Below are 288,358 nucleotides of genomic sequence, written 5' to 3'. Positions count from 1 at the left end.
GCAACTTGTAGTAAAGGTCCCTTTTCATTCCTCTGACTCTTACATCTCCCGTCACCACTCTGGCTTTGCCTGGCGTCTTCCTCTCCTCCCTCCTCGACTCGGGGTCTTCCCATCACCACTCCTACTTGGTGGGGGCCCATCCTCTTCTTCCCCAGAGTCTTAATCACTCTCGTCTGCCACTTATCCACTAGCAGTGCTCTCATTTGCACTCTAACATCTCTAGATTTCTTCAACTATTCTGCATCCATCCCTTTGGTAGCATCTCTATTCCTCAATTGGCAGCATTCCCCCCACGTCCTCCCCCTGGTACTGGGGTTTTATGCTACCATCCCTGCAGTAGGCGAGGGAAGTAATCCTTCTTCTACCATAAACATCTTAATCCACATCGGGACTTCCTTCATTAACCTCCCTCTTAATCTAAAGCCGAATACAACTTCCGCCTTTGAGAAAGACTAATAACTCTCCGTAGCAAATTCGACTATATATCCTTCCACCGTAGTCTTTACCCAAAAATCGACTTCTCTAGTCAGATCATTGTCCAACTGTTGGAGCACTGCGATATCTAACGAAGTCCAGTTGAGGCGAGTTGTCATCAATCCCCTTGACTGGTTCTACCCCTTCAACCTTCTTAACCAATTGTACAGGTCTTTGGGGAACTTGCACCAGAAAATCTCATACTGATCATTGGTACCATCAGCATATAAAATCCCCTCACTTATCTTTCTGATTGGTTGATTTCTACTGGTAGCTTGCTCTGCTACAAACTGATCTACTTTATGATTCCACCAATCCCTGACTTCTCTCTTGAATATCCTCGACACCATGTTCCAAACCAATTCTCATAGCTTTAGGTCCCAGCAACAGAACCATTTTTTAGCACGAAAGAGCCATTAGGGAGAAAAGACCCTAGGTTCGGGCACAGAGGGCCAACAATGGTCCAGTGTAGTCTAGGACAACGCCGGCATTTTCACCTTACCCAAAGGGTAAGGAGTCTCACCCGAGGCATGTCGTGACCGGAAGTAAGAAAGGTTTAGCATGGGGTCAATGGAACACCAACCGAGGCATCATTCAATAACAAAAGTATATCCATTACATGCGAAACAGTGATACAGAGTAACAACAATTACATAAGAACTACTAAACACATGCATTTGACGGAACATTTAAATTTTTTAGAAACTCATCATAGCAGGGGATCCATACACATCATGATTTCCAACCAGTCTAACCTTCATTCTATTAACTTAACAATAAAACAGTACAACATGTCTTTGGCATTCGCCACAAGAAGCTACAAGGAATCCCCAGATCATATCCATGAGTTCGATCTCGGCCTCAAGGGCCCTATCCGCAGGGACTCCTGTGTCCTGCTACCTGTCTACCGCAACCATAACTCTACCACTAGCTCCAACAACCTTGCCCGCTATCTCATTCACCAACCAACCTCTCTTCTTTTCTGGCCCTCTGCTTTTATATTCCTTTCTGCCACCTGAACTGACAGTTCCCGCTCGGCTTCTCTTTCACCTTCCCGCCCACTTGGCTGCCTTTGTCTTCCACTACCACCTTGCTACAACTGCCTATTCTTGCCTTGCTGTCCAGCTGACTCTTCTGCAAGCTAACCGTTGTTGCCACCCACTTCCTTCTCATCCTTCGGTCAGCCAAAATTGGTCAAAACCTTTTCAAAATTAAACGAAGGCCCCAACAATTTACCTATAGCACTTTAACATGTGCTAGACCTACTTCAATGAGCAAGAAACTCATTGACATATAATATAAAAATAATATTTCCTTTTCTTGAATAAATACAAATATCAAAAGTAAATTTATGAAGACGAACCTAGTTACATTTCCTTCAACAAGGAGAAGGATCCCTATGGTTTTTGACATGCATTATAGGGGTACACACTCTCAACATAGTCTCACAGTCTCAGTTAAGAAGGAGCTTAGTATCCTCTTCATGTAAGCATTTTTCAACGAAATATCTTGTGAGAAGACCTCTGTAATTTTTCGGCCCTCATGATCTATTCAAGGGAGTTTAAGGTTTCGATGAGGTCTGGTTAGGGCACAAAATTATGATCAAGTTTGAAGGTTTGTTTTGAAGCAAGTTTAGAGCCTTGGATTCTAGGATTTCGCTGCTTCAAACAAACCATTCTAGAATTTTTACTATAACTTTTTTTTCTACAAATCTTAAGAAGCTAAAATTAAAACCCATTTGAGTTGAACTCTTGACAAACCTCGTGACCAAAATTCAAATTTTGGTTTGCGATATTTTCGGGGATATGATTTGAGTAAGTTAGGGTTTTTGCAGGCTGTCGAATTCCATGTCAAACAAGTGACCTCACGAAAATCATCATAAATTTCTCTCTGAGCATTGGATTCAAATTTCGTAAATAGTGACATAAAGAGGACGGACTTTAGTTTTTTGGGTATCGGTTTTATGGTCGAAGATCAATATAGTGACACGTGGCACTTCGTACAAGTTAGATCTATGAAACTAGTCTGCAATCAGGTCATCGTGGGAGCTTGGGCATAACTATTTCTTAAACAATCCAATCTCAATCAGACTTATGGGGTTAGAAAGAGGACTCAGAGGGCTACCACAGGACGAAATTGCAGAGCTTGGATATCTAAAATTACATAGATACAACAAATTAAATATCAAGCTCCTAGAAGGCAAGAAAACGTATGCATTCAAGGATCACTGCAGTAAGGACCACACATCAACAGTCAAGGGTAAGTCTGCTACAGCAAGGTATGTATGATTAGTGTTTTCATTTGAATTTTGAGTATCATCTCTGACATATGTTTTTGCAGGACAACGTAAGTATATTTTTTTGTATTTGTTTGGGTCTTGCTTGTTAATGCATGTGCAGGAAGGATGACACTTTAGAACAACTCAGACACATACTAGAAGGACATGCAATGCCAAAGTACCATTACTTGAAGCAAGCACAACAGTACCTCAATAGCTGCAAGTGATCTAAGAAGCAATGTTGAGTCAAGTGTCAGGTCTTGTCAAAAAGCCAGTGTTGTAAAAGAGTCATTATTGTAAAAGAGTCAATCTGCCTAAAGTCGAAGAGGCATTATTGGGAGGTATAGGAGTCACTGTTGGGATGATGTCATGGTTGGGTTGCAGGTCATAGTGTGATTGAGTGTTCGTTCAAGTATAAGAAAATCGTTGTAAATCATATTGTATCGTAGATCATTGTCCTTGGTATGGGAGTCCATACTCTTGTCTCACTTCTTATCATTATAGGGTGGCAGGGAGGTACTAGGCAGGTGGATGGAGTCGCCTACAGGTCGGAGCCTGTGAACACTTTAGGGTGGTAGGTTGGTCTAAGATGTTGGGGCATCCATTCAATTGACCACTGAAGAAACCAGTGCATTGGGGCGTCCTTCCAATGTGAGATGGAGAAGAATGCTTTTCTAGAATTCTAGGAAGTTGTAATTTTCATTTTAGTTGGGGCTGAAGATTAAAGAATTTATTAGAAAAGCGTCCAGTGGTTTTTGACCCAGAAGGGGTTTTCCACCTAAAATCATTGTGCCTATTGTGTTATTTTGTTTACTGTTGTTACTGGATAAACATTAATAATAATTGAAGATTAACTAATGCTTTGAAAAGATTTAAAAGTGCTAATTGCTAAGGAATATTGATTCACCCCCCTCTCAGTATTTCCAATAATTGGTATCAGAGCTTGGTTCCTTCAATAACAGTCTAACAACTGGAAGGAGATCATGGAATACACCAAGAATAGAGTTCCTTTGTTCAATGGAAATAACTATGCACTTTGGAGTGGAAGAATGCAAGTTCATTCGCTGGCACAAGGATACTAAGTATGGGAAATCATTGAAAAATGCTTCATATAGACCCCAGATGAACAAGGTAAGAAAAATATGGTATATGATGCAAAGGCTGAAGATCTTATTATCAGTGGGCTTATTGAATCTATTTTTCTTAAGGTATTGAGTTGCAAAACTGCTAAAGAGGTATGGGGCAAGCTTGAAAATATATATGTAGGTGACTCAAAGGTGAAAGAAGCAAAGCTTCAAATTTACAGGGAAAAATTTGAGCAACTCAAAATGAAGGAAGATGAAAATATTGCTGCATATTTTCAGCTTGTTGATGAAACAACAAATACATTGGAAGTTTTTGGGAGAACCTGTCGACACAAAAATTGTTGTCTGAAAGATCCTCAGAACCTTGCCAGCAAGATTCAACCCAAAGGTATATGTCTTGGAAGATAGATCGGATCTGACCAATCTAAGCATAGATGATTTGCATGTAATTCTCACCGCATATGAAATGAGGATTAAAGAAGAGGATGGTACGTCTCACTTAGAAACAACATTTGCCGCATCCAAGAAGACTAGTAAGGACAAGAAGACTCCGAAAGTAAAAATTTTCAGTTGTAAAGATGAAGGAAAGGAAGAAGATGAAAAAGAATTTTCAGATAAATAATTTGTCTACTTCACATGAAAAATGAGAACATGTACGGGAAAATACAAAGGTAAACTTCCATTAATATGTTTTGATTATGGTGAGGTTGGGCATTTTGTAGCCAAGTGTCCTCACAAAAATGAGGTTGTTGCAAAGGGAAAGAAAGGTCCTAGGAAGTACAACAAGCAAGGCAAGAAGAAATGGTTTAAGAAGAGTTTTTCCTCCAAAGAAGATAGCTCCTCATCTGATGAAGACAGTGATAATGAAGAAGAAATCAACAGAAGAGTATTGTTTAAGGCCAAAAACAATAAGAAAGAGGCATCTGACAAAGAAGGAGAAGAAGAGATGACTGAGGTTGAATTTCAAAACGAAGTGATCAGGGTTATCAAAGAGCTCAAGGGCAAAAAGAAGAATGTCAACACTCTTGAAGAGGAATTAAAGACAAAAAGGGAACAAGTCCTAAATCTTAAAATCAAGGTTGAAGAATACAAATGAATTGAAGAATCGCTTAGGATATAATTAAAGGAAAGGAACAAGGAAAGAGGGGCATTGGAAGCTAAAATAGTCTCTCTATGAAAGGAAGTAAAAAATGGAAAAATTCTTCAAAACTATGCCAACAACTCAAAGGCATTGGAAGATCTCATCAGCAATCAGCGATCATGTAGTGACAAGACTAGTCTTGGTTACAAAGAAAAATTCGAATAGGAGTCAAGTCCTTCTATGAAAACAAAAGATGATGGATATGAAAAATCTACTAAGTAGGCATACCTCCCAGGTAAATCAAGAGATCAAGATTCACAGGAAGAACCTTGGAAGACAATTCCTCGAAGAAGATTTCCTCTCAGGTATCAAACTATCTTTTATGTTCATTGTTATTCATGTGGAAGGTTTGGACATAGAGTTGTAGAATGTCACATGTATGTTTGCAATGAATATAGTTCCAAGAGATCTTTCAGAAATGTATATTCCAGAACTTAGCAGAATATCAACAAATTTGATCATTTGAGAGAAGATTTTGAATGTTACAAATGTAACAATTTTGGACATCTAACTAAAGATTGCAGACTTGGAAACTCTTCAAAGGAATTCTCACAAAATCAGAATGAACAAGTATGCAAAAAGAAGACTGAAAAATGTGTTACCGCTCTCAAGGCTCAAAGCAACAAAAACGTTGATATGTTGACAATGGTTGCTCAATGCATATGACTGGAGATAAAAATAAGTTCATATCCTTGAAGGAAAATAAGGATGGAACATTGTCTTTTGGAAATGATTGGTCTTCAAACATCATAGGAGCAATTACGGTCACACTTAGAAGCAAGGAAGCATTAGCGAAGGATGTGTTGTTGGTTGAAAATATAAATCACATTCTGCTCAATGTTGGATAGATGTGCAATCAAGGACACATGATGATATTCAAATCTAAGAAATGTGAAATCGGGAAAGGAAAATTTGGAAACATTGTGGCTACAACAAGAAGAGCTCCAAATGACATATACATTTTGGATGAAACACCTAAAGGGTGCTTTCTGGAAAAAGAAGATGAAAGTTGGTTATGGCACAAACGAATGGGACATATAAATTTCAACAATTTGGTCGGGATCAGAAAAAAGGAAGCAGTAAGAGAAATGCCTAAAATTTCAAAACCTACTAATACAATATGTGAATCTTGTCGGCGCGACAAACAGGTAGAAGTTGAGTTCAAGACAAAGGAACACTTTGCGTTACGTCCATCAGAATTAATACATATTGATCTATGTGGTCCCATGAGAACAAAAGGTTTAGCCAGTGAATTATACTTTATGCTAATGATAGATGATTACACCAGAATGACAATTGTCAGTTTCTTAAAGAAAAAATCCCAAACATTCAAATGTTCCAAAATCTACAAGGAATTGGTTGAAAATGAAATCGATTTGAAGATAAAATGTTTGAGATCAGATAATGGTGGAGAATTCACGTCCAAATCATTTCAGCAATATTGTGATGAAAATGGAATAAAAAGGCAATTCTCAACAGCCAAAACACCACAGCAGAATGGAGTTGCTGAAAGAAAAAATAATCGTATAGGAAATGGCTAGAACAATGTTAAATGACTCAAAATTAAATTATAAATTTCAGGTTCAAGCAATCGATAAAGTTGTATTCATTATAAACAACGGTTTTCTCAAGAACAATTGTAACATGACTCTATACGAACTATGGAAAGGAAGATTGGCTAACGTCAAATACTTCAAAATATTTGGAAGTAAATGCTACATTGAAAGAGAAGACCAAAAATTGGGCAAGTTCGATTCCCATGTTGACAAAGGTATTTTCGTTGGTTATTCACACAAAAGAAAGGCTTATAGATGCTGCAATTTGAGGCGAAAACAAATAGTTGAAAGCATAAATGTTACTTTTGACGAGGACTATGTTCTAAAGGATAACAATGAGATTGTCTCTGAGGGGCTTAAGGTAGAATATGTGAAAAATGAAGAAGAAGCTCCAGAACAAGACCAATCAAATAAGGAAACAACATTCAACCAAAAGGAAATAAGAAATGATCATCAGGATGTACAAGAAAATTCTCCAAAATTTTTAAAAGAATGGTGTCAAAAGAATCATCCGTCAAATCAAATCATAGACAACATAAATGAAGGAATTAGAACCAGAAGAATTCGACGGCTTCGTTCATCACAACAAGCCCACCTTGCTCTTTTAGCAACTTTTGAACCTAGCAAATTTGAGGAAGCTAGTCAAGATGAACACTGGGTAGCAGCTATGAATGAAGAACTAAATCAAATTGAGAAGAATGACACTTGGGAATTGGTTCCATGACCAAAGGATAAAAATGGGACTTAAGAAACAAATTGAATGAGGACATACAGGTTACTAGGAATAAAGTAAGATTAGTCTATGAAGGATATGCACAAGTAGAAGGAAATGATTTTGTAAAAACATTTTCTCGTGTTTCCAGAATGGAAGCTATCAGGATGTTTCTCGCTTGTGCATGCTCGAGAAAAATCAAGGTGTACCAAACAGATGTTAAGTCATCCTTTCTAAATGGTGAATTGGAAGAAGTTTACAGTGAACAACCCGAAGGTTTTTTTCTCTCTGACAAGAAAAACTACGTCTACAGATTAAAGAAGGCACTACATGGTCTCAAACAAGCTCCTAGAGCTTGGTATGCTCGTCTTAATGGATATCTATATCAACAAGGATTCAAGAAAGGAAGTGTTGACAACAATCTCTATGTGAAAGTGGATCAAGATAACCTAACAATTATTGAGGTATATGTGGACGATGTAATCTTTGGAAGCAATGATGACAGATTAAGTAAAAACTTTGCCACAGAGATGCAAAGTGAAATGTCTCTACTTGGTGAGCTAACATACTTTTTAGGGCTTCTGATATCTCAACAGGATAAAGGAATATTTATATATCAAACCAAGTACATCAAGGGAATAATCAAGAAATTCAAGATGGAAGATTGCAAGCCTGTCCTTACCCCAACGATAACAAGTTGCAAGTTAAGTTTAGAAGATTCATCAAAGGATGTGGACCAGAGGTTGTATAGATCTATGATTGGAAGTCTTCTACATGTGACATCTTCTCGGCCAGAAATAATGCAGGTAGTTGGACAAGTAATAAGATTCCAAGTAGCACCAAAAGAATCTCATATTATTTTTGTGAAAAGAATTATTTGATATCTTAAGGGCACAATAGAATATGGTTTACGGTATCCCAAAGAAAATGATCTCGTTATCCAAGCTTATACAGATGTAGATTGGGCAGGAAGTTTTGATGATCAAAAGAGTACCAGTGGAGAAGCATTCTATCTAGGTGGTTACCTTGTTTCATGATTAAGTAAAAAGCAATCTTCAATCTCGTTACCCACAGCGGAAGCAGAATATATCATGGCAACAACTTGTTGTGCTCAAGTTCTCTGGATGAAGCAAACTTTGAAATATCTTCAAGTCAAGCTTGATGAGCTTATTCCCATCTTCTGTAATAACAACACTGCCATCATTATCTCCAAGAATCCTGTAATGCATTCCAAAACAAATCAGATTCCGATCAAATATCATTTCGTTAGAGAGCAGGTCGTCGAAAAGAATATCAAGCTTGAATATGTTGGCACAAAGGAACAAATTGTTGACATCTTTATCAAACCATTACCTCGTGAAGCATTTGAGTATCTTTGCCAGAAAATTTGGATTCTCCCAAATTCTCATTAGACTCTTTCTCTTATCTAACTAAGTATAAAGGGGGGGTGGAGTGTTAAGTTATGGTATGTTCTATGCTTAGAGAAATTTACTTCAATTTCTTCTTATTAGCCCAATCTCAATTCACAATTTAGCAATCACATTAACATAAAGTAAAATGTTGATAGAACATAGATAAATTGACAGAAAACAAGCCAAGACGAGACACTAGATGTGGCGGCTAGCTAGGGACAAACCCCAATGTGGGGAAACCCTTTGATCAATTCTTCTATATTCTTCAATAATTCAGCACAGAGAGAGAGAGAGATAGTACAATATCACAAATCTATGATTTTATATCAGCAACCAGCAAAGTCAAAGCTAGTCAAATAGCTCTTATTTGACCTCAAGTCAACCTTGAAGAACTCGGTCTTCAACAACAAAACATCAGCAGCCCAAAACAACCCTTCGTCAATGGTCAAACAACAATCAACAAATCAGTAGCCTGTGGTCAACCCTAACCAGTCAACGTTGGTCAATGCTAGTCAACACAGCACCCAAACAGCAATGTGCAGGTCAATGGTGAGTCATCGCATCCTCCAGCAGCCCGGTGCCTTGGTCAACACAGCCCAAAATGTCAACACGACCCAGAAAGTCAACGTTACCCTAGAAACAGTCAGCACTACCCTAAACCGAAATTTCGTCCTTCTTCTTGCATGTGTGAGAGAGACTTCTCCTACGCTAGCCCAATAAGATTAGGAGAGAGAAGATGTGTGATGAGATGATGGCAAAATGAGGCACAATGTCTCCTTCCTTTATATGCAACGTTGAGGTTAAGTTGGGGGTGTGCCACACACTTTATCTTGTTGGCCGACCTTGACAAATTTTCAAGAAATACAAGTAAATTCATATCTCCATAAATACATGTTGGAATCAGATGAACGTTAGATCAATCCTACACCTCTCGACGAGAGGAATCCAAAAAAAATATCATCTACCATAAATAATATGACCCACATGGAGTTTGGCCCTAGTTGTCAATTTTAGCACTCCCTCTCAACTAAGGAGAATTCCATCTGCCAATCCATATGACCATCGGTACTATCTCTGCCATCAAATGCACTACCCTACACTTCTCGGCTCTACTCTGCTCTGTTGAACCATAAAGAAGAAGAAATGATCGAGAATGTATCATACCATCCTCTACTGACCTGAAGTCAGCCCCAGATAAAAGACGGTGCTGAACACTGCTCTTACTAACCCAAAGTTAGTCCCAGAGAGTGTGTCATACCACTCTTACTGATCCCAGATCAATTTCAAGAGAGAGTGAGCTATATCACTCTTACCGACCCGAAGGTAGTTCCAATTGATCCCAGATCAATGTCGGTCATCCTAGCATAGGGAGTACAGTAGATACACGATGTGTCCATCAGTACTACTATGGTCCCTATCCTCATTTCCCTACTCATTGGCCAAATGAGAGGTACTTCCCATGAGTCCAGGACTATATGGTAGGATGTCTCGGTAGGAGAAGGATGAACCACTCATCCTGCCTACAAGTCGCCACGGGGTATCACAGGGGAAGGCTAAACCATTCACCCTGTACACAACACACCACTAGGGGAAGGTGAGTCGCCCTATGGTCACTCGTTGCTCCAAGAAGTACCCCAAGCCCCCCGGAGCTCCCAGAGCTCAATGCATGCTTCATACAGGACCCTCATAAGAGGGTCTCTCAATGACTCCTAGTCGTTCTCAGAAAGTCAAGAATTTGACCTTTCCCGGGGACTTCATCAAAATGTCAACAACCTGTTCATCTGTACCAATATTATGGGGCCTTATTGCTCCTTGTTGTACCATATCCTAGATAAAGTGGTACATGATATCGATATGCTTAGAGAGATCAGGAAATACGAGATTCTCAGATAAACGAATCCCACTTTGGTTGTCGCAAAGGATCGCGATAGTATCTAATGTATGTCCAAATAGTTCACTGAAGAGCTTCCTCAACCAAACAACTTCACCGGAGGCCATACTCACAGCAATGTACTCTGTCTCAACAATGCTCAAAGCCACCGACTTCTACTTCCTTCTCATCCAGGATATCAAGGTAGAACCCAAAGAGAAATAGCACCCGAAAGTGCTCTTGCGATCCTCCACACTGCCTGCCCAGTCGGCATCGGTATATCCATGTAGCCTCACATCTCCGGTAGTGTATCTCAACCCATGAGTGATTTTTCCCCAAAGATATCTTAAAAGATTCTTGGTATCAATCCAATGTGAGTGATGAGGCTCAACCATATATTGGCTCAACGTGTTGACTGCAACACATATATCCGGACGAAAGTTCACCAAGAACATTAATGCTCCTATCAGTAGCATTTCCCAAAACAAGTCCGACAACACTACCGCATAACTTCTTGAAGTTAAGCTCCATCAGGGTAGTCACGAGCTTCAATCCACCATACCGAATCTCTCCAATATCTTCACCACATATTTTCCTTGAGATAGGAAAATCTCTCCTGGCTTCTGCCAGACCTCCAACCCTAGGAAATAGTGCATCAGTACTAGGTCCTTCATCTCAAATTCGGAAGCCAAATCCCTCTTACATTTGTGAATGAGAGGGTATGCACCTGTCAGAAAGAGGTCATCAACATACAGCACCAGTATGAGAGGCTTATCATCCTCAACCTTAAAGTAAAGGTTTGGATCAGCTTCACTCCTAGTGAATCCCAGCTTCATCAAGTAGCTATTGATCCTCTCATACCAAGCTTGGGGTGCTTGCTTCAGCCCATAGAGGGATTTCTTCAACCTACACACATGAGATCGCCGATTATGAATCTCAAACCCCTCGGGTTGTTCCACATAGACTTCCTCTTTGATTGAACCATGCAATAATGCGGTCTTAACATACATCTGATGTAGGTTCCATCCTTGCGAAGCAGTAAGGGCTAATCGAGTGGATGGTGGTGTATCATGCAACAGGTGCAAATATCTCGTCATAGTCTACGCCTTCCTTTTGAGATAAGCCACGAGTGACAAAGCGAGCCTTATACTTTTCAGCACTCCCACTAGCTCCATGCTTTATTTTGTAAAGCCACTTCGAGGTGACAACTGTTTTGTCCTAGGGTCTAGGGACCACGTCCCAGACATCGTTCTTCATGATGGACTCGTATTCCTCATTCATAGCATCCTTCCACACTTGATGCTTCATGGCTTCTTCAAACGATGAAGGCTCATTTTGAATAATGGTGCTCATAATGGTTAAGTATCCCTAATACCTGGTCGGCTTCTTACTTTCACGGAAAGTCCCTCTGGGTGTAATGTGTCCTTCAGCATCATCAAGTGTCCCCCTAAGCCATGAGGGCCTCTTCCTAGAAGAGGAAGGCTCTTGAGGAAGGGGATCAATAGGATCCATAGGTTCTTCCACATCGGGCATCGTCTCATCTTCCTTCTCATCCGGCTTCCTGGTGTCAACCTCTTTATTATTCCTTAGTATATGAAGATTGTCAACCTTGCTAAGAGCCATATATTCATCAAAGGTGACATCATGACTAATCTCAACTTTCCTTTGACCAACCACATAGATTCTATAGCCCTTAGAATTTTCGCTATAGACCACAAAGATTCCCTTCTTTCCAAATGCACCCAATTTATTCATTTTCTCTTTCAACACATGAAAATATACGGGACTTCCAAAAATTCTAAAATGAGAGACATCAAGTTTTTTACCAGTGAACATCTCTTCGGGTGTCTTGGAATCCAATGCTTGATGAGGGCATCGATTTTGAACACATAAGATGGTATTTGCAACTTCGGCCCATAGAAACTTCGGAAGCCTTTGATCATGGAGCATGGAACGAACAACTTCCAAAATCGTACGGTTCTTCCTTTCCGCCACACCATTCTTCTCAAGAGTGTATGGCGTTGTGGTCTCCCTCTTAATGCCAGCTTCCTTGCAAAATTCATGGAACTCATTGGATTCATACTCAGTACCATTATCAGTCCTTAAGATCTTGATCCTCTTCTCGGTTTGATTCTCGATCAAGGCTTTGAAGTGATGGAACCAAGAGAAAACTTCATCCCTCTTTTTCAAGAAGTATATCCAATTCTTGCAAGAATAATCATCTATAAAAGTCAGATAATATAAATATCCTCCCAAAGAGTTCGCAAGCATCATACCAGAAATGTCGGAGTGAACCAACTGCAAAATGTCGGAGGTCTTGCTATGGCTTGAGAGGAATGGTCCCCTTTTGAGTTTTCCTGCAACATACCCCGGACATACACCTTCTTGCTCTACTTTAAACTCGGGCATCCCGGTCACCATTTGTCTCAAATCAAGTAGAGCCTTATAATGAAGGTGGGCAAACCTCCGATGCGATAGTTCAGACTGAAGAGTTGTGTTGCAAGACATGACTCCCAACAGACTTCCTCCAACTTGAAATAAAAAGAGAACTCGAAACCCAAGAGTGAAAGGATCTTTAAAATTATTTTTCCTCACACGTACCTTGCCATCGATGAAGGCCACCTTGTAGCCTTTGTCTTCCATTGTCGAAATGGACACCAGGTTCTTCTTGAGATCAAGTACATATAGGACTTCTTGCAAATGACTTGTGTTGCCTTGATTTAATTGAAGAGTAACATTCCCTACACCCTTTAAGGGATAGATGGAGTTATCTCCAAGAATAATCTCCAAGTTGGTCTCCTTCTCTATCAGAGTAGAGAGAGCTTCCTTGTAACCAATGAAGTGCCTTGAAGCACCATTATCAATAAGCCAATTGCCCAACGAGTCCGGAGGAGAGGTAGTGGAGAGGGCCAATATCAGATAATATTCATCTTGCTTATTGTTGACAACATTAGATTCATACCTGGAATTCCTTGCTTTCTTGGAAGGTTGACCACGTCCTTCATTTCTGGCATTCCTCTTTCCTTTGCCAATGAACTTGCCGTTCCTTTGATTTCGGTTGGAATTGCCCTGGGAGTGATTTTGATCATCATCATGAGATGTGTCCTTCCTATTGGGACACTCCCTCTCATAGTGGCCAAATTCATTGCAAGCGAAATATATTCCCTTCCTTCCACCTTCCGATTTGGCCTCTCCTTTGGATTTAGACCCAGAATTATTTCTCCTTTTAGCATGAGAGGAGAAAGCAGTGGGGTTGCCTTTAAATGAAGGAATTTCCTGCTCTTCCATCCTTGTCTCTTCTTGAATGCATCTCGCCATCAATTCCTCAAATCTCGGAATTCGATTATTTTTTAGAAGAGTGGTTCTAAATACATACCATTCAGATGGGAGCCCTCCAAGAGTTGTGATAGTCAGTTCCCTGTCAGGAATGATTTCTCCAATCAATAAGAGGTTATTCTTGATCTCGGTGATCCTTAAGAAGTAGGATTGCATATCCTCATCTTTGCCCTTCTTAATTTCCTTCAGCATATTTTTGAGGAACAAAACTTGATTTGCATCACTAACTTTAAACAAGCTTACATGTCTATCGTAGATCTACATGGAGGTGTTCAGCTCGGAAACGTAGGCCACCAGGCGCTTGACAATAGAGTCCCAGGTGATCTTCTTTGCTTTGACTTCACCCTTACTGTACTTGTTCCTTGTAGTAGCCAGTGCATTTGATGGAGGCTCTATAATTCTGCCTCTCACATAGTCCAACACTTCTTGCTCTTCCAATATCAGATCGAGAGACATCTTCCATCCGTGATAGTTAGACTTCTCATGGAGCTTTTCTTCAGCGGGGAAGTGAGATGAGGAACCCATGCAGTCTTAAGACATTTTTCCAATAGTTTTCGGTGATTTCTCTTACTCTTGCTCTTGCTTGGGCTTTTTCTTCACCTCAGCTCTGATACCATGTTAAGTTATGGTATGTTCTATGCTTAGGGAAATTTACTTCAATTTCTTCTTATTAGCCCAATGTCAATTCACAATTTAGAAATCATATTAATATAAAGTAAAATTTTGATAGAACATAAATAAATCGACAAAAGACAAGCCAAGACAAGAGACACCAGAGGTGGTGGCTAACCAGGGACAAACCCCAATGTGCGGAAACCCTTTGATCAATTCTTATAAATTCTTCAATAATTTATCAGAGAGAGAGAGATAGTACAATATCACAAATCTGTGATTTTATATCAGCAATAATATATCAACAACCAGCAAAGTCAAAGCTAGTCAAATAGCTCCTATTTGACCTCAAGTCAACCTTGAAGAACTCGGTCTTCAACAGCAAACATCAGCAGCACAAAACAGCCCTCGATCAATCGTCAAAACAGCAGTCAACAAATCAGCAGCCTAGGGTAAGCCCTAACCAGTCAACGTTGGTCAACTTTTTGGTCAACTCTGGTCAACGCTTTGGTCAACGCTAGTCAACGCATCACCCAAACAGTAATGCGCAGGTCAACATTGAGTCAACGCATCCTCTAGCAGCCTTGCACCTTTGTCAACACCGCCCAAATAAGTCAATGTTGCCCAGAAAGTCAACACTGCCCTAGAAACAGTCAATGCTTCCCTAAACCAAAATTTCGTCCTTCTTCTTGCACGTGTGAGAGAGACTGCGCCTATGCTGGCCCAATAAGATTAGGAGAGAGAAGATGTGTGGTGTGATGATCGTGAAATGAGGCACAATGTCTCCTTCCTTTATATGCAACGTTGAGGTTAAGCTAGGGGTGTGCCACACACTTTATCTTGTTGGCCGACCTTGACAAATTGTCAAGAAATACAAAAAATTTCATATCTCCATAAATACATGTTGGAATCAAAGAATCGTTAGATCAATCCTACACCTCTCGACGAGAGGAATCCAAAAAAAATATCATCTGCCATAAATAAGATGACCCACACGGATTTTGGCCCTAGTTGCCAATTTTAACACTCCCTCTCAACTAGGGAGAACTCCATCTGCCAATCCATCTAACCGTTGGTACTATCTCTGCCATCAAACGCCCTGCTCGGCTCTACTCTACTGAACTATGAAGAATAAGAAATGATCGAGGATGTATCATACCATCCTCCACTGACACGAAGTCAGTCCCAGATAAAAGAGAGTGCTTAATAGCGCTCTTACTGACCCGAAGTCAGTCCTAGAGAGTGTGTAATACCACTCTTACTGATCCCAAATCAGTTCCAAGAGAGAGTGAGCTATATCACTCTTACTGACCCGAAGTCAATTCCAATTGATCCCAGATCAATTTCGGTCATCCTAGCATAGGGAGTACAGTAGATACACGATGCGTCCTTCGGTACTACTATGGTCCCTATCCTCATTTCTCTACTCATTGGCCAAATGAGAGGTACTTCCCATGAGTCCCAGACTGCATGGGTAGGATGCCTCCACAGGAGAACGATGAACCACTCATCCTGCCTACAAGTCACCACGGGGTATCACAGGGGAAGGCTGAACCATTCACCCTATACACAACACACCACTAGGGGAGGGTGAGTCGCCTATGGTCGCTCGTCGCTCTAAGAAGTACCCCAAGCCCCCTAGAGCTCCTAGAGCTCAATGCATGCATCATACATGACCCTCATAAGAGGGTCTCTCAAAGACTCCTAGTCATTCTTGGAAAGTCAAGAATTTGGCCTTTCCCATGGGCTTCATTAGAATGTCGGCGACTTGCTCATCTATACCGATATTATGGAGCCTTGTTTCTCCTCGTTGTACCATATCCCGGATAAAGTGGTACCTGATATCGATATGCTTGGAGCGATCATGAAATACGGGATTCTCGGATAAACGAATCCCACTCTGGTTGTCGTAAAGGATCACAGTAGTATCCAATGCATGTCCAAATAGCTCACTGAGGATATTCCTCAACCAGACAACCTCACAGGAGGCCATACTTGCAACAATGTACTCTGCCTCAGCGATGCTCAAAGCCACCGACTTCTGCTTCATGCTCATCCAAGATATCGAGGCAGAATCCAAAGAGAAACAACATCCGGAAGTGCTCTTGCGATCCTCCACACTACCTGCCCAGTCAACATCGGTATATCCATGTAGCCTCACATCTCCGGCAGTGTATCTCAACCCATGAGTGATTGTTCCCCGAAGATATCTTAGAAAATTCTTGGCACCAATCCAATGTGAGTGATGAGGCTCAACCATATACTGGCTCAATGTATTGACTGCAAAACATATATCCGGATGGGAGTTCACCAAGAACATCAATGCTCCTATGAGTTGACGATACTCAATAGCATTTCCGAAAACAGGTCCGGCAGAACTACTGCATAACTTCTTGAAGTTAAGCTCCATCGGGGTAGTCACGAGCTTGTAGTCCACCATACCGAATCTCTCCACTATCTTCACCACGTATTTTCCTTGAGATAGGAAAATCTCTCCTTAGCTTCTGCCAAACCTCCAGCCCTAGGAAATAGTGCATCAATCCTAGGTCCTTCATCTCAAATTTGGAAGCCAACTGCCTCTTACATTTATGAATGAGAGGGTCTGAACTTGTCAGAAAGAGGTTGTCAACATACAGCACCAGTATGAGAGGCTTATCATCCTCAACCTTAAAGTAAAGGTTTGGATCAGCTTCACTCCTAGTTAATCCCAGCTTCATCAAGTAGCTATCGATCCTCTCATACCAAGCTCAGGGTGCTTGCTGCAGCCCATAGATGGATTTCTTCAACCTGCATACGTGAGATCCCCGACTATGAATCTCAAACCCTCGGATTGTTCCACATAGACTTCGCCTTTGACCGAACCATGCAAGAACACAGTCTTGACATCCATTTGATGTAGTTCCATCCTTACGAAGTAGCAAGAGCTATGATCGAGCGGATGATGGTGTATCGGGCAACAGGTGAAAATATTTCTTCATAGTCTACGCCTTCCTTTTGAGAGAAGCCACGATCGACAAAGCGAGCCTTATACTTTTCAACACTCCCATCATCTCCATGCTTTATTTTGTAAAGCCACTTCGAGGTGACAACTATTTTGTCCTAGGGTCTAGGGACCACAACCTAAACATCGTTCTTCATGATGGACTCGTATTCCTCATTCATATCATCCTCCCACACTTGACGCTTCACGGCTTCTTCAAATGATGAAGGCTCATTTTGAATAATGGTGCTCATAATGGTCAAGTATCCCTGATACCTGGTCGGCTTCTTACTTTCACGGAAAGACCCTCTGGGTGAAATGTGTCTGTCGGCATCATCAAGTGTCCCCCCAAACCATGACGGCCTATTCCTAGAAGAGGAAGGCTCTTGCAGAGGGGGATCAATAGGATCCATAGGTTCTTCCACATCAGGCATCGTCTCATCTTCCTTCTCATCCGGCTTCCTGGTGACAGCTTCTTTAGTTTTCCTTAGTATAGGAAGATTGCCAACCTTGCTAAGAGCCATATCTTCGTCAAAGGTGACATCATGACTAATCTCGACTTCCCTTTGACCAGCCACATAGATTTTATAGCCCTTATAATTTTCATTATAGCCCACGAAGATTCCCTTCTTTCCAGATGCACCCAATTTATTCCTTTTCCCTTTCGGCACATGAAAATATACGAGACTTCCAAAAATTCTAAAATGACAGACATTAGGTTTCTTACCAGTGAACATCTCTTTGGGAGTCTTGGAATCTAATGCTTTATGAGGGCATCGGTTTTGAACACATATGGCAGTATTTGCAGCTTCGGCCCATAGAAACTTCAGAAGCCTTTGATCATGGAGCATGGAACGAACAACTTCCAAAATCATACAGTTCTTCTTTTCCGCCACACCATTCTACTCAAGAGTGTATGGCGTTGTGGTCTCCCTCTTAATGCCAGTGTCCTTGCAAGAGTCATGGAACTCATTGGATTCATACTCAGTCCTATTATCAATCCTTAAGATCTTGATCCTCTTCTCAGTTTGATTCTCGATCAAGGCTTTGAAGTGATGGAACCAGGAGAACACTTCATCCTTCTTTTTCAAGAAGTATATCCAAGTCTTGCGAGAATAATCATCTATAAAAGTCAGATAATATAAATAGTCTCCTAAAGAGTTCATAGGCATCATACCAAATATGTCGAAGTGAACCCACTGCAAAATGTCGGAGGTCTTGCTATGGCTTGAGGGGAATGGTCCCCTTTTGAGTTTTCCTTCGGTACACCCCGGACATACACCTTCTTTCTCTACTTTAAACTCGAGCATCTTGGTCACCATTTGTCTCACATCAGGTAGAGCCTTATAATGACGGTGGGCAAACCTCCAGTGCGATAGTTCAGACTGAAAAGTTGTGTTGCAAGACATGACTCCCAACGGACTTCCTCCAAATTGATATAAAGAGTCAACTCGAAACCCAAGAGTGAAAGCATCTTTAAAATTCTCTTTCCACACACGTACCTTGCCATCGATGAAGGTGACCTTGTAACCTTTGTCTTCCATTGTCGAAATGGACACCAAGTTCTTCTTGAGATCAAGTACGTACAGGACTTCTTGAAAATGAATTGTGTCACCTTGATTTAATCGAAGAGTAACATTCCCTACACCCTTTATAGGATAGGTGGAGTTATCTCCAAGAATAAATCTCCAAGTTGGTCTCCTTCTCTATCAGATTAGAGAGAGTTTACTTGTAACTAGTGAAGTGCCTTGAGGCACCACTATCAATAAGCCAATTGCCCAATGAGTCCGGAGGAGAGGTAGTGCCGAGGGCCGATATCAAATAATATTCATCTTGCTTATTGTTAACAACATTAGATTCATACCTGGAATTCCTTGCTTTCCTGGAGGGTTGACCACTTCCTTGATTTCCGGCATTCCTCTTTCCTTTGCCATTGAACCTGCCATTCCTTTGATTGTAGTTGGAATTGCCCCAGGAGTGATTTTGATCATCGTCATGAGATGTGTCCTTCCTATTTGGACACTCCCTCTCATAGTGGCCAAATTTATTGCAAGCAAAACATCTTCCCTTTCTTCCACCTTTCGATACGACCTTTCCTTTGGATTTAGACCCAAAATTATTTCTCCTTTTAGCATGAGAGGGGAAAGCAGTGGAGTTGCCTTTAAATGAATGCATTTCTTGCTCTTCCATCCTTGTCTCTTCTTGAATGCATCTCGCCATCAATTCCTCAAATCCTTGGAATTTGATTATTGTTGAGAAGAGGGGTTCTAAATACATACCATTCGGATGGGAGCCCTCCAAGAGTTGTGATAGTCAGTTCCCTGTCAGAAATGACTTCTCCAATCGATAGGAGGTCATTCTTGATCTTGGTGATCCTTCAGAAGCAGGATTGCATATCCTCATCTTTTCCCTTCTTAATTTCCTTTAGCTTATTTTTTAGGAACAAAATTTGATTTGCATGACTAACTTTAAACAATATTACCAGTCTATCGTAGATCTCCTTGGAGGTGTTCAACTCGGAAACGTAGGCCACCAAACGCTTGTCAATAGAGTCCCAGATGATCTTCTTTGCTTTGACTTCACCCTTAGTGTACTTGTTCCTTATAGCAGCCGGTGCATTTGATGGAGGCTCTGTAATTCTGCCTCTCACATAGTCCAACACTTCCTACTCTTCTAATGTCAGATCGAGAGACATCTTCCATCCTTGATAGTCAGACTTCTCACGGAGCTTATCTTCAGTGGGGAAGTGTGATGAGGAACCCATGAAGTCTTAAGACTTTTTTCCAACAATCTTTGGTGATTGCTCTTGCTCTTGCTCTTGCTTGGGCTTTGTCTTCACCTCAGCTCTGATACCATGTTGAGTTATGGTATATTCTATGCTTAGAGCAATTTACTTCAATTTCTTCTTATTAGCCCAATCTCAATTCACAGTTTAGCAATCACATTAACGTAAAGTAAAATGTTGGTAGAACATAAATAAATCGACAGAAGACAAGCCAAGACAAGAGACACTAGATGTGGCGGCTAGCTAGGGACAAACCCCAATGTGGGGAAACCCTTTGATCAATTCTTCTATATTCTTCAATAATTCAGCAGAGAGAGAGATAGTACAATATCACAAATCTGTGATTTTATATCAGCAATAATATATCAGCAACCAGCAAAGTCAAAGCTAGTCAAACAACTCCTATTTGATCTCAAGTCAACCTTGAAGAAATTAGTCTTCAATAGCAAACATTAGTAGCCCAAAACAGCCCTCGGTCAATGGTCAAAACAACAGTCAACAAATCAGCAGCCTGCGGTCAACCCTAACCAGTCAACATTGGTCAATGCTTTGGTCAACGCTAGTCAACACATCACCCAAACAGCAATGTGCAGCTCAACGCTGAGTCAACACATCCTCCAGCAACCCTGCACCTTGGTCAAAGCAGCCCAGAAAGTCAACGCTGCCCTAAACTGAAATTTCGTCCTTCTTCTTGCACGTGTGAGGGAGGCTTCTCCTACGCTAGCCCAATAAGATTAGGAGAGAGAAGATGTGTGTTGAGATGATGGTGAAATGAGGCACAAGTCTCCTTCCTTTATATGCAACACTGAGGTTAAGATGGGGGTGTGCCACACACTTTATTTTGTTGGTCGACCTTGACAAATAGTCAAGAAATACAAATAAATTCATATCTCAATAAATACATGTCGGAATCGGATGATTGATAGATCAATCCTACACCTCTCGATGAGAGGAATCCAAGAAAAATATCAATTGCCATAAATAAGATGACCCGCATGGAGTTTGGCCCTAGTTGCCAATTTTAACAAGGTGTGTTAAAGGGGAGTTACCCTTTGCCATTGATGACAAAGGCGGAGAGAAGGCAGTAGGAAGAGGTGTCATGATCGCAGGGGGTGTATTTGTGTTGCCATCAATGCCAAAGGGGGAGATTGTTGATCAATGGTTGTCATTGATGTCAACCCAAGTAGCACCAGGGGCTACCCTGATCTTGCATGGGAATTTTGACTTAACAACTCATCATATTCTGAGTCAAGGATCTTCTAGATGGATTCTACTCGTCGATATGTTTCTGTTGATATATGGCATACCACGTAGTTCTTCACGGTTTGAGAGTTATTCGTGTTTGAAGTTAGTAACCCCAGTTAGTGGGCTAAAACCCCATGGGGTTGTGGCATGGCACTCATTATTGGTTGTGGTCATTGAATAGTCAATAATTAATAATGTTTTAAGCTCCTAAAATCCCTCCAACATTCACTTGTTGAAGCCCCTCTCAACTCAAGTCATTTCTATAAATTGTGACCCTCATATCCTCCTCATGTAAGCACTTCAACAACCTATCTTGTGGGAAGACCTCTGTAATTTTTCGACCCTCATGAGCTTCTAACACAGGATCTGTTGCAGGGAGTTTAAGGTTTCATTGAGATCTGGTTAGGGCACAAAATTATGATCAAGTTTGAAGGTTTGTTTTGAAGCAAGTTTAGAGCCTTGGATTCTAGGATTTCGCTACTTCAAACAGGTCATCATGGAATTTTTCTTGTACATTTTTTCTACGAAGCTTCAAAATCTGAAATTAAAACCCATTTGAGCCAAAATCATGATGAACCCGAATTTTAGATCTTGATTCGCTACAGTTTCGTAGATATGATATGACGAAGTTAGAGTTTTTACAGGCTCCTGAATTCCATGTCAAACAGGTGACCTCGGGAAAATCGTCATAACTTTCTCTTTGAGCATTGAATTCAAATTTCGTAAATAGTGACAGAAATAAAACAGAATGTAGTTTGTTTGGTATCATTTTCAAGGCTGAAAGTCGAAAAAATGACACGTGGAACTTCGTACAAGTTTGCTCTACTGAACCAGTCTATAATCAGGTCATTGTGGGATATTGGGCATAACTATTTCTTGAAGAATCCAATCGCGATCAGACCTATGGGGTTGGAAAGAAGACTCTGAGGGCTACCAAAGGATGAAAGTTTAGACCTTGGAGATCCGAAATTATATATATACAACATATTCAATTTCGAGCTCCTAGAAGGCAAGAAAAGGTATGCATTCAAGATCACTACAGTAAGGACCACACATCAACAGTCAAGGGTAAGTTTGCGATAGCAAGGTATGTATGATTAGTGTTTGCATTTGAATTTTGAGTATCATTTCTGAAATACGTTTTTGCAGGACAACGTAAGTATATTGTTTTGTATTTTTTTTGGTGTTACTTGTTAATGCATGTGCAGGGAGGATGACACTTTAGAACAACTTGAACACATACTAGGACATGCAATGCCAAAGTACCATTACTTGAATCAAGCACAACAGTACCTCAACAACTACAACTGATCGAAGAAGCAATGTCGAGTCAAGTGTCGAGTCTTGTCAAAAATCCAGTCCTGTAAAAGAGTCATCATTGTAAATTTGTAAAAGAGTCATCATTGAAACAATCATTATTGTAAAAGAGTCAATCTGCCTACAGTCGAAGAGGTATTGTTGGGAGGTATAGGAGTCACTGTTGGGATGATGTCATGGTTGGGTTGTACGTCATAGTGTGATTGGGTGTTCGGTCAAGTACAAGAAAATCGTTGTAAATCATATTGTATCATGGATCATTGTCCTTGGCACAAGAGTCCACACTCTTGTCTCACTTCTAATTATTATAGGGTGGCAGAGAGGTGCTAGGTAGGTGCATGAAGTTGCCTATAGGTTGGAGCCTAAGAACACTTTAGGGTGGTAGGTTGGTCTAGGATGTTAGGGCATCCATTCAGTTGACTACTGAAGAAACCGGGGCGTTGGGGCATCCTTCCAGTGGGAGCTGGAGAAGAATGTTTTTCTAAAATTCTAGGAAGTTGTAATTTTCATTTCAGTTGGGGCTAAAGATTAAAGAATTTATTAGAAAAGTTTTCGGTGGTTTTTGACCCGGAAAGGGTTTACACCTAAAATTCTTGTGCCTATTGTGTTATTTTGTCTACTGTTGCTGTTGGATAAACATTAATAATAATTGAAGATTAACTAATGCTCTGAAAAATATTTAAAAGTGTTAATTGCTAAGGAATACTAATTCACCCCCCACACCCTCCCCCCCCCGGCACCCCACCCTCAGTGTTTCCAATGGCTTGCTCATTCTTTGGCGGATTCCGAGCGTTAGTCACATGGATCTTCAACTGATGAGCCAACAATTCTAACCAATTGAATGGCTTCCCATCATTCACCAGTTGGTCTAGCACGACTACCCAACCTTCAGGAAAGGTTTTTGTGTTCTATTGACCATATATTCTGCTTATAAGGATGATCAAGAATTGATACGCCTTCCTGAGAGACTTTGTCTTTTAAAAATAATTGGGTGTATATATGAGCTTTGAAGGCTCTTCCACCTAACACTTGATGATGTCTCCAGTGTTCACAAAGTTGTGGGCGACATTGAAAAATAAGTCCATGCGCTTCATCGACCGAGGTAAATGACACATTTGTTGAAATTCCTTTGCCCTAAAGATGGCAAGATCTTTCCCACTGGCACTGATAAAAGTCGTTGTCTGATCATTTGTGCATGAGACTATCCAGTTGATAATGTCCACACATGGGAACCTAGATGCAACCTTGTATAAGCCTGACTGGTGGATGCTAAGTTAAACCTGTCGATCCTCTAAGTCTTCCTTGAAGTCCTCTGCAAAAGTATCATTGATTTGATGCTATGTCAATGTTGTACCCTTCTCAATGAACAGATGAGTGTCTGCATATACTAGTAAATTAACTGTCAACTACTTCCCCAGTATTTCTCTTGGCGGTTTCCTTTGATGCAACTCTCTTGGATGCCATGTTAACTGTAACTCCAAGAGAGATGCTCAACAATTGTTGTACCTATGGGAAAGAGAGGACATTCATGGAAAGAAAATGTCAGCGTAACAATCAAAGCAAATTCAAGACAAAACTAAGCAACAAATCAGGCTCATAATGGGGTAGACTATGCAATTTTGGTTCATAGATGTCATTGGTTGCCTGTTGGAACTGCGCATTGTGCAGTCACAGCAGTCAGAGTGGAGTCTTACTGACTGGAACCACGTAATGTGCATTTCAATCTTGGGCTAAGGCCAAGAGAGAATGTGCATTGCGTAGTCTCAATGGCCAAGCTGGGAGGTTGGCTCCTAGAACTGTGCAGTTGGAGCCAAGACAGGACAGCCTCTGCACAATTCTAGAAGCCAAGGCAGAGGCCTAGAGCTCCCATATTGCGCAATGCATGCACTGAAAAGTCAGATCTAAGCAAGGGAATCCCAGATCTGCGCAAAGGGAGTGTGAAATCGAGAATATATGAGCGATGGTGTGATGATGAGTGCATATATAACTAAGTGATGATACATGCAAGTGAAACAAGCGCAAGAATCAATCAAACTGAAGGAAAACGAAGCATGTGAAGAGACTCGCCGCAACGACGATTGTTGGTGCAAAAACAGGGTAACACATGCAACACTTGGGAAAGGAAATGTAAAACTTGAAACAAAACTTATACAAGCTAAAACAAGTTAAAATGCCAGCAGTTATTCAAAGAAACAAGTGAAACAACACTCTCACAAGCTAAACAACAAAAGCGAAAAAAAAGCGGCAAAAGTCTAGAAAAGAAAAACTCAGATGGAAAAGCGTCAACAATCGCACTAAAGGTTCCTTGATCTCCTCAAAAATGCCAGAGCTCGAAGATCGAATGTGAAAATGAGATCTAACAACATTGATTAATAGTTTTGGTCAAATTAGGGTTTATGACGCGCATGCCACAAATCAAGGAAAAAGCGACACTTGGCAGCAGTTTGCTTTTTTATTTTTTCTTTTTCGGGAAAAATTGTCATGCATTTCCCTGAGAGATTGCACAGTTCTGGGTAGAACCAAACAACTCTTTGGCTCATGCATTGCGCAATTCCTGAGGATAGTTTGTTCTGTGCAATTTCTACGCTGAGTGGCTTTGGGTTGCCTCTCATGTTCTGTGCAATTTCCGAGCTCAAGGTTGGATTCCATCCAATTCTGCACAATTTATGGGTTCACGGCCCACTATTAGTCAAGACTACGCAATTCCTAGGAGCAAGGCCAATTTCCCTCAAGGATTGCGCAATTCTCTAAGGCAAGCCCAGAATTGTCGAAAGACCAAGTCAAGAAAGCAAGCACAAACCAAAATGAAAAAAATAAAGCTTAGTCGAAGCACAAGTACTTGGATTAGTGCGAGATGAGCTATTATGGTTTATAAGGGAGGCTCCAAAATGAAACATGGGAAAAATTTTGGAGGGTGGTAGTAGCCGCTACCAAAGAAAATTTTAAGGATGGAAATTTATCTTAAAGTTTAGAAACCTTGGCAAATCTTATTAGTCCCTAATATGCATAATGTACAAATTTTGTTGATATTTTTGTAGAGATATTTAGATTTCCAATGATTTTATATTAATCGATATAATATTTTGACAATTTTTAAGGTAAAATAATGGTGTACTATAAAATTTGGGCGAATCATTTTAGAAAAAAAATGGAAATTAGCGAATATTTTTTTGGTAAAAACATGGAAAATTAGCCCACCTACGAATATTAGCTACAACATTGGCGATAAACTAGTAGAACTCCAGCTCTCTGTATGGACCTTGTCTCATGAAAAGTGAGTCTAACTCTTCTGGAAGTATCGTTCAATTCTTCGATTGCCATAGCTTCTTCACTAGCTTGAGTTAAAGATGTAGCCCCTACCATTGTCTTTATGGGAATCACACATACCAATCCAAGTGAACTGAATTGTTTTGATTAGGGATGAGGGCTATATAGATGCACAAGTAAAATAGATTGTCAGAGTTTTAGTTTCATCTCTGGTGTTGCTCTGTTGCCAGCAGGCCTAGACAATACCCCAACAAAGTCATTTCAAGAACACAAGCATTGCTCCACTGCTAGCAAGCCTTAACAGTGTCCCGGCGAAGTTACTTGCTTCACCTTTCTGCACAGGAAGCCTTTCTCTTCTTTCGCCCTTTATATTATTTTTTTCATTTTTTCATTTTTTCATTTTTGAAGAACTGTGCATAGGCACTTATTTATTTCATCAAGCGGGAGAGGGATCCTAATTTATTGAGAGAAAAAGAGGTTGTCACTTTAGAGAAGGATATTTATATATACCTCTAACATACTTGCTAAGGTTTTCCCTCTCTCCTTACTCTACTTGTCTCGGTTGACAAGGGTTAACCGAATATAGAAAACCGATTAGAGTAGGCGGTAATAGTTAAGAGTGCACGCATCGTGATTTCACCACAACTCTCTCTAAAAGGAACTTATTTTCCATCAGGGTATCATCAACTAGAATAAATACAAGATTCACATAAAGAGAGGGAATAGATAGATAACCAATTGTTGATAGTTGTACAAGTTCCTCTTGGATTTCACCTTGCTTGTCTAAAAAGTAGAACACGGTTTCATGCAGAAACTAACCTATGGGTGCAAAAACAAACAAACAAAGGAACGAAGCAAGACAAAGTGAAACAAAGAAAATCAGAAACAAGCAAGAAAATAAAACTCTACTACTCCTAACCTAAACAGAGCATAGGCCAACTCACGTGAAGTGATATTTCCAATGCAGCCATCAATGCATTGGTTGGCCCATGCAGGCGAAAGCATGATTGACAAGAAAGATACAACAATGTAAACCAAAACGTTCGAAGCTTGAATGCATCCACAGAAAAGAAAAAATTGAAAGCACATGAAAGGCACTCTGTAGATGTATCAAGGTGTTCTGTCACATTATGCGTGGAAGACAAGCATGTACACACCTTCGAACTTGGAATACGAGCAAACATAAATAAAGAATAAAACTTGTGTTTCGCAACAATGCCATTCGGACACTCCTTTGCATAATGGCCGAACTTATTACAAAGAAGGAATCTGTCTTTCTTTCCACCCTTAGATTCGGACTTCCCAATGAAGTGGTCTTTAGGTAGGCCATCAGAAGCTTCTGTTGCACCATTCTGATAATGCTCTCTGCTTCGATTTCACATTCGGTGAATTTGGAGAGGGATGAGGAATGCATTGATCCTTTTGTCCTTTCCCAACTGTCTTCGGTGATTGTTCTTTCACTCTTGCTTGGGCTTTGTCTTCACCTCAGCTCTGATACCATGTTACTTTTAGGTATGTTCTATGCTTAGAGAAATTTATTTCAATTTTCACAGTTAGCTAAATATCTTTTCCAGATTAGCAATCACAACAGCATTAACATAAACTGCAGATAGAACATAAACATAAATCGCAGAAAACAAGCCAAGACAAGAGGACACAAGATGTGGCGCTAGCCAGGGACAAACCCCAATGTGGGGAAATCCTTGATCAATTCTTCTTATATCTTCTTCAATAGTTCAACACAAAGAGAGAGAGAGATAGTACATTTACAACAAAAGTCCGCACTTTGACTTATCTAGATAAGAGCATAGATCATCTCTAAGAAGATGATACACGAGATCAGTTGAAGACATGTTGTTTCAACTAATTCTCCAAGGTGACTCCTTCACCTATCATCGTGATGCATCTCGTCATCATGCTGCACCTCACCGTGCTACACCATGCTGCACACATCATCACAATGTTGCATCTCATCATGCTTCATAAATCATGACTGTACTCATCACTGTATTGCATCTCCTCTTGTTGCACTATCTTGAGCTCTTCATTGCACTATGTTGCACCCAAATGCATGTTGCAATACCTTCTTGTTGCTGCCATATGTTCTTGTTGTTGTCATATGTTCATCATTACCATGTTGTACTATTGTTGCTCCATACTACACCATGTTGCCTTCATCATGCTGGGGCTCCTTTTATCACAGTGTTGCACTTTGTTACCAAGCACACAACATGTTGCACTACACTTCTTTATGATGTTTTTCATGTTGTAGCGGTGTTCCACACCATGCTGCTCCAACACTGTCATATCTTATCATTTGTTGCATAGTTCATTGTTAAGAGGATTCTCTATATGTTGCACTGGAAGTCATTCTAATACTAGGTGGACAGCGTTCATGTTAAGACAATCCTACCTACCCTCACATAGCAATATCAAACTTGCTGCTCAAACTTTCATATGGTTGTAGCCTTCAATTCTCCAACAGACTTCCAAACAGCCTTTGAAGGACTACAGCATACCTTAATAGAACCCCTCCCTAGCTACGTTGCTTCCTTAGGGCATATGACAGCGTTTGGTTGCCCTATGCAAGCCCAGTTGTGGTGTTATGGCCTGCGGCCTAGCACAACAACATTTGGTCCTCAAAACACGTCACAATCATCATGCGTTTAGCCCTCAAACTCGGCCTAACAGCTAGCTAAGATGACAACGTTTTAGGTCTGCGTTAGAAGTCTCTTTTGTTGTGATGATACCTGCGGCTAGGGCACGTTTTGCATCAGTTGTAACCCTTCCTTAAATTTGTGACTAGGGCACATTTAAGGCCTCCTCATGGCAGCGGATTAGGGCATCCTTTAGGCAGTGTATTAGGGTAGATTAGGGCAGTGTATAGGAGCAAGTTTAGGCTGTGAAGGAGCCTCTTTACTGTGGCCATATCTTCTCTCTTGCACTGTGGTTAGACCTCCCTCTGCGGCTAGGGCATCATCCTCTAGGACTACGTTTTTCCCTTAGAGATTCTTCTTTCCACTAAAACCCAAAACAAGTGAAGAAGAAGAAATCTCAAGAGAGTTGTGTGTCCAAATGACTTGCAAGGCACTTGTATTTATACCAAAACGTGGAGCACAAGAGGGGGAAGTTTAGTTGCTGGCCGACCTTGACGAATTGTCCCATAACACAAATAAATTCATATCTCCATGAATACTTATCGGAATCAAATGATCTTTAGATCAATCCTATACCTCTCGATGAGAGGGATCCAAGAAAAATATCAGCTGCCATAAATAAGATGACCCACATGGAGTTTGACCCTAGTTGCCAATTTTAACATACATGTCATGCTCATCTTTGTATGTTGAGGCCGAATTCACCTGAGAGTTTGGACAAGTTGTGGTTGTAGAATGCATTTGAAAACACTTCATCAAGGATTCCTGTGAAGAGATTCTCAGACCTGTGGCAATGCATTTTGAACCTCCTGGATGTTTGATCCTCCATACAATATGAATTGACTATGTTCTTTTTTGGTTCAGATTTGGTTGTAGTTTTTGGCCCTCATTCACTGAGATCCAGCCCTAGTTCTCGGCCCTCAAATATAGTAGCTTACCTTAAGTATTATGGCAATGTTATAGTTGTTGGTTGACTCTATTGTGACTCATTTGTGGCCCTCAATAATCTATATTGTTTCAACCTTCCTTAAATTAAGAAAAGAGCTATTACATTGGACTTGTTGAAAGTTTGGTTTCGAACAAAGTAACTCGTTGGAGTTCTGTGGGCAGTTAGGACACAATACACATGAAACTAATTTCAAATATTGTGCATCCCACTTGTTTCGGCCTCCAAAGCTAAGGCAATCAGATTTGTACCAGTCTGACCCTTCAAGGGCATTAGTCATGTAGGTATCACATCAAGATCTGAAGCCCTAAACAGAGTATGATTGAAGAGTTAAATTCAATGGACACTTTTCAGTGCCCTACACATCATGCCAAGATATGAGATTAGGTTCAAGCTTTTGCATCTAGATTGAAATAGATACTTGGCCTTCAAAATCATATGCTACGGACTTGGTTATATCATGAAGACAACTCTGCTCATCAAACATTTGGATAAGGAAACTAATCTTTAAGGGAAGAATTTTGGAACATGTCACAAATTGAGAAGGAGGAGTGATCTTTGAGTAAGAAGTATCTCAAAATTAATAGTGTCATTGTTAAGGATTCCAGAGGAAGATTTTGTACCATGGTCATATCTTGATGAATCTGTACTGTTGAGAGAATGGCCACTCGTGGAAGAATGCAAGACAGTATAAAGTTAATGACACGTGACATTGTATGACAGTGTATGATGTTTTGTTGATAATATTATAGAGTTGTTTTTGAGACCATATTATTTAAAGTCCAAGATCAGTGAGTGTATACTAAAGTAGATAAATAGCATATTATGGTTGGATCAGAAGACATCGTTGGGGTAATGTCATTGAGCATTTTCGTTTGACAAATTGATGATGTTGATTTGCATTATGACCTAGTCTTCAAAAGTGAGAAGAAGTCCTAATTAGACAATCTGATGTAATTACAGCAGAGGCATTGTGGCAACACACTTGACACAGGTTTTTATTAACATAGGTACAGTGAACAGAATACAAAGACACTCTTGATTGGTTCATATCATTCTAGCAAGAAATTTTTATATGCTAGGGCTTAACAGTACTTGTGTTATGGAGCATAAATATAGATGATTGTGACTAGAATTTGGCACAGAGGGTATAGTAGTATTGCAACAGTATCAGAAGAAGCAGAGACAACAGTGAGTGTGTCAGCATGGACAAAAGTTGAAGTTGCAGTGCCAGCATGGATAGAGGCAGTGATAGCAGCAAAAAGGACATGAGCAAAAGAGTACAATAGTGGACAGAGGACAATAGTAACAGGGTGTTGACCACTACTGGTCAACTACCCATGCAGTACACCCCCCTTTTCTTTGCAAAAAGGGGCAGCACCTGATCGGCGTTTCTGTGCCATCCTGCAGTCATCAGCAGCTTGATCATTTTGATTGTAAACCCAATCTGCATGTATGAATTGTAAATAATCTTAGCAGACATGAGTCGTGTATGTGTATTGCCTAGGTGGACCTAACTTTCTAGTGGTAATCTACGTCCCGGAAGGTTTTTCGTCTCACCGATCCATGGATCGGCAGAGTTTTCCTTCAAACCTGACCCCAAAGCCGGGATGGATTTTGTCATTAGAACTTTAGGAGAATCCTAGTGTGTTGATCTGCTAGATTATAGTTGTGTCGCAGAACTGGGTGTTTTGTGAGGGTCTGTATTAAGTGGGTTTGTCCCCTTGAGATGTAAATTGTAAAAAGTCATCATGAAATGTGTCTTGAGGGTTGAAAATGTTTTAAATCCCCTCGTGAGTCCTAAGTCCTAGGTCCTAGGTGATGTTTCCGAAGGCTTAGTTCGATGATCCATATAAAAAAATGAAATAAAATAAATAAATAAATAAAAATTAAGAAATTTAAAAATTTAAAAAAATGAAATAAAATAATAAATAATAAAAAATTTAAAAATTTTAAAATGAAATAAATAAAAAATAATAAAAAATTTAAAAAATGAAATAAAATAATAAATAATAAATAATTTAAAAATTAAAAAATTAAAAAAATGAAATAAATAAATAAAATAATAAAAAATTAAAAAAAAAAAATAAAGCAAAAACCCTAACTAATAAAATAATAATATTTTAAGAATAAATCGACGAATGAGATCAAGAGATGTCTTGATCCTCATCAACGGTCGAGATCATTTCTACATGGATCATTCGAACTAGCCGTTGGGATCATTTCCTTTATATAGGGTCTTAGGTGGTCATTTCAGATCATTCGATCTGTGAGTCAGTACTGAAAAAGCTCTCTTGTAATCTGATTTTTGGTTAATAAAAGAAGACTTTGGGGTCCAAAATCTTGCTGGTGTTACTCTCTGGAATTGCTGTGAGATGTTTATTTTTCTGCATATTTCAGTTTTCAGCCATTAATAATAGCTTGTTTTCATAGTATTGTGAGCACAGGTATCTCGTTCACTTGCTAGGGTCTGAGTGTTGTTAGGGTTTCTGAAATAATGGCAGGTATCTCCATTATTTCCTGAGATCTAGCAGCATTCTTTCTCTCTTTATTGATGGTTGCTTGAGATGTGCAGGAGATCTTGAGGTGAAAGATATTGGTGGGCATTTGGGGAAGTTCTAGGCTGAACCAGCCGACTCCCACAGGCTTTTCTTTGCAGAGCCTAGCTGATTTTGGCCCTGGGTTAATCATTTAAAATTTATTTTCTGGTTTACATGAGAGATTTCTGAAACTCATCTGATATTTTGAAAGTACTTTGGTTTTGATTGCGAAATCCGGCTATCAAAAGGGGCCAAAATCACAAATTTTGCTTAACTGATTTAGGGTTTTAACATTTGGGTTCTGCACGTATATTTTTATGTCTGTTTTCTGCACCAAAATTTGCATTTTTTTTGTTGGGTTTAAATCAAAGCTATAAAAGAGACATATTTTTTGCAGAACTGCGCAGCTATATTCAGCTCAGGGTCGGTACCACTTGACATAGCAACCCGCAGCTGGCCATAAATCTGAAAACGCTCATGAAATTCTTTGAATTACCGCTGCCTGATTTGCTTGAAGCCGCAGGCTCATAAACGAATCATCATCTTCTGTTGAGCTGGATTACAAGCTCGTTTCATTTAGCCGACGCCAGAAGTCCAAACTTAATAACGCATTGAGATATTCCATCGGCCTAGATCATTGCTGCCAGTGATCTGCGTATCAGATTCTTGAGGACTGAGGAAAGCGATTCGATTACTAAGTGTTAGCTGGGGAAGAAGGCTGTGGCTCCTTGCTGTAAGAAAGAAGACGTCCTGATCATTGTCGAAGCACTCAGTCCAAAAAACGAGCTCCACATTCCGCATTGACCCTTATCAGCACGTCTAATCTGATTTACGCATGCGGTGACATCAACGAAACCGTCGTTCTGCCATCCTTCATCAAAATTATTTCTTTGCGTGTAAACGTGCTTGAGATTTCCATGGTAAGATCGATCCACAGGCTATTCCGCGCCTCAGTTGCTGGATATCGTGGCAAATAAGAAAGTCGTGGTCTTGTCACCTTTGAAAACCCCTGTCAGCAGCGAGAGAAGCGTGAGCTCTTTCCGCTGTTTGCTATCAAACTGTCCGGATCTTTCTGCGCGATTGGTGTCTGCAAAAGATCGATTCAAAGCCGCCAGGGTCACGGATTCAGGTTTTCACGTCTTCAAGGAACAGGTAAATCGATTTTATGTATATCTCTGCGTATCAGGTAAGAACGAACTTCTTTTTGGTTGTGTAATACATATTGCGGTTCTGCGTTTTATATTCTAGTTAGGGTCTCAGTTATAATTTCGTTTTCGTGATTTTTATTTAGAATAGATTTTAGTTAATCTTTAGATTCAGGTTTTATTAGATTTTAATTATTTTAGTTTTGTTTTAAATTAAAATAGATTTAAATTAGATATGTGCAATTTCTTTTTTTTAGGGCGTAGTTGTTTTTTTTTTAGGGTTAGTTTAATATAATTTTGATCATTTTCGTAGTTTATCTTTTAGAATTTAGATTAAATTTTATTACGATTTAAATTTTTAGATTTTAATCTTTATAATTAATCGTTTTCTTTTTTTTTATATATAGATTTTTCTTTATAAAAATTTAAAAAATAAAAAAGATTTATTTTAACTTTGGTTTAATTTTATTTTTGTTAGAGTTTAGTTTTAGATTAAATTTTTAGATTTCATTTTTAGCTTTCATTCAAAAAAATAAAAAATAAAAATTTGGAAAATTTTCTTTTTTTTTAGATCCAGTTATTTTCGGGAATCATCATGTTATATCTTTCATGCTGAGATCTAAGTTTTCAAGTTGAGATTCGAATATGATATCTGGCTAATGGTTCTCATGGTGTTTTAAAGTATTCATCTTTTTTGAAAATTCTCAATTGCTGGATATCGTTTTGGTCATTCTAAGAGCATTGTGTTTTAGCTGATGATAGATGATTGCTGTTCATGGTCCATCTTTTTATATCATTTAACAAGTAATCGTTTTAACCACAATCTCTTAAGGCACTGGTCTGCTAAATTAATCAAATCCATCGAGTGCTTTTTTATATCGTATCTCGTGTCTCCCAACCAACTGATTGACAGTTGGTCTCCTTCACCTCGTAGGGTCTACCCCCCTTAGCCGCGGGAGACAGGCTTAAACGGAGGGATCGGGGATCAGAGTGACAGCCCCCGGTCTGAGCGTTGTCGTGTCAATCTGCGCGACAACATTTTTTGGCGCCGTTGCCGGGGATAGAGTTTTTCTGTCCTTGGTTCTTACATTTCAAGCTTTTCTGTGTTTAACTTCTTGTTCAAGTGGCGACTCCACTTCCTATATTATCTGCAAGAGTGTACACTAGAAGACATCCAAGCAGTCTGTGCAACCCCACTCCTGATCCTGAAAAGGTTTACAGGGTGCGATCACACAAACTTGCTTCTCGTACACTCCTTGCAAATCTTGGACAAGAAGCCCTTTCCGATATTCATTTGCTCTTTAAAGGTCAAGTTAGGCGCAGCACCATGAGTCTGTATGCCCCTTGTGATTTTTCTAACATTCCTGGATCCCCCAATGCTATTCCATCTGTTGGGATTGACAAATTGCCTAATTTTCAAGGAGATAATGCCATTACTGTTAATTCCCATTTGCGAGATTTCAATATATGGATGGCTAAGTATGCTAGATCTCCTGATTTTGATCATGAAAATGTCAGGATGACTCTTTTTATCTTGACTCTAGCAGGTGATGCTTATGACTGGTTTACAGAAAAACCTCCAAATTCATTTAACTCTTTACAATCAATCATTAATTCATTTAGAGAAAAATATGGAGATAAGAGAGAGGGAAGACATCTTGTAAGAGCTCTTACTCTGATAAAAAAGAGAGAGGATGAAACTGTTGAAGAAATTAATAGAAGGTTTAATGGTATTATTAGAGAATTACCTCAAGACTATAAACCTACAGATAAAACTCTCCAAGATTTTTACATTGATGCCTTTGGTCCTGAACCATCTTATGAGTTAAGGCGTGCTAAACTTACTGATTATCGAGATTGCCAAGCCTTAGCTGTAGAACTTGAAAAGGACAAGGCAGCTTCTGGGAAGTCTGAAATCCCAGGTTTTGATAGGGCTGCTACGAAACTAAAGGAAACTAAGGGAAAAGCAGTCCAAGAGCCAGAAAGTGAGCTTGTTCTTAAATTGCTTCAAAAAATTGAAACTATGGAAATTAATCATAATAAGGAGATCAACACTTTGCAGAATAGATTGATTCAAATGGAAAGAACGCAATCACAAAATTTTCAACCTCGAAATAATAATAACAGAAATAATAATTGGCAAAGAAGGGGTCAATCTAGTGAGTAGAGACCCCCTAATCCACTTACTAATCTGGTAGATAATGCTCCTCCTTACTGTCGTGCTTGCGATGCTTTTCACGAAGAGTCCTCTTGTCCCATTATCAGAAGACTCTTGGATAATGGAATGTTTGGGACAGGTGAGCAAATAAACGTAGTAGGGAGCAAGTTTCCTTTGCCCATGAATGATTGGATAGAGGTTAAGGAAAGGAGCTATGATGTTACGAATCCTTCATATGTTTTTAGTATAAATAACCTTGAAAATGAAGATGACATTTTAGCTAGGTTATATGGTGAGAAACCCTCTCCTGAGAAAATTTTAGAAATTGCTAGAGGTAAGGGTTTGACATACCAAAGAAGGGATAAAGATCAGAGCGGGAATCAAATTCCCCCTCGAACTTTAAATCCTGGTATAAACTCTGGAATAGATGTCGATTTGGGAAGTTGGTTTAATAATGCTAAAATCTGGGTTCCTGTATCTGAGATCGCTAAGATCCCTTCCCAAAGAGACAAGTTACTAAAAGCAATTCAGGGTCCTCAAGTCAACGCTTCTCAACAGAAGATTCGTGAGGTTGACTATCATGATGCTCCTATTTATCTGCAAAGCGTAGATGTTGATAACAAAGATCATCAACCCTTCTTTATCACCTTATTAGTCAATGGGTATAAATTGAATAACTGCATGTTGGATTCAGGTGCATCTGCTTGTGTTATGACTAAAAGGGTTATGGAACAGCTTAACTTAAGAGTTTCCAGACCCTACTATAAGATATGTGCCATGGATTCTAAGAAAATCGAAGTACATGGTTTAATCAAGGATTTGCAAGTTCATCTTTCGGTTTACCCAGACATCATGGTTGTTATGGATATTGTTGTCGTTGATGTACCTGATGCTTGGGGTATGTTGTTATCTAGAAAGTGGGCCTCTGATCTAGGAGGAAGCATTCAGATGAATTGGTCATATGCTATGATTCCTTCTCCTAGCGGTGATGGTTTCGTTAGACTAAATAGAGAGCCCGAGAGGAAATTTCATGTTGAAGATCCTAAGAAGCCTCATAATGAAATAATTAGAGAGCAATGTGACATCGGGAACTATTCTATCATGTCTAATTTCATAATTCCTCCCGATGATAAGGTAAAAAATCTTAAAGATGAAGTCTGGTATATGTACTTCGATGGTGCGTTCTCTAGTCATGGTAAGGGTGCGGGAGTAGTGCTTAAATCTCCCCTTGGTCACATATTCAAGTTTGCCTATCGTTTAGAATTTGAAGCAACCAACAATGTCGCTGAGTACGAAGCTATATTGTTGGGTCTTGAATTGGCCAAGGCTTTAAGGGTTAAATTGCTTAGCATCAAGGGGGATTCCGATCTGGTTGTCATGCAGCTTAAGAACAAATTCACATGTAGAAATCAAAGATTAAGAAATTATCGAAACGCAGTATGGGATACTATGGAGCATTTCGATGCCCTTAACCTTGAAGCAATCCCTCGAGAACAAAATAGTTTGGCAGATGAACTCACTGTAGCTGCCACAACTTTCCAGTTATCTGATGAGTTAATTAACGATAAAATCAAAATGGAAGTAATATTTAGACCATCTGTCCCAGATAACTCGGAGCATTGGCAAGTTTTTAGTGATGAAAAACAAGTCGTTCGTTTTCTCAACAGTTTGGATGAGTTTGAAGATTTTCGGATAATTTCTCAGGAAGATGGATCTTTAAATCATGAACATATCATAAATCCTACTCCTAGAAATGTGGTTGCCTTAGAGCAACATTTTGATCGGCATGATGCCACAAAGCTTAGAGAAGAAAACAAGATGGACCCAGGCGAGTACCTCGAAATCAACATTGGTACTTCTGAAAACCCGAAAATAGTTAAAATTGGTAAAGGTACTAGTTTGGAGGAAAGGAAAAAGTTAACTGATTTACTTCATGAATATAGAGATGTTTTAGCTTTTTCCTATGATGAATTAAAAGGCTATAGGGAAGATGTTATGGAGCATACTATTCCCTTAAAGGACGAAAATGCTAAACCCTTTTGGCAGAAACTTAGGCAAGTTAATCCGAAATTAGCCCCCTTGGTCCAGAAAGAACTTGCAAAGATGCTTTCAGCAGGGATCATCGCTCAAACTAGGCATTCGACATGGTGATCGAATTTGGTGATTGTTAGGAAAAAGAACGGTACAATAAGACTTTGTGTCGATTTTAGAAACCTTAATCTAGCATGCAAAAAGGATAATTACCCTTTGCCAAACATGGAAACTTTGTTGCAAAGGGTAACTGGGTCTGGAATGATGTCATTGCTAGATGGCTTTTCTGGGTACAATCAAGTTTGGGTTAAAAAGGAAGATCGACACAAGACCACATTCACAACACCATGGGGCACTTTTGAATACATTAGAATGCCATTTGGGTTGACAAACGCTGGGGCTACTTTCCAGAGGGCCATGGATTATGCCTTCAAAGGGTTGATCGGGAAAATTATCGAAATTTACCAAGACGATCTTACCGTTTTCTCTAAAGATGGTATCAGTCATATAGATCATCTTAGGAAAGTATTCGATAGATGTAGAGAATATGGAATTTCTTTGAATCCGGCTAAATCTATTTTTGGGGTAACAGAAGGGAAATTACTCGGTCATATCATTTCTAAGGAAGGAATCAAGATCGATCCCGAACGAGTTGAAGCGATTCAAAATATTCCTCTCCCGCATAATCTTAAATCCCTTCAGTCTTTCCTTGGAAAGATAAATTTTATTAGAAGATTCATCCCGAATTATGCAGAAATAGCTAAGCCCATTCAAAGTCTTCTGAAGAAAGATGCAAAATATGTCTGGCAAGAAGAGGGCAAAAAGGCTTTCCAAGAATTCAAGTCCGCTATTGCAAAAGCTCATGTCCTGGTTAGTCCTAATTACTCCAAGGATTTCATGATTTTTTCTTTCACTTCTGAAGATACCATTGCCGGTGTCTTGCTTCAAAAGAATCGAGATGGTCACGAGCAGCCTATTGCTTTCATGAGTAGAGCACTTCAAAACTCCAAATTGAAGTACAATACCATGGAAAAGCAGGCTTATGCCCTGGTCAAGTCTCTTAAGCATTTTAAAACTTATGTGGGTTATTCTAAGATCATTGCTTTCGTCCCACATTCTGTTATTAAAGACATATTAACTCAAACTGATTGCTTAGGGACTCGTGCTAGGTGGGTTACTAAGATACAGGAGTATGATTTAGAAATTAGACCCACCAAGCTTATCAAAGGCCAAGGTTTAGCTCAAATGTTAACAGAAAGTAATGAAAAGACTCTTGGTTTGTTCTGCCTTAACGATCTATCTTCGCCAGAATTGAAAAGATTAGCAGAGCATGAATGGTATAAGGACATAGTTTACTACTTAACCAATCTTGCATGTCCTAACCATTTAGTCGCTCATAAGAGAAGGGCTCTTAGACTAAAAGCCACTAAGTACTGCCTTATGAAGGATGGCCTTGGATGGAGAAATCCTGAGGGCATAGTGCTTAGGTGTGTTGACGATGTTGAGTCCAAAAGATTAATCTCCGAATTTCATTCAGGATTTTGTGGTGGTCATTATGCCGCTAGAACTACCGCCCACAAAACCCTGAGAGTTGGCTATTATTGGCCTTCGATTTTTTCTGATGTGCACAAGTATGTTAGAACGTGTCAAGCCTGTCAGTTGTTCACTGGGAAGCAGAAGCTTGCTGCCCTTCCTCTACAACCTGTTATTGTGGAGGCACCTTTTCAGCATTGGGGTCTAGACTTCATAGGAAAGTTCCATGAAAATTCTAGCAATGGCTACTCATGGATTTTGACTGCTACAGATTATTTCATTAAATGGGTCGAAGCCATTCCTGCTAAGAATGCCACTGAAAAGGTTATTATGGATTTCATTGAAAATAACATCATTACTAGATTTGGTGTCCCCGCTAAGATCACTACGGACAATGCCAAGGCTTTTAGTTCTTCAGAGTTTACATCTTTTTGTTTCAAGTATGGCATTGTCTTATCTCATTCGTCGAATTACTATCCTCAGGGTAATGGTTTGGCTGAATCAAGTAATAAAAATCTCATAACCATTATCAAGAAGATAGTAGGAGATAACAAGAAGTCTTGGGACAGCAAAATCAAGTATGCTTTGTGGGCAGACAAAATTACTAAGAAGAAGTCTACTGGTAAATCACCCTTTGAATTAGTTTATGGCTTAAATGTTACCTTACCTGAGCACCTAAAATTGCCAGCTTATCAGCTTCTCCAAAAATTTTCCACTAATAAAGATGTTGTTCAGAATAGGATAGATCAGATTGTGGAATTAGATGAGGCTCGTCGGACAGCTTTTGAGGCTATATGTAAAAATCAATCTCATATTAAGAAAAGCTTTGATAAATGCTCTCGATCTAGATCTTTGCAGGTTGGAGATATGTTTTTACTTTGGGATCGCAAAAATGAAAAGCCGGGAAAACATAAGAAGTTTGATAGTTTGTGGCTGGGACCATACATCATTAGAGATATAGCCGGGCCGAACTCATTCTACTTGAGCAAATTGGATGGCGAACCACTTGATCTACCAGTGAACAGCCAAATGCTCAAGCTGTTCTTCAGAGATGATATCTGATGCCATGGGGCATCTTCTGTATTATTCTGGATTCTCACATTCCTACAGTGCAGCAACGTGTCCCCAAGTAGAGCCAGATGTTGACCACTACTGGGCAACTACCCATGCAGTACACCCCCCTTTTCTTTGCAAAAAGGGGCAGCACCTGATCGGCGTTTCCGTGCCATCCTGCAGTCATCAGCAGCTTGATCATTTTGATTGTAAACCCAGTCTGCATGTATGAATTGTAAATAATCTTAGCAGACATGAGTCGTGTATGTGTATTGCCTAGGTGGACCTAACTTTCTAGTGGTAATCTACGTCCCGGAAGGTTTTTCGTCTCACCGATCCATGGATCGGCAGAGTTTTCCTTCAAACTTGACCCCAAAGCCAGGATGGATTTTGTCATTAGAACTTTAGGAGAATCCTAGTGTGTTGATCTGCTAGATTATAGTTGTGTCGCAGAACTGGGTGTTTTGTGAAGGTCTGTATTAAGTGGGTTTGTCCCCTTGAGATGTAAATTGTAAAAAGTCATCATGAAATGTGTCTTGAGGGTTGAAAATGTTTTAAATCTCCTCGTGAGTCCTAAGTCCTAGGTCCTAGGTGATGTTTCCGAAGGCTTAGTTCGATGATCCATTTAAAAAAATGAAATAAAATAATAAAATAAATAAAAATTAAGAAATTTAAAAAATGAAATAAAATAATAAATAATAAAAAATTTAAAAATTTAAAAAATGAAATAAATAAAAAATAATAAAAAATTTAAAAATTTAAAAAATGAAATAAAATAATAAATAATATATAATTTTAAAATTTTAAAATTTTAAAAATGAAATAAATAAAAAATTAAAAAAAAATAAAGCAAAAACCCTAACTAATAAAATAATAATATTTTAAGAATAAATCGATGGATGAGATCAAGAGATGTCTTGATCCTCATCAACGGTCGAGATCATTTCTACATGGATCATTTGAACTAGCCGTTGGGATCATTTCCTTTATATAGGGTCTTAGGTGGTCATTTTAGATCATTCGATCTGTGAGTCAGTACTGAAAAAGCTCTCTTGTAATCTGATTTCTGGTTAATAAAAGAAGACTTTGGGGTCCAAAATCTTGCTGGTGTTACTCTCTGGAATTGCTGTGAGATGTTTATTTTTCTGCATATTTCAGTTTTCAGCCATTAATAATAGCTTGTTTTCAGAGTATTGTGAGCACAGGTATCTCGTTCACTTGCTAGGGTCTGAGTGTTGTTAGGGTTTCTGAAATAATGGCAGGTATCTCCATTATTTCCTGAGATCTAGCAGCATTCTTTCTCTCTTTATTGATGGTTGCTTGAGATGTGCAGGAGATCTTGAGGTGAAAGATATTGGTGGGCGTTTGGGGAAGTTCTAGGCTGAACCAGCCGACTCCCACAGGCTTTTCTTTGCAGAGCCTAGCTGATTTTGGCCCTGGGTTAATCATTTAAAATTTCTTTTCTGGTTTACATGAGAGATTTCTGAAACTCATCTGATATTTTGAAAGTACTTTGGTTTTGATTGCGAAATCTGGCTATCAAAAGGGGCCAAAATCACAAATTTTGCTTAACTGATTTAGGGTTTTAACATTTGGGTTCTGCACGTATATTTTTATGTCTGTTTTCTACACCAAAATTTGCATTTTTTTTTGTTGGGTTTAAATCAAAGCTATAAAAGAGACATATTTTTTGCAGAACTGCGCAGCTATATTCAGCTCAGGGTCAGTACCACTTGACATAGCAACCCGCAGCTGGCCATAAATCTGAAAACGCTCATGAAATTCTTTGAATTATCGCTCCCTGATTTGCTTGAAACCGCAGGCTCATAAACGAATCATCATCTTCTGTTGAGCTGGATTACAAGCTCGTTTCATTTAGCCGACGCCAGAAGTCCAAACTTAATAACGCATTGAGATATTCCATCGGCCTAGATCATTGTTGCCAGTGATCTGCGTATCAGATTCTTGAGGACTGAGGAAAGCGATTCGATTACTAAGTGTTAGCTGGGGAAGAAGGCTATGGCTCCTTGCTGTAAGAAAGAAGACGTCCTGATCATTGTCGAAGCACTCAGTCCAAAAAACGAGCTCCACCTTCCGCATTGACCCTTATCAGCGCGTCTAATCTGATTTACGCATCTGGTGACATCAACGAAACCGTCGTTCTGCCATCCTTCATCAAAATTATTTCTTTGCGTGTAAACGTGCTTGAGATTTCCATGGTAAGATCGATCCACAGGCTATCCCGCGCCTCAGTTGCTGGATATCGTGGCAAATAAGAAAGTCGTGGTCTTGTCACCTTTGAAAACCCCTGTCAGCAGCGAGAGAAGCGTGAGCTCTTTCCGTTGTTTGCTATCAAACTGTCCGGATCTTTCTGCGCGATTGGTGTCTGCAAAAGATCGATTCAAAGCCCCCAGGGTCACAGATTCAGGGTTTCACGTCTTCAAGGAACAGGTAAATCGATTTTATGTATATCTCTGCGTATCAGGTAAGAACAAACTTCTTTTTGGTTGTGTAACACATATTGCGATTCTGCGTTTTATATTCTAGTTAGGATCTCAGTTATAATTTTGTTTTCGTGAGTTTTATTTAGAATAGATTTTAGTTAATTTTTAGATTCAGGTTTTATTAGATTTTAATTATTTTAGTTTTGTTTTAAATTAAAATAGATTTAAATTAGATATGTGCAATTTCTTTTTTTTAGGGCGTAGTTGTTTTTTTTTTAGGGTTAGTTTAATATAATTTTGATCATTTTCGTAGTTTATCTTTTAGAATTTAGATTAAATTTTATTACGATTTAAATTTTTAGATTTTAATCTTTATAATTAGTCGTTTTCTTTTTTTTATATATAGATTTTTCTTTATAAAAATTTAAAAAAAAAATAAAAAAGATTTATTTTAACTTTGGTTTAATTTTATTTTTGTTAGAGTTTAGTTTTAGATTAAATTTTTAGATTTCATTTTTAGCTTTCATTCAAAAAAAAAAAAAAAAATTGGAAAATTTTCTTTTTTTTTGTTTAGATCCAGTTATTTTCGGGAATCATCATGTTATATCTTTCATGCTGAGATCTAAGTTTTCAAGTTGAGATTCGAATATGATATCTGGCTAATGGTTCTCATGGTGTTTTAAAGTATTCATCTTTTTTGAAAATTCTCAATTGCTAGATATCGTTTTGGTCATTCTAAGAGCATTGTGTTTTAGCTGATGATAGATGATTGTTGTTCATGGTCCATCTTTTTATATCATTTAACAAGTAATCGTTTTAACCACAATCTCTTAAGGCACTGGTCTGCTAAATTAATCAAATCCATCGAGTGCTTTTTTATATCGTATCTCGTGTCTCCCAACCAACTGATTGACAGTTGGTCTCCTTCACCTCGTAGGGTCTACCCCCCTTGGCCGCGGGAGACAGGCTTAAACGGAGGGATCGGGGATCAGAGTGACAACCCCCGGTCTGAGCGTTGTCGTGTCAATCTGCGCGACAACACAGGGTATATCAGTGGGGCAGAAGACAACAGTGGACGGAGAATAGCAGTGATCGTGACAGCAATGGACGAAGAATAGCAGTGATCAATGACAACAGCGGGCAGTGGTGTTTGATCAATTGATTGATTGTAAAGGAGACAGAAGACTCCTGCAGACTTAGTCTGCATATCTTCATACTTGGGAGTCTTGTGCGTACTTCCAGAGTTGTCTAGTAAATGTTGTATGTACATCATACATAACAGCGCTTTGTTTGGACAACAAATTTGGTGTACTCTCTTGATGTGATGGTGTCATGTTGTGTATATATGTTCTATTGCTCTGAATAATTGATAATAACTAACCAATTGTGAAAAATTAACGAAAAATTGATTCAACCCCCTCTCAGTATTTCCAACAGGAGCTAATAAATTTGGAAGTTAGAGCTTCATATTGATGTAAATCATTGAAGACAAATATTAAGAAGCATTGAGTGGTTTTTCTCTCCAAAGGATTTCCACCTAAAAAAATTGTTGTCTAATGTCTTGATGTTTGTACATTGTTGAAGGTGTTGTTTATTGTTCATGTGATGTAATGTTAATTTAATGTTAATGTAAATTTAATGCTCTGAAGATTAAAAATTAACTAATTGGAAGGAAACACTGATTCACTCCACTCTGAGTATTTCCAACATGGTTAGCATTGTTTTGTGTTGCAAGCTCAAAGTACGTGTGAAAAAGTTGCTAACAATGTTCTATAGGGAGTATATTGTTGGTTTGCACTGTGTAATGGTAGAGAAGGTTTGCTTGTATGAAGCCTTGATAGTATATTGCTACTGCTAGTGTGCTAGTGTATTATAGCTATCAATCCAAATTTGTATGGATGTTGCAAATACCATGTAATATTCATAACTGATGTATTTTGTCTATAAGCGTTGTATATGTTGATGTTGCAGACTATGAACTTATGTGTAGGCTGGCACTAGTGTTTTATATGGCTAAGCGAGGTTGCCTGTGAGATGTTGTTGCAAGGGATATATTGTTGCGCATGTATTTGACATATTATTGTTGCCTTACTATGTTGATGATCAGAGTTGATAATGAGCTAGGGTTTGTGAATAGAGAGGATTTATTGCAAAGAGGTTTTGGTATGTTTATCTTTTTATTGAGTAGAGAGATTTGTTGATCTAGTATGAAAATAAATGAAATGTGATCCATAGTTGTTTGAGCAAAGAATCGTGGGTCCGGTCTGAAAATATATGAAACGAGGTCCACAAAGAATTGAAGGTTGGTGCCTTCAGGGCAAGTGGTAGCTAGCTAGTCAGGGAGTAGTGGCTTCCTTCGGGTGGGTGCCTGAGAACAACTTAGGGGTTGGTGCCTTCAACAAATTAGTGTCTGTGAATTTTATAGGAAGTGGGTGCTTCCATCAGGTCATCCCTGAAGCAAGTGGATGCTCACTAATGATTGAGTTTGGTACTTCGCAAGTTGGTGCTTGCACAGTGGTTGGTGGTAGTACATTGTAAAAGAATATTGAATTAAAAAGAAAAGAAGAAAATTGTTTGGTGGTTTTTCTCCCAAAAGGGTTTCTACCTAAAATCTATGTCTCATGTGTATGATTTCATGATGCTTTTGTATTTCTTTTATGATTTGATGATGAATGGTGTAATGGTTAAAACTAGTGAAAATTGATTAACAAAGCTTGATATTGATTCACAACCCCCCCCCACTTCTCAGTGTCAACGTGTTTTCCAACAGTGAAATTCTATTTTATGGCATATGTTGGAAATACTGAAAGGGGGGTGAATCAGTATTTCTTTTACAATTGTTACTTTACCAGTTTAGATCACTTATAAATAGAACACAAAATTAACAATATAGAATAAATCATTTTATTAATCAGAAACAACGAGGACTCCAATTCTCTTCTTTGCAATAAATCAAATACAATAATGTTTAGGGCTCCAACCTTAGATGAAGACACCAATCTTCAATTAACCAAGCTCCAACCTATATGGTGCTTGTTAGCTCTGCTATAATCTTCAGTGCTTAAAGGTCAAATTTGGGTATGGTGATGGGTTTATGCCGAAAAGGAGCACGCTGCAATCTTTTTACTCTCTTCCTGCGGTTTCCTCACACCCTCTTAACTGCCGTTGTCTCTGTTTCTTCTATATAAATCTTTATTCCCTGCTTTCCTCCATTCTCCTACAAACCTCTTCTTTCCCTGTTTTCCCCGTTTCCTTTCGAAACTAAGTGTGGATCCTTTTTCCTTTTAAACCCTCTTTTCTTTAGTCCTCGGGCGTTTAAACTATGAACTCGCGCCCATAAAGCCTTCCGCCTCAACTATAGTCGTTGATTGCCGTGCCGCAATCTAACAGTCTTCGTCTTTTCCCCGCATGATAAATCACGATCAGTTTCCCTGCTACCTGACTGTCCGTTGATTAATCTGACGGTGGACGCTTGCCCTGATCACGCGAATTGCGCGCGCGTTAACCCGTGGGGGCGGTGGTTTTCGTCCGCCACGAGTTGCAATTCTGTTGGATCGCATGGGGTTATACAGAGACCCCCTGCCTCCGATAGGCGGTGCGGGGAATACCGCCCACCCGCAAAACCGCCTTCCCCCGCTCGTTAACTATCGATCACCTCCGCCGCCCGATAGCCGTCGGATCTGCCTGACTGCGATCTGATGGCCCTCGTTTGTCTGATCCTATTGTATTCCGATATCCGCCATAGACTGATCTCCGCCACTCGTTTGTTTAATCCAACGGCTGCTATTGATCCCTGTTGTGCCTCTGTGTCTTTCATCGCCTCCCGCCATCAAATCTCGACTGTCCATCTGAGTCATCCAACGATTAATACTCATTCTCGGCTCCTGTCCGTTTTCAATGCAATTTTCGTGTCTGTGGTAGTCCTGTACACCCGAAGGAGGAAGGAGACCGTGATCCAGCAATCTGCACATTGATTCCTCAGCTGCCACATTCAAAGAACAGCACGACCAAGGACAAGAAGGACAATCCTCAAGCAGTTCAATGACCGCAGCAATTATTGAAATTCATTCAAATAATACTTCACCTGTTCAGGAAGGACAACAAAGTACCAGTAAATGTCATTCTGTCCATTAAAACAATCAAATTGTATCAGAGACCATATCTAATTGTAAATGCAGTTGGTGGTCAGTTATGACCCCTCCACGCATAGGTTAGCAGAGATTTTTTGTATTCAACCTCCATATATACCCACAAAGAAGATGTAATGCGGTTGATTAATGTTATTTTGATGTAAGGTTCAACTTCTGGAGACTGTAACTACTGTGACACCTGCAGCGTCTGGGCTTCATTTTCAGCTAATGCAAGCTTCTTTTGCTGTTAATTGCTCACTTTCCACTTCTTCTTTGTTCCAGGCTGTGCCTATTATGCATTTATTCATGTGTTGTTGATGTTTAGCATTAGAGGGACTGTCATCCCACCTCTGTGCTAGAATTTAGCATGTATCATTGAGTTTGTATGCAGGTTTCTGTTGTTTTAATGCTAGAGAGCTGTCATCCTTTCTGTGCATTAGGAAATAGTTTTACAGACCTTTTAACTGGTTGCAGCCAGCCATCACAGGGTCCTGTGCATCTGCTGGTGTGGTCAGTCTTCTCCACCATCACATTTTCCTTAAATTGTGAGTAATTGGTGGTCTAAAGCCTTGTAGTCTGGGGATGTTCACCCATGTCTGGGGTAAAGCATAGTAGCAGTGATTATCTGGCTTGAATATGCAACATTTCTTTCATTCATCCACCATTTACCAACATTTTTGTTGAGTTTGTAATGTTCCCAAGCATCTCTGATATACAACCTAGGAGAGTTTCTTGGGGTGATAACAGTGCCAAGCTCCAACTTGGTTTTTATGAGGCTCCAACCTCTAGGGCTCCAACCCTATCTTCCACAAGGCTCCAACCTTGCTTTATGAGGCTCCAACCTCTAGGGCTCCAACCCTCTGGCACAAGCTCCAACATGATCTTCTTGAGGATTCCTATCCTCTAGGGCTCCAACCCTCTATTTCAACTCTTCAAGACAAGTACAATGGTTCTTCAAGGCTTCCTCAATACTTTTCTGCAACACGCCTTGCCATTGTCTTCAACAACACTCTCAATCAATCTTCAATAACCCTTCATTCATCAAATGACAACTTTAGCAGTCACAAAAGGTGTCTCCACAACTCTTCATGATACCCCAATAATCATCTCCAAAGTTAATCCATGAGGGCTTTAACAAAGCATCATAAGGTTGACATTAGCTAACAAATCCCCTATTAGATTGTCTTCAAAGATCTCTTCAATACCTCTTCAAGGGTTTAAGAACTACTTCACAATGATGCTCGTCAAACTGCTTACAAGATTACTCTTCAATCTCAACAAGACTGCTTCTTCAAAGATTTTCAGGTGTACTTCAAAATCACCTGCCACAAATGATGTTCTCACAATGTTGCTCCATGCCTTATCAATGCTCCAACACACCTATTTCAACAAGCCTTCAATATGTGTCTTCAAGACATGCCTTGATTCAATCAAAAACTTCAACCACTGCTTTCAAAGACTGCTTCAGGGGATGATGCCCCAAGCAATGCTTTGCTAAGATGATTTAAGTGTCAACCTTAAAGATGCTTCACTTTAATGTTCTTAAGCATCTCCAACAAACTTCAAATATTGTTTTCCCTCAATGAGGATCTACACCAACTGCTATGAAGAATCTTCTCCAGTCAAATCTGCAAGGTCTTCTTCAAGGATACTTCAAAGCACAGATTTTAATAAATCTATCACAAGATTACTCCAATAGTTTCTCAATAGATCATTTCAAGTCTATTCCAAATAGTGCCCAAAAAAACTATTTTCGAAAGGTCTCACAGGTCCAAGAAATGCTATATGCCAACACAAATCTTCCACAAGTCCGCAAGAAGAGCCACACAATATCTCCACAGATTTGTTACAGGTCAGCAATTGATGTTACAAGTCCAAGTTCCTGAAGCCTACTCTCATTTAAGCACAGGTCTGAAAACACAGAAAATCCCCAAGTCTGAGTCTTAAGGTCTACAATACAGGTCCGAATCTGAGGTCACTTACAAAAGGAATAGGTCTGAATTGCAAGTCGAGTTGCAGGTCTGTAATAGGGTCCCAATTGTGTAAGTTGCAGGTCCAAGTTTACAGGCCTGTAATAGGTCGCAGGTCTCCACAGAGGACCGCAAAACATGACACTTGTAAGTCTGTAATAGTCGAGTTACAGAGGTAAAGTAACAGGTCCAAAAATGTCTCCTTTGATACTTCGCTCTGTTCTGCAATTCATCCCTTTTTATTGTGTGATCCGAACTGTTCTGAGCTCAAATGGGAAGGGTCGATAGGGTATTTAGAGTTGTTTGAATATCTAGTGAAGGGACACAACAGTTGGGTGTAAGCCTACATTAGAGTCAACCTGAGGTGAAATGGAAAATCTATAATTTTTGACATTTAAAAATTGATGAGTCCATGGCAAAATTGATTTACGTGACAGAAGGCTTATGTTGGAAGGTATTAAGGGTGACCTCAAGCTGGTGTAAGCAATAGAGAGTTTTGTGTCAATGCATAACATAATTTATTTATTTGTGGATTTCAAGATCAAATATTATGGACAAGGATTTAGGGATATATAACAATATTTTAGGAATTTATGCATATGGATATGAGCATTTAGGATGTGGATAGGGTTTAATGTCTTAGAGTATTAGGTTAAGATATCATCATTATGAAGGTTAGGCCTTCATCAAGAGCAACAACATCTAGGGTTTCTTAGGATGTCTATTATAGTTGGGGTTTCATGAGCCTCTTTAGATCATCAAATTTAGAGCTAGTGTATCATTATCACATTAGGACAAAGGCTAGGGTTTCACACATAGCTTCACTTAGGGTTAGGGTTCTGTTGAATTAGACTTTCACACATATTGACATCAATGACAACTTTACCATTAGCATAAATTGAAGTGAGATTACTTAGGATGTGTGATTGATCAACTCTAACTTGTCAATTAGTCAAAAATCGGCTCCAACTTATTGGTTAGAACCCTTGCATGTATGCAAGTTAGACCTGGTATGATATATACATGCACTTAATTATATTGAACATTACTGCTAGACTAAATTGGAAATAACTAATGCATGTAATATTGTCCAAGTAAGATACGTCACACAAAGGAAAACAATAATTTTTTACTAACAATGTAATACCCGATTTTATTATGAGAATTTATCATCCTATCGTACAAAAGGAACACATTTAGCCTCACTCTCTGCGTCAAATACATATCATTCTTTGGTTAAACTAAACAATACCACATTTGTATGGTAAAATATTCAACACCTCTAACCATGATAAAGATAATTAACAGACAAGTCCAGATTTGGCAATATAAAATGCAATACATTTTACTCAAGGTTCACACAGAAGAAAATAATGTCTTTTTACCTTATTCTAATATGCTACATGCTTCAACTTTCTTAATTGCAATCTGATGGAATAGACAAGTCCAAATTTGGCAATATAAAAGTCATCACTTGCAAACAAGGTTCACATACAAGAAAAAGAGACGTTTCTTGAACTTCATTGAATATGCTACATGCTTCAACACTCTCAATTGGAAACTTATGGACTCGGGTCAGACAACAAAAGTTCTCCTAGAATACTACTAATCAGAGGAAGTAGATAACAACATTGAAAGGATCATGGAGGGTTATCATGTCCTCGTATTTAGAAATCAAACTTCATGTCCATGAAGCTGAGGCTGTCATATCTTGTTAATGATCAAAAAGGTTGTATTATCATGCAGCAAAGATCAATAAATCCAACGAAATTCAGCACATAGAACTTAGACATTGCTTGTAGTTATGATAGGAGGGACTGGCCCTAATTGAAATTATTGTACAGTAGTGTTACTTAAGCGTTAAAGGTTTTTCTTTCTAATTCCATTTCAATATGTTTCTTTTGATGTATCAAATTGGTCCTATTCTGATCCACTATTACTGCTGCCATAGTTTTGGTTACATGATATAGTCCTCGGATATCGACAATTTTATTCTATATAAAAGAGTTCTGCTTGAGAGTTTTGTTAAGAGCCTTGTACCTCACCATGGTTGAGGCTAACAGTTCATGGGTTATATCATCATGTACCACTATTGATATCGTAAAATTGAAATTTTTTAATAAGTTACATATATTTAAAAATATGGACAAAATCCAATCTAAATTTGTCCACCCAATAAAAAAACAAGAACGTAAGGCTAATTAAAATAAGCATTATTGCATCTGTTGAGTAGTTGCCACTAAAACTGTAACGCATTCCTTCCAGATGTTTATATACATTCATAAAATGTGCATAAAATCCTATCACTTAGCATCAATATAATTCATATATTCAAGATAATTAAAAGTAAAACAATGATCACATTAAATTGTAAAAGGAATATATTCCCTGAAATACATATACAAACATAACGTAGGGATGTTGCTACTACAAGAGGGATTGAGATAGTGAAATGTGAAATGCTGGGACAAAATGTTACAAGACTAGATCAACTTTTAACATGTTTATCCAAAAATGCCTTTGCTAGATTACTGAACCTGGCATTGATTGATCTAGCCGCTTCATATTTCCTCATAGCCTCAATAACTTCTGGTGTTAAGATCTCTACAGTTGCAAAGATCCAACCAAGAGACTCAAGAACCCCCTAGAAGAGAATTGATGATGATTTCCAAACATAAATAACATAATAGAGAGAAATGTTTAATGAAACAAACCTGCCTTTGTTGATGGAATGCAAAGGTAATATAGAGCCGCAATTGCTGAGAGAACCTGCTCAAGAAGCAAAGGTAATAGAGAGAGTCATTGAAATTGCATGCTTTATAAACAAAATACGGCACCTTCTAACTAATTGACATATGCAACTAGCACATATCTGTAAGCATTGGATGAATACCTGTACTAGATTTGGCTCAACAGCTTTGATTAAAAGACTTAGCACAATGAACAATGAATTCACACACACAAACCCCAAAAACATACTGAAAATTCACTATGAGATTGCAAAACACACACCTAATCTATCCGGTCCGGTGTTCAATCAAGGGAACAATAAAAGGATTGAACCTATACAAAACTTAATCCTAATTGACAAGACTATTGAACAATCAACATACTCAAACAACTAACGTAACCAATGCTACAATCAGTCAATCCTACAAAAACAATCATCATAATCAAAATGCCATTATAACCAACCATGTATGTGGTCAACCCTACAAGATCTCTCCTTGCACGTAACTACCAGAAAAGACATTGAATGTTGCTCACTACAACAAATTGCATCACTGCAAACTACACGGGAAGAAAGAGAAAAAACCAAAATTTCTATGAGCAAATTTTTGAATACATCATATATTACTTGAACACTAGCAGCATGAAAACATGTATCTAGGCAATGATTAACTCAATATCGAATGCAAACATTCATTCAAATTGTAAAATCATTATTCAATCAGCATATTTTTCCGGCTATTCTGAAAATGCAGCAGTCATTATCACCTCCTCATTGTTGGAAAAAACCATTGCATTTTATTCTCGAATGAACTTATTCAGAGACTGGGAAAGTAAGCTCTCTTGTTGATTATGTTCTTCATGGTTAATTTTTTGCACCTCCTCGCATTGAAACCATCGCTAAGAAAATGCATGAGGTCATTACTTGTGTTTTCTTCTTTTTTTTCCCAAATTCAATCATATATGGAATCATCAAGAAGCATATCATCAAAATTATGACATTCATATGCTTCCTCATAACCCTCTATTGAGAAATCACTGCTAGTAGAACTAAGGTTTGATTTCTCTTTCTTGATAATTACTTGTGAATTATGTTGGCTTCTTTTATTTCTTTATTATATTATCTTTCATCAAGCAATTACCAAATTATGTGTATAAAGATCACAAGAACAAGAGACACAAGATGTAGGCACTCTGCCAGGGCAAAAACCCTATCTAGGGGAAAACCCAGTCAAACTTCTTCCTTCAACAGTTAAGACGAGATAATCCATGACTCTTCAACCTCAACACAGACTTCCTCGAACCACCAAGTCAGACCTTCCTTCCAACAACTTCGATCTAGATCTTCGACCCTGTAGCAGCAGCACTTCGACCCAGCAAATTCAGAATACTGACCTTCCCAACAGCAGATTTTTGACCTTCCTAGCAACAGAATCTTTGACCCGGCAAATAGTGCAGTATCTTCGCATAAAAGAGAAAGAGAGATAGCCTAGAAACTTTGACCTGCAATCCTTCCTTCTTCTCCTTGAACTTCACACTTTTTATGCACTTCCTTCTTGTGTATCAAACTTGTTGAGATGGGTGAGCAAATAGATTGAATTGCACTTGTATATATAGCCTCTTATGTGGGTCAAATTGTCCTCTTGTAGGCTGACTTCAGCAGGCAAGGGCCGACTTGGTGTGGAGGTGACAAATTACATATTTGACTTAATAATAATTCTTTTTACATGATTCAAAAGCCCAACAAGGATCTCATTAAATGGGCAATGACTCTAATGACTCAATATAAAACCTAGAAGTCCTCAATGGGGACTCTGACCTATAAAATGATGACCCAAGCATAAAATCCATGCTTTAATAAGTCATTGTAATAATAATAGATTTTTTCCTTTTATTCATTGATAAATACATTTCATGAAGACTGAACCTAGTTACATTCTTCAACACCCCTCTTAACTAGGGAGGTATTCATAATTTACACATGTATACATAAGTACAAGGAAGATCTCCAAACACAAGAACTACAAAGAACTTAGACACACACGGTGCCATGGACTAAAATGGACTAAAATGGACTAAAGTTTTCAGCCTCTATAGGTACCATTAGGCTTACTTGCTAACCATCAACCCAGGGAACTAGGTGTGTAATGCAAGGTCAGAGCTTTATGACCAATGCCACCCTCCCTTACTGTTAATTTATGGTATGTTCAATGCTTAAGAGCAATTTACTTCAAATTTTCTTATTAGCCCAATATCAATTTCCAGAATAGCAATCACATCAGCATGATAGTAAAATGCAGATAAAACATAAATATAAACAGTAGAAGACAAGCCAAGAAAAGAGGACGCAAGATGTGGCACCAGCGAGGGACAAACCCCAATGCGGGGAAACCCTTGATCAATTCTTCTTATATTCTTCAATAATTTAGCAAAGAGAGAGAGATAGTACAATTATACAAATCTGTAATTTTATGGCAGCAGTAGCAAAACCCTAACCAGCAAAGTCAAAGATGGTCAAACAAGTCAGATTTGACCTCCAAACAATTCTGGTCAATGCTCAGTCTACAACAGCAAGAATAGGCAGCCCAAAATAGTCCAAAATACCCAGTCAAACTGCAGTCAACGCTGGGACAGATCTGCAGTCAACCTTTGACAGTCAACACTGGTCAAAGTGCGGTCAAAACAAGTCAATAGAAATGCAGTCTGCTTAGTAGAGGCTGCCCAACCCAATCCGTAATCAAAGGAGACTCCACGTTAGTCAACGCTGCCAAAACTGTCCACCTGCACCTCGGTCAACCCAAGTCAACGCTACCCTAACTAGATCTGCATCCTCCTTCTTCCCACGTGGGAGGGACCTGCTCCTCCTAAGCATACCCAATCAAGCTAGGAGGGAGAAGAATGAGAGATGAGATGAGTGAGATTATGCCACAAGGTCTCCTCCTTTTATATGCCATGTTGAGGATAAGCTGGGGGTGTAAAACACTGTTTTGCTTGTTGGCCGACCTTGACAAATTGTCAAGAATACAAATAAATTCATATCTCCATGAATACATGTCGGAATCGGATGCTCGTTAGATCAATCCTACACCTCTAAGTGAGAGGGATCCAAGAAAAATATCAGTTGCCATAAATAAGGTGACCCACATGGAGTTTGGCCCTAGTTGCCAATTTTAACACTTAGTTCGGGAACTAGACATCAACACATGTGTCAGCCATATGTCCTCCCAGGCATTTTGTATCACAAAAGATGCCTCCTCAAATCTCTTCAAACATTTATCATCAACAAGACTAGTGATATCAACCAAACCAAGCATGCTTGTCAAATATTCAAACTTCTTATTAGGAAGAGACTTTGTTAACACATCAACTCCCTGTTCGTTGGTCGGGACATATTATAGCTTCACAATCCCATCTTGTACCAAACTTCTAATGTAGTGGTACTTATTGTCGATATGCTTTGTCCTGGTATGGAACATGGGATCTTCAGACATCTTAATGTTGCTTTGATTATCACAAGTTATCATAGTAGGACTTAGAGGTTTCTCAAACAAATTTGACAGAAGTTTCTTGAACCATACAGCTTCCTTACCTACTTCACATGCAACCACATACTCAGCTTCAGCACTACTCAAAGCAACAAGATCTTGCTTTCTACTCATCCATGAAATCATTGCAAATCCCAAACTAAGACATCCACCATTAGTGCTTCTTCTATCAGTCTCACTGCCACCCCAATCAGAATTTGTAAAACCTGTCAACTTGACTTCCTTGCTATCATACTTTAGGCAGTGATGTATAGTGCCACGTCAATTCCTTAATATATGCTTGGAAGCCATCCAATGATCATGACGAGGCTCCAACTGAAATTGACTAAGAATGTTCACAGCAAAACATATATCTGGTCTAGTGTTTACCAGATACATCAAAGAACCCACCAACTTACGATAGGTGGTAGGATCTACGAGACTTGAGTCAGAGCTTCTCAACTTCTTGAGATTGGTGATCATGGGAGTAGTCATGGGCTTGGAATCCATCATACTGAATTTCTGCAACAACTTGATTATATACTTTCCTTGCCCCAGATATATCTCCCCAGGTTTCTGCCATACTTCCAAACCTAGGTAATAATGCATCAGTCCTAGATCCTTCATCTCAAACTCGGTTGTCAGCATCTTCTTGCATTCTTGTATCCTTCGCTCTACACCTGTAATAAATAGATCATCCACATATAGTAGAATAATGATTGGCTCATTATCCACAACTTTGATATAGAGATTTGGATTAGCAGTACTTTTGACGAACCCAATTCTTAGAAGGTATGCATCCATTCTTGCATACCATGCCCTAGGAGCTTGCTTCAAACCATATAGGGCCTTCTTGAGTCTACAAACATGAGTGTCTTTGCCATTTATTTCAAAGCCTTCAGGTTGTTCAATGTATACTTCTTCATCGATGGTTCCATTCAGAAATGTTGTTTTTACATCCATTTGATGGATATTCCATCCCATTGTTGCAGCCAACGAAACCAAGGATCTTATAGTAGTATATCTTGCAATAGGTGCAAAGGTTTCTTCATAGTCTATGCCTTCTTCCATACTTCTTGATGAGTAATTTCCTCAAATGTAGTTGGTTCAGCTTCTATTAGTTTTGTCATGTATATCGCATATCCAGAATATATTTTTGGTCTTTTTCTTTCTCTAAAAGTTCCTTTCACAACTCCATGTCCTTCGGCATCTTCAAGAGTAGCTTTTAACCAATTTGGCCTCTTCCTTGTGTCAGGTATGATCACAGGTTGAATAGGCTCACTTGGTCCTTCTTCTTCTTCTTCTTGATTTGTAGTAGGATTGTCGTGATGCTCTTCTTCTTCGAATAGTGGTATGTCTTCGTCATCAGAATCAATAGGAATATCTTTGGATCTTTTGTAGGCATGATTTTCATCAAATATAACGTCCTTTCTTACTTCAATATGTCTTCCTTCCTTGATGTAGATTCTATATGCCTTTGAAGAAAGACTGTAGCCAACGAAAATCCCTTTAATGCTTGTAGAATCTAGCTTCTTTCGTTTGTCCTTTGGAACATGGATATAGGCAGGACATCCAAAGATTCGGAGATGGTCCACACATGGCTTCCTTCCTGTGAATGCTTCTTTGGGTGTCATATTATCAAGGATTCTATGAGGACTTCTATTTTGTATATATACAGCAGTCATTATTGCTTCTCCCCATAGAAATTTTGGTATATCTTGATCAAAAATTATTGTTCATATACATTTTTCAAGTGTTCTATTTTCTTTTTTGCAACTCCATTCTATTTGGGATTGTGGGGAACAATAAGCTCCTTCTTAATTCCTTCTTCTTTGCAATATGCAATTATTTCTTTTCAAGTGTATTCTCCACCATTATCAAATCTCAAAGTCTTTATTCTTCTTTCAGTTAAGGTCTCTACTTCAAACCTAAATTCCTTGAACTTTTCAAATACTTCGTCCTTTGATTTGAGTAGATAGAGCCATGTCTTTCTAGAGTGATCATCAATGAAGGTTACATAATAAAGATGACCTCCAAGTGATTTGTCAAACATAGGCCCACACACATCTGAATGAATGAGGTCCAATATTTCTTTAGACCTTGTTTCACTGCTTGTAAATGGCTTCCTTGTATTCTTTCCTAAGGCACATCCCTTGCATATTCCTTCACGATCTTCTTTGATATTGGGAATGCCATTTACCAATTGATTGAGAGAGGGAATAACCTTATAATGTAAATGTCCATATCTTCTATGCCATAGTTCAATGGGATTGATTTCCATGTGAACTAGGGCTTGAGGAGATGGTGTTATGACTCTATATAGACTTCCTTCACGTATTCCAATAACCCTAGCTTTATCGATGCTTGAATCTTTTCCCCAAGCCAAAACTTTTCCATCTACAAAAGCAATTCTATCACCTTTATCTTCTAAGCAAGAAATTGAAAGTAAATTCTTTTTCAAACCTGGAACATAGAGTATATTGTTGAGATGTAGCTTTGCTCCATTGTCCAGCTTCAAAGAAGTTGATCCCAGGCCTTTAACAGCATAGATTTTGTTGTCTCCCAATTCCACTGCATGAGAAGATTGTTCCTTTGATAGAGTGTGAAGTTGTTTGCTATCTCTTGTCATGTGTCTTGATGCTCCACTATCAATAATCCACGCATTGAGTGAACCTGTGAGCATAGCCAAAAACCATTTGCTTTTGACCTTATTGAATAAGTTGTAGATGATTCTTTTGATCGAGCTTCCTGCAATATTGAATCCCATTTTCAAGTATCTTATCATAGAGGGAGTAGCCCTTTCTTTCAAGCCAACAGAGTGATCTCCAATCTTCCTTGACCTTAGCTCTAATACCATGTTGAGAAATCAATGCTAGTAGAATTAGGGTTTGATTTCTCTTTCTTGATAATTACTTATGAATTATGTTGGCTTCTTTTATTTCTTTATTATATTATCTCTCATCAAGCAATTACCAAATTATGTGTGTATAAATATCACAAGAACAAGAGACACAAGATGTAGGCACTCCGCCAGGGCAAAACCCTGTAACGAACAAGGTTAGAATACGCAGCGAAAATCTTTAAAATACTTCAAAGACGTAAATGTCCATTGTAAGACATGTAACTATATATTGAATATTGTATATTGAATTGATGTAAGATATGAAATGATTACAAATGAGAATGAGGGTCTACTTATATACCCTAGGCAGGTGCCCTTTCATGAATGGTCATGTCTCTAAGACATGCCTCTTCATTACTAACTAACTAACCATTAGTTAATTAATTATTATTTATTATTATTATATTTATATTTATATTTATTATTTTTATATGAATTATATTCATAACATTGCCTCTCTCTTCAAGAATCTTTGTCCTCAAAGCTTACTAAGAATATCTTCTCGTCTCTGAACTTTCATCTTCGTTGACACAAGATTATATGGTGCTCTGAGTGATAGACAAAATTATTGTACTGAGAACGGATTGGACCATCCTAAATTAATTCTGTGGAATCTTCTGATCTATGGAAATTTGTGATGAATAGTTATCGTATGACTGGATTCTGCAAACTTCAATATTCTTAAGAACATAAATTTGTCATTTATGTTCTGAGTGACACTGGTACTTGGATTGATTGGAAAGTCTGCTCTTGTGATTCGGATGTTGATAAATAGTTCTTCTGGGTGGGCTTTCCCTTATCACGTAATGGCAGAAGTGTCCTCAGACACGTAATTTTATTAATCAGAAAAAAAATAAAATAAATAAATAAATAAATAAAAATAAAAATAAAAATAAAAATAAAATAAAAAATAAAATAAAAATAAAAAAATAAAAATAAAAATAAAAAATAAAAATAAAATAAAATAAAAAATAAAAATAAAAATACATAATTTGATTTTGCAAGAGTTTACACCCCAACAACCAAACACTCTTGCAATGAGCTATTTATAAGCTCAATGTCCTAACTACCTCTAATTATGGATCACTTATTAAATAACAAGTGTCCATTTACAATAAATGCTATTCAAACCAACTAGCTAACAAATTTCCTAAAATAGAGCCTAAGATACGACACATTTGGAGAGTCATATCTTGTTACAACAATATACTAATTCTAAATGTCTCCATTAAATAATTAAACATTCTAGAATAATAATTATTAATTTAATTTCTTAAATTAATAATTATTTTATTCCAACTTTATAACCTATGATAATAATTTATTTTTGGATCATCTAACATTCCCCCCTATGATCCAAAAAAAATACCAAGTTCATCCCTGAACTTAGTAAATTTTGTTCTGCCAAGCGGTTTCGTGAAAATTTTGGAGATCTGATCTTTGGAAGGACAATAAACTGGCTTGAGGACATCTTTGGCAATGAGAGATCTGATATGATGATACTTGGTGTCCACATGCTTTGTCTTTGAATGAAAAACTAGGTTCTTGGCAAGTTTGATGGCTGACTAGCTGTCAATGAATAATGATGTAGCTTCTGCCTGGGAAATGCCCAAGTCCTGCAAAATTCTGCGCAACCAAACAATTTCACATGCTGCTTCCCATGCTGAAATATATTCTGCTTCTGCTGAAGAAGTGGCCACTGTAGCTTGCTTCTTACAACTCCAAGATGCTGTTGCTGACCCCATATTCATGAAATAACCTGATGTTGATGCTCGATCATCAATATTTCCAGCAAAGTCGGCATCGAAATATCCGCCAAGTACAAAAATTTTAGTCTTTGTGTAAAGAAGACCAAAATCTTTTGTTCCTTGGATACATCAAAGAACTCTTTTGGCTGCATTCCAGTGGCTGTCTCGTGGTTCCTGCATAAAACATGAAAGAATAATGACTGCATAAGATAGATCAGGACGAGTATTGGTCAAATAAATCAAGCTGCCAATCAATTGTCTGTAAGTTGTACTGTCCACCTTTTCCCCCCTTCAAATTTTGAAAGTTTCAAGTTTTTCTCCATAGGGGTGAGAACAGGCTTGCAATCCTGCATGCCAAATCGCTAAAGAACCTCTGCTGCATACTTACTCTGAGAAATGAAAATATGATGTGGACGTTGGAAGACTTCAACTCCAAGATAGTAGTGAAGTAATCCCAAATCTGTCATCTTAAAACCTGCATGTAACTCCTTTTTCACCTATGCAATACGATCATCATGGTTGCCAGTAATGATCAAATCATCTACATACATAACAAGAATTACCAGATATTTTCCCTGTTGTCGCACATACAAAGTATCACAGATTCACTTCGTTGAAAACCAACGTTCTTAAGGTATTCATCCATCTTTGCATACCAAGCTCGTGGAGCTTGTTTTAATCCATAGAAAGCCTTGATCAATTTGCAGACTTTATGTTCTTGTCCTTCAATTTCAGAACCTGGCGGTTGGGTCATATACACTTCCTCCTGTAAATCCCCGTTGAGAAAAACACTTTTCACATCCATTTGATGAACTTTCCATCCTTTCTGAGCGGCCAATGCAAGTGTTATTCAGATGGTGTTCCATTTCGCTGTTGGAGCAAAAGTTTCCTCATAATCAATGCCTTCCTGCTGCGCAAAACCTTTTGCGACAAGTCGTACTTTATACTTTTCGAGTTCTCCCTTTTGATTATACTTAATTCTGTAAACCCATTTGCATCCTATGGGTTTAACATTTGATGGACAATCAACAAGTTTCCAAGTGTTGCTATCAATTACTACTTGATATTCTTCAACCATAGCCTGTTGCCATTCTTTATGTTTCACTGCTTCTTTGTATGTGGAAGGTTCAGTAAAATCATTTGCTAACAATGCAAAATTGCCTTCACTTCTATGTGTCCTTCTGGTGCCTGTTTTATTCTGCTCATCAAGCTTTACATCTTTCAAAATTTGAACTGCCCATTTCGGTAGTTGGTGCTCACTTGTTTGCGCTTCTGTAAAGTCTCCATCATTGTAAAGTGGATTAATATAAACTGATGTTCTTCGTTCAGGTGAAGAGTCTAGAGAATCACTGTCAGAAGAACTGTTGCTGCTTGGAGATGCGAATGAACTGCTAGAAGACCCAAATGATGTTGTTGATGTAGATGGACTGGATGACTCATCTTCAGAGTAAGGAAAATCAAGTTCATACCAATTTGGTGAAGTTGGTTGACTTTGCATTTTTCCATTTCTTTTACTTCCTTTAGTTTCTAACTTGTGAAGAAGATTTTCGATTTCTTCAGCACTCTTACTCTCAGTTTCATCAAAAATGACATCCCTACTCACAATGAACTTTCCATTGGTCAAAAGACGATACCCTTTCTTCTCATCAGAATAGCCAATCATTGTGCATTTTAAACTTCTTGAGTCAAGCTTAGTTCATTTTTCTTTCGGAACTAAGGCATCCAAAAACTCTAAGATGTTTAACTCGAGGTTTGAAACCAAACCAAGCTTCATAAGGTGTGATTCCGTCTAAAGAAGCAATTGGAGATCTGTTTCTTAAGTAGATAGCTGTATGTATTGCTTCTGCCCAATATGTTGGACTTAACCTCTTGAAAGTTAACATGGATCTCGCCATTCCTAACAAGGTGCGATTCATTCTTTCAACTACTCCATTTTGTTGTGGAGTGTAAACATTAGTAAGATGTCGTCTTATGCCATTTTCACTGCAATAAGTTTTGAATTCATTTGAAGTGAATTCTCCCCCATTATCTGTCCTGAGAGTACCTATCTTTTCTTTGACTTCATTTTCAACAAGTTGGCGAAAAATTTTAAACTTATCAAATGCTTCTGACTTGTTCTTCAAGAAGTAAACCCAAGTCATTCTGTTGAAATCATCAATGAATAGTAAGAAATATTTGCAACCACCAAAGGAAGTTTGTAGTGGTCCACAAACATCACTGTGAACTAGTTGTAGCCGCCTGTTTGCACGCCATGAACTTGTTGGAAAACTTTCTCGACTTTGTTTGCCATAAATGCAAGTTTCACATTTTGCATTTTCCCTTTTGAAAGTGGGAAGTCCTTTAACCATTACTTGTTTCTGCAATTGAGAAAGGCTCTCAAAATTTAAATGTCCATATCTTACATGCCATAGTCTTACAGGTGAAATACCTATAGTCATTGCCCCTGCAAAATCAGAATGCCTTGGAATAACTGTCCCTTTCATCTGTAATAGTTTTCCATCTTCATAACCTGTCATGATAGTTTTCAAGCTCTATTTAACTGAATTAATCTTGACTAAACCATCTTCCATAATCACCTGATGTCCTGCTTGTCGAATCGTGACTAAAGAGAGAAAATTTCTCCTAAAAGTTGGTACATACCATACATTGGAAATCATTTTTTCTCCAATGCCAAGGAGAAAAACTTTAACTGCTCCTTTTCCATAAGGAGTATGTTTTGTATCATCAGCAAGAAAAATGGAATTAAGTTGGCAATCTTGAAAATTCCAAAAAAAATCACGTCGACAAGTCATGTGCTGAGTTGCCCCAGAATCCAAGATCCAGGCATCTTCATAATCACTTCTAAGATGGGATGAAATTTGTGATGGCGAGGAAGTAAAAACATATTCTGAGTTATCATCATCTTGATCATTTGCAAATTGCGCTAAGTGCTGCTGAAACTTGGGAATTTTATTAAGAGATGTTCGACAATCTTCAGCATAATTACCAACTTTATTACATCTTCGACACACAGTTTGACTTAAGTCTCTTCCTCTTCCTGAAGATTGTCCTCTGCCTCTGCTTTGACTTGTATGTTGAGATTGTCCTCTACCTTGATTATTATTTCCTTGTCCTTGAAAATTGCCTCTTCCTTGGTTGTTTCCTCTACCTTGAAAATTACTCCTTCCTGAACTGTTGCCTCTATTAAAGTTGTTTCCTCTGCTTTGGCTTCGACCTCGACTTTGTACATTATGTGCTGCTTGATTCTGATTCCCTCTGCCTCTGCCTTGAGAACTGTCTGTCGATGATTTACTAGTGCTGGCCTCTATGAAAAAAACATCTTCACCAACTTTCTTCTTCTTCCCAAAGGTTTTATCATGTTGGGTCAACATTTCACAGAGCTCATCAAACTTTAGTTTCTCTAATTTCCCAGTTAATTGTAGAGTCTCCAAAAAATGCATGTAGGAAGAAGGAAGTCCAGCAATTACAATTGTTACCATAAAACTATCATCTATTGCTGGAAAACCAGCATTAATGATTTCCTGCCTAATATTCTTAAGTCTTGAGATATATTCAAGAACATCACCTCCTTCAATCAATTTTTGTTGCAACAATTTTAATTGTAAATCAACTTTCTTTGATTCAGGTTGAGTATCAAAGAGGTCTTTAAAAGTTTTCAAAGCAGACCATGCATCTGTAGCATTTTCTATATGGACATACATTTCATCATTCACAGAAGATTTAATAAGAGCTAAGGCTTTGGCATTCTTAACTTCCCATTTTGCTAGTGCAGCTGCATCTGTGGGTTTATTCGGCTTAATATCTCCATCACATATACCCTGCCATAATTCATTGTAAATGAGAGTGCTTTCGATGAGACGATGCCATGTTTTATAAGATTTTGTGCCTTCAAGTTTGTCGGTATCAGAAAACAAATTAATCAACTTAGACATTGTAGCATTGAAGCTTCGCACCAAGAATCAAAACAAAAATGTCAAGATGGGCAACACAACACACCACGCAAAAAACACGATCTATCGGGGCTTGGCCTTGACCCTCGTATAGTCGTTGAAGCAGGAGAAAAATCACTGAACTTTGCACTTAGTTCTAGTCAATTTCTCAATAATTACAAGGTAACTTTCAAAATTTGACTTTTACAATGATGCTCTTGCAAAACTTGGTAAAAAAAAAGTTACCCCCCCCTCAAAGTAAAATTACTTTGAGTTACAATGTGATGATCCCAATTGAAAAATAAAAAAGAACTTCTTGAAAAAAATTACCCAACACACCTTATTTCTCCGAAAAAAACATTATTTCAAATAATAGTAAATTCCTTATCTCTCCAATTTACAAATTACAAACAAGGGAAAAATCCTTATCACTCCATTAAAACTTTATGAAAGTCTTTAAAACCTGTGTTAAAAAAATGAATGAGTTGCAAGTGTGAGACTGGCAGCGTGGAGTCCAATTTCTTGTTGTTGAAACGATGATTTCAATTGCTGCATTCATCAACTTATAATTCTCTGCTATGCACCAAAACACCAGATTTGACTGCGGTCATGTATGAGTAAATATATCAAGATTACCATGAATAATATCAAATTATCATCAAATCCATCTTCTCAGGCCTTCTAACCCACCAATTGGGATCAATTTTTTTCAAGCCCTTTTCAATTATTCCGCTACTGATGCAGATAATTAGATTGGAACTCCGCCCACCGTGAATGTTATTGGCAATTTCTGGTACAACTAGTGCATTAAACCGCAGGGAGTTGTGAGCAAATGGGTGGATCCGTTGACAGTGGAGATCTGCAGAAGCAGGCAGAAGATTGCAGCCACTGACGCCTGTGCTACTTATAGAAAATTCCAAATTTGTTAGCAAATTAGATTCCGAGTCATTAGCTTTATCTTTTACAGCCTAATCCGTGAACAGTTGTTGACTGGACGTTTGGTCCGATTGCCCAATTTCCATGAAATAAACATGTGAGATCTACACGTTTTGTTCCACCGTTTTGGATGCGCAACCTACTCATCAATGTGGAGTGGGGTCATTGCATTTGCTACACGCTTACCAACTCAACAATCTTCTCCTACCAACGCATGTCATTGGTGGATTACACTGTGATTTGATGGTGCAGTGGTGGGAGTTTCCTGTACGAATTCTGCAGATGCAATGGACGACAGCGATGGGAGGCAACTGGAGGAGAAGGGAGAGCACAAGTGTTTCTCACTGCAAAAATTCAAGCTCTACGAGACTCGATCGAAGTTTTATATTCGGCTTGTTTCTATGGAGTATTGAGGCAGCGGTTTCGGAAATCAAAGGAACATATCCTGTGAACAGTCCACACAGATTCAAAAATAAAACAACGGCTTATCCCATGAACAGTCCAGACAGAACCAAAAATAAACGACTTCTGTATTTCTCTGAAATTTTCAGGCTTTTTAGATGAAATGGCGGTAATGATGAATGAGAATATGGGGCAGGTGAGGAATATGATGGCTTTGCTATCCAGAATAGCCAGGCACGGCCTCGGCCTCTCAAATATTAGATATTTAGCTAGCTCCACAATAATACAAATTCAAGACACAACAATTTTGATAATAATTCACAAAATTGATTTTCAGATTTAAAAATCTAAAATCAATAAAATAATAAAATTTCTTCTCTTTTGAACAAAAACTTGACAAATTTCATACCAATCATTCGTTGAACAATTCAATGGAGTTTTCCAAAAACTTGTAGAGCTGGAATCTCCTCCTCAAATCAACTGCAGCATTACTGGAGCTCTGATACCACAATAATGGCAGAAGTGTCCTCAGACATGTAATTTTATTAATCAGAAAAAAATAATTACATAATTTGATTTTGCAAGAGTTTACACCCCAACAACCAAACACTCTTGCAATGAGCTATTTATAAGCTCAATGTCCTAACTACCTCTAATTATGGATCACTTATTAAATAACAAGTGCCCATTTACAATAAATGCTATTCAAACCAACTAGCTAACAAATCTCCTAAAATAAAGCCTAAGATACGACACATTTGGAGAGTCATATCTTGTTACAACAATATACTAATTCTAAATGTCTTCATTAAATAATTAAACATTCTAGAATGATTATTATTAATTTAATTTCTTAAATTAATAATTATTTTATTCCAACTTTATAACCTATGATAATAATTTATTTTTGGATCATCTAACATCATGTCAGTGGTTGTTTCCTGATTTCCTTCAGGTGTTGTTGTTGTTGAGTTGGCTACCGAATCATCATTTGGAATGTCCATCGTTTGAACTGCAACTTTTGCATGTGTCTTCACTTCAGTAGGTTTATCCTCTGCTTGTGTTATGATTTTGACTAGATTGGGGTATTTGTTTCTTTATCTTCAACTTGGACCGAAACGACTAGAGACTTCGATACTACTTCTTGAAGTCGTTCTAACTTGTCATTTAGTGATTTATTGTCACTTTTAAGCTTCTTTATGTAGGAATTTACAGGGTAAGTTCTTCAGATATAAGACCAAAGGACACCGCTCACAAACAGATCACAGATCAATACACCAGTATTCTTGACGTGGTTAAAACCCTCAAGGAGGGAAACAGTGCATGGCCTGAGCCAACGCGGCCACTTCAGGCAATTTATTAATAAAAGAAAGAAAATTTACATAAGCTTCTCTCATGAACAGTCACCCTACAAATGACCCTCCATGCTCTTTAAATAGCGATCATGGGCCAATCGGGTGTTAAGCCACAGATCAAGTGTCAGTAATACTAAGGAGAGAATGAACCATCGGATCACTTCATGTCTAGAACATGTCGTGACCATCAGACTGTAAGTTACAAATGTACATAGTAAAGAAACACACTTTACCTAACTCTACACTAAACCAAGTTATACTTAACTATTTCCTATGCGTCGGAATATCCTAACATGGTGTCAGTGCAGAAGCATCTCCTTTGGTGTTCTATCTGAGGAACTTACCCTGTAAATTCCTACATGGTATAAGAGCTATTTGAGGGCCGCATGCATTGGTGATCCAAATCCGAAGCCAGTACAACTGCATTCGTCATTTCCTAGATCTATTATTTTTTACTGCTTTCGGGCCAAGAGCACTGCTCTATTGTGTTAAGAGCATCTGTTCCAGTGAGAAACCCCTTTCGTTTCACGCGAAAAGGTTTCCCGTGGCCCTAGCTACGTTATTTTTAAGATTTGGAGGTATATAGTCTTTATTTGCAGTTTTATTTATTCATCTCTGTTTATTTCGGTTTATTTAGCTCTCTGTTTTTTATTACCGGATCTATACCTTTCATTTCTACGTATGCTCTTTGCCCCACGACTGTGTGCAATCTGGGTAAATCAAAAACAGAAAGGAAATAGTTTTCTCATGTGTATGCTCTTTTCTGCCGCGCCTTAGTGTGATCTCGGAAAATCAGAAACATTGAGGAAAATATTTAGTTTCCGACGAAAAATAACTTGAAGGCATAAGGTTTGGTTTTTTTTGCATGCCCGTGTTGGGTTGTGTGGTTTTTTGTTTTGCAGACAAAAAGAGCTTTTTCAAGTAAGCACACACCCCAAGTTTCAGTGACTAAAAAAAACCCTTCCTCTTTTCCAAAAATTACTAACATTTTAAACTAGCTCACTTGGTCCAAAGTTACTTTATGAGAATAGAGGTCTTGAGTTCAAGTCTTTTTTTTTGTTGAGTTACTTTTTCAAAAAGCACATGTAACTTATGTTTTAAAGTTACTTTATGTAAAAGTGTTCTCACCCATTATAAAAAGTGAATCACTTTTAATTCTAAAGTCTCTTTATCTTTTATTTAAGTTACAATTTAGTGGGTAACTCATAAAGTACCATTGTAAAAGTGACTTTCACTTATTTATAAAAGTGGGTCACATAAAATCTTTTTTTTAAAGTGAGCTAATTAGATTAAGTTTGGAAAGGGGGGAGGGGGGCGATTTTTTTTTAAATATAACATTATCATTCATTTCCGCACTTCGTCGGCATCTTCAACAACTTTTCTTCAAAAAGCCATTACTTCTTCCTCCGGAAGCCGTTTTCAGAGCCATTTTTTTTAATCGGCCTAATTTTTCGAGATCTTTCCATTGGAACACTTAGTTTCAGCATCTATAGCTTCAATTTCAGCTAAAATGGAAAGTCCATGCCAAGTTATTCTTGACAACACCAAATACTTCCAATGGTGGTCCTACATTGAGGATTTACTTAGAAGTAAAGCTCTTTACAAAATAGCCTCAGGGCAAGAAACTAAACCTAAAGATGAAGATAAGGTAGCCAAATGGGAAAATAGGGAAGATCAAGCACGTGGGTTGATAGGAATGTCTTTCTCCAAAACATAAATTCCATATCGTGAAACTTGATACTCCTAATGAATCAATGAAACAGCTCACTAAAGTTTTTGGAATTAAAAATGAGATTAGAGCCCATCAACTCAAAAATGAGTTGCTTATGTTGGACCCCAATAATTTTTCTTCCATTGAAGATTTTTGTCCAAGTTCAAGACCCTTAGACTTCTCTTGGAAGGTGTTTAGGTTAAGAAAGAAGATGCTAGCCTTATCTATTCTATTCTTACTAAGTTGGGACCAACCTACTCTGTGTTTGTTTCCACCTTCCATTCTACTAGAGAAGCTTTTATTTCTCAAGGACAAGACTACAAGTCCCCCTCTTTTGATGCTTTTTGTGATTCTTTAATAAGAGAACAAGAAAAACTCTTACATCTTGGTCTTCTTAATCTTGGAAACTCTTCTAAGAAAGCATTAGCCGCCCAACAACCAAATTCAAAGAATCCTAAGAAGCAATATCCTAAAAAGAATGGTCCTATACCAAACAAGGGTCCTTGTTACACAGTGTTTTGTCACCGACCCCGCATCCCCTCATCCTGGATAGAGTCGGTCCCTGAATGACATCTGCTCTTTGTCATATACCAAAATATGTGTCCAAATCTTCCATATTACTCCAAGAATTGCCTAAGCTCATTAATCCTGAAGTTGACCCCTTTTTACCCATGTTCAAAATCATCGCAAGTCATCAGTATCCTACCTGCGACGATAGCCCAGAATGAACGAACACTTCGCGATGTCGTCTCTGAGTCTCAGTGTTTGACCTGCGACAACCCAGATACGGCGAATTAGTTCAAACATAATGCTTCTGGGTGGTTCTGGAGTTGGTCGTTGGGTCAAAGAAGTTCGCCTCTCCTCATTTGAGATGATGGTTCCGCCTTTTGAGTAACCTCCCTTGAAGATAAGCTTCCTCTCCCCTCATTTATGGAGGCTCCTCCCTTTATAAAAGCATCCTCCATGACTATGATCAACTAGTTCTTAGTTAGCTAGTTCTTGGTTTGTTGGATTGATAGCTTACAGTTTGGATTGTTGATAGCCTAGCAATAGCTTGTGAGGTATGAGAATAGTCTTTCATGTTGTGGATTGATAGTGTGAAATGGTTTTGTAAGAAGGAAGCCTCGTTGTGACTGCCTTAGTTTCATACTTGTGCTTTTGGGTGAGAGAGAGTCATCAGCCTTTCTGGGAGACCTTTGAGAGTGAATGCTTATGGATACATACTGATCGGACCCTTCAAGGAAGCTTGCGACGTCAAGGCGTGGTCCTAAGCTTTATTGTTGTTTATATTAATACAATCAATGGTTATTTCTATATCATGTATGAAATGTATGTTGATAGCATATGATTCCTTGACTCTATAAGTAGATAGTTCGTTGTTGTGCGCTATTATGTGTTTTGTCTTTTTCATATGTTGTTTCAGGTGAATCATTCATTAAGGAGAAGAAAGCGATAGCTGAAGCGACGTGACAAAGACTTCATCAAACACTAGTATAAGGTAGGCCTCTTCAACAATAACTATTTAAGGAATTAGCTATTGTCTTTGTAATGTTGTGACTAGACCCACTCTAGGGCTAGAGGGGTTGTCTCTGTCCGCAGAGAGAACTTACCTGCATCACAAGTTGGTGACTCCGCTGAGGAATTGATTTGTGTGTTCTCTTGAGTTTGCTCTTGTTATTTTCGATTGAATTACATAGTGTCTCTTTGTTTTGGGACTGAAACATTAGTGATTTGGATCACTTGAGTAGATCTGTGTCAGAACAGGAGGTAACTCCTCAAATCAAATCATGTTATTCATTCAGGTTGTTCATTATTATATACAAGAGGGAGTGATTGTTCAGTTCATCTCTCGGTGGCTCTCCATCTTTTCTATTATTTATTTACATTAATTATAGTTGTTCACCCAATCCCTATGATTAGGTGTCAACATTCCCCCATTAATCTGAAGGGATGTTGGTGAGTCCAAGCATCATTCTGAATCTTTCAAGCTTTTCTCTTCCAAGCGCTTTGGTGAAGATCTCTGCAATTTGCTCATTAGTGGAACAATGGCGAAGATGGATTGTTTTGGCCTCAACATGATGTCGAATCAGATGATATTTAGTATTGATGTGCTTCGTTCAATCATGGAACTTTGGGTTCTTGGCCAACTTTATTGCCGAGGTATTGTCAATCATGAGTGGAGTTGATTATACTTGTTTTACCTGCAAATCTTCAAGAATTTTCCTGAGCCACACAATTTCTTTTGTTGCCTCAGCTACTGCCACATATTCTGCCTCTATTGTGGAATCTGCTGGAACTGATTGTTTGCGTGATCTCCAGGAGACAGCTCCTGATCCAAGACTCATAGCATAACCTGAAGTAGATACCCCAATTTCTTTGTCTCCATCGAAGTCTGAATCAGAGTATCCAATCAAGCTAAAGCCGCCCACCTGTGTATATTTGATTCCAAAGTCTTGAGTTCCCTTAAAGTACTTTAGAACTATATTGCAGCAGACCAATGTCCCTCACAAGGCTTTTACATAAACCTAGAGAGGATTCCAACAGCAAACGAAATGTCTAGTCTGGTAGTAGTTAGGTAGTTGAGACTTCCTACAAGCTGTCTATACTTTGTTGCATCCTCAAATTCTTTTCTTCAATGGATGTGAGCTTTAAGTTTTGTTCCATTGGAGTAGTCAGAGGATTGCATTCAGTCATGCCAAACCTGTTCAACAGATCTCCAATGTACTTCTTTTGAGAAAGGAATATGGACTTTGGATGTTGAGTTACTTGAATACCAAGATAGTAATGAACATAGCCCAAATCAGTCATTTCAAAACCTTTCCTCAATTCCTTTTTTATGGATGCAATGTAGCTTTCATTGTTCCCTGTCATCAAAAGATTATCTACATATACCACAAGATATACAACTATTTTGCCAACCTTCTTGACAAACAAAGTTGCATCATCAAGATCATAATGTTTGAAATTGAGTTTCAGAAGATGCTCAGTTAGTTTTTCCTACCAGGCTTGCGGTGCTTGTTTGAGACCATACAAGGATGTCCCAAGTTTGCATACTTTATGTTCATGTCCTTTCACGGCAAATCCTTCAGGCTGGGACATAAAAACATTCTCTTTTAGATCTCCATTCAAGAAAGCAGTTTTTACATCCATTTGATGAACTTTCCAACCGTTCTGAGCTGCTATGGCAAAGAGTGTCCGGATTGTAGCCCAATTTGTTGTGGGGGCAAAAGTCTCCTCATGATCGACCCCTTCCTTCTATGCAAAACCTTTTGCCACAAGCCTGGCTTTGTGCTTGTCAAGTGAGCCATCAGCTTTATACTTGTTCTTGTAGACCCACTTGCAGCCAATTGGTTTGGTTCCCAATGGAGGATCAACCAACTTCCAAGTGCCATTCTTTATCAGGGCATCATACTCCTTTTGCATCGCTTCTTTCCATTCATCATGAGAAGCAGCTTCTTTGAAGGAAGTTGGTTCAAAATCTGTAGAAAAATTCAATTCACAATCATAAGAAACATCCATATCAATAGGTGAATCAGAGTCATCTACATCACCTCCATTTTGCCGGTTTGAATTTCTAGTTCCTGTCTTTCCAACCTCATCAGGATGAACACTTTCAAGTGTCTTTGTCAGCCACTTTGGGGACCTTTCTCAGATGGTCCAGGCTGCTTCGTTGATTGAGTTGGGACTGAATCAAGATTGAGCCTCCCAATTCTGTCAATCACATCACTCAAAGTATCATCTGTTGTTAGAGTTTCATGCGGGGGAGAGAGTGCTTCAGAAGAAGATTCCACAGGTTGATCTAGTATAACAATCCCCCCTTCAAGATGTGGAATCTGATTATTAAATTCTTGAAACGATTTTGCATTTGCGAATCTATCCAAGCGATCAAGTTGCCGCTCAACAACATTGTCAGCTTTGGATGATTCAAGAAAGATTACATTTCTAGATACAACAAACTTTTTATTGACTTCATCATAGAGATGGTATGCTTTGGAGGTGTTTGAATACCCCGGGAAGATACACTTACGACTTCTTGCACCAAGTTTGTTTCTGTGTACCTTTTTGGTATCAAGGAATAACATGTGGAACCAAAGACCTTGAGATGCTTTACTGAAGGAATGTGCCCATACCACATTTTATAAGGAGTCTTGTTTCTAATAGCATTAGATGGACATCTATTCTTTACATATACAGCACATAGAACTGCATCAGCCCAAAACATCATGGAGCATACCATATTTAAGATTGTCCTATTCATTCTTTCAGCTACTTTGTTTTGTTGGGGATTATAAGGCACAGTTGTTTGATGTTTGATCCCATGTTGGCGAAGATATTTTTCAAATTCATTTGAAGTGTATTCATTTCCATTATCAGTGCAAATAGAGCCAATATGAGATTGTGCATCATTTTCAATCCATGTATGAAAGTTCTTGAATGTTTGAAAAGCATCAGATTTGTTCTTCAATAAATAAACCCAACACATTCTGGTGTAGTCATCAATAAATGTCATCATATATTTATTTCCATTTGCAGAAGGAACAGGCATTGGACCACATAAATCTGAATGAATAAGTTCAAGTTTTCTATGTGCTCTTGAATGTGAATCATGAAAAGATTGTTTGCTATGCTTTCCTAGAATGCAAGCATCACATTGCTTAAGTTTCCTTGGAATTGTAGGCAAACCAGTAACACCATTTCTCTTCAACAAGCGGAGGTTGTCCTAGTTCAAGTGTCCAAATCTACCATGCCATAATAAACTTGATGGAAATGTACCTTCTTCATAATGAGAATTATATGAGAAATTTTGTGCACGAGCAGAGGTACCTTGCCGCTTGAGAAGCCTTTCTTCTTCTATCCCCGTCATGACAAGTGAGCGGTCTGATGCTTTTCTCACCTCAAGCTTGCCATCAAACATATGAATGGAGTGTCCTTGCTGGCAGATGTGGACCAAGGACAGCAAGTTTCTCTTCAATTGTGGGAGATATAGAACATGATGCAGAAGAAAGTCTAGAAGACCAGGCAATTTAAGCCTGATTATGCCAAGTCTTCATGGCTTGAATTTTGATATGTCTGCAAAGTATACTGCTCCATCAACATTGTCAGTAAATTCTTCAAAAAAAATCTTTTGTAAAAGTCATATGGCAAGTTGCTCCTGAATCAAGCAGCCAATCATTTTTCCAAGAAGCAAGTGAAGCATTAAATAAGTCTTCATTTACTCCAATATTACAGTGTGCCACAACATAGTGAGTGGATTCAGGTGCTTTACCTTTCTCTCTGTCATTAGTCCTACCTTTGGGTTGGTTTCTTTCATGCTCAATTCTGTCCCAAGGCAGCGTGCATGTGGATGCATCATGTGATCCATCTCTTTTGCAGCATATGCAGTGCAAATCTGACTTTTCTCCTTGAGAGTGTCTGCCCCCCCTGCCTCTGAAATTTCTTCCTCTTCCTCTTCGACCACCTCTTCCTATGGAAGAATCGTGAGCAAGATTCTTTTCTCTATGAGCAAGGCACACAGCCTCTTCAAAAGACTCGGGAGTTGTCTTCTTCCCAAAACCTTTCTCTTTCAGCAAATTTTTTCACAAGGGAATCAAAGGTAATATCTTTGAGGTTTCCATTTGCTTGCAGTGACTCAAGATAATTTGAGTAAGTGGGATAAAGTGCCTTGAGAAAAAGCTATCAGAGGAATATCCAGGTCAACATTATTGACTTTGATATCATGCATTATAGATTTTACTTCTGATGCAAGAGCAAGAGGATCATTATTTTGTAATTCAAGGGTGAAGAGTTTAATCATGAGTTGAACAACTTCAAGTGCAGAGTGTGAGTCATAGAGTTCCTTCAGTTTTTGTAAGGCTTCGAAAGCATTTGAAAATGATGAAATATGGCGACTCACCTCTTCATTTACTGATGCTGCAATCAATGCATAGGCCTTACTGTTCTTATTTTCCCAAATGGCGAACTCCTTGTCTGAGGTAGGTTGTTCTAGCTCTTTGTCTCCGTCTCCAACACACACTCCTTTCCACAACTCATTGAAAATCAGGGTGTGTTTTATCTTCTGGGACCACTTAGGATAGTTCTCCTTGCCAGTGAGAACTACTCCCACAATAGATATGATTGAATGCATTGTAAAATCTGTGTACTGTGGAAAAAGAAAACTTTTGTTGCAAAAAAAAATATGATTCTGATAGAGGTATTATGTGGGTTCAAGCCCCACAGCGGTATTTACAAACAATATATTAAAAACACAGTGAGTATACCACCCATGCTACGAACATAGTAGTATGGGGAGACGGAGGTACGAGGGGACTGGTGCTGCGAGCAAAGTGGTGTTGCCAACAACGTATATGCAGAGGCGGAGGTGTGAGGGGACTGGTGTATACAAGAGTGTAACCAGAGCGGTGGTAGCATCAAAAAAAACAACGCAATGTAAAATGCAGCAATACCATGCAGCAAGAAGCGCAGTGTCGAGGGCCGAGGGTTGAGCAGCGAGCAACGCAGTAGTGTGAATGGATACCAAGAGCGTATCAACCATGCCAAGCTGATGATGATCCTGAGGCCGATAAATGAGTGAATAATGGTGGTCTGATCGTAGGCTGCCTCCTCACAATGAATTGTTCGCCATTTTCCCAATCTTCATCTCCAACTGCGAATGAAACTTCGTTCAATAAATACACGCTTCCGCATCTGCCCTTACGTCTGCGTACTCATTCTTATACTTTCTATTCTTATGGCCCTCGTCCCACTCCCACCTTCACTGTTGTGGCAGCAGTTAAACAGCGGTGGGTGATTAAAGTGAAGAAGAAGAGACAAGTTTCAGCAGCGGCAAACGCATATGGCAACCAAATCCAATGTACTCAAACGAATTTACACAAATACAAACAAAATAATGTTTTGTTATCGAATGGAATGGATTCTGCAAGGAAGCGCTGAGGATGTATTATGAAATGCAACGCGCAGGGATAGAGCCTGACAAATTGGCTTTTATTTCTGTAATCAATGCATGCGGCAGCCTAACAGATCTACAAGCAGGCATTAAGGTTCACGAAGATGTATGGAAGCAATGAAATGCCAAACAACGTTACCACGGAATGCCAAGCAACGATACCACGGATTGCCAAACACAGGAAGCGTTATACCACGACTGTGTATTCTCAGATGGGAGGTATGGTTCTACTGATGAAACTGTCAGACCAGTGGAAGCGTCAGAGCTGCCAGGCTAGCCAGAATCAGCAGAATAATAGTGAGAGAGATGTCAGTCTGCATAGGATTCAGAACATAGGCAGAATAGGCAGAATAGGAGTTACAAATTAAAGAGGGAAGCCAAAAATGGCACTGGCTCTGATACCATGTCAGACCAGGAGGTAACTCCTCAAATCAAATCATGTTATTCATTCAGGTTGTTCATTATTATATACAAGAGGGAGTGACTGTTCAATTCATCTCTCAGTGACTCTCCATCTTTTCTATTATTGATTTACATTAATTACAGTTGTTCACCCAATCCCTATGATTAGGTGTCAGCAATCTGGTAGTCCACCTCACTGTCTGAGTGATAAGCCTGGTGCCTTTCCACTAGTTTTGCCTTGTTTTCCCTCTTTATTGAGATCGTCGTTGTTTAATTCCTAACAGCTGCGACGAATCGCTCCTATTCTCTTTACCCTCGCTGTACGTCGCAGATATCCTGTCATACAGCTGTGACGATTCCTGAAATTGGACCGTCGTTGAGAACAGGTGTACCCTTGCGACGACGTTGCTCAGTTGCCCGTGTTGTGCTTGCGACGATTAGCGATCGTCTCATGTTGTCAGTGTTGCGCCTGCGACGATTCCTGTAGGGTTAACTTTTACAATCCAGGCTCTTGAATAGACCAGTGTAGCTTGTCCTTCGTTGTTTCTTTCACCTTGTTAAGCTTGTTTTGATTGTGTTTACTGAGGAATGTCCTTCTTGATTCCATTTGTATGAAATTTGGCTTTTTGGATTGTGTGACCTAGGTCTTTTAGGGTTCCGTCAAGAATTCACTGGTTTTGGGTTGCTTGTCCTTCCATGTTTCTGAACTACATCTACAATAGTGTTATTGATTTGTTTGAAGTTGTTCTCTTGCTACTCGCCCATATTCCTGATTGATCCGTAGTGATTGGTCATCAAACTAACTTGTTGTGTTGATTTGATTTCCATTCATTATTGAAGCATAGATTACATTTGCCTTTTGATCAGTTAGGTTGTGCATTAGCTTGTTTGTTATTTATTCCAAAAATCAAAAACAATTGCACTCATATAGTATACGAAAATGAAAGCATGTTTGCATTAGTAGATTCTTTATGATTAGGAATTGAAAAGCGAAATTCAAATCTTTCATTTTTCGTCATAGTAGTTGCGAGATAAGCAGAAATCAATGCATTGTGTTTCCTATTGATTGGATTACTTGCTTGCACTGGTGTTCTTGCATTTGCTTGTTATTGTCTTCATTCGCTTGAAAATGAACTCCTTACCTTCATTTAGGTAGTCGTTCATCGAAAGGAATGGTTTTTTGCTCATCTAGTTGCATACTAGGAGTGTTAAAGATACATTCGATAAGGTCGTGAACTCGAGACTTAATTCAAGTTTAACTGTTAAAAAACTATTGAATGAACTTAAAAACGCATTGGAACCTAATGCTCACATATCTAGAGGTCTAGGCTAGAGATGTGTTCTGACGTCGTTAAACCTAGTTCCTATTGTTCTCACTAAGTTTGGGTGATTCCTCCTTTTGTGGTGCAATAGATGCTAGTACGGATTTGTGCTCCCCGTACCGTCGCATATATATTAGGAGACACCACTAGGTTATCATCCTATTCTCCAAAGGAAGCCAAGTCTACCGCCTTACGAGTTGTAATGCACTGAACACAGCATTCGGGAAGATTGACTACCGTACGGAAAGTCCTTGGTCATTTCTCTTTCATTTTATTACCAAGATGTATATGCAATTTTACGATTTGTCTGGTAAACCTCTCGCCTAGAATTCCAAAGCAGTCACTTTCGTTCATTTTCGACTCTTTAAAAGTAAAAGGATCATCTGAGCACTTGTCCTTTTAGGCTCATTAAACTTCGAAGGCGACTAGAGTCATCTTTAGCCCCTTTTTTCGACTCTTTAAACATGAAAAGGCAAAGTTTCGTTCCAGCGTCATAAACTTTATTTGTTACAATAACATGATCATATATTGACAGATTTTTTGCGACCTTATTGAATATATCTTTTCTCCTAGACCTTTTGAGCTAGGCCATCCTGGCAGACTCAATGATTCCGTCCTCTTTACCAAGCGACGGAGACCCTGCATCTCCTGTCTCTTCTGAGGTATCGACTATTGGTGGTACCCTTCCTATTGTTCCAAGTGTTCAGCCTCTTGACTCTCGAGCTCCGGGAGAGGAGCCTTTTGATATCAATTGGAATCCTCTCTGGGAGTATTTAGACGAGGACCTCCCATCTACTCCTCCTGGTGTTTCGATTGCAATGTCTTCTTCTGACATGGATGAGACGAGTCCCGTTAGCAGCGAAGAGAACCTTGTGTCAAGTGGAGAACTTCCTTTTCCCCCGAAAGGTTTCCCTTTTAACACTACTCTTGGCGTGTCATTACCATTGCACTATCATGCCTTGTCTAACATCATTGGTTCCACATCTCTAAATCGGAGCTATGTGTAATCTCGTACTGCAACCCCAACTTCAGGGCCTTTCATGGCTTTGACTTCCACACCTCAGACTCAGGTCACATCAGTGACGTCTGTTCTGTCAATGCACACTATTTGTGTGGCCTCTACAGCTCCTTCCATTAGTGCAGTTACTGCGTCCTTGGTGGTTACTACTATTACCGGGCCCTCTTTTGGACCCGCTAACGGTGGTCCTTCATCCTTGGCGTCCAGAGTCATTCACGCTACAGGTAATTTACCACTTTCTTGCGGTTCCATTCCAGCAAGATGGTCATATGCGCAATACATGTTTGCTCTTTAGAACTTGAATCATAACCCTCTGGGCTCCCAACCGCCTTCCTATCCGCATAACCCGTTGCACTATTATGATCCCCAAGGGGCTCATATTTATCACATTAGGTCCCTCCCTCCAGAGCCCACAGTTGAAATTTCCGTTCCGCTGTCGGTTGCCTAGAATCACACCAGTTATCATGGCCCGCAAGGCCAACCTTTACAAGGGCAACCTTCCGGTTTGCAAGGGCAATCGTTTCAAGGAGAACATTTAGGCCTACAAGGACATGTCACATGCCACCACCTTTTGAAGGATGTACCTTGAATTTGTCCCCTTTAGAAGTAGAAACCACCTAATAGGGTGTTTGGTTAACCCCAATTGGAGTTTAAGAGGCATGACTATGAGGAGACCTTCGCCCCAGTTGCCAGATATACCTCTATCAAATCCATCATATCCCTAACAATGCAAATGGGATGGTAAATTCACCAGATGAACATCAAGACAGTATTCTTGAATGGGGTAATAGAAGAAGAGGTGTACATAGAGCAGCCTGAAGGTTTCGAAACTCATGAGAAGCGCACTCATGTATGCAGATTGAAGAAAGCCCTGTATGGGCTCATGCAGGCACCCAGGGCGTGGTACAGTCAGATTGACACTTACTTGCAGCAGTTGGGATTCATCAAGAGTGATGTCGATTCCAAACTCTACTATCTGATGGTGGAGAATGAGCCTCTCATTCTGGTTTTATATGTAGATAATTTGTTTTTTACAGGATCATCGAGGCTCATAGACAATTGCAAAAGGAACCTTGCAACAGAATTCGACATGAAGGATATGGGTGTAATATTCCTAATTAGCCATGGCTAATTGGAATATTCGATTTCATTCGATTTTTGCCTTCTATAGTTATTTGTAAATAAAAAGTGAAGAAGGGGGAACATAACTCACTTTTAGAATAAAGAAGTCACTTCCTAGTAGCACAACGTTGTGACTTAAAGGGGAGCCAAGGGAGCCAAAGGGGGATGCAGAAATGGGGCCCACGTAGACACATGGAGGGACTGCGCAGGAGGAAAGGAACACGTGGCAAGAGGGGAATCACGCAGGAGGAGGTGAGCCTTGGGATTGAGAGAGGCAAAGGCTGTAAAAGAGAGAGGAGCCCCCTCATTTTGATCATTCCGGTTATGAGCATTGGTGATAGTCATTTCGACTTAGAGCACGCTGGCTGTTTAGCTAGTCTACAACATTGTTTAGTGCATTGAGTGTCTCCGTTCGGAGATCTCACCCTTAGCCCCGGGGACTTCGAGTGCCTGCTCGGGCAAGGTATTCCCCTTGGTATTCCAACAGTAATTTCATTAGCATTTCAGCAACAGTTTCATCAGCGTTTGGAGGACTGTGCAGCACTGAAAGGAGGACGCAGTTCTTTCTGGCAGGAGCCTGGGTTGAGGGTTTGCAGGAGGATTGGTGCTGAGAGGTAGAGCAGGGGATCAGCTCTTGCATATTGGAGAGTTTTGGCAGGAGTTTCAGGTAGTTTTCTAGAGGGTTTCATTCAGTGGCAGCGCAGAGCATTGAGGGACTGTGCAGAACCCCAAGGGGGTGATTTTCGGGGGTCGGCCATTTCAGAAAAGCTTTCTGGGTTTTTCTAGGTTTCTTGAGTAGAGTTCGATTCCAGAGTTTCAGCGTTTTTTGAGGAGGGGAGCAGCCCCAAATCCTCATTCGATTTCTAGCAGCAGCAGCAGCAGGGCAGTTTTCCAGCAGCTAGGACGCATATCAGTGTGAGGCCATTCCTTTGTTATTCTGAGTGTATTCCTTCACTTGCCTTGTGCAAGTCGAGGTGTCGTCGTTCTGATCACCTCTGTACTCATTCCTTTACTCAGTAATAAAATGGCTTAGCATTTCTCACTGCATTTTGTGTGTATTTGTTTATATTTCATATGTACATTATTGTTGCTACACTACTATTATATCTATGTTATTATATCTTTGTGATTCTCTCGGCTACTATACCACTTGTGCGTTTTTCTGGTTGAGATTTTGCTGGGGTTTGAGGAATATTCCGGGTTAGGGATATTACAATGGGGCTGATGCATTATTTTTTAGAGTTGGAAGTATGGTAGAAGAATGGGGAAATCTTCCTTAGGCAAGGGAGATATGCTACAGAAATTTTGAAGAGATTCAGAATGCAGGATTGCAGACCCATGGCAACACCCATGATTACCAACTAGAAAAAGATAGATGCCTCAGGGGACAGGGAAGTCGACCCCACCTTGTACAGACAACTAATTGGGTCACTCATGTATCTAGTCAACACTAGGCCAGACATTTGCTTCGTTGTCAATACCCTTAGTCAGTTCATGGCGGAACGGAAAAGGGTACATTGGACAGTAGTTAGGCACATTCTCAGATATGTGCGAGGAACAGTCAGGCTCGGGTTCAAATATACTCAAGGAGATGATGTCAGGTTGAGCGGATTCACAGATGCAGATTGGGCAGGTAGCCCAGTGGACAGGAAAAGTACCTTCGGGTACTACTTCAGCATTGGATCAAGAATGATCTCTTGGTGCAGCAGGAAGTAGAAGTCAGTAGCACTGAACTCAGAAGAAGCAGAATATATGGCGGCTAACACAGCAGAGTATATGGCTTAGGAAATTGTTGGTGAGTTTGTTCAAGAAGAACATGGGAGCGATCAGTGTTTACTGTGATAATTAGAATTGCATAAAACTCTCTGGGAATCCAGTGTTTCATGATAGATCAAAGCACATTGATATCAAATGTCATTTCATCAGGGATTGTGTTCAACGTGGGGCAGTTCAGCTGCAGTATGTCTCCATAGGCAATCAAGTAGCAGACATACAAAAGCTCTAAGGAAAGCTAAGTTCATCCAGCTCAGAGAACAAATGGGTATGATGGAGAATCTGTTTCAATAGATTCTCAGCAGCAGCAATTGAGAGGGAGTTGCAGTGCAAATGCAGTGGTTGAGAACAGTTCAACAGGGTTAGCAGCAACACATATGCAACACAAGTCAAAATTATGCAGTTGTTGGTGGGCAGCAGTAGCCAGACATCATCAGCGTGACAGCAGATGATGCAGAGTTAGAGTAATGCATAAGTGGGTTGCAGCACTAGAATAAATTTCTCACTAAGAGGGAGTGTTGATTTTTGTAACATCAGATGTGTTCTAGGTAAGAATATATGTAGTCTCCAAAACCAAGAAATCGTTTCTAGAAAATCCACCTAGAGACGGCCTAATTAAAATAGTTAACTTTTTTTAATGGTTCCTAGGTCAGAACTGAGGAAATCTGGTTAATTAAAGGGTATTAATTAAGTCATGGTGAGAATCTTCTAGAAAAGACATGGATTGATTTCTAGTTAATCTTAGCCATCAATTATATTTTAATCTTGGTCATTGGTGCTCCAACAGAAGATTATAAGAATAAGTCGATGGGTAGATGGAAAACACACCAGGTGCAGATACTCAGTTGCTCAAGCAGATCGAATTTCTCAATGGCTAAAGTTCGGAAAGAGAAAATCGAGTCAGAGAGTGAGTTGCAGGTGGGAGAGAGAGGGCATCAGCATAGTCTAAGAATGGACAAATCTGGAGGGGGCAACACAGAGGAGGGACGTAGATCATCAACGCAGACGGATTAACGCATGGCCTACGTAGTCACTGTGCAGAGGGTGACGTAGAAAGGCCAGCAAAAGGGGCAGGAGGTCCTCTTCAGGGCCAGAAAAACAGTATGGAGTGTGAGAAATTCACTAGTAGATTTCTCTCAGTGATTCTTCCTCTATTTTGTCTTGTACATAAATGATTGTTGAAGATTAATAAAAGAAAGCCTCATCTGCTGCACCGATTTTCCCACATTGGGTTTTTCCGGGGACAAATGTCCAAAAATAACTACTGTGGTTATATATGTGCTAGTATTTTCCTTGTATTTAATTTCTGCAGAATTTTATTTACCAAGGCTGCAGTGTATGTATTTTGATATTTGTCGTAGAAAACTACAAATAATTTGTTCAAGTAATTTAACAAATAAAAGAAATATTATCAATTACTACAGTAGGATTCGAAATCACCGAATTTTCACATCATTCCCTACTCCACTCCATCTTTATGCCACATGCCACCACCATTTGAAGGATGCACCATGGACATACCAGCCCCTTTAGAAGTAGAAACCACCTAATAGAATGCTTGGTTAACCCTATTTGGAGCTTGGAGGCATTACCACATACCAAAGACCACTATGGAAGGGCATGCCATTATGAAGTGCCCACTTGTTGTCCATGGTTTATAAACTCTTTACTTGATTTCTTGAATGACTTGGTATGTTGGAAGGCACGAGGACACATTGGAGCTTATGCAGGATGGCAAATGGTTTCCATTTGGGTTTGGTCTCCCTATACGAGGTCCTGACCCCTAGAGGGTTACATTGGCACATGTAGGGTGTGTGTAGAGAGCCATGGGCCTCCACAGCAGTAGATAACAGTCCATGGATCCCCACAACCATTCAAAGATTGCCCATGGTTCACTTAGTGGATGAGGAAGATGCACCTGATCCATCATGCCCAGTCAGCCTCATAGTTGCACCATACACTTGGCAGATGATCTAGGACTTGCACGATGATGTGGCATCACCTACACCATCATCCTAGCCCTTACATGCTATCTACACGCATCTTCGATTGGTTTGGAGACCCATGAGGACACTTGTGTGCCCACATACCATTTGGAGCACCACAAGTTATTACAAGGGACCAACCCCTTGTCCTCTGCTTTTAGAAGTTTAACTCCACATTATGGCACATACGGATTCATTAGGCCTCCTCCAAGCCCTATGACATGCATTATTGATTATTCAACCTCTTGAGAGGCTTAATCTTTTGTTTCTAAGCTAGTTTGGTGGGCTTGTCACCAAAAGTTAGTTATTTTGCACATTATTTTATTGTAGGCACTAATGTAGGCCTAATTAGCTAAATTGAACTCATTAGAAGTGTATAAATAGAAGTGATGTAAATTCAATTTAGCATCATCACTTGGATTTGGAACTAGTATATCTTTAGAGATTTTCGCTATCCTTCTTGGAGGACGAATTTTCGGAGCAAGGAATGAATTTTGTTGTTTGGATAATTTTCATATGTCTTGGGGCTTCTTGATGGCAAATTTTTGGATGGTTGGATATATTCTTATACATGTAAGTACATGCTAATGCTATTCTTTCTTTCTTATTTTTTCACATACATTGTTGTTGGGGTTTCGCCACACTAGGGCTTATTTGTTGCATCTCTTATGCGAAGTTGTGGAAATTTTGTTTCTGGATAGTGAATGCTTCATGTATAGGCGATGTATAATGAATGAATGTTCCTAGGGATGTTGTATTACTGAAATTCATCTTGACAAGCCATTTGCCTTGCAAAACGAAGTATAAAGTCTTTGAAGCTACTTTTGCTACTGCCCTAGTGCCAAGCGAAGTTGTCTTTGAGGCCTCCTTGACCTAGAAAATTCAAAGGTCCATAATCATAATTCTACCTGACTCCAATCTCCCCAAAGGATTAGGCACTGGTCCACCCAAAGGTGATCACCTTAAACCTATTTTCCTTCTCCGCTTTCCTATTCTCTAGGTCTAGTCCTCTTGGTCACCTAGGGCATCAATTATCTCACGATCTATCCATCCAAATACTTTGATTTTGGTCCACAACTGTGTTGATGTGTCTGCAAGAATCCCCCCAATTTGCAAGCAATTCCGACGATGGGATCTTGAGATATCGCAAGCCCGAACTTGAAGACCAATTCTTGCCCTCAGTTTCCCTTAGGCTAGAAACCTCACTGGGATCCTTGCATTGCCTTTCATTGAAAAATCATTCTTTGATCCCTTTCCCCTCCCTAATTAGGTCAAGCATATCATTAGTTGTTAAATCCTATCCCCTTGACCGAACCTCGGGTCCACTTGGTCCCGTGTGGTCCCATGCATTATTAAGGTTGATTCTTCAAAGATCACTTGGAAACCAAGTTTCCACAAGAATTCTAGGACTTAGAGATCTCCTTTATAAGACACATACTCAAAACCTAACCCTAGAAATTTTCCCCAAGCCCCTCCTAGAGAGGCTTCCTTCTTGTCTTCCAAGATAAGCAAGCCACATATTTGAACCTCTCTTGTGAATAGGCTTCCAGGATCACCCTTTATCCTATCTTTGATCTATCCATCTTTGTGATCATCATCATATCGAGTCTCCTACCATCGGTGAAAGTTCGTAAAGAGTAGGGAGCTTTAGCCTTTAGCTAAGGTGACAGTGGGCTATTGCTCCATTGTTGCCCTTGACCTAGCAATTGTCCCTCTAGGGTTCTTTCCTAGGGCCCCTGCTAGTTTGAGCGGTAACATTTTTGGCGTCGTTGTCGGGGACATGAAAGGTGTGTTTTATTCCCCATATGACATATTGACATAACATTGGCGACTCCATTGGAAGAACGAAGCCCTAGTTCTTAATTGACCTTTAAGGTATATGCTTGTAGGGTAAAGCAAGAATTTTTCTAAGCATATTTAAATTCACCCTGGCGACTCCTACATATTTTTCATGTATATCTCAAATAGGTTGTCTTTCTTTGAAAAAAAATTCGCTTTGGACATTGCTAGCATCTTTGGGCATGCTAATCATGTGACGGGAAGGATGGTACGTGGGGTGCCCGTGTTTGATGGTGATCCACTCTCCGCAATTGACCACGTAGAAAGATTTAATGCACATGCTTCAAGAGAGGAGGTTGTTCACCAAGATGTCCTTATGTTGTTGTTCATGGGATCTTTTGGTGGTCATAACTAAGTAACTCATGGTTGCATGATCATGAACCTAAGAGCATCTCATCTATTGAGTTTGTTAATGCCTTTCTTAGGCATTTTCAAGTATGCCCCACATTAAGCATCCAAGAGGAAGCCTTCATTTGCCATCATCAAGACATTGAGAATTTAAGTAATGAGCAGGAGGATGAGTCCTCCTCAGGTCCACGTGATGAAAAGGATGATTTTGAGGACATGTGTTGGGAAGAATCAGTCTATGGAAAGTGAAGTTGAGTCTAACCTTAACTTTCTCAAGAATAGTACTCCCAATGATTCTCCTTTTGAGAACCTTGAGGAAGGTGATCCCGTTAGCCCCTTAGAAGATGACATTGGATATCATTTCCATATTGTAAAAGAGAAATGGGAAATTGTTGGTCTTCAATTTGACTGTGCTCCCATTTATGACACCGACAAGGAGGATGAGGTTGAGAGTGGTCCTCCCTTTCTCCCAAGCATTATTTATGAGGACATATCCATCGATACCCTTGGGAAGGAGAATTATCATTTTCCCTTGCATGAAAAGGAGCAATTGGAGATGATTGATTCTCCTTTTTGGGAAGACCCTATCTTTGATACCAACAATGATAGGATTGATAAGGCCCTTGCTCATACTTACCTTCCTTATGATTCTGGGAGTATATTCAAATCACTTGAGCCTCTAGAGTTGGATTTTCAGGAAAAGGATCTCGTTGAGACTTCACCCTCCCCTTTGCCCTTTTCTATTGTTCATCATCTTGAGTCTTCATCAAGTGATTCCCTCACCCCTTGTCATATGATCTCAAGTGACCATGAGCCCTTTCCCCATTCCGAGTATAGTGTCAAGGAAGAGCCCCTCATTGATTATACTTTACCTCCTTGGACACACCCTCAAGGTTTTGATCACTCCATGACCTCCCCTCGTAACCTATTTATTGCACTCCGTATTTCCCTCACCCTTCGTTCTCCTCCCTTCACAACCTTGTGGCATCTACAAAGCATAATGTAATAAATGTTGAAGGAAATATAACTAGGTTCGGTCTTCATAAATGTACTTTTGATATTTGTATTTATTCACGAAAAGAAATATTATTTTTTTAATATATGACAATGACTTTCTTGCTCATTGAAATAGGTCTAACACATGTTAAGTGCGATAGGTGAGTCAAATAGTCAAAAGGAAATGTTGAAGGCCTTAAGGGCACGTTACACCATGTATGAATATGTATGAAAGTCAAGAGAATACCTCCAAGCAAAGTCAAGTCTACTCTTATGCAAAGGCACCATCAAAGAAGTTCCTTCAAGCATAGAAACCACTCGAAGTCTACTCAACAGTCGGCCTACAAACAGTTAAACAAGTCGGCCTACAAGGAGGGACAGTCCTCTATAAATAGAGGTTGTCCACTCCAATACAACGCAATCAAGGAGCTTTGAAATCAGCAAATTAAGGAGGAAGGAAAAGGGTAATAAAAGGACAAGAAAAGGGTCTCCAAGGACAATGAGGAAGAAGGAAGACACTAGTGAGAAAAGGAGGGCCATCTGCAGTCATTACAGCAACACTATCACAGTCACATATCTCTCATTGTTTGGGCTATCAAAGTAGGCCTATAAGGCCTCTCTCTCAAGCAAAGAAGAGGCCCACTAAAGCGAGGAAGAAAGGAAGACTCTATTATAAGAATCTGGAAGGAATCCTCCCACACGTGCGAGAAACTAGGTTGCACTATAGTCATAACAAGTCTGCAACTACACATCAAGAAGGAGCTCAATTGGACAAGAGAAGGAAGGTATCCTTATAGATGAAAGACTTCACTAAGTATCAAAGATATGTATCTCTTCTAGAGCTAGCATAACAAGGACTATCACCAATTGTTGGAAGACTGAAGTGCCGAAAGAAGGAGGACAAAGTGTCGGGGAACAAAGTGCCAGAAGAAGGAAGGATTTGACTTGTGCTTGGAGGATATTCTGTCAATGGTCTAGGGTTTGGCATTGATCAATAGAAGCTTCAATAATAGAAATTCACGAAAGGTTTTTCCTCTCAAGAAAAGAGAGGTTTGGCCCTGGCAGAGAGCCAACATCTTGTGTTCTTGTTCTTATGTTTTGGTAGCAATTTGATGAAGAACACACACGTGCATTAATAAGAAGAAGAAGAAGATTAAGCTAACAATAAAAGGTAAAAAGGCTCCACAAATTGTTATCAAGTACCGAAGAATCACACTAGACCTAATTTGCCCTAGATTCTTCAACACGGTATCAAAGCTAAGGTGACACATCAAGGAAAGGGCAACTCAAGAACACTTATCAAAGAAGAACATCTACAAGGTTGAAGCATCAAGCCTAGAAGTCTCAACCACTTCAAGGACAAGAAGGTCTCCAATCCATCATTTATCAAGGAAGTCTATATAGCAAGAAGAAGAGCCTTACATAAAGGCACCTACAAAGAAGATCAGATCGAAGCAGGACCTACATCAAGCTACAAGTCATCAAGCAAATTTCATCATCAAGCAAGTCCACTTGGAGAAGGCAACTTGAAGAACATCAAGATCCAAGGAAGCCAAGCCATCAAGTCTTCAAGGAGGAAGCAAATCCATTACATCTCAAAAATCTATCAAGTATATGTCCCCTTCTGAATATATATCAATGCCTTTTTGTAAGGAAAGCAACAAATTGGTAGGTACCAATAATTGTCTTGCATGGAAGAAGAGGATTGATCTACATCTCAAGCAGAATGAACTTCTAGAACATATCAAAGGGAATATCACTATCCCTCCTAAGGAACAAACTCAAGCCTTAGCTAAGTAGAATAAGGATGAGACAAGAGCACAAAGGATTCTAATAGAATCAATCAAAGACTCTCATTCCTTATGTCTCCAAATTTGAAACATCAAAAGAAATTTATGATAAGCTAGTAGAGCTATTCTTGGTATCCACAACCAGAGAAGTAATATCTCTAAGGAATGAATTGTACAAGATGAAGATAACAAAGGAAGGAATAGCTCCCTACTTCATGAAAATCTCTGAAATGAGAGATCAACTTCAAGAGCTTGGGGAAGTCATGTCTAACAGAGAGATGACAACTATAGTACTCAATGCTCTACCTGAGGATTGGGGCAACTTCACCTCAAGCATATATGCCAAGAAGGAAGCAACCACACTCAGTGAAATGTGGTCTCTATGCAGGACAGAGGAAACCAGACTTAAAGCAAAGGAAGATGTGGGATCAAAGAAGCAAGCACTCGCTACCATGGCCAAAAGAAAGGATAAATTTGGAAAATTTGGTCCACAAAGAACAAACAACAAAGACATGTCCAAATTCCAATGTTTTGGATGCCAAGAATATGGACACTACAAAAAGAATTGTCCTAAGCTTAAGAAGAACAACAACAACAAGAGGAAAAGGGGAGAAACTCATGTGACTCAAGAAATGAAAGAAGAATACAAGAAGCAAAAGAAGGAGATCCTCCAGATCTCTACTATGACTAAGTCAAACTATTTACTTCAAGTCTTCTTTCAAGTTTTTGAGTAGTATAGGAGCATGTAGGAATAGAATAAAATTGCATAGCTAGAAACATCCTCTAGAATCAAGAAGCATGATGTACATAGAGTTCAAAATACTCATGTAGAAGAAGGATTTATAAATAGGAACAAAATGCATGGTTAGAATCATCTTCTAGAATATAGGAGCTTGGTGGAATAGCTCAAGATATTCATGTAGAAGGAGCATACCTAGTATAGGACCTCCTCCACAATGAAAGAAAATTGACCATGATTAAGAAATTTTAGAAGACCTCCATCATCAAAAGAAAAGAAACATTTCCAAGGCAAGGGTCTTTAAGATCCAATGATGGAATCTTCAAAAGAAGGTTCATGAACCAAAGAAGATGTCTCATTGGGAATCTCATTCATGAGATTCAAGAAAAAGATGATATGCAAGCAAGCTAAGATGAAGCAAGAAGGGCCACACCAAGGACAACCAAATGAAGCTAAGATGATCAAAGGAGAATCAAGATGAGGTATGTATGCATCAAAATTTAGTCATGTTATCTTTTGTGTATTATTGATGTGAAAATTCTATCACTGCAGCCATTGATTTACTTTTCCTACTTATTTCACCATAAGTTATTCATGAAATTAGTTCAACAAACATTAAAATAGATACTATTGCAGATATCACACCGTAATACAGAAACAAACATATGCACAAGAATCAACACATTGACACAGTTATTTTGGACTAATGTCCCTGGAAAAACCCAATGTGGGAAAACCGGTGCAGCAAGGGAGGATTTTATTATTCAGCAATTTTCTAGTACAACAGGGTGCCAAACTGGCTTACCCACAAATAGACAAATTCTCCAGCACTTCTACTGAACCCGACGTAGGCCCTACTGACCTCTGCATCAGCATGAAACCCTTTGCATCAGCCTACTGAGGCTCTGTGAAGCCTCTCTGGCCTTCTGCGTCACTCCTGCAGCCTCTGCGTGGATGACGCAAGCCTTGCTGGCTCTGCATAGTCTCTGTGTGGCTTCCTCTGGCCCCTACGTCTACCTCTTCTGCCTCTGCACAGATCTCTCGTCTCTCTGTTCCGTACTTGTTGCCTCCTGACTGCTCTCCAGACCACTGGTTCAATTTCTTAGCTAACCCTGCTCCAGAAATTGAATTGATTGGTCTCCCCTCAGTGTGTGTTCTTCAAGTGACCCTCAAGCCTCCTCTTATACTTTTCTCGTTGACAAATCAACGGCCGAGATAAAGTCCCTAATCAACGACTAAGATTAGATCTGGCTTAATCCATCTCTTTTGAACCATTCTAACAGAGTTTCATATTAATATATATTAATATTTTATTTTCCCTAAGTTTAGACTTAGGGACTACATTAAAAATATTAATTATTTTAATATCTCCTAAACTGTTTAGATTTTGCCCAAACCCTTTCTGGGTATTGGAGATCTCATGTGCCCCAACCTCTCCACCAAATTTCGTGCCTAGAGCACATCCGATGCTACCCCAAATCAACACTCCCTCTTAGCGAGGATTGTGCTCTAGTAAGACTCCTCATTGAGTATCACCCCCATCATCCGGCATCGGTCCCTGTGTTGATGTTAAGCCTCCCTGCCCAACATCCTCTGCACTGCTGCATCTTGTATTGCTGCCCATGACTCTGTTACTGCCACTGTTGCATCTGTACAACAACTCCCTCTGCATCCGTGTTGATGCTGGTCATTTCTCCCAACACTGCATCCGCATTGCAACTCCCTTTGCATCTGTTCTGCTGCTGGTCCTTTCTCCCAACACCGCATTTGCACTGCAACTCCCTCTTCATTCATGTTGCTAACACACTACTTTTGAAAGTGGTTCTTTACCATCCCCATCTTTTCCCTGAAGTAGTCAAATTTTGACTTTACAAGGGCCTTGGTGAGGATATCTGCCACTTGTTCTCCTGTAGGAGTGTAGCTCAACTGTACAGCTCCTCGTTGGACACAGTCTCTAACAAAGTGACACCGGATATCAATATACTTCGACCTATCATGGAATATTGGATTCTCAAAGAGTTTGATGCAACTCTAATTATCACACATGATCCTGGTCGCCTCCATATTTCTTCTGAATAGGTTCACCAACAGTTTTCTAAGACATATGGCCTCACACGAAGCTATGCTTGCTGCCATATATTCTGCCTCAGATGAGCTCAGAGCCACGAACTTTTGTTTCCTACTGCACCAAGAGGTCATTCCTGATCCAATGTTGAAACACTACCGAGAGGTACTTTCCCGATCCACTGAACTTCCTGCCCAATCTGCATCAATAAATCCACTCAACCTAATATCCTTCCCCTTGGTGTATAAGAGCCCATGATCAATGGTTCCTTGTAAATACCTGAGAACGTGTTTGGTTGTTGCCCAGTGTGCCCTCTTTGGTTCCACCATGAACTGACTGAGAGAGTTGACAGCGTAGCAAATATCTAGCCTGGTATTGACCAGATACATCAGGGACCCTATGAGTTGTCGGTATAGGGTGGGTTCGACATCCTTATCTTCTGATGCATCAATCTTCTTCCAGTTGGTGATCATTGGCGTAGCCATAGGTCTACAGTCTCCCATCCCGAACCTTTTTAGGATCTCTATAGCATACCTCCCTTGCCCAATGAAGATATCTCCTTTCTGCTGCCAAACTTCCAACCCTAGGAAGTAGTGCATTCGTCCCAGATTCTTCATATCGAACTCTGTGGCTAGATTCTTCTTGCAATCCTCAGTGAGTCTGGATGATCCTGTCAGAAAGAGATCATCCACATATAATACTAATATAAGTGGCTCGTTCTCTATGACCAGAGAGTAGAGATTCGGATCCGCGTCACTCTTGACAAACCCCATCTTCTGCAAGTAGCCATCTATTCGACCATACCACGCTCTTAGTGCCTGCTTCAGCCCATACAAGGCTTTCTTCAGTGTGCATACATGAGACTTCTTCTCATGAGTTTCAAAGCCCTCTGATTATTCAATGTATACCTCTTCTTCTATTACCCTGTTCAAAAATGTCATCTTGACATCAATCTGATGGATCTCCCATCCCATCTGGGTTGCAAGAGATATCACAGTCCTAATAGATGTATACCCGGCTATTGGGGTGAAGGTTTCCTCATAGTCAATCCCTTCCTTTTGAGCATACCCCTTTGCCACAAACCTGACCTTGTATTTTTCAACACTGTCGTCCGCAGCATATTTGATCTTGTAGATCCATCTTGAACCTACCACAGATCTGTCTTGAGGCCTTGACACCACATCCCAGACATTGTTCACCATTATGGAGTTATACTCCTCCACCATCGCATCTAGCCAGACTTGATGCTGAGCTACCTCCTTGAAACTAGCAGGGTCCCCATCTTGAGCTACTAACGCCTGATACCTATCTAGTTGTTTTCGCTCCCTCCTACTGTTCCTTGGCTCACCGATGAAGTTCTCTGCATCACGCAGAATCTGACGAAGTTCTCTACTAGTTCTTCCTCTGCTAACAGGTGCTTCTGCTCGCTCCTCCTCCTCATCCTGAGAATCTTCCTGACCTAAGGAAGGATTCTTCACTTCCGTTGGTTGAAGAGGCATGACCAACGGATCCTCTTTCAACTGCTCTTCGGAAGGCATTTCGCGAGATCTTCTGAAAGCTCTGTGCTCCATGAACTTTACATCTCATTGTACTACTACCTTCATGCTCCCTGGAAGATAGATTCTATATGCCTTAGCGTTCTCACTATATCCCACCAGATACCCCTTTTATGCAGTCTGATCCAACTTCCTCTTTTCTTTAGGTATGCGGCAATATGCTAAACTCCCAAATATCCTGAAATGACTAACTTCAGGCTTCTTCCCAGTGAAGACTCTCTCTGGAGTAATCTTGCCCAATGCCCGATGAGGAGTCTTGTTCTAAACGTAGACAGTTGTGTTGCATGCTTCCGCCCACAGGAATTTTGGCATATCCTAATCATACAGCATGGCCCTAGCTGCTTCTATAATGGTTCTATTTTACCTTTTTGCCACCCCATTCTGCTCCGGATTGTAGGGGACTATCCACTCTCTTCTGATGCCCTCCTTAGCGCAATAATCAATGAAGTCCTTATCAACATACTCTCCACCATTATCTGAGCGCAAGACTTTTATTTTCCTACTAGTCAGATTCTCCACTAGAGCCTTGAACTCCTTGAATCGACAAAAAACCTCATCCTTGGTTTCTCTTTTCAGAAAATAGATCCAAGTTTTCCTCGAGTGGTCATCAACGAAGGTAAGGAAATACTCGACACCACTAAGAGCTTTGACGGACATAGGTTCGCAAATATCTGAGTGTATCAATCCTAGTACACTCTTGGCCTTGAGTTTGCTCTTAGGAAATGCCGCCTTGGCATACTTTCCTAGAGCACATCCCCTGCATACATCATCTTGTTCCGTACTCGGATCCGAAACTCCTGTTACAGTGCTCCTGAGAATTCTCAGAGCTCCATGGTGCAAGTGACCCATCCTTCTGTGCCATAGTTCGTTCAAGTCCTTGTCCCCATGACTGCCTATTAGTGCCACTGGAGATTCTAGTTGTAATCTATAAAACCAATTACTTTTGATCCCGATCTGTACTTTCTTTTTCCAGCGCGGTGTTTGACGTATGCCTTTTCCTTGATGAAGTAGACATCATAGCCCTTCCCTTGTAGTTGTGACACGGAAAGTAAGTTCATCCCCAATTCTGGTACATGCAGCACATTTGTGGCGCAGAACCGCTCTCCCGATTCTGTCTGAAAAACTATGGTACCTGTTAGCTTTGCTATGTTCTTCGATATTTGATGGGTAAAAATAGGTTGGGCAGTGCTGGTTTTGGTTGCATAAGGCTGGCAGCAGTTTTTCCCGCTTCCTCCTTCATTTTCCCTTTTCTCCTTATAACTCCCGCTACCTCTGTTTCCTCCTTCCCTTTCATTCTCCTTATTCTCCTAACTCTATTAGTTCTATCTTCTTCTATAAACCTTGTTTAAACCCTTTTCCCTTGGGCCCCTGGCGCTAAAGTCTTAACCCTTCATAACTGTGCGCATACCCAAAAGTGCTACCGCCGAGACCCTTACATGTCACATCAAGCAATAGGCATGTGCTTTAATTCCTGGACCATCCGATCATTCACCACCGAGATCCAACGATAGACGCTCCTCCCGCCGTTGGAACCTGCGCACACGATAACCCGCGGGGAAAGTGGTTTCCCCGCCATCCCATCCGCCACGCGACGCTATTTTACTTGATCGCTCCTCCGCACACGAAAACCACCCACCTCCCGAAGCGGTGCGGGGGAAACTGCTTGCCGCTTACTCGTACGATCCCCGCCCGCTAACGCTCTCGCATCTCTGCCGCCTGTCGACCGTCCGATCGTCCATCCCGCAACCCGACGGCCCACGATCCTCCATTCGTGTTACCTCCCGATGGCCTCTGTAATCTAATCTTCACCGTTCATTTACACGATCCGACGACTGTCGTTTATTCCCGTCCCGCTCATGCAACATCCATATTGTTCTCGTGCCTCTGACCTGTATCATTCACCCGAAGGATGAAGGGCATGATCTACCTGCTCTCTGCACAGTTAAAGCTTCAACTACTGCATTCAACACAATGTACATCCGAAAGACGAGAAGGACAGCCTTGAGCAGATAAATACATTTATCAGTCATGGAATGTCTTTATTTCCACACTCCAACTGCTCAAGAAGGACAACAGAGTACCAGAGAATGTCAAATGAATTTATTGAAACAGCAGATCATAGCAGTGACCCATATCTGATAGTAAATGTGGTTGGTGGTCAGTTATGACCCCTCCATGCATAGCATAGCAGATTTTTTGTAATCAACCTCCATATATACCCAGAAACAAAATGTAATGATGGTTGATGAATGTTATTTTGATGTAAGGTTCAAATTTTGGAGACTGTAACTACTGTGATACCTGCAGCGTCTCGTCTTCATTTTCAGCTAATGCAAGCTTCTTTTGTTGTTAATTGCTCACTTTCCACTTCTTCTTTGTTCCAGGCTATGCCTGTTATGCATTGCTCATGTACTCTTGATGTTTAGCATTAGAGGGGCTGTCATCCCACCTCTGTGTTAGGATCTTGCATGTATTATTGAATTTGTATGCAGGTTTCTGTTTTCTTGGTGCCAAAGAGCTGTCATCCTGTCTGTGCATTAGGAAATAGATTTACAAACCTTTTTACTGGTTGCAGCCGGCCATCACAGAGTCCTGTGCATCTGCTGGTGTGGTCAGTATTCTCCATGTTCACTTAATCCTAAAACTGTGAGTAATTGGTGGTCTAAAGCCTTGTAGTCTGGGGGTGTTCACCCATGTCTGGGGTTAAGCATAGTAGAAGTGGTTATCTGGCTTGAATATGCATCATTCTTTCCATTCATCCACCATTTTCCAACATTTTTGTTGAGTTTGTAATGTTACCGAGCATCTCTGATATACAACCTAGGAGAGTTTCTTAGGGTGATAACCGTACCCTTACCTACTGGAATACACTTTGTTTTATTCCCCATGGTGATCTGAAAGTTCATCTTCTCTTCTCAATATTCTGAGAAACACTCCCTGATTCCCGTCATATGCCACGAGGCTCCACTGTCTACATACCATACTTCTGATGATGCAGCACTAGTCATGCATCCCACTTCTTCTTCCAACCTGGAAGCCAACATAGAGAAATTGAAATCTTTTCCTCTTGTGCAAGCTTCTGAAAATTTGCGTGAGTCCCCTGAGGTAGATGCCTCTGCATTGTGATCTCGACCCATAATTGATTTTCCCTTTCTGTCTCTGATTACTTGCTCTGGTACCATGTGAAAATTTTATCACTGTAGCAAATGATTTACTTTTCCTACTTATTTCACCATAAGTTATTCATGAAATTACTTCAACAAGTATTAAAATAAATACTACTGCAGATATCACATCGTAATACAAAAGAAAACATATGCACAAGAATCAACACATTGACACAGTTATTTTGGACTAATGTCCCCAGAAAAACCCAATGTCGGAAAACCGGTGCAGCAAGGGAGGATTTTATTATTCAGCAATTTTCTAGTACAACAGGGTGCCAAACTGGCTTACCCACAAATAAACAAATTCTCCAGCACTTCTACTGAACCCGGCATAGACCCTAATGACCTCTGTGTCAGCCTACTGAGGCTCTGTGCAGCCTCTCTGGCCTTCTGCGTCACTCCTGCAGCCTCTACGTGGATGACGCAGGCCTTGCTGGCTATGCACAGTCTTTGTTGCCTCTGCATGGCTTCCTCTAGCCCCTGCATCTGCCTCTTCTGCCTTTGTGTTGATCTCCCGTTTCTTTGTTCTGTACTTGCTGCCTCCTGACTGCTCTCCAGACCACTAGTTAAATTTCTTAGCTAACCCCGCTCCAGAAATTGAACTGACTGGTCTCCCTCAGTGTGTTCTCCAAGTGACCCTCAAGCCTCCTCTTATACTTTTCTCGTTGACAAATCAACAGCCGAGATTAAGTCCCTAATCAACGGCTAAGATTAGATCTGGCTTGATCCATGTCTTTTGGACCATTCTAACACAGTTTCATATTAATACACATTAATATTTTATTTTCCCTAAGTTTAGACTTAGGGACTCCATTAAAAATATTAATTATTTTAATATCTCTTGAACTGTTTAGAATCTGCCCAAACCCTTTCTGGGTATTGGAGATCTCATGTGCCCCAACCTCTCCACCAAATTTCGTGGCTAGAGCACATCCGATGCTACCCTAAATCAACAATTGAGTCATGGGAATAGTTCTATAAACATGATCAAGTATGAAAGTATCTCTTTCACTAAGGACATGCTCGAAGGCATGTACTACATTGCAATGAAGGTTAACAAAAGAATATGCTCACATAAGGAGTATAAGATTGCTGACTACGAAGCAAGAAGAAATGTTGACTAGTCCAGGAAGCAAGCAATGAAGAAATGCTGTCACAAGAAGCATAAGATGGTTGACCTATCTATCTAAGAAGAAGCAAATGAAGAAAGAGATCAAGCATGTGAAGAACACCATGATCACCGAGAATCACTCTCTGACAAGATACTTTGTAGATATCTCCCAAAAGAAGGCAAGACAACTCTTCACAAAGGAAGGAAGGACCCTTGACACCTATGAAGGCCTTGAAGATATGAAAGATGCAGATAACCGATTCTACTCTACAAAGATGTCAAGATGAAGAAGCCATCCAGCAAAATAAAAGGCAATGTTGAAGCAATATTAGGATGAAGTCATGATGGGCTACTAGGTCAAAGCATGTAAACAAACAAGTTCAACGAAGCATCCATGAGAAGAGTATTCCGAAGCATGGACAAGATCACAAAGGAGTAGCTAGATGACAAGAAAACCTGATGTATGACAAGAAAGCCACTTTCCACGAAGGAAGCAATGACATGACAAACTAGCAAGTAAAGTGATCGATGGATGGTGCCCTACCTAGGAGAAGTTTGAACAAAGACTTCACGACATCAAAGAAAGGAAGGAGATCAAGCAGCTGAAGAACCCATGAAGAAGAAGTTGATGATGAATGAAAGAGTCCCTAGTTAAGAGGGAGCTCTGACAAGTCCCTAATAAAAAGGGAGTTTTGGATCACCCCTGATTACAAAGGAGTGACAATTGTGTTTTTCCATTTCATGGGTCATGCACTAGACCAGGACTAACAACTATAAGTGTAGATGAAGGCCATGAATGGAAATGTAGACACCAGATAAACACAACATTCTTGTCTTCACTTGGGAAGAAAGAATGGGAGGATTGACTAATCATCTGGCATTTGATACTCTTTGAGGATGTGTAGGGCATCCAAGACAGGAGTAGGCAAGGGGACCGATATTCTTTGAGGGTTGGGAACCCAAGACAAGAATAGTCCTAGAAGGTCATACTCAATGAACACCCGAGTGGGTATGTACCTTGAGAGACAATGATTGAAGGTGTCTATGAATCATTGGTCTCGCTAGCATTGTAGCTCATGATCTCATGAAGAGATGGAGTTGTTAGTCAAGGCCTTGCACTATGACAATGCTGATGGATATGATGCTATAACAGATGGATTGCTAATCCGGTTTCTCTTATGTGAATTCTTCAAAGATTGATAATAGCCAAACACCTTGTAATGTTGTATGAATACCTCCCTAGTTAAGAGGGAGTGTTGAAGGAAATGTAACTAGGTTCGGTCTTCATAAATGTACTTTTGATATTTGTACTTATTCAAGAAAAGAAATATTATTTTTATAATATATGTCAATGAGTTTCTTGCTCATTGAAGTAGGTCTAGCACATGTCAAAGTGCTATAGGTGAGTCAAAGAGTCAAAACAATTATGTTGAAGACCTTAAGGGTATGTTATCATGTATAAATATATATTAAAGTCAAAGAGAAAAACCTCCAAGCAAAGTCAAGTCTACTCCTATGCAAAGGCACCATCAAAAAGCTCCTTCAAGCATAAAAACCATCCGAAGTCTACTCAACAAATCGGCCTAAAAGGAGGGACAGTCCTCTATAAATAGAGGTTGTCCACTCCAATGCAACGCAATCAAGAAGCTCTGAAATCAACAAAGGAGGCAAGAAAACGGTAATAAAATGATGAAAAAAGGGTTTCCAAGGACAGTGAGGAAGAAGGAAGAAACACTGAGCCTTAAAGGTCTGTTCGAGGGCTTATTACAGTCACACATGCGAGAAAAGGAGGGCTATCGGCGGTCATTATAGCAACAATATCACAGTCACATATCTCTCATTGTTTGGGCTATCAAAGTAGGCCTATAAGGCCTCTCTCTCAAGCGAAGAAGAGGCTCACTCGAGCAAGGAAGAAAGGAAGACTCTATCATAAGAATCTGGAAAGAATCCTCCCACACTCACGAGAAACTAGGGATGCACTACAGTCATAACAAGTCTGCAACTACACATCAAGAAGGAGCTCAGTTGGATAAGAGAAGGAAGGTATCCTTATAGATGAAAGACTTCACTAAGTATCAGAGATATGTATCTCTTCTAGAGCTAACATAACAAGGACTATCACCAGTTGCTGAAAGAATGAAGTGCCGAAAGAAGTAGGACGAAGTGCCGAGGAACAAAGTGTCGGAAGAAGGAAGGATTTGACTTGTGCTTGGAGGATATTCTTGTCAAGGGTCTAGGGTTTGGCATTGATCAATAGAAGCTTCAATAAGAGAAATTCACGAAAGGGTTTTCCTCTCAAGAGGAGAGAGGTTTTGGCCCTGGCAGAGAGCCAACATCTTGTGTTCTTGTTCTTATGTTTTGGTAGTAGTTTGATGAAACGCACACGCGTGCATTAATAAGAAGAAGAAGAAGAAGAAGAAGATTAAGCTAACAATAAAAGGTAAAAAGGCTACACAAATTGTTATCAAGTAACGAAGAATCACCCTACACCTAATTTTCCCTAGATTCTTCAACAATAAACAAGGATTGTGATAAGGAGTTCTTGAAAGTGATCATTCATTCTACCATTATGTGCTTAGAGGGAAAGCCCTGCACTTCTACATTGTCTTATTCTCCTTCTCTTAGGGCTTCCCTTTGCCTCGAATGGAGATCATATTTCCCCAATTCCCACCCACTTCATCCTCCATACAAATCTATCTGCATTCGCTTCAAGATTTGCTACACGGGTAATCATACTAGCATGCATATATATATTGATATGACGATATGTTGGTTGCACTGGCTTTATGATTACACTTAACATTAGCATTATTATATGCATGTTAGGATAGGATGCATTGCATGCTGATTTTTGCATTAGAACTAATGTCATACGATATTTCTCATGATAGATTAGCTACATTTAGATTTAGAGACCGCATTTGAAAGTTTATTTATATGAGTCGATTTTATGAGTCTAATCCAAGCATGTGTGATCATAAGACGTCACGACAACATGTTACCCCATGTTTTTCATCAATTATATATGCAGGTAACAGGTCTACGGTAACCACGAGATTGTTGGAGTTCTCATGACCTCCCATTCGAGTAGCTTCATCCACTATTTCGAGAGATCACGTCCCAGTTGGAGCCAGATGTTACCCACCATTTTGTGGGTGATATCCCTAAGAGAAAAAAAATTCTCCAAGATGGTCCTCAGCCGGCAGCCACCAACTAGCTCGATGTGCAATTTGTTTGCCACCTAAGCCAACCATGTGGTCCCTCACCCACCTGTCATGATTGTATGTTTGAAGGTGGGCCTCCCAAACCTAAAGGTGTTTCTTGTTATTTGGAAATTGAATATTCTAGTTTATTTATCATGGAATCTTTGGGAATGGATTAAGGGGGGAATTTGATGGAAAGAGTGGTCTAGGTCTATGCTCTTGTTCCCTAGGTCTCTTTTGGGATGTTAACCTTGCACCCTAGTCCCGTGGGATCTCTTTTATTGACCTATTGGTTTCAGGGATAGTACTACATGGGAAACCCCAATTTTGGTTACGTGGTCCCGCTCCCTAATTCACATATATTACTCCCCTTCCGCTCACTACACCCCCAATAATCTCTCCTCCCACCCAGGTACACATTCCTCCACTGGGTCCACATAGGGTCAGCCACCCCCTCCCCTTGCCCCACACCTTGGGTCGGGCCTGGAATGATGCCCAGAGGTTGATGTAGCTAAAAGAAAAAAGAAAAAAAGCATAATTGGCCACATTCAACAGGAAATTGTACCACAAAATGCAAAAGATGGTCGAGATAAAAAAATTTAGCACATGGGCAAAAGCCATGACATGAGCTCTACCCCATTCCATGGCCATCCCCCTGGTTCCTACAAGGCTCTTGATGAGCCTCCTTTATCACTCAGGAATCCATGATTGTCCCAACCCCTGGCAGGCGATGAACTGCCCTACCTTAAAAGGGGGCATCCACTGTTATACTTTACATATCATGCTCCCATTACCTAGAGCCTTGAGCAGTTAACCAAAGAAAATAATAAAAAGGAAAAAAATATATGAAGAAAGGTGGAAAAATCAATGTCAGGGTAACTCATGCACCACGATTACTCCCTCCTACACATTATTTAACCAAGTGTGGGCTTCTCTTTTATTAGCTACCCTTGTACCATGGTATGTGATCCAGGTTGCCCCCTTTCATCCCTACTCCATTCCATCATTATGCCACATGCCACCACCATTTGAAGGATGTACCACGGACATACCACCCCCTTTAGAAGTAGAAATGATCCAGGTGGATATTGGTGGCCACCTGCCAGGTCCACCTGGACCCCCACCATTGTCTTTCTCAGCATTTTCAGTTTCCTTAATTGTAGCACAGTTTACTATTTTTAGCAGTTTTTCGGGTCCTGAACTTCCGGAGCCGTTTTGAGGCCCTAAACGACGTTTTTTTGAATTCTGGGGCGACCGAGCCCTATGTTGCCTCCCAAAGTGGTAGTACTCGGATAGATCTTTCTAACGAGCTATCGTACGCGTCAAACGGAGATCGTATGCCAAAGTTACGACCCCGGGAAATTGATGTACCAATTTACCCAAACGGGGCCCACAATTTGGCGTTTCATCTTCTAGGGTTAGGTTTCGGTATGTGAAGGGTTTTCCATTGTTTCTCAACAATAAATAGGCCTTCGAGCCTCATTGTAATACAGTTCAGAACAGTTCAGAGGCATGTAGCCATCACATCTCTTCTCAGAGATAAGCTACCATCGCCCTAGCTAGTTTAGTGCCATTTCTGTTTGTAAGCATATGTCAGTATTTTCCATTAATGAAATGAAGTGTTATTTCCGCTGCATCTTTGTGTATATGGTTATCTCTGTAATTTGTTGCGTTCCTGTTTAAATCTGGATCAGTGGTATCAGAGCGGTCTGCTTTTTCTCTGTTTTTCTTTGCATGTCCCCAACAAGGTCGGGATATAAGGAGTTAGGGCTTGAACTGGTTGAACCTTTGCAAGACCAGCCTCGCAAATCCCGACGGCCTCCCATGGCGGACAAGAAGAAAGACGAGGGGGCAGGAGATCCCATCAAAATCTTGCTCGAAGAAGCGCTCGAGCGACAACGGAACGCGATGATGGACAGCTTTGCGCAGATCCTTCAGCGGCTACCCAGAAGCGGCGCATCGGCTTCCAGCAGCTCCTCTGGAAACGCCACACCCTTTAAGGTACAAGTTAATTTTGAAATCCCCATATTCGAGGGTCAGATAGACGCCGATGCCGTAGATAAATGGTTAAATCTGCTAGAGGGTTATTTTTCTGTTCATGAATTTTCGAGTCGGGAAAAGATTGTTTTTTCTCTTCTCAAAGCAGCCCCCCACGTCAAGGACTGGTGGGAAACCTACTGCGAGCAGAAGGATGAAAGTACTGGCTCACTATTTTCAGCCGCACCCACCTGGGATTCGTTCCGGGATGCCATCAAGGAGCAGTACTACCCTGTCGGAAGCTATGAGGATGAATACATAAAGTGGACCACGCTGCGGCAGGGAAGGGACCAAGATGTGCCGGAGTTCACCAATCTTTTCCATACCCTTCGCACAAAGTTGGGTATCAAGGATTCGGAGCAACATTTGATACTCAAATACCGTGGCTGCCTGCACAAGTACATCCAGGAAGAAATACAGTTCCTAAACATCCCCTCGCTCGGCGCAGCATACCGGTATGCCGTCAAAGTCGAGCAGAAGTTTAAACAAAAGAAGCGAGAAAGGACACTGGAAAATGGTGCGAGTTCCATAAGAGCTCCACTCACAACACAAGTGAGTGTCGGGCCAAACAGTCACTGGTGGCTGAGCTAAAGGTTTCAGAATCAGATGCATGTTCCGACTCTGAGTCAGAACCCGATAAGGGGTATGAAAAAGGGAAGCAGATCATTGATGCGGATCCCAGCGCCACTGTTGCTACCGCAAAGATCCAGAAAAATGAACCCGAAGATCCAGAGGAGGAGGAGCGTCTCTTCCACTCCCAGATGTGGGTCAAGGGCTCCCCGATACAGTTCATTGTTGATAGCGGGAGTCAAAAGAACCTCATTTCGGCAGAGGTCGTGAAGCGGTTGGGCTTACCGACCACAGCACATCCACAACCATACACCATTGGGTGGCTTTACCAAGGGCGAGATCTTCGCGTGAGCCAGCAGTGTCGCCTTCCATACAACATCAAGCCCTTCACGGATGAGGTATTGTGTGACATTGCTCCCCTTGAAGTTTGTGATGTATTACTAGGACAACCATACTTGTGGAAGCGACATGCTGTGTATGAATCAAGGCCCCGTGCTGTTATTATTACATTGGGAAATAAGTTGTTCAGGATACCAGAGGTACCACCACCTGCCGCCATCTCTTTGATTACTGCAAAACAATGCAGTAAGATCATTTCCAAAACCAGGAAATTTGTTTTCCTGATGATACGCCCTCAAGGGAAGAAGAAGACAGTGGCCGCGGCCTCCAAACGAGGTCCCTCTGCACGGCAGCTACAAATGGACAAGATTGTGGAGGAGTACAAAGACATCTTCACCTCCCCGGCAGGGGTTCCTCTGCACTGTCAAGTCAAGCACTCCATTGATCTGACCCCAGGTGCGCCGCTACCCAATGGACCAATTTATCGGCGCTCCGTTCTGGAGAACAATGAAATCAAGAGGCAGATTCAGGAGCTCCTACAGAAAGGTCACATCCGTCCGAGTTCTTCGCCCTGTGGGAGCCCGATAGTGTTGGTACAGAAGAAGGATGGGACGTGGAGACTCTGTATTGACTATCGGGCGCTGAACAAGATCACTGTCCGTAATAGGTACCCGATCCCGCGGATTGATGACCTCCTAGACCAACTAAAGGGGGCGAAATATTTCAGCAAGATCGATCTGAAGTCAGCATATCACCAGGTACCAATTGAACCCTCAGATGTGTGGAAGACTGCCTTCAAATCCAAGGAGGGCCTCTTCGAATGGTTGGTCATGCCTTTCGGATTGACGAATGCTCCTGCAACCTTTATGAGGCTAATGGATGACATCTTGCGGCCATTCACCAACTCCTTTGTAGTAGTATACTTGAATGACATTCTGATCTTCAGCCAGAGTTGGGAAGAGCACCTCCACCACATCCGACAGGTTCTCCAAACACTGCGGCAACACAAGCTATGTGCCAATTTGGAGAAATGCACTTTTGGCATGACCGAGGTCCAGTATCTGGGATACATCATTGATGAACAGGGGGTGCATGTCGATCCAGCCAAGGTCCAAGTCATTCGGGATTGGCCCTCTCCAACCACTCTAACAGAGCTCCGCAGCTTTCTAGGTCTTGCCAACTTCTACCGCAGGTTTGTGTTGGGATTTTCTCATATTTCTTGGCCCTTGAGTCAAGTCACCAAGGGCGGGGCGAAAGCAAAATTCTTTTGGTCTGAATCTCAACAGAAGGCATTCAGGGAGTTGAAGGATCGCCTCTGCACGGCACCAGTGCTCGTGTTACCAGATTTACAACAACCATTTGAGGTCGAGACAGATGCCTCTGACTATGCTATTGGGGTAGTCCTTACTCAACATGGACATCCAGTGGCATATCACAGTGAAACACTTTCAGACACAGTCCGGAAGTACCCCACTTATGATAAAGAGATGTATTCCATTGTACAGGCCTGCCGACAATGGAAGCATTACATTTTGGGGAAGGAAACGGTCATCCACACAGACCACCGACCTCTGCAATTCATACAGACCCAAGGGAAATTGCAGAATGATCGCCATCAGAAGTGGTCTACATACCTGCAACAGTTTCACTTGAATATCAAGTATAAAAAGGGCAGCACCAATAATGTTGCAGATTGCCTCAGTCGACCACCGATCATGGCGCTAACCACCGTGCTCAACTCTTGCGGGCACGAGACTTCTGATTGGCCACTTCTCTACAAAAGCGACCCAGAATTCGGCCACACATACCAGACACTCTTGGAGGGTCGGCAGGTTGCAGATTTTCACCTCCAGGATGCCCTATTATGCCACCTCGGTCACCTTTGTGTTCCTTCAAGCGAGCGTGCCAAGATGATTTGGGAAGCACACTACAGTCGGGCTGCTGGGCATTTCGGGGCCGAGAAAACAGTGGCAGTACTGCAAAACTATTTCTATTGGCCGAATCTTCGACAGGATGTTGGGAAGTACATCCGATCATGTACTGCCTGTGCCATTGCCAAACCGACCATTAAGAAGCAAGGCCTCTATACCCCGTTGCCTACCCCTAGTCGACCTTGGGAATCCATCTCCATGGATTACATGTCAGGCCTTCCTTCCACTAAGCATGGAAATGACTGTGTTTTTGTGGTCGTCGACAGGTTCTCAAAGATGGCCATTATGATGGCCTGCAAGAAGAATATCACAGCAGAAGCCACTGCTAAACTCTTCTTTGAACGAGTGTGGGTGCACTTTGGGATCCCACAGTCTATCATCTCAGATCGGGACAGTCGGTTTCTCAGCACATTTTGGTCCAGTCTCTGGTCAATGCTGGACACCAAACTCACGAAGTCCACAGCCTTCCATCCTCAAACTGATGGCCAGACAGAGGTTGTCAACAGGATGATTGTGCACATTCTGCGCATGTATAACTCAAAGCATCCACGCACATGGGACGAGAGCCTCCCCTATGTTCAGCACAGCTACAACCGAGCTCTTCACAGCTCCACTGGCCATAGCCCTTTTCAGGTGGGTTTAGGATTCCAGCCACTATGCCCCATTGATGTGGCCATGCCACTTGCAGCTACTCACATGAATTCAGCTCATGTCCAGTCCGAAACAGATAAGGCCACCAGCTTCATTGAGCGCATCCAACATATTCGCCAGCAGGTCCATGACATTCTTGAGAAATCAAATGCCAAGTACAAGCAGCGACATGATCAACACCGGGTGCCACACAAGTTTCAGGTGGGCGACAAAGTCTGGTTGCATTTGCAAAAGGAACGCCTTACTGGAGCCTATCGGAAATTGAGACCACTTCGATATGGTCCTTACACCATTACTAAGGCTATGGGAGACAATGCATTTGAGCTCAGCATTCCCCCATTCCTTGGCCTGCACCCAGTGTTCAATGTGGACCGCCTTCGGCCATACTTTCCACCATTGCTAGACACATCCGACATTGCAGAACAGCTCAAACCCACAGAATTAAATCCCGATTGCATGGAACAAGCTGCAACTGATCGGATCATGGACACACAGATCAAGAACACTCGCCAACAGCATATCCAACTGTATCGAGTTGTCAAAGCAGGCCAACTCCTTCAGCAGGGCAAGTGGCTCACCAGGGAACAAGTTCAGCAGAGGTTTCCTCATCTCATGGAGGAGCTCAACGCAATGGGGACCATTGCTTCCTAAGGGGGGAGGAATGATCCAGGTGGATATTGGTGGCCACCTGCCAGGTCCACCTGGACCCCCACCATTGTCTTTCTCAGCATTTTCAGTTTCCTTAATTGTAGCACAGTTTACTATTTTTAGCAGTTTTTCGGGTCCTGAACTTCCAGAGCCGTTTTGAGGCCCTAAACGACGTTTTTTTGAATTCTGGGGCGACCGAGCCCTATGTTGCCTCCCAAAGTGGTAGTACTCGGATAGATCTTTCTAACGAGCTATCGTACGCGTCAAACGGAGATCGTATGCCAAAGTTACGACCCCGGGAAATTGATGTACCAATTTACCCAAACGGGGCCCACAATTTGGCGTTTCATCTTCTAGGGTTAGGTTTCGGTATGTGAAGGGTTTTCCATTGTTTCTCAACAATAAATAGGCCTTCGAGCCTCATTGTAATACAGTTCAGAACAGTTCAGAGGCATGTAGCCATCAAATCTCTTCTCAGAGATAAGCTACCATCGCCCTAGCTAGTTTAGTGCCATTTCTGTTTGTAAGCATATGTCAGTATTTTCCATTAATGAAATGAAGTATTATTTCCGCTGCATCTTTGTGTATATGGTTATCTCTGTAATTTGTTGCGTTCCTGTTTAAATCTGGATCAAGAAACGACCTACTAGAATGTCTGGTTTACCCTATTTGGAGCTTGGAGATATTACCACATACCAAAGCCCACTATGGAAGGGCATGCCATTGTGAACTGCCCACTTGTTTTCCATGGTTTATAAACTCTTTTACTTGATTTCTTTAATGACTAGGTATGCTAGAAGGCACAAGGACACATTGGATCTTATGCAGGATTGCAGATGGTTTTCATTTGGGTTTGTTCTCCTTATACAAGGTCCTGACCCCCAGAGGGCTACATTGGCACATGTAGGGTGTGTGTAGAGATCCATGGACCCCCACAGTCATTCAGAGGTTGTTCGTGGTTCACCTATTGGACGAGGAAGATGCACCTGATCCATCATGCCTAGTTGGCCCCACAATTGCACCATACACTTGGCAGATGATCCAAGACTTGCACGATGATGTGTCATCACCTACACCATCATCCTAGCCCTTACAGGGGATCTACAAGCATCTTCGATTTGTTTGGAGACGCATGAGGACACTTGTGTGCCCCCACATACCATTTGGAGAACCATAGTTTATTACAAGGGGCCAACCCCTTGTCCACTGTTTTTAGAAGTCCAACTCCACATTATGGCACATATGGACTTCATTAGGCCTCCTCCAAGGCCCAACGACGTGCATTATTGATTATTCGACATCTTGAGAGGCTTATTCTTTTGTTTATGAGCTAGTTTGGTGGGCTTGTCACCAAAAGTTATTATTTTGGGGGTTAATGTAGGCCTAATTAGCTAAATTGAATTCATTATAAGTGTATAAATAGAAGTGATATGAATTCATTTTAGCATCATCACTTGGATCTGGAACTAGTATTTCTTTAGAGATTTTCGCTATCCTTCTTGGAGGACAAATGTTTTGGAGCATGGAATGAATTTTGATGTTTGGATAATTTTCATGTCATGGAGCTTCTTGATAGCAAGTTTTTGGATGGTTGGATATATTCTTATACATGTAAGTACATATTAATGCAATTCTTTCTTTGTAATTTTGTCACATATATTGTTTTTGGGATTTCACTATACTAGGGCTTATTTGTTGCATCTCTTATGTGAAGTTGTGGAAAATTTGTTTCTGGATAGTGAATGCTTCATGTATGGGCCCTGTATAATGAATGAATGTTCCTAGGGATGTTTTATTACTGAAATTCATCTTGACAAGCCATTTACCTTACAAAACGAAGTATAAAGTCTTTGAAGCTGCTTTTGACGCCACCCTAGTGCCAAGTGAAGTTGTCTTTGAGACCTCCTTGACCTAGAAAATTCAAAGGTCCATAGTCATAATTCTAGCTTACTCCAATCTCCCCAAAGGATTAGGCATTGGTCCACCCAAAGGTGATCACCTTAAACCTATTTTCCTTCTCCCCTTTCCTCTTCTCTAGGTCTAGTCCTCTAGGTCACCTAGGGCATCAATTATCTCACGATCTATCCATCCAAATACTTCGATTTTTGGTCCACAACTGCGTTGGTGTGTCCTCAAGAAGCCCTCCAAATTTCATGAGATTCCAACGGTGGGATCTTGAGATATCGCAAGCCCTAGCTCGAAGACCAATTCTTGCCCTCGATTTCCCTTGGGATTTATCAATGGTCGAGATTATTTTGACGCAGATCAATCTAACTAGTCGTTATTTTCCACTTTGAGGAATTTCTCTATAAATAGAAGGCATTATGCTTCTATTAGACAACAAATCTTATGATGAGCTAAGCTCTGATGTAATTTTGTAAACGTTGGTGTGAAGCCACTATTCTACTGGAAACGTTTGAACTTCATAATAAAAGACTTTGGGGAACAATTCATAGTGTCTTTGTCTCATTGATCTGAGGTACGTGTTGGGTATGCGCTTTCCTATATTGTGCTTAAACTATTATCTGAATCGTTATTGCATTTGCAGATGATAGGAACAATCTATTGGTAAGTTGTGGCCTTATCTTAGGTGATCTAATTCATTGTATGTTCTAACGATTTTTCTGGAGAAGATATAAAGAGTTTGTAGGTTCACCGGTCCTTGGGCTACAAGTTCACAGACTATGGGCACAAGCTGACCTTGTTTGGACTTCGAATATTTTATGTGACGTTCTTACTTCGCTAAGGTTGTGGTTGAATATCTGTCTTACGAAATACATCTAGCCATCATGTTAAAATTGGCAACTAGGGCCAACTTCCACCTTAGGACAGCTCATATCATGGAGATGATTATTGCATTGGATTCCTCTTTCGAAGAGGTACAATTTTTATATAAAGATCCTCTCATTCTGACAAAGCAAAAATGGAATTTTGAATTTATTCTTCTCATGGACAAAGTGTCAAGGTCGGCCTCAGTGAACGTATGCTCATGAATCCCAACAGATGTGTCTCCTCACCATTAACAAATTGTATAAATAGGAGTGACACTTCTCTTATTTGGACACTCACTCATCTCATCATATCATCTTCTCTCTCCTCTCTTGATTGGTTCATAAACTTGGAGGCTCTCTCTTCTTCGCACGTGTGGAAGGAAGGCAGATTTCAGGAGGTCGAAATTTTTGTGATTAGGGCAGTGTTGACTAGCATTGACTTGGGTACTTTGACCAAGCATTGACTTCTGATTTTGGGCTAGAACCTTGATCTTTTTAGGTCGCATTCTTTGGCGCATCAATTGAGGCAATTGAGGACAGTTTGACCATGTTGACTGCAGCGTTGACTTTTTGTTTGACCACATAAATTATAGCAAGGATTGTTTGGGTTGACCAAGTTGTTTTTAGGTTGACTTTGACCGTCTTTAGAGGTCGTACCAATGTTTTTAAAACCGGAACCGGTGACCGGACCGGTCCACCTAATGAACCGGTTTACCGACCGGAACCGGTCTAACCGGCACTGGTTTGGTCTAAACGAACCGGTTTTAAAAAAATACATTAAATAATTAATTTTTAATGAAACAAAACTATTTTTAAGATGTAAAACCATGATTCCAAGCCAATAGAGACAAAATATGAAAAGTTTGCTCATTTATATACCATGTAAAGGTGAATACATCAAAATGGCACCGAGTGCAATACATATCATCAACAAAATAACAAAATACATAACAAATGAGGCTCTAAATGGCCTATAAAGTCCAAAAACATTGCTGCAAGCTATGAGGCCATTGGCCTACTACAAGTCTACAGTATACACATGATCAATCATCAAGTTCATTACCACTACTAGTAGTAGACACAAGATCATCATCAGGAGCTACATAGACATCATCTGGTTCAGAGTCTGAGGATGCCTTAGCCTGATCTGCAACGTCAGTATCAATGCCACCAATGACAATAGAAGTGGACCTAATGGAAGCACGAGTTTGTCGACCTGCATGACTAGTGCCTTCCATTGGTTCCTTGCCTTTCCTTGATGCCGCTATTGATCCTGGTTCTGATGCCACCACATAATCTGCTTCATCCCCCGCCAAAGCCATGTCGATATCAAAATAAGCCTCAAACACAGGTTCTTCAATCTCCTCCACCCATTCTGATGTTGGATCAATATTGTCCAACACAATGGGATCTAGATCAGGAGTTTTTCTTATCATTTGGAGCTCTAATTGCATTTATTGTTTACCCCCAAACCATGAAATCCTGAAAACCATTAAGTCTGCTGAATTTTGAGTGAAATCTAAAATTCTAGTTTCTCCATATGAAATCCAATGAGGTCGAAACCACTCTCAAACATCCTGAGTCATTTCATGGTAATGTTAAAAATTTAAGTAAAAGGATGAAAAAGAAAATTAAAGGAAATGTCACTTTTACTTTAAGAATTTAACATTACCATTAATTGCCAACATTGTTAGGGTTGAAACACCCTTAGTCCCCCCCCCAAAACCCCTCAAACACAGTGAAAAACATGTTTTTTTAACTTTATGGTGGTTGTGCCTAAAACCGGCCGGTTTAGGACAAAACCGGCCGGTTTGTAACAAACCGGCCGGTTTTGTCCTAAACCGGCCGGTTTTCACCGGTTAGGGCCAAAAATCAGGCAAATGAAGGGTCTGACCGGGTTTTTAGGCCGGTTCGGACCGGCCAGCTAGCTAACCGGCCGGTTTGACCGGTTACCGGTTTTTCTGAGCGGTTTTTAAAACTATGGGTCGTACAATTATGTTGTTGACCGAGCCGATTAGAGGTTGATTTGGGGCAGCGTTGACCACCGTTGACTTTTTGGTTAGGGCTGCATTGTCTGCTGATTTGACTATTGATTTGGCAGATTTGTTTTGGGCTTGTATTTATGATATTTGTACTCTCTCTCTGCTGAACTATTGAAGAATAATAAGAAGATATGATCAAAGGTCACATTGGGGTTTGTCCCGGGCATCCGCCACATCTTATGTCCTCTTGTCTTGGTTTGTCTTCTGCATATGATTTTATGTTATATCTGTATTTACTGTCAATGTGTATAATTAATGTGATTGCTACTGGATATAATTGGAAATTGTCATTGGGCTACTAAAGGAACATTGCAGTAAATTGTCTTAAGCATAGAACATGCCATTGTTATCTAAAATTAACATGGTATCATTGCCAAGTGAAGAGAAAGCCCAAGCAAGAGTGAAGCAAAGAAATCACTAAAGGAAACTATTGGACAAGGACTTGGAACTAGTCCCAATGATGACTACATCTTTCTTCAAATCTGAGGACAAGCTCAAGGACAAATCCGACTATCATGCATGGAAGATGACTTTGGATTTGACATTAGAAGAGAATGATGTCGTGGACAATGTCAAAGGAATAATAGCAGAGCCTCCTTTAAATGCATTCGTTGTTGCACAAACCAAGTACAAGAAAGGTGAGGTTAAAGCTAAGAAGGTTATTGTTGATTCTATTCATAAGCCTTTGGTTGCATATATTTCTGATTTGGAAACATCTAAGGAGATGTATGAAAATTTGGTTGGGATGTTCAAAGTAAACAATGCAAATCAAATTCTCTTTCTCAAGAACAAGATGGATAGAGGAGAATCCATCCAATCCTACATCATGAGGATTACCGAGATCAAGAATGATCTCCTATCTATTGGTGAAATCACTGGTTATCGGGAACTCTCTCTTATTGCACTTGGAGACCTTACAAGAGATTGGGATGTGTTCAACACTACCATTCTCAACAATGACAAGATTCCGAGATTTGATGAACTATTGGCCAGATGCACTCAAGAAGAAATAAGGATGATGGAAAGAGACAAGCCCTCAAATGGAAACAATCCTATTGCCTTCTCCGCTCATTCTAAAAGAAGGAACAATGCTAGTCTAAGGAATCAAGGACAAGGGTTCAAGTCGGGATTCAAAGAAGGGAGAAAAGGAAGGTGCTTCAATTGTAACAGGTTTGGCCACTTCGCTAGAGAATGTCCTCACAAGAAGGATACTCCAAGAGATGATGACAATAATAACAACAACTTCAAAGGCAATGGCAATCAAAGGAACAATAGGTTCAATAACAAAGGAAAGAGGAATGCTCTTGCTGCTCGAAATGGAGGTGGTCATCCTCCCAAGAAGTCGAGAAACTCCAGGTATGATGAATTTAATATTGCAAAGCAAAAAGAATTTATTCTTATTTCTGCCCTCTCCACTGCCTCTCCTCCGAATACATTGGACCATTGGTTGATTGATAGTGGTGCCTCAAGGCACTTCACTGGGTACAAGGAAGCCGTCTCTAACTTGGTTGAAAAGAAGACAAATATGGAAATTATACTTGGGGATAATGCCACTTATCCCGTGAAAGGAATTGGGACTGTCACTCTTTACTTAAATCAAGGTCAAACTCTCCATTTGCAAGAAGTGTTAAATGTACCTAATCTAAAAAGGAACTTGGTTTCTATTTTTGCGATGGAAGATAAGGGTTTCGAGGTGACATTCATTGATGGGAAGGTTTGTCTTTGGCAAAGGAACCCAAGAGATGCATTCACTCTTGGATTCAGGGTTGAAGGTCTCTATGATGTTGGAGGAAGTCCGTTGGGAGCAATGATTTATGACACCTCTATTCAATCCGAATTATGGCTCCAGAGATTTGTTCACCTTCATTTCAAAGCCTTACCCGATGTAAGGAAGATGGTCACAGGGATGCCCAAATTCAACTTAAATCATGAAGGTGTTTTTCAGGGATGTGAAGCTGGAAAACATACAAGGGGATCATTCCCCTTAAGTGAGACTCAAACCACTGATATTCTTCAATTGGTCCATTCTGATCTATCAAGTATGTTGCCCATGACATCTTTGGGTGGATATTTGTATTATGTTATTTTTGTGGATGACTTCTCTCGCAAGACATGGATCTATTTCTTAAAGAAGAAGGATGAAGTATTCAAATGGTTTCGTTCCTTCAAAGCCTTGGTCAAGAATCAAATAGGGAAGAAGATCAAAATACTGACTGATAATGGGACCGAATATGATTCAAATGAATTCAAAGACTATAGTAGAAAGGCTGGCATTAATAGGAAGACTACAACCGCATATACTCCTGAACAAAATGGTGCTGCCAAAAGGAAGAATCGTACTATCATAAAAGCCACCAAGGCTATGCTTCATGATCAAGGTCTTCTGAAGTTCCTATGAAGAGAAGTTGCCAACACCACTATGTATGTCCAAAACCGATGCCCACATCAAGCTTTGGACTTCAAGACACCTGAAAAAGTATTCACTGGTAAGAAACCTGATGTTTCTCATTTTAGAATTTTTGATTGCCCCATATACTTTCATGTGCCGAAAGAGAAATGAAATAAACTAGATGCATCTGGGAAGAAAGGAACGTTTATGGGCTACAGTGAAACTTTGAAGGCATATAGAATCTATGTGCCTGGTCAAAGGGAAGTGGAATTAAGTCATGATGTCACTTTCGATGAAGATTCAGCTCTTAGAAAGATTTGAGATCTTCCTATTCCAAGGAAGGAAAATGATGACGCTATGCAGAAAAGCAGGATGAATCTCCGTATGATGAACCGATGCCCGATGTTGAAGGTCCGATAGATCCCATTGACCTACCTCCTTGTGAGCCCTCTACTTCAAGAAAAAAGCCTTTATGGCCCAAAGATACACTGAAGCAGCTAAGAAACATATTGCACCGAGAGGGACATTTCGTGAAAGAAAGAAGCCGAATAGGTATTGTTGACCACTACGTGTCAACAACCCATAGCAGTACACCCCCTTTTTTCGCAAAAATGATAGTGCCTGATCGATGTGTTCGTGCCGTCCAGCTATCATCATCAGCTTGATCATCATCTTATAATGTACACCCCGTCTGCATATGTATAATGTAAATAATCTCAATAGATCAGTGTCGTGTATGTAATTACCTAGGTAAACCTACTTTTCTGGTGACGATCTACATTCCGGGAGGTTTTTTGTCTCACCGATCTATTCTCGAATGGTCAGCAGAATTTTCCTTCAGCCATACCCCAAAGCCGTAATGGATTTTGTCATTGGGATCTTAGGGGAGTCCTAGTGTTCTAGATCGAGTCTATGTAAAAGTGATTTGGGAATAATCCTAACTATTTGGTTAAGTTATTTTATTACAAATTGCTTGATCTACTAGATTATATTTCTGTCGCAGAGCTGGGTAGCCTGTGAGGGTCTTTTGCAAATGGATTTCCCCCTTGAGATGTAAAAATGTAAAAATCATGATGTAAAGTGTCTTGAGGGTTGGAAAAATGATTTATCCCCTCATAGGTTAATTAATTAAATTTTCTGGACGGAGCTCTGCAGCTAGGGTTCTGGCTACACTCTGAGACGGCGCAGACTGTTCAGGCACAGCAACCACTGAGGGCCTGACTTCCAGGTTTTCGACAGAGCAGCCAAGGCATAACCACAGAGCACATGGACACCCCCCAGGGGGGGGCATCATTGCTCTCCCCCAAGGCAAACTCCGCACCACCAGGGCATGAGGGGTATATCGTTTTTGGATCAGTCGATGATGAGGCGATTAACAATGAAATCCCGCAGCAAAGCAAGCACAACGCGTCAAACAATCAGGCAGACAAGAGAAGTGATACTCCAAAAAGAAAGGACAAGCCAGAGGAAATACCCAAGGTCACCTCGAAAACCTGCAAACCAATAGCAGCCGAAAGGCCCGGGATAGAATTGCCTGGCCAGAAGATCAACGAACGAATCCAATACATGAAGGATCATGCCCTCCTTGGGAAATTTATAGGGTTCTGGCCGACAGAAAAAGCCCTGTATGGCTGGATTGCAGCTAAATGGAAACCCAAAGGCCATGTCACATTGCAGCTAGGACCGAAAGGGTTCTTTACTGTGATCTTCTTATGCCTAGAAGACAAGTACAGAATCATGGACGAAGGGCCATATTTTTTCAACTCAGCTAGACTGTATCTAAGGGATTGGGTAGCAAGATTCAACCCGGACAAGGAAGACCTCACCTGGGCTCCAGTGTGGATCAGAATGTATTCTCTTCCAGAGGAATATTGGGATGAAGGCCTGCTCAAAGACATAGGCAATGGACTAGGGGAATACATAAAAGCGACGAAAGAGACGAAGCTTCGCAGATACACATCCTATGCCCGCATCTGTGTCTTCATGCGCCTGGACGAAGCTCTGCCGGACTCGGTAAGTCTTTCTCATGATGACTATGAATGGATTCAACCCTTGGATTATGAACATGTACCTTTTCGCTGCCGTAAATGTCATGCTCACGGGCATTTATTCAGGGACTGTCCGCTAAATGCCAAGGCCAATGCTCCTGACCCCTCTGACACTCTGACCCATGATGGCTTTGCCAAAGTACCCAGCCGCAAACAAGCGCACAAAAAACCCTCGACCGAGAAAAAACCCCAGCAAGATTCCGCCTCTGTACCTGTGACGAGCAACAGCTTTGAAATTCTAGCTCAAGCCTCCGACGAGCAAATCCTGATCTCTAAGCCCAGCTCCATGTGCACATCCTCCTCATCCCAGCCTCCTCCTTCTGGCTTTCCCCCCGAGTCACAATCCTCCAAGGGGGATAGGGCTATCCCCAAGGAGAGCCAAACAGGGCCTGCTGGGAAAGCAAATGATATGGAAGTTGACAGTACTCCAGATCATCCCCGGAGCTTAGATATATCTACAGCAGAAAATAGTCAGGTGCAACAGATGGATGAAGAACCAAAAAGTATAGACATGGACGGACTAAACATTCTGGAGCTAGAACTAGCATGCAAAAAGAAGGATTATGATAAAATCCCAGAGCTTCAACTCAACAAACTGGAACTTGTCATTTCGAGGGCTTATCAGCAGAAACAGCTAGGCATCCAGCCGGGTAGCTACTGGGATGGCGGCCTCCCCCCAAAAGATTCCAAAAAGAGGGGTAGAAGAACGGATCTCCAGCGAACAATAGCAGTAGGAAAAATCCTGGTGGATTCAGGCAGGTATGCAAAATTGACAAAGTACTACAAACCCTCTATCAATAGTGAATCATGAAGCTCACTTCATGGAATTTAAGGGGGCTCAATAGCCCAGGGAAACTAAGAATATTAAAAAACATGATAAAGATGGAGAAGCCGCAAATATGTTTTCTTCAAGAAACAAAGTGTAACAGCAGTACACTAGGAAGCATCCTCTCTAAAGCTTGGCCAGGCTGTCAATCGGTGGCAGTGGATGCCTCAGGTGCATCAGGAGGGCTCGCCATTGCATGGAATGCGCAAGCGCTAACTCTCTCCGATTTTCATGCATCTCATCACTTCATTCAGGCCACCTTCCACATTATAGGCACCAATATACATGGACACCTCACCAATGTTTGTTTCTCACAGGAAGTAGGAAACAAAATAGCTCTTCTCAATACAATAGAAGCTCTGAATATCAACAGAATGCATCCTCTTTGGATCATTGGAGGGGATTTCAACATGATCACCAAGCTGGAGGAAAAGCTTGGGGGGAGAAGCAGATTGGAACAGGAAAATACCCACTTCAAAGACTTCATCCAAAACACTTCTCTAATCGACCTGCAATTTTGTAACGGTACGCACACTTGGAGTAATCGCAAAGCAGGGAAGCACCAAATCGCTTCTAAACTTGACAGATTCCTCATATCAGATAACTCTGTTCATTTGGGAGGAGACATAGCGGCTGCAATTCTACCTCATTCCGGCTCAGATCATTGGCCAATATCCCTCCAGTGGCAAAGACCGGGCAACACCACCAAAAGGCCCTTCCGCTTCGAAGAGTTCTGGCTCACCCACCCTTCATTCAAAGACTTCATCAGAACCACTTGGAATACCTTCACTCCGCCAGAGGGATCCAAAATGTTTCAGTTTCAACAGAAACTCAAACATTTAAAAGCCCAACTAAAGCGTTGGAATCATGAGATCTTTGGAAACATCTTTAAAGCGTAACAAGACTTAAATAAGGAAATGGCAGATCTCCAGCAACAAATAATCACAGGGGGTCACACGAAAGGGACTCTGGAGCAGGAGCAGCATATTCACAATCAACTGGAGGAGAGGAGAAAGTAGGAGAAGACTTTATGGAAGCAGAAATCCAGGATTAGATGGCTGAAAGAGGGAGAACGGAACACTAAATTCTTTCACCGAACCATTGTTCAAAGATGCACAACAATATCTCCTTCATTCAGAAGCAAGATGGGGTAAGGGTGGAACAGCATGAAGAAATCGAGGAGGAATTCCTAAGTCATTTCAAACAAGTTCATCAAGAGCCCACTGCAGATAGGCGACCTGCTATAGAAAGAATTACCCAAAATGTGCCAAAACTTATCACTGAGGAACACAATGAGCTACTTCTACAACCTATCCTGATTTAGGAGGTGGATTCAGCCATGTCCCAACTCAAGGAGGGCAAAGCCCCTGGCCCGGATGGCTTCACTACCACCTTCTTTCATGCCTTCTAGGAGTTGATAAAAACTGAGGTCTGGCAAGTGGTGTAGGAATCGAGAGCTCTCCATTGGCTGCTACCTTCACTCAACGCAACTTTCATTGCACTCATACCGAAAGAGGAGAAATCCAACACCCCTGACAAATTTCGTCCGATTTCTCTCTGCAACGTCATATACAAAGTGATCTCTAAAGTCATCACCAACAGGTTAAAGCCACTCTTGCCCTTGCTCATATCGCCTGAACAATCTGGATATGTGGAAGGGAGACAGATCTTGGACGGCATTATCCTCTCGCATGAAATTATACACTCCCTCAAGCACTCCAAACAGGCAGGTATGATTCTAAAGCTCGATCTTTCTAAAGCCTTTGATAAGCTCAGTTGGACTTACATTCAAAAAATGTTAAATGCCTATGGATTCTCACCTATGTGGATACGATGGATTATGAGTCTTATCTCCTCATCCTTCTTTTCCATTCTTGTGAACGGTATCCCCTCTCGACCTTTCAGTCCCTCTCGAGGAATCAGGCAGGGCGACCCTCTCTCCCCCTTCCTCTTTGTGTTAATGGCTGAAGGCTTGGGACGTCACATCAATCAGGCCCTCCTCTCCCAGCAGCTTAAAGGTCTCTCTATTCACCGCTCCCCAGCCATAACTCATCAGCAGTTTGTTGATGACAACATGCTCTTTGGCTACCCATCAGTCCAGGAAGCCTCCTGCTTTAAATCCCTGCTCAATGACTTCTCCGAGGCCTCAGGAACCAGCATCAATAATACCAAGTCGCAGATCTTTTTCTTTCACACCCCGCCTGTTGTAAAGCATGTTGTAGCTCGGATATTGGGTTTCCCCATAGCCACTCTCCCTTCCAAGTACCTTGGAGCCCCCCTTATTGATTCGGCCATCAAGCACTCCTCCTGGTGCATTCTCATCGAGAAGCTTGAATCCCGTCTCAACCTTTGGACGCACAGAACGCTGAACATTGCCAGTCGTGTGGTGCTCATAAAAGAGTACTACAGGCAATGCCGCTTTACTTATTCTCAATCCTAGCGGCGCCTAAATGGGTAATAAAAAGAATTCGGGATCTACAGCGTAGCTTCCTCTGGGGAAATTCAGCTACAAACCACAAATGGGCTCTGGTAAAATGGACCACAGCCTGCATGCCTAAGGAAAAAGGCAGCATTGGCCTGAGGGATACCAATCATAGCAATTATCATGTGCGCCAAACTCTGGTGGCAATGGCTCTCCTCCCCGGAAAAACCTTGGGCTGCCATTTGGACAGCCAAATACACCAATCACAGACCTCAGGAGGAGCTCATCAGATTCACTCCCAATGTAAAAGGTTCACTAATATGGAATGCTGCCAAGCAACACTTCCTGTTGATTCAGCAGCATAGTTTTTGGGAAGTAAGAAATGGAAGAATAGCGCGATTCTGGACGGATGCGTGGAACCAAATGCCAAAGCTAAGCTGCACTCTAAACCCGCTTCCAAACTACATCGGGGAGGAACAGCAACAGGAAAAGATTTGGAAGCATTGGACCCAGGAGATAGCGCAAGGCTTCAAGAAATGGAAACAAGGTGACCAGCTCATCAGAAATGCGGATCACCTTTTTATAGGAGATCTAGAAAGGGAGCTTCGAAAAAGGAGCATAAGATACTCTGAAGGCAAGGACATTCTTCGATGGGGTTACAAGCCTAAAGGCTCATTTACCACTTCTGAGGCCTACAAAATTATGTGCACAGACTCTTTGCCCCCTGATCCAATTTGGAGCAAAATCTGGGAATTAGGCTCATGGCCTAAAGTCACCCTCTTCCTTTGGCTGGTCGGACATCAGAAAATTCTCACCTGGGATAAACTCAGACGAAGAAACTACCATGGCCCCTCTATCTGTGTCAATTGTAAATCCCAGGAGGAAACACTCCAACACCTCTTGGACTCTTGCCCCTTAGCCAATCATTTGTGGGAGAAGGCAAGCTTCAGATGTCAAAGAAGATGCAGACTGGCGGACAACATCACAAACTCCTTACGTCATTGGCAAAAGAATCCATACAAAAGTGAAATTCTCAACCATTTATGGAAGATAATTCCCGGGCTCCTCCTATGGGGCATATGGAAAGAAAGGAACAAGCGCATATTCAAAGAACAAAGCTCCCCGTTAGAAATTATCTGGAGCAAGTTCTGTGCGACTCTCAAAGAGACTCTGATGCTCCGCTCATGGACTAAGGAGGACCTTCCGACTCTAGATAATGAGAAAGCCATCTGGAATAACTGGAATATGCAACTCCCTCAGGAATCTCACAATAAAGCCCCCCTTAAAAGCAGCAACATAAAAAAGGACTCCTGGACAACCCCTCCAAAGCACACCTTCAAGCTCAACTTTGATGGAGCCTCAAAGGGCAACCCTGGAACTGCAGGTTTCGGCGGAATTTTTAGAAATCACACAGGCTCGCCTCTTCTGGTCTACTATGGAAACATTGGGTGGAACACCAATAACTCGGCTGAGTTAGAAGGTCTATGGCAAGGTCTCCTTCTCTCATGGAAACACAACTTCCATCCCCTGGAGGTTGAAGGAGATTCCCAGATCTTAATCAACATGGCCAAGCAACTCCTAAATGGATCCCATGCAAGGAAAATAGCCACTAGCTGGAGGCTCGAGGCTAGACTGGAGGCCATAGAACAAGCGCTTCTCAATAACAGGGCCATCACCTTCAATCACATTAAGAGGGAAGGCAACAAGGTCGCTGACCTTATGGCCAATGTGGGCGTGGAAAATGAGAATACTCTAATCACAGGGACTCTAGACACTATATTGAATCATGATCAGGTACAGGAATGCAATCGTCTGGTGCAAAACGACGCTGCCCCCCGGATGCAGGTGCTTGAGGTTACATTCAAGGCGATGGGACGGGAGTTGGCGATGAACGAAGGCCACCTGCCCGCCATCCGTAGAAGCGCTGTCTCCATATGGGGGAAGGGACATTTCCAGCGACGCATGACTCGGTTTAAAGGAATGCAGAGGGGAGCATTAATGCTCCGTTGGCCTCCGCACGCGATGCTTGGCTCGGCTCCTCAGCTCCCATGAATGACATAGTTATGGCGGGAGCGTCTCGAGGCAAAGGTTGGCGCATTATATACGGTCTCAACCATGGGTTCAGCATGTTGTTTCAGGCTCTGTTTAGGTTCAATCTGCTGCTTCTGGCGTTGTTGGGGTTGGGCTCTGTTGTCACACAGATTGTCACGACAACGCTCAGACCGGGGGCTGTCACCCTGATCCCCGATCTCTCCATTTAAGCCTGTCTCCCGCGGCTAAGGGGGGTAGACCCTATAGGAAAATGGATGACCAACTGTGAACCAGTTGGGTTGGGAGACACGAAGGACAACCAGCACTAAAATGATTTTATTAAAGTTAATAGACCAGTGCCTTATGGAGTTAATAATTAAACGATTGCTTATCGAAAGCTGCGGGAATATGAACTTTATAATCCCATGATTAACAATCACTTATAAGCGATGTAAGATTTTCCACAAATGCACAACGCCTTAACGATGATCCAGCAATTAAACTTCAAGAAAAAATAAATGCTTTAAAATATCATAAAATTTAAATGCTGGCCGCCACCACTTTCACATAGCCAACTTATAAATAAACATTAAATGCACTTAGGTATAGAAAAATATCACAAAAAGACAACAAAATGATTTTTTCAATTTTTTGTTAAGCTTTTTCAAAATTTTTAATTTAAATTTATTTTTTTATTTTTATTTTTAATAAAACTAAACTAAAATCTAAATAAAAATAGAACCCTAAAAAATCCTAAACAAAATGTTAAACTAAACTAGAGTCTAACAAAAATAAAAATAAAAAGGAAATTTTATTTTTTTTTTTAATTAATTTTAACTTTGTTTGAAGTTAGATTTTTTAAAAATGCATTCAGAAAATCATAAAAAAAAGGGCGAACTCATATTCTTTTCTTTTTTTTACGTTAGCTTTCATGAAATTTTTTATGAATGCATGCAGGGTTTTCTGAAGTGTCTCACGTTAAAATTAAATTCTGATAATACTACTGTGATTATTGACAAATCTGGCTACTAGAGAGCCTTAGATCTGTAAATACTGTAAATTGTTTAGCTGGTTTTAGGGTTTTCAGTTTATTTTTGGCACATTTTATTTCTGGTTTTTTTTTTTTTTTTACAGGTTGCAGGTACAGTTTCTGAGAAATATTTCAGGTTTTCATTCAGGCAATTTGGAGCAGGAAAGATTTAAAATTTTGATCAGGTTTCTGGACTGCGAGTTTGCAAACTGTGTTTTCATTTTTCACTGCTGCCTGGGGTTTTAATGCTGCAGAAAAATTTTGAATATTTTTTTAAGGGATCACAGTTTTTTGCCGCTGCCATACCTCTGCCAATCTTCAGCACTTTACGCTGCCATCTCCTCTCAGTCCCTACGCATTTCCCTCTGGCGTCCTCAACTGTTCCTCATCACTGCCATACCCGCAATCCTCCTTCATCCATCCGTGGCATTATCTCTCTGCCCACGTTCATCATTGTAGTCCTGCTGCAGTCACACGCTGCCCACGCAAAGCATCCACCCTATCCTCAATTTTTCTTTACGTTCCACCTGCTGCCCCATCCCTGTGTTCGCTGACACCAAATCTCTGCTCCCGCTGCCCTTTTCCTCTAGCCGCATTCTCCTTTGCAGCCCCTTCACTTGCTATCTCGTGTCATTGGTCACTCTAACCCGTAGCTTCCATTATTTTATCGCTGCCTGCTCTCTGCGTGGCCGGCTCCTCTCATTTCCTCTTCACGTCGTAGTCCCTCCAAATCCGCAGCTGCATTCTCCCTTATTCTGCACGCAAGCTTCTATTCTGGAGACCTGCAAAACGCCCACGCAGTCTTTGCCGTCATACGCTCAGGCCTGCACACGCAACAGCAAAAAAGAAAACAAATTTTTTTTGACTGCGTATGGGTAGATTAGCGTAAGTTTCTCTTTGTTCTTTTTTTTATGCGTTGGTTAGTTTTAGGTTATGGTAGCATATAATTTTTGGTCTTAGTTTTAAAATATTGCTTTAGTTTTAGATTTATTTCTTTCAGTTTTGTTTTATTAAAATTTTTAATTTAGAATTCAAAAATCATAAAATATAAAAATCATACAAAGTTTAAAAACAAAAAAAAAAAGAAAATCGATTGCATAATTAGAGCGTAGGTAGTATTTTAGGTTTTAGTTTTATTTTTATTTTTTTATTTTTTTTAATTTATTTTTTTAGTTTAGATGCTTTTGTTTATGTTGATATAAAATAAAGTTTAGTTCAAAATTTAGTTTTTTTTTTAGAATTATATTTTTTTTTGTAAATTTCATTTTAATTGTATATATATTTATTTAGTTCAGTTTAGAAATTTTCATTTACTTTATTTAGAGTTTAGATTAGTTTTATTATTTTTTAATAAATCAAAAATTAAAAAAATATATATATAAAATATAAAAAAAAAAAAAAAAAAAAAATCATAATAGATTTTAGTTTTACTTAGATCTAGTTCATCTGTTTTGATTTTTTATTTTAGAATTTAAAAATTAAATAAAAAAAAATAAAATCATAAATAAAGGTTCTGTAAAGATTTAATTTTAGTTTTTGTTTAGTTTTTGTTTTTTTTTTTTTATATTATTTCATCCATTAAAAAATAAATAAAAAAATTCAAAAGCATATATATAAAAAAAAAAGGAAAATCGATTTTTTTTATAGAGTTAAGCTTCAGTTTTTTTTATTTTTTTTAATTAATTTTAACTCTGTTTGAAGTTAGATTTTTTAAAAATGTATTCAGAAAATCATAAAAAAAAAGGGCGAACCCATATTCTTTTCTTTTTTTTTACGTTAGCTTTTTGTTTTAGATTTTTTTTAATGTAGGTTTGCTTTTGTTTAAGGTAGTTTCTTTTTTTAGATTTTGAATAAATTAATTAATAAAAAAATAAAAAAATTTCCTTTTATTTTTATTTTTGTTAGACTCTAGTTTAGTTTAACATTTTGTTTAGGATTTTTTAGGGTTCTATTTTCATTTAGATTTTAGTTTAGTTTTTTTTTTTTTTTAAATAATAATAATAATAATAATAATTAAAAATTTTGAAAAAGCTTAACAAAAAATTGAAAAAATCATTTTGTTGTCTTTTTGTGATATTTTTCTATACCTAAGTGCATTTAATGTTTATTTATAAGTTGGCTATGTGAAAGTGGTGGCGGCCAACATTTAAATTTTATGATCTTTTAAAGCATTTATTTTTTCTTGAAGTTTAATTGCTGGATCATCGTTAAGGTGTTGTGCATTTGTGGAAAATCTTACATCGCTTATAAGTGATTGTTAATCATGGGATTATAAAGTTCATATTCCTGCAGCTTTCGATAAGCAATCGTTTAATCATTAACTCCATAAGGCACTGGTCTATTAACTTAATAAAATCATTTTAGTGCTGGTTGTCCTTCGTGTCTCCCAACCCAACTGATTCACAGTTGGTCATCCATTTTCCTATAGGGTCTACCCCCTTTAGCCGCGGGAGACAAGCTTAAACGAAGAGATCGGGGATCAGGGTGACAGCCCCCGGTCTGAGCGTTGTCGTGACAATCTGTGCGACAACATTTTTTGGCGCCGTTGCCGGGGACAGAGTTTTTCTGTTCCTGGCGTTTCAACGACATTCATCTTCTCATTTCTCATCATTCTTTCATCTTTCTCATCTCTCATTTGAGCTGGCAGATTCAACATTTTTGGTTATCATTTGGATCTTTTATCGCCTTATCTTTCGTCATATCAGCAACTACTCTTCAGTTCGTTTCTTGTTTGGGTGGCGACTCCATTTCTTTTCATTTTCCAGACAAGAAGCCTCTCTCATATCTGCTTGTTGGTTTCTTTTTGGATCTTAGAATTAGATTCATTGTTCAAGTGGCGACTCCACTTCTTTCATCTCTTAATTTTCTTGAGCAGAAATCTCTTTCTATCATCCATTTGATCCCTTATTATTCATCATGGATTATTCATTTAAACCATGTCATTTTACTGATAATCTCCATGATTTTCCGAAAGAGGCCATTTCTAAATTATTTAAGTTCTCAGGTGGTGATTCGGTCGCTGTTAGACAGCATTTAAACAGGTTTACTTGTGTAATGGTCATATATTGTAGACTTCCTCAATATAATCATGAAGATGTCAAGATGCATCTATTTGTCCATTCTTTAAAGGGTGATGCTTTGAACTGGTTTAATAGTTGTCCTGAAGATTCCTTCATTTCTTTGCAAGACATTGTCGATGCTTTTAAAGACAGATATGGTGATCCAGATAGCTTGCCTTGTGCCCATAAAATTGTGCAACAAAATGAAAGTAGTCTTGTAAAAGGTCCAGCTGTCCAAGACAATTCTTCATATCAGAATGTGCCATCCACTTGTACCATTGCAGATCATAGTAGTGTTGACAATGAAAAGGAAGATCATAAGCAAATTATACAAGATCTATTGCTACTGGTAAGAAATATGGAGATAAATCAAACTAATTACGCCAATGATGTGAGAACTTTATGCACTCACCTTGAAAAGCGTAATAGGGAGATGGAGATCATGCAAAATCAACATAGTAAGGAAATTGAAACCATGAAGATTAATCATGACCCAGAAATTAGTTTTATGCAAAGCAAGATGTCAGGGTTAGAGGAAAATATGACGACCATGCAAGCAAATCATAAGAAAGAGATAAACTCTATGTAGCATTGCTTGATGACCATGGAAGAAGACCATGCCAGGGAAATCAGTCTATAAGGGTTGAACACTCTAGTCAGATAGACGCCATTAAAATACAGTTTCAGAAATTTCAACAGCAGTTGGAAGATGAAGGAAACCAGGAAAAATCAATAGATCAAGAGCCTTCTCATCCGCTGCAACAAGCTCCATCTTACTATGAGGAGGTCATTGGTTCGATTGAAAGGTGGTTAATTGAAGGTGATCCAGATAGAATTAAAAATGATAAAGATCAGATGCAGGATAAAGAAAGACATGTCACGCATATCTTACATACTTCATCTAATAACTTTGAAGCAGAAAGTTCCATGTCATCAGTGATGCAGCCTGCCAGGAAGAAAAAGTGCAAAAGAAAGAGAATGAGAAGAAGATTTGATGCATCAGACAGCCGCAAGCAGCTTGATTTTCGGATAGGAAAAAGTCCAACCATATGTAGAATTGGACATGGCACATCCAACAAGCAGCTGACAGATTTGCCTGAAAGCAGGCAAATGCTCAGTATACACTATATTGAACACATCTGATGCCATGGGGCATCCCCTGTATTTCTAACCTTACTCCTTGTTTTTTCAGCATTTTCATTTCTGTTTTAGGATTAAGATTTACTTTTCATGTTACTAGATAGTTAATAAATGAAGAGCTTATATTTTTCCTGTGCTTAACGTTATATGATGATTTTTTGGATGGACGCTACTTATGTTTTGTTGTGTGTTGCATGGGTGCAGATTCTGGATTCTCACATTCCTACATTGCATCAACATGTCCCCAAGTGGAGCTAGATGTTGACCACTACGTGTCAACTTCCCAGCAGTACACCCCCCTTTCTTCGCAAAAAAGGGATAGCGCTTGATCGACATGTCCGTGCCATTCGACAATCATCGACAGCTTGATCAATTTATGTTGTAAACCCAGTCTACATATTTAATTGTAAATAATCTTAGCAGACTTGAGTCATGTATGTAAATTGCCTAGGTGGACCTAATTTTCTAGTGATAATCTACGTTCCAAAAGGTTTTTTGTCTCACCGATCTATGATCGGCAGAGTTTTCCTTCAGCCTAACCCCAAAGTCGGAATGGATTTTGTCATTAGAATCTTAGGAGAATCCTAGTGTGTTAATCTGCTAGATTATAGTCGTGTCGCAGAACTGGGTGGTTTATGAGGGTCTATGTCAAATGGGTTCTCCCCCTTGAGATGTAAAGTTGTAAAAGTCATGATGTAAAGTGTCTTGAGGGTTAGAAAATGTTTTAATCCCCTCATAAGTCCTAAGTCCTAGATCCTAGGTGATTTTTCCAAAGGCTAAGTTCGAAGATCCATTTAAAAATAAATTAAAAATTAAAAAAATTTAAATAATAAAATAAAGTAAAAACCTAAAAATAATAAAATAAAGTAAAAACCTAAAAATAATAAAATAATAATATTTTGAGTAAATAAATGCAGAATTTCAATTTTTTAATGCATTAAAAATTCGACGGATGAGATTAAGAGATATCTTGATCCTCATTGACGGTCGAGATCATTTTGACATGGATCACTCGAACTAGTTGTTGGGAATTTTTGTTTTAAATAGGGTGCTAGGGGTCATTTGAGATTGGATTCGATCTGAGAGTCTGGTGCTAAAGAAAGCTCTCTTGTAGTCATTTTTTTGTGCAATAAAGAAGACATTGGGGTTAAAAATCTTGCTGGTGTTACTCTTCTGAAAATGCTGTAAGATTGTTCTATTTTTTTCTGCATAATTTTATTTTCAGCCACTAATGATAGCTTAATGAAGATTGATCTAGGCACAGGTATCTTGTCTGATCTTTGGGGTTTGAATGATAGTTTAGATTCTGAAATATAGTGGCAGGTATCTCCATTTGATCGGGGTTTCACTATTGTTTTCTCCTTCTATGTTGATGGTTGATTTTAAGCTATGCAGGAAATCTTTTTTTCAGATTACCGGGCGTTAGGGGGAGTTCTTGGCTGAACCAACCAACTCCCGGATTGTGTTTTCTAAAAGAGCCCAGCCAGTTCTTGATCCCGGGCTTATCATTTGAAATTTTTTATGAATGCATGCAGGGTTTTCTGAAGTGTCACGTTAAAATTAAATTCTGATAATACTACTGTGATTATTGACAAATCTGACTACTAGAGAGCCTTAGATCTGTAAATATTGTAAATTGTTTAGCTGGTTTTAGGGTTTTCAGTTTATTTTTGGCACATTTTACTTCTGGGTTTTTTTTTTTTTACAGGTTGCAGGTACAGTTTCTGAGAAATATTTCAGGGTTTCATTCAGGCAATTTGGAGCAGGAAAGATTTAAAATTTTGATTAGGTTTCTGAACTGCGAGTTTGCAAACTGTGTTTTCATTTTTCACTGCTGCCTGGGGTTTTACTGCTGCAGAAAAATTTTGAATTTTTTTTAAGGGATCACAGTTTTTTGCCGCTGCCATACCTCTGCCAATCTTCAACACTTTACGCTGCCATCTCCTCTCAGTCCCTACGCATTTCCCTCTGGCGTCCTCAACTGTTCCTCATCACTGCCATACCCGCAATCCTCCTCCATCCATCCATGGCATTATCTCTCTGCCCACATTCATCATTGTAGTCTGTTGCAGTCACACGCTGCCCACGCAAAGCATCCACCCTATCATCAATTTTTCTTTACGTTCCACCTGCTGCCCCATCCCTGTGTTCGCTGACACCAAATCTCTGCTCCCGCTACCCTTTTCCTCTAGCCGCATTCTCCTTTGCAGCCCCTTCACTTGCTATCTCGTGTCATTGGTCACTCTAACCCGCAGCTTCCATTATTTTATCGCTGCCTGCTCTCTGTGTGGCCAGCTCCTCTCATTTCCTCTTCACGTCGTAGTCCCTCCGAATCCGCAGCTGCATTCTCCCTTATTCTGCACGCAAGCTTCTATTCTGGAGACCTGCAAAACGCCCACGCAGTCTTTGTCGTCATACGCTCAGGCCTGCACACGCAACAGCAAAAAAAAAAACAAATTTTTTTTGACTGCGTATGGGTAGATTAGCTTAAGTTTCTCTTTGTTCTTTTTTTTATGCGTTGGTTAGTTTAGGTTATGATAGCGTATAATTTTTGGTCTTAGTTTTAAAATATCGCTTTACTTTTAGATTTATTTCTTTAGGTTTTGACTTATTAAAATTTTTAATTTAGAATTCAAAAATCATAAAATATAAAAATCATACAAAGTTTAAAAGCAAAAAAAAAAGAAAATCGATTGCATAATTAGAGCATAGGTAGTATGTTAGGTTTTATTTTTATTTTTATTTTTTTTTTTTTTAATTTATTTTTTTAGTTTAGACCTTTTGTTTATGTTGATATAAAATAAAGTTTAGTTCAGAATTTAGTTTTTTTTTTAAGAATTATATTTTTTTTTGTAAATTTCATTTTAATTGTATATATATTTATTTAGTTTAGTTTAGAAATTTTCATTTACTTTATTTAGAGTTTAGTTTAGTTTTATTATTTTTTAATAAATCAAAAATTATAAAAAAATATATTAAAAAAAAATAAAAAATAAATAAATAAATCATAATAGATTTTAGTTTTACTTAGATCTAGTTCTTCTGTTTTGATTTTTGATTTTAGAATTTAAAAATTAAATAAAAATAAAATAAAATCATAAAAAAAGGTACTGTAAAGATTTAATTTTAGTTTTTGTTTAGTTTTTTTTTTTTTTTCATCCATACAAGAAAAAAAAAAGCATATATAAAAAAAAGGAAAATCAATTTTTTTTATAGAGTTAAGCTTCAGATTTTTTTATTTTTTATTTTTAATTAATTTTAACTTTGTTTGAAGTTAGATTTTTTAAAAATGTATTCAGAAAATCATTAAAAAAAAGGGCGAACCCATATTCTTTTATTTTTTTTTACGTTAGCTTTTTGTTTTAGATTTTTTTTAATGTAGGTTTGCTTTTGTTTAAGGTACTTTTTTTTTTAGATTTTGAATAAATTAATTAATAAAAAAATAAAAAATAAAAATTCCTTTTTATTTTTATTTTTGTTAGACTCTAGTTTAGTTTAACATTTTGTTTAGGATTTTTGGGGTTCTATTTTCATTTAGATTTTAGTTTAGTTTTATTTAAAAAAAAAAAATTGATAAGTCAAAACCTAAAGAAATAAATCTAAAAGTAAAGCGATATTTTAAAACTAAGACCAAAAATTATACGCTATCATAACCTAAACTAACCAACGCATAAAAAAAAGAACAAAGAGAAACTTAAGCTAATCTACCCATACGCAGTCAAAAAAAAATTGTTTTCTTTTTGTTGTTGTGTGTGCAAGCCTGAGCGTATGACGGCAAAGACTGCGTGAGCGTTTTGCAAGTCTCCAGAATAGAAGCTTGCGTGCAGAATAAGGGAGAATGCAGCTGCGGATTTGAAGGGACTACGACGTGAAGAGGAAATGAGAGGAGCCGGCCACGCAGAGAGTAGGCAACGATAAAATAATGGAAGTGGCAGGTTAGAGTGACCAATGACACGAGATAGCAAGTGAAGGGGCTGCAAAGGAGAATGCGGCTAGAGGAAAAGGGCAGCGGGAGCAGAGATTTGGTGTCAGCGAACAGAGGGATGGGGCAGCAGGTGGAACGTAAAGAAAAATTGAGGATAGGGTGGATGCTTTGCGTGGGCAGCGTGTGACTGCAGCAGACTACAATGATGAACGTGGGCAGAGAGATAATGCCACGGATGGATGAAGGAGGAGTGCGGGTATGGCAGTGATGAGGAACAGTTGAGGACGCCAGAGGGAAATGCGTAGGGACTGAGAGGAGATGGCAGCGTAAAGTGTTGAAGATTGGCAGAGGTATGGCAGCGGCAAAAAACTGTGATCCCTTAAAAAAAAAATCAAAATTTTTCTGCAACAGTAAAACCCCAGGCAACAGTGAAAAACGAAAACACAGTTTGCAAACTCGCAGTCCAGAAACCTGATCAAAATTTTAAATCTTTCCTGCTCCAAATTGCCTGAATGAAACCCTGAAATATTTCTCAAAAACTGTACCTGCAACCTGTAAAAAACCAAAAAAAACCCAGAAGTAAAATGTGCCAAAAATAAACTGAAAACCCTAAAACCAGCTAAACAATTTACAGTATTTACAGATCTAAGGCTCTCTAGTAGCCAGATTTGTCAATAATCACAGTAGTATTATCAGAATTTAATTTTAACGTGAGACACTTCAGAAAACCCTGCATGCATTCATAAAAAAATTCAAATGATAAGCCCAAGATCAAGAACTGGCTGGGCTCTTTTAGAAAACACAATCCGGGAGTTGGTTGGTTCAGCCGAGAACTTCCCCTAACGCTCGGTAATCTGAAAAAAGGATTTCCTGCACAACTTAAAATCAACCATCAACATAGAAGGAGAAAACAATAGTGAAACCCCGATCAAATGGAGATACCTGCCACTATATTTCAGAATCTAAACTATCATTCAAACCCCAAAGATCAGACAAGATACCTGTGCCTAGATCAATCTTCATTAAGCTATCATTAATGGCTGAAAATAAAATTATGCAGAAAAAAATAGAACAATCTTACAGCATTTTCAGAAGAGTAACACCAGCAAGATTTTTAACCCCAAAGTCTTCTTTATTGCACAAAAAAATGACTACAAGAGAGCTTTCTTTAGCACCAGACTCTCAGATCGAATCCAATCTCAAATGACCCCTAACACCCTATTTAAAGCAAAAATTCCCAATAGCTAGTTCGAGTGATCCATGTCAAAATGATCTCGACCGTCGATGAGGATCAAGATATCTTTTAGTCTCATCTGTCGAATTTTTAATGCATTAAAAAATTGAAATTTTGCATTTATTTACTCAAAATATTATTATTTTATTATTTTTAGGTTTTTATTTTATTTTATTATTTTTTATTTAAATTTTTTTAATTTTTAATTTATTTTTAAATGGATCCTCGAACTTAGCCTTTGGAAAAATCACCTAGGACCTAGGACTTAGGACTTATGAGGGGATTAAAACATTTTCTAACCCTCAAAACACTTTACATCATGACTTTTACAACTTTACATCTCAAGGGGGAGAACCCATTTGACATAGACCCTCATAAACCACCCAGTTCTGCGACACAACTATAATCTAGCAGATTAACACACTAGGATTCTCCTAAGATTCTAATGACAAAATCCATTCCGGCTTTGGGGTTAGGCTGAAGGAAAACTCTGCCGATCATAGATCGGTGAGACAAAAAACCTTCCGGAACGTAGATTATCACTAGAAAATTAGGTCCACCTAGGCAATTTACATACATGACTCAACTCTGCTAAGATTATTTACAATTAAATATGCAGACTGGGTTTACAACATAAATTGATCAAGTTGTCGATGACTGTCGAATGGCACGAACATGTCGATCAAGCGCTATCCCTTTTTTGCGAAGAAAAGGGGGTGTACTACTGGGAAGTTGACACGTAGTGGTCAACAAGCTCTGGCTCGAAGCCTCCGGCCATTCCCCCGACTCTCGTGGTTGTTTCAGGCACTTGTCCGTTTGTCTTCATGTATGGTCTTAGCTCATCTGTTTGGTCTATTCCCCCAACTGTGTTGGGTTTAACCTCGGCTGTTTTGTGCTCCAATTCTGCATTAGGCAAAGAGGCTCTGTTAGGCCCTGCAGTCATGCCCCGGCTTCGACAGCGAATGCTCAGCCGCCGCGGTACCTCCTGAGGTGCGTCCACCCGCCCCTCTCACAATGAAAGAGCAAGCTTTCTAAGGCCCAGCCAATTTCTGGACGCCAACTCCCCAGGGTCCTCATCCTCGCCCTCCTTCGACTCAGCAATTTTCACTTTCAATAGTTCACTGAACCGTCCCCGGATTAGCGCCCATGTTTCGGTGCTTTTCATTGAGGAGGCCCAAGATGAGGGCGAATCCAGCGCTCAACGGGAGGAGATGCCAATTGCTGGTTCTACAAGAGACATGAAGACGCCAATTGCAAGTCCTATCAGGGATATGGAAACGCCAATTGCAGGTTCTACGAGTGCTCGGGAGACGCTGGTCAGCCATGACGAGGACGTCAAGATGGAGCCTGTTCCCCCGGGTCCAACTGCTACAGAGGAGGTCCAGGCTCAGGACTTGGCGGACTTTGGATGGTGCAGGATTGTGGAGGAGACCCCTGAGGCCTAACCCAATTACTGAGGCTTCTTCTCTGGTTTTGCGGCCCGATAGTGAGGGCATTTGGTCTATTCCGAAATTTTGTCTATGTTATTGTGTCAATGTTGTGGCGTCCAGGTTCTGAATTTTTGTCTAAGTGATTGGGTAATTGTTTTTGTCAAAACGTTTTTGGCTCCCCTGCGCGGGAATGCAAATTTGACTCCTCTGGCTCCCCTGCGCGGGAATGCCAATTGGACTGATACGTCCTCTCAGTTTTTGAACTCCGTTGTTCCATGCTGCCACTCCCTCTGGGCAGCTGGTTCTTTCTGCCAGTTATGTTGTAAATGTACTCTGTTAATGTGAATAATAGATTAGTTTTACCGAGAAAAAAAAAATTAATTAAATTTTCTGGCCAAAATTAATTAAAATACTAAGCCATAAATTTAGTTAATTCTAGGTCCTAGGTAAATTTAAATTCTTTGATGTCAAAATTCGTCGGTCCTTAAAAATTAAATTTTAAGAGGTCCAAGAACTAAGATAAATTAATTATTTTGCTAAATTTTAAGCCTTTGGTCCCTGGGATTAAGTCAAAGTCAAAATTTTGAGGAAATTAATTCAAAAATTTAATTTTTGAATTAATTAAAATGCATTTAATTGAAAAAATCGAATTTCCTCAATAATTTAAAATTTCGACAAATGAGAATAAAATGAATTTTGATCCTCATCAACGGTCAAGATTTCTTTGACGAGGATCACTCGAACTAGCCGTTGGAGGATTTATCTTTAAATAAGAGGTCATTTGCTAGTCAGTTCATCCGATCTTTGAATGGTGTACTAAGCTCTCAAGCTCTCTTGTATACTTTTTTGAATTAATGCAAAAGCCTTTGGGGTTTCAACGTGCTGTAGTGTTCCTCTTCATGAATTTATAGTAACATTGTTTTAATTTCTGCTTAATATTATGTGAAAACTATCAATCAATAGCTCTCTTAGAATAATCTGAATACATGTATCATATTCAGTTTGTTGGATCTAGGGTAACATTTTTTATTTTGATTGAAGTAGCAGATATCTCTATTTCTTTAGAATTTTATTGTTGTTCTATTTCTCTACTTGATTTGATGGTTGATTTACTGTTTGCAGAAGATCTCTCGAGTTCTCATTGAGCGTTTGGGGATAGTCCTCGGTTGGACCAGCCAACTCTCAACACATTTTCTGAAGAGCCTACTTCATATAAGCCTCAGGATTTATCTAACAATAATCTTTTTTTTGTAAGGTGTTTTTGGGCTAGTACCTCTCTAAAATCTCAAAATCTTTTAAATATTTTGTGAAATTTTTGATAGATCTGGCTATTAAGAGTCTTAGATTATCAGATCTCGGAGTAGAGTTGGACTCATACTCTTCAGATTTGATAGATCTGTAGATTATTTGTATAGATCTATTATTCACTTGTGTAGATTTGAAATTTTGTAACATAATTTTGAATTTTAACACTTGGGTTTTGGGATTTTCTTTATTTTTGTACATATTGGTTATTAGGTTTTCTCTTTTCACTTGTGCTGGAATAGATCTGAGAAATCAGCCAAGAAAATCTTCAGATCTAAGCTAGATCTAGACCCTGGAAGGCTAGATTTGGGCTCAAAGATTGTTTCTAGGAATAGATCTGAGAAATCAGCTAAGAAAATCTTCAGATCTGAGATTTTTTCAAGCAGATCTGAGAGTTTTGAGACAGATCTAGGCCCTGGAGGGCAATATCTTGTCCCAAATATTTTTGCAAGGCCAACCATTAAAGATTTTGCAATAAATCTGAAGATCTGAAGAAAAATAATTTTTTTAGAACAAGGGTTTCAAGTTTTGGGGCTCCTAAGCCCAGATCTGTCTTCTTCTAGCCCAACACTAATTCTATTGGGCCTAGTGCTAGCTCTCATTGGCCCTAGATTCCCTTGCTCCATTTCTGATTTGAATAATTGATTCTCTAAAGCTAATCATTGGTGGGTTTTGCAAAAAAATTGGTAAAAATTTGTGTTTCAGGTATTGAAATTTTTTTGGCAACTTGGGCAAGTGATCTTCAAGGCCTAGGGCCTAAGGGTTTGATCTCCAAACCATCTTTTGCCTCACTGTTTGCTACAGCAGTCATATACCTTTCCAATAGTGGTGAAAAACACATCTAAGTGGTTTGAAATTAACTAAAAAAATTGCTAAATACATTAATAATGTTTGATGTGTATCAAGAATTTGGCCTAGATCTACATTTTGGGTGATGTTATCTCTGAATAATTCTATTTCTGAAGTCTGAAATATAACAGTGGAAAAATTTCATGTGGGTTAGCCTAAAATCAGTTCCTAAGTTGTCTAATACATTAAGGAATTAATTTCTTGAGATGGGCATTCATCATTAGGCTTATTTCATGTTTTAATTGCTAGCTGTAATAAGTATATCAGATCTAATATAATTCTGGAAATCACATCATAACAGGCTGAAAAATTTTTATAGTTCATGTGGACAAGTTTGGAAACTTTTCAGCAAATTTTTAGCATAAAGATATCATTGATAAATTACTGTTTTCATTGTCATATTGCTGCTATCATAAAGTTTTTCTTACTGCTGTCCTAAAAACTAATTTCTGAAAATTAAGTACTCTGTCATGGAATTGTAATAAAATGCATATCTTTTGTTTCATATACTGAGAATTTTTTGAGCATTTGTTGACATTGATTCCAAATAAGTTTTTGTTCTCTTTGAGTTATAATTGTATCAAAAAAGATTTGAAATAATCTTGTGGTTTAATTGTAATATTTTCAGGGGTTTATTTTTAAGTCTTCATCCAATAAAGCGAATATTTTATTTTGGTGATTAAGGGCTTTCGCGACACAAGTGTTTCTAATCCTCGAGTCTAACTTCTCATCATCTGGTGGATATGCATATAAGTTCGTTTTGCATAAATAAAATTTACTTCCAAGCATAAGGTTGGTCGATAGAGAGATAGGTATCCATCCATCTTTGCTTGAGAAGCTTGCTTTTAATAGTACTTAAAACGGTGACCTTGCAATCGTCAGAGCCACAACTCTCTACAGCGCCTGAGGCACCAGGCATGTTAGATTTTCAAGAGAGGTATCGTTAATCACACCTTAGTGTGCTTCACCTTATCTTCTATCTGCCAATTACTACAAAATCAGGCTCAATATAGAAAGGACCAAAGGGTTAAAACTTAGATAGGCATTTAACTAAAATTAACAAGATTCTTGCATCTCATATTACCTTTAAGATCTGCACTTCATATAAGATAGTCATTCATCCAAGCAGCAGTTGCAAATCAATTACTTGGTCCTAAATTTCCTAGCAAGATAGTCGACTCCATAAGGCATTGGCATCAATCGTTTAAAATCTAATCAAATCCTAAGTCTTGCTAAATCTTAATCAAGTACTTGATCGCCTCACTGTGTCTCCCAAACTGGTTGGTTCCCAACTAGTTCTTCTTCATTCCATTTTTCCATAGGGTCTACCCCCCTTAGCCTGCTGTAGGGAGACAGCTTAAACGGAGAGATTGGGGATCAAGGTGACAGCCCCCGATCTGAGCATTGTCGCAGTGCCTAGACATTCTGTGCGACAACAGGTACCAAAGGTACTTAGCTACCATGAGTACCATTGTACAATTTGAGCCTTGTACATTCGAAGAAGCTGTAAAGCAACAGGTTTGGAAGGATTTGATGAATGAGGAATATGAGTCGATTATGAAGATGTCTAGGATGTGGTTCCTAGACCCAAGGACAAGTTTGTGGTCACTTCGAAATGGCTCTATAAGATCAAACATGGAGCTGATGGGACTGCTGAGAAATTTAAGGCTAGATTTGTAGCTCGAGGCTTCTCTCAAAAGGAAGGAGTACACTATGATGAGATATTTGCACCAATTTCCCAATATAACACCATCCGCTCGATCATAGCCCTTGTTGCCTCGCAAGGATGGAACCTTCATCAGATGGATGTCAAAATTGCCTTCTTGCATGGTTTACTTAAAGAGGAAGTGTATGTGGAACAACCCGAAGGCTTCGAGGTTCAAGAACGTGAGACACATGTATGCAAGTTGAAGAAAGCCCTCTATGGCTTGAAGCAAGCCCTTAGGGCTTGGTATGAAAGGATCGATAGCTATCTTAAGAAGTTGGGATTTAAGAGAAGTGATGTTGACCTGAACCTATACTTCAAGGTTGAAAAGAACAAACCTCTCATTTTGGTCCTTTATGTGGATAATCTCTTTCTGACAGGTGATGTCCCGCTCATTCATCAATGCAAGAGGGAATTGGCTTCCGAGATCGAGATGAAGGACCTAAGACTGATGAATTATTTCCTAGGGTTGGAGGTCTGGCAAAAGCCAAGTGAGAATTTCCTTTCTCAAGGAAAATATATTGTGAAGCTACTTGAGAGATGTGGGATGGTGGAATGCAAGTCCGTGTCTACTCCGATGGAACTCAACTTTACGAAGCTATGTGGAAGTGTTGTTGGGCCCAAATTGGCGAACCCTACCAATTATCATCAACTTGTGGGGGGGCTGATATTCTTGGTCAATTCCCGTCCTGACATATGCGTCGTTGTGAACACGTTGAGTCAATATATGGTCGAGCCTCATCATATTCATTGGATTGCTGCCAAGAATCTCTTAAGATATCTCTGAGGCACAATCCACTATGGACTGAGATATATTGCCGGGAATTTGAGGCTACATGGATATACAGATGTTGACTGGGCTGGCAGTGTGGTGGATCGTAAGAGCACGTCTAGGTGTTGCTTCTCTTTGGGGTTTGCTTCTATATCTTGGATGAGCAAGAAGCAGAAATCGATTGCACTAAGCATCGTCGAGGCCGAATACATTGTTGTGAGTATGGCCTGTTGTGAAGCAGTTTGGTTGAGGAAGCTCTTCAGTGAGCTATTTGAGCATGTGCTAGATACCACCGTGATCTTCTACGACAACTAGAGTGGATCCGTCTATGAGATAATCCCGTGTTCCACGACCACTCCAAGCACATTAATATCAACTACCACTTTATCCGGGACAGTTTGACCACGTTGACTACAGCGTTGACTCTCTGTTTGACCGCAGAAATTACAACAAGGATTGTTTGGGTTGACCAAGTTGTTTTGGGTTGACTTTGACCCTCTATAGAGGCCGTACTATTCTTCAATTGACCGAGCCGATTAGAGGTTGATTTGGGGCAGCTTTGACCACCATTGACTTTCTGGTTAGGGTTGCATTGTCTGCTGATCTGGTAGATCTATTTTGGGCTTGTATTTATGATATTTGTACTCTCTCTCTCTACTGAACTATTGAAGAATAGTAAGAAGATTTGATCAAAGGGTTTCCCCACATTGGGGTTTGTTCCTAGCATTCATCACATCTTGTGTCCTCTTGTCTTGACTTGTCTTCTGCATATGATTTTATGTTCTATCTGCATTCACTGCCAATGTGTATAATTTAATGTGATTGCTACTGGATATAATTGGAAATTGTCATTGGGCTATTAAAGGAACATTGAAGTAAATTGTATTAAGCATAGAACATACCATTGTTATCTAAAATTAACATATCATATAAAAATTTGAATTCTTCAAAAAATTATTTTAAGCATTGTACATTTGTATATCTTGTAAATAAATTTTGTATAATAATTTTTTGTAAATATTTCTTATTCTCTAACCTTTTTTTTGCAGCTGGGGTTTAGGGTTTTTGGATTTTGAAATTTTTTTATAAATTGGGGTTTTGGGCACTTGTAAATTTATTTGTGCAAGTGAGATCCAAGAAAATTTGTTGGATTAGAGCTAGATCTAGGCCCTTGAGAGTAAGATTTAATCTCTAGAAATTTTGCAAGGCCAACGTCGACTATTTTTGGGCAAAAGTTGAAGATCTGAAGCAAAAATTCAATTTTGTGAGGGTTTTGTAATCTTTTAGGGCCTCCTAGGCCCAACGTCATCCTCCAGCCTAGTCGTCCAACCCTCCTTGCCTATGTGTCGACCTCTTTTAGCCTCCTAAGGCCTAGCCGCAAACCCAAGAGGCCTCAACGTGCCTCCTTTACCCCTTTCGTGGCATTTTTTGACCTTGGTTGGCCTGGTCTTGACCTCTAGGCCACTCGCCCTCCCTTTTTCTTCTTGTCGCAAACCTGAAAAGGCCTTCCCTGCCTCCATCCAGCCTTCTCTTACCCTCCTAGCCTTTCGTCCTCTCAGTGGCCTCTCCTCCTTAAGCCGCATCCTTCTTTGGCTTACAGCAACCTCTTGGAGGCTCTTTCTAGGGTGTCACAGGCCTTTAGGGCCTCAAAAACCCTAGGCCACAACCCCTCTAGGGCCTCTTGGTCCCTCCTTAGCCCAACGGCAACCTTCCTAGGCTTGTCGTGAGGCCTTTGTGGCCTCTAAACCCTAAGCGCAGGCCTATTAGGCTGTATTCCTCTTCTTCTAGCCTTCATTCCTTTCCTCATTTTCCCTCTTTCGTCTCTGATTTGAGCATTTGATTTATGGACTAAATAATTGGTGTGTTTTGCAGAGATATTTGGCTCAGGTTTTGTGTTTATAGGTGTTCAAGTCATTGACAAAATTTGGACAAGTTGGGCAAGTGATCTACTAGGCCTAGGGCCTAAGGGTTTGACCTCTAACCCTCATTTTTCCTCACTGTTTGCTACAGCAGTCTAATATCTTTCTAACAGTGGTGAAAAACATATATAAGTGGCATAAAAATCATATCTAAGATGCCTCACACATTTATAAGTCACTGAAGCAATTTGGGCATTAATTATTTGGCCTAGATCTAGTTGTTTTAATGACTGTCATCTCTGCAATAGAAGTCTGATTTCTAACAGTGGCACTGGTGTCCTAAAGTGGCTAAGAACATTAAAGATATGTTGCATTTTAAGTGCTGTTAAGAAATTGGATAAATTGGGCTTGTTTGATACACTTGGCATTGAATAATTCATTGATTATTTCACTAATTTTGTAAGTAATCCACTGCTGTCAAAAAATTCATTTGTTACTCATCATAAGTGCTTTCTCTTACTCATGCTCTATTGCTCATAATTAGAGGCATTGTTTCTAATTTAGTGGCTAAATGATTTGATGATTATTGCTAAGAAAAGGACTAATACTTGTGGTTTCATTGTGAGTTTCAAAGTTCTCATAATTTCACATCTAATAAATTCACTCACTCAAGCACTTAATCCATAATTGTATCTCTTAAGTGAATTTGTGAATGTGGCCATTTTGATTAGAAGCATCTCATAGTAACCATTTTATTGTTGACTAATCATTGAAGAATATTGGTTAAGAGAACTTGTAATCTTATTGGCATAGCTTGTTCTAATTGAGCATCATTGAACAATTTGTGATCTTGAGGTTCTAAGAATCTAATTGGTTGTGATATCTTGGCATATAAGTATTATTTGCTTAAAGGCTTCTAATCTATTTAAATATCCCTTGATAATTTGTGTTAAGTAACATTGTCATATTTTGAGAATTGATAAACATTGGCATTTTGTATTGAGAATCATCTGCTAATTGTTAAAGTGGATAAGTGCTCCAAGTTTCCTTGCTATCATTGTTATCAACTTGAGCACTTGGGTTTTTGAAGGGATCTCTTGTTCATTTTTTGGCACTTGATAACTTGGCACATTCTCTTGTGGTTAAAGATTGTCTCTTAATTTCCATTAATACGTACTTATCGTCATAACTAAAGTACTTAACATAAACAATCTTAACTCAAGAATCACTCTCTCATCTTGCATTGCACTCTAAGTCTAGCTGCATTAATAACTTACCTCCAAGCATAAGCTTGGTTGATAGATATTTAAGACCACCCTTTCTCAATTTAGCTTGAGGGACTTAGCACCTCTTTAGTGGTTAACATGGTGACCTTGCAGTCGTCAGAGCCACAATCTCTGCAGTGCCAGAGGCATCGGGTGGTTGGAACACAAGGAGAGGTATCATTAATCAAGCCTTTGCTTGCTTCCCATAGGCTTTCATCCAACAACCTACTCTAGAGACTAGTTCCAAAACAATTAAGAGGAAGGTTACATTTAGAATAGGCATCTAACTTAAAATCAATCAAGATTTTGCATTTCACCTAGCTTTTAGGATTTGCACTTCATCTAGGATAGTTAAGCATCTAAGCAACGATTGTTCATCTGGTTACTTGGTCTTTAATTGATGTAAAAGCAAGTTAGTTGACTCCATAAGGCACTAGTCTCATTGATAATTAAATCTAATACTTTGAAACTTTCTCAAATCAACCAAGTGGCTAGGCCATTCATTCGTGTCTCCCAGACTTGTTGGTTGCCAGCATGTCCTTCATTTCCATCTTCCATAGGGATTACCCCCCATAGCCTGTTGTTGGGAGATAGCTAAAACGGAGAGGTCGGGGATTGGAGTGACAGCGCCTCGACCTAAGTCATTGTCACACCGTGCTTGTACAATCTGAGCGACAACGAATCCTATTGATATTATCATCATCGGTGTCATAGATAGGGTCCTTGTCAAAACGATGCCCATGAACCTCCCATTTCCCCTCTTCAATATGTAAGTAATCATTGATATCAAAGTCCAAAGGGGTAGCGAGATCATTTCTCCCAAGATCTTCATGATGTTCAATGAAGGCTTCCCCTTGAATATCTAATGGTTGGCATGCTTGAAAATGCTTAAGAAAGCCATCAAAGAATGCTTCAATAGATGAGATGCTCCTAGGTTTGCAATTATGTAGCCATGAATTATGACCTTGGAGGGATCTCATGAATAGCAATATGAGGACATCCTGGTGAATCACTTCAGTCTTTGATGCATATGCAACAAATCTTGCTACATGATTTATTGCAGAGAGTGGATCACCATCAAACTTGGGCGTATTGGAAACATTGAGAGGGGGGGTTGAATCAGTGTTTCTTTTACAATTGTTATTTTATGCCAGTTAAGATCGCTTAATAAACCAGAACACAAAATGTATATAACAAAAGAATAACTTTATTAATAAGAAACAAGGACTCCAGTCCTCTTTTACGATAATAAAATTCCAATTTGTACACTAATTCTTCAGGGCTTCAACCCTAGATGAAGACTCCAATCTAAAAATCAACCAAACTCCAACTTGTACTTCACCAACCACCAACTTGGTCTTCTTGAGGACTCCAATCCTCTCTATTGGCTCAGGCTCCAACCTGGTCTTCTTGAAGACCCCAATCTTCTAAGGCTCCAACCCTTCGCTTCTATTCTTCAAGGTGGGTTCAATAGTTCTTTAGGGCTTCCAATATCTTCTGCAACAAGCCTTGAAGGATTTCTCTGAGAGTGCTTTTGCTTCAACAATGCTTTACGTATAACTCCAAGATCTACTTCATCAAATCTCTAGTATGGGTCTCCAGAATTTTTCATGTCTGCACTAAACAATTTTCTTTTACACTACTTCATTAGAGCTTCAACAATGTTGCTCCAAGAATTGACTTCAATAGTGTTCCGCAGTCTGCTATCTCAAGTCTACACAAAGGCTCTTCAATATGTTCTCAAGAATTCACAAGTTCAACTTCAATCTGGCTCTATGATAATGTCTCTGAGATTGTTTTGTCATCAGCTAACGAGTCACCTGCTAGATGGTCTTCAAGATCTCTTCACAATGGTGCTCTTCAAACTTCTCAAAGAGGCTTCTTCAAGGCCCCACAAGACTTCTCTTCAAGGTCAACAAGACTTCAGTTCAAGGAACTTCAAGTGCACTTCAACAGGCAGCTTCACAATGTCTTCACTTTAAGGTTTTGCCACAAGGTTGTCTTCACAATCTTCTTCAAAGCCTATCAGAAGATTGTCTTCACAAGTTTCTTCAAAGTCTGCCTTCAAAGACTGCTCCAAGGATGACTAAAGACTACCCAAACTTGGTCAAATTTAGGTCTGATCAGCCATCGATACCAGGCCCGAACTATCATTAAACAACAGGTCTGAAATCACAATGAAATTACAGAGTAAAGTCACAGGTCCGAAGGTCTAATCCACAGTTGAATTATAGGCATGTCATAGAGCTGAAATAACAGGTGCCAAGGTGCCACAGGTCTGAGAATTACAGGTCTGCAATAGGTCTGAAACTTACAGATCTGCAACAGGACAGAAAATCCCAGTCTGAAATCCAAGCTCTGTCAGCAAGTCCAAATAGAAACAGGTCTAAATTCTGGGCACTGTTCTAGCATAGGTCTGAGATAGTCCAAGTCTGTCCACAAATTTTTAGAGGTTACATGCCACAGATCTGATGTACTGTCATAACCACAGGTCAAGATATTGTTACCACAGGTCTGAAATGCTTGTCACAGTCACAAAGAATGCGAAGAAACAAATACAAATTTGTTCAACAGAAAACTTTGTTCCCCTTTGCTCCTTTCCTCAGATCTGTATTTTTCCCTGTGCTTGACTGAATTGCATTTCTAGAATGAGAAGCACAGCTAGCCATTTATGGTTGTTGAAATATATGAAGGGACATGTCTTTGGTTAAGGAGGAAGCCGACCTATGCATGTATTAAAAACTGTTTGTTAATTTTAGTAAATTTTTTGACCACCTTTTCTTCAGTGTCCTTTTCATCTTTCTTTTTTTCAGTGTCCTTTTCATCTTTCTTCTTTTCTGCATTTTTTTCTTTAGTCACATTCTTCTCATCTTTCTTTTCTACTTCCTTGTTTTCAGCATTGCCCTTTTTCTTATCCTTGGAGTTTTTATCACTATCTTTCTTGTCTTCCTTTGAGTTACTTTCCATAATTTGCCACTACAAGTAATCTTATGGTTGACAATGAGGCTCAGCTTTTCTGCAACCTCATTAATTGGCATCTATGCATAAATTGTATAGAAAGATGCAATCCAAAATGCTCCAGAAGACAGTAGAAACACTCTTTTAAGCTATAACAAATAAAACGAGTGTTCTTTGACATTTATGTTTTATGTTTAGGGAGCATAGACTGAAATGTGTTTTATGTTGTGCCCAAGTTAAAACACCTATACTGGCTGCTGGAAAGAATCAAGAAAGTTAGTCAAAAGTTACATTGACTCCAACCAATAGGAGACAAAGTTGAGCTCCTCAAGTTCATATTCTTAGTAATGGTGAGTGGTCAACACAATAGTTCCTTGCATAGCTGACCCTTTCCATTTTCATCATGATAACCCTATCATGCCACTAATTGCTAGGGCTTAATGCTTAGTGCCTTTACAAGATAAGGGCTAATTGAAGCGAACAATGTTCCTTCTATAAATCAACTACTCCAAAACACTTGGAATGTCAAGATATCCATTTAAGATATAAATATTATATTAAATAAAATGAATAAGAATGAGAATGAATAAGAATGATTTACAATGAGAACAAGAGGCTTGCTTATATATCACACAAGTGTCTCTTCATGAAGAGTCATGTCTCATTTAGACATGCCTCTTCAACCTAATGACTACTTAACTAATTATTATTTATAATTATTATCATTTACATTATATTTATATTATTTATATATTTTATTCATTACATTGCCTCCTTCCTCAAAACGCTGTCCTCAAAGCTTGTCGATGAAAAAGGCTTGATCTCTTTTTCGGCTTCGAAAGTCTTTATGTCTCGGAATAGTCATCCTCGTCGATACAAGTTGATAAGATCTTCTTAGTGACAAACAAAATTGTTGCACTGAGAAGGGATCAGGCCATCCCAGATTAATCTTCTGTATAGTACTCTGATCACTAGAATTTTGTAACGAATTGTTAGCATAAGACTGGATTGTTTTTACGTCATTATTTTCTGAAACATCAATTTGTTGTTTTTGGTCTGAATGGTCCCGATACGTAGCATGGTTGAGTTGTCTACTCTCATGATTCGGATGTCAATATGAAACCTTTTTGGTTTGATTTCTCCTTACTGGGCATGTGCCAATTTTTATATTTCCTTCTGGCAAAGATGTTGTTGAGATGGTTATGGAACATTCACTTGGGATGTTCATTGTCTGAACTGCAACATCTACGTGTGTCATTTCTTCAACTGACTTGTCTTCTTGAGTTGTCATATTCACGGGATCGGTATTCATTCCCTTATTTTCAACTTGAACGGTTGCGACTGGAGATTCTGATACTTCTACTTGAGTGCCTTGTTCCAACTTATCTTTTAATGCTTTCTTATCCTCCTTAAGTTTCTTAGTTTGATTGAGCAGACTTTGATTATGATTTCTCATACGTAAAAGTTCTTTGGTTTTCGATTCATCAACCTTATTTTCAGTGTTTTGAATTTTAAGTTTTTCATCTTTTAGATCTCTGATTTGTTCTAATAAATTTTTATTAAGGTTCTTTAAACGTAAATTTTCCTCTTCTTGTTCTGATAAATGTTGCTTGAGTTCTTTCTCTGAGACTTTAGTCTTCTTCACTTGTGACAATAATTTTTCGACGTGGTCCTTGAGACAAGAAATTTCTTCGTCCTTTTCCATTATTTCTTTGTAATGTATATCCACAAGATTTTTATGTTCGCATTCTAACACTTCCTTGCTTTGTTGAATTTTGGCTATTTTGTCATTCTCTGGATCTTTTAGCTGCACTTTCTCGATACACTGGATAACATCATTCTGTGGAAGTGATGATGAATGTAGAGAATCGATGAAGGAATCCATTCTCTCTCTTCTCAATGTGTCACTCAATTATCGTAATTAATTGTTCTATATCTCTTGTGATTGATTGTTTTTGTTCCTTACTCATGGATTCCATATTTTTTTTTCTTCACTTCTTTTATCTTCCTTTCTTTTCTTTTTTTTTCAACAATTTATTTATTTATTTTTTCTATTTTTTTTTATATGATATATTCTCTCTCCCTTTTTTTCACTCTCTTTTTATATAGTTTCTCTTTTTTTGTATATATTCTTTTAATTTATAAAATATATTTCCACTTTTCTCTTATAAAAATCTAATATATATATATATATATATATACATATATTTCAAATAATCTCTTCTTCTTCTTTTTCTTTTTTGTTCACTCTTTTAATAAAAATTTATATAATAATAATTTTTTTTAATATATATCGTTATAAATTATATATATTATATAATTTTAATTTATATATATTATAAAATTATAATTATATAAAATTTATATATACTTTTTTGAGACCCGCTTTACCTTTTATATGTAACTATATAAGGCTTATATAGTATCTTTTTTATAATTATAATAATTTTTTTTTTCTCAGATAATTTGGATGAGACGACTCTTGGTACGGTCACAATCTTTAGATTTGAACGATTAAAATTATTTAGATCACACCTTTTTTCTCCAATGTTATCAAAATATCTTTTACTTTTAAAATACCATGGGCAATTACCATGGGTTGTTTCTAAAACCACGGCTAATGTTCTTGACGTAAAATGTAAAATTTACCACTGGTTTCTAAAACCACAGGCAATTTACCATTGGTTTCTAAAATACCATTGGAAATTACCATGGGTTGTCTCTAAAACCTCGGTTAATGTTCTCCACCTAAAATGTAAAACTTACCACTATTCTAAAACCACGGGCAATTATCATTGGTTTCTAAAACCACGAGCTTCTCCATTTAAAAAATCTTAAATATACTTGAAATGTAACTATATAAGGCTTATATAGTATCTTTTTTATAATTATAATAATATTTTTTTTCTCAGATAATTTGGATGAGACATGACTCTTGGTACGGTCACAATCTTTAGATTTGAACGATTAAAATTATTTAGATCACACCTTTTTTCTCCAATGTTATCAAAATATCTTTTACTTTTAAAATACCATGGGCAATTACCAAGGGTTGTTTCTAAAACCACGGCTAATGTTCTTGACATAAAATGTAAAATTTACCACTGGTTTCTAAAACCACGGGCACTTTACCATTGGTTTCTAAAATACCATTGGAAATTACCATGGGTTGTTTCTAAAACCTCAGTTAATGTTCTCCACGTAAAATGTAAAACTTACCACTAGTTTCTAAAACCACGGGCAATTACCATTGGTTTCTAAAACCACGCGCTTCTCCATGTAAAAAATCTTAAATATACTTGAAAAGATTCCCGCCTCTATCATGCAATTTTTATCAATAGTGTAAAACCTTTTTTTATATATATTTATATTTTTCACTTTTTTTTTGGTTCAGAATATATTATTTTCTTTCCTCTTTTTTTTTTATTATTAGTAGCAAATGGCCAAAGACCTAAAAAATGGAGAATCTCCCAATGTGTGGCAAAACGCTTCAATTATGATAGCAACAAGGTTGATGATAGGTTGATAGCCAAAGGCCTGGTGATCAGCCAAACGTGGCTCCGATACCAAATGAAACGAACAATGTTCCTTCTATAAATCAATTACTCCAAAAAACTTGGAATGTCAAGATATCCATTTAGGGTATAAATATTATATTAAATAAAATGAATAAGAATGATTTACAATGAGAACAAGAAGCTTGCTTATATAAGAGTCATGTCTCATTTAGACATGCCTCTTCAACCTAATCACTACTTAACTAATTATTATTTATGATTATTATCATTTACATTATATTTATATTATTTATATATTTTATTCGTTACACTTATTCACATATGTTCTTCATCCATTAGGATTAGGGCTTCATCCATGCATATACGTAGGGCATATTAGGGCTCACTTCAACTAGGGCATGTTTCATGTACTGTTGACGGTGTTGGACCCGCCAACATTCAAGGGATCTCCTCGATATGATGTCCCAATCAAACCTCACACCATTTGGTGTAGGAGTCCCATCCAGTATAAAGGCCCAGTTGCCAAATCCTTAAAGATTTGCCTTGGCTCTAGCTATCAGCACAAGAGAGTGATGCAATGGTATCTTCGAAAAGCAAGGTGAGTGTGTAGCACAACTGTGTCTAGGTTCTCTTACTGCAAAAAGGGGGGACAAAAGTGCGCCTCTAAGTGAGAGGTGATAGTACCACCCAGGAAGAGACACGCATGAACCAGAAGGATCTATCCAACATCCAGTGTAATTGTCCACAACGGATGCGGTAGTCGTTACAACCAATGAACAAGGGAAGGTCAGTCTAACATCCAACGAAATAGTCCACAACAAATGCGATAGTTATTATAACCGATAAACAAAGAAAGGTCTATCTAGTATCCCGCGGAATAGTCCACAAGGATGAGACAACAGTAACAACCATTACAACACATTCTCAACAAGATAAGCACTAAAATAACTGAAATAGTTCAACTATCTTAGTACATGTGAAAGCAAACATGAAATACAAACATTCACAGAATAGTCTTACAAACATTCATAAGTCATGCATGAAGAACGTGCTGGCCTTAAAAGGCTTATGTTATTAAGCAAAAGTTCCAAGACACATATTTACATTGTACATCACTAGCCCCAGTAGTGGGACATTGGAGCCACTCCTTGCTCCTCAAAGAACTAGTTGGTCTCTCTAATGCCTTGTGGGAGGAGCCAAGGTGAAAAGTCCTTTTCTCATACAATGAGGGGTATACATAATCAAGGGTGATGCTTACCCCTTGTGACTCTTTCACTACCCTCATGACTATTCAACTTCCTATGACTTTTCAACTTACATGACACTTCATATTCATGTGTGGCCATTGGACTTCCACTTTACAATACATTTGATTTAATATACATGGCCCACAATAATGATGTGGCATATGACAACTCATGACACAACTTGACATGACATTGCCGACATGGACTAGCCTGATGATGTGGCAATGTCAAACCGCTATTGCTACTGAGTGATAGATGTGTTCTTTGATATGCTTTCTCTTCTGCTTTGCATAGCTTGATGATGCGGGGTCTTCAATGATCTTCGGTCTTGGAAGGTAGTAGCACACTTGTGTTCTTTTTGCTTGCTCTTGGTAGGTCCACTCATTCGTTCAGCTACAAGTGAGTTTTTAAGAATGCTTCCCTCCTTCTCCTTCTTCATCATCTCGCCATGACTTGATAGTGTACCTGTTCCTGCAATTCACTCATGACGAGATGACATCAATCCGAAAACTTCCTATCCTAAGATGATGCATTATTATCCATGAACTGAGCTCGGGACAGGTGACACGCTGGGAGAGAGGGCCCAGTGACTCTGCATTGCGCAGTTCTAGGTGACAGGGAGAGAGCCTGATCATTGAGACTGCGCAGAGCACAGCTCAGACTTGACTGAGGAACTTTTCAGCATAGTCCTCGTTGGGGTAAGAAATTGCGCAGTGGCCACTGCGAATCAAGATTGCGCAATTCAAGCCAGTAGTGGGTGATGCGGGATGAGGCCCTAAGGGGTTAGTTCTCCACAATTTTCTGAGGCAAGAGGGACTGGGCAGTAGAGAGACCTGGAGGACAAATTTGCGCAATTATTGGGGTTAGTGAGCTCCGGCTGAGGGAGGGCACTCGAGGACACATCTGCGCAGTTTTGGGAGCCAAGGGAGGTTGGGCTCTCTGCGCATTGCAAGGTTCCAGCAAGCAAGGAGAAAAGCTTGAGGACTCAAAGTGCGAAGTGCACAGTTCAAGTCAGACTGGGAGAAACCACTGCGCAATTCTGGAGGTTAAGGAAGGTTGATGGGCTCTGGAATTGCACAGTACAATTGCCCCAGAGGACAGTGACTACACACTGTGCAATTCCAGGTAGCAAGGTCACATCGCAGAGCGCTGAAATTGTGCAGCGCACAGTTCAGTCGAGGCTCGATAAAGCTAAGTTGCCTGGTCGAGAAGATTTTCCAAAAATGGCTAAGTGCAAGAGGAAGATAGACTTGTGATGAACTTGAACTGTGATCACACACTTAGCATACTTTGACAACATAGACTACCGAAACAACAAGAAAGCATTGCCCTCTGTGTGACTGCCTCATGACAAGAAGCGACAAGTGCGACACTTGAGATAGAATTTAGGACGACCGTGACGACACTTGTGCGACAGTGCTCAAAACTTTGTGTATGAGTGTGACATGTGTTTACATGACTGGGACAACTTGTATACACAAAGACCAACCTTCGAAACCACCAGAAAAGGTTCGCAAACATGACATATCAGTCAAAACATGCCAAAAGACGACAATTAATCCAACAAGCAAAAGGGTTCAAAGGACTTGGGGAAAGCTCGTGAAATGAGCTTAAGTGTTTGCAACAATCAAGGGAAAGACCAAGGAAGGCTCCGAAATTTGAGTGCAAGCCAAAATTTTGGAGGGTGTTGCAGTTGCTACAACACTTGGCGACACACTGGTTGAATTTCAGCTTCTCTGTCTTGGTTAGTTTCTTCTGTGCAGGGCCTTGGTCCTTCAAGGAGTATTGATTCATTGTGCAGATTACTTTGGATTTCCCACTTACCCCATGGGCAAACATGGTCCCCTCTATACCTTCTCAGTTGAACACAACATAAGATTCAGCATAATCACAATGTTTCGAGTTGGGAAGGGTAGTTTAGCTCGCGAGCTTAAGATTTTCAGAGTATAGTTTTTCATCTCTGGTGTTGCTCCGCCGCCAGCAGGCCTAGACAGTACCCCGGTGGAATCACGCAGGAACACAAACATTGCTCCGCTGCCAGCAAGTCTGGACAGTACCCCAACGAAGTTGTTTGCTTCACCTCTCTTCACAGGAAGTCTTTCTCTTCTTTCGCCTTTATTTATTTATTTAAAGAGAACTGTGCATCGCCACTTATTTATTTTGGGGCGAAAGAAGATCCCGACTTATTGAGAGCATTAGAGGTTGTTCTTTCAAAGAAGCATATAAAGACCTTTGATTTAGGTTTGCTTGTTTAAATTTTTCCCCTTCTCCATTTCTACTAGTTAGATAGGCTTGAAAACACCGAAGCATAAAATTGAGTATAGGCACGAAGTTTCCAGACTGGACACAAGTTCATGGTTGGACAAAAACTCTTCTTACAAACAGATCGTATTTTCCATCAAAAATTCATCGGCCAAAAGATGCAACCACCACAAGGAAGATGGACAGAAGACTAGCCAAGCGTTGCATTGTCACAAGACTATTTGAACTTCAGCCACACACACACTTAGAAGCCACAACGTAGTAAGGCACAACACTTATTTACATGACAAAACAACACAAAACTGAAGCAAAGACATAAACAACAAACAACAAAAGACTATGTACATAGTGCGGGGCGCAACCCCAAATCTTCATTGAAAATATTGTTTTAAGTCTTGGCCATTGATAAGGAGAGAGTCAATCTTCCCATCAAGTGATTGAAGATGATACATGTGTTGGCCAAGCTTTTCGTGGACTATGTAAGGACCAATCCACAAGGATTGAAACTTAGTGTGTTTGCCTTTGTCCTCGTGGGCTTTGTCCCACTTCAAGACTAAGTCACCCACACTAAAGCTATTCTTCCCTGCAGACTTTCTATCAAACCATCTCTTGATATGACTCTGGTGAAGTGAAAATTTTTCTTTTGCTTTCAGCCTTTCTTCCTGTAGCTTGTGCAAAGTGTCCATCCTACACTGAACTAGAAGACATGGCTTGCCTTGGGATTCTTGGGACAATTAGAGAGCGGGCAAGTAGATGTTCGGCGAGAGGATGGCTTCTTTTCCATACACCAAGAAGTAAGGGGAGGTGTTCAGAGAAGGCTTAGGCGTGACTCGGTTAGCCCATAAGGCATTCACCAAAGCAGAGTGCCAATTTCGTTGTTCAAAGAATATGGTCTTTTTGATGATACGGATAAGGCTCTTATTTGTGGATTCAGCAAGACCATTCCCCTACGGATATTAATTACCAGAATGTTTCAAGATGATACCATTTTCCAATGCAAAATCATAAAGTCTTAACGATGAGAAATATGTTGCATTGTCAAAAACAAGTGACATAGGAATGTCGAACCTGGAGATGATATTTTGCTGCAAAAAGTTGATGACTTCCTGATCGTTCACCTGTTTTAGCAGAACTGCCTATGTCCACCGTGTGAAATAGTTTGCAATATTTAAGATGTAGCGGTGTTGTTTTGATGAGTGTGGGAAAATTTCCTCGATGATATCCAAGCCCCACTATTGAAAAGGTTCTTCCACTGCAACGGGCTACAGCAGGGATGCTGACTTCTAAATTTTGCCAGCAAACCTTTGACAGACCGAGCACTTGCGGGCATAAGCATGAGCATTTTTTAATAATGTAGGCCACTAAAAGTCAGCCCGCATAACCTTATGCGTTGTAGTGTTTCCTGCTAAGTGTCCCTCGGCTGGTCCGTCATGCAGATCACGTAACACATTTTCTGAATCATGTGCCTCCAAACACCTGAGCAATATTCCATTGTGGTGCTTCCTGAATGGCACCCCATGCACCAACAGGTACGGCAGTGCTTTGAGTCGGAGTGCCCTATTATGCCGCATAGAGAAGTGAGGGCACGATGCCATGCTGAAGGTATTGGCGCACATCCACGTACCAAGAGTTCATGTCCGAAGTGGGGGAGGCTCGCTCAACGTTGTACCATCTCGATCTCCTGTAACTTACCCTATAGGAATTTACAGGGTAAGTTCCTTAGACAGAACACCAAAGGACATCGCTCACAAACAGATCACAAATCAATACACCAGTATTCTTGACGTGGTTAAAACCTTCAAAGAGGGAAACAGTCCACAGCCTGAGCCAACGCGGCCACTTTAGGCAATTTATTAATAAAAGAATGAAAATTTACATAAGCTTCTCTCATGAACGGTTACACTACAAATGACCCTCCATGCTCTTTAAATAGAGATCATGGACCAATCGGGTGTTAAGCTACGGATCAAGTGTCAGTAATACCAATGAGAGAATGAACCGTCAGATCACTACATATCGTGACTGTCAGATTGTAAGTTACAAAAGTACATAGTAAAAAAACATAATTTACCTAACTCTACACTAGACCAAGTTATACTTAACTATTTCCTATGTGTCGGAATATCCTAACATCCCCCCTTAAGAACAACTTGGGATAGGATTGAAGGATGTACAAATATGACACAATAGGAGAAGGAAGGAAGCATTAGAGCCTATCCCCCCTTAGTGACAACTTCCTGAACTCCAACCATAAATCGAAGTTTAGTAAACTTCGCCTCTGTGAAACCCTTTGTAAAGATGTCTGCAACTTGATCATCTGTTGAACAATGTTGTACTTCAAGAACATGGTCATGAATGAGCTTTCTAATGAAGTGCATATGCAGTTCAATGTGTTTGTTGCGCTGATGTTGGACTGGATCTTTGCATAGTTGAATGGCACTCTGATTATCACACCAAAGTGTAGTCAGATGTTGCTGCTGAAAGCCAAACTCTGACAGCATCTAACGAAGCCACAGGGCTTCCTTACTAGCTTCTACGGCACCACGATACTCTGCTTCTGCTGAAGAAAGAGAAATGGCACTTTGTCTCTTGCAAGCCCATGTAATAGGTCCTGAACCAAGAGTGAACACATAACCTGTAGTAGACTTCCGATCATCAGGGTCACTAGCCCAATCGGAATTAGTGAGACCTACCAATAGAGGAGATGTTTCTGCACTGTAATAAATCACAAACTGAACTGTACCTCGAACATAACGAAGTATTCTTTTAGCTGCTTTCCAATGACTTTCATGTGGGTTTTGCATAAACCGAGCAATAAGGCCAACAACAAAGGAAAGGTCAGGACGAGTATGGGTCAGATACAAAAGTTTTCCTACAAGTTGAGAGTATAAGGTAGCATCAACTTCAGGGGAAGTACAAGTGACTGAAAGTTTGGCTCCAGACTGAAAGGGAGAAGGGGCTGGCTTACAGTCTTCCATGTGAAAATGGCGTAGAAGATCACAGTCATACTTGGACTGGGAAAAGGAAATACCTTCCTTGGATTGCAAGACTTGAAGACCAAGAAAATAATGCAAGTGTCCTAAGTTTGTCTTTTCAAACATCTTTTTAAGGCTGGACTTCACATGGTTTATAAGGTTGGGATCACTACCAGTAAGGATAAGATCATCAACATAAAGAACAAGAATGATAAGAGACTTGCCCACTTTCTTGGTGTAGACACTATTGTCAGAATGACACCTAGAAAAGCCAGTTTCTAAAAGGAAGCTATCCATTTTGGCATACCAAGCCCGAGGGGCTTGCTTGAGACCATAAAGGATTTCTTAAGCAGACATACAAGGCTGGAGTCTGTTTGTATAAAGCCCATAGGTTGTTCCATATAGATTTCTTCATGCAAGTCCCCATGCAAGAAGGCAGATTTAACATCCATCTAATGGACTTCCCATTTGAAAGAGGTAGCAAGGGAAAAAACAAGGCGGATAGAGTTCATTTTGGCAACAAGGGAGAAGGTTTCAGTATAGTCAATGCCTTCAACTTGTGAAAAACCCTTAGCAACAAGATGAGCTTTATGTTTATCAACTTTTCCATCTGGTCCATACTTGGCTCTGTAAACCCATTTGCATCTAACAAGTTTTCATCCCTTTGGTAGAGGAACAAGATCCCATGTATCATTTGCCAATAATGAACGATATTCTTCATTCATAGCTACGTCCCAATCTGGATGGCCTGAAGCTTCTGCAAAGGTGTCAGGATCATAATTCGCTGAAGCTTGAGCCAGTAAAGAAGAGGCTCTATCGAACTGAGAACGTGTACGTCGTTGATCTGTAGGATCACCAGTAAGAGCACCTGTTGCATCCCAAGTAGCACGGACCCATTTTGGAAGCTGAGGAGCTGAAGGAGGATCCTGAGAAGGTGGGGGAGGATTGTCATCCTCGCTGTCATCATCTGAAGAAGAAATATTTTCAGAAGTAGAAGGGATAGAGAGAGGTGGCACATCTGTCGAACTAGGCTCGTAGGCCAATATATTTTAGGCAAACTTTACATCTCTTCTAATGATAACATTTTTGGACTTAAGTGGAATAAGTCTATATCCTTTGACATCTTCAGAATATCCAACAAAAATACATTTTTCACTCTTAGGTTCTAAAGCTTTATGTTTCTCATCTGGAATATGGGCCCATGCTTCACTTCCAAAAACACAAAAGTGACTTACATCTGGTTTAATTGAGCACCATGTTTCTTCTGGAGTGATATTCTTTAAAACCTTAGTAGGAGTATGATTTACTATGTAATTTACACAGTTAATTGCTTCTGCCCAAAAATTAAGACTAAGTCTTTTAGATTGAAGCATACAATTAGCCATTTCCCTTAAGGCGTGATTCTTCCTTTCAGCTACACCATTTTGTTGTGGATTATATGGAACAGTATGTTGCATTTGAATTCCATTCTCAGTGCAAAAGTTGATAAATTTGTTGTTAACATATTCTCCACCATTATCAGATCTTAGTTTAAGAATTTGATGTCCAGATTGTTTTTCAACAAAGGCCTTAAAGGCCAAGAACATGTTAAATACTTCACTCTTGAAATTTAAGAAGTATACCCAAGTGCGTCTGGAGAAATCATCAATGAAATTTAAGAAATACTTGTAGCCAAAGAATGAAACAACTGGAAGTGGACCACATAAATCACTATGCACAAGCTGTAAAGGGGCTAAGGCATGCCAAGAGGCGCGTTTTCAAAACTATCCCAATGATGTTTTCCGAGTACACATCCGGAACAAACACCATCTCTGCAAGGTACCATTGGAAGACCTGTCACCATATTTTCTTTACATAGATTCTGAAGGGAGCGATTGTTTAAGTGACCAATCGCTCATGCCAAAGTTTGCTCACTTCATCATTATGAGCAACAAATACCAAGGAAAGATTTGATGACCCAAAGTTGTTAAACTTATACAACCTTTTAGAATCATCAGCAATGCCAGTAGCTAAAATCTGTCTAGGTTCTCTTAGGTCCTTAATTACAACATCATGAGGTGAAAATTCAACGATTTTACCTTCACCTGAATGAGTTATCTGATATACAGATAGAAGGTTGCAAGATAAGGTTGGAACACATAATACATCATTAAATTGACCATTATCTATATGAACAGTTCCAGTCCCTACAACACTAAGAGATCCATCATCACCAACATATATATTTTTGGTGTTACAATCATTTAAAGAAGAAAGCATGGCTTTGTTTTTGGCCATGTGATAAGAAGCTCCAGAATCAATGAGCCACTCATGAGAATGAGAAGAAGAAGATACATTTAGTGCATAACCAGACCGAGATGCTTGACAACCACATGCAAAAAGTGTTATTCCTGAAGATGAAGTTGAAGTTGAAGAGTGCTCCAAATGGATGTTATGCTTCTTCATTGCTGCTTCCAAGGCTTCCATCTCCTCAAAGCATTTGGATTCTAAGTGGCCATCTCGATTACAAAAGTGGCAATGTCTATCAATCTTCTTCCCTTTGTTTTTATTTGCCTTATCATTTTGTTGAAATGAATTTTCATTTTGAGACAGAAATTGCTTAGGACTCTTGTTTGGTTTAGGACCATTCTTTTTATGATACTGCTTCTTAGGATTCTTTGAATTTGGTTGCTGCTAGGCAGCTAAGGCTTTCTTAGAAGAGTTTCCAAGATTAAGAAGACCAAGATATAAGAGATTTTCTTGTTCTCTTATTAGAAAATCACAAAAAGCATCAAAAGAGGGGGACTTGTAGTCTTGTCCTTGAGAAATAAAGGCTTCTCTAGTAGAATGGAAGGTGGAAACAAACACAGAGTAGGCTGGTACCAACTTAGTAAGAATGGAATAGATAATGCTACCATCTTCTTTCTTAACCTTAACACCTGCCAAAAGAAGTCTAAGGGTCTTGAACTTGGACAAAAAATCTTCAATGGAAGAAAAATTATTGGGGTCCAATGTAAGCAACTCACTTTCGAGTTGATGGGCTCTAATTTCATTTTTAATTCTAAAAACTTTAGTTAGCTGTTTCATTGCTTCATTAGGAGTATCAAGTTCTGCGATATGGAATCTAAGGTCTAGAGAAATAGACATCCCTATCAACCCACGTGCTTGGTCTTGCCTATTTTCCCATTTGGTTGCCTTATCTTCATCTTGAGGTTTGGTTTCTTGCCCTAAGGCTATTCTATAAACACCTTTACTTCTAAGTAAATCCACAATGTAAGACCACCATTGGAAGTAGTTCATGTTGTCAAGAATAACTTGGCATGGACTTTCCATTTTAACAGAAACTGAAGTTGTAGATGTTGAAACTAAGTGTTCCAATGGAAAGATCTCGAAAAATTAGGCTGATTCAAAAAAACGGCTTCTGGATGAAGAAGTTATGGCTTTTTGAAGAAAAGTTGTTGAAGATGCCGACGAAGTGCGTGAATGTGCGGAAATGAATGATAATGTTATATTTAAAAAAAAAAATCTCCCCCCTTTCCAAACATAAATCTAATTAGCTCACTTTTAAAAAAAATTATGTGACTCACTTTTATAAATAAATGAAAGTCACTTTTACAATGGTATTTTATGAACTACCCATTAAATTGTAACTTGAATAAAAGATAAAGAGACTTTAGAATTATAAGTGACTCACTTTTTATAATGGGTGAGAACACTTTTACATAAAGTAACTTTAAAACATAAGCTACATGTGCTTTTTGAAAAAGTAACTCAACAAAAAGAAAGACTTGAACCCAAGACCTCTATTCTCATAAAGTAACTCTAGACCAAGTGAGCTAGTTTAAAAGGTTAGTAATTTATAGAAAAGAGGAAGGGGGGGGGTTATTTTTTTTATTTTTTTTAGTCACTGAAGCTTTGGGGTGTGTGCTTACTTGAGAAAGCTCTTTTTTTGCCTACAAAACAAAAAACACAAAACCCAACACAGACATACAAAAAAACAAACCTTACGGCTTGAAGTTAGCTTTACCCAGAAACTAAATATTTTCTCAATGTTTCTGATTTTCCGAGATCACACTAAGGTGTGGCAGAAAAGAGCATATGCATGAGAAAAATCCTTCCTTTCTGTTTCTCATTTGCTCAGATCACACAGAGTCGTGAGGTAAAGAGCATATGTAGAAATGAAAGGTATAGATCCAGTAATAAAAATGGAGAGCTAAATAAACTGAAATAAACAGAAAGAAAATAACTAAAAATTGCAAATAAACATTGTATAGCTCCAAATCTTAAAAATGACGTAGCTAGGGCTACCGAAAACCTTTTCGCGTCAAACGAAAGGGGTTCCTCACTGGAACAGATGCTCCTAACACAATAGAGCAGTCCCCTCGGCCCGAAAGCAGTCAGAAACAGTAGATCTAGGAAACGACAATCAGATGCAGTGCTACCGGCTTTAGATTTGGATCATCAACGGATGCGGACCTCAAATAGCTCTGATACCATGTAGGAATTTACAGGGTAATTTCCTCAGACAGAACACCAAAGGACACCACTCACAAACAGATCACAGATCAATACACCAGTATTCTTGACGTGGTTAAAACCCTCAAAGAAGGAAACAGTCCACGGCCTGAGCCAACACAAACATTTCAGGGAATTTATTAATAAAAGAATGAAAATTTACATAAGCTTCTCTCATGAACAGTGACACTACAAATGACCCTCCATGCTCATTAAATAGAGATCATGGACCAATCGTGTGTTAAGCCACGGATCAAGTGTCGGTAACACTGAGGATATAATGAACCGTCGAATCACTACATATCGTGACCATTGGATTGTAAGTTACAAAAGTACATAGTAAAGAAACGTATTTTACCTAACTCTACACTAGACCAAGTTATACTTAACTATTTCCTATGTGTCAGAATATCCTAGCATCTTCCTCCTCTTTTGCGTTTACTGCTTCCACTGCTAATTTGCAAAGACTATGACTCTTGATTGCGTGAACTAGCCTGATGTCAAGATCGTATTCCTGTAATCCGGTCATCCAGTTCGTTCTTCTTTCACCCAGCTCTTGTTGGACAAGCAGTGATCTGACTGCTGGGTGTGGAACAAAGATAATACAATGGTTTTTCAACAGATAAGGTCTGAAGTGTTTTACCGCCTTGTACACTACATAAGCTTGTTTGTCCATAGCAAGGTAATTGAGCTCTAGTCCTTGCAAGCTTGCACTCATGAAGGAGATAGGTCGTTCGTTGTTCAACTCATCCTTCTGAGTGAGCATAGCAGTAAGAGAGGTGTCGGAACCAAAAGTGCACAGCAAGAAGTCTTTACTAAATTATGGGTTGTACAACGCGGGTGCTTCTGCTATAGCTTGCTTGATACAGGCGAGCGTGTCCTTTTCCCTCTTATCTCATTTATAGACCGCATCTTTCTTGGTCATCTCTTGTATTGGTTTAACAATCTGAGCATAGTCAGAGATGAACTTTCAGAGGAAGTTGATCTTCCCCAAGAAAGACTACATCACTTTCTTGTTCACTAAGTGAGGAATTTGTGTAATGGTCTTGACCCTGTCTGGGTCCACCTTGATCCCACTTTTAGCAATGATGTGTCTCAGGAGATTACCTTTGAACATTACAAAGATACTCTTCTTGGGATTCAAGGATATCCCATATTTACGGCATCGCTCAAAAATCTTCTTCAGATGGCGCATATGGTCTGACCGTTGTTTGGAAAACACTGTCACGTCATCAAGGTAGACCACTACGCTCTGTCCAATTAGCCCGCGAAAGGCAATGTCCATTGAACGTTGGAATGTTGCACCAGCATTAACTAGCCCAAGCGGCATTCGTTTGAATGCGAACATGCCCCACTTTGTTCGGAAGGTAGTTTTTAATCTGTCAGGTTCTACTACCAGAACCTGGTTGTAACCAGAAAATCCATCGAGAAAAGAAAACATTTAGGCCCTGTTACCCACCACTTTGTGGGTGATATTCCCAAGAGAATTTTTTCTCCATGATGAACCTTAGCCGGCAGCCCCTTGATGACTCCTACTAGCTCGTTGTGTCATTTCTCTGCGACCTAAGCCAGCCATGTGGTCCATCACCCACCTGTATTGATTGTATGTTTGAAGGTGGGCCTCCCGAATCTAAAGGTATGTCTTGTCATTTGATAATTGAGTATTGGGTTTACTTATCATGGATACTTCTGGGTATGGATTGATGGGGGTATTTGGCGGAAAGAGTGGGCTTAGTTTATGCTCTTGTCCCCTTGATCTCTTTTGGTTGTTACCCTTGGATCTTAGTCCCGTAGGATCACCTTTATTGACCATTTGGTTCTAGGGTGGTACTACTTGGGAAACCCCAACTTTGGGTGCGTGGTCCCGCTCCTTTATCCGAACATATTACTCCATTTCCACTCACTATACCCCCCATTCATCTTTCCTCTCACCTGGGTCCACATAGGGCCAACCTCCCTATCCCCTTGCCCCCACCTTGGGTCAAGGCTAGAATGATGCCCCAAAGGTTGAAGCAATTAAAAGAAAAAGTGAAAGGCATAAATGGCCAAATTTAACAGGAAATTGTACTACAAAATGCAAAAGATGGTCAAGACAAAAATAATTAGCACATGGGCAAAAACAATTACATGAGCTCTACCCGAATCATTGGTCATCACCCTAGTTCCATAGGCCCTAGATGAGCCTCCTCTATCATTCAAGAACCCATGATCGTCCCAACCCCTAGAGGGAAATGAACCGCCCTACCTAAAAAGGACTAATCACTACTATATCTTATACATCATGCTCTTGTCGTTTGAGCCCTGAGCAATTAATTAAAAAAAATTCATAAAAGGCAAAAGGTATATGACGAAGGGTGGAAAAACCAAGGTCAAGGCACCTCATGTACCACGATTGCTCCCTCCTATACATTACATACCCAAGTGTGGGCTTACCCTTATCTAGCTACCCCTATGCCCCACTATGTGGCCCAGGATTGCCCCTCTCATTCCCCATTCCATTACATTTATTTGTCACCTACCACCCCCATTAGAGGGATGTACCTTGGACATATAATCCCCTTTAAGGTTTGAAACCACCTAATAAGGTACTTGGCTAACCCCCTTTGGAGCTTGGAAACACTAGCACATGAAAAAGCCCACTACGGAAGGGCATGCCATTGTGAAATGCCCACGTTGTTATCCATGATTTGTAAGCTTTGTGCCCGATTATTTTATTGAATAGTCGTACTGAAATCCTAGGGGACGCATTGGATCTTGGTTTCCCTATATGGGATCCTAACCCCCAGAGGTCTACTTTGGCATATGTAGGGTGTGCATAGAGAGCCATTGGCCTCCACAGCAGCAGACAGCACTCCACGGATCTTCATCGATGCTCAGAGATTACTAGCGATCGACTTTTGGGATGATGATGAGATGATTGGTACATTATGCCAACAGGCCCCCACAGGAGCCCCACACTCTTAACAGGTGTCCCGGGACTTGTACAATGTCATGGCAACATTCATTCCACCACTTGGACCTTTACAGAGGATCTTCGATTCATATGGAGACTCATGGGGTCATCTATGTGCCCTCATACCTAGTGGGAGCACCACAAGTCTACTCAATGTTACTTGGGAGCGGGAGCGAAAGCGGGGAGCGGGAGCGAAAACGGGAGCGAGAGCAACATTTTCACAAGCTCCCGGTTTGGGAGCGAATCCCAAAACGTTTTTTATATAATATATATATTTTTTATATTTTGATACATATATGTCAATAAAAACATGTAGAATAATGAATTAGATATAAAAAACATAAAAAAAACATAGATTGAACCATACAACAACAATCATCTAGAAGTTATAATCTTCATCAACCACGTCCACAAGTTAGTTACATAGTAACATACAACATATTGAGTCTCATGATTCATCAATCATAAAGTTTCAAGCTTTCAAAATTCAATATATAACATTTATCATCATTGATCACCAAAGTTGTACTTGTAAGCTAAGTGTACCCATTACAACAAATAATATCTAACATGAAATGAAATGTTATAAAATGAAATGAAATGAAACAACTTTCAACTTTCATGAAGCATCATATTCATAATTCATTACTAATGAGTTATAATTGCCAACTTCAAACTTAAATTGTCATATATTGTTTAAAAAAATATCATAATAAATATGAAAGAGCCAATAGTTATAAAAGTTACTAGAAACTAGAAAAGAGAAGTAAATCTATTATCTATTCCTTATGCTTGGGCCTCTTGCCACCACGAGAAATGTCTAATTTTTTAGTCTTGTTGGAAAATCAGGGTCTCTGTCATTAATATCACCCTCTAAGCATTAATATGCAGAGGTATTTTTGTCATTACCTCTGTATCTGTATAGGGATCTTTGTCAGTAATATCACCCTCTAAGCATTAACATAAGATAGAACAAGCATAGCATGTCAAGTCAAGATTTTGTTTGAGTGATGCGTACATTTTTAGGAGGGTCATGATAGAGGAGTTCGACAACCAATGTCACTAACATCAAGGTACATAGAGGGATTGGTGCTCTTGATTAAATACGAGTTCCATACTCTAATACATGACAAAATTCAATGGAAACATTGCAATCCCCCAATCCTAAAATCCTGAAAAGCTAATAAGTCTGCTGGATTTTGAATGAAATCTAAAATTCAACTTTCTCCATATGAAATCCAATGAGGCCGGAACCACTCTCAAACATCCTGAATCATTTCATGGTAATGTTAAAAATTTAAGTAAAAGGATGAAAATGAATATTAAGGAGAATGTCACTTTTACTTTAAGAATTTAACATTACCATGAATAGCATATCAATACTAGGGCCTAGACTTTATCATTCGCTGCCCTACTCAAAAATTATTTGTTTCTTCAAAAAAAATTGCATTTCAAACATTACTACAAAAAAAAAAAATTGCAAAAAAGGCAAAACGCTCCCGAAATCGCTCCTGAAAAGGCATGGAGCGAAAATAAATTTAGGGAGCGCGCTCCCTACCCGCTCCCGAGTCGCTCCCGCCCGAAGCGCAGATTGGGAGCGGGAGCCAGGGGGGGAGCGCTCCCCTGCAACATAGGGTCTACTACTTGGAGAACAAGGGGCCATCCCCTTGTCCATCATATTCCGAGGAATTTATTCCTCAATATGGCACTTCAGGATATTATTGAGCCTTTAGAGGGCCCTATGACATGCTCATATTATTATTTGGTGTTGATTTTTAATGTACCTTGTACAAGTGGTTTCCCATGGGTTAATCTCTACCTAGGGAAAAGTGTCCAAAATAATTATTTTCCTAAGTGACTTTATAAAGTGAAAGTGACTTTATAAGTGGTAAAGTCAATGTTAAATTATAAAGTGAAAAGTGACTTTAAACATAAAGTACAATGTGGGTACATGTTGTATTTAATGGGTGGGTTAAAAGATAGAAAGTGAGAATTAAATGCACATTTATTCTCATCCCTTGATTAAATGAATCTGAACCATTAGATCTTAGGGTTGCCCAAAACTCATTTAGGAAAACAAAAGGGGGAAAAGAACAGAGAGATTGCATTCATTCTTCATGAGCAGATTGGAGAAAGGAGGTTGAGAGCTGGAGAAAAGTTCTGAAGGAGAAATTTGTTGTAGCAAGTTGAAGGAGTGATTTCAGGGCGATGTTGGGCACGGAAATCAAGGCATAGAAGACAGCAGAAGGTACAATACGAACATCATTTAATGTTGTGAGCTGCACGTCGCTCAAGAGAAGCTTTTGAAAAAAAAATTGAAAAATTTGTACAGTCCGCACAACGATACCGAAATTTGTACAGTTCGTACGGAATCCGTACATATTTTTAGCTTCAAGTGGGCATGGAAATCGAGGCAAAGTGGGCATGGTTTTCAAGGAGTTCTGGGTTGAAGAGATAAGTTGTATTTTGCTATTTTGTTTTGTCTGCAAAGGTATTTTTCCTAAACTTGAAAGATAGATAAATTTGAAGAGCTCTCTAATAGGTTTTCCCCTGAGAAGATTGAAGGGGTTTTGCCTGGGTCTAACTTGACCAAAAATTTGTGTATTTTTATGTGTGTTGCTGGTCTGTTTATGTCAATATTTATTTTCAACATGTGTTGACAATCCCATGTGTTTTAATCTGAAAATTTCATTTCCAGAATTCTATATGTTGAATGTATGTTTATGGGAAAGGGCATTTAACTGAATGGGAGTGATAAGGTGAAATTAAAACCGGGTTGGGATTGCAGGAAAATTTTTAGTCATCAAATTTCAACATGGTATCAAAGCTACAGGCTTAAAATTGAAGTTCGAACCGCTGACAGTAGTTTGGGACAGCAAACAGTGGTTTGGACAACAAACTGAATTTTTTGACAGCAAACTGATATTTTGGGACAGCAAGGTGAAATATCACACAGATTGAACTTTTGGGACAACAAGGTGTGGGGGAAAGTTCATTTCTCCATTTTCTTGGTTTTCTAAATTTTGGACAGCAGTCATGGCCATGTTCTTAAGGATAGAGAACAGATTGGATAGGATATCCAACTATGTCGTTTGGAAGGACATAATTCAAACAGTGTTTGAGGAGGCAGCGGTTTGGGACATAGTGCAGCAAGTGGTTGGACCTCCTACTGCTGCAAATGAACTTGTTGAATTCACAAAAGATAATGCAAAGGCAAAAAGTATTTTGATGGACAGTCTGAAGGACCGTGTGGTTCCTCAGGTGAGAGGAAACGCATATGCATATCAAATGTGGACAACTCTAACCACTCTCTATCAGAGTACCAATGAGAGCAGGAAGATGGTACTCAAAGAACAATTGAAGAACATCAAGATGACAAAGGCTAAAAGTGTAGTTCATTATCTTGGCAGGGTCAAACAGGTACGTGATGATTTGACTGCTATTGGTGAGACAGTTGCACCCACAGAGTTAGTCAGGATAGTTGTAGCGAGACTTCCTAAGTCTTGGGAGGTCTTTGGAGATGTTGTTACCTCTAGGGAGAATCTTCCCAATTGGGACAGATTATGGGATGATTATGTGCAACATGAGATACGGAACACTGGCAGTGGTGGGGTGAAGATAGCAGATGAGGAGGATGTAGCCTTGACAGCCAGGGGGAAGAACAAAGGGAAAGCCAAGAAAGGGGCCTCATCAGATGGGGCTAAGGGAAAGGAGAAGAAGAAGAAGAAAGATACGGATATGTCCAAAGTCAAATGTTGGGCATGTTAGAAGATGGGACACTATGCTGCTACGTGTCCTAAGAGGAAGAACAAGGGGAGGAAGGGTACAGCAACTTCAACAGAGGTGGCGTAGTTTTCTTCACAGTTTGACAAGGACTTTGCATTTACTACTTCTACATCTAGTAGGAGTACATTTGATGTGTGGTACATAGACAGCGAGGCTTCCCACCATATGATAGGTGCACGGGAGTTCTTTTCAAAGCTTGCAGAGAGGGCACTTGGTATTGAGATTGTACTAGGAGATGACCGCACTGTGAGAGCTGTTGGTGTGGGGATTGTGACCTTTGAGAGGGAGTCTTTGACTCCTTTCAAGGTCATGGATGTTTTGTATGTTACGGGGATGAAGAAGAACTTGATTTCAATGTCTGCTATGGAGGAGAAGGGGTTTGACGTCACTTTCTTAGGAGGGCAGGTATTGATGCATCCTAGGGGAGCTTTCATCACTTCGGCCAAAGTGATTGGAGTCCGCTCTGGGAAACTATACAGGTTCAGTTTTCAGTCGGCGAGAGCATTAGTGAGTAGCACATCTGGTAGCACTCACACTAGTACCACCAGCAGTAGGGACTTGTGTGAGTTATGGCACAAGAGGATGGCGCATATGCATCATGGAGCTTTGAGAGTACTGAAAAATATCACTACTGGAGTTCCTGATTTCAATGTCAACCATTATGAGGTCTGCAGAGGGTGTGCTTTGGACAAGTACACCAAGTTACCATTCCCAGTGAGCGACAGCAGATCTACAGGTATACTAGACTTAATTCATACTAATGTTAGTGGTCGTATGTCTCATGTGTCTTTGGGTGGTTATGAGTATTATGTTATATTCATTGATGACTACTCTAGGAGGACTTGGATATATTTCCTAAAGACCAAGGGTGAGGTCTTCAGTCGCTTTAAAGAGTTCAAAGCTCTTGTGGAAAAGCAAACAGGTAGGAAGATTCAGGTCTTGAAGTCAGACAATGGTGGTGAGTACACCGATGGTGGGTTTTCTGACTTCTGTGCATAGGAGGGCATTAGGAGAGAGTTCACAGTTCCTTACAACCCCCAGTAGAATGGGGTGTCTGAAAGGAAGAACAAAGCTATTGTTGGGGCTACTAGAGCAATGATTCATAATCGGGGGTTGCCTTTGTTTTTGGGGGTTGAGGCCAGCAATATTGTTTTTTATCTTTAGAATAGGAGTCCTCACAGAGTATTGGGGAATATGACTCTGGAGGAGGCTTTCACTAGAGAGAAGCCTCATGTGGGACATCTTCGTATCTTTGGATGTCTCACATATTCTTATATCCCCAAGGAGCAGAGGACGAAGCTGGAACCCATGGCAGAGAAGGGTATCTTTATGGGTTACAGCGAGACTTCGAAGGCCTATCAGATCTTCATTCCTTCTAAATGGAGAGTGGTGATTAGGAGGGATGTGAATTTCGAGGAGAGGGCCTATCGGAGATCACGAGAGTATGATGAGAGAGAGTCACAGACTTCTCCTCAATAGGGAGGTCAAGGACAGAGAGCAGAAGCTCAGGGTTCTGGATCGATTGGTACAGGAGGTACTTCAATGTCAGTGACATCTGGGGCACCAATGGCGAGTTCACCGAGCAGTTCTTTAGGGAGTACACTGGTACAAAGTTCACATGGCACTTCAGCTGACACAGGCGCAGGTGTCGATACAGGTTATTCGAGGACAAGTGTTGGTACAGGCACACCAGGGTCAATTGGCAAACCTTCAGGTTCACCAGCCTAGGGGGCAGAGGATGAGGTTCCCTATGGGGAAGCTTCTTCAGGGAAGAGGAGGCCCAAGTGGCTTCAAGACACCTTGAAGGAAGCGAAGTCCGTTGGTCCTCCGAAGAGGGTGAACAGGGAGAGTGTGCGATCTGAGCGGTTTTGCAGTAATGTAGCCAAGGCTACCAGCATTGTTGACTCTGAGCATACTAGCTATGAGGAGGCTGCCAGCAAGGAGGTATGGAGAGAGGCTATGGTGGGGGAGTATGCCTCTATCATTAAGAACAATGTCTAGGAAGTGGTGCCTAGGCCTGAGGGCAAGTCAGTTGTGACTTCCCGGTGGCTCTACAAGATAAAGCATGTTGCGGATGGCAACATTGAGAAGTTCAAGGCGAGGTTTGTGGCTAGATGGTTCTCACAGATAGAGGGAATTTACTATGATGAGACATTCGCTCTCGTAGCTCGGTACAGTTCTATCCGGTCCCTTATTTCTATTGATGCAGAAATGGATTGGCAAATCCATCAAATGAATGTGAAGACCGCTTTTCTGAACAGAGTTATAGAGGAGGTGTATGTTGAGCAGTGACACGGCTTTGAGGTACTTGGGCGGGAGACCCATGTATGTCGGTTGAGGCGAGCACTCTCCGGACTTAAGCAAGCTCTGAGAGCTTGGTATTCGAGGATTGATACTTACTTGCAATAGATGGGTTTCACGAAGAGTGATACAGATCCGAACCTATACTACATTGTTGTAGGGGATGATCCGCTCATTCTTGTGTTGTATGTTGATGACTTTTTCATTACTAGGGCAAAGAGACTGATTAGTAGTTGCAAGGAGGATCTTTCTATGGAGTTCGAGATGAAGGACATTGGGCTGATGCATTACTTTTTGGGGCTTGAGGTGTGGCAGGAGAAGGGGCATATCTTTCTGGGGCAGGGGCAATATGTTGTGGATGTGTTGAGCAGATTTCACATGGCAAACTGTAGATCCATGTCCACACCTATGATCACCAACTAAAAGAAGCTTCATGCTTCAGATTCTAGTTTGGTGGATCCCACATTGTATAGGCAACTTATTGAGTCGTTGATGTATCTGGTCAACACTAGGCCAGATATATGCTTTGCAATGAACACACTTAGCCAGTTCATGGTTGAGCCCGGGAGGGTGCACTGGGTAGCTGCAAAGCACATTCTTCGCTACATGCAAGGGACTGTTGATTATGGTCTGGACCAGTGTTGATAATATCGGTATCGGGAAAATATCGGCGAGGGTCCAGAAAATATCTTATCGGCAATATCGGCGAAAATATTGGCAAAATATCGGCAAATATTGGCAAGCATAAAAAATGCATAATATATTCATTTTTTTCAGATTTTTAAACATATAAAGCAATAACAACATGAAATAAACACATTGGCACATAAATATGAAGAAAACATTGATATATATGATGTGAAATAGAAATGATACATCAAAGGCGATACCAATTCCTACTGATCCCTGATAATTGTCCATCAAAGGACTCAAATGTGGAGAACCAATACAAAATAACATCACATATATAAAAGCATCTCATCATCATGAGTTATATGTAGCATAACAAATAAAACTAGCAGCTATCTATCTGAAATCACTGCCCTCTCCCCCTTTTACGGGAAAACATGATGGGCTGTTTGCCAGGCCTGCCCCTAGTAGTAGGAGGCCCTGACCCTGCCTCTGCACCTAATGTCAAATAATGAGTGTTAGGTATGGGGCTATGCTCTCCTATATCTATAGCAGATGGTGTTGATGCTGATGCTCCCGCAGTGTCCTCCTCCTCCTCCTGCTCCTCTGACTCCGAGTCCTCCTCTTGCTGCCCCTGCTCTAATGGATCATCTGCCACTGGCTCTAACCATGAAGGTGACTCCTCCAAGAGGGGCTCCTCAGACTCCACCCTCCACGGAGACAATACATCAATATTGTCTAAGCTAAGTCACATGACACGAGGACACGAGACACGGAGGACACGTAAATACGAGTATTCAATACGAAATGCAACGACCTGGAAACAAGACACGGGGGACACGTTTTATATATATATATATATATATATATATATATATATATATACCGAAATATAGTTTTTTATCCATATTAAATCAAATTAAAATATAATTACTTCTCAAAGTTCATAGTTCACTTTAAAAAAATAAATAGAATCAAAATTTACTATTTAGAAATTAGAATGTGATATGCTTGGTCTTGATTCTTGAATATTCAATGTTCATTGTTCATGTACAACTTACAAGCACATAAGAAAATAACTAAGTCTAATCCTATTGATTTCCTTTGCCCCTCTTGCGAGAAAATGCCACAACTTTCCCTTTCCCTCTAGATGTAGATGCTGGTGCAGGTGGAGTTGGCAGTGGAGTTTGCTATGCTCTAGAAGCTGAAGAACTAGAAGTAGGAGCTATAGGAGGTAGACCGCGTCCTCTACTGGTGGCAGGGGTAGCCTGGGCAGGTGGTGTCACCTGGAAACATTACAATCTCCCAATCCTGAAATCCTAAAAAACTGATAAGTCTGCTGCATTTTGAATGAAATCTAAAATTCTACTTTCTCCATACGAAATCCAATGAGGCCGGAACCACTCTCAAACATCCTGAGTCATTTCATGGTAATGTTAAAAATTTAAGTAAAAGGATGAAAATGAAGATTAAGGAGAATGTCACTTTTACTTTAAGAATTTAACATTACCATGAATAGCATATCAATACTAGGGCCTAGAACGCTCAAACCCTCCTTGGCAGCAACCACATAGCTCTCCCCTTCCTTCTCCAGCAATCAAAAATGAAAATGATATGAAAAAAAACCAAAATCGGATTTTTATAGGCTATGCAAAAAAAATTTACAGTCACCGAGCGATATTTTCGATCGTCGTGCGATATTTTCGGAAATATCGGCGATATTTCGGAAATATTGCAATATAAAATATCGCCAAAAATATCGCGATATTTTGTCGACGATATTTCCGAATATCGCCGATATTTCGGCGATATTATCAACACTGGTCTGGACTCTGGACTATAAGCGGGGAGATGGAGTGAGGTTGGCAGGTTACACAAATTCAGATTGGGCAAGGTGTGCTTCTGACAAGAAAAGCACTTCAGGGTGTTGCTTCGGATTTTGTTCGGCAATTGTGTCGTGTTTCAGTCGAAAGCAAAATTCAGTTGCTTTGAGCTCTTCTAAGGCTGAGTATATGGCTGCTAGTCAGGCTAGTTGTGAAGCCATTTGGCTTTGCAAAGTTGTTGTATGGCCTATTTGATCAGGAGTTGAGACCAACAGTTATTCACTGTGATCATCAGAGTTGCACTAAACTCACGGAGAATCCAGTGTTTCATTATAGGTCAAAACACATTGACATTAGATATCATTTCATCAGCGACTATGTTCAGAAGGGGGCAGTGAAGTTGGAGTATATATCGATAGATGAGCAGGTGGTCGATGTTCTCACGAAGTCCTTGCCAAGAGGAAAGCATGTCCATTTCAGGGACAATATGGGTGTGGTGAGAAACACTTTCCTCAGTAAGAGGAAGTGTTGATTTTTAATGTACCTTGGACAAGTGGTTTCCCATGGGTTAGTCTCTACCTAGGGAAAAGTGTCCAAAATAATTATTTTCTTAAGTGTGACTTTATAAAGTGAAAGTGATTTTATAAGTGGTAAAGTCAAATGTTAAATTAGAAAGTGAAAAATGACTTTAGACATAAAGTACAATGTGGGTACATACTTTATTTAATGGGTGAGTTAAAAGATAGAAAGTGAGAATTAAATGAACATTTATTCTCATCCCTTGATCTAAATGAATCTGAGCCATTGGATCTTAGGGTTGCCCAAAAGTCATTTAGTGAAACAAAAGGGGGAAAAGAAAAGAGAGACTACATTCATTCTTCATGAGCAGATTGGAGAAAGGAGGTTGAGAGCTGAAGAAAAGTTTTAAAGGAGAAATTTGTTGCAGCAAGTTGAAGGAGTGATTTCTAGGCAAAGTTGGGCACGGAAATCAAGGCATGGAAGACAACGGAAGGTGCAGTAGGAACAGCATTTAATATTGTGAGCTGCACGTTGTTCGAGAGAAGTTTTTGAAAAAAAATGAAAAATCGGTATAGGTCATACAACAGTATGGAAATTCGTACAATACAGTCTGTATTTGTACCGTACATATTTTTAGCTTCAAGTGGGCATGGAAATCGAGGCAAAGTGGGCACAGATTTCAAGGAGTTTTGAGCTGAAGAGATAAGTTGTATTTTGCCGTTTTGTTTTGTTTGCAAATGTGTTTTTCCTGAATTTGAAAGATAAATCAATTTGAAGAGCTCTCTAACAGGTTTTCCCCAGAGAAGATTGAAAGGGTTTTGCCTTGGTCTAAGTTGACCAAAAATCTGTGTATTTTTATGAGTGTTGCTGGTCTATTTATGTCCATATTGATTTTCAGCATGTGTTGATAGCCCCATGTGTTTTAATCTGAAAATTTCATCTCCAGAATTTTATATGTTGAATGTATGTTTATGGGAAATGGCATTTAACTAAATGGGAGTGATAAGATGAAATTAAAATTGGGTTGGGATTGCAGGAAAATTTTTAGTTATCAAATTTCAACATCAAGACTGCCAACCAAGTCTTCCTATTACAACAGATATTCTTCAATCAAGACTTCTCTTTTATTCTGCTTCAAAAAGTGTCACAAGATAGGCCAAAACAAATGCCCAAAAGTTAAAACATTGTCCTCCAAATGATGCCCAATAGAACGCTTCTCAAGATATGTCCAAAAGACTGTCAAAGATTCCTTTAATTTTGTCACTAGGTTGCTCCAAACAATGCCAAAAAGGATTGCTCACAAACAATGCCAAAAACTCCCAATCCAAGCTGCTAGAAGTCAAGCACAGGTCTGATCAAAGTTATCACAAATCTGAACTTGGATGTTACAGGTCCGAGCTCCTTTTAAATACTATAGGCCTGACCTCTCGAGATATTACAGGATACTTCAATTTAAATGTTACAGGTCTGAGTATAGATATCACAGGTCTGAGTTCTTGTTTTAAATGTTCCAAGTCCAAAATGGATGTCACAGGTCCGTGAGTTATATGCACAGTTTTTTGCCACAGGTCGAGGTTACGGGCCTTTACAGAGCCGAAATTGCAAGTGCTAAAGACCTTATAGAGACCCGAAGTTGCAGAGAGATGATACAGGTTCGAAGTTTCAGTGCCAAGGTATCATCGGTACGAGAATGTTCAGGTCTGAGTTTTTTCTCTTGTCCAGATCTGACTTCTGTCCTTGAGTGAACACAGGTCCGAGGAGCACAGTTGTAGGTAAATACACATGTTCGAGTATATGTGCCTAGTCCAACCTAAAGGAGGTTTAATCAAACTGAACTATGAAGTGAAGAAGGTCTATAATAGAAGGAAAATGTCTTACTCGACAAGGAGATGTGTTGCCTTTGCTCAAACAGAAGTATTTCCCATAATCCAACCACAGAAAAATTAAAAAACAAAAATTGCCCAACAGAAATCCTTAACCTTCGTCCTCCTTAGCCTACTGTTCTGTTCTTCTTATGTATCTTTGTTCTTGACCGAATTTTTTTTTATGAATTAGAGAAGTCCAACCGAGTATTTATACTTATTTCAACTTATTAAGAAGAGACATGTCGTTTGGGGCTGGAGGACCGACATGTAATTATTTGGTGAAGCCAACCTGAATAAAAACAACAGTTTGACTTTTAAATTATAATCTCAAAACATTTCGCAGAATCTACTGCATTTATCTACCGATTGCAAGCACTTTACTAAACCTAGCATCATTAGATTCTAACTGCAACGCTCTCTTGAAGCTTGCTGCAGTAGAATCAACGCATTGCAAACTGTGTATACCTCTTATGTATAGCTAACTAGTAATTTAATAATCATTTAATTTAATTTAATATTTATATAGGTGCATATGTATTTATAATAAAAATTAAATTGATTATAAAATTATTATAACTTTTATGACTCATTTTAATTTTTAATTTAATATAGTTATACCCCGGGTCCTGTCTAACTAGCCGTTTCCCAGTCAAAGTTAGTCGTTAGTCAATATAGCCGTTGCCTGGTCAAAGATTATAGCTGTTGGATGTTCTGCTCTGAGTATTTAACATACATGTTGGATCTGATTCTTCAACTTGTCTTGACGATGAACCACACTAGTGGGTTCGAAACGCGTCGATAAATGAAATTTGATGTGATTTACGCCGAAAAATCTCTCATAAAACATCCATCCTCATTAATCGCATCAATAAGGTATAGTTTCTTTAAAATATCTTCCAAGGACTCACATGGAAAGCCTCATGATTCTTACATTGTTGATTTGGGGTAGCATCGGATGTGCTCTAGCCACGAAATTTGGTGGAGAGTTTGGGGCACATGAGATCTCCAATACCCAGAAAGGGTTTGGGCAGATTCTAAATAGATCAGGAGATATTAAAATAATTAATATTTTTAATGGAGTCCCTAAGTCTAAACTTAGGGAAAATAAAATATTAATGTGTATTAATATGAATTTGTGTTAGAATGGTCCAAAAGACATGGATCAAGCCAAATCTAATCTTAGTCGTTGATTAAGGACTTAATCTCGGCCGTCGAGATCTCAACAAGAAAAGTATAAGAGGAGGCTTGAGGGTCACTTGGAGAACACACCAGATGATCAATCATTCTATTCTCTAGAGCGGGGTTTGCTAAGAGAGGTAGAATCAGTGATCGAGAGAGCAGCTGAGGGGCATTGAGTACAAAGAAACAGAGAAGGCAGAGACTGTGTCGGGAGAGCAGCGCAGCAGCCAAGGAGGGTGACGCAGAGCCAGCAAGAGCTCACACAAGGCCACGCAAAGGTAGCCAAGCGCTGCGTAGTGCACCAGAGGGGCCAGCGCAGCTGACACAAAGGCTCCCAGAGCTGACGCAGAGGCTCCCAGAGCTGACGCAGGGCCTCCTGGGGCTAACGCAGGGCCAGCGTGAGACAGAGAGGGGCTGACACAGTCCAGATTGGGCAGAGGTTGGGGTTACAAGAGCAGTTTTGTGCTGAGGAGATGTCGGAAGGGTTTTCCGGGGTTTCAGCCACGAGATTTCTCTCAAACTGTGAGGTATAGCTGCTAAGGAAATCCTCTGTTGGGTAGGCCAGTTTCGACACCCAGATTGTACTCTGATATTGGTTAATAAGAAAACCCTCAAATAGTTGCACCGTTTTTCCCACATTGGGTTTTTCCGAGGACATTGGTCCAAAAATAATGGTGCCATGTGGTGTGTTTGTTCTTGTTTCTTTTAGTCGTTGATCTATAATATGTTGAGCATGCACTAGTGTTTATTTTCAGTATTTACTTTGTAAATAACTTGTTAAAGAAAAATAACAAGTAGGTAGGAATAAATCAGAAAAAGTGCATGAAGGGTTTCTAAGCTAAGTAGAGTTAGAAACTTCAACATGGTATCAAAGCGTGATTGCAGATCATAGGAGGACTAAAAGACATCAGCCGAGCAGAGCAATAACAGCAGAAAATAGCTATCCCGAGGTGACAGAAGTTATTTCTAGCAGCGCAGAAGCCAAGAAGTGCGACACAGAGCCAGCCAGAGCCACGCAGAAGAAGCCGGGAGCTACGTAGAGCCTCAGAGAGGCCAACGTTGCTGACACAGAGGGCCAGAGGGCTGACGCAGGGCATCCCAGGGTTGATGCAGGGCATCCCAGGACTGACGCAAACCCATCTGGGGTGACGCAGAGAAAGCGTGAGGCAGAGAGGGGCTGACGCAGTTCACAGAGAGGCAGTTGCTGGGGTCTAGAAGGCTGCAGAAATATTGCAGAATGGAGCTGGTGAGGTACTGTAGTCAGAACAGTACCTGACAGAGCATGGCCAAAGGAGTTGTTACCGAAGGTTTCTAGCCGAGGAACCTGGATCAGCAGTGCAGTTGCACAAGACGATTAGGGTAGGGGGCATCTCGACAAGCGGCAGAAGGATTTCCAGGAAGGAAATCAAGACTCAGAGGGAGTCCAAAAGAGAAATTCCAGACGGGAAGTAGAGACTCAGAGGAGTCGAACAGAGAACTTCCAGGAGGGAAGTAGAGGAGCGTCATGGCACTACACGGGGTAAGAGACCAGGATAGACTGTACGGAGCATCAAACTTCGCAGTCTAGAAAGCCAGAATCTTATCAGTGCTAGACAGGAATCGTGTCAAGAACTTCGCCTTGAAGACGATAGCTATCTTAGTCGACCCAAATGATAATCACAAGTACGAAGAGGCGATGGCGAGGGCCAAGTGCATTATCCTTGACGGGGTCAAGGATCATGTGGTACCACATATAGCCGAGAAGGAAACGACAGTTGAGATGTGGGAGGCTCTCAAGAACCTGTACCAGCATACTTCTGTGCAGAGAAGAATGCTGCTCGAGAACCAGATGAGGTTGTACCAGATGAAGAAGGGTCAATCAATTGACACCTTCCTTGAAGCACTGAATGAGATCCGAGACCAGTTGACTGCTATAGGAGGGACACCAGATCAGGAAATTATGGTGAGGACAACCCTGAATGTTGTCTCAAAATATTGGGAAGTGTTTGTCCAGAGTATCCTCGGCAGAGGGACTCCCCCACATTGGGACGAGATGTGCGCAGCTCTTCGCTATGAAGAGATCAGACGGCAGTCGAAGATAGGTAGCAACAACAAAGGGATCAAGGTCAAGCAAGAGGAGGAGGATGTGGCCCTAACATCTAAGGGAAAGCAGGAGAAGCGGAAGAAAAAAGATCTCTCCAAGATCAAGTGCTTCCACTGTGGGGAGCTAGGTCATTACGCGACCTAGTGTCCAAGGAAGAGGAGTAAGAGAGAGTCTTCCGAGACTAAGGCAGCGCCAGCACGGGCAAAGAAGGAAGTTTTGACAGAAGATTCAAAGCATGTCATCGGATCGTTGATGTACTTGGTTAACACACGGCCTGATATTTGTTTTGCAATAAACCAGCTAAGTCATTTCATTATGGAACTGACCAGAGTTCACTGGGTTGGTACATGGCTGCCAGTTTAGCAACATGTGAAGCTATCTATATGAAGAAGTTGCTTGTGGGGCTTTTCAAGCAGGGGATGGAGCCTACTATGATACATTGTGACAATCAAAGTTGCATTAAGCTCTCTAAGAATCCAATGTTTCATGATCGCTCCAAGCATATCGAGATCAGGTATCATCATCTCAGGGATTGTGTGCAGAAAGGGATAGTGAAGGTATCGTACATTCCAACAGAGGAGAAAACAGCAAATATCTTGACCAAGGCATTGGCAAAAGGCAATTTCATCTATTTCAGAGATAAGTTGAGTTGTACAAAATCCCTTCCTCGCTACGAGGGAGTGTTGAAAATTGTAGCAAGTGAAGGTCTTCTGGCTTGTGCCTTAGCCAGAAAGACCACGAGTTTGTCCTTCTCCAAACATAGATGTGAGTTCATAGGATAGACTTCAGTCGTGGTGAGTTAACTTCCAGTTTATGGGAATAATCATCACGAGTTCACACGTAGTGTTGGAGGTTAATTATGTGGAGCCTTCTTTAGTTTAACTACAGGATTGGGTGGCAGTTATGAGTTCAGATAGAACGAGATTGAACTTCAGTCATTATTGAAGGAAGGACAAGTTGTGACTCCAGTGATGATTGGAGAGAGAAACAGTTCACTCTCAGTGAACTTGTCAATCAACCACTCGAGTTCTAAATTTGAACTAGCCTAATTTAGCATTGATCGAATTTGTAAAGGACGAAGGCACAAGGATTATTAAGTGTCCGCAAGTTTTTTGAGCACAATTATTTGTTGTGGTGTGCATATCCTTGAGGAGCAAGAGTGCATGAGTTTTGGGAGCAGATTTGTGCTACAAAAGTAGGAGCCTAGTGCGCACAAAAGTAGGAGCCTAGTGCGCTACAAAATAGGAGATTTTGTGTGCAAGGAGATAGGCCTAGTGCGCAAGAAAATAGGGCCAGGAAGTGCGCAAAGGATTAGTAGCAAGGATCAAGGGTTTGCATGGTGAGTCCAAGCTAGTTTAGCAGGAGAACAAGTGTGTTCTCAGAGAGACAGATTGCCTTGTAAGAGATTCAATTGCTCAAGCTCAATCAATAAAATACTACAACAAAGAAAGCAAGTTTTCCCATTTGGGTTTCATAAGTAAACAAGCTTGTCAATTTGTGTGATGTATTTTTATCTCTGTATTTTTATTCCGATGCTTATAAGCTGTTAAGAAATTCTGTATCTTGGTGAAAGTAAACTAGATTTCACTTTTCAGTTATTCATCTAAGTAGTTGCAGAACTTCATGGAAAATTTAACAGAACAAAGAAATACAGCTGATTTATTGCGGGTCCAAGACTCCACAGATCAAGTAGCATATATCTTCACCAAGGCACTCAATAAGTAGTCGAAAAAATTCGAGAAATGTTATGGGTTATGGAAAATGAAATCATCCTTAAGAGGGGGTGTTAGACATTGTAATGATGATTTCATCAACAATATAATAAAGTTATAAATAATAAACTTATGTATGTAATTATTAATTAGGTAGATATTAATTAGGTGACCGTTTCCTAACGAAAGTAACGGAAACTCCTAAATATTTATATGAAACCATCTTATGTAATTTTAGATACATAGAAATAGTACTTCTCTCATTTATTCTCTCGCATTCTCTTCCATTAGTTTAACAAAGAAAAAAAATCTGAAACAATTGCACAAAATTTCAAGAAAGGAAAGAAAAATTTGAGGTTGGGAATTTATATGATCATAAAAGCCCTGATAACATTTAAACTTCAAGCATTAAATTTCAGTTTGACTCATTGCAGTCTATGTTGTGATTCAGAAAACCAATACACAATCCTGGTAATGATATTTTTGATCCTCTTCACATACTCTCTTTTAACTCACTTGCAATGGTACTCTGATATGCTCTATTCAAATCCAGTGAACCTATGATTTTGAAACAAAGTGCCAAAAGAATGAACAATTTCTCTCAACGGAATCCGTGTCATTGTTTAGCTTGTTAAAAACTTAGGTCTTATATTATTAAATAGTCAGATTACAAAATTAATCTTAATGCTCTTGATCTAGTCATATTAACAAAATGTTTGATAGTATATTCAGAAATTTGCTCTCAAAATATTTATTGTTCACTTTTAAAATAAACAGTTGACTAAAAGGACTTCATCACTCATAGTTAACATGGTACAAATGAAAAACGAAAGATGCTTTTCCCCTCGTATCCTACTTAAGGAATACATATTTGAGCAAAACAAGCTCACAGTAAAGAGAAAAATGACCAAGATTTGCTTACTGTATTCTGCACTGGACTGGACAAACAAGATATCATAAGACTGATACCACCATTTTTAACAATAACTGCCGCATTTGCTGGGTCTGAAATTTAAAAAAAAAACAAGTTTGAAAGATCATTAGAGACCAGTTCCCTCTATCATCTTTTTTCTTTGGTCAGTCATTCATTGTATTCTGCAGTGATAATCTTTCACAGTGAAAATTTTACATTTTATAATTTACTGCAATTTCAATGTTCAAAATGATTTCTACCAACAAAAGTACAATTCCATGCATCTTCAGCAATACCCTTTCCCAATAAGAACTGCTTAAGCTTCAATAGATTATGTTTGCTACCATGTTCTTAGATTCAAGCATAAAGAACATCTTTTGCTAGACACAATCTTCTGATTCTAGATACCGCCTTGTATAGCGTTTATTGAAAACAAAGAAAAATGCTCCATATGTATGTTGACAACATGGAAGGTAAGTATCAATGTGAAATTACCAGCACAACAGTTACATATGCCAGCAGCTCCAAATTCAACCAGCTTTTCATTTGACTCTGTTATGCAGTCGAGGAATAGATCCAAGACATTCAACTATAGACAAAAAACAAAATGCAAGATTATACATGCAAAACAAGTAAGTCTTAGACACATCAAAATAACTATTCAAATACCTTACGGAAAAAATTATAGTTGTAGGGATCATATGCAAAATTAGCCAAATGTGCAACAATCTGCTCCTTTGATTCTGCAACAGATCAAAAATAAGTTCTATATTTCATGGTTTCTAATAATCCAAATGTCTAACATGAATAGAATGAATGCACCATATATTCACCCTGTTTTATATAAAACTCAAAACACACCAAGGCCATAAAAAGAAAACATACACTAAACATAATATTGAGCAAATGTGAAGATAAAAAGTTCAAATAATCCGTCATGAGGACCTTTTTGACCATGTACATGTCAACAGTTCCAAGAAGCAGAGTATAAAGCAGTGGATCAAAAAATTTTGAGTCATTATCATCATTGTAATCCCAAATTCTGCAATTTTATTGTAAAAATGATTCTAGTATGACTATTAAGCCATGTAACAACACCTAGGTAAGCCTATGATTCTTCTCAAAGGGTTTCACTCTAGGGAGTTTTTTAACCTCCCCAAATTATTTGTGTTTGTAAACACGAATAATTGGCAGAGTTTTTCTCCCAAATATACCCCAAAGCTAGGGTGGAACTCATTGATAAGGTCTTAGGTGAGTCCTAGTGTTATCGAGTCAATGTATTTTATCATACTAGATCATGTGTCTTGTGTCGCAAAATTTGGTTGTGTCTAAAGAGGTTGTGTCTATTTGTAAAATTCCCCTTCTAAGGGTTGATTATTGTAATATCTTGATGTAAAAGTGTTGTCTAGGAATATTTTTGGTGAATGGTTCCTCATAATTAGAACACCAATGCCAAATTTTTTTAAACACACTTAGAGGGTGGAAAAATATTTGTAATCCCCTCTTGAGTCTATTATTTAATTTTCTGGCAAAAATAAAAATAAAATTAGCCAGAAATTGTCAAAAAATAAAATGAAGGGAAAAATTAATTACCCTCCAAGTGGAAAAATTATTCAAAAAATTATTGAGGCTATTTTCAAAGGAAAAAATTCAAGTCAAAAATAAAAAGCCTCATTTCCAAGGCAGGATGGCCCACTCAAAAAATTCGTTGGACCCAGGAAGGCTATTTTCCCAGTAATTTGAATTTTTTGGACCAAGCAGTTGATTATTTTGCACAAGTAACGATAATTCTATTTTTTGAAGATTCTCTAGTGGTCCAGAAGTCAAAGTTTGATCCCTCCAGCCCAGTAAACAAGGAAGATCAAATTATTTTGGAGATTTGTGCCAGCTTATCAAGGGTTCAAAATTTTTGACAAGGATCAAGCCATGGATTGAGCTACTAGCCGTTATTTTCCACTTGGAGGGGTTGATCCCTCTCATTTTCTATATAAGGAAGCTTTCTAGCTCCTCATTAGAACTTCAACTGATGATGTACTAAGCTAAGCTCTACTAGATTTCTTTTGATAATAAAGCATAAGTCTTTGGGGTTTCAATTCAAGGTGTCTCTCTCTCAATGATTTATGGTATGTGTTGAATGTTTTTAATGCTCTAATTGTGTAATATTGAATATTTTTGTTTCAATAGCCAGTAGTTGGATCATCTATTAGCACAGGTATCTTACTTTAGGTGTTGGGTTCTAGAGAAACATTTTTTGCTCACTCAATCTAGCAGGCAGCTCTAGATCTTCAAAGTTTTAAATGTGCATCTAACCCCTTCTAAGGCTAACAATTTATCTATCAAAGTGTGCAGATATCTTCAAGTGATTCAGCCCTTGGGCAACCCCCAAGTACATAGACTTTGAGGAGACCTTCATCTTGTTTGGATTCTTGGCTTGATCTAACGATTTATGGTGCGGGATTTGAACAGTACATTAAAATAAAAATATTTATCTCACTTATTTTTCAAAATCTACTTGTGCTACAAAGGTTTATCTGCTAATTACAGCTTGGAATTTCTTGTAGCTATTGTAAATAATTTGCATATAAAACTACTAACCCTTGTATATTATATTTATTTTGTATATAATTATTTGGGCTTTTGGGGGTTTTATTTTTAAATTCTTTCTAGATCTCGTGGATGTCTCCTTCTATATAACTTGTAGGTGTCAAGGATAAAGATTTCAAAGAGAAATTCAAAGTGAGAGGATTCTAGCCCTCATCTAGCCTAGACAGCTAGGGTTTGGGCACATATTCACTTGAGGAGTAGTCATGTAGCACATAGAAGGAGTGTGTTCAGCCTATAAGGGTGGATCTAGGGTCTAGAAGCCCTGATCTACCAAACCCAAGTCTTCAAATTTGAACGCTCAAGGATTTTGTGGAGGTCGCTAGCCCTAGAGGGCTAATTCATTGCATTGACTTGGTTTTTCTATGAGATTAGTCATTTGAAGTTGTTTTGCAGGTTGATCTTTGTGGTTATTAGCCTTTTTGGAGCCTAGATCTCACATTTTTTTTTACTGTTTAGGGTACCTCAAAGGGTTTGAGGCCATTTTGGATATCCGCAAGCCTAATCAAGACCCCAACGAAAGGTCGTAAGGGTTGGAGGTGCCTCAGTTGGATCAAATTGGTTATATCTCTGAACTAATATGTGGAAATGATCCACACTTGGCTTCTTTCCTGTGAATACTTCCTCGGGTGTAGTATTGTCAAGACTCTTATGAGGAATTCTATTTTGAACGTACATGGCAGTCATCATTGCTTCACCCCATAAGAACTTTGGTAGATCTTGATCAAGGAGCATAGTTCAAATGCCTTCTTCGATTGACCTATTCTTCCTTTCGGCCAATCCATTTTGTTCGGGATAGTAGGGAACAATGAGCTCCCTCTTAATACTTGCATCCTTACAATATGCAATAAGCTCTTTAGAGGTGTATTCCCCACCATTTTCAGACCTTAGAGTCTTTATCTTCTTTTCGGTTAGGGTTTCTACCTCAACCCTAAACTCCTTGAACTTATCAAATACTTCATCTTTAGTTTTGAGTAGGTAGAGCCATGTCTTCCTTGAATGGTCATCAATGAATGTTACATAGTAGAGATGACCTCCAAGTGTCTTATCAGACATGGGCCTGCATACATCAAAATGGATGAGATCTAATATTTCTTTAGATCTAGATTCACTATGATGAAATGGCTTTCTAGTATGCTTCCCCAAAGAACATCCCTTGCACACACCTTCATGGTCTAACTTCATATCAGGAATACCATGAACCAATTGACTAAGAGTAGGGATGACCCTATAATGAAGATGGTCATACCTTCGATGCCATAGTTCAATGGGACTTATTTCCATATGAACAAGAGCTTGAGGAGATGGAGTGATAACCCGGTAAAGACTTCCTTCACAAACTCCAATAACCCTAGCTTTGTCAATACTAGAGTTCTTTCCCCAAACCAATACTTTTCCATCAACAAAAGCAATTCTTTCCCCTTTATCTTCTAAACAAGAAATAGAAAGTAAATTCTTTTTCAAACCTGGAACATAGAGAATGTTGTTGAGATGTAGCTTCGATCCATTGTCCAGCTTTAATGATGTAGATCCCAGGCCTCTAACAGCATAGCTTTTGTTGTCACCCAATTCCACTGCATGAGAGGATGACTCCTTTGATAGTGTGTGTAGTTGCCTACTTTCACCTGTCATGTGTCTCGATGCTCCACTATCAATGATCCATGCATTGTCATCAGTAAGAGATCCTGTAAGGGCAACCAAGAATCCATGACTCTTGACTTTGTTGAATAGGTAGTAGATGATCTTCTTGATCCATCTTCCAGTAGAGTTGAAAACCAAACTTATGTAGTTCACCATAGAGGAGAATCCATACCAACAAAGTGATCTTTGACTTCTCTTCACCTTGGAAAATCAAGGATATTATATTAGGGTTTGATTCTCCTTTCTTGATAATTACTTGTGAGTGTGTTGCCTTCTTTTACTTTTTTATTACATTATATTTCATCAAGCAATTATACATACATGAAGATCACAAAACAAGAGACACAAGATATAGGCACATGCTAGGGCAAAACCCCCCTCGAGGGGAAAATCCAGTCAAGATAATTCTTCCTTTCAATAGTATTCTTTGAGACTCTTTACCCTAGACCAAGACCAGACTTTCCCTCCACACCATGTTAACCTCCAAGATCTTCGACCCCTTCCAGCAACTTCGACTAGGCAGTGGCTTCCAGCAACATGTAGCTTACGGCAATAGCAAAATCTTAGGAGACTTTGATCTCCCAACCCAGACCACGAAACAAAGAGAGAGAGGCACCAAAAGTTCGATTTTCCTCTTCTCTAGAGACTCCCCCAAACTCGCACTTCTTTTGTCCTCTCGGCAACAAACTTCGCACTTCTCCAACTGTTCTTGAGATATCGAACTTGGTTGAGAGTGAGTACTCCAAATTACTTCGACCTCCTTCAATATATAAGCTTCTTGTGGGTCAAAAGGGGGTCCTTAGGCCGACTTGATCTTCCTTACACCGACATGATGTGAAGGACACAATTCATATTTGACTTGATACAAAACCTTTTTACATTATCCAAAAACCCAAGAAGGGTCTCTTCGAATGTACAATGACTGTATAAACTCAATATTAATCCTAGGAGTCCACAATGGGGACTTTGACTAATATAATGATGACCCAAGCATGAAACCCATGCTTTAATAAGTCATTGTTACAATAATAAAAATTATTTTCTTTATTCTTTTGACAAGTACATTTACATAATGACTCAAGTACATTATTGAAGACCGAACATAGTTACTTTTTCCAACATTAACTGCACATATCAAGGACCAAGCAGACAGGGCAGTATGCTTTTGCAGTGCCTTATGATCGCCCATGCTTATATTAGGCCATAATAAAACTTAAATGCAATTCTAATCTAAATGCATCTAATCTAGCATGATAGCATCATATGACATTAGCTCTAATGCAAAAATCAGTATGCAATGCATCCCACCCTAACATGCATATTATCTTAAACAAATACTAAGTGTAATCATAAAGTCAGTGCAACCAACATATCATTAGATCAATATAAGCATGCCTGCCTACATGATTACTCATGTGATAGATCCAAAAGCCAACATAGAAATAATCTGATGGAGGATGATGCGGGTGGGAGGCGGGAAAATAAGATATCCATATGTTGCAGAAAGGAGTCCTAGATGAGGAAAAATGTGTCAATATCGAAGTGCAGAGCCTTTCTTCTAAGCATAGGATGGAAGATTGAATGATCAAATCCAAGAAACCCCTCTCACAGTCATCACTTGTGGATGTCACAAGGTCATGATGAGAAGGGAAAGAGGACTGAGGAGATGGAGGGGCACAACAAACAGGTTGCTTGATGTGATAGTCATGAGGGGTAAAGGCAACGAGTGTGTGCTCATAATTCTGAGGGTATGTTTGGGAAAGGGGATACATTCAATCCACTGTTCTTTCCCGACATCGAGCTCATGAAGGGGAAAGGGCTTATGAGAAAGGGCGAGGTGAGGGCTAATGGATAGTGTAGCTATGTTGTTGGGATTTTGAAGAGGGCAAGGGAAAGTAAGGCTTATGTCAATGTCATCATTGGTATCATAAATGAGATCAACTACCTCCAACAAACCCTCTTCATATATGGGAAAACAATGATCCTCCTTCTCAGGGGAGTGAATAAGTATATCATTGTGAGTAGTGTCCTGAAGAAAGGGGCAATCAATTTCCATTTCGTTGTCAGTATCATAAATAGGTTCCCCATCAAAATGATAGTCGCCCATATTTCATTTTCCCTCAATAATGCCAACAAAATAAAAAATGCCATCCTCCCAAGGAGCTACAATATCCATACCTTCAAGAGCCCTTTCTAGGATGAGAGACCCTACTTCATTATGTTCATCCTTATGGACTTCAATGGGGCTTTCATTTATGCCATGCTCATCCCCAACTCCCAAGTTTTCAGTCTGAAAGTCCTCCATGGGATCATGGTCTCCCTTAGGATCATCCCATCCTTCCCCATATCCCTCATCCTCATGAGGGTCCCCCATATTTGAATTGTCTTTAGGGTCACCCTGATCATCCAATTGATTACATTCTATGGGGCTTTGTGGTTGATTATAATATTTTTCATTGACAAGATCAATCAGGATATCAAAGGTACAAGTATGGTAAGCAAGCTCAAAGAGACGGTCAGGATGCCACTCATAGGCACACTGCACATTGTATAACTCATTGCTCTTCCACTTACAATATTCAAACATGAAATCCCTATCCTTGTGCTTTATCAAATATTCATAATGCTCAGCACATTGGTCCATGCTTTCCTGCAGATTTTCAAGGTCTTCATGATTAAGTTTATTGAAAGGAAAGCGGAGAGGGATCTCTTTTTCACAACAAGCCATTTTTCATGATTTTGCATATTAGGATTAAAATGGAGTCGCCAAGGTGAATCAAAATGCCTTGATAGATGCTTGCTTCACCCTACAAGCATTAACTTTGAAGTTCAAAGAAGAACTAGAGCTTTGTTCTTCCAATGGAGTCGCCAAAAGATATATCAATGATGTTGTAAGGGAACAAGACACACGACTCGTGTCCCCGACAACGGTGCCAAATTGATACCGCTCAAACTAGCAAGGGTCCTCGGAGGGGTTACTATAGAGCAACTACTAGGTCAAGTGGCAATAATGGAGCAATAGCCCACTATCACCTCAGCTAAAGCTCCTTGCTCTTTACGGACTTTCACAAATGGGAGGAGTCCCGGTATTGGGGAAATCACTAGGAGAAATGTATCAATGGTGTGAAGGTAGTGATTCTAAGAGCCTATTCAAAGGAGAGACTCTAATGATAGGGATAGCTTGCTTTAGAAGCAAGATGAATTGCTCTCCAAGAAGGGCCTGAAGGAGACCTAGAACTAGGGCTGATGAGTATTTCTCGATGTGAAGTGCCCTAGACCAAGGAATCTTATAGGGATAGGGTTTCCAAGCAATCCTTGTGAAATTGGAGTGACAAGGTTGTGAGACCACAAAGAAGCCCTAGTGGACCCAAATAAGGTCAATGGTTTGGGATGAAACTTCAAACAAAGGCGCTCGACCAAGTGAGGGCGGAGAAGAAGGATCAAGAGATAGAATTTGACTTGAATTCTTTATGCAATGATCCTTAATGAAGCCACTAACCAAAGGAAGCTTAGGAAGAAATGGTTCTCGAGCTAGGGCTTGGGATAACTTGAGATTCCACCGTTGGAATAGCTTGAAAGTTGGAGGATCTCTCAAGGACACACTAGCGTAGTTCTTGACCAAGTTTCATCAAATTCCGATAGCTACAATTTATTTCATGTGATGCCCTAGGAGACCTACTAGGGCTAGGGCTTAGAAAGAGAAAAAGGAAGTGAGAAAGATGTTCATTTTGGTGACCACCTATGACTAGACCAGTCCCTAGCCTACTGGGAGAATGGAGTCAATGAGATTCAATGTTTAGAGATCCTTACACTCAACCAAGGAGTTCCCTAGCAACTTCGCATGGCCCTAGAGGCAACTACTAGGTTACTGGGAAAGTTTATACTTCTTTGATGTTGCAATTGATGACTTCTCAAGGAAATTATGAACAAATCACATACCCCGAAGACCTTCATTCACCATACTTTGCATGAAACATATGAAAAACCCTCACAAAGACAAGATTTAACAAATTCACATTTCATTAAGGCAACTACTCCAGCTTCATGAGCATAAATTTCCATACATTACGCATGTGACATAAATATGAAAATAGATCATAAAAAGACACAAGTATAGCGAAAATCTTCCAATCATCAATAGACAAAAATCGAAGCTCCAAGATTAAAGATAAAGCTCTTCCAAACATCGAAATGCATCAAGATCCCAATTCCTCCATCAATAAGGCTACCGAAATTCTGATAAGAGATACAAGTCCAAATCCAAGTGATGATCAAATGAAATTATCATCACATCAATATATATCCTTCATAAGGGGTTTGATTTGCCTAATAAGCCCTAATAATGCCCCAACTAATAAAATAATGTGCAAAAATAACACTCCTTGGTGACAAGCCTGTTACCGCTCAAACTAGCAGGGGGGCTCAAAGGGATAGCTGCTAGGTCAAGGGCAACAATGGAGACTTAGCCCACTGTCACCTCAGCTAAGACTCCCTACTCTTTACGGACTTTCATCGATGGGAGGAGACCCGATATATGGAAGTCACTTGTGAAGGATGAATCAACAAATGGATGTGAAGTGACCTTAATGATCCTTTTCTTAGAAGGGGGTAAAGAATGGAGCTTACTTGCTCTTCAAGCAAGGTACAAAGATTTCTAGGATAAGGAGGTGAGGATTTGAGGGTTAGGTTAGAGGAATATGCCTTGTGAAGGAGTTTCCCAATCCTAAAATCCTTATTGAACTTGACTTCCCGAATGGTTCTTGAAAAATTGACTTTTCAAAGGTGTGGAACCACACAGGATCAAGTGGACCCTACCTAGGTTAAGGATAGGGAATCTAGCAACCAATGATTTCCAATTAGAAGTGTCAAATTGATCCTATGAGGTGCTAGCTTAGGGAATACCAGGGCAAAGTTTGATCTCAAAGCTAGGGCTTGGAATATCTCACAACTCCACTGTCGAAATGGCTTCAAATTTGGAGGAGGCCTTGAGGACAGACTAGCGCAGTAGAGGCTAGGAGATCGAACTTTTTCTATGGCTATTTTGTCAGGAAAGTGATGCCCTAGGTAACCCAACCTGGCTAGACCTAGAAGCGAAAGGGAAGAGGTGGAGAAGAATGTTCTTTGAGTGATCACCTATTGGTAGACCAATGCCTAATCCCTTTGGGAGAATGGAGTCTAGAAGAATGATGAGAAAGGACTTTGTATTTTGATCAAGGAGGCCTTAAGGGCTACTTCACTTGGCCTTTAGGGCAAGAAGAAGAGATCTCAAAGCTTTTATACTCCGCTTTGCAAAAGGATATGGCTTATCAAAATAAATTCATCGCTTGAATTATTCCTAGAAGATTTCATTCATATGCATGGCCCAAACATTGAGAGATGCTATATAGAAACAATAATTCCACAATTTTGCAATTATGCAATGTAGCAATTAGCCCTAATATAGCGAAAATCCCATTCAATGCATATGACAAAAGTAAATCAAGAATAGAATTAAACGTGTGTGCTTACATGTAATAGAATATATCCAACCATTAACAATTTGACAATAAAGAAGCTCCAAGATCAAATACTCCAATCCAAACATCAAAATTCATCCACGCTCCAATTTCATCATCCCAGAAAAAGTGAGAAATTCTCAAAACAGAAGAATGATCCAATCCAAAGTGATGATGAAAAAATGAACTCATCTCACTTGTATTTATACACTAATTAGGAGTTCAAATTAGTCTCTTAGGCCTACATAAGCCCCAAAAATAAAATAATGTGCTAATAACCTAACTTTTGGTGACAAGCCCACCAAACTAGCTCATAAATGAAATAATAAGCCTCTCAAGAGGTCAAATGATAAACAATACATGTCGTAGGGCCCTCCAAGAGGCCTGATGAGGTCCATAGGTGCCATAATGAAGAATAGGACCCTCAAAAGTGATGGACAAGGGGGTGGCCCCTTGTTCTCCAAACAATAAACATGTGGTGCTCCCAGTGGGTGTGGGGGCACAATAATAACCTCATGGGTCTCCAAATGAGTCGAAGATGCCTGTAGACCATCTGTAAGGGCTCAAATGATGGTGTAGGTGATGCCACATCATCCTACAAGTCCTGGGTCAACTGCCAAGTGCATGGTACATCTGTGGGGCTTGCTGGGCAAAGGTGAACCAAGTGCATCTTCCTTATCCAACAGGTAGTTCTCAAGCCAATCTATGAACATCTCTGGGATCCATGGAGTGTTGTCTACTACTGTGGGGGGACATCTCTCTCAACACACACCCTACATGTGCCAATGTAGCCCCCTGGAGGGTTAGGACCCCATATAGGGAGACCAAACCCAAAATGAAGAACACCTGCAATCCTACATAAAATCCAATGTGTCCACTAGGCTTCTAGTATAACAAGTCATCAAGAAAATCGAGTAAAAGAGCTTATAAACCATGGACCACAAGTGGGGACTTCATAATGGCCTGCCCTTCCATAATGGACTTTGGCATGTACTGCTGTCTCCAAACTCCAAATGGGGTTAACCAAATATCTCATTAGGTGGTTTCTACTTCTGAAGGGGATAATATGTCCAAGGTACATCCTTTAAAAGGTGTTGGCATGTGATAAAGAGGTGAATGGAATAGGCAATGAAAAGGGGCATCTTTGGGACACATGATAGGGTGCAAGGGCAACTAAAAGGGAAGCCCACACTAGGATATATAATGTATAAGAGGGAGAAATCATGGTACATGAGGTGCCTCGGCCTTGATTTTTCCACCCTTCTTTATATGCCTTTGCCTTTTTATGTTTTTTCTTTAATTAACTGCTTGGGGCTCAAGGGGTAAGAGCATGATGTGTGAGATATAGCAGTGGATACCCCCTTTTAAGGTAGGGCGGTCCACTACCCACCAGGGGTTGGGACAATCATGGGTTCCTATGTGATGAAGGAGGCTCATAGAGCCTATAGGAACCAAGGTGATGGCCATGATGATGGGGTAGAGCTCATGTATTGGCTTTTGCCCATGTGCTAAATGTGTTTGTCCCAACCATCTTTTGCATTTTGTGGTATGTTTTCCTGTTGAATGTGGCCAATTGTGCTTTTACCTTTCTTTTTAGCTGCATCAACTTTTGGGGCATCATACCAGGCCTAACCCAAGGTGTGGGCAAGGGGAAGGGGTGAGCTAGCCCTATGTGGACCCAGTGGAGGAATGTGGACCCAAGTGGGAGAAATGATGAATGGGGTATGTTGACCACTATGTGTCAACTACCCATAGCAGTACACCCCTTTTTTTGCAAAAAGGATAGCGCTTGATCGATGTGTCCGTGCCAATAGACAGTGATCGTCGATCCGATCATGTTATGTTGTAAACCCAATCTGCATGTGTAAATTGTAAATAACCTTAGCAGATCTGAGTCATGTATGTAAATTGCCTAGGCAAACCTAATTTTCTAGTGATAATCTACGTTCCGGAAGGATTTTTTGTCTCACCGATCCATGATCGGCAGAGTTTTCCTTCAGCCTAACCCCAAAGCCGAAATGGATTTTGTCATTAGAATCTTAGGGTAATCCTAGTATGCTTCGAGTCTATGTAAAAGTAATTTGGAAATAAATCTAACTATTTGGTTAGGTTATTAAAAATTGCTTGATCTACTAGATTATAGTTGTGTCGCAGAACTAGGTGGTCTATCAGGGTCTATGTCAAATGGGTTTTCCCCCTTGAGATGTAAAATTGTAAAAGTCATGATGTAAAGTATCTTGAAGGTTAGAAAATGTTTTATTCCCTCATAAGTCCTAAGTCCTAGGTCCTAGGTGATTTTTCCAAAGGCTAAGTTCGAGGATCCAGAAATAAAAAATAAAAATAATAAAAAATTAAAAAATAACTATAAAATAATTTAAAATTTTAAAAAATAATAATAATAATATTAATAAATTAAATAAAATAATAATAAGTCAAAATTTTGAGAAAATAAATGCAAAAATTTATTTTTTAATATATATTAAAATGCATTTAAAATTTCGACGGATGAGATTAAAAGAGATTTTGATCGTCATCGACAGTTGAGATCACTTTGACATGGATCACTCGAACTAGTCGTTGGGAAATTTTCCTTTAAATAGGGTGTCAGGAGTCATTTGAGATCATTCGATCTTAGAGTCTGGTGCTAAAGAAAGCTCTCTTGTAGTCATTTTTTGTGCAATAAAGAAAGACTTTGGGGTTGAAAATCTTGCTAGTGTTACTCTTCTGGAAATACTATAAGATATTTTATTTTTCTGCATAATTTTATTTTCAGCCATTGATAATAGCTCGATGAAGATTGATTTAGGCACAGGTATCTTGTCTGATCTTTGGGGTTTGAATGATAGTTTAACTTTTGAAATATAATGGCAGGTATCTCCATTTGATCTAAATTTCACTGTTGTTTTCTCCCTCTATGTTAATGGTTGATTTAAGCTGTGCAAGATATCCTTAATTTTGAGTTTACTGGGCGTTAGGGGGAGTTCTCGGCTGAACCAGCCAACTCCCGGATTGCGTTTTCTAAAAGAGCCCAGCCAGTTTTAATCTTATGCTTGTCATTAGAATGTTTGTTGCAGATGCATGAAGGGTTTTCTGTAGCACCTTATCTTAAATTTAAAATTTTAAAAATATTTTTGTGGCATACTGACAAATCTGGCTATTTAGAGCCTTTAAGCTGTAAATATTGTAATTATTTCGTTGGTTCTTAGGGTTTCTAGGGTTTCATTTATTTTTATTTGTTTGGCATATTCGGGTTCTAGCTGTTTGTTTTCAGGATGCAGATCTGAAGGTGTAGTCTTGTTCCGAAGCCAAATCTAGGTCTTGGAGGGTAAGATCTGGCCTCAGCATCATTTTTTTCACAGGGTTATTCTCCAAAAGGATTTTCAAATTCTCTGAAGAAATTCTAGGGTCTGTTCAGGCTATCTGTCTGCTGTCCTTGGGGTTTCATTTCACAGGAAAAAATCCGAATTCTTTTGGGGCGTATGCTGGTCTCAGGCCCAGAAAATCTAAAAAAGATATATATATATACATATACATATACAAGGGAAAGGCCCACATACAAGCTGCTCATTTCACGCTGCCCATTGCTATCTCCTTCATCATCATTAAAACCCTCAGTTCTACCCTTCGACCTGCCTGCGTTTTTCCTTTCCTACGCAATTTCAGCGCCATCTCACCTCCGATTTGGTCTCTTCTTCAGCGCAGATCCACCCATGCTTTCACCTACGTATTTCCTTTTTTTTTCACATGAAATTTTCCCCATCCATTTCTGCCTCAGCTATTCTCTCCACGCAACAAGCTCCCTTCAAAATCGTAGCTCTAAATTGCTGCACGCATCCCTCCCTCTACACGTGTCTCATTTCCTCACGCTATCCCCTTGCTAACTACAATCTCCCTCACGCAGCTCTTTGCCTGCGTCTTCCTTCGCTTTCCTCCTCAACCTGCAAACTTCTCTGCGTCCAACCTGCGTGCTGCCTCTTACAAACCTGCGCAGCCTTCCCTTCATCATTGTACCTTCGCTCCTCAGCAACCTACCAAACCTGTGTTCCTCCATTAACCATCACCTGTACACACACACAATAAGATTTCGATTTTTCTTTTATGCATGGGTAAAGCTAAGGGTTAGCATAGATTAGAATGTATTTGAGATTTTAAGTTAGCATATTTTCTTTTTGTTCGTTCAGATTAGATTTTAATTTTTTTTTAGTTAGATTTTAGTTTTATTCTATTTTGATTTTAAATTTAGAATTTTACAATTTATAAAAAATAAAAATAAAATTAATAAAAATCGATTTTCATTTTCGTTATATATTTGATACTATTAGGTGTTAGTTTAGTTTTTAGAATTAGATTTTAGATTTCATTTTAATTGTATATATTTATTTATTATTTTAAGTTTCATCGAGTTTAGAGGTAGACTTTTTTTTTAGTTTAGTTTAGTTTTATTTTTTAATGAATCAAAAAATCTCTTAAAAAAATAATAATAATAAAATTAAATTAAATTAAAAAATAAATAAATAAATAAAAGATTTTAGTTTTTTTTGGGTTTCGTTTTATTTTCTGAATTAGCCTTATAGTTCATTTAGATAGATTTTAGTTTAGATTATTTTTTAATTTTAAATTTATTAAATCTTTCTTTTTGTTTTAGTTTTAGATCAGATTTCTTCAAATTTAGTTTTTGTTTTAATTTTGATTAAAAAAAAGAAAAAAAAAATCAAAAAATATAAAATATAAAAAGGGCATAAAAGGTTCCTTCATGGTTTTAGATTAGATTTTAATTTTGTTTTATTTTAATTTTGAGCTTAGAATTTTTATAAAAATATAAAAAAAAGGCATAAAAAGGTTCCTTTTTCTTTTTTTTGGGATCTTAGTTTAGAATAGATTTTAGCTTTATTCTGATTTTTAATTTTTAAAAAATAAAAAAGTTCTTTTAGGATTTAGTTTAGTTTAGTTTCTGCTTAGAATAGTTTTGTTTTATTTTTTATTTCATTCATGAAAAATAAAAAATTTCATAAAAATAAAAGAGTTAAAAAGGGTTAATCTTTAGGATTTATTTAGATTTAAATTTTATTTTAGACTTTAGTTTTGTTTTATTTTAAAAATCAAAAAATTATAAAAATATATATTAAGAAATTCTGAAAAAGGACTAATTAAAAGTTGGAAATTCTTTTTAAAGTCTTTTTTTCTGTTGTGGTATAGTTAAATGTGCTTAAAATGTTTATTATATGGAGATTAACTATTTGAAATCTGGTCAGCATTTAAATTTCGTGGTTGTTTAAAGCATTTAATCTTTTAAATTTTAATCGTTGGAATATTGTTAAGGCATTGTGCATTTATTGATTATCTCGCATTTGGCAAAATTCATTTTTGATTGGGTTATTTGATGATAAATGATTGTTTTACAAGGTTCATACTTCTGCAACATTTAATAAATAATCATTTAATCATTGACTCCATAAGGCACTGGACATTAATTTCTAAAATCAATCAGGTGCTAAATTGCCTTGTTGTGTCTCCCAACCCAACTGGTCCACAGTTGGTCTTCCTTTATCCCATAGGGTCTACCCCCCTTAGCCTCAGGAGACGGCTTAAATGGAGGGATCGAGGATCCGGGTGACAGCCCCCGATTTGAGCGTTGTCGTGCTGCGTAGACAATCTGTGCGACAACAGGGTAGTAATGAGTGGAAAGGGGGCAATATATGTGGATGAGGTGTTGAGAAATCTAGGGCATTAGCATTAGGTGATTTCTCTTCAATTAGTGACTACTTGTGAATGCTTTTTACTTCTTTAGATTAGGATCTTCTTCTTCTTAGATTATTAGTGTTCTTCTTCATCAAACAGTAACCAATGCATGAACATAAATAGACAAGAGACACAGAATGTAGGCTATCAGCCAGGGCCAAAACCTCTCACTCTTTGAGAGGAAAACCCACACAAATTCTTCTTATAGAGATTCCAATTGACGAATACCAAGACCAAGACCCTTGACCTAGTAGCCTCTCCAAGACCAAGACACAAGTCCTCTTCCATCTTCTCGTTTACTCTCTCTTGGTTCCTTCTACTTCAGATTTCGCACCATATGAGATCATTGTAGTCATGAGATGACATTGAACTGAGATCACTATAAAGATACGAACCTCCCCTTCAACAGTAGCATTGACTCATAGTTACACCGAGGCCTTCTTTATGAGTGGCATCGATCTCTCTTTTGTTGCGAGACAGAGTATAGAGGTCTTTGTTGTGATATAACACCGAGACAGTGGGGAGACATCACTGTAGTATCACCGAAACTTCTCTTGCTACACCGAGACAAAGATTCAGTCTTGACTGTTAGACAATACCGAATTTGTCTACTGCAATTTAGTACCCTGATCTGATCTCCTTCACCAAAACATTTTTTGCATTCCTATCTGAACTTGCTTCTGTGCTTGACCTCCAAAAATCTTAAGAGATATTTGAACTTTCTCGTTGTGCCAAAGATCGAAGTTATCTTTGTTCTGCCCGTCTAAAAAACTCAGAGATATATGCGAAATTCTCTGCCTTGTGGAATAGGTCGAGGTTGCTATATATAGAGGTTTGTCTGTCATATTAAGCCGACATGAACTTATGAATAGGTGTGTCTCCATAATGAGAAGCTGACATGAGTTTGTCACCTTATCTTGAAGCCGACATGAAGAGAGGACTTTGTGCTTGTCGTTGGAGGGCTATATAGACTCATATACAATTGACACATGCCCAAGAAGGGCTCTTCATACATGACATTGACTCTTTGACTCTAATGACAAATCCTAAGGCTCTCAATGGGAGCCAACTAGATAAAAACTCTTGCTTATGAAACCCATGAAGCAAGGCATTACAAAATAATTTTATTTTCTTCTTTTCATCATGTACAAGGATCATAATTACATGTCATTATGAAGACCAAACCTAATTACATTTTACAACACTCCCTCTTAACTAGGGAGGTATTCATAATGGTACTTGGTCATTCTCAATCTGAAGAATTTCTCATAAGAAGAATCAGATTGGTAACCCATTTGTCTAGCATCATATCAACTAGCATTGTCACATAGCAAGGCCTTGACTAACAGCTCTATCCACATGATCAGAGCACAATGCTGGCGAGACCAATGATTCATAGACACCATAATCATTGTCTCTCAAGGTACATACTCCCGGGTGTTCACAGAGTATGACCTACTTTGGACTAATCTTGGCTAGCCAGTCCTCAAAGAATATCGGTCCATGACTACCCTTATCCTAGATGCCCTATCTCATCCTCAGAGAGTATCAGTTGCCAGATGATTACCCAATCCTTCATTTTGTCTTCCCAAATGAAGACCAAAATGATGTGTCTATCTCTCCCTCTCAATTAGGGAGGACATATCAATTCCAATAATGGAATGTACTCATTCCTACAGAAGGAATGTACCTAAGCTCCCTCTTGGCTTAGGAATTTCCAAGTTTCTTCCAAGTAAGAAACTTGTTTTCAGGGTCCCTCTTAATTAGGGACCTACAGTAGCTCCTCAACTAGTTGTTTGAAGAGCTCCTTCCTTCGACATCATGGATTTCTTTGTCAATGAGTCTTCATCTTTTGTGGCTTCTTCATAGGGCACAGACCATCCATCACTTTCATTCATGAGTCAGTCATGTCATCATTCCTTTCATCTGAAAGTGATCCATCAGTCTACATTTGGCCTTGCTTCATGTCATGTTGCTTTCTTCATGCCATATTTTTTGGAAAGATCTTACATCCTTCTATATGGTCCTCTTAGAAGACATTCACAGTTCTTCCCTTGGTAGTCCTGCATAAGCCCATCTAGATATTACTTCAAAAACAAGAAATGAGCACTTGAATCAAAATTAGCTTTGTGATGGTCTTTCATTATGACATCTTCTAGTTTGCATCAGCATCATGCATGCATGTTGACATATCTCCCAAAGATATCCATTGTCAAGGGTCTCCATCTTTTCCAGACTTCCATCAGAGTCTTCATATCTTTCCGGGAGATTTCCAAGTCAAATCTTCTTGGTCTTTCAGATGTTGATTGCCTTTACCATGGTCACAAATCTCACGATCTCTTCCTTCCTTTCTTCACACATTTTATTCCATTCCCAAGAGCTTCCAATCAAAATTCCTCAATTGTAGTCAACCACCTGATACTTCATATGAGGACATATTATGTTGATTTCATCTAGTGTGACCCATGCATTCTGACATCTTTTCATAGGAGTAGATTCCTGACCTTTGATCATGCTTCTCAAGATAGAGTCATGATCCATGTTACCTGCAACCATACAACATGACTTTATAATAATTAATACGAGCATACATACCTCATTTACCTTTAGGTCATATGGGCTTCTTACAGCAACTTCTTTGATTGAAAAGATCTTCAACCCCTTGATTTGCTTTATCTCTTATGTCATCATACCATCATCCCATGAAATCAACAAGTTGGAGTTTATGATGAAACACTTGCTTCCACTCTAGATTGGTGAACCTTTTGATGAAGATTCCATCAATGAGTCTTGAGGATCTTGCATATCCTTATCAAGCAGATGTTACCTTTGGTTGTATGATGAGCCTTGTCCTGGATGACTTATTCCTTTCCTTTACTTTCCAATGAGATTCTCAAGAGCTATATCCTTCATATTTGACTATTAGACATCCTTCATGTTTCCTATGGTGATGTCATGAGCTCTTACTTCTAATGTTTTTCCTCTTTCTTGGACTTCCTTCTTTCAGCTTTCTCCACTTCTTCGATGAAATGGACTTCTTCTCTATCTTTCTTGTTATTGCCCTTCTTGAGTTTAGGACAATCTTTCCTGTAATGCTCATAGCATTGAATCTTAGCTATGTTCTTCTTTCCTTTCGACAAAATGTTTGAATCCTTTCATTTGATCCTTCAACACTTTTGCCCTCAACCTGTCATCTCCTATCTTGCATAGAAACCACAAGTTGTTGAATGGGATAGCTTCCTTATCCTCATAGACATTTGTTACCTTGTTCATCAGTTAGTGCATTTAGAACAATGAGGATTATCTCTCCCAGATCTTGCAATTGAGATCTTATGAAGATAACCCTTTATCCTTTGATACCTTCAATTTGTGTAGATCAAATCTAAGTGATGTGACCTTCTTTATCGCATCTTCAGAGAATAGTTCTACCAGCTTATCATATATATCTCTTTGATGTCTCCAATACTGCTATATGAGGGGACCTTTCATAAGAATCCCTTTCCATGTATTCAGAGGAGACCTTTTCATTGATATGTTCAATGACTTCACTTTCTTCGAGGACTATGTCTATCCTCCTTTTTTTATGCAAGGAATTTCAATGACCCAACCAGCTTATAGATCTCCTTGCAAAACGAAGTCATTTTACCAAATTTGATTATAGAATGAAAGATACTTACTTGACAAGTGAAGATGAAATATTCAACTTGATCACTTTGATGGTGGTTGAAGAAGATGTATTAGTGCTCCTTTTGGATGATCTTCTTCCAAATGAAAAGTCCTTCTTCAATAAAGGAGATTGCTCCTTTTATGATGTCAACGCCTTTAGATCTAGCTTCCTTTGTTGATGGTGATTGATGAGGATGTTTTGATGCTTCCTCGAATGATCTTCTTCAAGGATAAGGAGGGGATCCTTGCTTCAATGAGAGGGAACGTGCCTTATAGCTTTTGAGGATGATGGCAATGCCTTCACGCCCTAAAGATACTTCGACTTCTTTGGTAGTGAATGAGTGCAGATCAGAAATGCTTCTAGAGTTTCGACTTTCTCCAAGATGATGTGATCTTCGTCCTTAAAGTACTTCTCTTGGATGTCTGTACTTTGGGCTGCCTTGCTTTGTATATCTCTTCATCTTGACGAGGGTATTTGTGGTCTTTTGCTAAGGACTATGGAATCCAATACTCTTGCTGGTGTAGACTTCTAGTTTCCTTGATTTGTAGATCTATTCGCCTTGAGTAGAAATAAGGCTTTGGCCTTGATTATTTGATGATCCCAAGACTTCTTTTGAAGTAGACTTCCTTCTTTGATCTAGGGTTTGATTCTACAATGTAGATCCTTCAACTTGCTTTGATATCCTTCAACTTTTGCTTTGATGCCTTCCTTGAAACTCGATCCTTGAGTGTCTCTTTGATTAGATGCCTTTCCTTAACTATCACCTTAGCTCTAATACCATGTTGAGAAATCTAGGGTATTAGCATTAGATGATTTCTCTTAAATTAGTGACTACTTGTGAATGCTTTTTACTTCTTTAGATTAGGATCTTCTTCTTTTTAGATTATTAGTGTTCTTCTTCATCAAACAATAACCAATGCATGAACATAAATAGACAAGGGTCACAGAATGTAAGCTATCAACCAGGGCCAAAACCTCTCACTCTTTGAGAGGAAAACCCACACAAATTCTTCTTATAGAAATTCCAATTGACGAATACCAAGACCCTTGACCTAATAGCCTCTCCAAGACCAAGACACAAGTCCTCTTCCATCTTCTCGTTTACTCTCTCTCGGTTCCTTCTACTTCAGATTTCGCACCATATGAGATCATTATAGTCATGAGATGACATTGAACTGAGATCACTATAAAGATACAAACCTCTCCTTCAACATTAGCACCGAATCATAGTTACGCTGGGACCTTCTTCATGAGTGTCACCGATCTCTCTTTTGCTGTGAGATAGAGTACATAGGTCTTTGTTGTGCTATAACACCGAGACAGTGGGGAGACATCACTATAGTATCACCAAAACTTCTCTTGTTGCACCAAGACGAAGATTCACTCTTGACTGTGAAACAATACCGAATTTGCCTACTGCAATTTAGTACCCTGATCTGAGCTCCTTCACCAAAACATTTTCTGCATTCCTATCCAAACTTGCTTCTGTGCTTGACCTCCGAAAATCTCAGAGATATCCGAACTTTCTCATTGTGCCAAAGATTGAAGTCATCTTTGTTTTGCCCATCCGAAAAACTCAAAGATATATGTGAAATTCTCTGCCCTGTGGAATAGACCAAGGCTGCTATATACAATGGTTTGTCTGTCATATTAAGCCACATGAACTTATGAATAGGTGTGTCTCCACAATGAGAAGTCGACATGAGTTTGTCACCTTATCTTGAAGCATACATGAAGAGAGGACTGTGCTTGTCGTTGGAGGGTATACAGACTCAATACAATTGACACATGCCCAAAAAGGGCTATTCATACATGACATTGCCTCTTTGACTCTAATGATAAATCCTAAGGCTCTCAAAGGGAGCCAACTAGATAAAAACTCTTGCTTATGAAACCCATGAAGCAAGGCATTACAAAAATAATTTTATTTTCTTCTTTTCATCATTTACAAGGATCATAATTACATGTCATTATGAAGACCAAACCTAGTTACATTTTACAACATGAGGGAGTGGGACCACGCAACCAAAATCAGGATTTCCCGTGAAATAACATCCCTAAAGCCAAATGTTCAGTAAAAGAGATCCCACGATACTAGAATCCAAGGTTAATCATCCAAAAGGGGAATAACGGGCAAGAGCACAGACCTAGCCCATTCTTTCCGCCAAATCTCCCCATTAATCCATGCCCAAAAGTGTCCATGATAAGAAAGCTACAATACTCAATTACCAAATGACAAAGCATACCTTTAGGTTCGGGAGGCCCACCTTCAAACATACGATCATGGCAGTTGGGTGAGGACCACATGGCTGGCTCAGGTGGCGGAGAAATGGCACAATGGGCTAGTTTTTGGCTGCAAGGGGCTGTTGGCTGCTTGTTGAGGACCATCTTATGGATATCATCCACAAAATGGTGGTAACAAAGCCCACCAAAATAGCTCCATAATACAAAAATAAGCCTTCCAAGAGGGTAAAATAATAGATATAATAGGTCAAAGGGCCATTGAAGAGACCTAATGGAGTCTAATGTGTGCCAAGATGGGTGAATAAGCTCCAAACATAGTGATACAAGGGGTGGCCCCTTGATATCCAAGCAAATGACATGTGGTCTCCCCAAGTGACAATGGGGGCACAAAACATCCTCATGGGTCTCCAAATGGATCGAACAAGCCTGTATCCCATCTGTAAGGGTTGGAAGAATAATGCAAGCCCTCCCATTATCTCCCACAGTGAGACCATAGGATTAAAAACCAGTCGATCTGATCCGGAATCCAGTCAAACCGGCCGGTTCATTAGCCAAACCAACCAAAACGCTGAAAAAACTCGGTAAAACCCCCGATCCACCCTTTTTTTAGACAAATCAGGGATAAATCGACCGGTTTATGACAGAACCGACCGATTTTCCCATAAATCGGCCGATTCCATCATAAACCAAGTCAGTTCATTATCAGGCCAGCTACGAACCCACTAGAAACATTCTTGGAGGCTTGTGAGGTGGTTTGGAGGGAAAATAAGGGTTGTTTCCCTCCAAAAACAGCCCCTCCAAGCCAACAAAAGGAGGTCTCCCCTCTCATTTGCCTCACACATCTCATTTGGAGTTGTTGTGAGCTTGGAGAGTGTTGAGTTTTTGATGGAGTAGTGGAACAACAAAGAGTTTGAGCTAAGTAATAACCATCTTGCCTCCAAAAGCCAAGGATACTGCATGGGCTCATTGTGATATGATTGATGGCAAAATGATCTACAATTATTGCCAAAAATCTATTGAAGGAGGGGGTATTAATAGGTTCAAGCAACACTTAGCTGGGATAGGAGGCCATGTAAAGCCATGTGAATCACCAAATGAAGTAATAAGGCATATTAGGGCAGATACCTTCAGAAGTTTGAGACTCAAGTCACTAAACCAGTAGAGAAGTTTGTGACTCAAGCAGTTGCAAAGTTTGGGAGTCAAGACTCAATCAACTGAGTTTGATCATGATGAGAAGTTTCAAGTGATAATGTTGACCACTAATATCATATATGTAGACTTGTTGTAGGCTAGTGGCCCCATGGTTTGTAGGCTTTGTTTTTGGACTCTAGAGGCCATTTGGAGCCTCATTGATTATATATTTTGTTGTTGAAATGTATTGCACTTTGTGCCATTTTGATATATTCTCCTTTACATGGTATATATATGAGCAAAATTTGCATATTTTGTGTCTATTGGTTTGGAATCATGGTTTTATATATTAAAAAATAGTTTTTTTCACTAAAAAATAATTAGTTCATGTGTTTTTTTAAAATCAGTTCATTGAGATCTAACTAGTGTCGATTTAACTGGTTCTGGTTTGAAACCCAGTTTATTAGGTGGACCGGTCTGGTCACTAATTCCGGTTTTTAAAACTATGGGTGAGACACATCCTCATCTAGGCCCTAGATTAGCTGCCAAGTGTGTGGTGCAAAAGTGTAGTCAGCTGGGCAAGATGGTCCAGGTGCATCATAATCGACAAATAAGTGGAACACGAGCAAGCAATGAGTGAAATTGAAGGAGCCCATGATCTGGCAATCTGCTCTCTGCTATGGTGGAGGCCCATGGCTCTCAACACCCACCCTATAAACGCCAATATGACCCTCTGGAGGGCTTGGACCCCATATAGGGAGACCAACCCAAGATGAAGACCCACCTGCAATCCTGTATAAGATCCAATGTTGTCCCCCCACCTTTCAGTACAACCAAACATTAGTACAATTGAGTAAATGAGTTTACAAATCATGGAACCAAGTGGACACTTCACAGTGGCATGTCCTTCCATAGTGGGCTTTAGAATGTACAAGTGTCTCCAAATTAAAGAAGAAGGTTAACCAAGGACCCTATTAGGTGGTTTCAGCCTCTAAGGCGGTGACATGTCCATGGTACATCCATCAAATGGCAGGTGGCACGTGATATAATGATGGTATGGAGTGGGGCATCAGGGGAAGGCTCCAAGCCATATGCCACAGTACAAGGGTAGCTATGATAAGGGAAGCCCACACTTGGGTAGATGAATGTAGAAGGGAGCAATCACGGTACATGAGTCACCCCGGCCTTTGTTTTTCCACCCTCCTTCATATGCCTTTTGCCTTTATTGATTTTTCTTTTATAACTGCTTGGGGCTCCAGGGGATCAGAGCGTGATGTGTAAGATATAGTAGCGGATACCTGTTAAATTTAGGTATGTTCTATGCTTAGAGAAATTTCATTCAATTTTCACAGCTAGCTCAATAACTTTTCCAGATTAGCAATCACATCAGCATTAAAGTAAATTGCAGATAGAACATAAACATAACATAGATCGCAAAAGACAAGCCAAAACAAGACGACACAAGATGTGGCGCTACCCAGGGACAAACCCCAATGTGGGGAAACCCTTGATCACTTCTTCTTATATGTTCTTCAATAGTTCAGAAAGAGAGAGAGAGAGAGAGTATATTTACAACAGAAGTCAACACTTTGACTTATCTAAATAATAGCATAGATCATCTCTAAGAAGATGATACATGAGATAGCTAAACTCAGTTGAAGACATGTTGCTTCAACTGATTCTCCAAGGTGACTCCTTCACCTATCATTTTGCTGCACCTCGTCATCATGCTGCACCTCACCATGCTACACCATGCTTCACCCATCATCATTATGCTGGACCTCATGAGCATGCTGCACACATCATATTGCTGCAACTTATGCTGCCACTGCTGTCCCATGTGCCATTGTTGCACCATGCTGCCACAGTTGTCCCATGTGCCATTGCGGCACCATGCTACCACAGTTGTCCCATGTGTCATTGTTGCACCATGCTACCACAGCGATCCCATGTGCCATAGTTGTACCATGCTAGCCACTGCTGTCCCATGTGGCACACTGTTGTCCCACAGTTAGTGACATTGCTATTCCATGTTTGCCATACTGCTGTCCCATTGTTAGTCATCCATTGCTGCTCCTATGATTGCCTGTTGTCCCACTGTTTAGCATGTCGTGTCGTGTCATAGCTTGCCGTCACAAGTACCAAGCTCCAACAAGCACCATGTCCTTGTTGTCCCATCTACCTTGCTACTAACACACCATAAGAACGTTGTTGTTTGTCACTTTATTACAGCTGTAATTTATTGGACTGGTTAGGGCACACAACAGTCCCTAACCGTCCTCAAATCTTGCCCCAGAATTGCCTGTATGAACTGTGGCCTATGTTAGTAAGGCTTTTCTCCACTTGTGTTGTTGCTCCGGGCCAATGTTGCTTGGGAGCGGGAGCGGGAGCGAAAACGGGAGCAGGAGCGACCATTTTCAAAAGCTCCCGGTTTGGGAGCGAATCCAGGAGCGATTTTTTAAAAATATATATATATTTTATATTTTTTAATTTTTGATACATATATGTCAACAAAAACATGTAGAATGATGAATTAGACATAAAAAACATTAAAAAACATAGATTAATCATTGAACCATATCACATCAATCATCTAGAAATTATAATCGTCATCAACTATGTCCACAAGTTAGTAAAATACATATTACAACTGCAACATATTGAGTCTCATGAATCATGATTCATCAAATTCAATCTTAAAGTTTCAACTTCAAGCTTTCAAAATTGAAAATTCAATAACATTTATCGTCATTGATCACCAAAGTTGTACTTGTAAGCTAAGTTTAACCATTACAAGAAGTAATATCTAAGATATTTGTAAGTCCTAACTTCTAGCTGTTAACATGATATGAAATGTTATAAATTTATAAAATGAAACATGAATAATGAAATGAAATGAAACAACTTTAGTCTTTCACGAAGCATCATATTCATAATTCACAATCATTACCAATGAGTTATAATTGCCAAGGCCCAACTTCAAACTTCAAATTTTCATTGTCACAGTGATATATTGTTTACAAAAAATATCATTATGATATGAAAGAGTCAAGAGTCAAGGACTCAAAACTCAACAGTTATGAAAATTAAAGTCTAATAGAAACTAAAAAAGACAAGTAAACTGTAAATCTACATGTGGCCCTTGCCACGAGAGTCTCCAGGAGTATAAGCAGGTCGTGGTGGTCTTCTAGGAGTCTCCCGCACAGACCAACGACCAGAACTAGAACCTCCACGTGAGGGTGTAGATGGAGGTGGCGACAGCAAAGGAACAAGACTCGGACCTCGAGCACTACTACTGGATGGTGGAGGTGGAGGTGGAGGTGGCATGGCTGCTTCATCTTCATCCCTTACAAGTTCCTCTTCCAGTTCTTCAATATGTACAATGACATCCTCCAAATTGTCATCCTCTGGGTGATTGTCCCAAATTTTATATGTCGGATCCTCATAAGCCCGATCACAGTAATGACTCAACAACCTCAAATTGTAGTGCACATAAACCAAGCTTTCTGCTCGGTTTTCATTGAGTCTGTTTCTTTTCACATTATGTATGTAGCTGTAGGTGCTCCAACACCTCTCTGCAGAAGAAGTATTTACAACCTGTGAAAGAACTTTTTTTGCCAATTTTGGCAAATGTCCATGGCCGCCATATGTTTCCCACCATGTGAGAGTATCAAATCTATCTCTGTCGTCCATTGCATGGAAGTTACCATACAAACCAGTGCCACTGAAGTATCTGCCTATTTCAAGGCGCACAGCTGCACATTCCTCCCTGTCAGGTACCAACTTTTCTAATGCTTCCAAATATCCTTTAGTTACCTCTGGATCTAAATGGGGTTTGGTCCTAACCCCACCCCCTGCTGCAAGTTGGCCCAACCAAGATGTAGAGTAGTATTTTGGCGTAAGGATATACACCAAGCAATGTAGTGGAAGATTAAGCCTATTCCACCGTTCTCACACACAATCATGAATCAGTTTGTACAAGTTGGGATCTATATTATGAACAATATCTTTTATTTCCCCAACATGGTATCCATTTGCTCATACACCTCGCCAATCACTGGTTTGTCTGTATCTGCAACCCGAATCATGTGATAAATTGGCTTGGTGAAATCCAATACTTGCCTCACACTTGTCCAAAATTGACCATCAAGAGCGGCCTCCTCCACCATTTCAAAACCTCCCATGTCAGTTGCATTTGTAGCCCTTTCCTTTAATACCTGCCAATGTGGACTTGATACCATGCTAGCTAATGCCTCTCTTACCTTCAAAAGGCACCTGAAGGTGAGGTAATAGCTACCAAATCTGGTCTTTGCAATCTTCAACAACTCCAATCTCGAGTGACTGCGGAAAAGGCCATGGGTATTGCTATGATTTGTAATAAATTTTATCATTTGTTTGCCTTTCTTGTACAAATCACCAATCCATTGGTATTGTTCATTTTTGTTTTTGACAATATCATGCAACAGAAGGTTCAATGTATGAACCAAACATCCAGACCAAAATATGTTGGGGTATTTATCCTCAATAATTGCTCCCGCTGCCTTACAATTAGGAGCATTATCAGTGATGACTTGGATGACATTTTATGGGCCAATACGCTCAATTGTTTCAAGTAATGCTTCTGCAATGTTGATGGTGGTCTTGAACTTGTCTGAGTAATCATGTGCAGTTAGAAAGATGGGACCACTAACAGACACAGCAAGAACACTTATCAATGGCTTGCCTTTTACATTTGTCCATCCATCAGATACAATGGACACCCCATGGTCAGTCCAAGAACTTGTCATTCTATTCAAATAATGTGATATTTTTGCTTTTTCATGATCAAGGCCAACGGTTCTTGCCTTGTCATACCCAGGGCTCTTGTATCCTTTAGGGGCATCATTTATGGCAGAAACCATTTCATGCCAATAAGGTGAGCGAAGAACATTGAATGGTATCCCACATGCATAGAGAAACCTGTAAACCTTTGAATCCACATCATTCCTACACCCCTCATCAAGGAAACCTGATATGGTTCTACGCCTTAAAGATGATGACCCTGTGCCTCCATATCCACTGCCTTGGGAGGATGCTGAAGGAGTTCTTTGTGATTGTGAGCTTGGTTCAAAGAAACCCCTTGATTTTTTTGATCTGTATTGGGCTTCCTCCTCTTCCTTTATGTATTTGGCTCTATCCGCTACTAACACCGCTGTACAAGTTTTGATTCCTATTTGTTTGTCTCCATCCCATGGCCTTTTCCCGCAGAGGTGTCTTCTAGCACGGGTGTATGAACCTGTGTAATCAGTGTTTCAATGGGGGCAATGAAATTTAGTGGTTCCACCCCCTCTCCCTGTTTCAGCCCTATTAACATATTTCCACAATGGAGTTTGGTCTTGCTTAGTTTTTTGAGGGTCATGTTCACCCTCCTCCAGCTCCTCCTCACCGGGGTTTTCACCAATTTGACTTTCTCCAGCTTCTTCATCCCCCTCTTCAGTTTGGCCTCTCCATTTCCTACTCTTCAGCACCATAATAACCATAAAAGGGACCAGGAAGAGGAAAATGCCAAGAAATATAGCCAGGTCCATGGTGTTTGATGTTTGTAGGGTTTTGATTCTTGAATCTGCAAATTAATTTAATTTATTGGGATTAATTAATTTAATTTATTAATTTAATTTAAATTCATGATTTTTAAACTCAATAAACTAAATTAAATTAACTAAATTACTACCTAACTAAATTAAACTAACTAAATTACTAAGTTACTTACCTCTGCAGGCTTGCTCCTCACTCCTCGGCACTTGCTCCTCGCTCCTCAACACTTGCTCCTTTTCTCTTGCTCTTGCTCCAAGCTCTTGCTAAGTGAAGTGATAATGAAATTTTTTTAGGCCCATTGGGCTTTTAAAACAAAAATAAAATAAAATAAAATTGGATTTTTTTTGGCGTCCGCTGATTTTTTTTCCGCCGGATCGCTCCCGGCGCCCGTCGAAACGCTCCCGGAGCGATCGCTCCCGGGCGTTAAAAATCACTACGGGAGCGACGGAGCGACCGCTCCCTGCAACGCTCCCGAAAATGGCAGGGAGCGCAATTTTTTTTTCAGGAGCAATTTTGGGAGTGCGCTCCCGCCCGGAGCACAATTCGGGAGCGGTTCGAGGGGGGGGGGGCGCTCCCCCGCAACTATGTTTCGGGCACTGTACAGCGCCAAACACTTCCATGTTGTCCCTGTTTTGAAGTGGTTAGGCCTGCCCCCTGTTCCAAGAAGTACCCCAAGCCCCCGGGAGCTCCCAAAGCTAAATGCATGCATCATGCAAGACCCTCATAAGAGGATCTCTCAACGACTCCAAGTCGTTTGGGAAAGTCACAAATTTGACCTTTCCCCAAGGCTTTGACAAAATGTCTGCAACCTGTACATCAGTCTCAATGCGATGGAGCCTCCTCACTCATTGACGTACCATATCCCAGATAAGGTAGTATCTGATGTCTACATGCTAGAGCAATCATAGAATACGGGATTCCTCAACAAGCGAATCCCTCCCTGGTTGACACAGAAGATACATGGTGGTATCCATCATGTGTACAAACAGTTCACTGAAGAGCTTCCACAACCAGGCAGCTTCACACGAGGTCATACTCGTAGCTATGTATTCCGTCTCAGCATTGCTCAAAGAAATGGTCTTCTGCTTCCTGGTCATCCAAGATATCAAGCAAAACCCAAAGAGAATCAGCACCCAGAAGTGCTCTTGAGATCCTCCACACTACCTGCCCAGTCAACATTCGAATAATCAAGCAGCTTCATATTTTCGGCAGTGTATCTCAATCCATGAGGGATTGTGCCTCGAAGATATATGAGAAGATTCTTGTCACCAATCTAGTGAGGCTCAACCACAATATGAGCCCAACATGCTAACCGCAAAACATATATTCGTACGGAAGTTCACCAAGAACATCAATGCGAATGAGTTTATGAAACTCAGAGGCATTTCCCAAATCTGGTTTGGCATCACTACCATACAACTTTTCAAAGTCAAGATCCTCGAGGTAGTCACGGGCTTGCAGTTTACCATTCCACATCCGGAATCCAACTCCCTCTTACTTCTGCAAATGAGAGGGTCTGCACCTGTCAGAAATAGGTTGTCCTCAGAAGGTGCCGATATGAGAGGTCTATCATCCACAACCTTCGAACAATGGTTTTGGATCGGCTTCACTCCTAGTAAATCTCAGCTTCATCAAACAGCTATCAATCCTCCCATACTAAGCCCGGGGTGTTTTGCTTCAAGCCATAGAGGGCTTTCTTCCACCTGCATACAGGAGATTCCCGATCATGAATCTCAAAAACCCCTCGAGTTGTTCCAAACCTGTGGCCCTGTTACATGAGGGGAATGGTCCCCTTGTAAGATTTTCCTTCAGACATGTACCTTCATGCTCTTCTTGAATTCAAGCATCCTTGTCACCATCTGACTCAGATCGGGTAGGGCCCCATAATAAGTAGACCTCTGGTGCTAATAGATGAGATGTGACCACTGACATGGTCCCCAATGGACTTCCTGCAACTTGATACAATTGCCAACCTTGAACCCATGAGTAAAAGCATCTTTGAAAATTCTATTTTCAAACACGTACCATTCCATCAATGAATGCCACCCTAAAACCTTTGACTTCTATTGCCAAAATGGACACCAGGTTCTTCTTGCGATCAAGTACATAAAATAGATTCTTGTAAATGAATCAAGTTACCCTTATTCAATTGAGGGGTAACATTCCCTACACCCTTTCCGGGATAGGGGCATCGACTCCAAGTATAATCCCACGATTGTTTCCATCTCTACCAAATTAGAGAGAGTGCCCTTCTATCCAATGAAGTGCCTTGAAGCACTACAATCAATAAGCCAGATTCCCAAAGAGTCTGAAGGAGAGGGCCAATACAAGATATCGCTTCTTTATCAGAAACAACATTTGATTCTTCATACCTAGAGTTCCTTGCTTTCTTTGAAGAGTCGGCTATTTCCTTGATGACCTGCATTACCTGTCATTCCTTCGATCATTAAAGATGTCCCAGAATGATTGTTATCTTCATCAAGTGATGTGTCCCTACTATTCGAACACTCCTTCGCAAAATGGCCGAACTTATTACAAACAAGGAATCTGCCTTTCCTTCCATCCTTAGAACTGGACTTCCCATTGAAGTGATCATTAGGTAGGCCATCAGAAGCTTTCGCTACGCCATTCTAATAATATTCTCTGCTTCGATTTCACACTTGGTGAATTTGAAGAGGGATGAGGAATCCATTGAGCCTTTTGTCCTTTCCCAACTGTCTTCGGTGATTGCTCTTTCACTCTTGCTTGGGCTTTGTCTTCACCTCAGCTCTGATACCATGTTAAGTTTAGGTATGTTCTATGCTTAGAGCAATTTATTTCAATTTTCACAGTTAGCTCAATATCTTTTCCACATTAGCAATCACATCAGCATTAAAGTAAATTGCAGATAGAACATAAACATAGATCGCAAAAGACAAGCCAAGACAAGAGGACACAAGATGTGGTGCTAGCCAGGGACAAACCCTAATATGGGGAACCCTTGATCAATTCTTCTTATATGTTCTTCAATAGTTCAGCAAAGAGAGAGAGAGAGAGAGAGAGTACATTTACAATAGAAGTCAACACTTTGACTTATCTAAATAATAGCATAGATCATCTCTAAGAAGATGATACATGAGATAGCTGAACTAAGCTGAAGACATGCTGCTTCAACTGATTCTCCAAGGTGACTCCTTCACCTATCATTGTGCTACACCTCGTCATCATGCTGCGCCTCACTGTGATGCACCATGTTGCACCCATCATCACTATGCTGGACCTCATGACCATGTTGCACACATCATACTGCTGCACCTTATGTTGCCACTATTGTCCCATGTGCCATTGTTGCACCATGCTACCATAGTTGTCCCATGTGTCATTGTTGCACCATGCTACCACAACTGTCCCATGTGCCATAGTTGTACCATGCTAGCCACTGATGTCCCACAGTTAGTGACATTGCCATTGCATGTTTGCCATATTGTTGTCCCATTGTTAGTCATCCATTGATGCTCCTATGATTGCTTGTTGTCCCACTGTTTAGCATGTTGTGCCATGTCATAGCTTGTTGTCCCAAGTACCAAGCTCCAACAAGCACTATGTCCTTGTTGTCCCATCTACCTTGCTGCTAACACACCATACAAACGTTGTTGTTTGTCGCTTTATTACAATTGTAATTTCTGGGACTGGTTAGGGCACACAACAGTCCCTAACTGTCCTCAAATCTTGGCCCAGAATTGCCCTTATGAACTATGGCCTATGCTAGTAAGGCTTCTCTCCACTCGTGTTGCTATTCTAGGCACTGTATAGCTCCAAACACTTCCAAGTTGTCCCTGTTTTGAAGTGGTTAGGCCTGCGGCCTACCACAATCCTTGTTGTCACCTACAACCCTCTTCAAAACAGAGTTCCTTACCTTGTTTGCTGCCCAACAGACCTGCGTTTAGCCTTGAACACATTCAGCCTTCTTGTTGTAGCAACCCTCAAAACTGATCCTAGAAGGCTCCACGTTGCCTTCTTTTCCTCGCTGGAATGCTGCCTTAGCTGCGGCCTAGCAAGGTCCCTTTACTTGGCCTGTTACAAGAAAATAGACCTCAAAACATCCACGACTTGGCCTCCTTAATCTCCTCTATATCACGTTGTCCTAGAATCTCATTTAGGACAAAACTTAGGCCTCTCCTCCATCACTGCATTAGGAGTTAGGGCATCACTTCTAGGTTATGCGTAGATTATCTAAGATTGTGGCTAGGTCATGCATAGATTATCTAGGACTTCGGCTAGGTCATGCGTAGATTATCTAGGACTGCGGCTAGGTCATGCGTAGATCATGTTAGGGCTCCTTCCCTACTGCGTCTAGGACTTCTAGAGACCAGGGCAGCAAGTAGCCCTCCTTCTTGACTGTGTCTAGGGCTCATACTAGGGCTCCTTACCTTCTGCGTTTAGGGCTTCCTCTCTTAGATTTCTCTTCCACTAAAACCTAGAACAAGTGGAGAGAAATCAAGAGTGAAGTGTGTGTAGAAATGACTATCAAATCACCTCTTTTTATACTAACACGTTGAGCACATGTGGGTGTTATTTAGTTGTTGGCAGACCTTGACGAATTGTCTTACAACACAAATAAATTCATAACTCCATGAATACTTATCAAAATCGGATGATCTTTAGATCAATCCTACACCTCTCGATGAGAGGGATCCAAGAAAAATATCAGCTGCCCTAAATAAGATGACCCAGATGACCCACATGGAGTTTGGCCCTAGTTGCCAATTTTAACAATACCCCTTTAAGGTGGGGCAGTTCATCGCCCACCAAGGGTTGGGACAATCATGGCTTCCTTACTGATGAAAGGGGTCAATATGAGGGACCCTACAAACCAAGGTGATGGCCATAATGATAAGGATAGAGCTCATGTTTGGCTTTTGTCCACGTGCTAAATTTATGTCCCAACCATCTTTTGCATTTTATGGTACATTTCTTGTTGAGAGTGAGCAAACTGTGCTTTTTCTTTTCTTTTAGCTGCATCAACCTCCGGGACATCGTTCTAGGCCCGACCCAAGGTGTGGACATGGGAATGGGGAGGCTAACTTCTTGTGGACCCAGATGGGAAATATGATGAATGAGGTTATAGTGAGCAGAGGGGAGTGATGTATATGGTGTCACGAAGCGGGACCACGCAACCAAAATCAGGGTTTCCCATATAGTGCCACCCCTAAAGCTAGTAGCCAATAAAGGAGACCTTCTTGATATGTGGTTGTGATTGATGTCAACCCAAGCAACGCCAGAAGCTACCCCAATCTTCGATGGAAAATTTAATATGCCAATTCATGGAATCTCGTGTCAGAATCCTTCTAGATAGATTCTCCCCGACGAGATGTTTCTGTTGATATATGGTACGCCCCGCGGTTCCTTCTGGTTTGAGAAAAAACTGAGTTTGAACTTGAAGACCAAGTTTTGTGGGCTAAAACCCCAAGGGGTAGTGACATGACACCTTATTCACCTACAGTTGTCAATATATGACAATTATTCTCACCGCAATCCCATTGTGTATAAGTTGAATATCTTCAAGAACAAAAGGTAGTAACTCAATCATTGACTTCACAATCTTGGTAGGACCAAATGCCCTAACCCCAAATGCTAGCATCGTAGTAGTTATTAATTATTTATTAAATTAACTATTTGTTAAAGAGCATTTAGCATAAAACCCTCATTATGGTCAAATGTCAAAATATATGAACTAACAACTATTTCTTGTTAAATTAATCATTTTGCATGAAACCCTTAGTCAAAATATAGTAAAAAATCGGAACATCAAAATAACTCTAAAGTCATGGTTCTTTCTTCATTCACAAGGAAGTATTACCTCCAACGTTCATGAAATCCCTTCCAACGTTCATATGAGAAATCCTTTGCTCCTACTTGGAATATAAATTGAGATGTGATATATCTTGATGAAAATATAAAAAGATGAGTAGATATTAACGAATTATCATTTGAACTTTTTGATCACCCTACAGGAGCAAAATGAAGGAATCTTTGAAGGGTTCGGGCTTGATTCTTGTTGTTTGGTTGATTACAGGTCTACTAGAATAGCATTTGAACGATGAAGGTCTGTCCCAAGCTTTCGGCCTTGAACTCTGAAGTTAGGGCTCAACTTTTTTTAGCTCAAATTCCAGAAATAAGAAGTGAATTTCTCTATTCTCTACTGAAGCACCAAATCAGGGCTTAAGTTTCACATTACAGGTAGATCACTCTAAGGTTTTCGGTGGCATTAAGGCTACATACTTTTGCACTTCAGACTAGCTAATACTTGCAAACATATTCATCCCCTTTGAAGCATAGCAACTCAATACACGTTGAGGTTGATTATAGAAAAGGTCTCGGTGTCATGCGGATGGGATTGGGCAAGTGAATCCAATGCATTACCTCTCTGCAGCCTGTTTGCATCTGATGGTCTCGGTCATCTAAAATTTCTGAGTATAACGATTAAAATAAGAAGCTCGATCCTTGATCAAATTAAGTGAAGATAACATATTGATACTTCTGCAACGAGTAACAAAACCTCCCGAAAGAAATTGAACCAACCTCTAATTTGCCAAGGAAATTTGTATTAAGTGCAAATTCATAAAAGGGCATAGTTATCAACATAAGGAACTTGACAGCCTTTTGATCTAAAGGATTCAGGTAAGTAGATGTAGCAGATACATTATTTTATTGTTGGTTGATTGGGCTAGTGGTTAGGTTTGTATTAAGATTAATTAAAGGCAATAGTTAGGTAGTATTGTGTCTGGCCTATTAGTTAGGATTGTATCAAATTAAGTTATGGGTTGCATTTAGTATAGTAGTATTGTGTATTTAGGACTGTGTCAAGTTTTGTGTCAATTCAAGGACAGTCACATTGATTAGGATCTGTCATGAGTTAGCTCTTGAGTAAGGTTTTTGTATAGCTTCTCTTTGATTTAGTATGAAAAGCATCCGTTAGGTCTACCTTAGTTCACAATTAGTCTTTTTTCTGTAGTTTCTTTTTTTGGAGTTCTAGTCTAGATAGTAAGGTGTCCTGTAGGTCTATCAATATAGGCCAAATGCATTAAAATTCTATCACATATCCTGCATTGTCACACACCTTGTTTTAAGTCTGTTCTTAGACTGTCAAGAAGTTTGCATAGTCTAGTTCTAGGTTGTAAACAAGTCAAGCATCTTTATGTGGAACCTTGAATAAATTTCTAGAGTGTGTAAGGACAACATAAAAGGCACAAGCTACTACAGGTATGTTTCATTGTTGTTAATTAATATGTCTTCCATATTTATTACAAATGCTTGAATGGTTTTGTTATACTAACAAGTGTATTGCAGGAAGAGGTAAGTATTATTGAAGGGCATTTTATTTTATTTTTGGGATTGGGTCATGTCTTGGGAAACTTTGTGTGCAGGTGGAAGAAGACTCAAGGGCATATAAGAACTTGAAGTGACAATAAATATGCATTCATCATCATCTCTTGAAGGCAGCCTTACAACAAGGACATTTCTTGGAGACAAAGCAGCCATCCTTGTCACATCATCAACAACTGTCCCATGTATTAAGAAGCATTGTCAAGGTCAAGAGTCAAATCATTGTAATTGGGTCATTATCTCTGGTACGAGAGCCCATATTTTCAAGAAAGAGAAGTTGCCTAAGAGTTGTAAAAGGCATTGTTGGGGAGAGTTAGTCCTATTGTCAGTATCCATCAGGATAAGGGTATGGTCCTAGTATTCTCTGTTATTTTATTGAAAATTGTTGTAACGTGGATCATTGTCCCTAGTACAGGTCCACATCTTTTATTCTATTTTGTCTTTATTGGGTGGTAGGGTGGTGCTAGGCAGGTGAATGAAGTCACCTTCAAGTTGGGGCCTGTGAACACTTCAGGGTAGTAGGGTGGTGCTAGGGTGAGTTGTGGCTCACTTGGGTGTTGGGGCATCCATTCAACTAACTACTGATAAAACCAGGGCATTGGGGCCTCCTTCCAGTGAGAGCTGGAAAAGAATGTTTTTCTATAGTTCTAGGAAGTTGTAGCTTTCTTTTCAATTGGGGTTGAAGATTAAAGAACTTATTAAAAAAACGTTCAGTGGATTTTAACCCGGAGAGGGTTTTCCGCCTAAAAATCTTGTGCCTATTGTCTCTATTTTGCATTGTTGTTTACTGCTCTTACTGAACAATAATAATAACGGAAGATTTACTAATGCTCTGAAAAAGAATAATATAGTGTTAATTGCTAAGAAATACTGATTCACTCCCCCTCTAAGTATTTCCAACGGATCCCACGGGACTAGGATACAAGGTTAACCATCAAATTGGATGTAGGAGACGAGAGTACAAACCAAGCCCACTCTTTCCGCCTATTCCCCCGACTAATCCATATCCAAAAGTATCCATGATAAGTAAGCAAAGATACCCAACTACATAATGAAAAGTCATACCTTCGAGGTTGGAAGGCCCATCTTTAAGCATACGATCATAACCGATGGGCGAGGGTCCATAATGGCTAGCTCAGGTGGCAGAGATGGTGGCTACATGGGGCTGCTGGCTGAGGACGATCTAGGAGAAAATTTTCTTCTATTGGTGTCACCCACAGGTAGTGGGTAACAAGGCTCTTGTGGAGAACTCGACAAGGAGGAAGATAAAGGTTCTTTGGGCAGATAATGGTGGCAAGTACATTAAGAAAGCCTTCAAGTAGTTCTACACAAAGGAAGGAAGCAAGAGAGAGTGGACAGCGCCATAAAACTTGCAGCAGAAAGGGGTTGCAGAAAGAGAGAATAGAACGCTAGTTGGGGCAGCAAGGGCAATACCCGTGTTGCAAAAATGGCGATTTAATCGCGATATTTTGACTCAGCCAATGATATCGCCTGATTTTTACAACAACAACAAAAAATTCGAAAAATTCGCAATTCGAACAGAAAAAATCGCGACCCTCTGGGACAGCGCATTTTATAAGCAAATTGATGAGTTTTATTTGTCATTTTTAGCAGACAGCAGACTTGTTTGATATCTGAGGAGGAGAGGAAAGCGTATACTAGGGCAGAGGAGGAGAAAAACGGGAGATTTTAGCATCCCAAGCAAGAGAACTTCGTGTTTGGACCAAATTTCTTCGGCAAACTGTGGTTTCCAGGTATGGGCACCAAATTTAGCCATTTTGTTTTGGTTTTTTTCTTGACTTTGCTTGGGTTTCTATAACCCATTGATTATCAATGAGTTTTGAATGGATTTAATGGTGTTTTTTTTTCATTTCTGTTGCATAGAGTGGAGAGGGTTCATTTTGGTAAAAAATGCAAAAACTTGATTGTTAGATTTATCAATTTAATTTTTTCTTGTGCTCTATTTTTTGCATCATTTTTAATTAGGTTTGAATGTGCATTTTTCCTATTATTCTTGGATTAAGTTGAGATTTTTTTTTTGTTTGTCAAAAATTCAATGTGTTGTGTCATGTATGTAATTTTTTTTTTTAACTTGCAATTCTTATTGTGCCATAGGTTCAACTTCAAACTTCATCTTACATTAAAACTCAAGAGTTCAACCAAGTTACAAACATGCCAAGGAAATTGGACCCTCTGTGGGAATTTGGTGAACCTGATGGAGGGTTTGATAGAATAAACTTGTCTTGCAAGTTGTGTGGGCAGCATATGTCAGAGGGGGGTTTATAGATTGAAGTATCACCTTGCACAAATCCCTGGACGTGATGTAGGGCCTTGCACCAATACAAATGTAGAAATCATCCGAAGAGCCATGAGATCATTGGAAGAATTAGAGCAAGACAAAGTGACCAAAGCAGATCTGAAGAAGCAACTAGCAGGGAGTGTGTTAGGATGTGAATATGGAAGTGGCACTGGTTCTACTTCAACATCAATGTCTACAACCAACCCTGTAGCTACCTCATCATTTTTTGTTCCTAGAACCACAGTTGGTTCACAACCATCTATCACTTCAATGCTTGAAAAAAATGAAAAAGAACAAGCTGACAAGTTGTTGGGCAAGTTTCTCCTTGGCCCAGGGTACAAAATCCCTTCTTATCATGACTTTAGAGGCCGCATTCTTCAAGATGAAAAGGTTGACTGCACCAAAAGATTGGAGGAGTTTAGGGCATCATGGGCACAAACAGGATGCACTATGATGTCAGATGGTTGGACCGACCAAAAGGGGAGAACCCTTATAAACTTCTTGGTTAATTGTCTCAAGGGGACAATGTTTATGAAATCTGTTGATGCATCTTCACATATCAAAGATGAAAAATTATTATGTGATTTGTTGGATGTGTTTATTTTGGAGGTGGGTGCAGAACATGTTGTCCAAGTCATAACGGACAATGCTGCAAATTATGTTGTTGCTAGCAAGATGCTTATTAAGGGGCATCCTACTTTATTTTAGACACCTTGTGCTGCACATTGTATTGATTTGATGTTGGAAGACATAGGAAAAATTTCCTTTGTCAAAGATATTGTTGACTCATCAAAAAGCATTACAAAATTTATATATAATCATGCATCTGTGCTTAGCTTGATGAGAAAATTCACCAACAACAAGGAGTTGGTGCACCCCGCCATTACACGGTTTGCCACCAGTTTCATATCTCTTGAATTCTATGTGGGATGTGAAGAGAATGTTTCTTTCAGATGAGTGGCGTGCTTTGACATTTAGCTGCAAACCAGAGGGAGAGGCCATATGCAGATTAGTTTCATACCAGGAAAACTTCTGGGCGGGAGTGCAGGAGGTGTGCAACGTTACTGAACCTTTGGTAAAGGTTCTTCGATTAGTTGATGGTGAGAAGCCCACAATGGGTTATTTTTACGAGGCCATGGACAGGGCCAAAGAATCCATTCGGGCCTACTATGATGATAAGGGAGATGAGGGGTTTCAGAAACAACTCCTCCTATGGGAAGTGATTGATGAACGATGGAACAACACACTCCATCGTCCCATTCATGCTGCAGGGATCTACCTAAACCCCGCATTTTCTTACCCATGTGGGTTCTTATTTGATGCTGAGATCATGGATGGATTCTTAACTTGTGTTCAGAGGATGGTGCGATCTCCAGTAGAACGTGCAGAAATCTCCAAAGAAATGGAGATATACAAGATGGCAGGTGGCACATTTAGCTTTGAGATGGTTGTGGTTGATAGGAAGACTAAAATGCCAGGTATTTTTTAGTTTGTTTCAAATTTCATTGTCTCTTCAAGTTCATAACTTCATACTTTGCTTCAACTTTCAAATTTCATTTTTTTCTTATGTTTATCTTATTTGTAATTTTGTTGTAGATGCATGGTGGACTCGCTATGGTGCCAGAGTACCCCATCTGCGAAAGCTTGCCATTCAAATCCTCAACCAAACATGTAGCTCCTCAGGATGCGAGCGCAACTGGAGTGTATTTGAAAAAATACACAACAAGAAGCGCAACAGGTTAAACTTAAAACTTAAAATATTCCAAATTTCCAATTAATTTTTTGAATTCATTAAATAATATTTTTTTTATAATTATGATTTCATAATCCTTATACAGGTTGGAGTCCCAGCAACTTAATGACATGGTCTACGTCTGCTACAATCTTCGATTGTGGGTGAGGCAACTTCAGAGGATACCTGATATGGAGGCCATCTCACTGGATGGGATTGACACCACTGCTGCATGGAGGGTTGAGGCCGAGAAACCTCTCATGGAGTCTATCGATGATTGGTTAGAGCAGGAGATAGTGGAAGGCGTAGAAGGGGAGGAAGAGCAGGAGCAGGAGGAGGAAGTGACACCACCTACCCAGGCTACCCCTAGCACCAGTAGAGGACGTGGTTTACCTCTTGTAGCTCCTAGTTCTTCGGCTTCTAGAGCATAGCAGAGTCCACTGCCAACTCCACCGACATCTACATCTAGAGGTAAAGGGAAAGCTATTGCATTTTCTCGCAAGAGGGGCAGAGGAAATCAGTAGTATTAGTTATTTGGTTCATTTCATTGTATATGACATTATGACTCAAGATATGACATACATTATTATATTTTTTCGTTGATATTTTGAGGCTGAGTTGGGACTCAGGAGTCACGACTTACTATTCAGAACATGATTCACTGTTATGTGTGATGTAGCACTAGAAATGATATTACACATCTTATATATTAGTTCTTTTATCATATTTATGTGTCAATGTATTTATTTTATGTTGTAGATGCTTTAGATATTAAAAAAATTGAAAAAAATGAATATTTTTGTATTTTACGATTTTTTCCTGATTTTCACAATTTTTTTCGATTTTCTCCCCTCGTCGATTTGATCCCGACCGCGATTTTCTCAACATTGGGCAAGATACTATATGACCACCAAGACATCCCGAGATTTCTCTAGCCAGAGGCATGTAGTACAGCAGTATATATTCAGAACAAGGTCCCACACAAAGCACTGGGGAAGATGACACTCAAGGCATTTACAAGAAAGAGGCTAGAAGTCGAACACTTCAAGATTTTTGGTAGCATAGTGTATTGCCACATTCCAGATGATAAGCACACCAAGTCAGATTCGACTGCAGAGAAGGGATATTTCGTTGGCTATAGTGAAACGTCCAAGCCATACAGGATCTACATTCCAAGTAGCAAGAAGATTATCGTGAGACGGGATGTAAAATTCCAGGGGGAGAAAGCCTTCAGGAGATCTCATGAGTTGTTAGTGTTAATCAAGGTTATCCTTGATGTCAATATGGCATTATTGGGATGGCAAATATTCTTGTGATGCATAATATGATGATGTCCTTGCTCATGATGACAAGTCCCTCTTGTTTGATAAGGATGCCATTAATGAAGATGTCAAGCTATTAATGATGCCATTAATATGTCAAGCCACTAATGAAGTCCTGGAACTAACTATGATGTTGCCAAGTGCATTAATGAAATCCTTGCAGTGTTGAAGATGATAAAACTCTAAGCATTGTTGATGAAGTCCTAGAATTGTTGATGTAAACCCTATACTACATGATGCCTTAACCTTAGAATTGTTGATAAGATGCTCTAGATTTTGTTGAAGCAAAACCTAGTAGATAAAGCATGCCCTAATATGCTCTTGGTGATAAGTTGAAGAAAGCTTGGCCCTAAAACTGGAAGTTTAGTGTGCACTTATCAAATCTTTAGATTAACATAAACTAAAACTGTGTGAAGGTAAATTCAAGGGTGAAAACACTACATTCTGTCAGCAATAAAAAAAAACAGCAGATACAAGGAAGCTAACTTCACATAAAATATACATATCAAGATGACATGGATGAAGCATATCATGATGACATTATGACCCTAAATATTAATGTCTACTTGTTTTTATAAATCCTAAACATTAGTTCTAAAATCTTAATTCCTAAACACCTACGCAAACATCATACACCTATACCATTACCATGTACATAAAATTACTTTGTTTAATGGCAGACAAACATGGCATACATGTTTCCTATGGCCATACATGGCAGACAATGTATAATTGCAGCATGTACATGATACAATGGCAGACAAGGCCTTTTACATGGCAGACAAGGCCCTTTTTAGTTCTTATATGATTCATCTTTCACATGGTAGACAAGGTCCTATATTATCCATCACATGGCAGATAGATGTAATGCATACATCACATCCCAGACAAATAAATAGAAAAATTGTTAGAATATCCTAAAGATATGTCGGCTTCAGCTCTTATAAGTCGGCTCCTCCACAAGTGTGACGTTTACATTTCTCAACACATATATATAAATCTTGGGCATTCGTATGAGGTTTTATATAGCATTGAGGAACAGAATATCCGACGAAGAAGAATTAATAATTCAGATCTGCGGAGGGGATCTATTTTCAGATCCTTGAAAGTTCTGTAGAGACACATTTTCATATCTATTCCTCTTGTGGATTTCTGAAGGTTTACCTTTCTACTGGAAATTACAGAACCTTGAAGATCTTAACAGCATATTGCAGACCTTAAAAACACTGTTCTGAACCTTGAAGGCAGAGTGATTTTGAACTTGGACTGCAGATCTTGAAGACACAGTTTTCAATTTGTATAGCAAATCTTGGAAGCAATTTTGAAACACTCCTTTGATGTTTTTAGAGCTGCTCTTGAAAGGTTTTTTTTGAAGCAACATTTTGAAGCAGCAGGATTGTTGAAGAATTTGTTAAAATCCTTATTGAAGTGAAATAGAAGACTCTTGAATTGTTGGAGCCAGTGTTGCGGGGGAGCGCCACCCCCCCCTCGAACCCGCTCCCGAAGCGCTCCGGGCGGGAGCGGCTCGGGAGCGCGCTCCGAGCGGGAGCGCGCTCCCTTAAAAAAAATTGCGCTCCCTACTCTGTTAGGGAGCGACACAGGGAGCGATCGCTCCGGCGCTCCCTGAGCGATTTTTAATGCCCGGGAGCGATCGGGGAGCGATCGCTCCCTGATCGCTCCTGGACATTAAAAATCGCTCCGGGAGCGGTTCGACGGAAAAAAAATCCACCGGACCCGAAAAAATAAAAAAAAATTAGAAAAATTTTTTAGTTTTATAAGCCCAATGGACCAAAAAAAATTCATTATAACTTCATTGAGCTTGAGTTTGGAGCTGGAGCAAGAGCAAAGGAGCGAAGAGCAAGTGCTGAGGAGCGAGGAGCAAGTGCCAAGGAGCGAGGAGCAAGCCTGCAGAGGTAAGTAACTTAGTAATCTAGTTAGTTTAGCTGGTTGGGTAGTTAATTTAGTTAATTTAATTTAGTTGTTTGAGTTTAAAGATCATGTATTTAAATTAAATTAATAAATTAAATTAATTAATCCCAATAAATTAAATTAATTTGCAGATTCAAGAATCAAAACCCTACAAACATCAAAAACCATGGACCTGGCGATATTTATTGGCATTTTCCTCTTCCTGGTCCCTTTTATGGTTATTATGGTGCTGGAGAGTAGGAAACGGAGGGGGCCCCAAACTGAAGAGGGGGATGAAGAAGCCGGAGAAAGTCAAATGGGTGAAAACCCCAGTGAGGAGGAGGTGGAGGAGGGTGAACATGACCCTCAAAAAACTAAACAAGACCAAACTCCATTGTGGAAATATGTTCACAGGGCTGAAACAGGGAGAGGGGGTGGAACCACTAAATTTCATTGCCCCCATTGCAACACTGATTACACAGGTTCATACACCCGTGCTAGAAGACACCTCTGCGGGAAAAGGCCATGGGATGGAGAGAAACAAGTAGGAATCAAAACTTGTGCAGCGGTGTCAATAGCAGATAGAGCCAAATACATAAGGGAAGAGGAGGAAGCCCAATACAGAACAAAAAAATCAAGGGGTTTCTTTGAACCAAGCTCACAATCACAAAGAACTCCTTCAGCATCCTCCCAAGGCAGTGGATATGGACATGGAGGCACAGGGTCATCATCTTTAAGGCGTAGAACCATATCAGATTTCCTTGATGAGGGGTGTAGGAATGATGTGGATTCAAAAGTTTACAGGTTTCTCTATGCATGTGGGATACCATTCAATGTTCTACGCTCACCTTATTGGCACGAAATGGTTTCTGCCATAAATGATGCCCCTAAAGGATACAAGAGCCCTGGGTATGACAAGGCAAGAACTGTTGGCCTTGATCATGAAAAAGCAAAAATATCACATTCTTTGAATAAAATGACAAGTTCTTGGACTGACAATGGGGTGTCCATTGTATCTAATGGATGGACAAATGTAAAAGGCAAGCCATTGATAAGTGTTCTTGCTGTGTCAGTTAGTGGTCCCATCTTTCTAGCTGCACATGATTACTCAGACAAGTTCAAGACCGCCATCAACATTGCAGAAGCATTACTTGAAACAATTGAGCGTATTGGCCCATACAATGTCATCCAAGTCATCACTGATAATGCTCCTAATTGTAAGGCAGCGGGAGCAATTATTGAGGATAAATACCCGAACATATTTTGGTCTGGATGTTTGGTTCACACATTGAACCTTCTGTTGCATGATATTGTCAAAAACAAAAATGAACAATACCAATGGATTGGTAATTTGTACAAGAAAGGAAAACAAATGATAAAATTTATTACAAATCATAGCAATACCCATGGCCTTTTCCGCAGTCACTCGAGATTGGAGTTGTTGAAGATTGCGAGGACTAGATTTGGTAGCTATTACCTCACCTTCAAGCGCCTTTTGAAGGTAAGAGAGGCATTAGCTAGCATGGTATCAAGTCCACATTAGTAGGTGTTAAAGGAAAGGGCTACAAATGTAGCTGACATGGCAGGTTTTGAAATGGTGGAGGAGGCCGCTCTTGATGGGCAGTTTTGGACAAGTGTGAGGCAGGTATTGGATTTCACCAAGCCAATTTATCACATGATTCGGTTTGCAAATACAGACAAACCAGTGATTGGCGAGGTGTATGAGCAAATGGATACCATGTTGGGGGAAATAAAAGACATTGTTCATAATAGAGATCCCAACTTGTACAAACTGATTCATGATTGTGTGTGTGAACGGTGGAATAGGCTTAACCTTCCACTACATTGCTTGGCGTATATCCTTACGCCAAAATACTACTCTACATCTTGGTTGGGCCAACCTGCAGCAGGGGGTGGGGTTAGGACCAAACCCCATTTAGATCAAGAGGTAACTAAAGGATATCTGGAAGCATTAGAAAAGTTGGTACCTGACAGGGAGGAATGTGCAGCTGTGCGCCTTGAAATAGGCAGATACTTCAGTGGCACTGGTTTGTATGGTAACTTCCATGCAATGGACGACAAAGATAAATTTGATTCTCTCACATGGTGGGAAACATATGGCGGCCACGGACTTTTGCCAAAATTGGCAAAAAAAGTTCTTTCACAGGTTGTAAATTCTTCTTCTGCAGAGAGGTGTTGGAGCACCTACAGTTATATACATAATGTGAAAACAAACAGACTCAATGAAAACCGAGCAGAAAGCTTGGTTTATGTGCACTACAACTTGAGGTTGTTGAGTCACCACTGTGATCGGGCTAATGAGGATCCCACATATAAAATTTGGGACAATCACCCAGAGGATGACAATTTGGAGGATGGCATTGTACATATTGAAGAACTAGAAGAGGAACTTGTAAGGGATGAAAATGAAGCAGCAGCCATGCCACCTCCACCTCCACCTCCACCATCCAGTAGCAGTACTCGAGGTCCGAGTCTTGTTCCTTTGCTGTCGCCACCTCCATCTACACCCTCGCGTGGAGGTTCTAGTTCTGGTCGTCGGTCTGTGCGGGAGACTCCTAGAAGACCGCCACCACGACCTGCTTATACTCCTGGAGACTCTCGTGGCAAGGGCCACATGTAGATTTACAGTTTACTTGTCTTTTTTAGTTTCTATTAGACTTTAGTTTTCATAACTGTTGAGTTTTGAGTCCTTGACTCTTGACTCTTGACTCTTTCATATCATTATGATATTTTTTGTAAACATTATATCACTGTGACAATGAAAATTTGAAGTTTGAAGTTGGGCCTTGGCAATTATAACTCATTGGTAATGATTGTGAATTATGAATATGATGCTTTGTGAAAGACTAAAGTTGTTTCATTTCATCTCATTATTCATGTTTCATTTTATAAATTTTTAACATTTCATATCATGTTAACAGTTAGAAGTTAGGACTTAGAAATATCTTCGATATTACTTCTTGTAATGGTTAAACTTAGCTTACAAATACAACTTTGGTGATCAATGATGATAAATGTTATTGAATTTTCAATTCTGAAAGCTTGAAGTTGAAACTTTAATATTGAATTTGATGAATCATGATTTATAAGACTCAATATGTTGCAGTTGTAATATGTTTTTACTAACTTGTGGACATGGTTGATGACGATTATAATTTCTAGATGATTGATGTGATATGGTTCAATGATCAATCTATGTTTTTTTATGTTTTTTTATGTCTAATTCATCATTCTACATGTTTTTGTTGACATATATGTATCAAAAATTAAAAAATATAAAAAATATATATATTTTTAAAAAATCGCTCCCGGATTCGCTCCCAAACCGGGAGCTTCTGAAAATGGTCGCTCCCGCTCCCAAGTAACATGGGTTGGAGCAAATCTTGACCTCTATTGTGATGTTGTGTTTATAATGATGTTGTTTGGCATCACAGTTCGTGAAATCAACATCTTTGAGAAGATAACTCTGAAGCAATCCGTGTAGCAGAGGAAGCATAGTTGCAGCAGTACATTAAAGATTAATTGAAGATCTTTATGTTGACTTGTTGAAGCAAACATTTTGTTTATGCAGATCATCAAGGAGTAGCATGATTGAAGTCTTGTTGTAGTCACCTTAAAGAAATTGCTTGGGTACGATGAAGAGCAATGGTGACACCTTCTAAGAGAACAAGGTTGTCATTGATGACATAATGTGGAGACTATAGTAAAGACGAAGATTGACAAGGCTCGGTGAAGAAGAAATTGGGAGCCGTGAAGTACAACTAAACATATCTTGACGAAGTGACGCTAAGGGTTGGAGCCCAAGAGGTTGGAGCCTCAAAAAGACAAGGTTGGTGCCTTGAAGGATAGGGTTGGAGCCCTAGAGGATCGGATTCCTCAAGAACCCAAGTCGAAGCTTGAACCAGATATAGGGTTGGAGCCCTTGAGGTTGGTGCCTCAAAATTGACAAGATTGGAGCCTTGGAAGTCCAAGTTGGTGTTTGGCAAATACAGGTTGGAGCCTGGGAGATTGAAGATTGGCGTCTTCATCTAGGGTTGGAGCCCTACACAAACATTGTACTTGATTTATCAAGATTAATAAAAGTATTTATTCTTATTGTTCATTTTGTGTTCTAATTATAAGTGATCCAACTGGTAAAAGTAACAATTGAAAAGGAATATTGATTCACCCCCCCCCCCCCCGCCCTTAGTATTTCCAACAATTGGGATCAAAGTCAGTACCTTCACTCAAAGCTTAATAGCTTGAAGGTTGATCATTAGAACACAAATGGCGAAGCCAAGGAAGAAAGTCTCCAATCCTCCTAAAGATGTCTCCCTCAACCACCAAAATTGACGTCAATCAATTTGTGAAGGCTCCATTGTTCAATGGAAACTTTGATATATGGGAGGCAAGAATGAGGAATTTCTTAAAGACTCAAGGCATTGAAGTCTGGAAATCGGTGATCACTGATAGCATGATGGATGGAGAATCCAAGAAACATAATACAAGAGCAATGAAAGCAACCTTGAATGGGCTACCTAATTCTATGAAGGCCAATTTTGATAAATGTTCGTCGGCAAAAGGCATATGGGATAAACTTCGTGATCTTCACTCAAAAGGAGCGTTGACAATGATCTCTAGTCAAGAAAATGATGGAAAACAAGAAGGAAATCTAGAGCCCATCAACGAAGCTAAAGATAAGAGTGATGACATCAAGGCTAAAGAAGACCTAGAAGATGAAGAGAATGAAAAAGATTTTGAAGAAGATCTCCTCACTAAACTTATGACTGTCATGGAAGCAATTAACAATTTGAAAAAGGAAAATGAGGAACTTAAGAAGAAAGCGCAAGTTGGTGATCAGGACAAGACAAGGAAGGAAGTTGACCTCGTCAAGTTTCAGGTACAAGAAAAATATGAGGAGCTCGCCAAGATTAAGGAAGAATTTCATCAAAACAAGAGAAAGCATCATGAAGAAGTCATATCCATGACAAATCAATTGGATAAGGCAAAGTAACAAGAAGATACTTTGTCAACCCACCTTGAACAAAGGCACAAGAGCTTGAACAAACTTGAAGCAGAGATTGGTCAATACAAGGAAGAGGTCTCCTCCCATAGATCTCAACTAGAAGAAGCAAGGAAACAAGCACAAGGAGCTGAGAAGGTGATGGAAGCTTTGACATTCATAGAAGGACAAGTTGATGAAGCATAAAAGGAGAGAAACACCATGATATGCCAACTAGAAGAAAAGGATGATGACATCACCAAGTTAAAATAAGAAATCACTTCTCTTAAGGCCCAACCATGTGAAGCAACAAAGATGAAAGAAGAAATGGAGATCATACTACTAAAGAAGGTTGAAAAATGCAAGAAAATGAAGGAAGAAATTGTCTTTCTTAAAATGGAAGTTGACTTGCTAAATAAGAACTTGAAAAGTTCTCAACCCTTAGATGACATCCTAAGTCATCAAAGGTCTCCCCTTGATAAATCAGGTCTTGGCTATGCAAGTGAATCCTCAAGCAAGTATGATAATGCTTCAAACAACAAGGATGTGAGGAAGCCAGAAAGAAATGTTGATGCTCCCAGTTCCAGCAAAGGCAAGGAGAAGAGTCAAGACAACTATGAAAGAAATCCTACTCCAAGGAGACTTGCAGATGGTGTCAAGAATACAAAAGGCAATGAATATCATCAAATAATCCCAAGGCAAAAAGACTTCAGAAGTACATCAAGGAAATCTTCATCTCCCAGGTACCAAATTATATTTCTTGGTTATTGCTATTCTTGTACAAACTTTGGGCACATGGCAAAGGATTGTAGGGCATATCACAAAGACAAATATAATGGTCCTCGTCAATCTTCTAGAAGCAACTTTGCAAGAAGTTCTAATGCTCCCTCATTCATGAACAAGATGGAATGCTTCAATTGCCATAGAATTGGACATATGGCTCATGATTGTGTTGGAATTTCTAAGTTTAACCCATTAGAAATTCTTCATGTACTATCTGATTTATTTCTTCCTAGTTGTTCAATTACTTAACAAGTTATTTACTATGTAAATACTGAAAATAAATACAAGTACAATATCAACATCTACAGATCATCAACTAAAAGTAAACAAGCACACAAGTGACATCGTTATTTTTGGACCAATGTCCCCGGAAAAACCCAATGCGGGAAAGCCGATGCAACTATTCAGAGGGTTTTATTATTATGCAGTTTTCAGAATACAACTAGGGTGCCAGAAATGGTTCACCCAACAGAGAATTCCCTTGCCAGTAGTACCTCCCCTCAGAGACAGATATTCCGGCTGATTAATCACCGAATGAACGGTCTCACAGCAACAATTGCAGCTTCTGCTGCTCTGCGTCACTCTGATAAGGACTACGTCACCCTATCTAGCTCACCAGCTCCAAGTCTATCCCACGAAATCCTCCAGTGCTGCCTCTAGGCCCTGCATCAGCTCTGCTAGCCTTTGTATCAGCTTCTGGAGCCTCTGCGTCAACCCCTAGACCCTTTATGTCTCACACACTGGCCTCTCTGGCTCTGCGCAGCTCCTAGCTACCTCTGCGTAGCCTCTAGCTGCCTTTGCGTCAACCTCACTAGGCTCTGCGCTGTCTCTCTGGTACCAACTCTGCCTCTCTTCTATGTATTCACTGCCCCTTAGCTACAACTCAGATCACTCACTCAAATTCTTCAGCAAACCCTGCCCCAGAAAATCAAATTCTTGATCTCTCTTTGTGTGTTCTCCAACTGACCCTCAAGCCTCCTCTTATACTTTTCTCTTTGGTCCATCAACGGCCGAGCTTAAATCTCTAATCAACGGCTAAGATTAGATTTGGCTTGATCCATGACTTTTGGAACATTCTAACCTAGTTTTATATTAATACCCAATAATGTTTTATTTTTCCTAAGTTTAGACTTAGGAACTCCATTTAAAATATTAATTATTTTAATATCTCCCAAACCAGTTAGAATCTGCCCAAACCATTTCTGGGTCTTGAAGATCTCATGTGCTTTAGACTCTCCACCAATTTTCATGGCTAGAGCACATCCGATGCTACCCCAAATCAACACTCCCTCTTAGCGAGGACTGTGCTCTAGTAATACTCCACACTGAGTATCACCCAGATTATCCATCACCGATCTCTGTGCTGATGCTAGGCTTCCCTGCCCAACATCCTCTGCACTGCTATATCTTGTACTGCTGCCCATGGCCCTGCCAGTGCCACTGCTGCATTCATAAGGCAACTCCCTTTGCATTCGTGTTGTTGCTGGTCCATACTCCCAGCACTGCATCCCCTTCTCATCATGCTGCATCGTGCTACCCATAGCACTACCATTGCTAACTGTTGCACTGCAACTCAATTACCGAGAAGTAGGTAACTGATCCACCCAACTCTGACATCCCTGTCAGGCTAGAGACACTCCCAATGTTGAAGCTCCCTCTGCCGCTAACAAGTGCTCCCTCTACTGACCTCTGCACTGCTACAGCAACTCCATGCATCTCGCACAGTTGCACACTTTTTTGTGCCACCCTACACTAGTGCAACACTCTCGTGCTTCTCACACTGTTGCAGCTTGCTGTCCCGGGACTCCTGCACTATAGCACTCTCTATCGCTCCATCCGCATCCGTCTCTACCAACATCTGCCAGTCCTACTACTCTTTGGGGCTCCCATAGCAAGGTATAATCCAAGAGGTTGGGTACCTCAAGGATCCTGCCCCTCATCGCCTGTAGTTCATCTGACTACAGCTCGATGTCACCCCACTTCCTCTCAAGTGGCGCATGAGCACTCATGGCACAGTCGTCATCCTCCTCGACTTCTTTTTTCGCCCTCGCTGGCACTGCCTTGGTCTCAGAAGCCTCTCCCTTGCTCTTCTTCCTAGGACACTGGTTCGCAAAATGACCTAGTTCCCCACAATGGAAGCACTTGACCTTGGAGAGGTCCTTCTTCTTTCTCTTCTCCTGCTTTCCCGCAGATGCGAGAGCCGCATCTTCTTCTTCCTCCTTGATTCTGACCCCTTTGCCGCTATTCCCCGCCTTGGTCACCCGTCTGATCTCTTCTTGACAAAGAGTCGCCCACAGTTCCTCCCAATCCAGAAGGCTCGACCTACCCAGTATGCTCTGGACAAATACCTCCCAATCCTCTGAGACTGCGTTCAATGCGGTCCTCACCATCAATTCCTGATCCGGCGTGGCCCCTATGGAAGTTAGTTGGTCCTAGATCTCCTTCAATCGACCGAGGAAGACATCTATATGCTCTCCCTTTTGCATTTGGTATGATCGCAGTTGATTTTCAAGTAACATCTTCCTTTGCACGGAAGTATGCTAATACAATTTCTTCAGGGCATCCCACATCTCATTTGTCGTGTCCTCGGCAATATGTAGCACCACATGATCCTTGACCCCATCACAGATGATGCACTTCGCCCTGGCCATTGCCTCCTCACACTTCTCATTTTTAGCGGGGTCAACTGGGATCGTTATTGTTTTCAAGGCGAAGTCCTTGATGCGATATCTGTCTAGAATGGACAAGATCCTAGCCTTCCAAACCACGAAGTTGGATGCTCCATCCAACCTATCCTGATCTCTCAGTCCATTCACAGCCATTATGTTGCTCTTCTTCCGACTCCTATGAGTCTCTCTACTTCCCTCCTGGAAGTCCTTGGTTTGACTCCCTCTGAGTCTCGATTTCCCTTCTGGAAATCCCTCCTCCTTGGCCTTGCCCTGTTAGGTATTGTTTTGACCACAGTACCCCACCAGCTTCGCTCCACAAATTATCCGCAGCCTCCTATACCCCAGCAACTTGAAGGACTGAGCCTCTAGGCTCTGCGCAATCCCGGCACCGGCAAAATCTGCACCTCCTGGCCACAGCATCAATCCTTCCTAACTGAGAAAGATGATCGGGCACTGCGTAGGTTAGGTCTGCTCCTCTCTGCCTCTGCGTTGATCCTCCTCCTGGCTCAAACTGATAACCCGGGCCCTTTATGTCACCCCTTCCTTGCTTCTTTCTACTAGGAACAGCTTCTGTCACTCGGGAGAGTTGTTTCTGCTGCTACTACTCTGCTCGGCTGATGCCTTTAGTTATCCTGTGATCTACAACCACGCTTTCATACCATGTTGGAATTTCTAAGTTTAACCCATTAGAAATTCTTCCTGTACTATCTGATTTATTTCTTCCTACTTGTTCAATTACTTAACAAGTTATTTACTATGTAAATACTAAAAATAAATACAAGTACAGTATCAACATCTACAGATCATCAACTGAAAGTAAACAAGCACACAAGTGACACCGTTATTTTTGGACCAATGTCCCCGGAAAAACCCAATGCGGGAAAACCGGTGCAGCTATTCAGAGGGTTTTATTATTATGCAGTTTTCAAAATACAACTAGGGTGCCAGAAATGGTTCACCCAACAGAGAATGCCCTCGGCAGTAGTACCTCTCCTCGGAGACAGATATTTTGGTTGATTAATCACCGGATATTTTGGTTGATTAATCACCGGATGAACGATCCCAGGCAACAATTGCAGCTTCTATTACTCTGCATCACTCTGATAGGGACTGCATCACCCTATCTAGCTCACCAGCTCCCAGTCTGTCCCACGAAATCCTCCAGCGCTACCTCTAGGCCCTGCGTCAGCTCTGTTATCCTCTGTGTCAACTTCTGGAACCTCTGCGTCAACCCCTAGACCCTCTGCGTCTCACACGCTAGCCTCTCTGGCTCTGCGCAGCTCCTGGCTGCCTCTGCGTAGCCTCTAGCTGCCTCTGCGTCAACCTCACTGGGCTCTGCACTGCCTCTCTGGTACCAACTTCGCCTCTCTGTTATGTATTCACTGCCCCTCAGCTGCAACTGTTATGTATGAATTGTAAATAATCTTAGCAGATATGAGTCGTTTATGTAAAATTGCCTAGGTGGACCTAACTTTTTAATGATAATCTACGTCCCGGAAGGTTTTTCGTCTCACCGATCTATGATCGGCAGAGTTTTCCTTCAGCCTGACCCCAAAGCCGAGATGCATTTTGTTATTAGAACTTTAGGAGAATCCTAGTGTGTTAATCTGCTAGATTATAGTTGTGTCGCAGAACTGGGTGGTTTATGAGGGTCTCTGATAAAGGGGTTTTCCCCCTTAAGATGTAAATTGTAAAAGTCATGAGGTAATGTGTCTTGAGGGTTGGAAAATGTTTTAAATCCCCTCATGAGTCCTAAGTACTAGGTCCTAGGTGATGTTTCCAAAGGCTTAGTTCGATGATCCATTTAAGAAAATAAATAAAATTAAAAAATAAATCAAAATTAAAAAATTATAAAATTATAAAATGAAATAAATAAAAAAATTATAAAAAATTATAAAATAAAGCAAAAACCCTAAATAATATTTTGAGTGAATGCATGCAAAATATTATTTTTAATAATAAGTTAACAATTTCGACGGATGAGATTAAGAGATGTCTTGATCCTCATCGACGGTCGAGATCATTTCGACATGGATCACTCGAACTAGCCGTTGGGATCATTTCCTTTAAGTAGGGTGCTAGGGGTCATTTCAGATCATTCGATCTGTGAGTCTGGTACTGAAGAAGCTCTCTTGTAATCTGTTTCTGGTTAATAAAAGAAGACTTTGGGGTCCAAATCTAGCTGGTGTTACTCTCTGGAAGTGCTGTGAGCTGTTTTATTTTCTGCATATTTTATTTTTCAGCCATTAATAATAGCTTATTGTAGAGTATTGTGAGCACAGGTATCTTGTTCACTTGCTAGGGTTTGAGTGGTGTTAGGGTTTCTGAAATAATGGCAGGTATCTCCATTACTTTTTGAGATCTAGCAGCGTTTTTTGCCTTCTTTACTGATGGTTGTTTTGAGCTGTGCAGAAAACCCTTACTGAAGAAGATTGGTGGGCGTTTGGGGAAGTTCTCGGCTGAACCAGCCAACTCCCGCAAGCATTTTTTGCTGAGCCCAGTTGGATTTGATCCTTGGTCTATCATTCAGTTTATTTTTCTAATTTGCATGAGAGATTTTCTGAAGTTCTTCACAGTGAAATCTGAAGTCTTTTTCGATAATATTTATGCTCTTATTGCTAAATCTGGCTGTTAAGGGGCCAAAATCTGTAAATTAATCAGACTGTTTTGGGGTTTCAACTTTTGCTCTATACACAGATTTAAAATTAGGGTTTTTGTTTTCTTGTGTTTGCAACTACAGGGTTTTCATCAAGAGCATTTTTATTGAAGGAGTTCAAGGCTGCCCAGCCTTCTGCCACCGAGACGGCTGCAAGCATTTTTCGGTGTAGTTTTGATCAAAGGAACGTATACATTAGTGTTCCATGCGTGTGGCTGATTTTTTACATACGCAAGTGAAGAATGGCAATGACTGAGAACCTTTTTTCAACTTAAAACGTTCCATCTCTAGTGAATTTGTGCATTGACTGCATAAAGGAGAACACAGATACTGTATCCAGCACTAAAAGCTTCAAGTGAGACTGCGGATTAACCAGTTCTATTGGGATCAAGCTATCAAAATACCAACGCGTCTTGTTAAATCTTTGTCGTTTTGGTTGCTGGTTTCAAGCAGTAGCGTAAAGTTCTGACATAGTGGACGGTTTCGGCGTAGGCATCAACAAAAATTTGCTGCTGCACGAATTTTATTCATGCAGGCATAGGGTATGAAAACGTCAGAGAACGCAGCCTTTTGGGTACCCTTCAATGTATTCTGCGTCGAACAGCAAATCATATCGAAACCATTCAACGTAAGATTGCTCAGGGTTTGGAACGATACAACGTGGTTTGAAAGCACGCACCACTCGCCCTTCCGCATCCTCAGAAGCATCTCCGCCGTCGTATTCCCCTCTTGCCCGCTACACCTGCAAACACTCAAGCTTCCTCTTCGCCCGCCTTCACATTCCGCCGGCTGTTTCATTCTGCGTGTTTGTTCCATTCTCTAACGCCATCAAACTACAGTAAGAGTGTTGGTATACACGGGCCAGAAGATCATTTGCGGGCCGAGTCTGGTTTTTTCGCGTCGGTAGGGTAAGACAACCGTAGTTTTGTTTCGATTTTCATTTTTTTTTATATATATTTTTTAGATTTTAGTTGTTGTATATTTTGATTTAGATTATAATGAATGCTTTCTTTTTTTTTATATGTTAGACTTACGTTTTAGTTAGGACTTAGGTTTCGTAGTTTGATTAGTTTTAAAAGTTTTAGATAGTTTTTGTTGTTAAATAATTTAATTTTTTTTTTTTAAGTTTTGTTTTAGAAATTAAAAAAAAAAAAAAATAATAATAATAATAATAATCATAATCATAATCATAATAATAATAATAATAATAAATAAAAAAAAATAAAAAGATTCATTTATAAAAAAAATTTAGGCTTTACGTTTAGTTTTAATATAGTTGAGTTTTAGATTAAATTTAAATTTGGATTTTATTTTTTTTTTTAGGCTTTGTTTAAAGTTTATAAATAAAAATAAAAATAAAAATAAAGGGATTTTAGGGTTTTAGCTTTAGTTTTAGATTTTAAAATTTTGAATTGTATTTTATTCAGATTTTAATTTAGTTTTAATTTTACTTTAAATATTAAAAAAAAAAAAAAAAAAAAAAAAAAAAAAAAAAAAAAAATTTGGAAAATTTCCTTGTTTTCCAGGTCCAGTTGTTCTCGGGAAATATCACGCTGAGATTCAAAATTATTTGATGTGGAATAAATACTTATTTTAGACAGGCCTGCACATGAATGATCATCTTAAAGATTGGCTGTATCTGGTTAATGATTCATGATTTTGCCTGGTTGTAAAAGGCATTCATCTCTTCAAAATTTAAAATCACTTGATATCGTTATTGAAGCTCTGGTCATTATAAGAACTCTGTGTATTTATTGAATATCCTGCATCTGTTCTAGTCATTTAATGATAAATGATTGCTACACGTGGTTTACATTTCCGAAATATTTACTAAGTGATCATTTAAAATTCAAACCCATAAGGCACTGGTCTTTAAACTTCTAAATCCATCTAGTGCTTATCATATCGTGTCTCCCAACCAGCTGATCAACAGTTGGTCTTCGTCATATCATAGGGTCTACCCCCCTTAGCCGTGGGAGACAGGCTTAAATGGAGGGATCGGGGATCAGAGTGACAGCCCCCGGTCTGAGCGTTGTCGTGTCAATCTGCGCGACAACATTTTTTGGCGCCGTTGCCGGGGACATTTCATTCTCGGCGTTTCAACGACAATCATCCTTCTCATTTCTTATCTTTTCATCTGGCCCAGCAACGCCAACATTTTTTGGCGCCGTTGCCGGGGAGAGAGTTTTTCTGTCCCTGGTATTTCAACGACATTCATCTTCTCATTTCTCATCATTCCTTCATCTTTCTCATATCTCATTTGAGCTGGCAGATTCAACATTTTTTGGCATCATTTGGATATTTTCATCACATATCAACAACTTCTCTTCAGTTCATTTCTTGTTTGGGTAGCGACTCCATTTCTTTTATTTTTCCCAGGCAAGAAGCCTCTCTCATATCAGCGTGTTTGTTGCTTTTTGGATCCTAGAATTAGATTCATTGTTCAAGTGGCGACTCCACTTCTTTCATCTATTAATTTTCTTGAGCAGAGATCTCGTTCTATCATCCATTTGATCCCTTATTATTCATCATGGATTATTCATTTAAACCATGTCATTTTACTGACCATCTCCATGATTTTCCCGAGGTGGCCATTTCTAAATTACCTGTGTTCTCGAGTGGTGATTCAGTCGTTGTTAAAAGGCATCTATGCTTGTTTACTCGTATCATGATCATATATTGTAGACCCTCTCAGTTTAATCATGAAGATGTCAAAATGCGTCTTTTTGTCTTTTCTTTAGAGGGTGATGCTTTGAATTGGTTTAACAATTTTCCTAAGGATTCTTTCACTTCTTTACAAGACATTGTCAATACTTTTAAAGATAGATATGATAATCCAAACAACTTGCCTTCTACCCCTAAAATTGTGCAACAGAATGAAGGTAATTTGATAAAAGGTCCAGCTGTTGGTGAAAGATTCCAAGACGATTCTTCATATCAGAATGAGTCATCCACCTGTACTATTGCAGATCAAATTCATGATAATGGAAACGCAGGGATAAGTGACAACGAAAAGGAAGATCAGAAGCAAATTATACAAGAACTAATGATGCTGGTAAAAAATATGGAGATTAATCAAACTAATTACGTCAATGATGTGAGAACTTTATGCACCCACTTGGAAAAGCGTAATAGGGAGATGGAGATTATGCAAAATCAGCATGCTAAGGAAATTGAGGCCATGAAGACTAAATATGACACAGAAATTAGATTCATGCAAAGCGAGATGTCAGGATTAGAGGAAAATATGATGACCATGAAAGTTGATCATGATAGGGAAATTAATTCTATGCAAAACAAGTTATTAACTATGGATGAAGAAATGACTATCATGACGTTCAATCATAATAATCAGTTGGCCACCATGCAAGCAAATCATAAAGAAGAAATAAACTCCATGCAATATTGCTTGAGGAATATAAAGGAAAAGAACGATAAAGTAATAAAAGATATGGAAGAAAACCATGCCAGGAAAATCAGTGCTATAAAGGTTGAACACTCTAGTCAGATGGATGCCATTAAAATACAGGTTCAAAAGTTTCAACAATGGTCAAAGGATGAGAGAAACCAGGGGACATCAACAGATCAGGATCCTTCTCATTTGTCGCAACAAGTTCCATCCTATTATGAGGAGGTTATTGGTTCGATTGAAAGATGGTTAATTGAAGGTGATCCAGATAGACTGAAAAATGATAAAGATTAGATGCAGGATGAAGAAAGACATGTCACGCATATCTTACATATTTCATCTGATAGATTTGAAGCAGAAAGTTCCATGTCATTAGTGATACAGCCTGCCAGGAAGAAAAAGTGCAAAAGAAAGAGAATGAGAAGAAGATTTGATGCATCAGATGGCCGCGAGCAGCTTGATTTTCGGATAGGAAGAAGTCCTACCATATGCAGAATTGGACATGGCACATCCGACAAGCAGCCGACAGATTTGCCTGAAAGCAGGCAAATGCTCAGTATACACTATATTGAACACATCTGATGCCATTGGGCATCCTTTGTATTGTATTTCTAACCCTACTCCTTGTCATTTCAGCATTTCATTTCTATTTTAGGATTAGATTTGCTTTTCTAGATTAGTTAATAAATGGAGAGCTTATATCTTTCCTATGCTTAATGTTATATGATGAGTTTTGGACGGACGCTACTTATATTTTGTTGTGTGTTGCATGGATGCAGATTCTGGATTCTCACATTCCTACAGAGCAGCAACGTGTCCCCAAGTAGAGCCAGATGTTGACCACTACCGGTCAACTACCCATGCAATACACCCCTTCTTTTCTTGGCAGAAAAGGGTAGCACCTGAACGACGTGTCCGTGCCAGCCTGCAGTCATCAGCAGCTTGATCATTTTAATTGTAAACCCAGTCTGCATGTAAGAATTGTAAATAATCTTAGCAGATATGAGTCGTTTATGTAAAATTGCCTAGGTGGACCTAACTTTCTAATGATAATCTACGTCCCGGAAGGTTTTTCGTCTCACCGATCTATGATCGGCAGAGTTTTTCTTCAGCCTGACCCCAAAGCCGGGATGCATTTTGTTATTAGAACTTTAGGAGAATCTTAGTGTGTTAATCTGCTAGATTATAGTTGTGTCGCAGAACTGGGTGGTTTATGAGGGTCTATGATAAAGGGGTTTTCCCCCTTAAGATGTAAATTGTAAAAGTCATGAGGTAATGTGTCTTGAGGGTTGGAAAATGTTTTAAATCCCCTCATGAGTCCTAAGTCCTAGGTCCTAGGTGATGTTTCCAAAGGCTTAGTTCGATGATCCATTTAAGAAAATAAATAAAATTAAAAAATAAATCAAAATTAAAAAATTAAAAAATGAAATAAATAAAAAATTATAAAATAAAGCAAAAACCCTAAATAATAAAATAATAATATTTTGAGTGAATGCATGCAAAATATTATTTTTAATAATAAGTTAACAATTTCGACGGATGAAATTAAGAGATGTCTTGATCCTCATCGACGGTCGAGATCATTTCGACATGGATCACTCGAACTAGCCGTTGGGATCATTTCCTTTAAGTAGGGTGCTAGGGGTCATTTCAGATCATTCGATCTGTGAGTCTGGTACTGAAGAAACTCTCTTGTAATCTGTTTCTGGTTAATAAAAGAAGACTTTGGGGTCCAAATCTAGTTGGTGTTACTCTCTGGAAGTGCTGTGAGCTGTTTCAGTTTCTGCATATTTTATTTTTCAGCCATTAATAATAGCTTATTGTAGAGTATTGTGAGCACAGGTATCTTGTTCACTTGCTAGGATTTGAGTGGTGTTAGGGTTTCTGAAATAATGGCAGGTATCTCCATTACTTTTTGAGATCTAGCAGCATTTTTTGCCCTCTTTACTGATGGTTGTTTTGAGCTGTGCAGAAAACCCTTACTGAAGAAGATTGGTGGGCGTTTGGGGAAGTTCTCGGCTGAACCAGCCAACTCCCGCAAGCATTTTTTGCTGAGCCCAGTTGGATTTGATCCTGGGTCTATCATTCAATTTATTTTTCTAATTTGCATGAGAGATTTTCTGAAGTTCTTCACAGTGAAATCTGAAGTTGTTTTCGATAATATTTATGCTCTTATTGCTAAATCTGGCTGTTAAGGGGCCAAAATCTGTAAATTAATCAGACTGTTTTGGGGTTTCAACTTTTGCTCTATACACAGATTTAAAATTAGGGTTTTTGTTTTCTTGTGTTTGCAGCTACAGGGTTTTCATCAAGAGCATTTTTATTGAAGGAGTTCAAGGTTGCCCAGCCTTCTGCCACCGAGACGGCTACAAGCATTTTTCGGTGTAGTTTTGATCAAAGGAACGTATACATTAGTGTTCCATGCGTGTGGCTGATTTTTTACATACGCAAGTGAAGAATGGCAATGACTGAGAACCTTTTTCAACTTAAAACGTTCCATCTCTAGTGAATTTGTGCATTGACTGCATAAAGGAAAACGCAGTTACTGTATCCAGCACTAAAAGCTTCAAGTGAAACTGCGGATTAACCAGTTCTATTGGGATCAAGCTATCAAAATACCCACGCGTCTTGTTAAATCTCTGTCGTTTTGGTTGCTGGTTTCAAGCAATAGCATAGTGGACGGTTTCGGCGTGGGCATCAACAAAAATTTGTTGCTGCACAAATTCTATTCACGCAGGCATAGCGTGTGAAAAACGTCAGAGAACGCAGCCTTTTGGGTACCCTTCAATGTATTCTGCGCCGGACAGCAAATCATATCGAAACCATTCAACGTAGGATTGCTCAGGGTTTGGAACGATAAAACGTGGTTTGAAAGCACGCACCACTCGCCCTTCCGCATCCTCAGAAGCATCTCCGCCGTCGTATTCCCCTCTTGCCCGCTACACCTGCAAACACTCAAGCTTCCTCTTCGCCCGCCTTCACATTCCGCCGGTTGTTTCATTCTACGTGTTTGTTCCATTCTCTAACGCCATCAAACTACAGTAAGAGTGTTGGTATACACGGGCCAGAAGATCATTTGCGGGCCGAGTCTGGTTTTTTCGCGTCAGTAGGGTAAGACAGCCGTAGTTTTGTTTTGATTTTCATTTTTTTTTATATATATTTTTTAGATTTTAGTTGTTGTATATTTTGATTTAGATTATAATGAAAGCTTTCTTTTTTTTTATTTGTTAGACTTACGTTTTAGTTAGGACTTAGGTTTCGTAGTTTGATTAGTTTTAAAAGTTTTAGATAGTTTTTGTTGTTAAATAATTTAATCTTTTTTTCTTCTTTTTTAGGTTTTGTTTTAGAAATAAAAAATAATAATAATAATAATAATAAATAAAAATAAAAAAAATAAAAAGATTCATTTATAAAAAAAATTTAGGCTTTACGTTTAGTTTTAATATAGTTGAGTTTTAGATTAAATTTAAATTTGGATTTTTTTTTTTTATTTTTTAGGCTTTGTTTAAAGTTTATAAATAAAAAAAAAAGGGATTTTAGGGTTTTAGCTTTAGTTTTAGATTTTAAAATTTTGAATTGTATTTTATTCAGATTTTAATTTAGTTTTAATTTTACTTAAAAAATAAAAAATATAAAATAAAATAAAAATAAAAATAAAAATTTTTTTTTTTTGGAAAATTTCCTTGTTTTCCAGGTCCAGTTGTTCTCGGGAAATATCACGCTGAGATTCAAAATTATCTGATGTGGAATAAATACTTATTTTAGACAGGTCTGCACATGAATGATCATCTTAAAGATTAGCTGTATCTGGTTAATGATTCATGATTTTGCGTGGTTGTTAAAAGGCATTCATCTCTTCAAAATTTAAAATCACTGGATATCGTTATTGAAGCTCTGGTCATTATAAGAACTCTGTGTATTTATCGAATATCCTGCATCTGTTCTAGTCATTTAATGATAAATGATTGCTACACGTGGTTTACATTTCCGAAATATTTACTAAGTGATCATTTAAAATTCAAACCCATAAGGCACTGGTCTTTAAACTTCTAAATCCATCTAGTGCTTATCATATCGTGTCTCCCAACCAGCTGGTCGACAGTTGGTCTTCGTCATATCATAGGGTCTACCCCCCTTAGCCGCGGGAGACAGGCTTAAACGGAGGGATCGGGGATCAGAGTGACAGCCCCCGGTCTGAGCGTTGTCGTGTCAATCTGCGCGACAACAGTACCATATTCAAGATTGTTCTATTCATTCTTTCAGCTACACCATTCTGTTGGGGATTATAAGGCACAGTTGTTTGATGTTTGATCCCATGTTGGCGAAGATAGTTTTCAAATTCATTTGATGTATATTCTTTTCCATTATCAGTGCGAATAGACCCAATATGAGATTGTGCATCATTTTCAATCCATTTATGAAAATTCATGAATGTTTGAAAGGCATCAGATTTGTTCTTCAATAAATAAACCCAACACATTCTGGTGTAATCATCAATAAATGTCATGATATATTTATTTCCATTTGCAGAAGGGACAGGCATTGGACCACATAAATCTGAATGAATGAGTTCAAGCTTCCTATGTGCTCTTGAATGTGAATCATGAAAAGACTGTTTGCTATGCTTTCCTAGAATGCAAGCATCACATTGCTTATGTTTCCTAGGAATTGTAGGCAAACCAGCAACACCATTTTTCTTCAATAAGCGAAGACTGTCATAGTTTAAATGTCCAAATCTAGCATGCCATAATAAACTTGATGGAAGTGTACCTTCTTCATGATGAGAAATATATGAGAAATGTTGTGCATGAGCAGAGGTTCCTTGCAGTTTGAGAAGCCTTTCTTCTTCTATTCCCCTCATGACAAGTGAGTGGTCAAATGTTTTTCTCACCTCAAGCTTGCCATCAAACATATGAATGGAGTGACCTTGCTGGCGGATGTGGACCAAGGACAGCAAGTTTCTTTTGAGCTGTGGGAGATACAAAACATGATCCAGAAGAAAGTCTGGAAGACCAGGCAGTTTAAGCCTGATTGTGCCAAGCCCTGATGGCTTGATTTTTGACTGATCTGCAAAGTATACTGCTCCATCAACATTGTCAGTGAAATTTTCAAAAAAATCTTTTCTATGAGTCGTGTGACAGGTTGCTCCTGAATCAAGAAACCAATCATTTTTCGAAGAAGCAAGTGAAGCATTAAACAAATCTTCATTTACTCCAATGTTACATTGTGCCTCAATATAGTGAGCGGATTCAGGTGCGCTTTACCTTTGTCTGTATCATCAGTTTTACCTTTCTGCTGGTTTCTTTTCTGCTCAATTTTGTCCTGTTGAAATTTGGTACCGGAGGACAGGCGGTTCCCTTAGGCTTTGATCTTTGGCCTAGGGAAAAGTGTCCAAAAGAATTTAATTTTTCTCCTGAAGTGACTTTATAATTTTATAAAGTTAAATCTAATTTAAAAGTGACTTTAAGTGATAAAGTTACTAAGTCTAATTTAAAAGTAAATGAAAAATTAGAAAGGAAAAGTGACTTTGGAAATAAATGACTAAGTGGGTCTTTATTAAAGTGACGTGAATTAAAAAATAGAAAGTGAGATTTAAATGAGCATTTAATCTCAACCATTGATCTAAATCTATTTCAGCCATTGGATTTAGAGATCACCCAAAAGTCACTTGGATCACCCAAAAGTCACTTGGAGTTATATTAAAGGAGGAAAATGTCATTCATTCTTTCATGAGCAGATTGGGAGAAGGAGAGCAAGAGAGATTTCTGAGCAGGGAGGAGAAGGAGACAGCAGCTTGGCACACATTCCAAGGCAGCAGTTGAGCAGATTTGTACAGCTGATTCAGCACACAGTGAAAGGCAGATTTTTGCACAAAAATAGAAGAGCAGTTTGCTGATTTTTCTGCACACAAAACGGAGGCCGTACAGCATTTATTGCTGTCCTGTTTGCTGTAATTTCCAGATTGCTGTGAGGCACGGGAAAGGAGATAAGTTGTAAATTTGCTTGCTGATTTTTTGCTGAATAATTCTCACTGTAAAAAGGCAATTTTCAGAAATAAAGAAGAGCTCTCAAACTGGTTTTCCCCAAGAGTTGTAGAGGGTTTTTCCAGGGTCAATTTGACCAAAAATATCAGTGTTTTAATGTGTTTTAATGGTTGTTTTTTATTGCTGATTTTTAATTCTGCAATTTCCAGCATTCTGAAAAATTTCCAGAATTTGTGTTTTCAGCAATATTTATTTTTTTCAGTCTGTTAAATGTATGGTTATGGGAATGGGCATTTAACTACATGGGAGAAATAAGGAGAAACTGAAAACCGGGGTGAGAAAACAGAGATTTTTACATGGTATCAGAGCTTGAGTGCTGAAGGGCAGTTTGGGACAGCAAAAAGAAAAATTACAGTTGCTGATTTTTCACTCAGAAAATTCCAGCAAGCTGATTTTTTCATAAACAGCAGTTTTATCTTTACTACAGCAGTGCTATTTTTCAGTTTTAGGACAGCAGGATGTCATTGGGATTGAGGGTGGAGGATAGGTTGGATGGGCATACAAATTACAGTGTTTGGAAGGAGAAAATGCAGAGTATCTTTGAGGAGGCAGAAGTCTGGGATATCATGGTGCATACCGCACAGAACCCTGTTGTTGTGCTCACTGATGTTACTCAGTTGGCTGAGTATAAAAAGAAGAACAATAAGGGTAAGAGGCTGATTCTAGACGGAATCAAAGACCATTGCATTCCTCATGTGAGAGGAAAGAGCAATGCCCATGAGATGTGGACAACATTGTCCAATCTCTACCAGAGTACCAATGAGAACCGGAAGATGGTCCTGAAGGAGAAGCTGAAGAACATTAAGATGGGGAATGATAGTGCAGCTGGATATCTCACAAAGGTTACCAATGTGAGAGATGAGTTGGCAGCGATTGGAGAGGCCATTCCATCCACTGAGTTGGTGCGTATTGCAGTGAATGGCCTCCCCCGTTCATGGTTGAACTTTGCTGATGGGGTTTGTGCACGTGAGACCCTTCCCACATGGGAGAGGTTTTGGGGTGATTGTATTCAGACAGAGATCAGGAAAGGACAGCTTGGGGCAGCCAAGCCAGTTGAGCAGGATGAGGACGTAGCACTGGTGGCAGGAGGCAAGAAAGGCAAAGGGAAGAAGCAGGCTTCCACAAGCAATGGTGGGGGCAAAGGCAAAGGTAAAGGTAAACAGGGGAACACACAGAAGGACTATTCCAAGGTGAAATGTTGGAATTGTCAAAAGATGGGACACTATGCAGTTGTGTGTCCGGAGAAGAAGAAGAAGAAGGGGAAGAACCAGGACGTGGCAGCTTCAGCAGAGATTGAGGACTTTGCAGGTCGTTTTGACCGGGAGTTTGCGTTCACTACGTGTGAGTCCTCTAGTGCAGGATCACCTGCCACACAGGTTCAGAGGGAGCATGCTTTTCCCTCGATTAGCGGAGCATCTTCAGGTATCTGGTATGTGGACAGTGGGGCTTCACGTCATATGACAGGAGTCCGTGAGTACTTCTCAGAGCTTTCAGAGAGTGGCACTGATATTGAGGTAGTACTCGGTGATGACAGAGTTGTTAGAGCAGTCGGGGTGGGGACAGTGACATTTCAGAGGGAGTCCAAACCTCCCTTGAAGGTGTCAGAGGTTCTTTATGTGCCAGGGATGAAGAAGAACCTCATATCCGTCTCAGCTTTGGAGGACAGAGGATATGAGGTACTGTTCAGGGGAGGGCAGGTGTTGATGTATCCCAGGGGCACTCCAGCTGATTCAGCTAGAGTGATAGGTGTACGCCATGCAAAGGTGTACAAGTTTGCATTCCAACCCCTTTTGGCATTGAGCAGTAGTACCAACAGCAGAGCTAGCAGTTCTGAGCTGTGTGAGATTTGGCACCGCAGGATGGGACATATGTATCATGGAGCCTTGAGGACATTGCGGGAGATCACTACAGGTGTGCCAGATTTCAATACTGATCACTTTGATACTTGCAGAGGTTGTGCGATGGGCAAGTTTGCCAAATCCCCTTTTCCCAGCAGTGACAGCAGAGCGACGGGGATACTTGATTTGATTCATTCCGATGTGAGCGGTCGGATGTCTCATGTTTCCTTGAGTGGATATAAGTACTATGTGTTATTCATTGATGATCACTCCAGGAGGACCTGGATTTATTTTTTGAAGACCAAGAGTGAAGTCTTCAAGCGGTTTCAGGAGTTCGAGCTCTTGTGGAGACTCAGACAGGTCGAAAGATCAAGTCCTTGAGGTCGGACAATGGAGGAGAGTACACCCTTGGAGAGTTTGTTGACTATTGTGCGGAGGCAGGCATTAGGAGGGAGTTCACTGTTCCTTACAACCCCCAGCAGAACGGAGTTGCAGAGAGGAAGAACAGATCCATCATAGGGGCTGCCAAAGCCATGTTACATGATCAGGGGTTGCCATTGTTCTGTGGGCAGAAGCCTGCAACACAACTGTTTACTTGCAGAACAGGAGTCCGCATCGTGCCTTGGGGCACATGACTCCGGAGGAGGCTTTCTCTGGGAAGAAGCCTGATATTGGTCATCTTCATATCTTTGGATGCATAACATACTCCTATATACCCAAGGAGAAGAGGACCAAACTAGAGCCCACCGCAGAGAAGGGTATATTTGTGGGCTACAGTGAGACCTCAAAGGCCTTTCGGATTTACATTCCTGCACAGAGGAGAGTTGTTGTCAGACGGGATGTGAAGTTCGAGGAGGACAGGGCCTTTAGGAGGTCACGAGAGTTAGAGTATCTGGATCAGCCAGACCCTCAGCAGCAGTTGAGTCAGTCGCAGGAATCCAGTGGGCAGGGATCAGAAGGATCAGGAGGTACATCTATGAGGATGTCAGGTCCGTCAGTGAGCAGTGGCTCATCGAGCCAGAGGGGTGGTGCTCCGGGCAGCATGCAGAGCAGTTCATAGAGCAGTTCACTAGGGAGTCCACTGATGGACAGTTCACACGGCACCTCAGCTTCTACAGGTTCAGGTGCAGGCAGGAGGACAGCAGACAGACAGTCAGGAGTTCAGGCTACTGATGGTGATGAGGAGGAGTTTCATTCTCCTATGGGAGAAGCATGCTCAGGGAAGAGGAAGCCCAAGTGGCTTCAGGACACCTTGAGAGATGCCACATCTGTTGCTGAGCCGAAGAGGCCGGTCAGAGAGAGTAGACCACCTGAGAGGTTTTGTAGCTATATGGCGATGGTTACCAGCATCCTTGACTCTGAGCCTTCTAGCTATGAGAAGGCAGCTAGCCAGCAGGTCTGGAGAGAGGCCATGCAGGAGGAGTATTCTTCTATCATGAAGAATGATGTTTGGGAGGTGGTGCCGAGGCCTGAGGGCAAATCCGTGGTTACTTCCAGATGGCTTTACAAGGTAAAGCATGCTGCAGATGGCAGCATTGAGAAATTCAAAGCGAGGTTTGTGGCTAGAGGGTTCTGCCAAGTAGAGGGAGTTGATTATGAGGAGACCTTTGCTCCCGTGGCTCGATATACTTCCATCCGCTCCATTATATCGATAGCAGCAGAGATGGGTTGGAAGATCCACCAGATGGATGTGAAGACCTCATTTCTCAATGGCTTCATACAGGAGGAGGTGTACATTGAGCAGCCACAGGGCTTTGAGGTGCATGGGAAGGAGTCCCATGTGTGCAGATTGAAGAAGGCCCTTTATGGCCTGAAGCAAGCTCCCAGAGCTTGGTACTCCAAGATAGATGCATACTTGCAGGGGATGGGTTTCACAAAGAGTGAGGCAGATCCGAACCTTTACTTTATTGTGATTGGTGAGGAGCCCCTCATTCTGGTGTTGTATGTGGATGACTTGATCATTACAGGTGCAGAGAGACTCATAGAGCATTGCAAAAGAGATCTTGCGGCGGAGTTTGAGATGAAGGACATCGGTTTGATGCATTACTTTTTGGGTTTGGAGGTGTGGCAGGAGGAGGGGCATTTCTTCCTGGGGCAGGGGAAGTATATTGTGGACATCCTTAGCAGATTCCACATGGAGGATTGTAGACCCATGTCGACACCGATGATCACCAACTGGAAGAAGCTTCATGCTTCGGATTCCGAGTTGGTGGATCCCACATTGTACAGGCAGCTGATTGGTTCCTTGATGTATTTGGTCAACACTAGACCAGATATCTGTTTTGCAGTCAACACGATGAGTCAGTTTATGTGTGAGCCTAGGAAGGTTCACTGGGTGGCTGCAAAACACATTTTGCGGTACTTGCAGGGGACAGTGGATTATGGTCTGGACTACAGGCAGGGAGATGGAGTGAGATTGGCAGGATACACTGATTCTGATTGGGCAGGTTGTGCTTCTGATAGGAAGAGCACTTCAAGGTGTTGTTTTGGGTTGGGTTCAGCAGTAGTGTCATGGTTCAGCCGGAAGCAGCAGTCAGTAGCACTGAGTTCAGCGGAAGCAGAGTATATGGCAGCCAGTCTAGCTAGTTGTGAGGCTATCTGGCTTCGCAAGATGTTGTTTGGCTTATTTGGTCAGCCGTTGAGACCTTCAGTGATTTACTGTGATAATCAAAGTTGCATTAAACTCATGGAGAATCCAGTATTTCATGACAGGTCAAAGCATATCGGGATCAGATATCATTTCATCAGAGACTATGTTCAGAAGGGAGCTGTGAAGCTTGAGTATATTTCCACTGATGAGCAGGTTGCAGATATCCTTACCAAAGCCTTACCACGGGGCAAGCATGTCTACTTCAAGGACAAGATGGGTGTGGTGAGGAACACCTTCCTCGGTAAGAGAGAGTGTTGAAATTTGGTACTGGAGGACAGGTGGTTCCCTTAGGCTTTGATCTTTGGCCTAGGGAAAAGTGTCCAAAAGAATTTAATTTTTCTCCTAAAGTGACTTTATAATTTTATAAAGTTAAATCTAATTTAAAAGTGACTTTAAGTGATAAAGTTACTAAGTCTAATTTTAAAGTAAATGAAAAATTAGAAAGGAAAAGTGACTTTGGAAATAAATGATTAAGTGGGTCTTTATTAAAGTGGAGTGAATTAAAAAATAGAAAGTGAGATTTAAATGAGCATTTAATCTCAACCATTGATCTAAATCTATTTCAGCCATTGGATTTAGAGATCACCCAAAAGTCACTTGGAGTTATATTAAAGGAGGAAAAGGAGGAAAAGGTCATTCATTCTTTCATGAGCAGATTGGGAGAAGGAGAGCAAGAGAGATTTCTGAGCAGGGAGGAGAAGGAGACAGCAGCTTGGCACACATTCCAAGGCAGCAGTTGAGCAGATTTGTACAGCTGATTCAGCACATAGTGAAAGGCAGATTTTTGCACAAAAATAGAGGAGCAGTTTGCTGATTTTTCTGCACACAAAACGGAGGCCATACAACATTTATTGCTGTCCTGTTTGCTGTAATTTCCAGATTGCTGTGAGGCACGGGAAAGGAGATAAGTTGTAAATTTTCTTGCTGATTTTTTGCTGAATAATTCTCACTGTAAAAAGGCAATTTTCAGAAATAAAGAAGAGCTCTCAAACTAGTTTTCCCCAAGAGTTGTAGGGGGTTTTTCCAGGGTCAAGTTGACCAAAAATATCAGTGTTTTAATGGCTGTTTTTGATTGCTGAATTTTAATTCTGCAATTTCCAGCATTCTGAAAAATTTCCAGAATTTGTGTTTTCAGCAATATTTATTTTTTTCAATCTGTTAAATGTATGGTTATGGGAATGGGCATTTAACTACATGGGAGAAATAAGGAGAAACTGAAAACCGGGGTAGGAAAACAGAGATTTTTACATGTCCCAGGGTAGCTTTCATGTAGAAGCATCATGTGATCCATTTCTTTTGCAACGAATGCAATGCAGATCTGCCTTTTCTCCTTGAGAATCTCTGCCCCCCCTGCCTCTGAAATATCTTCCTCTTCCTCTTCATCCACCTCTTCCTCTTGTAGAGTCTTGAGCAGGATGCTTTTCTTTATGAGCAAGGCACACGGTCTCTTCAGAAGATTCAGGGGCTGTCTTCTTTTCGAAAGCTTTCTCTCTTTCAGCAAACTTTTTCACAAGAGAGTCAAAGGTTATATCTTTAAGATTTCCATTTGCTTGCAATGACTCAAGATAGTTGGAGTAAGTAGGATAAAGTGCCTTGAGAAAAGCAATAAGAGGAATATCCAATTCAACCTTAGTGGATTTGATATCATGCATTATAGACTTTACTTCAGATGCAAGAGCAAGAGGATCATTATTTTGCAGTTCAAGAGTGAAGAGTTTAATCATGAGTTGGACTACTTCAAGTGCAGAATGTGAGTCATAGAGTTCTTTCAGCTTTTGTAGGGCTTCAAAGGCAGTTGAATATGACGAAATATGGCGACTCACCTCTTCATTTACAGATGCTGCGATTAATGCATAAGCTTTGTTGTTCTTGTTTTCCCAAATGACGAGTTCTTTCTCTGAGGTAGGCTGTACTGGGTCATTGTCTCCTTCTCCGACACACACTCCTTTCCACAACTCATTGAAGATGAGGGTGTGTTTTATCATCCGGGACCATTCAGGATAGTTCTCCTTGCCAGTGAGAACAATTCCTACCATGGATATGATTGAATGCATTCTGTAAAAAAATTCTCTGCTGCAAAACTTTTATTCTCAAGGGAAAAAAAATACTTCTGATGTGACTAGCCAGCAAACTCAAATATTAATTCATATTCATCTGCATAGCATTAAGTCCAAAAAATATCCCCAATAGCATAAAGCACAGCATTGAACAATCATATTTTTACTCTCAATTCCATTCACAATATTGTTTTGTTTCATATAAAAACAACGATGCCAATTTGCAAAACGTCAATTATCAGATATTGTGCCCAACTCAATTATTCAAAATGTATCAGCGCATTCCAACCAAACGAGCTGCAGAAATAAGCAATTGAAAACATTGTTTTCTTGCTTGGATCCCCACGCTTCAGCTGCTTAAAAAACAGAGGCTCCCTTTCTAATTGACTCCAGAGAATGCAAACTCCTGCACGTACTTTTCTCAGTTGCTTACAACAACACAATTTACAGCACTCTTTCAAGACAAAAGCAAACCCATTTACTAAATGTCAATATGAAACAACGGCCCATTTTCTGGAGCTACATAACAGATCAAAGAAAATGGAACATTACAGAACCACAGTGCTGAAATTAGCTAAAAAGCAGAGGAAAAGCAAGAGCCGTTGTGAAGACTCGTCCTTCTCTTCGTCTGACAGTGAGGCCGAGGTCGTCGATATGACTTGGCTCCGGTCAACACAGCAATCTGATCGGATTTTAGAGGCTTCTGATCAAAACCCGTTGGTGTCGATAGAGAACCCTCCAATTGTAGCGGAGGTTAAAGGATCTGTGGAGGCGGGGGCTTTGGAGACTTCCACCACGCGAATACGTGAAACAGAAACTTTTTGCAAATTTGATAAGCCACCCAAAATTTATTAGTGATACAAAGCTGGCAATAGCTGATGCTTACAAACAAACAGACAAGGAATTTCTCAATACAGAAAATAGTCAACACAGAGATGCGGGGTCAACTGCATCAACTGCAGTTCTTGTAGGGGATCGATTGCTGGTTGCAAACGTTGGGGATTCGAGAGCTGTTATATGCAGGGCTGGAAAAGCTGTTGCTCTTTCTCGGGATCATAAACCAAATCAAACTGACGAGCGTCAACGAATTGAGGATGCTGGAGGATTTGTTATGTGGGCTGGTACATGGCGTGTTGGGGGGGTTCTTGCTGTTTCGCGTGCTTTTGGTGACGCACAGGCTCGGTTTAATTCCCCATGGCGCCGTCTGTGGGAAACACAAAATCAAAAATGCAACACAAATGGGATCGATCCGCAGACAAAAATGACTGAGCTAGATCAATGCGGCTTGCTGTTGATCGATGGGGTAGGATTGAGGTGACTGAGCCTGAGGAATTCTCCGTGAAGGAGGAGAATAATCTCTGTCAAACGCTCCAGAAACAGTTACCCACTACAGCAACCATTCCGCCAGCAATTTGGAATATGGACAGATACTATGTCAGAGAGCGTTATGGACAGATACTATGTCAGAGAGCGTTATGTAGGGACAGAGGCAGGGCTGGTGCGCCGAGAGTGTTATGGACAGATGGGTTATGGCAGAGGCAGATGCATGGACAGAGGAGTTACAGGAGCATAAGAACTAAAACAAGGAGCTCGCTCTGATACCATGTCAGGCCAGGAGTAACTCCAGTTTGGCAGAAAACTGATTCGATTTATTTCATTAGGTAGCTATTGTTATATACAAAGGATGTGACTGCTCAGTTCATCTTCTGATGACTGTTCACATTCCAAATTCACCCAATCGCAGAGGATTAGGTGTCAACATTCGATTTATGACTCCAGTTTGGCAGAAAACATTCGATTGTAACTCCAGTTTGGCAGAAAACTGATTCGATTTATTTCATTAAGTAGCTATTGTTATATACAAAGGATGTGACTGCTCAGTTCATCTTCTGATGACTGTTCACATTCCAAATTCACCCAATCGCAGAGGATTAGGTGTCAACAGAATTGTTGATAAGATGCTCTAGATTTTGCTGAAGCCAAACCGAGTAGATAAAACATTCCCTAGTATGCTCTTGGTGATAAGTTGGAGAAAGCTTGGCCCTAAAACTGGAAGTTTAGCATGCACTTATCAAATCTTTAGATTAACATAAACTAAAACTGTGTGAAACTGGAAGTTTAGTGTGCACTTATCAAATCTTTAGATTAACATAAAATAAAACTGTGTGAAGGTAAATTCAAGGGTGAAAACACTACATTCTGTCAGCAATAAAAAAAACAGCAGATACAAGGAAGCTAACTTCCCATAAAATATACATATCAAGATGACATGGATGAAGCATATCATGATGACATGGATGAAGCATATCATGATGACATTATGACCCTAAATATTAATGTCTACTTGTTTTTATAAATCCTAAACATTAGTTCTAAAATCTTAATTCCTAAACACCTACGCAAACATCATACACCTATACCATTACCATGTACATAAAATTACTTTGTTTAATGGCAGACAAACATGGCATACATGTTTCCTATGGCCATACATGGCAAACAATGTATAATTGCAGCATGTACATGATACAATTGCAGACAAGGCCTTTTACATGGCAGACAAGTCTTTTGATGTTAGACGTCACTCACATGCCAGACAAGGCTTTTTTCCATAGTTCTTATATGATTCATCTTTCACATGGCAGACAAGGTCCTATATTATCCATCACAGGCAGATAGATGTAATGCATATAGATCACATGGCAGACAAATAAAAAAAAATTGTTATAATATCCTAAAGATATGTCGGCTTCAGCTCTTATAAGTCGGCTCCTCCACAAGTGTGACGTTTACATTTCTCAACACATATATATAAAGCTTGGGCATTCGTATGAGGATTTATATAGCATTGAGGATCAGAATATCCGACGAAGAAGAATTAATAATTCAGATCTGCGGAGGGGATCTATTTTCGGATCCTTTGAAAGTTCTGTAGAGACACATTTTTTATATCTATTCCTCTTGTGGATTTGTGAAGGTTTACCTTTCGACTGGAAATTACAGAACCTTGAAGATCTTAACAGCATATTGCAGACCTTAAAAACATGGTTCTGAACCTTGAAGGCAGAGTGTTTTGAACTTGGACTGCAGATCTTGAAGACACAGTTTTGAATTTGTATAACAAATCTTGGAAGCATTTCTTAAACACTCCTTTAATGTTTTTAGAGCTGCTCTTGAAAGGTTTTTTTTGATTGTTGAAGAATTTGTTAAAATCCTTATTGAAGCAAAATAGAAGACCCTTGGATTGTTGGAGCAAACCTTGACCTCTATTGTGAAGTTGTGTTTATATTGATGCTGTTTGGCATCACAGTTCGTGAAATCATCATCTTTGAGAAGATAACTCTGAAGCAATCTGTGTAGCAGAGGAAGCATAGTTGCAGCAGTACATTAAAGATTAATTGAAAATCTTTTTGTTGACTTGTTGAAGCAAACATTTTGTTATGCAGATCATCAAGGAGTAGCATGATTGAAGTCTTGTTGTAATCACCTTAACGAAATTGCTTGGGTGCGATGAAGAGCAATGGTGACACCTTCTAAGAGAACAAGGTTGTCATTGATGACATAATGTGGAGACTACAGTAAAGACGAAGATTGACAAGGCTCAATGAAGAAGACCTTGGGAGCCGTGAAGTACAACTAAACATATCTTGAGAAAGTGAAGCTGAGGGTTAGAGCCCAAGAGGTTGGAGCGTCAAAAAGACAAGGTTGGTGCCTTGAAGGATAAGGTCGGAGCCCTAGAGGATCGGAGTCCTCAAGAACCTAGGTCGAAGCCCGAACTAGATATAGGGTTGGAGCCCTTGAGGTTGGAGCCTCAAAATTGACAAGGTTGGAGCCTTGGAAGTCCAAGTCGGTGCTTCACAAATACAGGTTGCAGCCTAGGAGATTGTTGGTGTCTTCATCTAGGGTTGGAGCCCTACACAAACATTGTACTTGATTTATCGAGATTAATAAAAGTATTTATTCTTATTGTTCATTTTGTGTTCTAATTATAAGTGATCCAATTGGTAAAAGTAATAATTGAAAAGGAATATTGATTCACCCCCCCCCAGTATTTCCAATAGTTAGTAGTTATCAATGTGAGCTAGTAGAAGCTCCAAGGGATGAACAGGGATCTCAGGCTCAGGGCACTACTACGAGTATATAGTGACTAGTAAAACTGCATATACAAGTGCAGAGGAGAGTTCGCAATAAGTGGAGCAGCAGTAGTTGGATGAGCAGCATGAAGCTCCACCTACCACTAGTGGGAGAAGGAATAGAGAGGTGCTTCAAACATTGAGAGATGTGTAGGAGTTTGTGGGAGCTCCTAGATCGAGCACTAGGGACAGGAAACTACTAGAAAGGTATTCAGGGTATAAGGCATTGATGAGTGAGCTCATTGATAGTGAGCCTTCCATTTATCAGGAAGCTACATCAAGTGTAGCAAGATGTGATGGTGGAGTACAACTCCATCATCCTATATGATGTATGGGAGGTCATACCTAGACCACTGGACAGGGCAATGGTTGGTTCCCATTAGATCTACAAGATCAAACACACTACATATGGCAGTGTGGAGCAGTACAAGGCTAGGTTCGTGGCCAAGGGATTTGCTCAGAAGAAGGGAATAGACTATGAGGAGACATTCGCTCCATTGGCCAGATACACTTCCATCAAGGCCATAATCTCACTAGCAGATTCATTAGATTCATCGGTTTTTCTGAATGGAATAGTAGAAGAGGAGGTGTACATCGAATAGCCAGAGGGATTTGGAACACATGGGAGGGACACCCATGTATGCATATTAAAGAGAGAATTATACAGACTCAAGCAAGCTCCCAAAGCATGGTATGGTTGGATTGACAGTCACTTGCGGCAGATGGGCTTTGTGAAGAGTGAGGCAAACCCAAACCTCTACTATCTCATGGTTGGAGGTGAGCCTCTCATTCTCATGTTATATGTGGATGATCTATTTCTGACTGGGTCACCAGGGCTCATAGAGGACTGCAAGAGGGACTTGGTAGTAGAGTTCGAGATGAAGGATTTGGGGCTGATGCATTATTTTCTAGGTCTAGAGGTATGGCAGACAAATGGGGAGATCTTCCTTGGTTAAGGGAGATGATGTTGGACTATAGACCCATGTCTACACCTATGATTACCAATTGGAGGAAGATAGATGCATCAGAGCAAGAAGCAGTGAACCCCACCTTGTATAGACAGCGTATTGGCTCTCTTATGTATCTGGTCAACACAAGGCCAAACATTTGCTTTGCGATCAACACTCTTAGTTCATGGTTGAACCAAAGAGGGTGCATTGGACAACAGCGAAGCATGTGCTGCGATATCTACGAGGTATAGTCAAGTATGGGTTGAGATATACTCAAGGTGATGGTGTCAACTTAATGGGGTATACAGTTGCAAGTTGGACATGTAATGCAATGGACCAAAAAAACACTTCAAGGTGTTGCTTCAGCATTGGATCAGGGGTTGTCTCTTGGTACAGAAGGAAGCAGAAGTCTGTGGCACTGAGTTCTGCAAAAGCAGGATACATGGCAACGAGCATGGCTACATGTGAGGCAATGTGGATTTCGACTCTGTTACTAACACTATTTGGTCAAAGGTTGGAGTCGACCAATATCCACTATGATAATCATAGTTGCATCAAACTCTCTGAGAACCCAGTGTTTCATTATAGGTCGAAGCAAATCGACATCAAATACCATTTCATCAAGGACTGAGTACAGTGTGGATCAGTTTGGTTACAATATGTTCCCACAGATCAACAAGTTGCTGATATTCTAACAAAGGCCTTGGATAAAGCTAAGTTTGTTTTCTTTAGGGATAAGTTGGGAGTTTTGGGGAACACCTTCCTCGCTAAGAGGGAGTGTTAGTTTTTGTAGCTCAGACAGGTGTTCTAGTCTCAAGTGGTGCCTATGAGGCTAAGAACACAAATGGATTAATTATCTCCAATACCTAAAAAAAGTCTTAATAAGATTTATAACCAATTTTAATTGTTTTCCTAAGTCTAACTTAGGGAAATGGGCTAATTAATCGGGATTAATTGAGACAAATCGATTTTGCTCTAGTGACTTTTAGAAAAGTGATTAGAATAAGTTAAGATGATCTTACCCACTGATTGGAATTAGATCATGGCCGTTAAACCGTCAACGAGAGATTACAAGAGGAGAACATGTTGATGAATCTAAGGCAAATTAGGTGTAGTGCGATTCTTCATTACTTGATAACAATTTGTGGAGTACTTTTACTTTTCCTTATTAGCTTATTCTTCTTCTTATTATTATTAGTGCATATGTGTGTACTTCATCAAACTGCTACCAAAACATAAAAACAAGAAACACGAAGTTCGCTCTTTGCCAGGGCCAAAACCTCTCTTCTCTTGAGAGGAAAACCCTTATGTGAATTTCTCTTACTGAAGCTTCTATTGATCAATGCCAAACCTTAGAGCCCTAACAAGAGTATCCTCCAAGCACAAGTCAAGTCCTTCCTTCTTTCTGCACCTTATTCCCCGACACTTCTTCCAGCACTTCGTCCTCCTTCTTCCGGCACTTCGTTCTCCTACTCCTTGGTGGTAGGCTCTCTTATGCTAGTTCTAGAAGAGATGTTTCTTCTTGATCCTAAGTGTACCTACTCACATAGGATGATGCTTTTCTTCTCTTCACCAATTGAGCTTCTTCTTCATGTAAGATTGTAGACTTGATGTGGCAGCACTGCAGCCCTAAACCTCGCACGTGTGGGAGGTTTCGTGGTGTATTTGGTTCCTTTCTCCTTCGTATGTGAGAGTCTCTTCTTCACTCCAATGAGAGGCCTTATAGGCCTAAGTTTCAAGCCCAAACAATGAGAAGTATGGGACTGTTATATTGCTACTGATATGTCCACAGAAAGCCCTCCTTTTCTCGCACGTGTGACTGTGTTTTGCCCTAGAAACAGTCCTTCAATCTTCGCTTAGACTTCTCCCTCCTTCGCTGCACTAGAGGCTCTTTATCTTCAGCTTGTCTCACTCTAATCTTGGCTCCTTGTCTTTGCTTATTTCAGAGATCCTTGAATACATTATAGAGGAAAGGACAGCCTCTATATATAGAGATTTGTCCCTCCAATTAGGCTGACTAGGAAGCCGAATTGTCACCTTGTTTGTAGGTCGACTTTGAGAGTTGTTTGGAGGCTGATTTATTGAGTAGACTTTGGATAGTTTCTATGGTGGTGTAGCATGCTTGAAGGAGCTTCTTGATGGTGCCTTTGCATAGGAGTAGACTTGACTTTGCTTGGAGGTTTTTCTCTTTGACTTTAATATATATTTATACATGATGTAACATGCCCTTAAGGTCTTCAACATAATTCTTTTGACTCTTTGACTCACCTATAGCACTTTGACATGTGCTAGACCTACTTCAATGAGCAAGAAACTCATTGACATATATTATAAAAATAATATTTCTTTTCTTGAATAAGTACAAATATCAAAAGTACATTTATGAATACCGAACCTAGTTACATTTCCTTCAACACTCCCTCTTAAATAGGGAGGTATTCATACAACATTACAAGGTGTTTGGCTATTATCAATCTTTGAAGAATTCACATAAGAGAAACTGGATTAGCAATCCATTTGTTATAGCATCATATCCATCAGCATTGTCATAGTGCAAGGCCTTGACTAACAACTCCGTCTCTTCATAATATCATGAGCTACAATGCTGGAGAGACCAATGATTCATAGACACCTTCAATCATTGTCTCTCAAGGTACATACCCACCCGAGTGTTCATTGAGTACGACCTTCTAGGACTATTCTTGTCTTGGGTTCCTAGCCCTCAAAGAATATCAGTCCCTTTGCCTACCTGTCTTGGATGCCCTACACATCCTCAAAGAGTATCAAATGCCAGATGATTACCCAATCCTCCCATTCTTTCTTCCCAAGTGAAAACAAGAATGTTGTGTCTATCTTATGTCTACATTTCCATTCATGCCCTTCATCTAGACCTACAGCTGTTAGTCCTGGTCTAGTGCATGACCCATGAAATGAAAAAACACAATTGTCACTCCTTTGTAATCAGGGGTGATCCAAAACTCCCTTTTTATCAGGGACTTGTCAGAGCTCCCTCTTAACTAGGGACTCTTTCATTCATCAGCAACTTCTTCTTCATGGGTTCTTCAGCTGCTTGATCTCCTTCCTTTCTTTGATGTCATGAAGTCTTTGTTCGAACTTCTCCTAGGTAGGGCACCATCCATCGATCACTTTCCTTCCTGGTTTGTCATGTCATTGCTTCCTTCATGGAAATTGGCTTTCTTGTCATACATCAGGTTTTCTTGTCATCTAGCTACTCCTTTGTCATCTTGTCCATGCTTCAGAATACTCTTCTCATGGATGCTTTGTTGTACTTGTTTGTTTACATGCTTTGACCTAGTAGCCCATCATGACTTCATCCTGATATTGCTTCAACATTGCCTTTTCTTTTGCTAGATGGCTTCTTCATCACGACATCTTTGTAGAGTAGAATCAGTTATCTGCATCTTTCATATCTTCAAGGCCTTCATAGGTGTCAAGGGTCCTTCCTTCCTTTGTCAGAGTTGTCCTGCCTTCTTTCAGGAGATATCTTCAAAGTATCTTGTCAGATAGTGATTCTCGGTGATCATGGTGTTCTTCACATGCTTGATCTCTTTCTTCATTTGTTTCTTCTTAGATAGATAGGTCAACCATCTTATGCTTCTTGTGATAGCATTTCTTCATTGCTTACTTCCTAGACTAGTCAGCATTTCTTCTTGCTTCGTAGTCAGCAATCTTATACTCCTTATTTGAGCATATTCTTTTGTTGACCTTCATTGCAATGTAGTACATGCCTTCGGGCATGTCCTTAGTGAAAGAGATTCTTTCATACTTGATCATGTTTAAAGGAACTATTCTCATGACTCAATAATACACAAAAGATAACATGACTAAGCTTTGATGCATGCATACCTCATCTTGATTCTCCCTTGATCATCTTAGCTTCATTTGGTTGTCCTTGGTGTGGCCCTTCTTGCTTCATCTTAGCTTGCCTGCATATCATCTTTTTCTTGAATCCCATGAATGAGATTCCCACTGAGATTCCATCATTGGATCTTAAAAACCCTTGCCTTGCAAATGTTTCTTTTCTTTTGATGATGGAGGTCTTCTAAGATTTCTTAGTCATGATCAATTTTCTTTCATTGTGGATGAGGTCCTATACTAGGTATACTCCTTCTACATGAATATCTACCTACCAAGCTCCTATATTCTAGAAGATGATTATAACCATGCATTTTGTTCTTATTTATAAATGCTTCTTCTTCATGAGTATTTTGAACTCTATGTAAATCATGCTTCTAGATTCTAGAGGATGTTTCTAGCCATGCAATTTTATTCTATTCCTACATGCTCCTATACTACTCAAAAACTTGAAAGAAGACTTGAAGTAAGTAGTTTGACTTAATCATAGTAGAGATCCGGAGGATCTTCCTTCTTTTGCTTCTTGTTCTCTTCTTTCATTTCTTGAGTCACATGAGCTTCTTCCCTTTTCCTCGTGTTGTTGTTGTCCTTCTTAAGCTTAGGACAATTCCTTTTGTAGTGTCCATATTCTTGGCATCCAAAACATTGGATTTTGGACATGTCTTTGTTGTTTGTTCTTCGTGGACTAAATTTGCCAAATTTACCCTTTCTTTTGGCCATGGTAGTGATTGCTTGCTCCTTTGATCCCACATCTTCCTTTGCTTTAAATTTGGTTTCCTCTATCCTGCATAGAGACAACATTTCACTGAGTGTGGTTGTTTCCTTCTTGGCATTGATGCTTGAGGTGAAGTTGCCCCAATCCTCAGGTAGAGCATTGAGTACTACAATTGTCATCTCTCTGTTAGACATGACTTCCCCAAGCTCTTGAAGTTGATATCTCATTTCAGAGATTTTCATGAAGTAGGGAGCTATTCCTTCCTTTGTTATCTTCATCTTGTACAATTCATTCCTTAGAGATATTACTTCTCCGGTTGTGGATATCGAGAATAGCTCTACTAGCTTATCATAAATTTCTTTTGATGTTTCAAATTTGGAGACATAAGGAATGAGAGAGTCTTTGATTGATTCTATTAGAATCCTTTGTGCTCTTGTCTCATCCTTATTGTACTTAGCTAAGGCTTGAGTTTGTTCCTTAGCAGGGATAGTGATATTCCCTTTGATATGTTCTAGAAGTTCATTCTCCTTGAGAAGTAGATCAGTCCTCTTCTTCCATGCAAGAAAGTTATTGGTACCTACCAATTTGTTGCTTTCCTTGCAAAAAGACATTGATGTATATTCAGAAGGGGACATATACTTACTTGGAAGATTTTTGAGATGTAATGGATTTGCTTCCTCCTTGAAGACTTGATGGCTTGCCTTCCTTGCATCTTGATGATGAAATTTGCTTGATGACTTGTAGCTTGATGTAGGTCTTGCTTCGATCTGATCTTCTTTGTAGGTGCCTTTATGTAAGGCTCTTCTTCTTGCTATGTAGACTTCCTTGATGAATGATGGATTGGAGACCTTCTTGTCCTTGAAGTGATTGAGACTTCTAGGCTTGATGCTTCAACCTTGTAGATGTCCTTCCTTGATAACTGTTCTTGAGTTGCCCTTTCCTTGATGTGTCACCTTAACTCTGATTCCATGTTGAAGAAACTAGGGCAAATTAGGTGTAGTGTGATTCTTCGTTGCTTGACAACAATTTGTGGAGTATTTTTACTTTTCCTTATTAGCTTATTCTTCTTATTATTATTATTAGTGCATATGTGTGTACTTCATCAAACTACTACCAAAACATAAAAACAAGAACACACGAAGTTGGCTCTCTGCCAGGGCCAAAACCTCTCTTCTCTTGAGAGGAAAACCCTTGAGTGAATTTCTGTTATTGAAGCTTCTATTGATCAATGCCAAACCCTAGACCCCTGACAAGAGTATCCTCCAAGCACAAGTCAAGTCCTTCCTTCTTTCTGCACCTTATTCCTCAGCACTTCTTCCTGCACTTCTTCCTGCACTTCGTCCTCCTTTCGGCACTTCGTTCTCCTACTCCTTGGTGGTAGGCTCTCTTATGCTAGTTCTAGAAGAGATGTTTCTTCTTGATCCTAAGTGTACCTACTCACATAGGATGATGCTTTTCTTCTCTTCACCAATCGAGCTTCTTCTTCATGTAAGATTGCAGACTTGATGTGGCAGCACTACAGCGCTAAACCAGGCATGTGTGGGAAATTTCGTGGTGTATTTGGTTCCTTTCTCCTTCATATGTGAGAGTCTCTTCTTCGCTCCAATGAGAGTCCTTATAGGCCTAAGTTTCAAGCACAAACAATGAGAAGTATGGGACTGTTATATTCCTACTGATATGTCCACAAAAAGCCCTCCTTTTCTCGCACGTGTGACTGTGTTTTGCCCTAGAAACAATCCTTCAATCTTCACTTAGACTTCTCCCTCCTTCGCTGCACTAGAGGCTCTTTATCTTCAGCTTGTCTCACTCTAATCTCGGCTCCTTGTCTTCATTTATTTCAGAGATCCTTGAATGCATTATAGAGGAGTGGACAGCCTCTATATATAGAGGTTTGTCCCTCCATTTAGGCCGACTAGAAGGCCGACTTGTCACCTTGTTTGTAGGCCGACTTTGAGGGTTGTTTGGAGGCTGATTTGTTGAGCAGACTTTGGATAGTTTCTATGGTGGTGTAGCATGCTTGAAGGAGCTTCTTGATGGTGCCTTTGCATAGGAGTAGACTTGACTTTGCTTGGAGGTTTTTCTCTTTGACTTTAATATATATTTATACATGATGTAACATGCCCTTAAGGTCTTCAACATAATTCTTTTGACTCTTTGACTCACCTATAGCACTTTGACATGTGCTAGACCTACTTCAATGACCAAGAAACTCATTGACATATATTATAAAAATAATATTTCTTTTCTTGAATAAGTACAAATATCAAAAGTACATTTATAAAGATCGAACCTAGTTACATTTCCTTCAATAGATCGTTGGGCCTTTTGGAAATCATTCAAACAGTTCATGCAAACATATTTGTAGTGATAGCAAGGGCACAGTGATAGCGTGGGAGACACAAGTGAGGGTTTCAGCAATGGTGATAAAGGAAGAGTTTGTCAAAGAGAATTCTTCACAGTTGCTTCCAGTTTCTGAGAGACAGAATGAGGTTGATTCATTTCTGTAGAGGGAGGCCGAATTTCCTAGAGCAAGTAGCCAATTTTCCAATGCATGTTGTCGGAGTCACAGATCAATTTACTAGTTGCTAGAGATATTTGTTGGAGGTAGTGCAAGTAGCTTTATCAAGTTGTTGGAGGCAATTTATCTTGCCAAAATAATTTCCCGAAGGCAATGCGCATTTCCAGAAGGCAATGTGAGTTGGCTACGATAGTGCGAGTTTCCAGTGTGAGGCAGTGCGAGTTGCCAGTGTGAAGCAGTGTGAATTGCCAAAGGGGGGCCGAGTTGCTTCCAGTGGGTTGATTAGCTTCCAGAGGTTCAATTTGACTTGCAGAAGTGAAGAAATTATTTTGTCGAAACTTTGCCAGTGATAGGCAAGCAGATTGTATTTCTCAATTGCATATTTATTGCAAAAGATATTAATAATAAAGCCCTCATTTGAAAACTGGTGTTGCAGAGAGGAAGAATAGAACCATAGTTGAAATGGCTAGAAGCATGTTAAAAACTAAGTCACTTGGAAATGAGTTTTGGGCTGAAGCAGTACACACAGCAGTATACACTCTTAACTGATGTCCTACAAAGGCAGTGTTGAATTTGACTCCAGAAGAAGCATGGTCAAGATACAAACCAAGTGTTGCACATATGAAAGTTTTTGGTTGTATTGCATATGCACATGTTCCTAAGGAAAAGAGGAAGAAATTGGATGATAAGAGTGTGAAGTGTATCTTTATTGGATACAATATTGAAACAAGAAGTTACAGGTTGTTTGATCCAAAGGCAAAGAAGGTGATAATAAGCAGAGATGTTGTGTTTGATGAGAAGGGAGTCATCCAGAACATGTACAGTTTGAATTGAATAACGATGCAGTGAATATTGGTGATGATTCAAATTCTAAGTTAGTAAAAGAAGATGAAGTTTCGAAGAAGCCTAAGTGGCTTGAGAGGGGTCATTCAGAAAGCAGTATGTTGGATAGAAATTTTGAAAGAAGGGTTACTAGATCTCAAAGAATTATGCACTAATGGGACAGGTAATGAAAATGGATGAACCACGGGATTATGCAAAAGCATCAAGAAAGAATGAATGGAATGAAGCTATGGAAGCAGAAATGAATGCCTTGGTGAAAAATGATACATGGGACTTGGTCAAATTACCAAAGGGAAAAGATGTAATTGGCACTAAGTGGGTTTATAAAACCAAGTATAAATCAGATGGCACAATTGATAAGTATAAGGCTCGTTTAGTTGCAAAGGGCTATGCACAAAAAGAAGGAATTGATTATACTGAGACATTTGCCCCAGTGGAAAAGTTGGATACAATCAGGATGGTTCTTGCATTAGCTGCACAGTACAAGTGGCCAATTTTTCAAATGGATGTTAAATCAGCCTTTCTAAATGGTTATGTGGATGAAGAAATTTATGTGGAGCAGCCTAAAGGTTTTGAAGTGCCAGGAAAAGAAGATTATGTTTATAAGTTGAAGAAGGCCTTGTATGGTCTTAAGCAAGTGCCAAGGGCATGGTATTCAAGAATTGATAAGTATTTTCAGGACCATGGCTTAGTTAAAAGTTTATCTAAGCCCAATCTCTATATCTTTCAGTCAAGACATGACATTTTGATAGTTGTCTTATATGTTGATGATTTGATCTACACAGGGAATAGTACAAAACTATTTCAAAGGTTTAAGTCACATATGATTGTTGAGTTTGAGATGACAGATCTTGGTGAGTTACATTATTTCTTGGGTATTGAAGTTTGGCAGAAGGAAGATGGTATTTTCATGTCACAAGCCAAGTATACTTGGGACATTTTGAAGAAGTTCAGAATGTTGAGTTGCAAGCCCGCGGCAACTCCTTTGGAAGTTGGGTTGAAGTTATACAGACATGATGACTCCAATTCAGTTGATGTTACTTTGTATCGTCAATTGGTTGGAAGTTTGATCTACTTAACTACAACTCGACCAGATATTTCTTTTGCAGTCAGTATGGTATCAAGATTTATGGCAGAACCTAAGGAATTGCATTGGAAAGCAGCAAAGAGGATTTTAAGATATCTGCATGGAACAGTTGGTTATGGTTTGGTATACAGGTCTACAGAAGATTTTAGGTTGATTGGTTATGTAGATTCAAATTGGGCTGGATGTATGGATGACAGGAAATCAACTTCAAGGTATTCATTCAGTATGGGTTCAACGGCAGTTGCTTGGAGTACTAATAAGCAATCAATAGTTTCTCTCTCGACAGCAGAAGCAGAGTATAAAGCGGCAGTGACAGCAGCATGTGAAGCAGTTTGGTTAAGAAGAATTCTAGAGGACCTACATGAACAACAAGAGCAACCCACTCAGTTGATGTGTGATAATCAAAGTGCTATTCAGATGACAAAGAATCCAATTTTCCATAAGAAGACCAAGCATATTGATATTGAGTATCATTTTGTTCGGGATCTGGTTTAGCAAGGAGTGATCGAGATTGAGTACTGCAGAACAGATAAACAGGTAGCTGATATATTCACCAAAGGAAAAGTTCTGCAAATTCAGAGATGATCTCGGAATATTTCCAAATGATCATTATGGGGGAGAAATGATGGAATAACATATCATTTGTCAAATATTCAATAGTTAAAGTTGTTGTTTTTAGTGAGAGATTTATGGAGAAATTAGTGGAATGACAGGGGAGAGATTTATGGATGATTGTTGAGAGAATTATGAAGTGATTTGTGGAGTTATTGATTGAGAAATTTGTGGAGTTGAAAAAATCCCAATACCTCTCCTCATGTATAAATATATGCCTATGTTAATGAAATAAGATTGAGCTGGTGTGTGAGAGTTGTGCATTATTGTTGAATGTTTTATGCTCTGTAATTTAATTTTTATTGTGTTGTTCCATCTTTCACACATTGGGGTTTCTCTAGGGACTATTTCGTCCAAAATATCAATGTCCAAATTCTATGTGTGTGTTATTTTCTAGTTCCTTTGATTTATTTTGTTGAAATTGCAATTGCATTTTTATTCAATATTTGTCGTAAGTGAATTTACAAAAGACAAATTAGCTTTGAAGATAGAAGAATAATTACTAGTAACTGCAAAATAATTTTCACAGAAGGCATTTTATTTTAGCTGCTATATGACATTTTGCACCTTATTATTGCATATCAATCATACTCTAACTTGTAGAAGCCTTATATTTGGTCTAAGCATAGAATATTTTGTTGAAAAATGTGTAACTAGGTTTGGTCTTCATAAATATGGAATGTACTTTTGATTCTTGTATATTGTAAAATGAAAGAAAAATTAATATTGTTATTTTTTAAGCATGGGTTTCATGTTCAAGGTCTTTTATTTTAGAGGTCAAGCACCCATTGAGTGCTTATGGGGTTTGTCCTAGGGTTAAGAAATCAAAAGAGCCATTGTCATATGAAGAAGATCCCATCGGCAACATTGTAACTTGTAAAAAGAATTATTTTGTATTTAAAAGTGTCAAAATACCCTCAGAGACCAAGTTGGCCTGGCAGCTAAGTCATCGTCCTCAATCAAGGCATTTTGTCCACCTTGGAAACCTATATATAGGAGGGAACTCAACCTCCTATGGACATCATTCATTCTCTCATCAATCAAGCAAAGGAGAAGAAGAAGAAGGCTAGCAAAGAAGGAAAAGGACGAAGGACAAGTGTTTGGGTTATTTCTCTCTCTCTTTTCACACGTGCGAAAGGAGGAGGCTAGAGTTTTGCGTGTTGAAAAATGCAGCAAGAAATTCTCAATTTGATTTTGCCTTGATTAAACTGGAAAAATTTGAATTTCCACATCAGCAGACAACTTGGATGCAGTGAACTTATGTGACATGGCATTTGTCACCCAGTTTACTCAATAAATTCGAGTTGGAGGAGTTAGAGTTCAGTTAAGCATGTGTGATTGCTAATTTGTAGCAATCAAAGTCAGTTATCTTAAGTTGTTTTCAGTTAAACTAGTTCCAACTGTTGGAGGAACTAGTGGAATGTCAGTTATGTAGTGGGACTTCAACCAAACTTAGTGATCATCCAATTAACTAATCAATCAGCCCAAAATAGCTAGTGCATGCAAAGAATTTGAGTTCCCCAACTGTGGTGGAGATTCCAAGGCAATGTAACATCAGTTGTAGACTAGTCTTGAGTGTATAGGTGTTGCATGCAATCAGATGATCAACCTTGGGAATTGCGCAATCATTTTGGAGGAAATTCCTAAATAATAGGGGCCTAATTTCCTCCGGAATTGAACAAAGAAATAGGGGCTCAAGCAAGGAAGAAATTGACTAAGTCTGGGTCAGAGCTTCTCAAGTGAGTAGAGAGAGAGGTTATTCACTTGCAGGTTGTGCTCAGTTGAGCAAATCAATTGTAATACATCTCTATTCATCAGATTAATGCAAGCAAGCATTGGGGTTTTCAGCAGATTGTTTTCCCCAGGAAAACTATTGTGTGCATGCGTGTTATTTCTTATTACATGTCTGAGATTTGTGTTCTAAATTGTGAATTAACTTCCACAGAGCAGTAGAGTAGGTTTGTGTCTTATGATTTTGATTAAAACTTCATGAGCAGTTGCAAATCTACACCATAATTTCTACATTGCTGTTGCAAGTTCGATCTTGGAGAAAATGCAGGAAGAAGGTCGAAGGAAGGTCCATTAGGTCATCCTCAAGCCCTAGAAGAAGGAGAAACTCAAGCGAAGGTCAAAGGAAGTCCTAGAAGCCCTAAATTTACTCACACGTGTGGAGGTAGCAGCAGTTGCAGGGGCCAAAAATTTCAGACCTATAGTAGAGGCTGAAATTTTGTAGTTGGGGGTCAAAGTTGTGCAGCTGGAAGAGATTTGACTCGGCTTGACTTGGCCAAAGGAAGCACGTCATCAAGAGGGCCAGACTTGGTCTTGGAAGGTATTGAGCTTGGTCTAGAGGTCTTGGAATTCACCATTTGAAGAATCTATAAGAAGAGAAGAGATTTGCGGGTTTTCCTCTCAAGTGGAGAGATTTTGGCCCTGGCTTGCAGCCTATATCCTATGTTTCTGTGTACTGTTGATCTTCTTGTTTTGGTAGTTGTTTGATGATAAGAATAACATAATAATAAGAGAAGAAACTAATAAGTAAGAAAAGGTAAAAAGACATCACAAGCAATTATCAAGTTTAAGAGAAATCCTCCTAACTACAGCCCTATAGATTTCTCAACATATTTGAACCTTGATATAAAACATCTAGGTCTTTCCGAGTTTTGTTGATACTTTAGGCCATATTATAGAGCTCTTATACATCACCTTAAGCCATCACATTAAAATATTCTTTAGGTGATTTGGGGAAGCCTCTGTTGTGGTAAAATACCACTAAAGAGCAAGTGAAAAGTCGTTGAGGTTACAATGGCACCCTTTCTCTTGTCGCCTTAAGGTCAAGCCCCACCTAATAAAGCTTTGCACTGACCCTACTAGATTTTGTGACAACAGGCACAAGCTTGCATGCTAGCCCTTCTAGCTTTTGTAGACCCTGACTTTCTTAGCATAACTTTTAATTTGATGTACTTATTTGTTCTATGAAGTACTTTGTGAACATTGAAGCATTTGCAAAAACATTGTTGAACTAGAGAAAGAGGCTTGGCTCATATATAAGACTACTTAACGCTAAATCCAAAAATGTGTGATTATTATGACATTTTATTCCCTTCATATGTGTATTTGAACCATAAGCAACCCATTTATTCTTTGCTCATGTTGATACGCCTAAGGGACAACAATACTCGCAATCCACAGTGTCAAATGGGCAATATTTGATATTTCCTTTTGCAAACCCCTTGGAGAATGATGAATTTGTAGTGTTCCATGAGGATGCATCCCCCAAGGTGGGGGCATACGCCCCACATTTCCCATGATCTAGGGATGAGGGTACACCTATAGAAATGTTTCACCATGTATCCCTTTGGGGGAAACTCAAGGAAACACATGGGGAAACATTTCCCAGTGTGGGGGAAACGTTTCCCAAAAAGTAGGATGACTAAGGCCCCTTCCCCCACCCTGAGAGGGGGGAAGCTTGGGCACTCCCCACAGATCTTTTTTGTCAATCAACGCATAAATATAGGAAAAAAAAAGGGATAGAACTTTGATGAGTCCAGAACCTTGGTAATTAAAGAAGAATGTATTTTCTATCATTTTACATAAATTTGTAACATTACCATTAATTGTTTCAGGATGTTTGAGAGTGGTTCCAACCTCATTAGACTTCACATGGAGAAAGTAGAATTTCACATGTCATTCATTATTCAGCAGACTTAACAGTTTTCAAGATCTCGGGATTGGCAGGATTATAACATTTCCACTAGATTGCACAACAATGAATTTGCATGGGATGAATTTATATTGTTGGGATTTTATCATTTTTATTTTTTATATTTTATAATTTTTGAGACATGGACTTCTATGCTAGGGACCCCGACATTCCCCCATCCCCCCTAAGTATTCCTAAAATTTGGAGGTGCTCCCACACGTCCCCTTTGTGCATCTCCCTTCACCCATGCTCCCCTGGAACACATATAATGTTTTTTTTTATAGATCATGCAAGGTAGGTTGAGAAGAGGTTTTCAGGTAGAAAATAGAGATTGTCTTGCCCAAGAAAAGCCATCGATGAAACATGAAATAAAAAATATGTGAATTTTGGACCCTTGGTCAACACAGTCATTTAATTTTCAAAGGGTTTTCCCAAGGAAACCCACTAGGTCATTTCTCAACCAGTTCATGTTCGAGTTCAACTTGATTTTTTCAATTATATGCTCAGTCACCCTGTTCATGTTCAAGTTCAAGTTTAAATGACCATAAAGTTTGGAATAAATTAGAGAGACTAAAATGATGCAATAAAACTCGAGATTAAATTCAGTATTAAGTTCAAGAAAGTATAAAATTCAAAGTTTTCAAAATCAAAAATAAATATAATAAAATTCCATGCACCATTAAAGATATATATGATAAAAATCATTGTTACATACCAACGTTACTTACCTGAAAATCTTCAACTTCTAAAATGCAAAGGGCCTCTCTAAGACTACCAACTTACCAAGCACAAGCTACAAGCACGGTCTACAACAAGCTCCATACGGATTACAAGTCCTCCAAGCTCCACAATTCATAAATAAGCACCAATATATTTTCAAGCAACAGGAGCCACAATTTTCATTGCAGTTTAATTATGGCCAGTGAGCCAATAAAGGTCCACAATTTCCACTATAGCTTGTGGCACTTTCCCATGATTTTGAACAGATAAGGGCTTGAAGCTTCTTTGCAACCGTGACTTAATAGCTTCAACATGCGCCTATGAATAGTCACAGATAAATGTTTCTAAAGTTGAACAAATGCAGGTATAAACGCTTCTAAAGTTGAACATTGGTAGGCATAAATGCTTGTCAAGTGGAAGAGCAGCAGGTTGCTAGCCAACGTGAACCATGAATTCGAGAGACTTCAAGCTCACAGAAAAAGAACCTAACCAATGCTCAAGGCCCCCAAGCCTACATGAACAAGAATCCTGACATCAAAAAACTGACCTCTACAAGACACTGTGTGGTTTTAGCACAATTTCAAGTAGCAAATGGTGGGGCAAGAAAGAGGCAATGCTATAGTGCAATTTTTGCAAAGAGTGGCATGATGAGAGATGAAATGAATCATAGTTTAAGTAGTAACCTTAGGGTTTCATGCTCCTATGTTTATTGTAGTTTTTTAAAATGAATTCTTTAAATAGAATTCAACTTTATTCAAAACCAATCAAATTTATTAACCATTTGATTCAATTTGGTTCCTACGAACTTATTCAGCAAACTTTATCAAAAGTGTTAATTCAGGATTCGAAGTTCTGAATTTTGAATTCAAATAATGAAATTTGCCAAACACAATGACTTAGACCATATGTTGTTTGAGGTCAATGGTAAATCTGCTGACTACTTATACCCATTATTATTTTCATTGATATTTTTTTTGCTCTGAGCGCTGCTCCTCGACCCTGCTCGGCCTTTCTTGAGCCCGCTCCCTGCACGGCCTGCTGACTGCGTGTGACCCCGCATCTGCCGCGGGTCTGTCCGCGCGAGGCCCCTCTTAGCCCTGCGGTCGGCCTAGCCATCGCTGATTGCTTTGCCCAAGAGCTCTGACAAGCTTGGATCTACATTCATGGAGGTGCTGAGCACCCCCCACGCCCCTTCTTCTCCTCCTTCGTCGACGATCTCCTCAGCTGAGGCGTTTAGCAGACTTCTGGAAGGGCTCCCTAAGAAGAAAAATGTGGAAGCGGCGAAATTCGTTAAGAAACTCGATGATATCCCAGAGATCTCTCTTCCTCCGGAAACTCCGATTCAGGTTGCTTTATCCTTGTCCGAGCGAGCCCTCATTGGCCAGTTCACGGGTCTATGGCCATCCCCCAAATCCACAGAGAGCTGGGTCAAAAGAAATTGGTCGCCGCTGATCAAAGAAAACGTGACCTCATACTTTCTGGGGCGAGGATTCTTCCTCTTTGAATTCACCTCCAAAGACGACAAAGACCTGATTTTCCGAAATGGTCCTTATTTCATGGGCCCCCAGGGTTTGTATCTGAATAAATGGACTCCTGACTTCGATCCAGCAGTAGACGTACCCAAAGCTGTCCCGGTGTGGGTTAGGCTTCCAAATCTCCCAGTTCATTGCTGGAACTGGGATTCTTTGATGCACATCGGAAACGCCTTGGGGAAATTTATAGACCGAGCAAACAGCAAGGACCAATATGACTGTGCCAGGATCTGCGTTGAGGTGGATCTGGAGGAGGGGCTCCCAGAGGCCATCAAAATCAAGGTAGGAAGCTGGACGCATGTGCAGAAGCTAGATTATGAACAGTTGCCCTTCAAATGCCGGAAGTGCCAGGTATATGGGCACTTCGCCAGAAACTGCCCAACTGTCAATGAAGCTGTACAAGGGAAGGAGGTCGGCTGGAAACAAGTTAAACGATCCAAAATGTCTTCCAAGACCCAGAACCCGGGAGGAACTAGTGGCAAAGGCCCTCAGCAGGACCCAACTCAGCAGATCCAGCAGACCCAGCCCAAGATCACCTCAGAGAACAGGTTCGATCCTCTCAGCTCCCAACCAGAGGATTCCCAAGAAGTTCCAGTCCAAAAACCAGTGTCCCCAGACAAAGGTTCCCTACCCCCCTTCTTTAAAGACACGGGGGTTGCAGAAAGCTCAAAAGGAACCCCCGTTGAAGTCGAGGAGGAGGATCAAGAATCAGAAGATTCGGAGGAGGAAGGAGAAATAGGAGAATCCCAATCCTCTGTAAGGAGATCTACAAGAGGGCGCAAAACGGATCGGGAGAAAAGAGAGCACGAAACGTACAAGGACAAACTACAGGGCAGTCAACCAACTTTGGAGAAGCTGCTAGCAAAAAAGCCAAAGATGGCAAGAAATCCGCATCAAGGCTCCAAGGGAGCCCAGCCGAGCAAAGGTAAATAATGAAGATAATCTCTTGGAACTGTAGGGGTATGGGTAGCAAAACCAAAGAAGAGGCTATAAGAAATCTAATAAGAATAGAGGCTCCTGATATACTCCTTCTCCAGGAGACTAAGATGGAGGAATCAAATTTCCTTCAGGTAAGTAAAAAACTTTGGAAAAAGAGTAATGCAACAGTTGTCTCAGCCCGAGGAGCCTCCGGAGGGTTGGGTACACTGTGGAATGAGAGCAGGTTTTCACTGATGTCTGAGGCATCAAATATTCATTGGGCGATGTTAAAGATGCAGCATCTAACCACAAAAGAAATCTTTTGTCTTTTCAACGTTTATGTACCGGTCAATGCAGGAGAAAAGAGGATCTGCTGGGACTCATTAAGGCAGCAAGCAGATCTGGGCAATCTGGAAAATGTCATCATAGCAGGTGACCTGAACATCACGCTGCACTCTTCTGAAAAGCGAGGAGGCTGCATTGTGCGAGATCCGGCAAGGGAATGGGTAGAGGATCTCCTTCAAGACTGGGATCTGTTAGATATCAAGCCTGTCTCAGGTAAGTTTACATGGTCCAATAAAAGAATAGGTCCTGGACATATTGCAGCAAGGCTGGACAGATTCTTTGTGCATAGCTCCTTTCTTTTGCTTGGTCTAGACGCTAGCATGCATATTCTTTCTTGCAGCACCTCTGATCATAAGCCTATTAAGCTAAATCTTCGAGCTCATACTGACCTTGGCCCCATACCCTTCAAGTTTAGTCCTTTGTGGATCAAGGATCCCAACTTCATGCAGATTGTCAAAGAATGTTGGTCCCAGCCTGTCAGCGGATCTCCATTCTACATATGGGAAGAAAAACTCAGAAGATTGAAATCTGCTCTAAAGTGCTGGGCCAAATCTCTTGCTAATCCAACAGCTGAAAGAAAAAATATTCAAAGTCAGCTTGAGGCTCATCACTTGCTCACGGAAGAGGCATATATGTCTAGAGAAATTCTAGATAAAGAGGTACACCTCCAGCAGCACTATCACAAAGCATGCCTGGCCGAAGAGGAAACGTGGAGGATCAAATCGCACTGTCTCTGGCTTAAGGCAGGAGACAGAAATACCTCATTTTTTCACAAACAAGCTGAAGCTAGAAAAGGTTTCAATTCCATAACTGAAATTAAAGAAAACTCTACCATATACAAAGACTTTGCAAGTATTAAACAAGCAGCCCACCTTCATTTCAAACGCCTGTATAGTGAAGAGGAGAATACACATCAGAACTTTTGTCTGCTGGACGGAGTTCCCACATCAATATCTGCTGAGATGAACCATCATCTAGAAAACAAAGTCACAATGGAAGAAGTCAAAAGCGCCCTCTATGCTATGGACCCAGATAAATCCCCAGGTCCTGATGGCTTTTCCGCCAGATTTCTCCAATCTTGCCTGTCAAAAATTAGGAGGAAGCACAAACTCCTCTTTCCTGGCTCTCATTCCCAAGGAAAAGGGTGCCAATTCTTTTAATAGATTTCGCCCCATCTCCCTTTGTAACATTGGATACAAGCTGATCACAAAAATTATTGCTAACAGGCTGAAGCATATTCTTCCTAAAATCATTCCAGAGAACCAAGGAGGCTTTATCCATGGAAGACATTTGGTGGACAACTTCATTCTAGTTCAAGAGGCAATACTGTCAAGTCAGCAGCGCAAAGAACAAGGTATGGCTATCAAATTGGATTTAGAAAATGCCTTTGATCGAGTTAAACATAGTTTTCTTTTGAATGTTTTGGAAAAATTTGGTTTTGGGGTGAGTTTTATCAATTGGATCCGGGCTTGCATCTCGGAACCATGGATCGCTCCTTTAGTAAACGGTAGATCTGCTGGATTCTTTAAAGCTACAAGAGGACTAAGACAGGGCTGCCCCATGTCTCCTCTTCTGTTTGTTATTCAAGCTTCCGTTCTCAGCTTCTATCTAAACAAAAAAATGCAAGATCAGGAGATTTCAGGGATCTCCATAGCGAGGGGGGTCCAAAACATAAACCACACCCTATTTGCAGATGATACACTGCTTCTGGGGGCAGCTTCGATTCATTCAGCCAGAAGATTTAAAGATGCACTTGATGAGTATTGTATGGAGTCTGGAAGCAGCCTCAACAAGGGTAAGTGCCATACTTACTGCTAGAACACTTCGCCCTCTCTGCTCAATTCCATCACCAGATGCCTAGGATTTGCTGCCTCCTCAGAATGGACCTCGTTCAAGTATCTGGGACTACCTATTTTTCTCAAGCGGGCCTATAGCAGGGATTGGTTTCCTCAGGTAGAAAAATTTAAAAACAAACTCCAGGCTTGGGGTTTTAATTGGCTAAATATGGTGGGCAAGACAGTTCTCATTAAAGCCGTCCTTAGCAGCCTCCCACTATATCAGTTCTCAGTGCTTCTAGCTCCTATGGGTATACTCCAGAAAATGGAACAACATATCAGAAACTTCTTTTGGAAAGGGGGTAAGCACAACGAGAGGAGATTTCCACTGGTAAAATGGGAAACTGTCCTCATGCCTCAGATGGAGGGAGGGCTCAATTTTAAGAAGCTCCCACTGCAGAACATAGCTATGGGAGCCAAGCTCCTCTGGAGAATAATAGCGCCCAAGCCAGGCTGGGCCCAGACAGCACTGTGGAGAAAGTACTTTAAAGGCACGCGGTTGAGATGTTTGGATGGGCCATTACCTCAAGGAGCTTCGCCTTTTGTCAGCCTCTGCTCCAAAGCTGCCCAGATGATTCGGTCCAAAGCCTACTGGATTCCCGGAAATGGGAAAAAAATAAATATATGGAAAGACCGCATCATGGACCGCGATCCAATTGGAGATTGCCCAAACGTGAAAGCGCTGAAAGACTGGTTGACGGCCTCTGGAAAAAATAACCTGTGGGATATATCCATATGGAACGGGTCGCATTGGGCGGGCTGGAATCTGTCAGATCTGCCTTCAGACCTTCATCAAGAATCCATCCACCTCCGCGAGCTTCTGAACGGGATTGCACCCTCGCACATCCGAAGAAATGACAAGCGAGGTTGGGGTGCTCTGTCGACTAGCTACTCAGTTGCCCAGGGATTGCGCACCTTGCATCAATACCAAATGCGCCTCCTGATCCGGCCCCGTGGAAGGCTGTCTGGGGTATCCCCTCGCTGCCCAAAATCGACACTTTCTGTTGGCCCTATGCCACAGAAAAATTCTAACCGAGGACAATCTCCAGAGGCGTGGATTCCATGGCCCGTCCAAGTGCTCCTTGTGCAAAGAATCTGCGGAATGTGCCATGCACCTCGTCCTCAATTGCTATTTCTCTACACAAGTCTGGAGAGAACTGATGGACTATTGGAATCCTAGATTTGAGCTCCCTGCCTCTATAACAGATCTGTTCGCCAACTGGAAATCCAACTACCCTGGTCCCTTCCCCAAAAATAAAGTGATCAAAGCGGCCTGGTCATCATTGCTCAAAATTTGTTGTTGCCACATTTGGTTAGAGCGCAACAGCAGAATCTTCAGAAGCATTCAGCACAATCCCAAGATGGTTGCGGCCAAGGTAAAGATCCAATTAAAAGAATGTTTGGGAGATCAAAAAGACAACTCGAACCTTAATCGGCTAGATATTGATTGGGGGACCTCATTGAACCTGCAATTTCACCAAACGGTCAGAAGCATGGTCCCTCTTGAGGAATGGCAAATAAGGGGAAAAAATAGAGAAGACTTTCAAAACTGGCTCCCCAAGCAAAAGGTACACTCCCTCTTCTTTGACGGAGCAGCAAAAGGAAATCCTGGCAACGCTAGAGCAGGAGGAGTTATTAAAAACATTGATGGTACATCGATCCTTCAGTTTGCCTGGGGTCTGGGAATCAATTCCAGCATCCAAGCTGAACCATTAGCCCTTTACCAAGGTCTCAAGTGGCTCTTGAAGCTGGAAATCAAGTAAGCAAATATTTTTGGGGACTCCGAAGTAATCATAAGACTCATGCTGACCAATTCTACGCCCCGGGACTTAAAATTAGCAAGGCTGATCCAAAGAATCAGAAGCGTGGCGAAGCTGTTCCAAAATCTGAAATATTTTCATGTGCTGAGAGACAACAACAAAGAAGCTGATCTTGAAGCCAATAAAGCTGTGCATCTCTCTGCCGGGGCAATGAAAAGAGACGGGGACGAAACTTGGGACCCAATTCCTTAAATCATTTCAGCTGTTATGTTTTTCTGTTTGATTCTAAAGCAGTTTGTTTGTATATTCAAGCTCGGGCAAATCTCAGAAATAAGCTCAATTGATGATCCCAAAAGGAGTTGGAAGGGGAATACATGCCTCATAATATCTCAGAAGGTCGATTCCATTTGGATCGGGCCCACCCCTATTGTAATCAGAAATCTGGTATTCAGACCGCTTCATTAATACAATCCATAACCGTTCTTGTGAAAAAAAAAAAAACTGCTGACTACTCCAAATGATATCAGTTTAGGCTCAGATATATAATGTCATTGTACATGATTTCATGTAGCCTTGGGCATTTTGAACTCATGTCGTTCATCAATGGAAATGATTGGTGGTAAACTTTCAACTGTGGACATATACAAGATCATAATGCCCAAATTCTTCAAAATATTTTATTTACAAACAATAAAGTCTGTAGTTTTGGAATTTCTTTGACGAAAAAGTTCAATATTTTTAATAAACTTATTAGAGCAAAGAATTTCAAATTCCAGAGGATAGGATCCAAGAAATCTCATCCCCTTTAGTGCATTACTTTTCTTTGCCTTCCTTTTCTTCTCCTACGTAGATATAGTTAGGCCGCTAGTCATAAAGTAATGCACTAAATGCAGAAAATGCAAACTATTAGGATATTCATGCCAAGATGATATATAACAATTGAATTCAGTTCTTTTCAGAAACTAATGTGACAGTGGCATCCGACAATAAAATCCCTTGGCAAAGTTGTACACGACATAGCTCATGTTTTGCTTCACAAGTTTGTGGTCAACGGGAACTGAGGAAAAACAAGTAACACAAGATGGACTTTTTAGTGCAAAAAGGCCTAAGATAACAGTGGAACATTACAGAGACTTATCTATTGAAATATTGACTCAAACCAATTGTTGGTAATATCAAAAAGTACAAATATCATGAAAGAGCGATTAAAGGAAAGATGAAATTTGAACTAGCAAAACTCGAAAAGGTGAGCTTCTGAATACCCTCATTTGGTGTCTTCTGAAACTCTGTCACCAATTCCTGCATTAGAAGGAAACAAAACTTTCAGTAAACCCATCAAGCAAAAAGAATTGTCATGCATTCTTCCAGTTAACCCTAATTGTTCTTCACTGCAAACAAAATTTAAAGTATAAAATGTGAAGTTACTGCATTCAGGTAGAAGAATGAATAAAGAACAACACCATTCAGTTTCTTGTCAGCAGCTCAAGTGACATCTTATCAGCAATGGGATGACATTCAAAAGGAAGTCAAAAGAATATAATCCCATTTACCTTCTAATACCAATAAAGCCAAGGTACAAAAGAACACACCATATATAACACTACGGAAAAAAGCCAGGACTGTTGCAAATAAACATAAACAAGCCAACGGACTTGTGCTTCAGTGGTGAAAACAATGGCAAGTCAAGGTACCCATGAAGGTTCAATTCCTCCAGAAGCAAAAATAAGTGTTGGGTCAAGGTGCCAGCCTGACTACTTTTGTCGGAAAAATAATGACCCTGCCATGGCAGCTTAGCCAAACTTAATGCCAGTATTTGGTGTTTCAAGTTTCAACTCTAGACTGCCCTTTTTGCCTATATGAGCAGACCACTTTTCAAGCCATTTGTAATTGTTCTCCTAAGTCTCCTTCCTGACTGAATTGCTCATATCACGATATGATATGGTTAACGCACCTTACCCCTGCCAAGGAAAAAATGCAACTAACACAATTTAAATTGGAATTCTTTGGTTAAAAAGTCGTGAGTGGGGTGCATCTATTCAGCCAAAGATGCGAGGGCATGCACCTGGCCCCAACCACTGTGTGTATACTAGCACATCCCTGAGCACAGGCACAAACACAAGCTTGTGATGGAAGAGCCTTAAAAAATGTTGGGGACAATATTAGCACCCTTCTTTCATTGACCCAGCAAGCCACTGCGGGCTGCTTCTTTTGAGTTTACCAGATAGGACATTTGAAAAGAGAAACCAAAAACAACCTATCTGCCTTGTAATATTTTATATTCATAATGTTTTTTCAAGGGAACAAAATTTCCTTGTGGCCTTAGTATATGAAATTTAATTCTTCATATGTTTTCTTATGACTTACTAATCAACCCATCTTCTTTGTGATATTTTATATATTCATAATATATTTTCATAGAACAAAATTTCCTTGTAGCCTTAGTATATGAAACTTATTTCTTCTTACGTTTTCTTATGAGTTACTACATATCAATTTTGTCTGTAAATATCACACTCGGAAAAAAATTCTTAGACTACCATTATAGTAATTTTCCCTCTCTCTCAGAGTACGCTTATATGGTTCATTTTATTTCATGGCAAATATACTTTCAGAATTTCTTGCCTGGAGCTTAAATTAACTTGTTTGGAATTGGAATATATTTTCTGGATTAATTACAGATACTGTTCTGTACAAAGTAATTCTTAAGCCTCGGTTTACATAGGACAAAATTGCCTGGCACAGTCATGTTGACGTGTTAAATTTCTCTTGTGGTGTATAATTTGATATTTCATTAAAATCTTAAATGGAGAATTTGGGTTTAATGGGTTTAAGCCCTAATGTTAACCACTGGCCTGAAGAGGCAGAATTCTAATAAAGCCAACAGGCACTAACGTTTTGACCTACTAAAGAACCAAAAACTCTAGCAAATGATCATAACTTGCCCTGAATAGTTCAAAATTTCAAAAACCAGAACAAGCAGATTAATTCCAAATGGAAAATAAAATAAGAGTGGTTCAGTGACATGCCTGCAGGTACTGTTCCCTTGAAGTACCGTACTTGCCAGTGCGCTGTTTCTGCCTCTCTTCATTGGTGAACATCCTCGCAGCAGAGGGATAGGAAATCTTGTTTCTTTTAAATTATGGCCAACACACCTCCAATTCTTTGGTCTTGCTAGAGTGCTTGTTCAAAACTGTTTTCATATTAATTTAATCTACCCTCCTGTGCATTCATATAATGATATATTTTGTATTTATGGTGATATTACTGGTTATCAACAAAATTGAAGATACCGCACTTCATCCGATTCTTAAGAAAAAGGGTTACATGTGTGAATGCAGATTTTCCCATTGCATCAAATATTGGCATGCGACACCGCGCAGTTATATCGTTGTGGCTTCCGATCTCTGTGTATATCGCCGATTTTTAAGAAAATAGCCTACATGCGAGATTGCAGATTTCCACATTTCGTCGTTTTGAAAAAAATTCTTAGTATAATTTCTGTTAAATGTTTGAAATGTTTCAAAACTTTATATTTATATTTTTATATAGGATTATTTATTTTTATGCTATATTTTTTATTGTTAAATTTTGTTAATGCAATTTGATTCCGTTATGGTAACTCTTAATTGTTTTATGTATGTGATTATAATTTTACTTGTTTTAGGTATGTGATTAAAATAATTTTTTTTCCTTTATTGGTTATTATTAAGTAGAGTTAGTTTTTATGAGAAGAGCATGTTCCTAGATTCTATGAGTTTGATAGATTTGATTGGTTAAGAGATATTTTCAACTAGAGAGATTGGTGTGTGGTTAAGATATTCTCTCTCGATTTAGTGATTGTGTCCAAGATACTCTATCTATCTTGAGACAACATTTGTATATTTATGTGTGTCATATTATTCGATTAACAAAGCACTCAACACAATTTTTTGTGTGGAATAAGGATCTATTATCTCATCTTAGCATGGTATCATAGTGGTACCAGGCTTGACTCCCTTACGAGAGGGTCCGGGGAAATGGAAGCTAGTGAGAGTAGATAGTGTATATGTGTATGTAGTAGTGTGTTGGTTTTTCCATATTTGATGTAATCTACAATTTTTGGCAATAGCAAAAGACTCAACTCGAGGCTTTGCAGAAAATGGTCAAGCAAGTTGAGTTGATTCAAGTTGTTATTCTCAGCATTGGATAACGGCAAAGAGAGAATATGTTCATCAATTATGGTACTACATGTGGTCGCATCGGTAAGTGTTAACGGCAGAGAGAGAAGATGTTCATCAATTATGGTACTACAAGTGGTCGCATCGGTAAGTGTTAACAGCAGAGAGAGAAGATGTTCATCAATTATGGTACTATAAGTGGTCGCATCGGTAAGTGTTGTCTAGTTTTTTGCTTAGAGATTTGTTGTGCCTCAAATGAACTTTGTTCACCATTGCTTCACATGTAGAGGTGAAGCATGGTGTGGGTGTATCCCCGAAATGGGCATTCAATTCCAATGACAACAATGATAGAGATTCAAATTTCATAAGGAAGAAAAAGGTGTTGACTCCTCTGCTTGGATAGGTTTTATGCTCTTTTGAATGATGGCAATGAAGGAAATCATTAAGCAATATAATATTTTGTTGTAGTAAAAAACAATCCCATTATTTTTCCTTAAGAAAATAATAGAGACCCTTAAATTTTATTTTCTCCATAGTTTCCATTTTTTTATTTAAGAAACTTTCCTTCCTTCTTTATACTTTACACTTTATGTGTCTCAATCCCTTTAAAAGTCTAAAATCCAAATATTTTGTCTCAATGTCAATAAATGTTTCTGTTTAAAGTTGTGAAGTCACACTTTACGTCGATAATTCTCGTTACCATGCCACTACTCAGTGCCTATCAGCAACAAGCGCTTAAAACATCATACTTCCTTGAGGCTCAACGCAATGATAAACACAAACGTTAAATGACGCCTACTCCCTCATCAAATGACAAAACAAATGTATGTTTGCAACAAGCGAAATGCAAATTGTAGAGTCATCGACTTAGCAAACTAACATTCCTCCAATGCAGCTAGTTCAGACAAAGCCACAACAAATAGAAATAGAGCTTCCTCATCGAGAACCCCTTGCATGCACAAACACAAAGACAACACTTATAATCCCAAAAAGGAAAAGAGAAAAGGATGTGGGAGGAATGGAGTTTGTTTGAGAAGGTGCAAAAAGAGTTGGAAAAAAACAAAGGCAAAAACCCTTTGAATATTGCACTCCAGAGCTCTCAAACAAGCTCTCTAAGCTTTGAAACCCATAACAAACACAGTCAAGATGAAGGGGCTACAACACTGGTTACTTTTGGGGTAGTTTCTGAAACCCCCATTTCATTTATGATAGGCATACCTTACTCATATATTCTCTATGTCTAAGATATTTCCCTTATTGAGGAGGAAGAAATCCCTTCCACTAACTAGTTCTTTAGTAGCAAAAGGATATTTGTCGTAAAGGGAAGGGTCAAGAGGTAGAAAAATTCACATGACAATGTTTCTCCAGTCTAGTAGATATTCATTTATGATGGGTCCTAGCAAATTGATGAACAATTGGCTAGGGAGCTAGCAAGTTCAATGGGAGCATTTGCAAATGCATATATCTGGTGAGTTAACAATCTCATTGAGATTGTTAGTTAAAGGAACAAAACAATTATTGGCATTGAAGGACAATTGGCTCAAAATCAATCACAGTTTAATGAGCAAATCAAATCCAAAATCTCAAAAGAAGAAGAACAACATACCCAATAGATGAAGAACTTGGAGCATTGGTTGAAGGCTAATGTGGCAAAGGTACAACAAGATTTCACTAGCTCGGAGAAAAGGAAGGATGCACAGATTGCAAATCTACAACTACAAGTTAACAAGCTCACTGGAAATACGATGGATATTGGGCAGTTTAAATGAAAATATCTATAGGTTAATGAGGAACTCTTGCAGGTACAGTAACAGTTTTGCAAACACCTAAGCCTGGTGCAAACTCAACAAAATTTGATCAATAGGTTTTTCAATGAAATTGCAAATAATATTGCTAAACTAATTCAAGCTAAAGAACTCCTCCCACAATTGATATCTTAGCAAGGCATGGCCAAGGCATCACCACACGACCTACCCATTATCTCAGACTCTAATAGACTCAAAGGTGAAGTCGCATTGAAATTTTGGAAGAAGAATTTGAGAAATTCAAAAGATTTAGTGAAGAAGGTTGAATTGTTTAGTGCTTCTATCATTAACTCAGGCATTCAAGTGATCAAAGAGGTTAGCTTGCCTAATGTTTATTTTACAGACAAAACAACTAAGGCAAATGATTATAATGCTGCTAACATACAAAGGCATCGACAAGATTTTCAAGCACAAATAAAGCAAGTGGAGATAATAGACATTGAATTTATCTCGCAATTTTTTGTCAAACTACAAACCTCATGTCTATTGACCAAACAAACTACTTCAAGGTTTTAGCAAGAGCTAACAACATTAGAAAATTGGGTTTATGAATGTCAAATTAATATTCATTGCAATCCAACACAATTGATCTTCTATATTCTTAAGGTACATTGTTAATGGAAGATGCACATGGAGGCCTCTAGTTCATCAACCACCCACAAATAGCTCACTCACCTAGGTTTTTGTTCCAACAACTTGTTTGTTATTATTTATTTATATTTTCAATTGTAACAAAATGTAATTTTCTTTATATGAAAGTTTTGTATTAGTATATAAATTGTGAAATTTCTATTATTGCAGTTGTTGGGTAATTTAATTGTTAGTTAAATTACTTGTCATTAAATTGTCAAACCCGAGGTTCGTGAACTTGCGAAGTATATTTGCACAATATATGCTAGGAATCTACTTTCAATTTCAAAAGGGAATCCTAATCTATAGAAAGAAACTACAAAAATGAATAAAACCTATTCATGAAAAATGTCTAAGAAAACAACTAAGGCAGATGATTATAATGCCGCTAACATACAAAGGCATCGACAAGATTTTCAAGCACAAATAAAGCAAGTGGAGATAATAGACGTTGAATTTATCTTGCAATTTTTGGTCAAACTACAAACCTCATGTCTATTGACCAAACAAACTACTTCAAGGTTTTAGCAAGACCTAACAACATTAGAAAATTGGGTTTATGAATGTCAAATTAATATTCATTGCAATCCAACACAATTGATCTTCTATATTCTTAAGGTACATAGTTAATGGAAGATGCACATGGAGGCCTCTAGTTCATCAACCACCCACAAATAGCTCACTCACCTAGGTTTTTGTTCCAACAACTTGTTTGTTATTATTTATTTATATTTTCAGTTGTAACAAAATGTAATTTTCTTTATTTGAAAGTTTTGTATTAGTATATAAATTGTGAAATTTCTATTATTGCAGTTGTTGGGTAATTTAATTGTTAGTTAAATTACTTGTCATTAAATTGTCAAACCCGAGGTTCGTGAACTTGCGAAGTATATTTGCACAATATATGCTAGGAATCTACTTTCAATTTCAAAAGGGAATCCTAATCTATAGAAAGAAACTACAAAAATGAAATAAAACCTATTCATGAAAAATGTCTAAGATGATTTTGCACACAATTTTTTTTTTCAAAAGTCTCAAATTCGGAACTTGGAAAGGAAATTTTTTCTATGAAATTGACATGAAAATAAATCTATTCTAGTGACATGAAAATAAATCTATTCTAGTGACATGAAAATAAATTTATTTTATTAACATGAAAGTAAATCTATTCTAAAAAACAACAAATCCTATAGTAAAAAAGTATTGAATTCTTAAACTATGAAATTTAAAGGCAGCCTATTTTGAAAGTAGTGAGAGATCAATTGAAATTACTAATGTGTGCATTTTCAAATTAGAATCATTCATGACTATCTATGAATCTAAAAGCAAACAAATTGAAAAGCAATGAGTCTATGACATGAAAGCAATAATGCTTGACCTACAAAAGAACACAAATGGAATGAGCATAAAAGAATGTAAACAATGCATCTAATTAAAAGACTTAAAATGAATCATAAAAGAAACTAATCTATCTTAAAAAAATGAAACATTAAAATGCATCTCATACTCATTAGGTGGTCATTCTAAAGTGCATGAGAGGTGGAAAGTTGAGAAAACTATTGATCAAACACCAACCATATCAAAGTGAACTACAATGGTATTCATTACATCAATCATAAGCATAGTGTCAATCCTTAACATCCAAAACTCTACATTGAAGCATGAGATTAGCTCCCAAACTTTTCACACCTTTTGAGGGGAGTAGACACTCCTATTTATACAAAAAGTAAGATAACTAACTCATAAATGTAGATCCACAAATATCTCATGTGGTTATGACCATGTGTTGACATCTAGCAATTAGCATCTCTTCATATCCTCTCACAAATATTTTCCTAGATTTGATAGGAGACACTTATGAAAACTCCCATGATTCTTCTCGATGAGTTGTGCTTGATCAATAATCTCAAATCTTCAAGAGTTTGAAGAAGAAATTCGAATTTGAGTCTTGGAGGCCAAATAGGATTGTCTTGGAATCTTCAAATATGCCTACACATGTCATAAAACTCATCCAACTTTTATATATAAGTGAGTACATGTTATTTTTCTAATATTTGACCATAAATTCACTTAAAATACCAAAATAAATGTATTGGAAAATAATATGTCTAAACTCATATTTAATTATGAAGCTGCAGAATATGGTAAATTTTGAAGCAAAGTGAAAGAAAAGAGGGTTAAATGAATGAAATTTTGGAGACCCAACATTCCCCCCAACTAAAGATGTTGCATGTACTCATGCAACTTTGCATTGATTATCATGGATTTTAGCCTTCTATGAGGTAGAAGATTGTTGGAAGTTTGACAACTAATTATGTAAATTTGGGTAAAATGTATTAATTAGTAACAAGTTAGTTTTATACCGAAACATCGGTTATGTAACTGAGGAGGGTCATATAAAACTGATGAATGTTCGAACTATTGTATGGAGAATCATTATTGATTGAATAGAGATTCCAATCCCTTGCCCTGTGGATGTTTCCTTGACACCCTGTCAAGGTTTTACCACGTAACTCCTGTGTTATTACTTGTGTGTTTGCATTCAATTTTCCTGTCAGTTATATGCCTTTCTTGGTTAATATATAACTGTAAATGCCTTCTTTCTTTCTTGATCAATAACTCATTCACCTATTAAAACTACAAATGGTATCGGAGCGAGTTTAGTTGAGTTGAAGGTCGTTGAGTTGAAGGTCTTGGAAGCTCTTGGAGAAATCAGAGTTGTGAGCGCTGCGTATTAAAAAAGGACCAGAGCCATTGCTACGTGTAAGAGAGGAAGATTGGCATGAAGGCTCAAGGTGGCTCTGTCAAGTCAAAGTCTGCGTGCTGGAGCAGAAAGGAGGCGTGTGTGGGGTCTGCGCTGCCAAACCAAAACCCTTTGCTGCGTGAATGAAAGCCATATGCCTGCATGGAGCTGTGTCCAAACTCTCTGTGTGAGGAGTGTGAAGACGAGTAGAACCAGCTTATTGCTGTGATCTCTTCCTGTAAAATCAAGCTCCTGTCCAGAACCTGCGTGGAGCGAGGACTGCGTGCAGAGAGTTTTTTTTTTTACTAGTCTGGTGTGTGCGTCGAGGAGAGCTTTCACCTCTGCGTGTTGTTGTCCAGAGGCTTGCGTGCTAGGTGTCTGCCATTTTTTTTAAGGAGACAATGCCTGCGTGAAGGCTCAGTCGTGCAAGGAAGCTGTTTGTGGTGAGCAGAACTGGAGTGCCCTCTGTGTGTTTGTTGGTTGAGGAAGAGAACCCAGGAGGAGCGTGGAACGGCATGAACTGATAGGGATGTCGTTTGCTGCCTGAACCCCAGTTCTACACTGCCAGAGCCATTTACTCTCTGTGTGGCGGTCTCTTTGCTCTCTGCGTCTGCGTTGACCAGAGCGAGGAAACCAGAACGTGCTGGACCTGCGTGTGAAGGAGCATATGAAGGTTGCCCCTGCGTGAAGGGAAATACTGCTTCGGTGGAGGAGCATGCGTGCTGCCAGAGCAGAGCTTGTGTGCTGCCAGAGGCCTCGCTTGTGGATCCAGGTAATTTTTGTTGAAAAGTGTGCAACAAGAAATGCTTGTTGAGAATGCAACAAGATGATGGAGCTCAGTGGAAAGGAGTCGCCTTCACTAAGTGGGCCCCCAGGGAAATTATGGTGCAAGTTCTATTTTTGGATCCCAGCAGGGATGATCACAGCAGGAGTGATCACAGCAGGGATGATCACAACAGGAGTGATCACAGCAGGGATGATCACAGCAGGAGTGATCACAGCAGGGATGATCACAGCAGGAGTGATCACAGCAGGAGTGATCAAAGTCTCCTTTTAGACTGGCTGTCAAAAATAGAAAAGTCAAATATTATTGTCTCATAATAATATTTGGACTATAAACTTGATCTTATTCTCTTGGAGCACTTCAGTTTGAGCTACATATGTGGCACATGCAGCTGTCAGAAGGAAATACGCTTTCTTTGTGGGTCAGTTGAGCTATTGCATGCAGGACATCAGTTAGAACTCATGTGGTTGAGTTCTGTGGAGTTAGATGAGCAGTTAATGGAGTTGTGTTCAGTTTGACTTAGTTGAACTAGTTGTATTTAGTCTAACTGATCAATAGACTAAGTGATGAGTTGTGTGAATTAGTTATTAATTAATTCACTAATTATTAACTCATAATGCAACTAAAGAATACATCAGTTAACTCAATGCGTGTACAATTCAATGGAGACAGGTGTTAGAGGTTGAGATTGCTATCATTTGTGCATGAGATTTTGCACATGCATGGATTGAGTAATGCCAGTGAAAATTGCACAACATGGGACCAATACCAAGTGAAATATAGCTTGTGCTCACGTGATTTACAGTGTGGCTGATTTTCACAAGGTAAATAGGAGTTTGGATCAGCCATTCTTATTCATTTCTTGAGCAGGTATTGAGCAGTGGAGGCAGGCAAGCAGTGGAATAGATTTGGAGATCAGATCTTAGCTGTATTGTGTGTAACAGGTGGAGCTGGTACTGGATTGCTTGTGATAAGCATTGTACTTTGTAATGTTACATGATTCAATCAATATAATATACAGATATTTGGGGTTTTTAGCGAGATGCTTTCCCCGGGATACATATTGTGTTAATGAGTTTGATTGATGCTTCTATGTGCGCCTATGAATGTTTATGCTTCTATAAATTGATGATCAACGTAGAGGAGCTTATGTATTGTGTATGTATTCCGCAATAGTACATGATCAGGATAATCTCCATTGAATATGTTTCATATTATTCAAAATTTCTACATGGTATCGAAGTTGTTGATCATCAGATCTACTATTCAGGAAGTGTTTACATTCTATTTCTTCAAGCAGAGTCTGTAATCGGGCCAGGTAGCCTCTGGATTCATCCTTCTTTTGGAAGGTGAGATATCCGGTGAATGCCCATACAGTTGATCTTTGTACAAGAAATAATTTGTTCTCACAAATTCTAGATCAAAGGCGGTTGAGTTGTTGAGCTGGTGGAATTCGAATTTGCAGCAGTGTTTTCTTGGTGTCAAAGTTGAAATGTCTTTCAATGGATTGCGATTGGAGTATGCTCTTGAGGGCAGCTCAAACTATATTGCATGGAAGGACAGGATGGAGGCAGTATTGGATGATAACGGGCTGAAGCAGTTCATAGAGACGGATGTCCCAAAACCTACTGATGCTGCTCAAGTCGGGGATTGGCAAAAGAAGACAGCAAAGTGTCGAAGGATTCTGTTGGAGGGCGTGAGGGATCACATTGTGTCCAGCCTCCATGGAAAGGCTTCTCCATATTTGATGTGGAAAACGTTGACAGAATTATTCCAAAGCAAGAGCGACCAGAGGAAGTTGGCGCTCAAGGATAAACTCAGAAACATTAGGTGTGAGAATGGAGACAGTATGCCCCAGTATCTCACGAAGTTCACCCAATGCCAGGATGAGCTGGGAAGTGTGGGGGTAACTGTTGAGGATGAGGATATGGTGAGTCTAGCACTCCTTGGCCTTCCTAAGAGTTGGCATAGCTACCAGGACTCGGTGAATGGAAGGGAGAAATTGCCAGGATGGGAGAGACTTTGGTCGGATCTTGTGCAAGAGGAGATTAGACGGCGCACCAGAGACAGTTCTTCATCTATGCATGATGAGGAGAACTGTGCCTTAGCAAGTAAGGCGAAGAAGGGGAAGGGGAAGGTTTCTCTTTCCGAATCCAGTTCTTCCAATGATGGGAAGAAGGTTAACAAGTCGAAGGTGAGATGCTTTCGTTGTCATGAGTTGGGCCATTATGCTACTAATTGCCCAAAGAAGAAGTCCAAGAAGGGATCCCGAGAAGGATCTGAAGGTGAGGCAGCCTCACTTGCTTCACAGTTTGAGTTGGACTTCACACTCTTCGCATGCATGGTTTCATCCATGATGGGAAGTGGTTGGTTTCTTGACAGTGGAGCTTCTTTCCACATGACCGGTGACAAAATTTTGTTTAGTACTTTGGAGGAGAAAGATCTCCAGATACTCATAGGGATGGGTAATGATGAGAAGTATAGTGTCTCAGGTGTAGGCATGGTTATTTTTCAGAGGGAGCATGGAGCTCGCCTTACCTTGATCGATGTCAAGTATGTACCAGGACTGAAGAGAAACTTGGTGTCGATCGCGATGCTGGAAGACAAAGGCTATGATGTAGTCTTCAGTAAGGGAAAGGTTTTCCTTAGACACATCATCACTAGACAAGTGAAGCAGATTGGTTCACGGGTCAAGAACCTGTATGCTCTTGAGGTTCAAGATGCATGCAAAGCCTTGAGCAGCGAGGCAACTGATGGAGACTTGGTGGTTGAGAGGGAGCGTATATTACCTCTTAACATGCAGAGCCAGAAGAAGTCTCAGACGATTGTGGAGGAGCCACGATTGGTGCAGCAGCTTCAGGAGGTTGTGGAGCAGCCACAACAAGAGAAGCTGAGAGGAGATCGAGTAGAGACATCTACTCATGCAGAGACCTCGAGTAGGGGGAAACTTCGAGCCAGGTGGGCTGAGGGATCGCATGCAACCATACCTCCAGGTAGGAGGTGGGGCGATGTGTATTGATCGTCCCAAGGAGGAGGGGCAGGATCCTTGAGGTACCCAACCTCTTGGATGAGACCTTGCTACGGGAGACCCGATGTGGAGTAGCAGGAATTGATTGATTGGGTAGAGACAGATGTGGATGGAGCGACAGAGAGAGCGATAGTGCAGGGAATCCCAGGACAGCGCATAGCTAGCAGGCTGCAGCAATGCGAGAGGCACAAGTGTTTTGCACAGTGCTAGGTGGCACAGAGAGGTGTGCAATGGTGCGAGATGCATGAAGATGTTGCAGTAGCGCAAATGTCAGAGAGGGAGCACTTGTCAGCAGCAGGTAGAGCTTCAACATTAGAGGGTGTTTCTAGCCCAACAGGGAGGTCAGTTGGGAGGTGCAGTGCGGATGCAATGCTGGGAGATAGAACTAGCAGTAGCACAGATGCAGTCAGAGATCAAAGTGAAAAAGGCTAGAGCAGTCAGATACTGAAGAGCACAGAGATGCAAAGTTTTCAGTCGACAGAGGCAATAGCAGTTAGAGACTTTGATGACAGAGCAAGTGGACCGGCCAGATGTGTTGCATGGAGAACATTCCAGAGTTACAGGATTGGGTTTGAGAGGAAGCCTTTCTTGTTGAGAGGGAGTGTTGAAAAGTGTGCAAAAATAAATGCTTGTTGAGAATGCAACAAGATGATGGAGCTTAGTGGAAAGGAGTCACCTTCACTAAGTGGGCCCGCAGGCAAATTGGTGTTCTATTTTTGTATCCCAACAGGGATGATCATAGCAGGAGTGATCACAGCAGGGATCACAGCAGGAGTGATCACAGCAGGAGTGATCACAGCAGGAGTGATCAAAGCCTATTTTTAGACTGGCTGTCAAAAATAGAAAAGTCAAATATTATTGTCTCATAATAATATTTGGACTATAAACTTGATCTTATTCTCTTAGAGCACTTCAGTTTGAGCTACAGATGTGGCACATGCAGCTGTCAGAAGGAAATACGCTTTCTTTGTGGGTCAGTTGAGCTATTGCATGCAGGACATCAGTTAGAACTCATGTGGTTGAGTTCTGTGGAGTTAGATGAGCAGTTAATGGAGTTGTGTTCAGTTTGACTTAGTTGAACTAGTTGTATTTAGTCTAACTGATCAATAGACTAAGTGATGAGTTGTGTGAATTAGTTATTAATTAATTCACTAATTATTAACTCATAATGCAACTGAAGAATACATCAGTTAACTCAATGCATGTACAGTTCAGTGGAGACAGGTGTTAGAGGTTGAGATTGCTATCAGTTGTGCATGAGATTTTGCACATGCATGGATTGAGTAATGCCAATGACAATTGCACAGTATGGGGCCAATACCAAGTGAAATATAGCTTGTGCTCACATGATTTACAGTGTGGGTGATTTTCACAAGGTAAATAGGAGTTTGGATCAACCATTCTTATTCATTTCTAAGCAAGTATTGAGCAGTGGAGGCAGGCAAGCAGTGGAATAGATTTGGAGATCAGATCTTAGATGTATTGTGTGTAACAGGTGGAGCTGGTATTGGATTGCTTGTGATAAGCATTTTACTTTGTAATGTTACATGATTCAATCAATATAATATACAGATATTTGGGGTTTTTAGCGAGATGCTTTCCCCGGGATACATATTGTGTTAATGAGTTTGATTGATGCTTCTATGTGCGCCTATGAATGTTTATGCTTCTATAAATTGATGATCAACGTAGAGGAGCTTATGTATTGTGTATGTATTCCGCAATAGTACATGATCAGGATAATCTCCATTGAATATGTGTCATATTATTCAAAATTTCTACAATTTTTGAATTTAAGAGAAATTTTTTCCAAGAATTTTTTTCTAAAAATTTGTATTTGGAGGGAAGAAAATCAAAGAAAAATAAGGGTTGGAAAAACAAGGGTTTTTTCATAAGAAAAAAAATATGTTGAAGGGTTGTTTTTTTTTGTTTGAAAAAAGGGGAATTATTTTTTGAGTACAAAGAGTTTTTTTTTTTTTTTGAAGAAAGGGAAACAAAAATTGTTAAACACACATGGACAGCAAGAGAGATATGAAAGATAAAACATGCAATTCATTTTTTATTAACATGAGATATACATTTATAGTACAGTATGTGACTCTTGGGTTTCAGATCCCAAGGTCTCTTGGACTGCTTTGGTCTATTCGGCTTCCACACTAACCCATTTAGGATTAGGTGTCCAACATTCCCCCCCTTAATCCGAAGGGTTATGTATGAGTCCAAGAGGATAGTTGTAATACAAAATGTGCAAAAAATGCATGGCAGCACTAGGCTGAATGTGCTCTCTGAAATGTTGGTATAAAGGGCGGTGGTTTAAGGATGACCACCAACACTGGAACGCTTAGTGCAGTTCCCGGAACTCTTCCAAAACTGGCAAGAAATTGAAGTTTTCTGCTAGAGGAAGTGATCCTATTGTTTTAAAGAGGGAAACCTTCAACCATAAAAGGGAGGTCTCACCCCGCATAAAAGGTAAAACTTCAACCTGAAAAGGGAAGTCTCAACCTGTGATGGTTTAAGGATGACCAACAACTCTGGAATGCTTAATGCAATTCCTGGAACTCTTCCAAAACTGGCGAAGCTGGAGTCTTCTGCTAGAGGAAGTGTTCTCAATTGTGTTCCTGGAATGCTTCCGAAACTGGCAAGAAGCTGAAGTCTTCTGCTAGAGGAAGTGTCCCAGATTGCCAACTGAAGGCATGTTCACGGGCATCTTTGTCTCTGGCTACAACTCTGAAACTGGTGTGGCAGGTTGTGGCTCAGGCTCGCTTGATGTGACTTTGAAGCTTGTAGATGACCATCATTTCCCCCCCTGTCAGATACAAGGTGAGATGATGGAGGAAACTCGACTGCAAGACTGTTCAATATTCTGGAGCAAGTTCTGACATGTGTTTGGAATATCTTCTTGGCTGTTGATGCCCATTGCCAAGAAGCGATCCATCCAAGATGAATCTTTGTTCTTGCAGGACATTTGTTTTCGAAGCATCTGTGTGAAGAATGACTGGTTTTATGACAGTGCTTACATGGATGAAGATCAAAATAGTGATCTTTCAAATGG

General features: G+C 39.8%; 1 protein-coding gene across 1 annotated transcript; it reads right to left on the bottom strand.

The window, feature by feature from the left end:
* Positions 1–50,917: 50,917 nt before the first annotated feature.
* Positions 50,918–275,654, bottom strand: LOC149174527 (ARM repeat superfamily protein). The gene is made up of 8 exons (XM_089422623.1): positions 275,484–275,654; positions 275,186–275,338; positions 273,422–273,458; positions 177,459–177,532; positions 177,285–177,378; positions 176,799–176,881; positions 51,392–51,446; positions 50,918–51,281 (listed from the first exon to the last, which is right to left on the bottom strand). The coding sequence occupies exons 2-8, from the start codon at positions 275,255–275,257 to the stop codon at positions 51,166–51,168; spliced, it is 531 nt and encodes a 176-aa protein (XP_089278749.1). The 5' UTR covers positions 275,258–275,338; positions 275,484–275,654; the 3' UTR covers positions 50,918–51,165.
* Positions 275,655–288,358: the final 12,704 nt, after the last annotated feature.

The sequence above is a fragment of the Pinus tabuliformis genome, chromosome 4_1 (genome assembly GCF_031772625.1).
Source record: "Pinus tabuliformis cultivar Carrire ecotype Pingquan chromosome 4_1, CPIR1, whole genome shotgun sequence".
Classification (NCBI taxonomy): Eukaryota; Viridiplantae; Streptophyta; class Pinopsida; order Pinales; family Pinaceae; genus Pinus; species Pinus tabuliformis.
This window is presented reverse-complemented; position numbering and strand designations above follow the sequence as displayed.

Coding starts and splice junctions, on each gene's coding strand:
- LOC149174527 (XM_089422623.1), bottom strand. CDS start 275,257: ATGTTCACCAATGAAGAGAGGCAGAAACAGCGCACTGGCAAGTACGGT. Junction 177,533..273,421: donor TCAGAAGACACCAAATGAGG/GTATTCAGAAGC, acceptor GATCTGTTGCAG/AATCAAAGGAGCAGATTGTT. Junction 177,379..177,458: donor ACTATAATTTTTTCCGTAAG/GTATTTGAATAG, acceptor TTTTGTCTATAG/TTGAATGTCTTGGATCTATT.